This window comes from Acomys minous (assembly GCF_964271855.1).
Source record: "Acomys minous genome assembly, chromosome: 17".
Taxonomy (NCBI): Eukaryota; Metazoa; Chordata; class Mammalia; order Rodentia; family Muridae; genus Acomys; species Acomys minous.
In genome coordinates, this window is record NC_140500.1 from 56,900,638 (window position 1) to 57,185,277 (window position 284,640).

General features: G+C 48.1%; 6 protein-coding genes, 3 long non-coding RNA genes and 1 pseudogene across 18 annotated transcripts; 6 read left to right on the top strand and 4 right to left on the bottom strand.

Moving 5' to 3' along the window:
* The first annotated feature begins 1,615 nt into the window (after nucleotides 1–1,615).
* Nucleotides 1,616–58,168, top strand: ANXA4 (annexin A4). Its single transcript, XM_084765260.1, has 13 exons — nucleotides 1,616–1,771; nucleotides 29,527–29,573; nucleotides 34,462–34,549; nucleotides 36,625–36,719; nucleotides 40,046–40,159; nucleotides 41,344–41,434; nucleotides 43,117–43,196; nucleotides 44,071–44,127; nucleotides 46,623–46,716; nucleotides 50,540–50,635; nucleotides 52,382–52,440; nucleotides 53,791–53,913; nucleotides 57,984–58,168. Exons 2-13 carry the CDS (start codon nucleotides 29,571–29,573, stop codon nucleotides 58,041–58,043), a joined length of 960 nt encoding a protein of 319 aa, XP_084621386.1. The 5' UTR covers nucleotides 1,616–1,771; nucleotides 29,527–29,570; the 3' UTR covers nucleotides 58,044–58,168.
* Nucleotides 58,169–63,152: 4,984 nt separating this feature from the next.
* Nucleotides 63,153–103,396, top strand: GMCL1 (germ cell-less 1, spermatogenesis associated). 2 transcript variants are annotated; one of them, XM_084765255.1, is made up of 14 exons: nucleotides 63,154–63,617; nucleotides 70,390–70,513; nucleotides 73,337–73,433; nucleotides 74,460–74,557; nucleotides 77,302–77,414; nucleotides 77,961–78,026; nucleotides 81,032–81,116; nucleotides 83,415–83,505; nucleotides 84,610–84,747; nucleotides 88,259–88,328; nucleotides 90,588–90,663; nucleotides 95,876–96,021; nucleotides 98,635–98,722; nucleotides 102,066–103,396. In XM_084765255.1, the coding sequence occupies exons 1-14, from the start codon at nucleotides 63,361–63,363 to the stop codon at nucleotides 102,192–102,194; spliced, it is 1,578 nt and encodes a 525-aa protein (XP_084621381.1). In that variant the 5' UTR covers nucleotides 63,154–63,360; the 3' UTR covers nucleotides 102,195–103,396. The 2 variants fall into 2 exon arrangements, with proteins under 2 accessions (XP_084621382.1, XP_084621381.1); XM_084765256.1 differs by lacking the exons at nucleotides 90,588–90,663; nucleotides 95,876–96,021 and having other exon boundaries at nucleotides 63,153–63,617.
* Nucleotides 103,397–110,451: 7,055 nt separating this feature from the next.
* On the top strand, nucleotides 110,452–126,284 carry SNRNP27 (small nuclear ribonucleoprotein U4/U6.U5 subunit 27). 4 transcript variants are annotated; one of them, XM_084765264.1, is made up of 7 exons: nucleotides 110,452–110,595; nucleotides 112,329–112,449; nucleotides 113,930–114,042; nucleotides 114,463–114,542; nucleotides 118,128–118,192; nucleotides 119,116–119,209; nucleotides 126,208–126,284. In XM_084765264.1, the coding sequence occupies exons 1-6, from the start codon at nucleotides 110,562–110,564 to the stop codon at nucleotides 119,168–119,170; spliced, it is 468 nt and encodes a 155-aa protein (XP_084621390.1). In that variant the 5' UTR covers nucleotides 110,452–110,561; the 3' UTR covers nucleotides 119,171–119,209; nucleotides 126,208–126,284. The 4 variants fall into 4 exon arrangements, with proteins under 4 accessions (XP_084621390.1, XP_084621389.1, XP_084621391.1 ...); XM_084765263.1 differs by lacking the exon at nucleotides 126,208–126,284 and adding an exon at nucleotides 124,381–124,819; XM_084765265.1 differs by lacking the exon at nucleotides 126,208–126,284 and adding an exon at nucleotides 120,567–122,790.
* Nucleotides 124,954–145,631, top strand: MXD1 (MAX dimerization protein 1). The gene is made up of 6 exons (XM_084765261.1): nucleotides 124,954–125,905; nucleotides 126,208–126,307; nucleotides 131,830–131,859; nucleotides 139,642–139,756; nucleotides 141,064–141,223; nucleotides 141,610–145,631. The coding sequence occupies exons 1-6, from the start codon at nucleotides 125,833–125,835 to the stop codon at nucleotides 141,816–141,818; spliced, it is 687 nt and encodes a 228-aa protein (XP_084621387.1). The 5' UTR covers nucleotides 124,954–125,832; the 3' UTR covers nucleotides 141,819–145,631.
* A 17,338-nt stretch (nucleotides 145,632–162,969) lies between these two features.
* On the bottom strand, nucleotides 162,970–164,545 carry ASPRV1 (aspartic peptidase retroviral like 1; the record flags this gene model as incomplete). Its single annotated transcript, XM_084766015.1, has 1 exon — nucleotides 162,970–164,545. The coding sequence occupies one exon, from the start codon at nucleotides 164,543–164,545 to the stop codon at nucleotides 163,481–163,483; it is 1,065 nt and encodes a 354-aa protein (XP_084622141.1). The 3' UTR covers nucleotides 162,970–163,480.
* A 40,037-nt stretch (nucleotides 164,546–204,582) lies between these two features.
* Nucleotides 204,583–225,267, bottom strand: LOC311588328. Its single transcript, XR_014776153.1, has 4 exons — nucleotides 224,543–225,267; nucleotides 207,581–207,653; nucleotides 207,006–207,121; nucleotides 204,583–204,695 (listed from the first exon to the last, which is right to left on the bottom strand). It is a non-coding gene; the product is annotated as an uncharacterized lncRNA (long non-coding RNA).
* A 777-nt stretch (nucleotides 225,268–226,044) lies between these two features.
* LOC311587915 lies at nucleotides 226,045–263,480 on the bottom strand. Of its 5 annotated transcripts, XR_014775999.1 has the most exons (6): nucleotides 262,941–263,480; nucleotides 262,702–262,788; nucleotides 262,426–262,563; nucleotides 242,087–242,174; nucleotides 227,703–227,772; nucleotides 226,045–226,209 (listed from the first exon to the last, which is right to left on the bottom strand). It is a non-coding gene; the product is annotated as an uncharacterized lncRNA (long non-coding RNA). The 5 variants fall into 5 exon arrangements; XR_014776000.1 differs by having other exon boundaries at nucleotides 262,426–262,558; nucleotides 262,702–263,480; XR_014776001.1 differs by having other exon boundaries at nucleotides 262,702–263,480.
* On the top strand, nucleotides 238,338–239,513 carry LOC311588211 (large ribosomal subunit protein uL10-like; annotated as a pseudogene). The gene has a single exon. The product of its transcript is annotated as a large ribosomal subunit protein uL10-like (transcript).
* A 1,107-nt stretch (nucleotides 263,481–264,587) lies between the features above and the next one.
* On the top strand, nucleotides 264,588–266,314 carry PCBP1 (poly(rC) binding protein 1). Its single transcript, XM_084765259.1, has one exon. It carries the CDS (start codon nucleotides 264,865–264,867, stop codon nucleotides 265,933–265,935), a length of 1,071 nt encoding a protein of 356 aa, XP_084621385.1. The 5' UTR covers nucleotides 264,588–264,864; the 3' UTR covers nucleotides 265,936–266,314.
* A 14,933-nt stretch (nucleotides 266,315–281,247) lies between these two features.
* Nucleotides 281,248–283,313, bottom strand: LOC311587956. The gene is made up of 3 exons (XR_014776027.1): nucleotides 283,118–283,313; nucleotides 282,474–282,659; nucleotides 281,248–281,269 (listed from the first exon to the last, which is right to left on the bottom strand). It is a non-coding gene; the product is annotated as an uncharacterized lncRNA (long non-coding RNA).
* Nucleotides 283,314–284,640: the final 1,327 nt, after the last annotated feature.

Genomic DNA, 284,640 nt, shown 5'->3' on the forward strand with positions numbered 1-284,640 from the left:
CACACACACACACACACCTCTGTTTATGGCTTCCCTACCTGAGCAAGGTCAGTCCTTGGGAGGGGACAGCAGGAGGCTGAGGCCTGTGTGCACTCCTATAAAGGTCAGTTTAGCTGGGGACTAACAGCAGTTGCTAAACACTAACCTTTACTTCACTCCTCCCTGCACTCCCCCCCCCATTTTTTTTTTTTTTTTTTAGTTTTATTTTATGTGCATAGGCTTGGAACTGGAGTTACAGACAGTTGTGAGCTGCCATGTGGGTGCTGGGAGTTGAACCCAGGTCCTCTGGAAGAACAGACAGTGTTCTTTTTTTTTTTTAATATTTATTTATTATTTATTATGTATACAGTGCACATTAGATCACATTACAGATGGTTGTGAGCCACCATGTGGTTGCTGGGAGTTGAACTCAGGACCTCTGGAAGAGCAGTCAGTGTTCTTAACCACTGAGCCATCTCTCCAACCCCACCTCGGTATTTCTAAAAGGATACAACAGTGTCTAATCTTCCAGAAATGAAGTGTGTTTCTTTTGTCTTTCCTATTACCTTGATTAATTTTGTCTCCTCCCCTGGCATAAGCTTAGAAACATTTAGGCCTTCAAACATGAAAGGACAGGCCCAAGTCTAGATCAGCTGTCCTCCTCCTGAGCACCCAGATGCTAACCATACAATAAGCCACCTCCTCTAGCTACAGTTGCGGATATAATTTACTGTAATGACCACATGGGGTTGGTTGGCTGGATGGCAAACATTGCCCAAAGCAACCCATTCTTTGTTAAATGAAACTAGGGGTTGCCTGTAGAGCCAGAGGCTCCTTCTTTTTTTTTTAATTACTTTTTTATTAATTTATTCATATTACACCTCGATTGTTAGCCCTTCCCCCGTTTCCTCCCATTCTTCCCTCCCTCCCACTTCCCCCCTTCTCCCCTCCCCTATGTCTGTGATTGAGGGAGACCTCCTCCCCCTATATATGCCCTTAGAATATCGAGTCTCTTCTTGGTAACTTGCTATCCTTCCTCTGAGGCTCCTTCTTCAGGCATTCAGTGCACCTGCTGCAAGAGACTTGGGCCCTGAGTGGATACGCAGGTGTCCAGCAAGGAGGGAGAACCAGGCTGGTGAGCAACAAAGCAGCACTCTAGTTGGGAGTTGAGCAGGAAACCGGGAGTTGCTCCTAACCCCAGTCCCCAAAGAGGCCCTGTACCTTCTCCCAGCACCCTTCTCAGGTCCCTGGGGATTGCAACTGTCTTCTTTAAGGGAGACTTGGAACTGCTAAGAATTTTCTGGGAGAGATGTTGTAATGTGAAAAAAGGACATGAAATGTGCCCTCGGATGTCATGTTCTACTTTTCTAGCCCACTCTCATCAGATCTGGGCGTAGGGACCCCAGGCGCCCAGCTGGAGCGCTAAGGTATAGGTGAGGTCTGTAACCCCTGCTGGAATCAAGGCCTAGATCCTGAGATCGGGAGCCTGGGCGGAGTCTGGTTGTGCAACGCCAGGGTCCTGGCTGGAGTTCGGCAGTGCAGCCACAGGGTTGTTGTGGGGTTGGGATACCGAGTGCCAAATCCGCCTTAGGTGCCTCCCGGTGTAAGGGGAGAGTCTCGCGTGCGTCCCTCCCCGCTGCTCTTCGCCTGGGAGGGACCTTTCCCGTGGACAAAAGGACAACCAGGAACTTGGGCTCAGTCTCCACCCCCAGACGGGGCGGGTCCGATCCTGGACGAGGGTGTGGCAGCCTGCAGTAGACTCACTCACAGTCTGTCTCCGCGTGCCTGAGAGGTAAGAGTCTTGGGCTGTGGTCCAGACCTTGGCTTGGGGGCTCAGGGTGTGGGTCTTAGGCTCCGGCACGGTGTCCTAGGATCGGACTTGGAGATCTAGACTTTATTTGGGGATCCTGGGCTCGACCGCAAGTCCTAGGCTGGGGCCTGGAAACTTGAACTTAATCCCGGGATCCTGGGGGCAGGTCCTGGGCTCAGGCCTCAGAGTCTTGAGCTCCTTCTGGGTGTCCTAGGCTGTGGTTGGGGCTCCTGGGCTCAGAGACCCGGTCCTGCGAGCAGGCGCGGCTCTTTGAACCACTTGGCATCTCGCCCAGGACTCATGAATTCCCAGCACTGAGCAGCCACCTAGGAAGCTCGGGAAGGAGCAGGCAGAGGCACTGGGCACAGCACCAAGCAGCCCAGCTCACCACTCCTAGACCCCTGCGGTCCTTTGCTGAATCCAAGCCACTGGCTCCACACTGAGGATAAACAGCTGAGTTAACATCCCTGAAGTTCACTCCAACACTACTTGTGTTACCTTTTCTGTTTTTGCAAGCAAGTTTGCATTCTCTTACTCTGTCTCAGCACAGTGACTGGCACACAGGATTCACCTTATTCTTAGCTCTTTGTCCCTTGTCTACCGGTGGCTACACTCTAACTCAGTCCTTAGTGCCTTGACCAGTCGGGGACTTTGGCGCCTAAGAAGCTTGACATGTACCTAAGTGTGTGAGAACACCCCGTTCCTGAAGGAGCACTGTGGGTCCTGAGTAACTGGGCACTCCAGCTGATGGCTGGCTAGGAGGGAGGATGGGATGGCCGCCTAGATTTCCTTTGTGCTGCCCGTCATTTCCAGACACGCTGCTTTTTTCAGATGGGAGGCAACTCTCCGAATGCCAGTGTATCCAAAGAGACCAGGATTAGAAGAACGGGTTGGAGGAATAGAAATGTACTTCAGTTGATAGAGTCGTGTGTCCCCCCCCACACACCCCACCCCCACCTCCCAGCGCACCAGAAACCTTGGGTTCCATCCTTGCCTCCAAATAAACCAGGGGCACTCTTGCCTATAGCCCCAGGGCTTCAGGACAGTAGGGAGCTCAGGGTAATATTGGAGGCTAGCCTGGACTACATAGATCCTGCCTTGGAGGGGGGGCGGGGGGAAAGACCCAAATACTCAAAACCAGTACAAAGAGCAGAAACCAGCTGGAGAGATGGCTCAGTGGTTAAGAGCACTTGCTGTTCTTCCGGAGGACCGCAGCACCCATTTCAGATGGCTCACAACTGCCTGAAACTCTGGCTCCAGGGGATCTGACACCCTATTATGGCCTTGGAGAACACACACACACACACACACACACACACACACACACACACACACACACACACACTCACCCAGTAGTACTAGAGACACACAGCTATTCGGTCAAGAGCAATGTTCTCCTCCTAGCTGGAGTCCTTGCTTTGGTTAGGGATCTTTTTCCCCCTCTGAAAGCAGAGAAACATTCAGGGTCAGGCTAGGCCTGCCAGACATCAGTACCCACAGGGTGAGCCTCTTGGTCCTCCAGCCCCACGAGTCCTGGGGCATATTGTTTGTTTGTGACCAGTCATTCATTTCTTTTCCTGACCTTGCTTACATGGTGGTAGGCTACCCTGCCCCTCTTCAAGGGAGATCAAGGTGAGGGGCTGCCCTGGAGATGGTGGGTCACGTGTCAGGGAATAAGGGAAGCTACGGCAAGAATAAGCAGAGAGTTTCCTTCTGTGACTGTTTCACCCAATTATTTCATTAAAACCATGTTTTATATTTAAACAGTCAGAACATTTTAGAGGAGATCCTCAAAGTTATATTCTTTATTTTATCTTTGGTTTCGAGACAGGGTCTAACCTAGCCTAGGCTAGCCTCAGACTTTCCGTGTAGCCAAGGATGTCCTCAGTCTTATGCTCCTGTTGCCTCTACTCCTGAATGCTGGGGTTGTGGATATGCATGGCCGAACCTAGTTATGCAGTGCTAGGGTTCAAACTGAGGGCTCTGTGCACACTAGGCAAGCACTCTACCAAGTGAACCAAATCTCCAGCCACCAAAAATTATATACCGTTTCCATCTAAAGTAGGAAGCTTTCAGGGAAACATTGCTTGTGTTTGGGGGCTGTCATTTTTCTGAAACCAAGCCCTTGGTGGTGTGTTCTCATGCAGATAGAGTATGGAGGATGTTTAACAGGCACCACGACAGCCTTCTCAAAGTGTCTTTGAGTGGTGGCCAGCCTAGACTCCTTGCTGCTAATTCTCTTCAGCTTGAGGTAGGCTCGTAACCCAGCACAGATGAAGAAACAAGGCTTCAAGACCTGGTCCTCTGTTGGGTTAGGCCACTTGTGAATCGAGTCTTAGGTCCGCCTGAGCCTCTGAACTTGGTTCATAGTGAGCTGTAGTACCCTGGCTTAGTAACTAAATCTTGATCCGTGTTTTCCTATTCCTCTTCAACTTTCTCCTTATCGGGGTACCAAGCCACCAGAACTAGAGCTGGGCCAACAGTGTAGCTCTACTGCTGGTAGAATGCTTGCCTAAGACCGCGAGGCCAATGGTTCGATCCCCAACACCCAGTCCCCTGCTCTAACAAAAGCTGGAGCTGTTTTGGCCAGAAAAGGAAGGTAGCAGTGTGTGGGGTGGAGTGTGTGTGTGTGTGTGTGTGTGTGTGTGTGTGTGTGTGTGTACAGAAGTGTGCTTGTAGAAGCTTGGAGACAACTTCAGCTACTGTTCCTCAGGTGCTGCCCACCATTTTGTATTTTGAGGTACAGTCTCTCTTGGCTTGGAGCTCACTTACCACATAAGCCAGGCCACCTGGCCAGTGAGCCTCCTGGATCTGTCCCTGCCCCCCCCCCCAGCAGTGAGATCATAAGCACCCCTACCACACCTCACCATTTTAAAACACAGTTTCAGGGGGACGGGCGGTCCTCCTGCTGGCAAGACACCACTTTACCATTGCACTATGACACTAGTCCCTCGGTGCAGTCTTACAGGCTCAGCATGTCTACGCTTAGCTGCAGCTCAGAGAGTTCCTGTTTGTTGTTCCACATGCCTGAAGGAGAGATGGATTCCTATACTCTGTTAACTGCCTTGAAAGGAGGGCCCCTCAGACCCACAGGTTAGGTGGGGTATTTAATTAACTCTTTGGTGTCTGGCTGTGTTTGAACTGAGCTGTGATTTTGCTATGAGACCCTGAAAACCATTCTGAAGAGCATTTTCTAAACTTAAAGACTCCCATTGCTTGAGGCCAGTAAATTGTCATACTACCTCCTGGGCTGGTCACAAGATACCTGTGACAGTTATCACAGCCATCAGCACAGGCGTATGTGAGGACTAAAGGCCACCCTGTAGGTTACTGTGCAGAAATCCTGTGGACTCCTCCCCACCCCTGACCTAGTCCTCAGGCCTCCACCCACTCAGAGTTGAACCATGAGAGCCCAGAGAACAGATGCTTTCTGGCCCACATGGATGCAGTCCTCTGTGTGAGTGGATCCTCCCTGGGGACAGGGACCATGTGTCCCTCTGGCACTATTATCAGAGGCTAACATGGGGCCTCACTTTCCTAATTCACTTGCATCTGAGCTCTCTTCCCTAGAGAAGAGAAATTGAGCCCCAGCATCTACCTCCCAGGGAACAAAGGAGCAAACGTTTCCAGGGCTTTAGCAGCACTGTCTGCAGGTGCTCCCCTCTGGCGCCTGTGAGGATGGGCAGAGCTTCCTCATCCCTCTTCCAGTCACCCCTCTCTCCCAGAAAAACATGACCCAAGCCACTGGTCCCATTGGTCTGGTCCGTCTCAGTCTTCTTAGAGGCACCACCCCTCCCCTCATAAGAATGTGACGGAAGTCACCAGCTCTTTCTTGAGGAAAATGAACACACACTCAAGATCCTCCACAGAGTCTCAAGAGGTCTCCGGACACCCTTCTGACCCCAGGCAAGGCTGCCTGGAGAGCGCCTGACGATCCTGTGATGAATGGCTCAGAAGGCTGGTAGCGCTTGTCGGATTTTTTTAACAGAAGGATTTCAATTCTAGGCGTGTTTCCCAGATTTATACTTGGGTGTGTGTGTAGAGCTGGGTGCAAGGCTGCAGGCTCAATTTAGGAGCAGAAAACTGGAGCTGTCTAAGTGTCTGTCTGTCTGTAAAGGACAGGCAGAGTGACTTAACAGAGCGTTTGAGCTATGTGAGAGTGAGTGTGATGGGAGAGGGTAAATTCTGTAAATTGATGAATGTGGTGAGTGCATGCATCCGGGAAATCAAGGGGCTGGAGAATTGCTCAGCAAGCAGCAAAGAGTGGGTGCTGTGCTTATTCTAACAGACCCAGCATGCATGTCAGGAGGCTTGCAACAGCTCAGGGGATCTGCCTCCTGATTTGCACAGATGCCTGCACACAGACACACACACACACATACACACACACACACACACACACACACACACACAGACACACACACACACACACACACACACACACACACATTCCTAAATAAAAATGATTCTTAAAAAAAGAAAAGTTAAGCAAAAAGAGTAGAACACAAAATTAGCATTGTTAGATGTGACCATGAAAAGAAAAAGAAAATCCAAATCACAAACTCGCCCAAACTCGACAGGACTGGAATAAAAGATGGCGGGCTGGTGTTTTAACAGGCCCTTTTCAGTGTTAGTGTTTCCCGTCTCCGCAGTTCTGAGAGTTACTCTTTCCATCTGAAAGGATGGACAGCTCACTCTCTCTGGCACTGCAGCCCACAACGTCATCAGCTCCACACACAGGCAGCTGAAGCCACTACAGCTAAAGGAAAGAGAGGGTCACAGTGACAAAACAGCCCGGTAGCCAGGATCCATCCTACTGCAAAGTCCCGAGGTCGTTTAGAATAAAGTGAACTAACTCTATTTCAGCCAATGTCCATGTGTTATCTTCTACAAACAAACAAACAAACAAACAAACGAAGGGGCAGAAGCTGAGCCTGTAGCTCAGCTGCGAGAGTGCTTGCGTAGTGTGTGTGAAGCCCTGGGGCCCCAGTGCAGCATGAACCAGATCTCCTGGCACACGCCTGTAATGCAACATTGGCAAGGTGCAGGCATAGGTCAAGGCCATCCTCTTCTTCCTGGGCCACCTGGGACTCTGCCTGAAAATAAGTAAATAATAAACAAATAAGTGTTGTTTATTAGTGTTTGTATAATCTTTCCTGTGATACCTTGACATACTGATGTTAAAGTTTCTATAACCCCTAAAAAGAATTTTAATGGCCTTTTAGAAGAATCCCAGTGTTTTTTCTATTATTGTTATTATTACTGTTACTATTATTATTATTGACAGAGTCTCACTATGTAGACCAGGCTGGCTTGAATTCACAGATATCCACATGCCTCGTTCTCCTGAGTGCTGGGATTTTAAAAGGTATATGAAAAAAACTTTTTTTTGAGTTGATAGCAAACTAGAGGAAAGAATACAGTTTGGTGTAAGCCTTCTGCGATTACATGGGTTTTGAAAATCTAAAGTATCTTATATCTTGGCTAATTCAAGAGGATTAAAAAACAAAAACAAAACCAGAAATTGACCACAGCATGGATCCTGGACATGTTGAGTACAGGAAATCTGAGCAGCAACTGTTAGTCTCAGAAGAATTATTGATAATATTTATCACCTTCCAGCACCCTCTTAGAATGTTGTGTTGTTCTCAGGCCTAGAGGTGTAAGTGTGTCAACACAAACAGTTCTTGGATTATTTAAAACAAATAAATCATAAAGAAGCACTTAGTTCATTGTGTCCAAGGACATAAAGGGGGTTGGAACTTGCCATCCACTGAGCAGCGATCTCCTGGCCCAAGAGGAAATTTGAATATATGTATTTGAAATTTCTTATTTTCTGAGAACTCTCCCAGTCAGACTTGAAATCTTCTTTTGAGACAAGGTTCTCATGTAGCCCAGGTTGGCCTTGAACTGTATAGCCAAGGATGACTCTGGACTGCTGATCTTCCTGTGTTCACTTCCCTAGTGTTGCGTGAGAGTCGTGTGCTACCACATCTAGTTTTATTAGCAAGCAGTGGTGGGCATCGAACCTGTGGCCTCGTGCATGCCAGGGAAGCACTGTGTCAACTCAGCTGGGCACCAACCGTGCTCTAGCTTTCGGGAATTGTAGCATGCGTTATCACTACCCGTGGCCACCCTGTTCCACAATGCACGCCAGAGCTGCTTATTCTGTCTAACTATCCTCTCCGTCCACCCTGCTAATCCCCATTCTACTCTCAGTTTCTAGGCCTGCACATGTGTTGTAGTCCACATGAGTGACGTAGCGTGGTGTTTGTCTTCCTGTGTCTTAGGTCAAGGCCCTCCAGTTCCACCCAAGTGGCTATAAATGACAAGGTTGTCATTCCCTTAGGGACTCAGACCACACACTGTGTGGGCTCATTGGGTTTGTCCAGTCACCAGTTGGTGCGTGCTTCTGCTGGGTCCACTTCTTGGCAGTTGGGATAGGGCTGCAGTGACCACGGGAGAGTGGGTGGCTCTTCCACAGCACTGCTCTCAGTCCCTTTAAGTTAGACCCTGTCGTGGGAGTGCTGGGTCAGAGGGAGCTCAGTGATGCTTTTTCAGTATTGGTTTGGAGCTATTTGCGTTCCTGCCAACACCATGCAAGGATCCGGACGTCACAGTTTGCTTGGACAAGCCTTGCTTAGTCATTTGGACGATAGCAGCCTGTTCTGGGGTCAGGTGACACCCCCTGTGTGGTTTTGACCTGGTCTTCGCTGATGGCTGGTGAGGCTGATACTTCCCCCAGGGAGGGTTATCCACTTGAGGGTCTTGTATTCAGGGGGAGCTATTTAAATTAATCTCCTTGCTTCTCATCAAAGCCACCTCAGCTCTTTCCTAGCTTGGGTGAGGGTGGCAGTGACTAGAAAGATGTTTTGTTTGTCACTGCTGCCCTCAGCCTAACCCAGAATTTCCTGCAGAAACCCCACCACCAGTCCAACCAGCAAGCTCCAGGCTCAGTGAGAGACTCTATTTCAAAACAGAAGGCGGGAAGCAATTGAGGATGGCATCCTGGTGTTATCCTGTGGCCTTCAGATGTGCACATACACACACATGCAAACACACACACACATACAAACACAGAGAGAGAGACAGACAGACAGACAGACAGACAGAAGAAGAAAGGCTGTAGGCAACACTTTAGGTGCTGCCCGGAAGCTATCCCAATCTTTTGGCCACTCAAACAAACAAATAAATGCAAGTAAAAGGAGATGGAACAGTTACCTTCAGTAACAAAGGCTGAAGCTGGGAATGACTGTATCTCGGTTGTTGAGTGTGGGTTTTGGGAAGGCCCAGATCCAGCCCCAAACACCAAAAACAAAACAAAACAAAACTCAAAATGGCTGTGTTTCTAGCATACCCAAAGCACGATCAATTAATATGTAGGCAATATAAAATTGTTAATGACTGTCAATTTATGCTAATTTTTCAGCGATGACATGTTCGAAATTCAATGTTAACCTCTCACCGGAAATTTTTGGTATATATTTGAATACTATAGTATTACAGTTTACCATCAATTCTCATGTTCAAAATATTTTAAATATACTTAAGGTTGTTTTTTTGTTTGTTTGGTTGGTTGTTTGGTTTGGTGTTTTGTTTTTTTGTCGTTGTTGTTTTTGTTTGGTTTTGGGTTTTGTTTTTTTTTTTTTTTTTTTGTAGTAGCTAAATTAAGTACCAAAAAATTATTTTCATGAGCCCCGCCTGAAGCTCAGTTTATACATCCCAACAGGCACAGTGCTCTGGCTTGATACCTAGGCCCCCATAAAAGTCTGTAGCTAGGCGAGCCTGTGACCAGCACTGGGAGGCAGAGGTGCAGGGTCAGAAGGTCAGGACTATCCCTGGCTGTATAGTGACCTAGACACCAGCCTGGATTGCACAAGACTTCTCTCCCATTCTTTTTAAATTTCCATTAAATATTTGAAACCCCATTTTAAAAAACTGTTTTGCCTTTAATCCCAGCACTTGTGAGGCAGAGAAAGGTGGATCGCTGTGAGTTCAAGGCCAGCAAGGTCTACACAGTGAGTTCCAGGACAGCCCCAAGGATACACAGAGAAACTCTCTCGGTAAAAAAGAAAGAAAGAAAGAAAAAAGAAAAGAAAAAACTGTTTCATCTTCTCCAGAAAAAAAAATGATTTGAGCTGAAAGGCCTCTGGCTTTTAAAGCTTCATGTGTCCACGTGAGCTCATGAGTCAACTCCATTGCCTTCTCTTTATGGTGACAACACTGAAGCTTCTGCCATCTGTCACTTCTATGTGGGGAGCAAGCTTCCATTTAAAATTCTTAAATATAAGCAAGGTATGGTGGTGGCACACCCTTTAGTCCCAGTATTTGGAAAGTAGAAGCAGGTTGATTTCTGTGAGCTTGAGGCCAGCCTGGTTTATATAGTGAGTTCCAGGACAGCCAGAACTACACAGATCATGTCTCATAAGGACAAAATTATATATATAATATATATAATAACATATGATATATATTTACTTTTTAGGCTAGAAAATAATTTCAGATAACTAGCAAATTCAAATTGCAAATGAAAACCTTGTGCTGTCTGTAAACCATATTCAAATGAACACATTAAAATATTGCTCAGTGCCTGGAAAAATATTCAAAGTGAATAAAGCTTCTGGTACCGATTAGTTGCTGCACAATATTAGAAAGGGCAAATTCCACCTGGCAGGTGCATAGTGCACAGGGGTCAAGGTGACCTTGAGTCCTGCAGGAGCAAGAAGCTAATGCATTTTAAATTTTAAAGTTAATTCATATGGGGAAATTAAATTCAATCAGAATGAACAGACTTTTAAAACTGAGTTACTGCAGCCAGGTGTGGTGGTGCATGCCTGTAATCCCACTGTTCTGGGAGGCAGAGGCAGGTAGATATCTGTGAGTTCAAGGCCAGCCTGGTCTACAAAGCTAGTCTAGGATAGCCAATGTTACACAGAGAAACCCTGTCTCAAAAACCAAAAATATAAAAAATATTTTTAAAAAATTTAAACCCCACAAAACAACAACAACAAAAACAAAACAAAATAAAACTAGTTACTCGGAGCTGGAGATGGCTCAGTGGTTAGGAGCACTGGCTGCTCTTCCAGAGGACCTGGGTTCAGTACCCAGCACCCACATGGCAGCTCACAATGGCCTCTAACTCAAGTTCCAGAGACCAGCACCCTCACACCTGAAATTATTAAAAACAAAACAAGAAAACCCTTGAGTTTCTCTGTGGCTGTAGCTACAACATCGCTTGCTCAGCACCCACGTGTGGGGTTCGTGCCTAGTAATAGCCCATTGCAAGGTAAAGAGACTGGTCAAGTCAGCAGAGCACCCAGAGACCCCGTGTGGTGACAGCCACTCTCTGGCAGGGGAGAGCTGTTTTCTGTGCTGCTCTAATTCTCCTTTTCTACCCGTTAGAAACAGTTATTGACAAGTTCATACGTATAGTACAAGTGAGCCTCAAACTGAGGGACCTCCTGCCTCAGTCTCCTGAGTGCTGTATGATTCGTCACCACAGCCACTGTGTGTGTGTGTGTGTGTGTGTGTGTGTGTGTGTGTGTGTGTGTCTGTGTGTGTGTGTGTCTGTGTGTGTGTGTGTGTGTGTCTGTGTGTGTGTGTGTGTGTCTGTGTGCATGTCTCTGTGTGTGTCTGTGTCTGTGTTTCTGTGTGTGTGTGTGTTTTATTACATTTTTTACAGTCTGTGTGTTTTATTACATTTTTTTCAGTCTGTGTGTGTCTGTGTTTCTGTGTGTGTGTGTGTGTTTTATTACATTTTTTTCAATCTCTGTGTGTGTGTTACATTTTTTCAGTGTGTGTGCTCACTTCATGGCGTGCATGTAGAAACCAGAGGGTGACCTGCTGGGTTTGGTTCCCCTTCCACCACGTGGGTCCCAAGAAATGAGCTAAGTCTTTTCTGACTTTAAGCTTCCCATCCCAACACCTCTTGTCAGGTTTGGGGGGGGAGCAGGGCCAGTAACTGGTGTCACCCTTCCTGCTTCCCCCCGCCCCCCCTGGTTTCCTTTTCCATCCTCTAAGCTGCTTTCCCTGGGCTCTCAGCTTTGGTGCCACCTCTGGTCAGTCCTGTTCTTTCCAGTCAGTCCTAAGCCACTGGCAACCCTGCCCTGCCCTCCTCCTCCACTCTCCTTAAAGAGGATTCAGTATGAAATGGGGGAGGCTTCACCAGAAACAGCAAAGTTCCCTCCGTGAATCAGAAAGCCACAGTGGAAGTTTGAACAGTTCTATTTTGGGTCTTTCTGCCAGAGTCAGCTTTAAGTCTGGAAATATTTGGAAGAGGAACCTCACCCTGGCCCGGGGAAGGTGTGGCTGAAGGAGGCACCACCCACACAGCTGGCTGGATCTGAGGTCACCATCCAAGCCAGGCCTCAGAGCTAGGCTGCTCTGTGCTCACTTTTTGCCTCAATCTGTGGAGGAAAGCATGCTGCTTTTCCTGCTCATCTGGGAAGAGCATGCTCTTCCCTCCAGGGTGAATGGCGAGGCCAGGTGGCCAGCTCTACAGCCAGAAGGACAGGGCCACAAAGCACTGACTGGATCCTGCTCCAGGGCAAAAGGAGGCAAACAGGACAGCAGGGAGCCTGGCCATATGCTGACTCAGTGCAATCCCTTCCGGTGCGCTGTGTGTGTGAACCTGTGGGGCATAGAGTGGTGCTAGGTGACTTCGCTCTGCTCCCTGCCTTGTAGTTACTGACTGTGTGCCTCTGAGCCTGGACCTCATGATTTGGGGAGGCTGACTGGCCATTGTGCCCCAGGAATCCGCCTGCCTCCATCCCCTCCCAGAGCTGGGGTTACAGACTAACTGCCACACCCTTTTCTTTTTATTATTATTAAGCATTGGTGCCTGGGGAGCTGATCTCTGGTCCTCACACAGCAAATACTTTGTCCACTGAGTTGTCTCTCCAGGCACCTTCCTGTACTTTGCAAATGATTTACTTTTATTTTATGTACATTAGTGTTCTGCCTGCATGCGTGTCTGTGTCATGGTGTCAGATCCTAGAGTGACAGATGGTTATGAGGTGTCATGTGTCCTTTGGAAGAGCAGCCAGTGCTCTTAACTGATGAGCCATCTTTTCAGACACCATCAGGTATTTTCTTATTTTCTTTCTTTCTTTCTTTCTTTCTTTCTTTCTTTCTTTCTTTCTTTCTTTCTTTCTTTCTTTCTTTCCAAGACAGAGTTTCTCTGTGTAGCCTTGGCTTTCCTGGACCCACTTTGTAGACCAGGCTGGCCTCGAACTCACAGCGATCCACCTGCCTCTGCCTCTCGAGTGCTAGGATTAAAGGCGTGCCCCACCACCACCCGGCCTCATGGTGTACTTTTAAAAACACATGGTTTTTGTTTTGTTTTATTTTGTTTTGTTTTTGTTTGTTTGTTTTTATACAGAGCTCTTGTAACTCAGGGTGGCATCACTATGTAGCTAAGGATGACCTTGAGTTTCTGATCCCCCTACCTCCGCCTCTCAATGCTGGAATTATAGGCTTGAGCCACCATGCCTGGCCAAAGTAAATAAATAAAACAAAACAAACAAAAACCTTTAAAAGCTGTATATAGATAAATAGTGATTGTATTTATCTGGGTGCAGAGTGATACTCTGCTTTATAAATACATAGCAAATAGTTCAATCAAACCACTTGGCATATCCATCACCCCAGCTCCTTGCTTTTCTTTGTGGTAAGAATATTTAAGATTCACTCTCAGTGAATTTGAAGCATGAGGTGTATTTTTTGTCAAATTCACTGCACTGTACAGTGACTCCAATAAAGAAAAATCCCTCCCTGAGGTACAGCAGCCTTTTGGCCTTTGTCTTTCTATTCCCAGGTTCCCCAGCCACCATTTTCCTCCCTCAACCTCTCCACCCCCCCCACCCCCCCCCACCCCGGGGCTGTTTCCTGAATGTCTGGGAGGCCACAGGTGCAGGCCACCAGCCCCCGTGCACTCCCTGTGTTTAGAGTTGTGTTGGTTTAGAGTCCATATGCCCCGTGTGTCTTTTTGTGCTTGGCTTATTTAACTTAGCACGGTGCTCTTTTCTTTGGTTTGTTTTCACAAGGACCACATTATCTTAAAAGGTAAAAAGCATCCCAGGCATGTATTTAACCAACTCTTTTTCCCTCACCTCCTGATGGACACTAGGTTGATTTCCTGTCTCCAAGAAACCAAACCAAAACAGACATTGTGTGTTACATATTTTGGGGGGAGTGGAGCACATGCCGCATTGCAATGTGAAGGTCAAAAGATAACCTCTGCATGTCAAGTCCCTGCCTTCACCATGTGGACTCTAAGGCTTAAACTCAGGTCACAGGGCTTGACAGCCAATGCCTTTACCAGCTGAGTGGTCTCAAAGGTCCTAGTTTTAGTTAGCACTTTTTTTTTTTTTTTTTGGTTTTTCGAGACAGAGTCTCTCTGTGTAGCCTTGGCTGTCCTGGACTCACTTTGTAGACCAGGCTGGCCTCGAACTCACATCGATGCACCTGCCTCTGCCTCCCAAGTGCTGGGATTAAAGGCGTGCGCCACCAAGCCCGGCACTTTAGCACTTCTGAGGATCCTCCCAGGCCACTCCACATGACTGGTGAGCCCTGTGACGTCATTACGCCCAGTTCACAGGGTTCCCTTTTCCTCACATGTCCTGTTCCCCCTTCTCTTACTTGGATTCGAATTGTTCTCTTTTCCTGTGTCACCAGGATTTTGTAAAGAAATATGGAATGCTTTTAATCTCTTGGGGAAAGATCATGAAAGAGTCAGGTATCTGAGTCAGGCATGGTGACATATGCCTTTAGTCCTAGTACTGGGGAGGCAGAGGCAGGTGGATCTCTGTGAGTCTGAGGCTAGCCTGGCCTACATATTGAGTTCTAGGACAGCCAGACTATGTAGAGAGACCCTGTCTTAAAAAAAAAAAAGAGCCAGGTACCCACTTTTCTCTGATGAGATGGCCTTGTTTTGAGCTTAAAACTTATGATTGCTAGTCTGAGAGGCGACACCAAGTAAGCTCTGACATCTTGGTCTTGACATATGACGGCCTGTGACATGTGATCCATGAGGAAAGATGAGCGTGGTGCATGTGTGATTAGTATGTGAGAGGCCCTGGTGACAGACAAGAGCTCGAGAGCAGTGCTGGTTCCTGCGTGGGATTTCCACATGCCTAGAATAGTTTACTTTCAATCTTCCTAAAGGAGGAATGCAGAACAAAGGGACCTTACACTTGTCCTTGCGGGCTTTTGGTTGCAAAGTCACCCTGAATTGATCAGGAAATATGATGCAACCTCATGAAGAGCCTAGCTGTTGACCGAGTCTCCCTTTAAGTGACTGTTTCACTGAGGAGACACGACTTTATCCATGATGCTGTGGGAAAGCCATATGGACTTTTGGATTTCACTGAGTCAGTTTGCTTAAGAGTGGGTGTTGAGAAGTGGAAGGCAAGGACAATGTGTCTCTCAGAGGCGATTGCCAGCCTGAGGCCGTGTCTTAGGCTGTAAAATGTTTGTTATTTTATTGAGGTTTCATATCATGTTCATACCCGAAAATGTACAGATCTTAATGTGATTAGGGATTTTTACAAAGGACTTTTAAAAAAGATTCTAATGCACTCTTTTTTTGGTTTTTCAAGACAAGGCTTCTCTATGTAGCCTTGGTTGTCCTGAATTCATTTTGTAGACCAGGCTGGCCTCAAACTCACAGAGGTCTGCCTGCCTCTGCCTCCCTGAGTGCCACTGTGCCCAGCTTTTAAAAGGATTCTTAAAAAGGACACATTTTAAGGGAATGGAGAGACAGTTCGGTTGGTAAGGAAGGTACTTGGCACCCAAGCAAGGGAAACCCGAGTTTGATCCTCTGAATCCAGATAGATTGGCTAGGCCTGCTGGTACATCCTTGGTGGCACCAGGAACAGCCTACTTGGCAAGCTCCAGGCCAGTGAGAGACCTTGTCTCAAAGGCCAAAGGGCTTTAGAAGGAATGACACCTAAAGTTGACCTTTGGCCTCCACATCACAGGCACGTACATGCCTGTATATATACACGCACCCCAAAGAGTGTGTATGTGCGCAGACACATACCCCAAAACACACCTAAAATAAATATAGGTACCACGTTTAAGCATACATCCATTCACATTACTATTGCAGCCACCACTACTGTTTAGTCACAGAAATCATTACATCTTGTCAGTCTGCGGCCCTATCTTTACCTGCTAAGTGGATAATGCTAGACTACAGAGATGTGGTGGGAAAGGCTACTGGGAGAGACTCACCTGAGGATTTACCTTGGCCTGGCAGCAGCCATCTTGCATCTGACCACCAAGATTAGCCCTGAGTAGTCTTCCACCCCTCCTTCCCATATGTCTTCCTAGCTTCTTCCAAACAAACAAAAGCCGGTTAAGGTGATGGAGACGTCATTACTCCCAGACTCTGGTGCCAGGAAGATTCCTGCCTCTTGGTATTTGCTCGAAGGAGGGTAGGTACTTTCTGGCTTGATGAAGTCACTCTTGTCCTAATGTCTTTCTGATACAAGGCCCACCTGCTCCTGATACTAGGAAAATCCCCTCTCCTGAGTCCCCAGTAAGCTGCACTCTGAAGAATCCTGGACCTCTTTCGTTTGGTCTCACCATAGTGTACAGCTGGTTCTCACATATGGGACCAGATTGTTCTAGAACAAATAGCAATCGTAGAATGGATAGCTGTTGTCAAGTTCACAATGTGTTTACCAGTCTAAGACTTTGGGGTAATAGCTTGATTACTCTCTGTATCGCTAATCCTTGCTGTTGGCTCTAAATAACCCATGAGGAATCTGAGATATGGGTAGCTATACCTTGGCCCATACACAGAACTGTGTATATAAAGATTATAAGAACAAAGGGTCCACAGGACCCACACTTGACTTTGGAAGGAAGACGGCATGAGCTTTAAAGAGAAACTTCTATTCTGAATCGCTATGGCAGAGATTTTTCTCAGCTAAAGTAAAGCTGGGAAGCTGGCTTCCCTCACTGCCCCTGGATTTGGACTTCTTGCTGCTGCTGCTCCTCAGGAGGATGTCACAGGCTCTCTTGTTGCTGGGGACACCCGTGCCGCCCACAGTGAGCCAACACAGAGAAACTTTGAGCTACTGCAGGCACTTTGGCATTATTTACTGTGGATGAGGCTGTTTACTACCTGTAAATCAGGGCTGGATGCTCCCTCAAGTTTCCTGTACCTAAATAATCCAGTCTTGGTAGGAATACATTTTCTCTGGGACTCCCTCCCTCTATTCCTTTTCCTGTTTTGTTTTGTTTTGTTTTAAAGATTTATTGTCTGGGTGCGGTGGCACATGCCTCTGATCCCAACACTCAGAAAGTAGAGATAGCAGGATTTATGTGAGTTGGAGGCTAGTCTAGTCTGCACAGAGTTCCAGGACGGCCTGGGCTACACAATGAGACCATTTGTTTGTCTCAAAAGACAAAGATTTATTTGCTTTTATTTTGTGTTGATGGGTGTTTTTACCAGCATGTACACCATGTGCATGCAGTGCCCACAGAGACCTGAAGAGGGCGTTGGATCCCACGGAACTAGGGTTACAGATGGTTGTGAGCCCCCATGTGGGGTGCTGGGAGGAGAGCCTGGGTCCCCTACAAGAGCAGCCCCTCCAGCCCCCATCCCTCCCTTCCTTGTATGCTCTCATGGTTCTCCCGGCTGCGCAGTGCTTGGCAGTGCGAGCTGAAATAAGGAAAGCCAGTTAGTTCTAACTGAACAGCACAAGAGCTGGTTTAAGCCTGGAAGGCACAGCTGTGAGAGCATGCAGCAGCCACCATCTGGGCTTGAAAACTTCTATCATTTCTTTGTCTGCCCCATGTGAGGCTTAGCATGAAAACCCCTAGTGCTTTCAGTTCATAGCAAACCCCAGAAGAGCTATTTCTGGTGCTCCTCACTCTCCCGCTGGTGTCTGTGGGCACTCTTCAAACTGTAGACACGGGCCAACAGCCGATGGACTCACTATGTCTAACCCCAACAAGCTCTGCATTCAGACTAGCCAATGAGGTCATTTCCCAGTGATTTATGGGAGCCAACAGCATTCCCTGCCCCCTCTGTGTGTGTGTGTGTTTGTGTGTTTTACACACATACCTCCTCAGGTCTTGTTATGTAACTCAGCTGCCTCAAACTTTCCATCCTCCTGCATCAGCCTCCTGAGTACTAAGGGCACTCCTGAGGCTAAGGGTGTGGCTACCGTGTCCAGAACTTGCTGGACGGTTGGCGCAGCTGTGACCTCCCCACGCATGCGCAGGACGCCAAGCCTTGTTCTGTCCTAAGGTGCGCACAAAACGTGCCTGGTGGGATCCTCTGGCCTCATCTGGAGACGGCATGCTGCTGGCCATGTGTCAGCTCCAAGAGGCGTTATCCCAAAGGCTGGATGGCAGAGCCTGGGCAGGGGTGCGGCAGTTAGAAATGTGCTCTGGATTTGCACAGCGCCAGCTTTTGCTCCTGACTGGCAGCCAGCCTTCTGCCAGATTTAAGTATGCTCCGGCCTTAGCCAGTTCCTCTGGGAAGAGTATTTTTCTAGTTGTTTTAGCCTTTGCATCCAGTTTGCAAAAGAAAAAAACAAAACTAAACTAAACAAGAAATCATCCAATTTAACAAGAAAGGAGCCAATTTAAAGGTTTGGGTTTTTAAGAGAAAAAAAAAGATTTATTTTTTTTAAATGTTAATTCTGTGTGCGTGGTGTGGGGTGGAGGTAGGGTGTATGTGCATAGGATTGCAGATGCCCGTGGCAGCCAGAGGTGTCAGATCCCCTGAAGTTGGAGGGGCTGTCAGGTGTAAACCTCCTGACATGGGTGCTGGGAACCTAATTTGGGCCTTCAGCGCTCTTAGCTGCTGAGCCATTTCTCCAGCCCTAACAACTTAAGCTTCCTATCCCAGTGTTATTTTGGAAGCTTCTAGAATTGTCAGCTGCCTTTAGGCTTAATTTACATGTATGCACACACATGGATTGACACCGTGAGCAAGGGATCTGAATAGAGACCCTATCACTCCTGTGCAAGGGGCCTGGAACCCCACGCTTAATTTCTCTACAGGGTAAATGATCGCACCCACTTCTCTGGATGGGAGGGACAAACAATATAGTCTTGTGTAAGCTCAATTTTCTTAACAGTTATATTTTATTATGAACTTATTAAACCAGCCTACCTCCCTTACAACCCAACTGACCCAAACAATAGGAAAAGGAGATTAAAGAACACAATAATGAAACCTTAAGGATATTAATTCTGAGGAACGATTCTTCTGCCGTAGTCAGCAGGACCTCAGTAAACCAGCAATCCCACCAAAGTTGCTGCTGGCACCTGGAGTCCAGAGCCTTGAAGCTTTCCCTGCAGCAGTTCTCTGTAGGAGTGTCTCTTGAAGTGTTGCATCAACAGCCAAAACAATCCCAAGTCCTCTCTCTCTCCTCTTGTTTTGGGTTCATATATATATATATCCTCTGAGAATCTCTACTAGGATGTTTTCAGCTGGCAACATCCAAGCTCCCCCATGAAGTGGTTCAACTTCTAAGGGGATAAACATGCTGCTCTCTCACTATTCTGTTCCCCATCCCACACTTGGGATCATCACAAAAACATGTTTATCTCTCCTGTAGTCTTGCTAAAATATCTGATGTCGAGCCAGGTATGGTGGCGCACGCCTTTAATCCCAGCACTCAGGAGGCAGAGGCAGGCAGATCACTGGGAGTTCGAGGCCAGCTTGGTCTACAAAGTGAGTCTAGGACAGCCAGGGCTACACAGAGAAACCATGTCTTGAAAAACAAAAGCAAGCAAACAAACAAACAAACAAAAAACCCTGATGTTTAATGCAACTCAATGGTCAATGTTTATTTAAAAATAAACTCCCTTGAGAGAGGTGGAAATAAACTCCCTTTTGCTCCAGAGAACAGGGTGTGGACAGTAAGGCCAGCTTTCCAGATGCTTCGAGCGACTCAGCGGTAAGGAAGCTGCTGTGGAGGAGCAAGCCTCTTACCAGTGGGCCTGAGGACAGCTGGAAACTGGGAGGTGACACTGGGGAATGTTGGAGCGTCCTCACCTGGAAGTGTAGTGTGGTAACGGCCTTCAGGATGTTTGCTTTACTGGCAAATGATTCTTGAACAGACAGGGCATGCGTGATAGTGCTCCGTTCTGAAGGGCATAGCGGTAGAAATGAGGGTGCACACAGGGCAGACATTCATTCAGAGAATGTTGACAAGGTGACTGCATGTACAGGACAGCTCAGTGAGACTCTGTCTTGGAACGTCCACTTCGTTTTATTGTTGCTGTTGTTTTTGGTTTTTTGTTGTTGTTGTTGTTGGTGGTGGTGGTGGTTTTGGTTTGTTGTTGTTGCCTGGGGGGCTTATTTGTTTTTTTGTTTGTTTGTTTGTTTTTTGAGACAGGGTTTCTCTGGGCCAACAGCCCTGCCTCTTTTGGACTCACTTTGTAGACCAGGCTGGCCTCGAACTCACAGAGATCCATCTGCCTCTGCCTCCTGAGTTCTAGGATTAAAGGTGTGCGTCACCACGCCCAGCATGTTTGATTGGTTTTTGAGACAGAGTTTCCCTGTGTGGCCCTGGCTGTCCTGGAACTCCCTCTGTAGACCAGGCTGGCCTCGAACTCACATAGATACATCTGCCTCTGTGAGTATTGGGGTTAAAGAGGTGTGCACTACCACCACCTGGCTAGAACAATTTTTAAAAATCTGACCACCACCACCAAAATGATGCAGCCAATAAGAATTCCATAGGCAAAAAAAAAAAAAAAAAGAAAAGAAAAGAAAAAAGAAAAGAAAAGAATTCCATAGGCACTGCTAAGAGCTGGTGAGAAGGGGGTAGGAAGGGACAGAGAAAATGACTAAAGCGCTGTGGTGGTGCACACAGGCAGAGGATCAAGGCCACTAGCTACAGTTATAAAGTTTGTTACAATAACCCCTGCTGTGTCCTATTTGAAGCTTATGCCTGGGGAAACTGAGGCAAGACATTTAGCAAGGTAAGGATTGAACTAAACATGTAGGGCCCAGCCAGTTTTTTCTGACAGCCATCTAGGCCATGTTGTCCCTTTTTGTTTTGATAAAATGCGTGTTTTTAACTTTGGTTCTTAGTACAACATAGAGTTTACTTCAGTTGGTTTTCATTGTTGTGGCGTTCCGATCGCTTTCAAACAGGACGGAGGAAGCTGGGTTCGCTAGCTCATGCCTGAAACCCCCGAGCTTAGAAAGAGAGCTTGAGGTCAGTCTGGACTACATAGTGAATTCCGTGCAAGCCCTAAGCTCCGAGATGAGACACCCGCTCCTGCTCATTACAAACAAATTAAAAACAAAAAAACAAGGGAACTAACAAACAGACCAAATTGGATGAACAGAGGGTTTTATCTGAGTCTGACCACAAGCTGACTGTGAGGTCACACAGCGCCACTAAGCCTCAGTTTTTGTCTTAGAAGATGAAGAAGGTGACAGAGGCACCTCAGGCTTCAGGTACCAGTAATGTAGAAGGCCATGTGATCAGCGCCCCCAACCTCCCCCCTCTGCTGTGTAGATAAAGGAGACATTGGAATCGAGTCCAAACTTTGATAAAACTGTGAGGAGAAGGAGTGGGGATGTTTTAAATCCTATATGAGATAATCACTTCTCAGTCTGTTGGCGAAGCTGTGTGACATACGTGTCTTGGAGAGTGTGGATGGCACTGCTACTGCTTCCCATGGTGCTGCAAGTAAGTGTGTAAGATTTAGACGAAACATTGTGTGCTGAGGCCAGAGTGTCTTCCTCTACTGCTCTCAACTTTATTTGTTGAGGCAGTCTCCTTCCCTCCCTCCCTCCCTCCCTCCCTCCCTCTGCATGTGGGGGGGGGGGGAGGATCTGTCTCTCTGTCTTTCTCTCTCTCTTTATGCCTCTCTGTCAGTTTCTCTCTCTGTGTGTGCCTCTGTCTGTTTGTGCTCTCTCTCTCTCTCTCTCTCTCTCTCTCTCTCTCTCTCTCTCTCTCTCTGTCTATTTCTCTCTGTGTGTGCCTGTCAGTCTGTTTCTCTTTCTCTCTGCCTCTCTGTCTCTCTCTCTCTCTCTCTCTCTCTCTCTCTCTCTCTCTCTCTCTCTCTCTCATCCCAAAGCTTGTTGCTTCCCAGTGGTCTAACTACCCAGCTTGCCCTGGGGATCCCGTCTCTACCTCCTGAGAGCTGGGTTATAGACAGACAGACTGCCATGCCCACAGGACTTGTGTGCAGATTCTGGGCATCTGAACTCTGGTCTTCAGGTTTACATGGCAAACTCTTTGGCCACTGAGTTGGCTCCTCACCCGAGTTTGTTAAAGCTTTGGTCTGGTTGAGTGGTTTTAGCACAGGGGACTCCACTTGGGGTCCTTGGGCACCAACGCTGGAGCTCAGGCTGGAAGGATGACTTCCTCTAGAGTTTTCTCGGTGCAGGTTTGTGTCTGAAATCACATCCAGATAACTTACACGTCCTGCTTTTGAGTAAAGGTTTGGAAATGCCCGTGTTCCCGACCCAAACCCCATCACTTCAACGAAACTTGTCTCATGAAGGATTTAAGTTCCAAGGAAAAGAGTAGACAGTCACCGTTGCTTTCCCATGTCACTGGCAGTTTCGAAAGCCTTCCTACTTGGGTGGGGCCCACCCACCCACCCCACCCACACCCGCCACTAGCCCCGAAGACCAGAAGTTAAATCTGTCCTTGTGGGATGTAAAATGAAACTGTGTTCCAACTAAAAGAGTGAGTCACTCACATGTGACCCCAGGGAAGCAAGAATATGCCAGAGTTAGAACACGGTGCAAAAAAGTACCTTCCTGAACAAGGCTCAGGTCGCCTGCCCTGGGATGTGGGTCAGCATCTGGAATCTGAATGGAGGGTCCCAGGGTTAAATTGGGGTCTCATGGACAGCAGAGGTTCCAAGTTCAGCCCTCAGGAGGGGCATGTGCACACACACGTGCAGAAGTTACTTGTCACATCAGCCTTTGAGTTAAAACAAAGAGCACTAGGTGGCTAACATTCATGTCCACGCTAGGGACATAGCTAGTCCCTTGGCCTCTGGGTCCACCTTTCCTTGGGACAGGTGACTCCCTGGAGATTCTCTGCAGACTGTGAGAAGAGCTCGTGTGCTGCCGGACAGCTTCTCTCCAGCGTTGAGCACTTTCCCTCCAGCTGCTCAGTCTGGCTGCCCTTGCTGGGATGATTTTGCATATCTATGTTTTGATGTTTACTGATTTTACTAGTCTAATGCTCGGGGCGGGGATGGGGAGGGCATCTATTTTGCCTGTTTTCCAGGATGAGGGAGCCTCAGGCTGTTTTGTTTTGTTGGACAGGGTCTCACTGTGTAAACCAGGCCCTTGTCCCTCATATGTGCACTGTCCAGAGGGGACATGGTAAGTGCAATGTCTAAGCAAGTATCCATGCAGGGACACCGGGCATTGACAGGGACACTGTGCACTGATAGGGACACAGTATGGCCACTAGTAGGACTGTGCACATTAACCCTCTTAGTGTTCCTTATGATTCTGTCGTGAATTGTTTCTGTGAGTGTATGTCCTCTTAGGCCCATTCTGTAGCTGCTATTGGTGTCAGCCACATCTAATTTCCAGCTTTCTCTCGGTTGCTCTAAAACAGCTTATTTTCTTCGTAAGGCATGGTTTCGTGTAGCACAGTCTATCCTCAGAGAGCCTCCCACCTCACTCTCCTGAGGGTTGGGACTACAGGTAAGCACTACCACTTAAACTATGTCTTCAAATCTTCCGTACCCCAGGCCCTTTATGTATGTGGCATCTGCACATGGTTAGCACGTGTTAGTCACTCCACATAGAGCTCTGTGTATCCCTTAGGGTTTCCAGGCAGTTCTAGAAAGATGCATCAGCTATCACTCCTCACCTGGAACAGCGCTGGTGCTTGTGAGGTCACTTGACTCCCCCAGAAATGTGTTTTCCAGAGTAAACGCTGAGGTCCGGCTGCCCATGGTTTTACTCTCTTTGTGAGAGCAAAGATTTTAAAACCCCAATGTAATACCAAGCCATTGGAAATATGGTTCTATAGTTTAGCTTAGGGAATTCTAGGCAAGCCCTTGGAAAGAAAGGCCTGAGATGTCCAGGAAGCTCAGAAAGCAATCTGTGCCACACACAGGGCACCACTGGGCAAAAAAGACTGTAGCAAAGCTTCGGGGGCAAGACCTTCTGTGGGGTGTGAAAATACACTGTTCTGTGCAGCCAAGGAAGAGATGCGATCCTTCTGGCTCAGAACCTGAGAGTGGTCCTTCACGGAGTGGAAGGCAGCAGGAGGCGGTGTGTCCCTCAGAGTCCACAGGCAGGAAGCAGAGAGAGATGAAAACTGGTGCTCAGCTCGCTTTCTCCTTTTTAATTGAACCCAGACCCCAGCCCACGGGACAGCGCTGCCCACAGGTAGGCTGCGTCCTCCCCTCTCACTTAAACCCAGCCTGGAAGCTCCTCACAGATGTGTCTAGAGGTTTGTCTCCCAGGTGACTCTAGATCCTCTGAAACCGACAGTCAATGTTAAACGCCAAACTTCACAATCTCTTGTTCTTCCTCTGCCTAGAGCCAATGCGGCCTTGCTAGGAGCCTGGCGCTGTTGACACGCTGGGTGGTGGACAAATTCCACAGCCATGAAATGGACTTAAAACACAAGCCAACCACAGCGCCACATACACTGTCTGCCCAGGACGCTGTGCTCGCTTTCTATCCTAGTAAACTTTCCCTGGCTCCTTGAGCAGTGACTCTCAAGAGTCCCAGAAGGCAAGGCTTTGGCACTTTCCCTGCTTCTCCTGGTGTAGGAAGCGGTGGAAAAGTTCCTAGTCTAGGTTCCCCCCTTTTAGGGAGGTGTCCCCCTTCCCTGCCCCCTCACTGGCTGTCTGTCCCTAACTTTAGCGGTAGCAGTAGCGGCTGGGTTGAACTCCTGGCAGAGTCATCCCTCGGGAGGGAGGGATGCCTCGGATGGAGTGGGACGGGGAAAGGCAGGAGGCTCTGCCCATCACTTTTGGTTCTGCCGTCATTATATTTGTTTCACTCGCTTTATTTTTGTTTAATTACATACTTGTTTGCTTTGCCCACTTGATGCTTATGTGTGTGGCCACACGTGTGCCACAGGGTCCGTGTGGAGGTCAGAGGCCACCTCATGGGAGTCTGTTCTTTCCTTTCACCGCCCGTGTCCCAGGGATGAGGCTTGTCAGCAAGCACCCTCCGCCAGCAAAGCCGTCTTGCTGGCACGCATTCCCCTTATTTTTAAATAACCACTTAGAAATGTGCTTTCTAGACTGGGGGTGTAGTTCAGTTAGTGGAGTGCTTAACTAGCACGCAAGACGCGCTGGGTTCCATCACCAGCTCTCAAAAACTAACCACGGAGCTGCACGCCTGTAATCCCGGCATGTCAGGGAAGGAGGCAGGAGGATCAGCAGTTCAAAGCCAGCTCAAACTACATATAGAGTTTAAGGCTAGCCTGGGCTAGAGACCCTGTGTTTATATCCTCCTACAAGCAGGGGCTTGACTTGGTGATGGGCATGTGGGAGGGGCTATCCCAGTTATCACGAAGCCAGGCCCACGGGGCTTTCATGCCCAGCCTAGCCGATGCTTTGTTTGCTGTGTTCTATAGACACTTAAGTGGACAGATGGCCCGTCCATCTTTCTCAGGGTAGTCAGGCCTCACGGGGTGTTCCTTTCCCTACAGTCCACGGACAGGATGAATCTGTTCTCCCTTATGCCAGCGGTTTCTTGGCCCCACCCTCCTCCTCCGTGTGAAGTTTGTAGACCAGAGTTTTCATTAGCGCTTCATCCCTTCCAAGCGTAACTTGTACCCCAGAGGTGGCTCTGAGGTTCACAGCCAAAGCGGCTTCATAGTCTAATTCTTTAATTCAGTAGCTTCCCATTTGCGTGCACGCGCGCACACGTACGCGTGTGTGTGTGTGTGTGTGTGTGTGTGTTCATTCATGTGGAGACCAGAAGACAAATTCTCACATTGTGTTCCTCCAGGACTGTTGACTGTCCCCCTTTTGTTGAGACAGGGGTTTTCAGGGGTTTTCATCAGCCTTGTAGGTTGGCTAGCCAACCAGTGAGCCCAAGTATGGGCCTTGTCCCTGCTGCCCTAGTGCTGGGCTAACAAGTGAGCATCCCCACTAGCATGAGCTCTGTGGCCTGAGCTCTCGCCTTTGTGCTTGTATCTGCTCCAGAGCTCCTGCTTTTTTTTTTTTTTTCATTTTCTTTTTCTTTTTTCTTCTTTTGGGGTTGTTTTTTGTTTGTTCATTTTGATACAAGATCCCATGTAACCCAGGCCTTGAACTCCTCACAGCTGGTGCCATGTAGTGCAGACAGGTGTGGTGCAGCCAACAGTCCTCTAACATAGAGCTGAACACATAAAAAAGCTAAACACATTTGTTTAATCAAAGTCTTATATGAAACTCAAAGTCTTCATAAATGAAGACCCTGAAAACCCAAAGAAAATTCTGAGGGTGTTTGTTTGTTTGTTTGTATTTTTGTTTTAAGACAGAGTTGTACCGTGTAGCCCTGGCTGTCCTAGCACTCACTATGTAGACCAGGTTAGTCTCAGACTCAGAGAGATATGACTGCCTCTGCCTCCTGAGCACTAGGGATTAAAGGCATATGCTGCTACACCAGGCCTGGGGAAAATTCTGATTTTATGTTTAGGTTCCATGGAGAATAGACAGGTGTGGAGAAATGCAACCAGACAGAAGGCATGAGCCGATGGTAGTTACCTGAGGTTCCGGGAGAGCCAGCAACACCTCTGCTGGGATCCTTCTCGGACTCGGTTGCATTTTTTTTTCTCCTGGGTGTGGTGCAAGAGCCATCTGCAATGAGATTTACGGTCAAATAAGACAGATAAGAGCATTTCCTTATGGTTAGCGACATACAAGAGAAGGTTGACTCAACGTTCTGGGCCCTAGGGCTTACTTGGTGGGGGAGGGGCTCTAGAAGCCCGGTTTCCAGGACTGACTGTGGGAAATCAAATTGGGACGAGATTACAGGGCCGGAGAAGGCTAGAGAAAGCAGGGCTCTGAGAACGTCTCTGAGGCCTCTTATTCTCCTTCAGTTAGAGGGACTCAGCATGCTGGCTGAGTGGCAGCCCCCAGTTGTGGGGGTGCAGGCTTCCCACACCAAGCAATTCCTCGGTTCTCTCTTGGCTCCAAGTGGGCACCCTACACCTCAACACAGTTCCAGTACTGTTAAAGGCTAAAGGTTCTGTCCCACCACACTGCTCTTCACATGCCACCCCGGGCACCCCTCCCTTTTATGGGTATCTTTTGATGATGTACAGAATCCCTGCCACACTAGCTCATCGCTGCCCCCGGGTCTTTGCACAGCTGTTCCCTCCACCTGTAAAAGCCTCTGTTGGAACTTGGGGAGGCTGCCTCTGCCCTTCAGCTTCAGCAGGGCCTCGTCCAGCTCAGCTGGTGCTGTAGCTCAGTGGGCAGGATGCCTGCCCAGCATGCACTAAGCCCTGGGTTCTATCAGATAAATGGGGGTTGGGGTGGGCATGGTGTTGTAGGTTTGTAATCCCAGCACTCAGGAAGTGGAGCCAGGAGATAAAATCAAGGTCATCCTTGACTATATATGGAATTCAAGGCCAGCCAGAGCTCTTCCTTCAACTTAGATGGCATTTCCTTGGAGGTGCTTTGGGGCTATGCTATCGGGCCTGCACCTTCCTGGTACCCTGATCATAACAGCATCCACTTAGCTCTGCAGCTCTTAAGGGGCTTTGCTTATGATCCTGGAACCAGGCTGGGGGCCAGACAAAGATGGTCAGATGCCCATTCAGCAGCACCAGGTTTACTTTAAAACCAGAAGAAAGGAAGTGATGTAAAGGGAAGTGAGGTACAAGAGACAGCCTGATTGGTCACAGCTCTCATCTGTTGCTGCTTGTGATTAGCTAGGACTCAACAGCTTGTTTCAAGTTCGGTTTGGCTTTGGTTCACTATGGAGGATGGTACCTTTAAGCCAAACATGGTATGTTGGACAAACTTGCCCTCATGGAAGCTTGAATTTCATATAATTTTTACATACCATGATTGTATCATCTTCCTCCTCTTAATCCTTCTCTCCTTTGGCAATTGTTTGATGGCTACAGAGGCAGAGGCAGACCTGTGACCTCATGGCTTTGGGGGTTTCTTCTATGTGTTATTTTCCCCGTTATATTTTCATCTTACCAGGATCTGAAATTATCTTTATGTTTTTCCTATCTGTCCTATCTGGTTGACCATGAGCTCACCGAGGGCAGGCTGTCTGTAGTGCCCATTGTGTTATCCGTAAATTAGAAGCAGCGCTGTACAGAAGTGCTTCATGAAAGTGCTAGTTAATGAAATAATTCATAATTCCACGAGTGACTACCTTAAAAAAGCTTGCTTTAATTTATATTCAGTGTGTGTGTGTGTGTGTGTGTGTGTGTGTGTGTGTGTGTGTGTGTGTGTGTCCGTGCCCTTGCAGGCCAGAGGAGGGTATCAATTCCCCTGTAACTGTAGTTACAGGTGGTTGTGAGCCACCCAACGTGGCTGCCGGGAGCTGACCTTGGGTCCTCTGCAAGCAATAGGCACTCTTAACTACTGAGCCATCTCTTCAGACCCTTGCTTTAGTGTAGAAGTGATCATGTTCACTTTTGTTGAGACAAGTTGTTACTTGATTTTTTTTTTTTTTAAGACAGGGTTTCAGGCAGCCCAGGCTGGCCTCAAACGGACTTTGTAGCTGAGAATGACCTTAAACTCCTGCTAGGATTACAGGTTCACCGTGCCTGGCTTTGTTCCATGCTGGGGTTCAGACCCAGAGTTCCTGCAAGCCAGATGAGCATTCTGTTAACCGAGCTACCCTCCCGGCCCTGCTGTGTGTGTTCTTTGAGATGGAGTCTCACTGTGAAGCCCAAGCTGGCCTTCACAATTCCCCTGCCTCAGCCTCCTGAGTTCTGGGACTACAAGCATGTTCCTTGATTCCGCTTTTGTCACACTCTCACATACGTCTAAGCCATTGGTTCCAGGATGACTCTGTGACAGTTGAGGTGCCATGTCCACATGACTTAGCTGTGGGAACCCCATAAAAGAGAGTGAGCACACGGTGACATTTTTGCACTTGTGCTTTCCTGATGGTGGGGGGAGGGGAGCACTGGAAAATGGGAACAAATGTGACCCTGTGAGGTATCCATGAGGGGAAGTCACTCTAATCCTCAGATGGTGCAGTTTAAAAAAATGGCATCCGGGAGCCGGGCCTGGTGGTGCACTCGGGAGGCAGAGGCAGGTGGATCACTGTGAGTTCAACCCCAGCCTGGTCTACAAAGTGAGTCCTGGGACAGCCAAAGCTACACAGAGAAACCCTGTCTTGAGCCCCTCCTCACAAAAAAAATGGTATCCGGGAAATGGACAGAGTCCAACGCTGGGCAGGCTGCTAAGACACACAGAAGGACATCTGCACATTACGTATGCAGACATGCATGTACACAGATGCAGGTACACACATGTATGAGCAGATGGCTAGTGTACAACTTAAAACCTCTGTCACTAACAGCCACCCCAACAAGGTAGCAGAGCTGCTTAATGCACCTCCAAACATAAGGGCAATTAGGAAGCACATTGTTGGCATAATAAACTCAACTGCTCAAGTCTTCTCTTTAATGATTAGCCTGGTCCGGGAGCTCCGGCTCTGTCACAGGTGACCTTTTGACAAAATCATGTATCATTTCCTCTTGGCTCAGCTTCATGCAAACATGAAACCCTCGCTTATGACTGTTGTCACATCCCTGGTCACAGTAATTTCTCTTCTGCTTTCTTCACAGGAGCTTCTGCTGGGGTGACTGAACTCTGAGCGTGACCTCCTGCCATGGTAAGTGCTTCACCCCATGTGGTGCCAGCCATGGGCAGGCACAGGGTGTGTACTTAGGTGGCTTAAACAAAACTCTGTTTGTTCAGCAGTGGACAGGAAGCCATGGTAAGGCAGTCTCTCTCTCTCTCTCTGTCTCTCTGTGTGTCTGTCTGTCTCTGTGGGTTTCTGTATCTTTCTCTCTGTCTCTCACTGTGTCTGTGTCTGTCTGTCTGTCTGTCTGTCTGTCTGTCTCTCTCTCTCTCTCTCTCTCTCTCTCTCTCTCTCTCTCTCTCTTTGACAAGGTCTCTCTACATAGCCCTGGCTGTCCCAGAATTCACTATGTAGACCCCAAACTGAGAGAGCTCTGCCTCCCAGGCTTGCACCACCTAGCCTGGCTTTCTTTCTTCTTTTTTCTTTCTTTCTTTCTTTCTTTTTCTTTCATCATTTAAATTTATTTCAAAGTGGCAGCTTGGCCCTGAAAATCAATTCACAGACTCCACCCCCCATGTCTACCATCCTGAGGATAGAGAAACAAATGATGATTTTCTCTCTGCGAAACAGAACTGTTCATTTCAGAATACTTAGGCAATTTCAGAGGAGAGCCGTGTTCTACCACCACCCACCGTGGATCACTCAGGACGGCCCCATCATCCTAGGCTCTCCAAGAGGGATGTTTCCTTTTTATTGTGGACAGAGAGCACACGCCATTTGTATGGAGCTTAGAGGACAGTTCTGCAGAGTTAGTTCTCTTGTCACTCCATGGGTCCCAGGGATCAAAGCCTGGTCATTGTGCTTAGAATCCCGTAACTCGCTGAGCCACCTTGAGGCAGCCTTGGAGGGTGCTCCTTAGCAGTCCTGCTTGCCCGTCTGCGTCCTGCTTAGCTGTAGTCGAGTTTCCTGGAACTTAGTGATCTGGTCCATGGCACAGGCCTGGGGTTGGGTCCCTTTGGGAAGTTCTGTTAAGTTCAGCATGGCAGCAGCTCTGGACTCTAGGCTGGCACATCTGAGTAGATAGATGGCTGAAGTCAGAATGTGGATGCTGACCTCTCCGAGCACCTGTGTGGCTGCACCTGCGTGGCTGCACCTGTGTGGCTGCACCTGCGTGGATGCACCTGTGGTCCTTTTCTGTGCCCAGCACTACTCATCATCTTATGCTTTGGGCCTTCTCATCTGCACATCTTCCCATTGCTGTAATTGGGATACTGTTTCCTCAGCTGTATCACGGCCCCTACTTCTAGTGTTCACTTGTTCTTCCTGTGTGGTTGTTTTAGTCAGGGTTACTATTGTTGTGATGAATCACCATGACCAAAAGCAACATGGGGGGAGGAAAGGGTTTATTTCACTCACAATTCCGTATAACAGCTCATCGTCCAAAGCAGTGAAGGCAGGAACTCAAACAGGGCAGGAACCTGGAGGCAGGAGCTGATGCAGAGGCCTTGGAGGAGGGCTGCTTACTGGCTTGCTCCTCATGGCTTGCTCGGCTTGATTTCTTTCTTTCTCTCTTGCTTGTTTGCTTTCTTTGTTTGTTTGTTTGGTTTTTTGAGACAGAGTTTCTCTATGTAGCAGAGCCCTGGCTATCCTGGACTCACTTTATAGACCAGGCTGGCCTCAAAGTCACAGAGATCCACCTGCCTCTGACTCCCCAGTGCTGGGATTAAAGGCATACGCCACCATGCCCAGCTCAGCTCTTTCTTTCTTTCTTTTTTTCTTTTCTTTCCCTCTTTTCTTGTCTCTTGCCTCCCAAGTAGCTGGGATTACAGGCATGCACCACTGAACCTGGCTCAGCTCAGTGTCTTATAAAACCCAGGCCCACTAGCCCAGAAATGACACTACCTATGTTGGCCTGGCCCCTCCCCCACCAGTAACTAATTAAGACAATGCCCTTATGCAGGCATCTTCTCATTTGAGGCTTCCTCCTTTCTGATGACTCTAGCTTGTGTCAAGTAGACATAAACGTAGCACAGTAATGTTTCCCTCGATACCACATCAAGCTTTTCTGGCATGGATGGACATTTCCCCTCCCCATCGTCCTTGAAAAGGTAATGGTGCCTTGTGCCCTGGAATTTAATCAATACAGACATTCGTAAGACTGACAAGGGGGAAAAAAACCTCCTAACCTTTCTCCCTAGAGCAAGCATCGTGTGGACTGTTAATAGGTAAATGGAACCACTTTGTAAACCCCTCTATCAATAACTCTTGTTAGACATTAATTTTCATCTTATAACAGTGACATCAGCAATGCAGTTTAAACTTGAACTTGGTGTTTGAGAACCATCCAGAAACTTACTTACTTACTTTCTTTCTTTCTTTCTTTCTCTCTCTCTCTCTCTCTCTCTCTCTCTCTCTCTCTCTCTCTCTCTCTCTCTGTGTGTGTGTGTGTGTGTGTGTGTGTGTGTGTGTGTTTTGCTTTGCTTTGCTTTGTTTTGTTTTGAGACAGGGTTTCTCTGTGTAGCTTTGACTGTCCTGGACTCTCTTTGTAGACCAGGCTGGCCTTGAACTCACAGTGCTGTTATACCTTAAATGTGGTATTTTAGGTTGGCCTCTAGACTTGTCCTGTGGACCACTGTACATGGGTGCTGTGCATGGATTCCCAACAGAAAGCATTTTGAAAGTAGAACATCTAAACTCCACGCCCGTTGGGTCAGATATGACCATCCTCCCCTGGTATCCTCGCAGTCACAAAATTTGGGGCCTTCCTTGATTGTTTTGTTTTTTTTTTCTGTCTTCACTTCCACATTAATCCACCAGCCACAAGTTCTGTAGTCCTTGCCTGAAAACATCTGTGAAATCTGACTGTGTGCTCCCACCTTTTTCTATTTCATGCTGTCCAGCAGCATAACCTCCCACCTGGAGTCTCACCCCAGACTGTCACCTGATCTCTTAACTCCGCAGCAGACTGAGCATATTCCGGGCTAGCCTCAAACTCTCTGTGTAAACAAGGGTGGCCTTGAACTCCTGTTCCTCCTGATCCCCAGTGCCACATAAACCAGGCCTGCTGCCTCACACTTGGTACTCCAGCACTCAGGAGCTGGAGGCAGGAAGGTCAAAAGTCAAGATCATCCTCATTTCAAGGCTAGGCCAGCCTAGACTAGAGACTCTGTCTGTCTGTCTCAGAAAAGAAAAAGAAAAGGAGGGGATGTGTGTGTGTGTGTGTGTGTGTGTGTGTGTGTGTGTGTGTGTGTGTGTGTTTTATATGTATATTTATGGGGAGATGGCTCAGCTGGTGAAGTACTTGCCATGGAAGCTTGAGAACTCATGTAAGGTGCAGCAACGTGCACTGTATTGCAAGTAGAGGCAGAGACAGGCAGATCCTGGGGCTTGCTGGCTGGGCACAGCTGATCAGTGAGTTCAGTGATAGACTCTGCCCTGTCTCAAACAAACAAACAATGGTACAAGAGAGATGGTGGCTCAGTGGCTAAGAGCTCTTGCTGCTCTTGAAGAGTGCTGAGTTCAGTTTCTAACCCCCACAGCTGGTGGCTCACAGCTACTTCCAACTCTAGTTCCAGAGGACCTGATGCCGTCTTCAGGACCTCCTGGGCACTCACACACAATACACACAAAGAAATTTTTTCATTTAAAAAAACAAGATGGAGTAATTGAAGAACCCCTGATGTCAACTGAAAAATGAGAGAGACAGACAGACAGACAGACAGACACACAGACAGATTTTTTTTTTTTAACAAGGAGATGTTTGCTGGGTTTTGACCAGCCCTGCTGCATCCTCCCTCCTTGGTTTGTAGCTGTCCCTTCATTCGATGTTTTACCTCTTATAGAGGAGCCATTTGCTATTTCCCCCTCCCTGGTGTGTTGATAGGAACAGCAAGGTGGGGTGAGAAGCTGACAAGTTGCTCCTCAGTGACCCGCAAGGCTGCTTGTGTCTAGCTAGCGTCCCACTCTTCTGTTTAATTATTAACTCAGACCCAGTTTTGTGTCTTCTTTATCTCCACTTCCTCCACCTACGTTATCCTGAAGCAGATCCCAGATAGCCTGTCTTCCACCTGTGAGTCACCTGTATGAAGGTTAACCTTACAAAGTAAGCCACTGAGCACTGCTCTCAGAGCAGAGACTCTTAGGACTGAGGCCCTGTGTCATAAAACAGCGAACATCCAGCTGTCTTATAACTGTTGTGTTGGTTTTTGCTTTTTTATTGTTGTGTTTGTTTGGTTTGGGGTCTCTCTAGCCTAGGCTGGCCTTGAACCTGGCACATGGCTGAGGCTAGCCGTGAACTCTTGATTATCCCATTTCCACCTCCCAAGGGCTGGATCCCAAGGCGTGCATCACTATGCCCAGCTGGTGGCTGATGTGTCTTTTTAACCTCTTGAACTGTCACTCCCTTCTACCTCTCTCTTCCAATCACCCTTGAAGTTTACCAACTGACGAAGCTACACTATTGGTTTGGCATTTTTGTGTTCATTATATCTATAACAAATTAGTTTTGGGCTCTACAGATGTAAGCTTGACTGAATTCATACTTAATTCTCCCCCCCCCCTTTTTTTTTTTTGGAAGATTGCTTTACAGAGGTGCTGTGATTTCTCTTAGGTCAGCCTCCTGCTACCAGCTAGTGACAACCCCAGGATCTTTGGGGTAGCCTTTGCTTTGTCTGTAGCACACAGCCCTCCCCCTCCCCCTCACTGTTGTATGGCCAAACGCCTCACGTGAACCATCTTCGGGCCTAAGTGGCAGTGCTTCCTGCAGCCCATCAGGACTCTACTTGCTTTGTGGCAGCTCTCACACCAGGCTGTCTCTGGGATGTGTATTTGTTAGCGTGTTCAATGTCTGCCCTCCGAGGACGGTGGCAGTGTGAAAGCCTCACGCTGCGTGGTTGCTGCTGTTGCCCTGGCGCCTGGCAGAGCCTGGCCTTCTGGATGCGAGGTCACTTGCCAGTGATGCCATTTTCTGTGCGTTCAGGCGTCCAAAGGAGGAACCGTGAAAGCTGCTTCAGGATTCAATGCTGTTGAAGATGCCCAGGCCCTGAGGAAGGCCATGAAAGGACTTGGTGAGTGTCATGCCGAGTGTGAACTGTCTTGAGTATGGTATGTCACAGTCGTGAGAAGGGCACGGAGGGCACCGGTTTTCATGACTAGGTCACCTTTTAGATAAATATAACAGGGATATAGCTGGAGATGTAGCTCAGTTGGCAGAATGCTTGCCTAGCATGCACAGGGCCCTTGGGTTCAGTCCCCTGTACTACAAAACAATAGTAAAAACCAAGCCAAAACAAAACAAAACAAAAAAAACTCCACCAGGGCAGGCCTGGTGGCGAATGCCTTTAGTCCCAACACTCGGGAGGCAGAGGCAAGTAGATTTCTGTGAGTTCAAGGCCAGCCTGGTTTACAAAGTGAATCTAGGACAGTCAAGGCTACACAGAGAAACCCTGTCTCAAAAAACAAAAACAGCTGGGCGTGGTAGTGCACCCCTTTAATCCCAGCACTCGGGAGGCAAAGGCAGGTGAATCACTGTGAGGTCAAGGCCAGCCTGGTTTACAAAGCAATTCCAGGACAACCAAGACTACACAGAGAAACCCTGTCTCCAAAAAACAAAAACAAAAAACAAAAAAAACCCAAACAAACAAAAAACCAAAACAACAATAACAACAACAACAAAAAGCCCACAAAATGATGGTAACACTGTCTACTCAAGACAATTTGCATGGGCGTGTGATAGTAGTGAGTTTTCTGTTACTATAACAAAATGCCCAAGATAATCATCTAAAAAGATGAAAGGTTCATTTTGGATCACAGCTTTGGAGATGTCAAGCCCTTGGTGGGCTGGTTTGTTGCCTATTATAGCTAGATGGCCGGAGGGGGGGGGCAGGAGTAAATAATTTATGATTACATCTCCTAACCTCCTCCTGTTCAGTTCTAGCTCTTAAATGTCAGCACTGGCGTGCAGATGGGAGGTATATTGAGCAGGAAGAGGGTAGGTGCCAGGGCATGGCCCTGAACTTGTCTTCCTGAGGGTAGGGTCCAGCTGCACAGTTGCACATCCTAAAGAGAGGCAGCTGCTGAGAAAGCCACCAATTGATGGAGGGGTGGCCAGAAGGCATGGGCCAGGAAACCACAGGTGTCGTGAGGATGCTAAGCGAGAGGCTCAAGGAGACATGCAAAGGGATAGACTGCTGGTAATGAAGGGCTCCGCAGAGTGGTAAACCGAGCACGTAGGAAAAGCGGGGAAGTTCAATGGCAGGCTCTGAGCTGGGTGTGGCTTACACCTGGAATCCCCACCCTGCGGAGGCAGAGGCAGGAGGATTGACAGTTCAGGAGCGGCCTACATAGGAAAACAAATAAAAAAAGAGTTAAGCTGTAAGTCTGGCTGCATACAGATCTCAGAGAATAGGAGAATGCGGAGTGCCCAGATGACAGCCCTGTGTGAGCCCAGCTGACCACAGGGAGCCATTAGGGTGAGTGATGAGCCCTAAGTTTTTCTTATAGGAAAGATGAACCTAGCCACAAAATAAGAATTTAGGGTTTTTTTTTTCCAGACCTATGAAGAAAAGGCTGAATTCCTGTCGTAATGCATGGGTTAAAAGCAGGGTGTGGGTGGGTCCAGTGAAAGGTGGTAGGGCCACACTTTGCATGGCTTGGAAGGAAATTTGAATCTGGAGGAAGGTGGGGCATTAAAAAAAAAAAACCTCAAAGCTAATTTGAGGGTTCAAAGTAGGAAGGGCTCTTGCTTCTGGCGTGGAGCTCCAAAGGTTGGATTTCAGGGTTCTGCAGTTCTTTTCACCCCTCATCTCTTCCTGGAGCTCTAAGCTTGAGAAGAACGCCTGCCCTGAGCTGTCACACTTAAAATTGTCTCCCTGTGGTCTTCTTAGCAGAACAGCGTCTGTTCCCTCACCCCACCCTAGCTGTTTCTCCCAGTGAATACGCAGAAAATTCCTCAAACGCAATAACATCCAGCTGTGAGAAAGCTGACCTCCTGCTCCGATCTCCCTGAGGTTACAGGCAAACATCATTCTTGCTTCTGGGTTTTCTTATCGAACGTTCAGCCTTAGTGACATAACTTCAGTGGCCACGGGGGAGACCGTTTTCTCACGCCAGCAAATCACAACGGCCATCTTGTCCTCCCCAGGTACTGATGAAGATGCCATTATTGGAATCCTGGCCTACCGAAACACCGCCCAACGCCAGGAAATCAGGACGGCCTACAAGAGCAACATCGGCAGGGTAGGCCCAGGCTCTCCTGACCTTGTGGGTGGCCAGGGATTTGTCAGTCATCTTGGAAGCAGGGCCCCCCAACTCCCCAGCCGCTTACCCCAGCTCCGCTCCGGAAGTGACCCAGTGCCCTAAGACTATCTGTGAAGTTATCGTATTATTTTGGACCATAAGACGCACCTTGTGGCTAGCGTTACCGTCTCGCCAGCAAGAACGACGCTGCACACACACACAGGATCCTTCTGCAGTAAAGCTTTAATGCATCTTGAGAGGGAGAGCATAAGCTTACACAAGTAAAATGGAGACAGAGAGACCAAACAGCAGAAACCCATCCCTTATATAGGAAACTGTCCTCCGCTTAGGATGTGTCAGTCCCTGATTGGCTGTTGCTCGCCGGGCGAGATGACGCCCCGGGAGAGGCAGAGCACAACGAGTGGAAAATCCCTTCGCACATGCGCAGATTAGTTGTTTGTCAGCATGGGACACAGGATGTCAGCGCCATCTTGTAATGGCGAATGTGAGCGAGGCTTCCCACAGCACCTGACCGTAAGATGCACCTGACCGTAAGACGCACCTGACCACACACTTTTGTGAGGAAAAAAGTGCATCTTGTGGTCCAAAAGATACGGTAGGGGTTACCAGCGGTTAGGAAGTCTGTGGGGGGAAGAAGGGGAAGAGAGAAGAGGCAGCGGGCACAGGGGAGCAGCTAGAAGAGTTTGTAACCCCTAAGGCTCTGTAGTGTGGTAGAGCGGTTAAGGGTACCAGTCAATCAAAGACTTCAAAATATCGAGCCGAGAGGATTTTGAGTGTTCCTAACGTATCTGAGGGGACAGGTATGCCAGTCGTTTTACTTGATTACCACACGTTGTGTGCAAGTACCGAGAACGTCACACTGAGACCCATTAGTATTACAACAACTGTGCGTCCGTTAAAAACAATGATAGACAATGATGGCTCAGTGGGCAAAGGCACCTGCCCCGAGCTTGATGCCTGAGGTCAATAGCTGATACCTGCCTTATGGAAGAAGACCTCCACATGTGAGGTCACACACACACACACACACACACACACACACACACACACACACACAAATATTTAAAAATGTTTGAAAATTTAAAGGATATTTTTGCAAAAATATCAAAACAAAACAAGGCTTCCCCACGGCTTAGGGAGCTACTGACTCCCAGCCCCAAGGCCAGGCTAGGTTCCTTCCCACCCAAGCTCCTGTGGGTTGTGCGTGCTCAACCAAAAGCACTGTGGGTGCCAGGCCTGGCTGCGCCTGCACCCTGTTTCTCTGGGCCTGAGGCTGAAGATCCCTGACTGAAACACTTAGAAAGAGTCCAGTTCATCCTCACTGGGATTTCGTGCCGTGACTCATTCCATGTGAACACACACTTAGCTAAAGTCAGTCCTGTGATTGAGAGACCATCAGTCCTAGACTGCTCGCACTCCAGCAAGGGGCTTTCCGTGTACTTGCATGTGTATGCATGGCAGCTTATAAACTGCTTTAGATTGTGTCTGAGTCCCACACCCCTGAAGAATCTCAACTTCATGCGCCCACCATGAGAAGCACCCTCAGCCCCCGGTGCTTGATTATTGAGAGCCTTAGTCAGACGGAACAGCCAGTAAGTGTCTCTCAGTGACTTCATGCTCAGTGCCTCTGTCCTGGGAGATGTCACAGCCAGGAAGATTAAAGCTGCTTATCTACGATGGCTCCACACTGCTGGGCAAGGTGGGGATGGATGGGTAGGGCGGAGCTGATCTCAGGTGAACTCTGGGCACTCCTGTAAGGAATGGGACACTGTCACCAACTGTCCCCAGAGCACCATAGACTGTTCCCATCCTTAGGGAAACTGAAAGAGCAGTAGCAGACGTGGACAATTAAGGTAGGCGTGAGTTACACATCTAACTGGTGTTGAGATTAACTTCAGAACTCAGCCAACCCATGATGCTCTAAGATGACCAACATTAATGGACTTTTTTTTTTTCAAGACAAGGTTTCTCTGTGTAGCCTTGGCGCTGTTCTGAACTCGCTTTATAGACCAGGCTGGCCTTGAACTCACAGCAATCAGCCTGCCTCTACCTCCTGAGTGCTGGGATTAAAGGCGTGCGCCACCACGCCCGGCCATTAATGGACTTCTAATTTATTCATTTACTCATTCATTCATCCAGTCCACACTTGTAGATTTAACATAAAAATATGCATGATAGAAATATATATTCTCAGCACTGGAGAGAAGACAGGAAAATCTCTGGGGCTTGTTGGCCAACCAGCCTAGCCTAGGCTACCTCAACCAGCCTAGCCTAGGCTACCTCAACCAGCCTAGCCTAGGCTACCTGATCAGTGAACTCCAGGATCAGTGAGAGACCGTGTGGACCTCAGTCGTAGCGAGCGATTGAGGAAGACACCAGACATTAACAACTGGCCCTTACAAGCTGGGTATTGTGGCACAAGCCTTTAATCACAGCACTCGGGAGGCAGAGGCAGGCAGATCTCTTTGAGTTCAAGGCCAGCCTGGTCTACAAACCTGGTCCAGGAAAGCCAGGTCTCTGTTACACAAAGAAACCTTGTTTTGAAACACACACACACACACACACACACACACACACACACACACACACAAACTCACAAAAAAACCCTGGCATTTACACATACATACTCATGCTTATGTGCACACACACAACTGTATACCTACCTACACACAGACCTACAAACATGTACACACATGTGTATGTGTATATATACACAAACAAACAAAAATATGAGACCAGTGAGATGGCTAAATGTGTAAAAGTGTTTGCTGCCAAGCTGAGCAACCTGAGTTCGATTCCACATGATAGAGAGAACCTTGTCCCTTAGGTAATCCCCTGACCTGCCCCCCTTGTACACTGCAGCACCCCTCCACACACAAATAAATGAATGTAATTACACATTTTAAAAAGAAAAATAAAAAAATAAAATTTAATGAGAACAACCACAACAAAGCAAAACTTAACAAGAAACTGGCATTGTTTTATAAATTCATTAAAGTTTGGCTTAATGGAAAACGGCTACACTCTCCTTGTTGGTTGTACCGTGTGGTTTTGGTTGAAGTCGATAAATAAAATCTGGTCTTAGATAGTTGGAAAAGCGGGAAGCGTTTAACAGGCTTCTGGTGTGGCAGTCGACATGCAGATCTGTCAGATGACCTAGGAAAAAACCACTGCGTGGTTCCAAGAGAGTGGCAGCACAGAGACAGAGTGTGGGGCCCCCCTCAGACAGCTTTGCACCATACTTGAAGCATGGCCGACACGAGGGACAGTCACAGCTAAAGGGAGACACTTTCTCCTCGTCGCAGGACCTGATGGATGACTTGAAGTCGGAGCTGAGCAGCAACTTCGAGCAGGTGATCCTGGGGATGATGTCGCCCACGGTGCTCTATGACGTGCAGGAACTGCGGAGGGCTATGAAGGTCAGCGGTCCCCCTTGCACGCCCGGGGTCCTCGGTGCGCGTGGTGATGTGCCTGCCGTCCCTCAGAAACCCGGCCAGTGGAGCTGGAGAGATGGCTCAGTGGCTAAGAGTGCTTATTACAGCTCTGTCAGAGGACTGCAGCCTGTACCCTAACATGCATGTCGGGTAGCTCACAACCACCCGGAATTCCAGCTCCAGGGATCTGACATCCTCTTCTGGCCTCCTTGAGCACTGGGCACACAGGCACAGACCCACACACATATAAAGTGAAATCTTAAAGTTAAAAACAACGAAACAAAACAAAACAAAAACCATGGCATGCCCTTCTGAGATGGGGGAAAGAAAAGACGAGAGACCAGTTTTCCCTCTCTTGACAACTTGAAATATGCTGGGGCGGGGGTGGGGTTGGGGGGGTGGCGCACGCTTTTAATCCCAGCACTGGGGGGAGGGGGGCGGGCGGAGCAGAGGCAGGTGGATCTCTGTGAGTTCGAGGCCACCCCTGGTCTACAGAGCGAGTTCCAGGACAGCCAGAACTATTACACAGAGAAACCCTGTCTTGGGGAAAAACTAAAACTAAAACAGTGTGAAATGTATATGGCGGTTGTAATTGAAAAATTATTTTCCCCAAATTTGCTGAGTCATTTGCGTCAGGCGGGCGCACGCATCCTCTATAGCGGAGCTGGCTGGCAGCAAGTGAATCTGAGATGCCAGCATAGTCGCCCTCCTTTGCTCATCATTAAACGCTACACCTTGTAGAAGATTCTGGGCTAGGCTCTGGGGGACACAGAGAAGTAACAACATCTTTGCCAGAACATTCTGACCTTCAAAGAAAGAGAGCAGAGGTCAAGGAAAGAGCAGGACCACAGAGGGCACAAACTACTAACCTGTTACAACAAGCACCAGATGGCACCCGGGCTCCACAAGTGTGTGTTGTTATTAACAATGATTGTGGTGAACACACCAGGCTTGGCAGGCCAGTTACAAGTTAACAGGCGCCACTTCTGGACCCCCCAAAGGGCCAGCATTACACTCTGTAGCTCCATGCCTGTATTCCTTCTGAATGCGGAACTCGATTTTTAATTTGTAGATTGAATTGTATTTTATTTGTTTAGCGGGCGCATAAAAATTGCACATTATTTTGACCCACGGGCTCATACCATCCTCATCTCTGGCCTCACACTTAGGGAGCTGGCACGGATGAGGGCTGCCTGATTGAGATCCTGGCCTCTCGTACCCCGGAGGAGATCCGTCGAATCAACCAGACATACCAGCAACGTAAGTGGCATCCTCCAGGTCCTGGCACGGGCTGCCTATGACCTGGAAACAAGGTCTAGTGACTATTTCTCAGCTATTAGAGTACAGTGGAGTTTTCTTCCTTTTTTTTTTTTTAATACTTATTTACCCATAGTATATGCTATATGTGTTGTGTGCTAGGATGCTAGGAATGGAACCCAGAGCCTCTCACAAGCTAGGCCAGTGTTCTAGGCTCTAACACAGAGCTATTCCCCAGCACTAGTGTTCTCTGGGTATGACTCCTGAGGAGAAATCAGTCACACAGTAGGGGCCCTAGCTCGGTGTTCAGAGGCTGAACATAAACCTTGGGAGTCTGGAGGTAGACCCCTGACCTGACCTCAGCCCTGTGAGGGTCTCTGCAACCTCCTCGGCCAACAGAATAGTGATCCGGAGGAGGCAAGCAGGTCATTTGGTTCAACACGGCTAAGTAGCCGGTGTTGGGTCTAACTTTGACCCTGAGTAATATATTTTTAAGCGCAGCACAATTTGGTGAACATTTTCCTGGTGATAATTAACTCAGTCCTGTGTGTATGATGCAACTTAAGATATGACTATATGGGGCTGGAGAGATGGCTCAGAGGTTAAGAGCGCCGCCTGCTCTTCCAGAGGTCCCGAGTTCAATTCCCAGCAACCACATGGTGGCTCACAACCATCTGTAATGTGATCTGATGCCCTCTTCTGCAGATAAAGCACTCATATACAATAAATAAATAAATAAAAAGATATGACTACATCGAAACTCTTTGTAAAGTACATGTGACACCTTCCATAAAGATGTGTTCTATAGATTGATTACATGTGACATCTCTCATAAAGATAAGTTCTGTAGGTTGGTGAGCTCATGATAAGGGTCTGGGGAGGATCCCTTGTGGTCTCAGCCAAACAAATAGCACAAAGGTCACCAGGCTGTTAACCGGCTCTGCTCCCGGCCTTCCAGGAAGATAACAGGCTGTGCGGCCCTTCCCTTGAGGGAAGAATCCCGTGCGTTTAACCCTCCTGGTTCCCCTGGGGCTTGTCTGTGAGCACAAGACCCTCCATGCCTTCCACACAGACCAAACCCAGGATCTGCAGTTACCCTCCTAACCCTGGCGTCTGCCCCGCAGAGGCTTCTGGCAGCTGTAGAAGGTGTCACTCCTCAGGGAGATGTGTTAGATCCTCTCTGGGGACTTCTGTCCTGTGACGCTGCTAGCCTTGGACAGCTTCCGTTGAGACACATGCAGAGCAGAATCTCAGACAGGAGACCAAGGAGGACTCCTGCCTGGCCAGCATCTGAAGAGACAGCCACCGCTCCTTCTGACTATCACAGATAGAGCATCTGGGTCATTTTCACCAGAGTCTAGTTCTGTTGTTGTTTTTACGAGTCAACGAGCTTCATTAGCATTGTTTACAGGAGCATGGCTGAGGGGCTACCTACAGAGCTGGGGTACCCTACCACTGCTTACAACACCGAAGGTGTTGCCTCCCCTTCCTCCAGCAACCATTACCTGCCTGGAGATCCTCAGGGGACTGGCGCCTCAGACTGTGAGAACCTTACATGACAGCGTCTTGGGCTGAGCTACTCCAGCGAGCAGACTGGCTCGCGGAGGGGCAGCGCTTGCTTGCTGGAGCGTGACAGCCCTGGTCGGGTCTCTGTTCTGACATCCCCGTTTCCAATTTCTTGGCAGAATACGGAAGGAGCCTTGAAGAAGACATCTGCTCAGACACTTCCTTCATGTTCCAGCGAGTACTGGTGTCCCTGTCAGCGGTGTGTGGCCTCCTCCGTCCCGGCTTCTAACAGGAGCCGCTGAGTTGATTGACACGTGCACCCTCCATCCCTTTTATCCTGTCAGCCTCCTAAACATGGGTATTCCCCAGGGGTCACTCTGTTCCCGTGACTTATTTCTTCTCCAGAGACCCTGGCTAGTGATGGATGCCCAACCATTGCTTTACTTTACTTTAATTCACTGCTCCCGTGTCCCAAGTGTCTGCTACTTCCATTACTAAGTGCATTAGATTACAAAGATACTGATAGACACTTCCTGTGTTTTAGACGTTTATGCTGTGGCAGGCCTGGAGAGGTTGAGAGTTAAACACCGAGCACCCTCATTGGATGGCTCACTCCAGACAGACAGACAGACAGACAGACAGACAGACAGACACACACACACACACACACACACACACACACACACACACACACACTTTTTTAAAAATTTCTTTTTGAAGAACAGCTTATCACACTGGGAATCAATGCCTGTCTCTCACTCTTTAGTGTCCCTCTAAGGGGTTCCCATGGCCCTCCATGCTGGAGTTGATGAATTTGGGGTTGGCATTGCATCAGCTCCCCCAAGTTCCACCTCAGGTCCAATGTAGTGGTGGGAATGTGGGTGGGGCTGGGGTAGAAAGATGCTGCTGCACTTTTGCCACATCAGGAGCCCCAGAGGGGCCCACACTCTGTGGGGACATCTCCAGGACATAGGTCTAAGCCCTGGTGACAGAGGACAATGGTCCTAACAACCCTAACCTGAAGCCCCAGCTTTTGTGGCATCTTGTCTCAGCGCCTTGGGTTTCCAGGCCTCTGTCTTAAGCCCCTGGCATGTCCACGGGTAATTGCTAACTCTTGTCTGTTTCGCCCGCAGGGAGGCAGGGATGAAGGGAACTACCTGGATGACGCTCTTGTGAAGCAGGACGCCCAGGTTAGTGGACTGTGGCTTCCATTTCGCACTTCCTCCTCAAAGGCAGGCCTCACTTGGTTGGCGGCAGCCTCTCCTGTTTCAGGGTGTGTTAGTCGGCTGAGGTGTGTTACAAAAAAGACTCCCATAGACAGTCTTTGGTGAACAGGTTTCTCTCAGGGGTGCTTGGGATTTGGGGTGACTCTGGGTGGCTCTGGGCACTGTTTCTACATTCCTGGATTCCAGGTCGCCTCCTTATGCTGGGGCCACACAAGGATCCTAGGTAAGCACCAAGTCTCTCTCTCTCTCTCTCTCTCTCTCTCTCTCTCTCTCTCTCTCTCTCTCTCTCTCTGTGTGTGTGTGTGTGTGTGTGTGTGTGTGTGTGTGTGTGTGTGTGTGTGTGTGTGTAACCCAGGGCTTGGCTTATGCTGTGTAAGTAAGTGCTCAGTGCCTGAGCTAAGTCCTCAGCCATTTCAGGGGGCTTCTGAGTGACACAGAAGGAAGGAGCTACCTCTTCTCCTCATACTGCCCTAAAGACAACAGGAGGCAGAACCTGTAGACCCCATGTGCCTCTCAAAAGATAGCTGCTGTCCTGGCGTCCAGCACACTGCTGGCTGTCCTGACACTGTGGCCAGGTAGTTTTAGTGATAGTAACTTATAAACAGTGGGCCTTTAGTAAGGCCGAGCACCCTCGCATAGCTTTTCTTAGGCATAGATACCATTGAATCCTTACAACAACCTTACGACTTTGACTCCCATTTTACAGGTAAGAAAACTGAGCCTCAGAAGAAAGCTCCTTGCTTGCGCTCAGACCAAATAATGGAGTGCCGTGGTTCTGTTTCTTTCTTATGTTTTGGGGTTTCTATTGCTGCAATGAAATTCCATGATCAAAACTCAAGTTGGGGAGGAATTATCACTGTTCGTCATCTGAAGGAAGTGAAGACGGGAGCTCATATAGGGCAGGAGCCTGGAGGCAGGAGCTGATGCAGAGGCCATGGAGGGGTGCTGCTTCCTGGCTTGCTCCTCACGGCTTGCCCAGGCTGCCTTCTTATAGAACCCAGGACACCAACCCAGGAGTGGCACCACCCACAATGGATTGGGGCCCTCCCTCACTGGTCATTAATTAAGACAATGCTTTACAGGCAGGTTCTCACCCGAGGCTCCCTCCTGTCAGCTGACTCTAGCTTGTGTCAAGTTGACATAACACTAGCCATGACAGTTTCTGTTGCTGTGATAAACCCCATGACCAAAAGCAAGTTGGGGAGAGAAAGGTGGTTTATTTCCGTTTACAGAAAGGAAGGCAGTTCAGGACCCTGCAACAGAGGCAGCGTCTGAAGCAGAGGCCGCGGAGAAACACGGCGCGTGGGCTTGCCCCCAACCTGCTTTCTTTTAACGTGCAGGACCACCAGCCCAAGGGTGGCACTGCCCACAGTGTTCTGGGCTTTCGGGCATCAATTGTTAAAGAAAATGCCCAAGGCAGGCGTGGTGGTGCATGCCTTTAATCCCAGCATTCAAGAGGCAGAGGCAGGCAGATCTCTGAGAGTTTGAGGCCAACCTAGTCCACGAAGAGAGTCCAGGACAGGGAGAGCTGCTACACAGAGAAACCCTGTCTGGCTAGCTTGTGTCTCATTGACAAAAAAACAAAAACAAAACAAAACAAAACACCAACAACAAACAAACAAAAAACCCTAACCAGCTCATGGAAGAACTGGGATTTGTGCTGAGCCCTCTGTTGTTAACCAGCACCCACCCAGCAGGGAAGTGGTTCCACCCCATGGCAGGGAGTGAGCCACTGTGGAGCGTGCAGAAAAGGAGCTGTCGCTCGCGTGAGAAACAAGGGAGTGTGTGTGTGGAGTGTGGACGCCTCAGGCTTCGCAGAGTCCTTGGGGCTGCACGACTGCTTAGACTGTAGCCAGACATCAGGGTCGCCTCTGCTTTCCTTTATTAACACAGTGGGGAATTCGTCAGGGTCTTCTGCATAACAGTATCAACACACATGTGCACATACATACATGCACGCACACATGTACATGCACATCGTAGAGATGGAGAGACAGAAAGGGGCTTTCAGTGGTGTTGTATCCCAACCTAAGGTCAGCTGAAAAGACATTTGCAGTGGGATGCTTAGCAGCAAAGTCCACTCCAGCCTGTTGGCTGGTTGCCTTTGTGAGTGTGGCTCGCTGACTGGTTCCCACAGTCTGAGGAAGTCCCAAGCTGTATATAGGCTGGCTCAAGGAAGGATCAAGATGCAAACTTTGAAGCCTGGTTTCTACTGACTGTATGTTGCTTTCACGCCACTGTGCAGTTGAAGTAATGAAGGACAAAGGGTATGTGTGAACGTGTGAGTGAGTGTGTGTGTGTGTGAGTGTGTGAGTGTGTGTGTGTGTACACATAACACCTTTGCCTTTCCAACTAACAGAATAAGGCCAAGCAAGCTCGCCTCCTAGAAGTCTTAGGACTATTTGCTCAGGTGCTCACAGCCTTTTTGGTGTTTAAACTCATGCTCTGTGTGTCATCAGGAACTGTATGAGGCTGGAGAGAAGAAATGGGGGACGGACGAGGTGAAGTTCCTCAGCATCCTCTGCTCCCGGAATCGGAACCATCTGCTGCACGGTGGGTAGCTGCCTCACTACTGCCTCAGTCAGCTCCGATAGACTGGTTGATAACTTTACGCTTTGGTTTTGTTTGTTTGTTTGTTTTTGTTTTTCGAGACAGGGTCTCTCTGTGTATCCTTGGCTGTCCTGGACTCACTTTGTAGACCAGGCTGGCCTCGAACTCACAGCGATCCGCCTGCCTCTGCCTCCTGAGTGCTGGGATTAAAGGTGTGCGTCACCATGCCCGGCTTGTTTTGTTTTTGTTTTTTGTTTTGTTTTGAGACAGGGTTTCTCTGTGTAGCCTTGGCTGTCCTGGACTCACTTTGTAGACCAGGCTGGCCTCGCACTCACAGAGACCCGCCTACCTCTGCCTCCTCAAATTCTGGGATTACAGGCATGCACCACTGCGCCCAGCTGATAACCTTACATTTGTAAAAGATCGTTTCATTTTATGCGTACGAATGTTTTGATTGAATGTGTGTCTGTGGGCCGTGGGTATGTCCGGTGTCCTTGGAGGCCAGGAGAGAGTGTCAGATCGCCTGGAGCTGGAGTTAGAGACAGTTGTGAGCCACCATGTGGGTGCTGGGAAGGGATCTAAACCCAGGTCCTCTGGGAGAGCAGCAAGCGTTCTTAACCACTGAACCATCTCTCCAGCCCTTGAGAACCTTAAAAAAAAAAAAAAAGAAAGAATATTTTCATGGTGGCGCACACCTTTAATCCCAGCACTCAGGAGGCAGAGGTGGGCGGATCCCTGTGAGTTCGAGGTCAGCCTGGTCTACAAAGTGACTTCAGGGATACACATAGAGGAAACCTTGTCTCAAAAAAACAAAATAAAACAAAACAAAAAAACAAAAAAGACGACTTTTCCCCCATCATGATGCAGAAAATAAACTAAATTGTTAGATATTTTTACCGCTGTAAATGTGGGAATCAAATTATATGAATGAAACCCAATTTTTTAAGATTAATTTGAGTAATTGACAGAAATACAATGTGTCTGTAATAATGTAGCATTCCTTGTTCCAGGAAACCAGCCTTCGCAGTCTGTCCCTTTTTAGCTGGCCCCAAGATGTTCACTCCCCATTACTTACACAGGAAAGTTACCTTCATTACCCAAGGAGCCACTGAAACAAGTGTTGGTTGATAGTTATTTCTGTTTAACTTCACGGATAGATTTCTTGAAGGGTTATAGTGAGAGAGATGAGTCATGGGTAATTTCACTTTTTATCCCCTTTGTGTGTTGTTCCTAATTTGCTTCTGGTAATTTCTAAACTTTGCATTGTGTTTCTCACTTCTTTGGGGAGAAAGAACCCTAACCCATTGTAGAATATTTGTTTCCAGGCTGTGTCTTCTTATGAACAGCAGTGAGGACTCAGTGGGGCAGTTTGTCTTGTTGATGAGCTTTTTAGACTTTCATGGGCACCCCTGTCATAGCCATGGAGTTACAAAGCTGGTGGGGAATTGGAGGAGAATGGGTTTGCCAAATTGAAAACACATCATAACTGCAAAGTTTGACACATTTACAAGCTGTAGTTATTCTAGGTGCTCCTCGGTGGCAAAAAGAAAATAATAATAAGCAATTATTACTGTTAATAAATCATAGGCCTCCACCAGGAGACTTGGGACTTGCTGCTTTCTTTTATAGGATCCCTTTGCCTGGTTACCATGTGAGCTCCCCCTTGTGGTGACTTACCAGAACTGCAGGTCCTGGGAAGCATTTACTAAGAATTTTCAATTTCAAGCATTTCTGTATTTTGGGCGGTTAAAAATTACATGTTCCTAAGTTACCAAAAGACAGTTATTTTGGTCTTTTGAAACAGTGCTTCTCTGTGAAGCCCTGGCTGTCCTGAAATTCACTCTGTAGACCAGGCTGGCCTGGAACTCAGAGATCCACCTATCTCTGCCTCCCAAGTGCTGGAATTAAAGGTGTGTACCACTCCCTTCTCACTTCCTGCCAGTATGACAGTATGTTAGCAAAGGCCACTAAGGACATAAACAAAAGAGATAGCTGTCCTAAGACATCTCTAGAAAAAGAGTGAAAAAATATATATTCATCACATTCAAAAGCCCTTGGCAAAAAGCAAAACACAATTAGTTATGTGAAAAATATATTAAAAGAGGCAGCCAGCTGTTAGCAGGGGTGACTCAGCTTTGAGGAAGCAGACTTGGTCTTGTCTTAGTGAGCCAAATGGATGAAGAGTACATAGGTGACTTCCAAGGCTGACATTTCAGAATGGTAGGGTCTCATGTTGTCCAGGCTGGCCTAGACCTCAGAGTCTACCTGAAGACTGGGCCAGCCTCCATCAGCCAAGTCCTGGGATTACAGGTGTGAGCCACCAGACCCCTCTGCTTAAAAGAAAGAAAGCAAGTGTCCCCAAAGACTCTCCCACTCGGCATGGAGGACCAAGGTCCTCACCAGGGGAAGAGGGTATCTGATGTTCTCCAAGGATCTTAGTATTCTTCCTCTTGGATGGGCCGAGTCCACCAGGCCACAGCCTGCCTGGGCCCTTACCCACAGTGCTAATTGGTTTCCTCTTGAAATATGCCAAATAAATAAATAAGTAAGTTATATAAGCTTGTATTCATTTTTCTCCATAAATTTTAGTTTCTAATATTTAAATTTTTATTACATTTATTTGTTTGTTTAGCATGCATGTGTGTGTGTGTGTGTGTGTGTGTGTGTGTGTGTGTGTGTGTAGGCTTCTTTAGTGCCTATGTTTTCCAACCCACCTACCTTAGATAGGAGAGAGAGGCTAATGGGAACAGGAGAAGTAGGCCTTTTTACTTTGGGCAAATTCCACTCTTTGTCATCAGGACTCCAGCAGAGCCATTAAACAGCAAACCAGAAATTCAGCAAAGAAAAAAAAAAGAAAGAAAGAAAGAAATTCAGCAAAGGTGGCTGCAACTGCAGCAGCCAGAACCCAGAACCTTGAAGTGTTGTTCTCGGAAGTGTTTCTCCCTAGGAGCATCTCAAAGTGATGAACAGCCAAGTGATGTGAAGTGATGAAAAAAGCAAAAGTCAGAGCCAGGCACAGTGGCGCACACCTTTAATCCCAGCACTCGGGAGGCAGAGGCAGGCGGATCACTGTGAGTTCGAGGCCAGCCTGGTCTACAAAGTGAGTCCAGGACAGCCAGGACTACACAGAGAAACCCTGGCTTTTTTTTGTTTGCTTGTTTGTTTTGTTTTGTCTTTCAAGACAGGGTTTCTCTGTGTAGCCTTAGTTATCCTGGACTCCTTTGTAGACCAGGCTGGCCTTGAACTCACAGTGATCCAGCTGCCTCTGCCTCTGGAGTGCTGGGATTAAAGGCATGTTGCCACCACGCCTGGCAAGAAACCCAGTCTTGAAAACCCAAACCAAACAACAACAACAAACCCACAAAAGCCAAGCCTCTGGGTTTGAGCCCATATATAGCTCCTCTCGGAGTCTGTACCAGGATGTTTATCAGCTGGCAAAGACCATGTCCCTGCAAGAGGAAGTTCCTCTTCTAGCAGACAAATTCTACCTGACCTCTCACAACTCTGTTTCTTGTGAACAAACATCACATACCCTCTTACAAGTCTGTTTCACATTCCACGCTTGAGATCAAAACAAAAAACGTATTTACATCCAATACGTGAATGCATGTGTGGGTGTGTGTGTGTGGGTGTGTGTACATGTGTGTGGGCATGCAAATGCCACTGATCACATGTGAAGAACAGAGGACAACTTCGCATCGACATTTCTCCTCTTCCACCATGTGGGTTTCAGGGGTCGGCTCTGGTCATCGGGCAAGTGCCGTTAGCAGGTGAGCCATCACGCCAGCCCAGTCTCTAAATCACACTCTTTTGTTATTAATTGTAGTGTTTGATGAATACAAACGGATCACACAGAAGGACATTGAACAGAGCATTAAGTCTGAAACATCTGGAAGCTTTGAAGACGCCCTGCTGGCTATAGGTAAGCGGGTGAGCAACAGAGCTGATTCTGTTGACGTTGCTCCTTAGTACCCAGATGTTGTCACAGAGGTACAGAATTGTGCTTTTCTGAAATTAATGTTGTTTCAACCACTGAGAGTACATTCTAGAATTAAAAACAAACAAACAAACAAACAAATCGGATTCTCAGTAAGTTGGCTAAGCTGGTCTGGAGCTTCTGGATCAATGTGATCCTCTCGCCTCAGTTCCCAGGTCCCTGATACAGCCATGTGCCACCACATCCAATCAATGTTCCATAATTGCTGCCTTTTATTTTGTTTTCTTAAAATAATTTTATGTCTATAAGTGCCTGCATGTGTGTCTGTGCACCAGAAGAGGATGCTGGACATCCTCCTGAAACAGGAGTTACAGATGGTTGTGAGGTGCCACATGGGTACTGGGAACAAAACTCGTGGCCATCTGAGCCATCTCTCTAGCCCCAGATTTTTTTTTTCCTAGATAGTCGTATTCAGTAGCCAAGGCTGGCCTTGAACTTGTGACAATTTTCTTATCTTGGTTTCCTGAGTGCTAGGATCATAGACAGGAGCCACCCCACCTGGCTGCTCTATAACTTTAAACAAGAAATGTTCACAAAGCTAGGTGTGTTGGACATCTGTAATCCCAGCACTTGGGAGGTGGAGGCAGCCCTCAGGATCAGAAGTTCAAGATCACCTTCACCTCAGTGAGTTCAAGGCCAGCCTGGCCTATGTGAGAACATGACTTAAAAAAAAGCAAAGAAGGGCTGGAGAGATGGCTCAGAGGTGAAGAGCACTGGGTGCTCTTCCAACAGTCCTGAGTTCAATTCCCAGCAACCACATGGTGGCTCACAACCATCTATGTAATGTGATCTGATGCCCTCTTCTGACCTGCAGGTGAACACGCCACAGACCACTGTATACATAATAATAAACAAATAAATCTTTAAAAAAAAAAAAAACAAAGAAAAAAGGAACTATTTTGTACAACCTGACTGATATTGTGCCAGGGGGATTATATTGTTTTTTGTTTGTCTTTGCCATCTTTTTATCTCATTATGAGAGAAAATTAATGCCATGCTAACTGTATCTGGCAAGTCGATGGGTGACTGGATCTGATAACTGATTCATTCAGATTTTAAATTTTTTTTATGTGTATGGGTGTTTTGCCTGCATGCATGTCTGTGTACCATATGCATTCCTTATGCCCTAAGAGTCAGAAGAGGGTGTCAGATTCTTTGGAACTGGAGTTATAGACAGTTGTGAACAATCATGTCAGTGCTGGGAGTTGAACCCCAAGTCCTCGGCAAGAATAGCAAGTACTCTTAACCCCGAGCCATCTCTCCAGCCCCCTAATGGCTGCCTTATATGGCACATACTGTAACAGTATCTTTGGGACTGCAAGCCACCCTTGCATTGATGGCCTTCAGGACTGACATCTCCAGGAACGCAGTACTCTGAGGATCCTGTGTATGTGACAGAGGCTCTAGAGCACAGACCATGTCAGAAAGTGCTACCTGGCTTCAGGGGGCTGAGCAGAGCAATGAGGAAATATTTCTTGGGACTTTGTAGAAACAAAAAAGTAACTGCCACTTTCTTTGTTCTTGGATTCTTTTGTATTAATCTTTTTCTTATTTTTGGAAATAGAGATAATTTATTAAGAGAAGAGACACTCGGCCTGAGAATGGGTGGTGAGGTACTGCGCACGGGCGCGCCTGGTCTCACTTCTCTTTCTTTGCTCATTTTCTCCACAGTGAAATGCATGAGGAACAAACCTGCATACTTTGCTGAGCGGCTTTATAAATCCATGAAGGTAAGCAGCTTTGCTTCTGTCATTGGAACGACTGTGGCACAGTGTTTTTTCACTTTCTTACGTCTGCCAAATCCCACCCTGGAATATTCAACCCAACCCCATGTTATAGCCCCCCCTGAAAACTGCTGCTGTGAACACGGAGTGCTGTTTCCTATGCACGTGTGATGCCTGGATCCTGCCCCAAAGGGCTTTCCGTGTATGGATCAGTGTCACCCCCACAGCCCAGGAAGGGCCCCAAACTGTCCTGTTTTACAAGTAGGCAAACTGAAGCATAAGGAGAGTGCACGACGTGTTTACACTGATCGTGGAGGGAGGGTCCCCTGAGGGGCAAACTCTAGCTTTGGAGCCAGGTTCTCAGGGCTGTGTTGGACCCTGTGCAGGCAGCCCTGCCAGGGACCCCAAGGGGGACAGGAAACCAGCAATCTAAGTGCTTGGCTGTGGCTGTTGCTGTTGTTGTTGTTGTTGTTGTTGTTGTTGTTCTGAAACAAGTTCTCATGTAGCCCAATAAGATGGAATGGAAGACATCATTTCAGCATCCCAATTTATAGCAATACAAAAGACAGAGTAGTTTTTCAATATTCTTCAGGGAAGATTTGAAAATACATATATGTATGTGTATATACATATATATACACACACACACATATATATATAAACTGGTGCCATGTATTCTGGCATGTACCTGAAATTCTAGTACTCTAGAGACTGAAAAAAGATGGCCTAGTTTGAGGCCGTCATGGCCTGTATACAGCAGGGTCTTGTCTTATTAAGAAAAGAAAGAAAGTTGGGCAGTGGTGGCACACACCTTTAACCCTAGCACTTGGGAGGGAGAGACTGGGGCATCTCTGTGAGTTTTTGAGGCCAGCCTGGTCTACAGAGCAAGTTTCAGGACAGCCAGGACTACAAGAGAAACCCTGTCTCAAAAACAAAAACAAAGCAAAACAAAAAAGAAAGAAAAAGGAAGCAAAGAAAAGAAAAGAAAGAAAGAAGGGAGGGAGGGAAGAAAGAAAGACAGGAAGGAAGGAAGGAAGGAAGGACAGGTTGCTGTGTTTAAGCAGATCCTTGAGGGAATTTTTACCCGTGGGGGGCGGGGGTGGGGGGGTGGGAACTGCAGACGAACACAGCACAGAGCCTGTCTCTGGAAAGGTAGAACAGTGTCTTCTGGTCAACGCACAGCGTGTTGGAAGGGTGGACTGTCCAGCTTTGCATCCCACGTTAAGGCACGAGGATGTCCCTCAGGCCTCCCAGGTCATACAGCAGAGGATGCTGTAGAGGACGCACTACTGTCTCGTCTTGCCTTGCCGGCAGAGAAGAGCATCACCTGATACAGGATTGTGCTCCCTTCCCCAGGGCCTAGGCACTGATGACAGCACCCTCATCCGGGTGATGGTTTCTCGAGCAGAGATTGACATGCTGGACATCCGGGCAAACTTCAAGAGGCTCTATGGGAAGTCCCTGTACTCTTTCATCAAGGTAGGACACCACAGCGAAGACAGGGCTCAGCCTTGGCATGCAGCACCCTGGTTTTCTTCTCCTTGGTTATCTGTCATTCTCAACAAAGATGGCCCTCCGCTTCAGGAATTCCTAGGGTACCCCCCTTTCTTGTGGTGTATAAGCCAGAAGTGTTTACCTTCTAAATACAGTAGTAATTTCACGTTGGCCCAAATAAGGATGAAATCTTGTAGGCAGTGATTCAGTACTGCGGTTAGTTAGGGCGTGTGGAGAGGAAGCATCACCCCGGCCTCAGTCTCGAATATCCTTCTACCCAAAGGTTGGTTTGAATCAATACCAGGGCCTGGAGTTTAGGGATAAGCAGCCAAGAGAACTGACTGCTCTTCCAAGGGACCTCAGTTCCATTCTCAGCACCCACACGACAGCTCACAACCATCTGTAACTCAGTTCTAGGGATCCGACTCCCTCTTCTGGCGTCCATAGGTACTGCATGCAGGTAGTGCACAGCCGTACAGGCAGGCAAAATACCCAAACACAGAAAATTAAAAATAAGGCCGGGCCTGGTGGAGTACGCCTTTAATCCCAGCACTCAGGAGGCAGAGACAGATGGATAGCTGTGAGTTTGAGGCCAGCCTAGTCTACAAAGCGACTCCAGGACAGCCAAGGCTAACACAGAGAAACCCTATCTCAAAAAAAAAAAAAAAAAAAAAAAGGAAAAAATGTGTGTTAACAGTAACTTCACATAGTTAATCTATTCCAGTATTTGATATTACAGACTTTAGGGTCGTTGAGAAATGGGACCGGACATAAGCTGTGTCTTCTCATTCGCTTTCTGCTGCTGTGTAAACGTCACTCCAAAAGCAACTTAAGGAAGAAAGAGTTTATTTTGGCTTCTAGTTCCAGGGGAGGGGAGGCATTGCAGAAGGCCAAAGTTGCAGGCACAGGAAACAGCTCGAACTGTAAGTGGGGCGGGGCTATACAACCTCCAAGCCCCACCCTTAATTACGTACTTCCTCCAGCAAGGCTTCACTTCCTAAAACGTCCTTATCCTCTCAAACAGTGTCACCAACTGGGGACCTAGTTTTCAAACACATGAGCTCGTGAGAGACATTTCTCACTAAATAACCCACCATAAATTCCTATAACTTAGACGTTTCTCACACAAGCTACATTTCCTAAGAGGCTCCTTGTAAGGATGGGCCAGGCCCTCACAGTTGCTGCTCACTTGTTCTGTGAGCAGCCTCTTGTGCAGCACTGAGTTCTGTGACCTATGACATGGACAGTTCCAATTTCCCCAGGGTGTCAACTTCTTCTTCCTTAGAGCCTTGCAAACAGTAATTAGAGTAACTAAATTTTAATTAATGTGTGTGTGTGTGTGTGTGTGTGTGTGTGTGTGTGTATAATTTTTTTTTTTTTTTTTGGTGCTGAGCATTGGACTCAGGGCTTCAGGCATGCTAAGCAAGCTCTGTACCACTGAACTACATACTCAATCCTTAATGAATATTTTTTTGTTTTGTTTTGCTTTTGTTTTTGTTTTTGTTTTTAGAGACAGGGTTTCTCTTTGTAGCCCTGACTGTCTTGGACTCACTTTGTAGACCAGGCTGGCCTCGAACTCACAGCGATCCGCCTGCCTCTGCCTCCCGAGTGCTGGGATTAAAGGTGTGTGCGACCATGTCCGGCTTCTTAATGAATACTTTTAAGAGCACGGCTTCAACATCTGCCTGGTAATGATGGCAGATACAGCTGAACCCAGAATCCTTTGCGGGGCCAGAAGGGTCTGCGGGAAGTGGAGAAAGCATCCCCTCCCCCACCTGCTTACTGCTCTTTACTTGGCACCAGACAGCCGGGAGTTCTAAGATGGCGTGGGTGAGGTGAACACTGACTCACCTCTCACAACCCCTCATTAACTGGCCCTTTGCTTCTTTAAGAAGCCTGAAGAATCTCATAAACGCGAAGCTGAGACTAATTTCCAAGAGGCTTGGGTTGCCCACACAACAAACATCTCATTAATATTTGACCTGTGAATTAAAATGTCCTGAAAAGTAGGGAGTGCACCACCCATTTGAGAGTTGCTGTTAAAAGAAGAAAGAATTCGGGCATGGGGACAGAGGGCTTGGGGGTGGGGCTTAGTGGGCAAAAGGCTTGTCATATAAGCATGAGGACCTGAGTTTGGTACCCCAGCACCCACATAAAAGGAGCCACCACAAACACCTGTTACCCCAGTTTTGGTAAAGGTAGAGACAAGGGGGTCCCTGGGGCTCACTCGTGCCCCATTGGTGAGTTCAGCACACACACACACACACACACACACACACACACACACACACACACACACACACACACACCCCGGGAGGTGAGGTAGAAAGGGAGAGATTCAATTGTCACAAACTCCTGCCGGTGTTGGCTAGTTTTTTGCTGACGTAAAAGCCAGAGGCAGCTGAGGCTAGGAAACCTCAGCTGAGAATGTGGCCCTGTCAGGTTCGCCTGCAGTCAGGCAAGCCTGTGAGGCGTTTTCTTCACTGATGATTGACACGGGAGGGCCCAGTTCACTGTGGGCAGTGTCACCCCCTAGGCAAGTGGTCCTGGGGTGTATAAGAACGCAGGCTGAGCACCCCAGGGCGGGCAAAGCAGTAAGCAGCGTTCCTCCATGGTCTCGCCTTCACTTCCTGCCCCCAGGTTCTTACTGTGAGTTTCTGCTTTGGTTTCACTCAATGGACTGGGATCAAATAGGCTCTTTCCTCCCCAAGTTGTTTTGGTCATGGTCTTTATCACAGCAGCTCCTAACTGGGACAGCCGCAAAAGATGATGACAAAAATACTATGCCAGTCAAGTGGCTTTAATACATGTTATTGTTTCGTGGATCAGTGAGACAAATTAATAATACATTACTATTCATTTTGACGGACATTAAATTTTGAGCTCTTAAAGTCAGAGGCACCCTCTGTTTTAGTGCCCTCTGAGAAGTAACCCAAACTGATTTATTGAGCGTAGGGTGTTTCTTGCTTAGTGTCTACACAAGGCCCTTGGCTCAATCCCCAGTGCCAGAAATATAAATAAATAAGTAAGTAAATAAGGAAAACAATGTGTTTATTAGGCCATAAGAATTTCCATGTAGAAATTATAGGACCTCTCTAGAAGGCTGTTTTGTGATCCGTATCAAAAGCGTTAGAAAAATACACAATTTTAATCTAGTAATTAGTTTTTACAGCATTGTGTGTGTGTTTTTTTACAGCATTAGTAATTTTCATTTTATGACAATGTATTCAAAGCAAATTATGAGGAAAATTCATAAAAGCTAGGTGCTTTATTAGCAAAGTTTCCTATAATGAAGTATCAGAGACCACATAAACATCTGACAATGGGGAGGAAAATGTCCTGTAATCATTAAATAATACTGTAATAAAAACAGAAACAGGATACAGAGACTAGGTGTATGGTTCATTGGTAGGGCACTTGCCTACAGTTGCCTAGCACAGGGATGACCAAGGGTACCACCAAGTGAAAAATGAGGACACAGACGAATACGGTACTACAAATCTCATCACTCGGGTAAGACTGAGAGGAAAGGAACATGTCAAAATGTTAACAACAGTGATCCATAGGCCATGGGATTATGCGTGATTCCTATGCTCTTAAGTATTTATTTTACACAGAATTAAGTATTACTTTTTTAAAAAGACTATGTAGCCAGGCATGGTGGCACACACCTTTAATCCTAGCACTGGGAGGCAGAGGCAGGTAAATTTTTGTGAATTTCTAATGTGTGTGTGTTTATGAATATATATATATGCCTCATGTGTACAGTGCCCAAGGAGACTAGAAGAGGCCATCAGATACCCTGGAGCTGTAGTTAAAGACAATTGGAAAACCCAGTAACAAAATTCAGCTTTCCTGTGAGAGCACAAAATGCTCTCAGTGGCTAAGCCATCTCTCCAGCCCAAAGTATTACTTTGGTAATAAAAAAAAATTTTTTTTTGAGGACCTGAAAAAAATCCAGCCAAGCCTGCAAAATAATCTTAGGTGATGATGAACTGTGTGCCTCATCTGAGGGCATCTTAGCCTGCCGGTAACTGTGCTCTCCTTTCTCCCAGGGCGACACTTCTGGAGACTACAGGAAGGTTCTGCTCATTCTCTGTGGAGGAGATGATTAAAACCAGACACAGGACAGAAGGCTTCTTAACACTGATTTATTTTTTAACTTCATTTTTCTACACTACTATTAGCATTATCTCAAATGCTTATTTCCAATTAAAACGCCTCCAGTTGCCTCCTGGGATCCAGACTGCGTTATTATCGTCTATAATTAGTCATCTTGATGCCTTAAACTTGTACTTTCAAAGCTTTTAAGACCTAAATGGAGATTTAGAATTAGAAATTAAAATGTGCCCCCATGTCTTTAGCAGAGTATTTTCTCACCTGTGTTTTGCAGAGATTGAAGGCACTCAAAGCCTTTTGGATTTTCTTTTCAGTAAGAATTTTACAGGACAGAAGCGGTTTTCTTCCCTGGGTAGCCAGTCATTTCTTCACGTGGGACTGTCAGCATCTCTTCCCAAGAATATCCATCCGGTTTCCTATTTTACACAGATGCAAAGTTTTCACGAGCGCCTCCCCTCCCTTTTTGGCTTTGCCCATCTTGTTAGCTGATAGTTGCTGAGTTTGGTGGGGCAAGCTCCACCTCCTCCTGCCCTGGTCTCCCCATGAGACATAGCAAAGTCACCAGCTCATCAAACAAGATCAAGTCCAGGTGTGGCTAAGCAGATCCAGCGTGTCTGCTTATGACTCGTGCTAAACATTTCCACAGTCTTAGGGTTCTGGTCCTAACCTTGCTCAAAAGCGGTGGGCGAGAGTGAGGCTCAGCTGAGGTGGTTTGTTACTCGTGGCTTGTGTGGCTGGCCAAAGGGGAGTTTTCTCCTGCTAAAAATAATGATTCTCACTGCACCATTTTGATCCTATTCGGAAACTGTGCTTGCATGTAATCATGAAGTTTGGTTTGTATACCACATGAGAAATTTTTAATTAAAAATGGTGATTTTAAAGGGATGTATGTTCCTTGTCTGACTTTTCCATACCAGAGATTTTTTTTTTTTTTTTTTTTTTTGGCCTGAACCAAGGAAGGAACTATTTTTGAAGGAATTGTGATACTAAGTTTCTACTTGAATTACAATATAATAATTATAACATTAAAAAAAAAACCACAACCCATTAACCATAGCTATTCTGCTTCTATAAGACAAGTGTTTACATTGAGGAGATGGAGGCGGCAGGATCAGAGCTCCAGGCTCTCCCTGGCTGCACAGCCACTGTGAAGCCAGACTGGGCCTATGAGTCCTTGTCTTAAAAACAAAAACAAAAACAAAAACAAAAACAAACAGGGGCTGGGGAGATGGCCCCGTGAGTAGTATCTTGTTGTACAAACACAAGGAGGAGTGTTCAGGTCCCTGATACCAATGTGAAAGCCAGGCATGGCGGCGAATGCATGCCTGGGACTCCAGAGCTGGGCTGTGGGGGTGAACAGACCCCAGGGCCTCCCTGGCCAGCCAGTGCCGCTGAGTCGGTGCGCTTCCGGTTCAGTGGGAGACCCTGTGTCCATGATGCTGGGAGGAAGAGGAGGATTTAGAGAGTGAGACACTGGTGTCAACTTCTGGTTTCCACATGGACACACACACGTACAAATGCACACTCACAAGCTGACATTGCCATGGCATGGTGGGGTAAAATCCTTGGTGCCAAGGCTGACAACCTGAGTTCAATTCCCAGAACCCACAAGGTGGAGGGAGACCGACTCCTACATGTTGCCCCGTGACCTTCACACACACAGACCGACTCCTACATGTTGCCCTCTGACCTTCACACACAAGCAAGGGAATGGCAGCCTTCTCTCACTTTACAAAATAAAGTAACAAAACAAACACAACCCAACCAAATAAATGACTAACATTTGAATACCCCAAACCCTATCTGACGATATTAAATAACATGGTAGCTTTTCCTCTGAAAATGAGCAACACTCTGCTCAACTCAGTGGAGCATTCTTTCTATTAAATGTTAAACGTAAGGCCAGAAACGTAGCTCAGTAGGGTAGAGCTGCACCCTGATGTTCCCAGTGCTACAAAAGACAGACGTTACAAGCGTACAGAGAACACACACGCATACAACGCACGCTTACTCTTTTGTTCCTTCTGCAATGGGGACTGCACCTGGGTGCCACTGACAAATGCCTATGTGACAGGTCATTCCAATTAACTTAGATTCAGGAATCAGTGCTACCACCTCAGGACTCAGGAGTGTGGAATCTCTGCTCCAATTTCATCCTGTTTTTGGAAGCTTTACGAGGTTCTTTGGGTTTTAGTAGGTGTCTTACCTTCAAATGATGTCTTAGCCAGAACTTTTAAAAAAACGAAGTTCAGAGGCTGGGTCAGTGTCGGGGATGAGGGCTCTCAGGGGCCTGAGTTTTTCTTGTCTTTGGATGTAAATTCAGAGGGAGGGTAGAAAGTCACACTGTTTTCCTGCTCGCTCTGGGCTTTTCAGAAGTCCCAAATACTTGTCTCAGTCATCAACATAACAGGCAGTTCCAGCCTGCCGCCAGTGGGAGGCGGGCTTGAGGAGGGAGGCGGTGGGCGGCATCTCTCCATCACCCCTGCTTGGTTGGTTTGTAACCGCAGGGAGAAGAACAGAAGGGATTAGGTGCCTTCTTGCCTGTCTGCCATTGCTCTGTGGGTGGCAGCTAAGTCCTGTGTGACTGCGGCAGATTCTTATAAACATTTCCATGGGTCCCCCCCATAATCAGGGAGCCATTCACCTGAGGTTCCTTAGGCAAGACAAACATGTCTGTTTTTCCTTCTAGGAATTAACCCTTGGAACTCACCATGCTGTAGGCTACTTGGCCACACACCAAGGCCTCTTGGACAATGTTTAGGATGACCCACGCACGTGTCTTGCATTCTGCGCACACCGGTGTGTCCCCTTACAGCCACCTTCCTCTTTCAACTTAACCCGCCTGGTCTAGCCTAAGGGCCCTCAGAATTCCTCGGGGGATGAGCTGAGCACAAGTCCTCTGTGGCCTAGGTAAGACTGAGACCTCTAGAGAGATCTCTAGTCTATTCCCGGAGTCCCCAATAAGGGACAGAGTCCATTGTCGATGCAAACTCATAGGCATTTATTGAGCCATCGTGATGGGGTCTATCCAGCGTTTTTAAGTTGTAGACCCAGAGAAGCAGAGGCATGGGCCTTTTATAGGTTTTAGACAAAGAAATGAGTTTTACAGTATGTGACTGGTTGGCATTTGAGCAGAAAAGCTGCAAGCCTTGGCGTTTCGTGGTTGGATAATGGGTGGAGGGGCAAGTTGACCTATGGAAAAGATTGGTTGAAGCAGTCACAGGGGGCGTTTAGGAACTTCTTTAGTTGGGGAGGGGTAGTGGAAATCTTAAACACACCTGGTGGTCTTTGAGTCCAGCTGGACCCTCTAGAAATTTACACGCTTTGGTTTTAATGGGGATCCTTAAGGGAGGACTGGTTAGGCCGACTTTTACATTTTTCCAGTCTTTGGCCTTAATGGGGGTCCTTAAGGGGGCTGGTTCCTTCAGCCTACAAAGTACATATACTGCCAAAAAGGAGCGAGTGCAAATGGTGCACTATTGCAAGCCATCCCGGGATGGCAAGAGCTCATAAAGTTGAGATTTTCCCCGAAAGCCCATTTCTGAGATCTGCTTGATGAAGCTTTGGTGCATAGTGTTCATGAAGGAGCATTAAAGTTGAGGGAGTAGGCTAATCATGGGTCTTACAACGAGCGGTGACAAGAACTAGAGATTTCATCCAAAGTACAGTGTTAGGAGAGGAGAAAGGTTCTGAATCACAGGTTTGGGATGGTCCAGTTCCACTTAAATTACATGTCTGCATGTGCAGCAGAAAAGAACGGTTGGGGTGGGACACAGGGTACGCATGTGAAGGCATGTGCAGAGCAGGCATGGAGAGAGAGGATGGGAACAGAGGGTGAGAGCACAAGGCGGTTTCTCTCTCTCTCTCTTTTTTTTTTTTTCATGCTCCGTTATATCACAATAAAGCTGAAGGGGTAAGGAGAATCAATCAAAGTAAGTATGATAAAATTCCAAGTCAGTAGTGGGTCCACAGGTGTTTGTTTTGTTGTTGTTGTTTGGTTTTTTGTTTGTTTTTTTTTTTGCTTTTGTTTGTTTGTTTGTTTTTCGAGACAGGGTTTCTCTGTGTAGCCTTGGCTATCCTGGGCTCACTTTGTAGACCAGGCTGGCCTCGAACTCCCAGTGATCCACCTGCCTCTGCCTCCCGAGTGCTGGGATTAAAGGTGTGCGCCACCCCCGCCCGGTTCTCCATAGGTATTTGTATTGCTCTATTTTAAACATTTTCATTATCGACATTTTACTTTGAAAGCTATAGAAGGCGGGATGTGGTAGCTCAAGCCTCAGCTCCTCCCGGCACCCAGAGGTGGGCACAGGAAGACTGGGGAAGTTCCAGGGCAGCCTGGGCTTCAGAGTGAAGCCTTAAAATATAAAAAATTGAGGGCTTAGGATGTAGCTCAGTTGATTGATTAGTATTCATCAAGCCCTGGGTCAGATCCTCAGCACTTCGTGTCCAGGCAGGGGATGTGACACATGCCTGTAATCCCAGCATTCATGACGTGGACACAGAAGATCTTAAGTTCAAAATCAACCTATATAATGATTCGAAGATCAGTGTGTAATACACTACCCTGACACATTAAAATAATAATCAAATCAAAAGGCAGCAGAAGAGAGCCAGAAACTGGAGGCTGGTTGAGGCTCCAGACTGACGCCAATCAACACTGCTGGGTGAAAGGCATCTAGCCTTGCCAGTCCAGTTCCAAAGCCCGAAGGGAAGCAAAGGCCTTAAGGACATGTCAGTCCTCTCATTGACCGCACCGGCTACATAAGACTCCGGACTCGAGGAACCTCACGGGAAGAACCAACGACGGGGATCTCCAGACCCGTCGTACACACACACACACACACACACACACACACACACCACACACAGACACACACAGACACACACACACACAGACACACACAGACACACACACAGACACACACACACACACACACAAAACCACAGTGCCCACGCCCCGCGGCTAATGCCGGAATCGCGGAAGTACACGCAACGGGTCTGAGCCCGGCGGGGGCGTGCTCGCAGCCTGCGCATGCGCGACCGTCCTGCGCAGGATCCGCCCTCGTGGCCAGCCGCCCCGCCCCTTCCGGAGGCTCGCCGTACGCATGCGCCCTGCGGCGCGTGCTTTGTTGAGGGAACGAGGGGGCGAGGTCTCACGGAGCTGGCCGGCTGAGGCGCGGCGGGCGGGGCGGAGGATGGAGGTGTCTGCGTTCGCCGCGACGGTTGGGGCTGCGCGCGAGGCAGCGGCCGAGTAGGCGGTGAGGCGTTGGGCATGGCGGGACGGCCCCTCGGCGCTCCCTAGGCGCCCGAGCCATGGGCGCTCTGAGCAGCCGGGTGCTGCGGCCAGCGGGGCGCACAGAGCAGCCCGAACCCACGCCCGGTGCTGGGGGCGCGACCCGCAGGTCGGACGCGGGCGAGGATGCGGCCCACGGCTTCTGTTACTGTCCGGGAGGGCGCAAGCGCAAGCGCAGCAGCGGCGCATCATTCTGTTACTGCCACCCGGACTCCGAGACAGACGAAGACGAGGATGAAGGCGACGAACAACAGCGGCTGCTGAACACGCCGCGCAGGTACCGAGCGCCCCGCACCTGGGGAACGGGGGGGCTGACAACACTAGTGCCCTTGACCGGAGGGTGCGGGGTGGCCGCGCGGGGAGGGTCGATGTTGGAGCTGAGCGCGTGCGGGGCAGATCTGGGGTCGGTGCGGGAGCTGGGCGCGTGCTAGGCAGACCTGGGGTCGATGCGGGAGCTGTGCGTTTGCAGACAGACCTGGGATCAGTGCGGGAGCTGGCGCGTGCAGGATGGACCCCGGGATCAGTTAGGGAGCCTGGCGTTTGCAGACAGACCTGGGTTAAAGCGGGAGCTGAAAAGCCCAGGGCTGTCTGTGCACATTAAAACAGAAGCTTTCTGGGTGTCAGAGCCTTAACCTGAGACTTGAACGGACTAGCCAGAGCTTCCGCACGCAGCCTTTCCGGAGTCGGCCTTTGCTTTCTGAGTGGGTAGCCACCGGAAAACTTGCTGTGCATCAGTAGCCTTCAATCAGTAAAGAGAGGAACGTAGTAGTGCCTGAGATGGACACTTCCCTGTGTTGTCGCTTAATGAACCAATGATGAGGAGTGGTAGTTACGTGCATTCCGCTGAATTAAGAACAAAATCTGTTTGTTGAGGTGGGCTGTGATCTGTGTATGTTGCCTAAGATTTCTGAGGGAAGAGCTGAAAAAAACAAAAACAAAAACACCAAAAAAACATTGCCCATGAAGTAGATGTGGTGTATACCAGAATGTTATTTTCATGTAAGGAATCTGCTTGCTTTTTCCCTTTTTAAATTATTGTTAGAATCCACCGATGTAATTTTTCAATGAAATTTTAAGAAATGATCAGCTCAATATTTTGCTACACGGGCATTGCATTTTTGTTGACGAAAATATAGGTGCTAGAGATGGAGCTCAGTGGTGGAGCTAACGTGTAAATATCATAGGTAAAAACTGGATTAGTATAACCCTTCATTAGGGTCTTATGTGTGAATGTATTTACAAGACGGAAGTCCTGATGTACTCCAGTTCCGGATTCCTATCTGTATTCTGCACTTAATATACTCATTTTCATATGTAAGATGGAAATATTACTGCCACCTCAAAGAGTTCCACAGATTTAGCCCAGCAAGGTAGCGCAAACCTGTAATGTCTACACTTTGGTGGCTGAGACAAGATGACCTTAAGTTGGAGGTCAGCTTGGGCCACATAGTGAGGTCAAGGCCATCTGGGCTGTATGGAGACCCTGGGGAGAGGAAGAGGAAGGGGGCTAGGGAGTGCTGTGAGAGTATCCCCACCTGAGAGTGAGCACAGGTGCAGTAATATGTCTGTATATGTGTTTGTGCATATTCCTGCTGACTGAAGAGGAGGGTGTTGGAGCCCCTGGAGCTGGAGTTACAGGGGTGTTGTGAGCGCCCTAATATGGGTGTTGGATATTGTGCTTGAGTCTTCTGTAAGAGCGGTATGTGTTCTTCAGCACGGAGACCCCTCTCTAGCCCCACAGGGCCTGCCTTTTGTGCGCTTAGTATTAGAACTTTTTTAAAATAAAGATTTATTTTATTTATTTCTTCTGTGTTCAGTGTTCTGCCTGTATGTACACCTGCACACCAGAAGAGGGCACCAGATCTCATTATAGATGGTTGTGAGCCACCACGTGGTTGCTGGGAATTGAACTCTGAACCTTTGGAAGAGCAGACAGTGCTCTTAACCTCTGAGCCATCGCTCCAGCCCTAGAACTCTTTGATGAACTGGCCCTGGTGTCATAAGATGGACATACTTCTTTAGCTTTAGTGACTTAGCCACTCTCTTTTGATAATTGTTTGATGTACCTTTTCAATCCTATCCATCCTATATCCCACACCCCATCAACCAACCACCCCTCAGACTTCTCCAGGGCCTTATCCATTCTAGGGAAGCATTCCACCACCGAGCCATAGCCCCAGCGCCATCTTTTTACTTTTTACCTATGTACACATGCACAGATGTACTTGGATGTGAAGGCCAAAAGAGGTTAACACTCTATCTTTCAGTATTGCTCTCCACCTTAGCTTTTTAAAGACAGAGTATTTTTACTAAACTGGAGGCTCTCTGATTGGCTAATCTAGCAACCAGCAAGGTCCAAGGATCTGCCTGTTTCTGCCCCTCTACCTGCACTGTTAGAATTTTTTGTTTGTTTGTTTTGCATTCAACTCAGCTCTTTGTACTTGAAAAGCACTTTATTGACTAAGAAATCTGCCTGGCTCTTGTTTGTATCTTTATATTTAAGGTAGCTACAGCATATAGTTAAGTCTCACTTTTTAAAAAATCCAGGAAGACCGTTTGTACATTTTTGGTTTTTGTTTTTCGAGACAGGGTTTCTCTGTGTAGCCCTGGCTGTCCTGGATTCGCTTTGTAGACCAGGCTGGCCTCGAACTCACAGAGATCCGCCTGCCTCTGCCTCCCGAGTGCCGGGATTAAAGGCGTGTGCTACCGTCCCTGGTTTGTACCTTTTGATCAATATGTAGACCATATATATTTAATGTAATTAATTGTTGGAATATATGATAGCGTCCATTAAAAAAAGAGAAACAATAATCTGAGCAAGAGTAATAAAAATCATACTAACAAAGAACAGAACAGGAAATTAACTATTAAGGACAAAATAAGGAGAAACTATCTTTCAAAACAAACAAACAAACAAAAGTATAGGAATAGTAGGCATTGTGGCACACTCTTATAGTCCCAACACTCAGGAGGCAGGGACAGGAGGCGCAGGTTCAAGGACCCCCTAGGTTGTGTTGTAAGACACTGTTCCAAAAAGAAAAACCAGAGACTGTATGTCAGAATTTAGTGTCTGACTGCAGGGCTGGCGGCGCAGGAGGGTGCTTGGTGCTTGGGTCTGTGATTTTGTGTGCTGGTTCTGATTGCCTCGTCAGGTTGTTGTGCTTTCCCACCTCAACCAAAACCAAAACCTACTGCCTGTCTTTTACATGATCCAAGCTGCTGAGGTTAACAGTGCTCTGCAGCAGATTTTCTGCTTCTCATCCACAGGCTGTCCTTAAAAATGGAAACCTAGTGAACAGTATATGTAAATGTATTTTGACTATAAAGGTCTGTCACTACTGTCAGGCTATGGACAAGGCTTACAGATCACACTTCACAGCCCGAAAGCCAGAGGGAGGCATTTGCTAACCTTATGGTTAAACTAAATCTTTTCATTTTTTGAAACAGTCTCACTTATCCCAGGTTAGCCTCTGGGCTAGCCTCAAACTCAGCATAGTAGTGTTGGAATTGAACCCAGGGCTTCAGAGATGTTAGACAAGCACTCTGCCATCTGAGCTACCGCTTTAGCTCCTGGAATCTTTTCCTACCTCCTGTCAAGTGCTTCCAGTTGGGCTGTTTGTGTTTGTAATTTATTTACATAAATATCTACATTTATTTATGTTTGAGGGCGGGCATGTGCCTGCAGAGATCAAAAGACAGCGTGGGGAGTTCTCTTCTTGCACCACGTGGGTTTTGGGGCTTAACTCAAGTCTTGCGGTTTGGTGGTCAAGGCTTTACCTGCTGAGCCATGCCACCCCACCCTGCCCCCTCAGTGTCTCACTGTGTAGCTTTGGCTGGCCTGGAACTTACAGAGACCTTTCTGATCTGCTTCCCTAGTTCTGGGGTTGAAGTCAGTGCTACAATACCTGGCCTGGCCCTCTTTTTACGTTTCTTACTGTCCTAGAGTTTCTGGCTGCTTCCCCCACCCCCACCCCCCTTTTCCTTCCGTTGATAAAATAATAATACCCTTTCATCTTATCTTGAGTTTTCTCAGTCTTCTGATAAACTCTTGCATGGAACCCATCTTTGAATCCTAGACCTACAGAGTCCTACCCTCTTCCTCCACTCTAGGTCTGTGCGCTTCTAATTATTATAACTGGGACTTTGACCCTGTCTATGAGTAGGCCATGGTTTCCAGTAACTTCTCTCCTTTTCTTTCTCATTTTAATGACTTATATGAAAGGGTGAAAAAGGGTGACCACTTTTACTTACATAAATATAAACTTAGTCTCAGTTTATTCTTCCTCTGATGATTATGGTACTTTATATGACCTTCAGATGCCAGAAGAGGTAATCAGATCCCCTGGGACTGGAGTTACAGACTATGGTAAACACTCCTGCAGATGCTGGGAATCAAACCAAGGTCCTCTGGAAGACAATCCAGGGCTCTAAACCACTGAGCTGTCTGTCCAGGTCCAGAGATTTAAAAAGTTTAAACTACTAAAAAACTCTTAGAAGTCGTCAGGAATTTTAACATAGGTTAGCTTGGGCTGGAGAGATGGCTCAGCAGTTAAGAGCACTATCTTCACTATCATGAGGACTGGAGTTCAGATCTGAGCCCAGCACCCATGGAACAAACCAGGTAAGGTATGCTTGCATGCTTGAAACCGCATCACTGGGGGAAAGGCAGGAGGGAGACAGAGACTGGAGGATCTTGGGGACTTTCTGACTGTTAGCTCTTCAGAAGACAGAAGCTCCAGGTTCAGGGAGAAAGCCCGTCTTAAAGGAGCAGGTGGAGCCGGGCGGTGGCGGCGCATGCCTTAGAAGGCAGAGGCAGGTGGATCTCCCAGTGCAAGGCTAGCTTAGTCTACAGAGTGACTACACAGGTTCCTGGAAACCTGTCTCAAAAAAAAGAAAGAAAAAAGTGGAGAGCAATTCAAATGGCCTCTTCGTGCACAAACATAAACCTACATATGTGTGCATGCATGTATACAGATGTATGGACACTTAAGTAAGTAAATATATCTTTTAAAATTATGTAACTTTAAGCCGGGCAGTGGTGGCGCACGCCTATAATCCCAGCACTTGGGAGGCAGAGGCAGGAGGATCTCTGTGAGTTCGAGGCCATCTTAGTCTACAAAGCAACTCCAGGACAGTCAAAGCTACACAGAGATATCCTGTCTCAAAAAACAAACAAACAAAAAAACTGTAACTTTAAGCTTTGACCAACATTCTGTCACTGGATCATCTTGAACAGAGCTTGCAGGCGTTTTTGTTAGGCAGGGTTTCATGGAGCCTATGCTGGCCATGAACTCATTTGAGCTTCGTGTGGCCTTGAACTCCTGATTGCCCTTCCTTTACCTCCCCAGTGTTGGGAATGCAGGCTGGTTCCATTATACCTGGTTTCTGCTGTGCTGAGGACTGAGCCCAAGGGCCTTGCGCATGCTATGCAGGCACTCTACCAATGAGCCATGTCCTCAGCCTGTGGTTGCCAAGCTTCCAAAGTTCTGTTGTTCTACTAAAATAAGTCATATGCAGAAGTCTAATAAGCTTGCAGATAAATAGGTGCTGTTCTGGTGAGGTTACACGGTGTCTATATTTAATGGCTCTGCCCTTACCAGCGGCCTCTAACATATTTATTCTTTGAGCATAGTTTTGAAAAGCTTTGATCTAGGCTTGCAAACTATTTGTCTAATGGGGAAAACCAGTAAATTTAAAATAGCTGTAATTAGTTTAGTTTGGAACTAACTGAAATAAGCTTGAATGTAAGTTTCTTCTCTCTCTCTGTTTCTCTGTCTCTCTCTCTCTCTCTCTCTCTCTCTGTCTCTCTCTCTCTCTCTGTCTCTCTCTCTCTCTCTCTCTCTCTCTCTCTGTGTGTGTGTGTGTGTGTGTGTGTGTGTGGTGTTGTTGAATTATCAGTATTGCCTAATAATTGTCCTATGTCAAGCACCATTTGTTGTTAATTTACCAGTAAGACCTAATAATGTTTATTATCAGGCCTATAATTATTATTATTACAGCAGTATAACCCGCTAGCAATCAATCAAGACACAGATATTTGCTATATTTTAAAATAGCCTTGGTTAACCTGGGGCAGGGCAGATAGTAATTGTCTAAACTACTTCCCATAGTGGGGCAAGATTCTCTGTCTCCCCAAGCCCAGGAAACTTAGCCACGCCTATCTCATTTGCCCTCCCCAGGTGTAACGGCTTTTTATTAATTAGCATCAAAGTACATCAAATCAACCTTCAACATGTGTGTGTCTGTGTTCCTGAGAATTGAACCAGGGCCTACGCATTCAAGGCAAGCCTTTGCCAGCTGGGTTATAGTTGAGTAACAGTTTGGTGTAATGCTGTTGAATCTTCCCTAGTACTGGTTTCTAAACAAGGAAATAAGCAAAGTGTGATTGCCAACCTGTCTTTGTTTTTTGAGCAATGGCCTTAAATTGGTTTGAAACCGGGCAGTGGTGACACATGCCTTTAATTCCAGCACTTGGGAGGCAGAGACAGGCGGATCACTGTGAGTTAAGGCCAGTGTGGTCTACAAAATGAGTCCAGGACAGCCAAGGATACACAGAGAAACCCTGTCTCGAAAAACAAAAAATTGGCTTGAAACCAACAACTTCTAAAGGGTGGATATAGATGTCGCCCCTCTCTGCGTCGTCTGTCTGACAGGCCTCTTCTGCATCCCCTCATTCACATAGTGGGGAAGTTGGGTCTCCCAGGACACAAAAAGACTTAACAGTAATGAAGTGTTACATGTTTTAACGTTTGCATTAGACAGGGCCTGGTGATACTATTGCTCTACCAGGAGCCCTTTGCTTGTGTAACTTTGTGTTTTTTCTTTCTTTCTTTTTTTTTTTTTTTAAGAAGGTGGGAGGGTTTACCTCCTTTATATAGTTTTTATTTATTTTAGCTCAGAGCTTCATAATTAGTGGGTTTGTGGTAAATAAATTAATCAACACACATAGTAATAGTTTTTTCTCCCATTTAAGCTGCTTTGCTTTAAAACTATATATTTTAATACCAAATGGTCAGCCCTGAAAACATAATTGTGTTTTTTCTTAACAGGAAAAAATTAAAGAGCACATCTAAATACATCTATCAAACCTTGTTTTTGAATGGTGAAAACAGTGACATTAAGATCTGTGCTCTAGGTGAAGAATGGAGCTTACACAAAATCTACTTATGTCAAGTGAGTATTTCACTGATGTTTTAGGCACTGAGGGAGCTGCTTGAAGAGCCTGGCCTCTCTGTGGTGTGTTCTGCTGTTAGGTTGGATTTCACAGTGAGCGCTCCCCTAGTGACGGGTGCTGGAAGGGAAAGATGGTGGGCACTGTGAGGGAAAGCTGCCTTCAACCTGCAAAGCAGATTTGGAAATTCTTGGGCATACTGCCCATCCTGTTGTCAAGAAGCTTGTTTTAGTGCCCTTTGCTGAAAAATGAAAGAATTGGGGGAGAAAAACAGTAATGTTCAGGTTAAGGTTATTTAGTTTTTTTATAACGATTTGAATACATTTCTCTGAAATGCTTTGCAGAAAGTGAGTGGGAAGTTAATGTTTACTGCCTTTCCTAGAAAATCCAGTGCAGTTACAGAGGAGCCCTGCAAACGTGTAGATGCCATTTAGCTGATGTGCCCATTTCAGTTGTGTGCTAAAAGTTTTCCTGTCACTGTTTTACTCTTGAAAATAGCTCAGAAATTTCAAAATGGCTCAGAAATTTCAAAATAGAGCACAATGTGGCTCTAACAGCTCCCACAATTTTTTCTTAAAAAACATTTACATTTATTGTGTGTGTATGTGTGTGTACGTGTACACATGTGCACACGCTTGCCCTGGTGGGGTATATTTGTCAGAGAACAACTTATAGGTGTTGATTCTCTCCGACCACCTATGGGTCCTAGGAATCAAACTCAGTTGTCAGTTTTGGCAGCAAGTGCATTTGCCCTCTGAGCCGTCTCTCCTGGCCCCTCAAGACACTTTATTTCACGAATGTTCCATCCACTCATTGTGCTAGACCTTGTGGGCTCTTACTCATGGATTTAGTGCACCCCTCACTGTCACAGAATAATGGGTGGAAAGATGGTACAGCTAGAATTTTCCAGAGGATGTTTGGGAAGTATTTTTTTCTTTACATATTCAATTAAAAGTTTCTCTTTTTGTTTTGCTTTGGTTTGATTTTTGTTTTTCAAGACAATGTTTCTTTGTGTAATATCTCTCGCTGTCCTGGAACGCTCTTTGTGGACCAGGCTGGCCTCAAATTCACAGAGATCTACCTGCCTCTGCCTCCCGAGTGCTGAGATTAAAGACGTGCACCACCACGCCCGGCTTCTAAGACTTATTCTTATTTCTATTATTTAAATTGTATATGTTTTATGTGGTCTGTGGGTGAGTTGGTGCAATTGAGCACTGTGCCCGTGAAGTCCGGAAGATAGTGTCAGATCTGAGGCTGGAGTTTCCGGCAGTTGTGAATTGCCTGATGTAGGTACAGGCAACCAAACTCCAGTCCTCAAAAAGGGCAGCAGGTTCCTTTAACTGCTGAGCCATCTCTCTAGTCCCTCTGTCCACCTTTTGGGGGGGGGTATTGTTGTTGTTGTTTCGAGATAAGGTTTCTCTGTGTAGCCCTAGCTGTCCTAGATTCGCTTTGTAGCCCAGGCTGGTCTCAAACTCAAAGCATCTGCCTGCCTCCGCCTCTACCTCTGCCTCCGCCTCTGTCTCTGCCTCTGCCTCCTGAGTGCTGGGATTAAAGGCGTGCACCACCAAGCCCGGCCTCCTCCTTCCACATTTTAATTAAAACGTTTTAAATTGTTTTTGAACAAGTTAACTTTGATAGGAAAAATACAGTCCAAAATTTTTTTAAACAAAGATGAGATCCTTAAAAAAAAATCCAAAGGATATAATTCAGGGGTATATCAGAATACCGATCTTAACTGTATCTGTCTTTTGAATCGCTAAAAGAAAAAACAATCTCTTACTGACTTAAAGGTGAGGTGGACTTTGTGAAGTTGGATTGTCATTCAGGTCTCATGATGCATGCCAGCGCCTTCGCACAGACATCACTGTATGTGTCCTTGTTGTAGGCCGTGATGGACAGCTGGCCCTCTGTAGCTGCCTGTTCCACATCCTTGCCTGTAACAACTCTGTATTACAAAGAGGGTTTCATGTGTGCCAAACATGTAGAGCGTTTGTCACCCCCTAACACACAGTGTGGTTCTCTCATAGCAGCATTTGCATTGTATTAGGCAATACAGGTGACCTACAGGGCCTTAGAGTATGAGAGCCTGTGCACAGGGCAGAGCTGAGGGGCCTGAGCACCTGGTGTCCTGGAGCCACAGATGCAAACAGAGAAGCATAAGTTCTGAGGAATGGTACATTGTCTTCTGTTTTGATTATTTATATATTTTTGATGTGGAATGGAACTTTTAATTAGCTAATTCTAAAGTACTGCAGTGCTAATTATGAGGAACGGATCAGGCAGGCAACCATAGACTTCACCCATGTTGGAATTCAGAATCCATTGTGGTCACATAAAAGTAAATTGTGGGTCTTGAATTTCTTTGGGGTGCATCCATATAGGTCCAATGTGGGGGTTCTCTGGACCTTTAATTCCTACTGAGGCTACAGGAAGGAGTCAGCAGACTGAGGAGGACTCAGCTCTTCTGAATACAGAATCACATGTCCACTATGCATACATGCTGTCAGGCTTATGAGCAATATAGTGTGTCCTCCCAGGGACTGCTGGGTCCAGTGAAAGACTGCCCAGCTTCCACATGGTGTGGGGTCGGGGTTCTGATCGTGTAAGAATCCTGTTTAGTTCTGGTGGCAGTAGCGAATGGACACATAGTTCACTCTTTCATAAAACTTTATTTTAATTTCTTTTCTCCTGTAGATGTTATAATGCTCTTTTTCTCTTGAAATGATATGCTAGATTAGTTTTGGCTAAGTAATTGCTTGGAGTTAAAAATGGGAAAAATATTTGGAAGACAAAGTACTGGCTAATTATTGACTTTGCTTTTCCAGTCTGGCTACTTTTCTAGTATGTTCAGTGGTTCTTGGAAAGAATCCAGCATGAATATTATTGAACTGGAGATTCCTGACCAGAACATTGATATAGAAGGTATGAACTCCATAGTTATTACTGTGTAAAAATCATAAAAGCATAACCTTATTGTTCCGAGATAGGCCAGGGGAAGGGTTGTGTAGTGTACGGCAAGGTGAAGATTTCATATTAACACTGCGTGCCGTATCTGTTCTGTCCTTCCCGTCTCTGTTGAGTCAGTGTGCTCATGCATCTGTGACTGTCGGCCTGGGACACGAAGGACGGGGATAGGGAATGGGAAGCAGGACTGTGTAGTGAGCTGGGGTAGAGCGCTGTCCTGCCTGTGCCAGCTGTGCCCTCTAACACCAAAAATAAAACTGTGGTGTGGGAGGATCTTCTGCGGAGCAGTAAGCATATGGGTCATGTAGCAGGCTAGTTCAGAGCTTGAAGGCTCTGTAGCTGAGGAAACTAGGCTGAGGAGGAGGCAAGGCCTCCACGAAGACCGCCCTCCCCCGTTCTCCTGCCTCTCCTTCTACTCCTTTGATAAGCCGAGTGGAGAAACCCAGGGCCACTCTATAGGCAAAGAAACTTGAGGTGTTTAAAGCAAACTGAAGAGCATGTGTGGATCCGAGTGGCATTGGAAGAGGAATAGGTAGCTGAGAGGGCCCGGGCATGAGTGGGCACAGACGTGGTCAGGAGCTAAACAAACTTTAGCGGCCTGCTGCCACAGATCTGTAGTAATGGCACTGAGGGGCTGGAGAGGAGGGTTGCTGCCTCAGCCGCATAGTGAGTGAGGTCCTACCTGCCCCCTAAGGGAAGGATCGTAGACTGATGGGCTGTGTGCCTGCGCTTAGGGACTGAGGGACTCAGCAGTTCTGACACAGCTCTGTTCCAGGGTGCCTTAATTCTACCGCTGACTGTATTAGAATGAGGCAGAGAAATGTGGCTAGAGTTGGCAGCGTCCTTTACGGCAAGCACTGTTACATATTAATGCCATCCGTAGCCATGGCTGCCATTTTAGTTGGCGGTGCTTCTCCAGGTGCAGATTAACGTCCTTGCTGCTCTGCAGGAGCATTTCATTCTGTGTGTGTGCTTTCCTTTCAGCGCTGCAGGTTGCATTTGGATCACTGTATCGAGATGACGTCTTAATAAAACCCAGCCGAGTCGTCGCCATTTTGGCAGCAGCTTGCATGCTGCAGTTGGTGAGTATGCCATCACTCTGCAGTGTCCGAGAGCCTGGTATATCTCAGTGTACTACTCCTGCATTCTTTACAGCAAAATGTATAAACCTGCTATTTGTTAGAAAATTTTGAAAATGCTTAACCAAAAGCTCTGTGTTAGATGGAGGAGCTATGATCCCCGTGTGAAGTGGACTTGAGCTGTTTCTGTGTGGCATCCTTGGAATGCTGCCTTTTGGGGAAGTTCTCTTGCCCATGGTCCTCTGCAGAGCCCTTTCCATCAGTGGCGTCACTGCTAAGCAGCTGGTTTATGATCAGCAATTTAGTGCATTGGGTCAAAGAACAGTCTTATTTAAGCTTCCTAATTATGCTATCACCCCATGTAAATGCTGTGCATCTTTCAGTAACTGTATGTTGAGCACACTGTGCAATATGTAAGATTCGGCGTAGGGAGCCAAAGAGCATGAAGATGTAGTCCCTATACATGGATGATCCATGTGTGCCTTCAAGGAGCTCAGAGTACTGAGGGTCGGGTGAAAGTTACCCAGTGCTACAAGTAGAAAGCATAAACACCTTCTGGGGTCCGAATGAACTTGTAAAGGCAGAAAGGGCTGGCTCAACCTAGCGTCCTCACAGGACAATGTACTTCTAGATTGAGTTTGAAGTGTGCTTACCTTGCAGTGTGTAAAAGAGGGGCCAGCAGCATTTTACACCAGGAACAGAAAAACCCAACATCTGAGAGGATGGAGGGTTAGAGAAGTTAAAGAGACTCATTTTCTGCTATCAGTATAAATTGGATTGGAGGACTGACGGCCGAGCCTGTAGAGGTGCCTGCCATCAAGCCTGACAGTTTCATCCCAGGACACACATGGTAGAAGGAGAGAGCCAGCTCCTCCAGGTTATCCTTTGATTCCTACATGCACACTGTGAAGTGTGTGTCCCACAGTCATACAACATAAATAGTAAACATTTAAAAAGAAGTCCAGGTGTGATAGTGCACATCGTTGATACTGGCTCTCAGGAGCAGGCAGGTCTCTGAGGTCAAGGTCATCAGCCTGGTGACTTAGAGCCAGCCAGAGTTACATGGTAAGATCCATCTCAGACAAAAGCTTTACCTGTGAGCACCCTTGGAAGATTTTAATCAGGGAGCGACAGTCTGTTTTAGCAGGGCTGAGGGCTGCAGCTCTGTGATGGGTTTGATTCCCAGTACCACACCAGAATAAAGGAAGGCTATTGCAGATGCAGCGTGCAGAGGAAATAGCGTGCATTAGAGAGACCAGCGACCTGCTGTCGTCCAGATGCCACCTAGGTGAGCACAGCAGTGGTGACCACAGGGAAGGGAAGGCTGCAGAAGAGGAAGGCAGGGAGATCTACTGGGGCAGTGAAATTAGAGTATTAGGAAAAGAAGGGTCTAGAACTGAGGTAAATTTAAAAGCCAGTGAGTCTGTGTTAGTCGTTAATTTAAGCTTATATATATTTTGCGTGGTGATCATTATCCTACTTGAAATTTTTTTTTCAAATCTTTTTTTTTCTTTTTATTTTTGTTTTGTTTTGTTTTAAGACAGGGTCTCTCTATGTAGCCTTGGCTGTCTTGGACTTGCTTTGTAGACTAGGCTAGTCTCGAACTCAAAGTGATCCACCTGCCTCTCCTTCTCTGAGTGCTGGGATCAAAGGAATGTGCCACCATGCCCAGCACAAATATTTTTATCTTTCTAATACTTCAAATATCTAGATTTTCTAACTTTGTCCTCTTGGTTTTGTTCTAAATCTGCTTTCTGCCTTATTTTTATAACTTACTAATTCTAATTTAATAATATGGTTGCATGATAAATATATTTCAGAAACTTGAATGAAAAATGACAGTATTCTTTCTGTACATAGAAGGTGGCTGATTTGAAACCTATGTAAATATATTAGATTAAATTTTTGTAAAAACTTTTTGTTGGTTCTTTGTGAATTTCACATCAATGCACCCCAGTCCCACTCGTCTCCTGTCCTTTTGTACCTGCCTTCCACCCTTGCAACTTCCTCCACAAAAGAAAGTTCACTCTTGTTGTGGAAGCTGTGGTGTGTCACATGTGTCTCACAGGATACCCTTTTGCCCATGCACCTTTGCCTCTGGCTTCTGCTGCACTATGAATACTGGATCCTCACTGGGCCTCCTAGATAACCTGTGTCACCCTGTGTCATGGAGATCCTGTAGTTGTACGTCTGTAGAACCTGCCCCTTCACATGCTGCAGCAGTTTATCCACAGGGTCGGTGATGGCTGGGCCAGCTCAAAGCCCACATATACTTGCCCAGAAATATCTGTTGGGTATTGATGGTGCTTTAAACTTAAGTGAGCACTGCTCTCACACATCTATATTATTCCTGTTTGTCCTGTCACTTGATTAGCTGACTGTGTAACGTGTTCTTAGTTAAATAAGAGCAGGAAAAGGGCTGATGAAATTTGCAAAAGTTCAGAGTAGAAAACAGAAAAGGAGACGTACAGCATCTCCCCCCACCCCACCCCCCGCTGTGCCTCCCCTGCCCATTCACGCGCAGTTCTGGGTGTTTAGTGGGGTACTTGTTGCATTCTTTTTTTCAGTGTTTTTATTGGACTTAGGAAAAAATGTAGGTTTGCTGCACTTAATGAGCTTTCTTCCTTCTTCCCTTTCTTTCTCCGTTGCTATTTTGATTTGTTTTTACTTCTTAGTATTTGAAAGTACCTATGAGAGCTGGTTTCCCCAGGTGAAATGGCCTTTCCAGTGCTTGTTTATATTTACAGGATGGTTTAATACAACAGTGTGGTGAGACAATGAAGGAAACAATTAATGTGAAAACTGTGTGTGGCTATTACACATCCGCAGGGACCTATGGATTAGACTCTGTAAAGAAAAAGTGAGTCACTTTTCCTATTCTTCTCCCATCCCACTTTTGGGAACTTGATTGTTTTGGAGTCTTAGAAGAATGTAGTCAAGAATTGGTGGGGGAAGAAGAGAGTGGTAGTGTTTGTTACTTTGGAAACAGCACTTTTCTTCTGGACTGAGCATGAAGTTGCTCAGAGTTGCCCTTGTTGGTGACTGCAGTGGGGCTGAAACATACTCATAAACTGTGGCCACCACTTACGGAGCCCGCATGAATGGTACACTAATACAAAGATGGGCAGGCTGACTCTTGAGAATTGCAGAATGCAGTTTTAGATTGACAGAAGGTAAAGCCTTACAAAGTATTTAATACAAGCATGAATTTTCTTAATGAGAAATGGTACTAATATAAAGGGAATATCCCATAATAACTACTGACAAAAACAATACTAAACTTGAGAGTACTAAGGTAAAATCTCAGAGCATGGCCTAGCATGATTAGTACTCTTCACGAAGTTACAAGTAACTCAGTGAGTTACCAGCTTCCATACAGCAGCAGCTAACCACACTTTAACCCCAGGTGCCTCGAGTGGCTGTTGAACAACCTGATGACTCACCAAAGTGTGGAGCTCTTCAAAGAACTCAGGTATTTGGATTCCACGTAACCTCACAGCAAACCACCCTAAAGTGACACTTTGCATTTGCTCAGGTATTCCAGGTATTTTTCTTAAAACACAAAGAATATTATGAGAATTGGCCTGATGTGCACATCTTTAATCCTAGCACTCAGGAGGCAAAGGCAGGCAAATCTCCAAGTTCAAGGCCAGCCTGGTGTACATAGTGATTTCAAGGACAGCCAGGAGTATATAGTGAGTGTCTCAAAAAAAAAAAAGGAAGAAAAAAGCAAACAATTTAATGAAAGGCACCCTGACTATACACACAAACTGAATAAATGTGGCACTTCTCTCTTCTCTGCAAATGGTAAAATGTACATGTATTGTTTTAATAATTGTTATAGAAAAGTACCACCCCTCTAAGGTAAAGACTTGCACATGCTGCCTGACCTCTGCAAGCCAGTAGAGCTTCAAAGGAGAGAGTTTGAAAACCAATTCTATTGTAGAGCATGAAAAAAATTAAAGCATTTTAAAGAAAAAGTATATTTTAAAGATTTATTGTTGTGTGTTTGCCTGTATGTATGTCTATTCACCAGTGTGTCCAGGAGTCCTTAGAGACCAGAAGAGGGTATAGAAGCTACTAGAACTAAAGTTATAGATAGTTGTCAGCCACCATGAGTACTAGTAAGCAGTCTTAACCACTGAGCCAACTCTTCAGACCCTATTTTAAAATGTTTATGGGGCAATAAATGGCTCAGAGGAGAGAGGCGCTAATGCAAAGGCCTGTCCCCAGATCCACAAGGTAGCAGGAGAGAACCAGTCCCTAAGAATCACTGGCTAAGACTTCTTCTGTGACTTCCACACATGCATGGTGTTCTCTCTCTCTCTCTCTCTCTCTCTCTCTCTCTCTCTCTCTCTCTCTCTCTCTCTCTCTCTCTCTCTCTCTCTCTCTCTCTCTCTCACACACACACACACACACACACACAGAGAGAGAGAGAGAGAGAGAGAGAGAGAGAGAGAGAGAGAATAGAATTAAAATGTTCGCTAATCCTGATGAAATCACACTCATAGTTAGCTTGGCCTTTTGAACTGCATCCCCTTAGCATTCGCTCTTCCTTCCTTTCTATGGATGGCCTTGGAATACTAATGGTACCTGATTGAGAGCTGTAATTGATGCAGTTTCACTGTGCTGTGTTTTCCTCTGTCAGAGCTTTCCTATATCAGTGAGACTAAGATATCCATGACAGGTCTGGAAAATTCTGGTTGAAAATGTTTTGAAGGCTCTAGAGTATAAATGTCATGAGTGTGAAGTGTTTTTTAGTTTGCTTTTCGAGGGGTTTTGTTTTTTAAAGATTTATTTATTTATTGTTATGTATACAGTGCTCTGCCTGCATGTACACCTGCAGGCCAGAAGAGGGCATCAGATCTCATTATAGATGGCATGAGCCAACATGTGGTTACTGGGGATTGAACTCTGGACCTCTGGCAGAGTAGTCAGTGCCCTTAACCTCTGAGCCATCTCTCCGGCCCAGCTTTATTTTGTTTTTTGAAACAAGGTCTTTATATCCCTGGCTACCCTATAGCTCACTGTATAGACCAGGCTGGCCCTGAACTTACAGAATCTACCTGGCCCTGCCTCTGGAATGCTGGGATTAAAGGCGTTATGATGAAAATAGATACAAAAAAGGGTTTACTGTGTATCGTGGCTTCCAAGGTAGGAGAGATGTTAGAGATCTCACTGAGCTTTTCAAAAAGAAGCTGTCATAGAGGAGTCATCTTAGAAACCTGAGACATTTTCTGGCTTAAAGGAAAGAGAGAGAAAAAGAAAGACAGAAAGCAGCCATGACCACATTTGCACTCTAAATTTAAACTACTGCACTGCCTCATCGTACTTCAAGAAGAATAAAAGGGTTTTTGGTTTTTAAGACAAGGTCTCACTGTGTAGCCCTGGCTAGCCTGAAACTCACTATGTTGATCAGGCTGGCCTGGAATTCACAGAGATCCACAGCAGCCTCTGCTGGGATTATAGGTGTGAGCTACTGTACCTGGTTTAAAATACATTAAGACTAAAAGTTCTTTTAAGCATAGATGTTAAAGGTTATTTTGGTTTAGTTTGTTTTTGTTTTGTTTTTCTCCAAGACAGGGTTTCTTGGCTGTCCTGGAATTGATTTGTAGACCAGGCTGGTCTCAAACTCACAAAGACCCACCTGCCTCTGCTTCCCCGAGTGTTGGGATTATAGGTATATACCACCATGCCTGGCAAAAGGTTAGTTTGAATAGTATGTGGTAGCACACTGATAATCTTAGCACTGAAGAGGATGGCAATTTGAGGATAGCCTGGTCCATATAGCAGTCTTTCTTTGGGAGTTCGGGGAGGGAGATTACTTTGAAGGTGCAGCTATTTAAGTGTCTTGTTTTTTATTCTTACATAGAAATATGGGGAGGAAGAGGGAGAGCCTCTGTTTAGTCAGATTCTGCGGTGCTTCTCCAGTGTCAGCAAATAAATACAGGCTCTGTGCAGATCTTCACAACCCAGCGTCAAAATTAAAGAGACTTCTGATGAGATGGAGTATTAGCTAAGGTGTTTTGTCTTGTTCAAATGAGACTGTTGCCATTTTAGTTCCATATTTTACTTAACAGAGGATTAAAGTTTTTAGGGCCAGTGAGATGACTCCGCAGGTGAAAGCTACACAGACCTGGTGACCTGAAGTCAAGCCCCAGACCTGTGATAGAAGGAGAGAGCTAAGTCTTGAAAGTTGTCCTCTGGCCTCCACATGCGTATCAGGGCGCATGCGTGTCTGTACCCAGGCCTCTCCTTTCTCTCTCTGTCTATCCTCCCTCCCTCCCTTCCTCCCTCCCTCCCTCACTTCCTCTCTCACTTCCCCCTCTCTCTCTCTCTCTCTCTCTCTCTCTCTCTCTCTCTCTCTCTCTCACACACACACACACACACACAAATAAAATTTTCAAAAACATTTTAGTTCACCAGAGTCCTTCAGTGTGTGTGAAGACAAGCTCACTCCTGTTTTGTCTTTTCCAGTATAAACGTCATGAAGCAGCTCATTGGTTCATCTAACTTATTTGTGATGCAAGTGGAGATGGATGTATACACAGCTCTTAAAAAGGTATCTGTGTATGTATACTAGAATATCACTGCAGATTGCTCCCATGGCGAAGGGCAGAGGAACTGCTTGCGCTGCTTGGCTTACAGTGGGGTTTGTCTCGGTAAATCCATCATAAGCCGAAAATACCTAGCACACCGAGTGAGCACCACAGCTCAGCCTCGCCCTCCTCAGATGTGTTCAGAATGCTTATTTAGCTACAGGGGCCACATCACCTAACCCAAGATACATCATTAAATGACATGAGACTCCAGTAATTTGTTCAGTTCTCTCCTGAAGTGAAAGCAAGTGGTCCTTGGAGCATTTTTTCACTGTTGCAGAGTTGAAAACCCTAAGTTAGTTCAACCAAGCCATCAAGGTGGTGGCCATGTGCCAAACCCTAAGTCTATTTAGATTTAGAGATTTATAACTGTCTTAATTACTAAAAAACACCATGACCTAGGCAACTAATAAAAGAAAGCATTTAAAATGGGCTTATAAAACCTCAAAGCCAAACCTCACTGACACCTTCAGAAAGCCGCACCTCCTAATTCTTGTCAAAAAGTTCTACCAACCGAAGACCAAGCATTCAAATAAATGAGCCTACAGGGGCTCTTCTCTTTCAAACTACCACAATGTTTTTGTTCTGTTTTGTTTTCTGGAGGCAGTGCCTGATTCTACATTCTATACCTGTACCAATCCTTCTGCCTCAGTGTCCCATGTGCTGTGATTACACATGTGAGCACCAAGCCCAGCCTTTTTTCATCCTTTTGATGGATTTAGGTACAATATTGTTTCACAGTTGAAAAAATATCAGCTGTTGCCTGGCTGTTGATGAGGGTTGGCATGGGGACTCAGAGGTATATTGGAGGCAGAGGCCACTGCTCTTGCCACACTGTGTGTCATCTGTAGTCTCGTCCTTGTGGGCAATGTCATGTGCACTTGATACACCTACAGTGAGAACCTTCCAAGTCACGCAGTTTGGTGGCTGAGATGAGACTGCAGCTGCTAGTTTTCTTCAAGGAGATAGCATTTGGGCTGTTGAAACATTTGTATGTGTGGGTGGGGCTGGAGCATCATACTTTTACCTGTGAGCTACATTGGCAGTTGCTTGGATGCCAGGAGTGGTGGGTGCTGACCTTGGGCAGTAGTCACTCTGCCAACACTGCTAGTAAGCACTCAATACACAGTCCTTTAGTGGCCTGTAGGGGAGAAACGCCATGTCACTTGGGTTGCAAATTAAGAAATTAACCCAGAGGAAGCAGGCCATGTGCTCAGCTCCTTCATGACCACTGGCGGATTGAGCATCTGCACTTTTCACTGCTTGCATGCTCTATCAGTAGCAGAGTCAGAACTTTCCTGTGCTCACATTCTTTCTTTTGCAGTCTTATGGTTTTGCATCATATTTGGTGTGATTGATTTGTTAATGATTAGAATATATTAGTACAGAACTACTAGAATGTTCTGTATGTTAACGTTGTAGGTGTTTGGTTCAGTAAGGTGTGCTTGTGAGCATTATCCGCATGCTGAGTTTTTATTATAGGATCTCTATTTCCTGCTACAATGACTTGAAAGCTTTAATAGTTATACTTTCTTGCAGTTGCATGTAAAATAGAAATTTTAGCTATTACCTTAGACAACATATGTAGTTAGTTAGTTGGTAGAATGCTTGCCTGGCATGCACAAAGCCTTGGGTTCAACCCCCAGCACCACTTAAACCAGTGGTTCTCAACCTTCCTAATGCTGTGACCCTTTAATCCAGCGCCTCGTGTTGTGACCCCCCTCCCCCAGCCATAAAGTTATTTTCATTGCTACTTCATAACTGTAACTTTGCTAGTGTGAGAATCGTAATGTAAAGCCAGACGCGGTGGTGCACATCTTAATCCCAGCACTCGGGAGGCAGAGGCAGGCGGATCGCTGTGAGTTCGAGGCCAGGCTAGTCTACAGAGCGAGTCCAGGACAGCCAGGGCTACACAGAAAAACCTTGTCTCAAAAAGCTAAAAAAAAAAAAAGAAATTCATAATGTGGTGTAAATATCTTTTTTGGAGGTAGAGGTTTGCCAAAAGGGTTGTGATTCACAGGTTGAGAACCACTGACTTATACTGAATATGGTGGTTCATGTTTGTAATGCCAGTGCTCCACAGGTTGCTCAGGGTTGTCCTTAGCTACATAGTAAATTCAAGGCCAACCTGGCTACACAAGGCACAAACTCAAAAGAAAAAGAAAAAAAAGAAGTTATTTTTGAAGATAGGACTATTTGTAAATACGGTCACAAAGTGATAAAGTCTTATAATTCTTTCGTTATTTATTTGTTCTGACTAGTGGATGTTCCTTCAGCTGGTGCCTTCCTGGAATGGGTCTTTAAAGCAGCTTTTGACAGAAACAGATGTCTGGTTTTCAAAGTGGAAAAAAGGTATACTGAAATTTTTTTGTTGAGAATCCTGCCCCCCTTCTTTTAATGGTATTTCTTAGAGCCAGGCCTTGGCTTTCACTTGCAGACTTGGTTTTAGAGCTGGAGAACAGCTGGGCAGTCTCCTGCCTCGGCCCAGACAGCAGGAAACTCAGTGCTGCACTAGACTGCTCCTCATCTGTCACTGCATTTGACCCTCAGAGCTCCTCAACTTCTGTTTGTCACCAGTTCATCTTGGCAACTGGACTTGTTTGTTTGGCCATGTTGCTTAGATTTCCCCTGATAAGCTAGGCCCCATCTCTCAGGCCGTGACTCTTGATGGGGCCTGTAGACTGCTTCTGTGCCTCACTCAGAAGCAGTACGTGACGTGCACTGCACAGTGTATAAGGAGCCCTGCCAGGGGCTAGAGACGCAGCTTAGTAGTTGTTAAGAGTGTACACTGCTCTTGCAGAGGACGTAAGTTCAGTTCTCAGCACCCCCGTCAGGCAGTGCACAACTGCACGCAGTGCCCACTACTGTAAGTTAGAAGGATGGACACCAGTCCCTGTCCTGGCCATCGTGTGAAGACTCTGATGTGGCCTTCTGGGTTCCTTGGGAAGGGATTCTAGAGAGAGAGTCTCATACAAGTCACTTCCTCAAGCACACCTTCCTAACATTCTGTAAGAACAACCACAAAATGTAAGGACGGCTGAAGCCCCAGTGTAAGGGCCTAATTAGTACCAAAACTGATTTGAGGGATTTTCCAAAGTTCCTCTAACTTTTCTCACATCTTAGATTTCTTCTTTTTTTCCCCCCTCCCCACCCCCAACCCCCCCCCCTTTGGTTTTTCAAGACAGGGTCTCTCTGTGTAGCCTTGGCTGTCCTGGACTCACTTTGTAGACCAGGCTGGCCTTGAACTCACAGTGATCCACCTGCCTCTGCCTCCCGAGTGCTGGGATTAAGGCGTGCGCCACCACGCCCAGCACATCTTAGATTTCTAAGGCTATTGAAATCCCTGGAAGTGGGTTACTTACATTCTAGCAGACTGTGTATATGTCTGTCCATAGAAGCATTTAGTGAAACAGCACATTTGACAAGAATGCTGTTTAATTAAAACTTTCTTAATAGACTTTGAAGGGACGACTTTCCTTGAAACTGAGCAGGGAAAACCATTTGCGCCGGTGTTCAGACATTTAAGGCTACAGTACATTATCAGTGATCTGGCTTCTGCAAGGATCATTGAGCAGGATTCTCTGGTACCTTCAGGTAAGAAAACCTGATGTGTTTGTGATTTAAAGTCATGTTTTTCTGATTGTAGCATTTCATACTTGCATAGGGAAGAACAGTAGAGAAACCAGACGTCACCTTTGAGCCCATAAGGTATGTATCTTACTTACGCCTAGGGAAATGAACGTGTGAATAATCTAACTGTGCTCACATTTCATACTGCTTTTCTGTGTCACAGCTTATTAAAGTAGCTGCCACAATAGTTATGGCTAAGAAGTGTTTTGCAGTTGAGTGTTTCATCTTTATTTTCTGTAACGGGGATGATCAGACTCAGGCCCTTGTGCTGCATGTTAGGCCCCACCAGGAAGCTGTGGTTTCAGCCCTGCGTGAAGCATTTGATCTCCTACCTTACTTCGCAGTGTCAGCATTAGGGGCATACAGCCGCACACTTGGCTCTGCGTGTTCTCAGGTTGGTTACCAGTGCACTGTTGTGGATAACAGCCTGAAAAATGACTTTTGTTTTTGTTTTTGTTTTTTGAGACAGGGTTTCTCTGCCTAGCCTTGACTTTGTAGACCAAGCTGGCTTCAAACTCACAGCAATCCTCCTGCCTCTGCCTCCCGAGTGCTGGGATTAAAGGTGTGTACTACCACATCCAGCTGACTTTTGGTGTTTTAAAAATTTATAGCTGGGCTGGAGAGATGGCTCGGCAGTTAAGAGCACTGACTGCTCTTCCAGAGGTCATGAGTTCAAATCCCAACAACCACATGGTGGCTCACAACCATCTATAATGTGATCTGATGCCCTCCTCTGGCTGCAGGTGTATATGCAGGCAGAGACTGTATACATAATAATAAATAAATAAATCTTTAAAATAAATAAATAAATAAAATAAAAATTATAGCTGTTTTTTCTATTAGTTTTCTTAAATTTCCTTAATTTCTTGTTTTTCTTATTCTGAATTCTTAAACATGTTGGATCAAATGCATCTCATTACAATAAATTTGTTGTATTTGTGACAAATTGCATTTAGTAGTATATAAACTCATTAGGGCATTTGCCTTGCATGTTCAAGACCCTGGGTTTGATGCAAAGTGCAGGGGGAAAAAAGAAAGAAAAAAGGAAACAAGATGCAACAAGCTTACAGTACTGAACACCAGGCAGAGATGTAAATTAGATGCCAAAGGATCTGTGTTCTTCCAATCAAACATTTGCTAAGCCTCTCTAAAGATTTATTTAATCATGCGCAGGTATGTCTCTGTGCACTTCAGTGCAGGGGCTGCAGGTCCAGAGGCAAGGAGTCTCTAAGTGAAGTTACAGATGGTTGTCAGGAGCCTCCTGCTGTGGGCAGTGAGCCACAGTTAGGTCCTCGGGAAGAGCAGCCAGTGCTCTAACCCACAACCATCTCCCCAGCCCCATCATTAAGGATTTAAAGTGTGGAAAACAGTCTGCTGTGCTGCACTTTAGGTGTGTCTGCTACGTATGGACAAGTTTTGTGTCTCAGTATGGCAAAATTGTATAAACATCTGGAGTCTGAAGCATTTTATTTGGTATAAAAAATTTTTTTTAAGTTTCTGGCCAGATTTCAAGGTTCGTTTTTCTCTTCCTGATTTGAAATGATATGAAGACTTGAAACACATTTTATTCCATCTTATAAATACAAAGAAATTTTATGTATGTTCAAAATTTTCAGCTTAAAAAATATATATGTTAAGAGACAGGCAGATCATTGTGAGTTTGAGGCCAGCGAGTCCAGGACAGCCATAACACAGAGAAACCCTGTTTCCAAAACTTTTTAAAAAGTTAGAATTAAATGTCATATTTCTTTCTGTGAGGAGGCAGAAAGTACCACATGGCTCACATTATAGACAGAGATTGGTATGTACTCTTGGAAGGAAACTGAGGCCTGGAGATGTAGGTCAGGGGCAGAGCTCTGGAGTGCCATTTACTGAGCCTTAGGTTCCATCCTCATCTGGGGTATGGGGTAGGGTGGGGTTGTCTTAATTTTGGGCACAGTGGAGGCTCGTTATTTCATGAGATTAGAGTTGTCATAGTCAGCTCATTAAATGACTTACTACGTATCTTATGTACACCTCCCCCACATTCATCCCATTTTAGCACCATGCCTTTCAGACCTTGTTTATATTTTTCTGGAGTTGGAGTCAATATCTCAAAATCTTCTGTTTCCTCTATGTATTTATTTAGCTGTACTGAACAGTGCACTTCAAAGAGAATCTTACCTCTCACCCTGGTGACCTAGGACCAGAACAAGTCGAGACAGTCCCAGTCCTGGTGTTTTTCCCACCCCCACCACCAGCACCACCACCGTGTCCTTTCTAGTACTGCTTGCGGCCTGACGCCTAGCCCTTCCTCCATATCATAGGATTTGGATGCCTGCTTCACCCTCTTCCTTCTCTTCCAGTCAGCTTATTTATATGATACCTACCTTCTCATTTTCACCTCAGATCTGGGCACACTTATCTTTACAGAACCTTAGGCACTTAGCACCCATGGAAATGCCATGAACTCTGTTCAACAGAATTGCTCTGCATCTGAAGTTTGGTATTTTCAGGCTGTTATCTCACCTGCCATTCATAGCCACAGTCCCTTTCTCAGTCCCCTGTCTCTTCACCCTCTCTTCCTTCTCTGCTGGTCTTTGGAGCCTTTCCTGTCCTGTCTCAGGTCCTGGCAGTCTTAGATTTCATGTAGACGGTGCTAGGTTACACCTGGTAAAGTTCAGAACCAGTGAGCCCCTCTTTGTCAGACCATTGCCCTGTGCAGTCCCACTGCAGCACACTCTGCAACTTGACAAACAGCTTATTTCCCCAGAAAGAAGTGTTGTGACAGATAACTTAATAAATGAAAAATCCATTATTAAGTTTCCAATATAAAACTTTATTAAAAACTGAAAACAGCCAGGGTGGTGCACTCCTTTAAACCCAGCACTTGGGAGTCAGAGGCAGGCCGATCTACAAGAGTTCAAGGCCAGCTTGGTCTACAGAGTGGGTTCTAGGACAGCCAGAGCTACACAGAGAAACCAACCCTGTCAAAAGAAAAAAGAAAATGACTCTCTTAGGAACAGTATTGACAGTTGGAAGTCAGTGTGAGCTGTGATGAGGAAATGGAAATGCCAGCACAGGCATTTCTCTTTTTTAGAAAAGAGGTCATTCTTAAGTTTGAGAGAAAGCTCAAAGGCCCTTACCATGTTAAAGAGCAAAGAGTCACATTGCTACAGTGTGTTTATAAAACAAGCAACCTGCTTTGTAAATTGCTGTTCTAAATATAAATTTAGAAGTAAGACTTATTATTATTATTCAGGGGAGGGGGTTGAGACAGGGTTTCTCTGTGTAGCCTTGGCTGTCTTGGACTCGTTTTGTAGACCAGGCTGGCCTCGAACTCACAGAGATCCACCTGCCTCTGCCTCCCGAGTGCTGGGATTAAAGGTGTGCGCCACCACACCCGGCTAAGATTTACTATTTAAAAAAAAAAAAGAAGAAGAAGAAGAAGAAGTAAGACTTATTGACCACTTGTCAATTGATGTTTACCCTTTAGAATGGCTGTCCTTGGTGTATAAGCAGCAGTGGCTGGCTATGCTCCGGGCTGAACAAGACAACGAAGTGGGGTGAGTATGTTACATCATGTCCCTGGCTTGGCAGTGATAGGGTGAACGTAGGGCCTAGCATGTGCTCGGCTGAGTGCTCTACCACTAGGTCCAATCCTAAATAAGTAAGCAAGCCCTGCTGTGGGTGTTTACTGTGTTTTTAGTGGAGCTACTTAGGAACAGCTGTCTAACAGACAGATAGAAAAGAGGGCTGAAGGGAAAGCTGCAAAATACTGAACAATTTTGAGAAAAGCCTGTGAGCATAAACCATGGGACTCAAGAAACTTCTTCCAGACAGAGCCCCCGCAAACAAAAGCTGAGCTGCTCGCTTCCCTCAGAATTCTGACTGTGTCCGCCGGGAGCTGCAGTCAGTGCTGCCTGAAATACTGCTGCCGAGGGGCACACAGCACAGCAGACATGAGATCACGTGACTCAGAGGACTGCTGTAACTTTTTAAACACTCCCGTTCACATTCTGCGATGCTATTTAAATTGATACTTTTAGAAAGTTTGCTTTGAATATTTATGTATGATAAAGCTCATTTTCATATTATTGTATGTTGTGAAATTATGATTAATAAATAGGTTTTGAAGGTATTTGCATTAAGTGAATTAAAGACATCTTGTTATAGCTACACAAAAGAGGCCTAAGAAAAAGGGTTTTTTGGTTTTTGAGAGTTTTTTTGCCCCACTTTCTTTTAACTCGTTTTTTATGCACTAAAGAATCTCCCCCCCCCCCATAATAGCCTCATTGTAAGTTTCTGTCCAAACAGCAAAAATATAAAAATGTTCTATAAATTCACAAGATTTTTTGGTTTGGTTTGGTTTGGTTTTGGTTTTTTAAGACAGGGTCTCTCACTCAGGTGGTGGTGGCACACACCTTTAATCCCAACACTGGAGGCAGAGGCAGGTGGATATCTGTGAGTTTTGAGGTTAGCCTGGTCTATAGAGTGAGTTCCAGGTCAGCCAGGGCCGCACAGAGAAACCCTATCTCAAGCCCGACCCCCATCCCCTAAACAGAGAAACAGAGCCTCTCTATCTAGCTGTGGCTACAGGCTGGCCTGGAATTCACAAAGCTTGCCTTCCTCTGCCTCTACAATGATGCTGGGATTAAAGGCATGCTCCAGTATGCCTAGGCTATAAGATTCTTATTTGTGGTTTTTATGGTTTCTATTTTATTTATAGTCTCATCTTTTTCCAGGTTTGTCTGTAGCATACTTATATGGCAAAGACAATAAGATTGCTGAAGTAGGAAAAAAAAAAATAACCAGAAAATAAGTTAGTTATTTAGTGGAAACTGGATCTGAAGTGTTGGTATCATGTAGTTCGTGGTAACACTTGGCACTGTGTATTTGGCTCTAAGTTTAGGATGTTCTTTGTTGAGGTTTTTTTTTTTTCTTCTTTTCTTTTCTACTTTTTCTTTTCTTTCTTTATTTTTATTTTTGTTGTTGTTGTTGTTGTTGTTGTTGTTGTTATTCTTTTGTGTTTTGTTTTAGTTTGGTTTTGTTTTTCGAGACAGAGTTTTTCTGCATAGCCCTGGCTGTCCTGAACTTGCTTTGAAAAAAGAAGAAAATAGATAAAGTTATACAGATTTTTTCATATGAAATATTGGTCTTGTAGAATTATACTCCATGAAAAATGGTTTGCATTTTAAATAAATGGCATCAGGGACTCGGTGCTGAGCTGGCTGACATGGTGCACACCTGTGATTCCAGCATCAAAGAGGCTGAAGCAGCTAGGAGCACCAGTTAGAGGCTAGCCTGGGCTACACTGTGAGACCTTGTATCAAAAGATCAAAGGGCACGGGGTTGGGGGGGAGGTGACACCAAACTATGTCTCAGAAGTAATAGATTTGTATTTCTTTTAGTAGTTGTACTTTTTAAAATTAAGTTAAATCATATTAAAAAGTTATATGAAATACAGGTTTTTGGGTTATATTTTCCTGGCAAACAAAATTTCTCATAGATATTTTTTCTCTCTTCTCTGGTTTGACAGCTTCATAAAAGTAATGTAGAAGTCTACTAGGTTATGTACTGAGGTCTGACTTAATCAACGTGTTCTTTTTCCTTTGTCAGTGCTGAGTGTGAATGTAGTAGGGTCTGCTGCTTACGAGGTGGCCCTCAGTCGCCAAGCTACACCCACAGCCCAGGAGAATACTTTATCCCAGTAAGAGAGTGCTGTCAAGCCAGTAGAAAGACTCCATTCTTTTAAACCCAGTTCTTTTTTTCAATTACTAGTTGCCTGTTTTCTACAAAAGCTCATGGCTCTTATATCATTTTAGGCCTCAAGAAATCAATAAAGAAGAACTTGAGGTTAATAGCATGAGGTGTGGTAGAAAGCTTGCCAAAGATGGTGAAGTAAGTACGACTCTGTCCATATGTTCTCAGCTTGCTGAGGAAATTCTCTCATGCTCCTCTCTTTCATGTGTTAGCAAGTTTTTCTAAAATATTTAAAAGTGAGCTCGCTGCCGGGCAATGGTAGTGCAGGCCTTTAATCCTAGCACTTGGGAGGCAGAGGCAGGTGGATCTCTGTGAGTTCAAGGCCAGCTTGGTCTACAGAGCAAGTTCTAGGACAGATAGAGCTGTTACAGAGAAACCGTGTCTTGGGGGCGGGAGCAGGCTTGCTGTGGCAATATGCTGTCTCAAAAACCAATAATTACATGTTCTTTTTAAAAGTAGTGTAAGAGAGTAGCCAGTCACAGCCAGATAAGACCTTATTTATCATTTCTACAGCTTGGTGTCCTGAACAAGGTTACAGCCACCATACTCAGTAACTACTCAGTCTTGCTTGAGACCTTCACACTTGGGTTTAAAGCCCAGATGAGAGGCTTGAGAGGGCCCTCAGCAGTCCTGAAGCTGAGCTAGATTGTGTGGGAGGTGTTGCATAGTCTTAGGAGGTTCTGTTTGACAGCTACCCTAAATAAAGTCATCAGTCCTCTTGGAATGCTCCCCACACCAAGAACTACCATTGTTCCTGACGTGGAACAAACTGCAGGTGCGTACAGGAAGGGAGGGGTGTTTACCCTGCCGCCCCCAGAGAGCCTGCCTCCGTGTGAGCCATTCAGCTGGTTGTGCGCCTGCCTGCCATCATCTCCACCTTCAGAGTCCAGCCTAGTTTTCACCTGGTTCTTTTTCCCAAGTTCACCTCCTTTGGCATTCAAAGGTAACTTCACGGTTGCCTTCAGGATTGTGGCATGACAGAGAAGAGGTTGTCTTCTCCATCCCTCCTCGTGTTTCTTCCTCCCTCAGTGAACTCTAGCTCCTTCAAAGCAGATGCATTGAATATGCTGCCACCTGCTACCTGCTAGCTGTCCTGTCACTGTCACCGCAGGGCGCGGTCTTGCCTCCTCACCACTGTTGTTCACAGGCTTGACAGTTCAACAGCTGCCTCCCAGCCTTCTTTCCCCAGTGACCTTGTGGTCTACCCTCCCAGGGCACGCACTCCCATTGCTGATGCTGCCTTTCACTTGAAATCTCCATTTCAGGTGTGTCGTTTACAACATTGACTTCTTTTATCTTTCTAGCTCCATAGTCTAGGACTCAACATTATTCTGACCCCACTGAGATGTATGGTTTGTTCTTTCTTTCCTGCCACCTTTCTGTCACCTCCCTACTTCTTTACTTGACTTACGTCATTTTGTCCCATCTTAAAACCATTCCCCTGTTTATATCCATCTACCTTCTTTTGGGGGGAGGTGGCGTTGAAACAGGGTTTCTCTTTGTAGCATTGGCTGTCCTGGACTCACTTTATAGACCAGGCTAACCTTGACATCACACAAATCTGCCTCCCTCTGTCTCCCTGAGTGCTGAGATTAAAGGCGTATGCCCAGCTCCAGTTAGGTTTGCTTTTTTTGTTGTTGTTTTGTTTTGTTATTGTTTTTTGAGACAGGGTTTCTCTGTGTAGCCTTTGGCTGTCCTGGACTCACTTTGTAGACCAGGCTGACCTTGAACTCACGGTGATCTACCTTCCTCTGCCTCCCAAGTGCTGGGATTAAAGGTGTGTGCCACCACCGCCGAGCTAAAGATTTATTTACTATTTGTACAGTAAGTACTCTCCCTGCATGTATGCCTGCAGGCCAGAAGAGGGCATCAGATCACATTACAGATGGTTGTGAACCACCACGTGGTTGCTGGGAATTGAACTCAGAAACTTTGGGAGAACAGGTGGCACTCTTAACCACTAAGCCATCTCTCCAGCCCCAGTTAGGTTTTCTAATGCTGTTATAAACACCATGACTAAAAGCAACTTGGGGAGGAAAGGGTTTATTATTGTTGTTGTATATTATAACTCCCATCATTGAAGTTAGGGCAGGAACCTGGAGACAGGAACTGATGCAGAAGCCATGGAGGAGTGCTGCCTACTGGCTTGTTCATCATGACTTGCTCAGCCTGCTTTTTATACCATCCAGGACTACCAGCCCAGGGATGGCACCACCCACAGTGGGCTGTACCTTCCCACATCAATCATTAATTACACACACACACACACACACACACACACACACACACACACCACACCACACCACACCTTTTAGGCTAATTTGGTGTGGGCATTTTCTCAATTGAGTTTCCTTCTGAGATGACTCTAGTTTGTATCAAATTAATGTAGAACTAGCCAGAACAAGATCAGAGACAAGCACCTTTCCTAGTGGGTTTTCCTTCAGTGTTGTAATCATGAACATCACCTGTGCAGCATCTGTGGCACTGCATGGTAGGTCCTCTCTCCCTTTCTCCCTGTCTGAGGTGACTGCCTTCTCACCTTAGGAGGGCTGTGCTGCTCACCTGACACTCAGGTAGTGTGAGAAGCTGTGGACTCTCCTTCCAGTAGTCCTCAGCCTTCCTGATCTGCCACTGTGCTGAGCTGTCTGTCCTGTCCTTGTCCACCATCTTGGTTCCATCTTACTTGGTTTTTTTGAGATAGGGTTGTCCTGGAATTCACTCTGTAGACCAGGTTTGCCTCACACTCAGAGATCGCCTGCCTCTGCCTCCAAGTGCTGGGAGTACAGGTGTGCAGCACTACCTCCCTGACATTGATTACTTTCCTATTTTATCACTGAGAAGCCTGCTATCCTCACCTCCCTCTCATGCACTGTTGCTCTTAGTTTAAAAGTATGGCCTAATAATAGTTTATTAGGCTATAATTACTATGGCAGTGTTTTCTAACCTGTTGTATTTTTTTTAGAATGGCCTTTACCTGGGGCAAGGCAGATATTACCTCCTAAGCTGTCTTTTACCTCCTAAGCCCCTGTACCTTGGCATCTGTTCTGATTTCCACCTGGGCTACCTCCCAGCCATAATCCCATAGATACTTGCTGATGTTCTCCGTTTCCTCCATCCACGCTGATCCAGCCATGTGCTCCTTTTTCACGCTAACCCGTGGTGTCTGTCCATTTTTCTTTTTCCTCCAATCCTGCCTTCATTTCTCCTCTTCCTTCTTCCTCATCATGGTCCCTTGACCCCCCCAGCCTGTGAACCCCAAACTTGACCTCCCTTTCTTCTGCCAAATCCTAAGCTTCAGCATTTTTTATTAACCAGTCACTTTAAATTAGGCAAAGCAAGGTTTACACAAGGGCAAGTGTACATGAGAATGTGCCCAGTGAGGACATGGAAAGCAACCAGATCTTGGGGGGCCAGTAACTAGCATTAGAATACACAGCACCAGACCAACCCCCAACAGTGCACCCTCCTCACTGCCCTTGTGTTGCACCTACTCACTCAGCTGGTCATGGTGGGTCCTTAGAACTGTGCCTTGGCTGCACACTGCCTTCCAGTTCTGCTCAGTAGAGGCCCCCTCCAGTCATTCTCACCACGCCACTGGAACTGCTGCAGCATGTCCGTAAAGACCCGTGTTCAAGTGGAGCTCTATTCTTGTTGCTCTTGGCAACAGTGACCTTTGTCACTTACACCCTGTTGGAAAGTTTGTTTGTTTGTTTCATTTGGGTTCCAGGACATTATGCTCAGCCAGTTGTCTAACTACGTCATTGGCTGCTCCTTCTAAAATCTGCTAGATTCTTCTCTTCCTTAGCAATACTGCTGTGACTGCAGGTCAGTTCTTAGTCCCTCTCATTTATTCCCTTGACATCACAGCCTGGGTGCAACAGTGGCTCTTGACTCCCACTGTGCATCTTTCTCGGATACCTAGAACATCTCAGACAGAGCATCCTTCAGTTTTTCCCAGGATTCTCCACCTGGAGCGGAGCCTTTGTCATCTGTCATGTGCTTCAACTGCATTCGTGTGGGTGCCTAGTTCTTCCTTGCACTCTCGGTGTACATGAGAAATCCCTCAGAGTCCATCCTTTTGTTTGTTTGTTTGTTTTGTTTTGTTTTGTTTTGTTTTTCGAGACAGGGTTTCTCTGTGTAGCCTTGGCTGTCCGAGACTCACTTTGTAGACCAGGCTGGCCTTGAACTCACAGTGATCCACCTGCCTCTGCCTCTGCTTCCTGAGTGCTGGGATTAAAGTCATGCACCACCACACGTGGCTAAGGGTCCATCTTTAAAATGTATTTCATCGTGTCTGCATTAATACTCAGCCCAGCTCACTATCAGTCCTGCCTGGGCTGCTGGAGAATCTTCTTAGTACATCATTTTCAAACGCAATATTCTAGCTTACAGACTGCTCCCAATTTCACTTTCTTTTTTGCATCCTTTTTCCCACACAGCCAAAGTAGTTGTGGAAAATATAAGTTAGATCATGTTGCTTCCTTTTCTAGAATCTTCTCTTAGGCTCCCACACTCTTCCTTACTAGAGACTAGACCCTTTGGGTGCCTCACTACCTCTGTGAACCCATCTCCAGCTCCTGTCCTGCCTGCCCTTCTCACTGTTGCTGGTCGGCCAAGCATGTTTCCACCAGCAGAGCTTTGGCCTTGTTATCTTTCCTCCCCGGCCAGATCCCTGGTCTGCTCCGTGGCCCAACCTCCTACCAAAGCTCCTTGGGCTCCTCTACACATTGTTCATTAGGCTCCCCAGCTGCAAGGCCCCTGCTCTCTCCGGGCACTCTCCTGACCTCTTCTTCCATCCCACATAGACCCATCCTCTGTCTACCATGTAAACACTCAAGACTATGAGATAAATTCTACTGGGGCAGAAATTTACTGCCTGCTGTGCCTCTACCCCCTGGAGTTGAGCGTGGTGTAGTCAGTGAACACTGAGCTTCTGTGTACTCCAAGGTGGACCTGCCCGTACCTCCCCTTCTGAGTAACTGCCATCTGAAGTGGCCTTCATGCATCAGGTGGTCAGTTAAAACCTTGCAGAGAACTTCTCAGCCCAGTAGCTCATAAGCCAGGTGCCTGCCAGGTGCCCAGGCTGTCCTTCCTCAAACCTGCAGTGGTTGACCTGGTTCCCTGGAATGGACTGCACTGTGAAGGGGTGTGGGACGAAGCTTGGGGAGTAGGGTCATGAGGCTGCCTCAGGTCCAGAGCTGATGTTTTGAGCAGAGCCCTATGGGAGAGGCTCCAACAGAAAGGGATTTCCCTTGCGGATACTTGAAGTGAAGGAAAGAAAAAACACTTAAAGTTTTAATTTATGACTTGCTAATGTGATAAACTGAAATGAATCTTTTCTATCTCTTAGTACTGCTGGCGGTGGACAGGTTTTAATTTCGGCTTTGACCTCCTTGTGACTTATACCAATCGGTACATCATTTTCAAACGCAATACACTGAGTCAGCCATGTAGTGGATCTGTCAGCTTACAGCCGCGAAGGAGCATAGCATTTAGGTAGGATGGCGCCCCCATTTCCTACACCAGTGGAAGGGGAAGGCATGGAATGGAACCTTGATGAGCAGTGAGATGTAGGCCTGGGGTAAGACGAAGCAATGGGAGAGTACTGGGAGCTGAGAAAACTCCACTTTATATCCCAGGAAATGAACACAGAAGGGCTTGAGTGCCAGGATAGGCAGCTAGAGTAGGGATGCTGGGCAACTTGATTCTGAGCTTGAAACTCACCATGTTACATTCCCAGCAAGTAAAATGTGCAGACTAGAATGAGGCAGGTGTTCTTGGAAAGCACCTGGTGGGCATGCTGTGTCCTCCTCTGCCTGAAACCTAAGCTGGCATGTGCTTCTGGACTTAGTGCTGCAGACTGACAGTTGCAGATAGTTGATTTGCAAAAATCAATTCATGGTGGTGACCTCTTTAAAGCTAGGAGACAGGAGCAGACATATGTTTGTGAGTTTGAGACCAACCTTGTCTACATATGTGAGTTCCATAACAGCCAGACCCTGCCTCTAAAACAGAACCTCAAAGGGATTTCATGTAAGACCTAAAGTTGTTGACACAGAAGATGAGACAAGGCAAAGGCTTGATGACATTTGATTTGGTGTGGACATCTTTGATAAGATGCCAAAAGCACAGGCATCAGGAGACTTCATCCACATTGTAAGCATGTGTCAGAGAACAGCAGTGAAAAGCAGCCACAGAAGGGGAGAACATTTGCAAGCAGACCATACCCTGATAGGACTAGTGTTCAAAGCACACAGCAGACAGCTGCCAGCTGTGGGAGCAAAGGTTTGTAGTTCCTGCTAAGTTTGAGACTGATACACAGTGCCAGCTAAAAAGGGTGGGGCGTGTGGAGAGATGGCTCCATAGGTGGGTTCTCTTGCAGAGGACCCAGGTTCCGTTCGCAGCCCCCCACATGGTGGCTCACAGCCATCCATAACTCCACTTCCAGAAGACCCAGCACCCTCTTTTGACACTTGTAGGCACCAGGCATGTACACAGTGCACATAGATACAAGCAGGCAAAAACTTGTACACACAAAATAAAGTTTTATGATTAAGAGTATACAGATTAAAAGGTGCTGAGGCTGTGGAAGAGCAGCTACGAGTGTGCACAGTGCTCTGGGTTTAGTCTTACACATCCAGCAAAACAAAGCACCAAAGACATTGCATAAGCTTTCTCCAAAGGACTGAGAAGGTGGCTCAGTCATCACAATGCTTGCCAGACAAACATGAGGACCTGAGATCCCTCCACAGCAGCTCCACACCTGTAATGCCGGGGCACTGGGGGCAAAACCCGAGGATCCATGGGGCCTGCTTAGCCAGATGGGTTAGTGCCAGAGTCTCAAAAAAAGGTAGAGGGTGATAGAGGAAAGCACCCCGTTATATACTCATGAATACATATACCCCTAAAACACAGATGCAGTCTCCAAAGAAGATAAATGAGCAGGGCATGGTGGTGCACGCCTTTAATCCCAGCACTCAGGAGGCAGAGGCAGGCGGATCGCTGTGAGTTCGAGGCCAGCCAGGACAGCCAAGGCTATACAGAGAACCCCTGTCTCAAAAACCTCCAAAAAAAAAAAAAAAGATATATAAATGTCCGGTGCTTAACATCACTACTCCTTGGGGAAATGAAATAAAAAAAAACACAATAACATGTTCAACAAGTGCTTTACGACCCAACAGTTCTGCTTCTGGGTATATCCCAAAGAGTCAGAAGCGAGGGCTTAGACGTTTATACTCTTAGCTCGCAGCAGCACTGCTCCAGACAGTGAGAGAGTAGAACCTGAGCAGATAACTGGATAAACATAGGCGGTGATGCTTGCAGAGCAGAGCACTGGCCATCCTAGAAAGGCCCTGTGAGGTGAGTTACACGTGTCATGACAGCACAGCAATCCTGATTCCACTCAGTGTACAGGGACAGAAAGTAAGCTGTGGGTGCCCATTCTTGGAGAAGAGAGTGAAGAGTCACTGCTTAGTAAGGATGGTGTCAGGTGGGAAGGTGGAAATGCTCTGAGCATGGATTTGGTGATGCCACTGCAAGGAAACCGCACAGTGACTCCATGTGCTGTGTGACTTGCCACAGTGATGAAAGCTCTCCTCAAAGTTTTGGTTTGGCTTGGTTTTTTGGTTTTTTTGAGCCAGGGTTTCTCTGTTTAGCCCTGGCTGTCCTGGAACTTGCTCTGTAGCCCAGACTGGGATTAAAGATGTATGCCACCACCACTCAGCTTCAATGTTATTTTTATATAATAGAATAACGAAGTTAGAATTGGAACTAAGTTACATTTTTTAAAGTCTTTTACATCCTTTATAAAGGATTCACCTTATGAGGGGCACATTACTGCAATCCCATTACTCGGGAGTTGGAGGCAGGGAAGATCACGGTTCAAGGCCAGTCTGAGCTACATGAGACCTGCTCCTGAAAACCAAGCATTAGAGCTATAGCTGTGGTAACATGTTTGCCCAGCATATGCAGGATCCTGAGCCTGGGCTCTATCCACAGCACTGCCAGAAATAAGACTTCCAGGGGATACAGGAGGAGAAAAGGCAGAGTGAGGACGGCCTTGCTTAGACTAGTCTTCACTTAAAAATTGTCTCCTTGTTTAAATCCTAGATTGCGGTTGGCTTCTTTTGACAGTAGTGGGAAACTCATTTGCAGCAGAGCAACTGGCTACCAGATACTGACACTTGAAAAAGACCAGGTACGTGTGCCTGTGTGCTTCCCTTTGCTGCATCATGCGTGTGTTTGGAGTCTTTGAAGCTCTTAAGCAAAATTGACGTTAAAATGACAATATTTTGATGTGAATTTTGTTGAAATTTTTCAAAATTAAATAACCTGGTCACCTGCAGAGCTCGCCTGAGGCCAGCACTGTAGATCTGGTGTCCTTGATCCAAAAATGTGAAACCTAAACTGCTTTATTAAAATCTAAGGTGTTTTGAATATCACATGTAGAGTTCCACCAGGAAACAATATTTTCAATAAATGGTGCATAAAATTAACCTTGAGTCTATTTGTATGAACATATGTATGAAATACAAATGAGTTAAAATGTTCTAAAATCTGGAAGAATAAAAAATGTGGTCTCAAGCGTTTTAGATGAGGGCTATTCTACCTCTTGAAACAGCATGGGGCCACAGGAACAAGACTATCTGAGGGCAAGAAGGGCTGGCAAGAAGGAAACTATGACTTTGAGCATCACCTTCACAAAGCAGTGCAGTGCGTGTTCTGTCCTGTACAAGGAGAGTTTGTTCACACACTCACAGCACATGTCCTGAAGATGCTCCTGGATAGGAAGTGCTTTCCGAAAGCATATTAGATTTGTAGACTATAGACATCCATAATATTCTCCATATGGTCTCTGAAGTCACTTGTCATGTCATATCCAAACTCACATATAAATTTTCTAATGTTATGATGAGAAAGTAAACTGTTTTCAGAAATGAAAACTGGAGTGCTGAATGCTGAGGAATTTTGTTTCTTTTAATAACCTACCTCACTGGTGGCGGTGTCCTGTTTCAGCAAAGGACTTAGAGCCTGTGTTCCTTAGGTGGAATGGCCTGCACTGGGGGAATGTGGAGAATCAATAACTGCGACCTCACATGCCTTAGGAACCTCCCAAGCACAGTTCCCTCTGCAGCTGCAGCTGTAAAGGGGCTGAGGACAGCTCATGGCAGAGCGCTTGGCTTGTATGAGAGAGGCCTGAACGCTATTGCAGATCCACAGAAGAAACAGAAGTAGGCATGGCAGGTAGCACGTGAGAATGTCCATTTCACGACAGGGAACAAGGGAGAGCCTTCACATGCCTGTATTTTTTTTTCTGTTGCCTTTATTATTGTTTTTCTTTTGTTTGTTTTATATTAGATGATGTTTGTTTACAAGAGGACATGTACTTAATTTCATTCTAATACTCTTTGTGTCAGTGTCTCACCATGTAACCCTGGCTGTCCAGCAGCACTGTATGTGATGTAATGAAAGATGGGTGTGTCAGATGTGAGCTAAGTAAGTGAGTAAATAGCCTGGTGACATGCTGAGTAGCAAGGCTGGCAAGTGAAGGCCATGAGTGAAGGCATACAGGGCAGATGGCTCAGAAGGAAGGAATTACAGCTGCTAGCCTCCTGAAGGCTCCAGTGGACATCAGTTGGTCTCCAGGTCCAAACACAGGTATGAGGCAGTGGCGACACCGTGCACAGCAGACAGTATGGGTTCTCGTCTGGAAGCAGGCCCTGATGGAGAGGACCTGTGTGTGCTGCCGCCATGCAAGGCCCCCACAGCTTCACTTTCAGAGTGGACCCTGCAGGGGCACTTCACCATGCAGGTGTTTCAGTGAAGGCGTATGTATATACAGGGCGGAGTTAAAATGTTTGAGGCTGCTAGAAGTCATCTAGTGCATTGGATTGGAGACCAGAGATTAATGCAGCTTATTCAAAGATTGGTATGTCCATTTGCCTTCAGTCAGTGTCTTCACCAGCTCCCTCTGAGTTAGCCCTTTGACATACCTGAGGCCAGTTTTAATTGCATTTAGACCTCTGACATCTGGTTTTCCTCAGAGCCTTTTTGTTTTGTTTTGGTTTGGGTTTTGGTTTGTTTGTTTTTGTCAGTGCACAAGTGTGTGTGTGTGTGTGTGTGTGTGTGTGTGTGTGTGTGTGTGTGTGTGTTTAATCATCAGTGTACATGGCTTCAAAGTCTGTCACCAAATTTAGTAAATGTGCCTGTACTCAGGTTTCAGGGACAGGTTTTGCCCAAGGCAAGGTGGCTCAGATGTGTGCTGACATTCCTTTTGGCAGCAGTGTTTTCCCATCTGCCAAGATGACAGTGTTCCTATTTTACTCCCTGAGATTGTCCTGAATACCACCTTCCCTGAATACTGGGCAGAGTGCAGAGAAATTGTAGGCTATATTTGGATAAAATTTCTATCCCTTTACCAGAAATGTTGTGCTTACTCTTCTTTGCTGGGTGTGGTGTCCCATGCCTTTAATCCCTTGGAAGGCAGAGACAGACTGATCTCTGAATTTGAGACCAGCCTGGTCTACAGAGCTAGTTCCAGGATAGCCTGGGCTACACAGAGAAACCTTGTCTTAAACAAAACAAAACAAAAAGTTAATATCCTTTAAGCCTACTTTGGTCACATACATATTCTAGTTTTAGTTGATCTTCATAGGAATTAGTGCTTCAGACTAATTAAACAGTGTTTACAATATTCTCCAAGATGTATAAAATAGCATGAGTGGTGCCTCCAGTGCATGGGGTGTTCCTCGGGTGGTAGGTGGTAGGAATGTCCGTTTCAGTGTTGCTTGCTTTAAGGACTCACTCTGTGGTCCTGCTGACAGATCTCTGAGGTCCACAGAGAGAAAACGTATCAGTTGTGGTTCCCCTGTGGCTCTCACCACCTGTCTGTTCATAGATGTAGCTGAGTCCAAAATGTTTCTACATGATTTACCTCATGCTGGGGACTTGGATAAAGGCAGGGACTGTGCTTGGTGACAACAGCAGTGACTCCCTGCCTTAGTCCAGTGATACTCTATACTGGAGTCTTAAAAGCTGAAACCAAGTGAGCAAATCGCTGTGCACACAACTATGCATGTGCTCTGCATCTGAGCTCTGTGCCCAGCCTCTGTTCACTGTGTGCTCATAAAATATGCAGGAACTTGCCGGGTATGGTGGTGCACGCCTGAAATCCCAGCACTGGGGAGGCAGAGGCAGGTGAGCTCAAGGCCAGCCTGGTCTACAAAGTGAGTCCAAGACAGCCAAGACTACACAGACAAACTCCGTCTGAAAAAAACAAAAGAAAGAAAATAGCAGCCCCGGTTGAGTAGTTGGCTCTGTCAGCTTTACTCCTCAGTGCCGTCCTCTGAGCCAAAAGCTAAACAGTGAGGAAGATCCAGGTAATAAGCTCATGCACACATCTCAGGGCTGGAGTCTAGGGCTACAGCTGTGGTGAGTGCTTCTTGCCATGCTGCTTTCTCCACTATTCAACAGCTTGACTTACTGATATAAAGTGTTGCTGTCTGGTTGTCATTAAACCTACATATAACTCTGTCTTGCAGGAACAAGTGGTGATGAACTTGGACAGCAGGCTTCTGATCTTCCCTCTGTACATCTGCTGTAACTTCTTGTATATATCACCAGAAAAAAGAACTGAAAGTAACCGCCACCCAGAAAACCCAGGACACTGAGGCAGCCGCTCGTCATGGGAAGAGGAGCAGTGTGACAACTGTGGAGCCAGCTTTAACACCATGGCCTACAGCGTTCACATCCAAGGTGACTAACAGGGACAGGCCTCATGAACTGTACGGATGCTGCAGGAGATGTCCTCGCCCTCATTACATTTCTATGCACATATGAAAAAGTATTTAAAGCTAAGAAAGTATCTGTCAAACCATGTACGTTCAAAGGATGTCAACTCCTGCTTTAATTTAGTAGCAGTAGAAAATTGCTGTAGCTAAATTTCTTATTTTTTCCAACAAAATATAGATTTAATTTTGAGCTTGAATTTTGATCCTACCTAATGTTAGTGAACTTTACTTACTCACTGTAAATTGGTTCCTATTTTGTTAAGAGAATGCTTAGGACATAGTGTGAATGGCCAATCATAAATGCTCTTTCAATTGGTGCCTTTAAAGCTGTTCTTTAATTCTTTCAGTGCTCATTTAAGTCCTCTGTTTAATATCTTTCCAATCTCTGCTTCTTTTTAACCATCAAATCCTTTTTCATGGTTTGGGAGACTAAGCTTAGGAAATGGTTTTGTTTTTCTTTCTTTTTTTTTTTTTTTTTTAATCTAAACTTGAGCATTTTCATATTTTTTTAAACTTTAACTTTCCTACAATTTTAAATGACAACAACAGTCAGCTTTAGGACTTGAAGTAAACTTGAATAAGGGAAATAGGTTATTCCAAGGTTCTCCTTCGCCTTGCGTGCTTGGGCTTGTCTGACATTCTGTGTTCTTTTGTGTTAACAAATTATTTATGTACAGATACATTTTCGAACATTTTCATGTTCTCTGATTGTTGGAATATATGTTCAAATTGGGAATCTTTAGTTGGGAATCTTTGTTTCCTACTTAAGCTCAGGACTTTATACCCTCTGAACTGAGTGCCTTTGAGTCACATACGCAAATAGATTTCATGGTGAATGTACAGGAGGAGCTGGGAACAAAACATTCGTGTTAGAACAGCCTATTTTTGTCAAGAATAAGATGTACGCTTGTCTGATTTGTACACGCTGGTTCCTTGTGTTTATTGCTATTTGAAAATAGCTTCTCATTTTCCTCCAGTCAGAGTAAGTGCTTATGTGGTTGATGTATGTTTTTAGTATTTTTTTAAATTGGAATCATTTTTATGTATCTGTTCAAATAATAAACGCTCATTTGGAAAAGGAATATGCTCCTGTTTAGAGTGGACTTGAAAACCTTACCTGAAACTAGGATTATTTTTGGAGGGGGCACTTTTCAAGACAGGGTTTCTCTGTGTAGCTTTGGCTATCCCGGAACTCACTGTGTAGACAGTACCGGCCTCCAGCTCCCAGAGCCCCACCTGCCTCTGCCTCCTAAGTGCAGGATTAAAGGTGTGCGCCATCATTGCTCAGCTGATACTAAAATTCTATTTTTCCTTGAAGCTTAGTTTCTTTTCCAAGTAATTGGTTCTTTGTGTTGTTTTGTTCTAAAGCAGAATTCTATTAGAGATTAAGAAGAAGAAGAAAAATGGGGCTGGGAAAAAGGGACCTAGGAAAATGAGAGAAGTCTTGCCCTGAGTCAGAGGTCACACGGCAGGTTCCGCTGTGGAAGTCCGCAGCAGGGAGAAGAACGCCTGCATCGGGGGAGCTAGCCGGCTTCAGATTTGGCTGGGGAAAGACAACACCAATACAAATGTAGAAAAAAAGGGTTAGGCTGTCTGAGTTCTCGCTTGGGGAGCACACAGGCTTAGCTCTGAGGATCGTAAGCGCCTGCTTCCACCTGCTTTTAGCTTTGAATTACTGGTGTTTTTTCTTTCCTGGTAACAGATGATAGGTTCACAGATTATCCTCGTCTTTTCAGAATTCAACTGCTTTGAATGCCTTCTCCATCCTAGAATGTTTTTAATGGCACTCATTGATTATTTTTAGATCAAGACCCATACAGCATACATAAGAATGTATGAATTTACACTGGTGTGAAGATGGGCTACGTCTGTTATCACAGACCGTGCCTGTCGAGGACCCACACCTCACATCTTCTTAGGATTTGTTAGGCAGGTTCCCAGCGTATACACAAGGATATATGGAATGTCACTGAGGAAACTACTCAGACCACATGGGAAATGTTAGAGTGGAGCTAACCTCCCCAGGCAGCTTTAAGCCAGCTGGACACAGGCACCTCCAACCCCCTTAATCTTCTCTTCAGCTCTTCTGCTAAGGATTCTGGGGCGCTTACCCTCCCCCAGAACCTTGTAGTAACCGGATGGTGCACCATCAGTGACAGGAGCAGCTCCAGTCGTCTGCTCAATGACCAGGGCAGAGGCTCTGCTTCCTCCTTAAGGGTAGATGCAGCACACCAACTTCCCCAAAGCTACCTGGATATTGTTGATGCTGTGGTGATGCATGCCTCTAGCATTCCCACGGCCTCCAGGGTGCTTGTGGTACTCACCAATGCGGCCGTGACCGTGGCTTACAGGCCCCGGAATTTCCGGGTCTTCCTCAGTCTGGATGGCGTGGTGGCGGCAGGAAGGAAAGAGCCTCCTAGAACTTTAATATGAAGATCTCTAAAGCAACGGTGAGGCCCGTGGGATGCTGCATTTCTGAACCGTACTCCTAGCTGTAATTATCTTTTTCCAGCGACTGTTTGTTTTCCTTCATCAGCACGAGAATTCCTTAACTCTATATATTACAAAACAAACAAAACAACACATGCCTGTCATTCCAGTATGCAAGAGGCTGAGGCAGGAAAATCACAAGACTGTGGGACAGCCTGGGGCTGCATGGCGAGACCCTGCTTTATAACAACAACAACAACAACAACAACAAAGCAATTATACTCAAATATTTTTACAAATCTTGGAAGTTAAAATGTGAATATATCGAAAAGGAAGATTGCCTACTTCCTTTCACTTAAACCACTGGTCAGGTTGGTAGTCTGTGTTTCCTCTCTGTCAGCAAGCTCTCCTGGTCTGGATGATGATGAAGAAGAAAAAGGAGGAGGAGGAAAAGGAGGAGGAGATAGTGATTCTCCTGTCATTTGAGAGACTAGTTGTTGAAAAGTGTCAGGTGACAATTGGAGACCATCATGTGTGGGGACTTCATACTTGTCAGCTCTTCTGTATATCCTCTGCCACGTTCTGTCTGTGAGTTTAGATTTTTATTAATTGTGAGTGCTAGAAAACTAGCCATCCACAGTAGCTTCTTTGGCTATTTATCCAGTAAAGAAGAGACTGTATTGTAGCTTCATACTGAATTATTACAGAGGGACCTGGACTCCCCACGCACACGCACACACACACCCTTCCTGCCATGGCTGATGATTTGGCTTGAACCTTAGCATGGTGGGTAAACTACGGTGAAAACAGCAGTAAGCCACCCACTTTGGGGGTTAGATTTTCTTTACATGGGCCCTCAGAATGTAGTCCAGGCTAGCCTCAAACTCAAGATCTTTCTACCTCAGCTTCTCCAGTGTCCCTACCTCCCAAGTCCCAAGGTTACAGGCACTCTGTACCCTCCTCCCTCATGCAGCAATACTGAGAAGTGCAATGTTTAAGAGAAGATTAAGCCCTGCGTGGCCCAGGGCAGCTGTGTCTTGAATGGCGTCCTACACCACATGGTACATTCTGGCACTTTGATCAGAGACCTCGCTCACTGCCTCCAGAACTGCAAGAAATGTTTTTCACTGTAAGTTGCCCAGTCTCTGACATTATATTCAACAGACTGAGAGACCACCTAGATAAATGTCCTTACCTCCTATAGGTTTTTCTTTTCTTTTTATTTCTTTTTATTTTTTATTTTTTTAGATTTATTTATTATGTGTACAGTATTCTGCCCAGATGTATGCCTGCACACCAGAAGAAGTCACCAGATCTCATTATAGATGGTGGTGAGCCACCATGTGGCTGCTGGGAATTGAACTCAGGACCTTTGGAAGAACAGACAGTGCTCTTAACCTCTAAGCCATCTCTCCATCCCCCTGTTTTTCTTTTACTTAGTTTCTGTGTTACGCCAGCTTGATCTCTGAAGAAGCCCAAATCGACTTCTCTCCAACCCCTAAAAGTGCAGAGGCTCCACTGTGCCCTCAGGTAACCCTATGATGTCGCATATCCACATTTCCCCCTCACTTCTTCTTCTTACCCCTTTCTTTCCCCCCCCCCCCCAAAATACACATTTCCCCTTGTTTTCTGGCTGATTTCCCTCACATCACTTCCTTCTGGAAGCTCTTCTGCGTGCCCTTCCCCCAACAGTGGGCAGGTGCTTGTCATTGTCCCTTCCTGCTGTCCCGTTGCACGTCTCATGTGCCTTTATTCACTATTCAGTCCTTTCATATATAGATATACAATAAATGTGAACAGTGTGACGAATAATTGTGGTTTTATTTTCTAATGTTTCCTCTCCTAGTGCGTTAGCTGGCCAGCCATTTCACATTGAGTCCTAGAGCATCAGTGGACTCCATTCACATATGTGTGGACACACAGACCAGCCAGCCCAAAACTCGAGTCCCCAACCACTTGTTTTGATTTTTTAAGGGTTAACTTATGTAAATGAATGTTTTCCCTGCATATGTGTATGTGCACAATGTGTATGCCTGAAAAACAAACAAAAAATGTGTATGCCTGATGTTGGGCGTTGGATCTCCTGGAACAGGAGTCAGATGATTGTGAACCACCGTATAGGTGACTGGGAACTGAACCCAGGTCCTCTGAAAGAGCAATCAGTGTTCTTTAGTGCTCAGCCATCACTCCAGCCTCTCTTGGTTTTTCGAGACAGGGTTTCTCTGTGTAACAGCCTTGGCTGTCCTGGACCAGGCTGGCCTTAAACTCACATAGATCCTCCTGCCTCTGCCTCCCAAGTGCTGGGATTATAGACTGCCCACTGCGCCCAGCTCCTTTTTTCCTCTTTAAGCCAGCAGGCCACTGTCTCCTGCTTTAATCATCCCTGCACTAGGTACCAGATGACACAGATCACCTCTCCATCACATGACTTTGAGGAAACATAATGGTTATTGTTGACTGTGAATTGATAGGATTTAGAATTGCCATGGAAGAGGCAGGCGGATCGCTGTGAGTTCGAGGGCAGCCTAGTCTACAAAGCAAGTCCAGGACAGCCAAGGCTACACAGAGAAACCCTGTCTCAAAAAAAAAGAATCACAATGGAAACTAATGTCTTTGTAGGGGATTATATCTACATGAGGTTGAGGTGTGGGGTGACCTAAATATAGGGAATACTATTGTATGATGACTTAGGGTCTTGGACTGCACACGAAAGAGAAAGGCTGAACACAATCACCCATCACACTGCTTCCTGACTACAGGTGAGGCCCACCTCAGGATCCTATTGCTCTGGCTCACCTGCCACCAATGGGCATTTGTCACAGCACCAAACAAAATAACCAGTACAGACATGAGCTGAGCAGACAGTTCGTCACAGATAGAGCACTGACAACAGGCCACACAAAGATTCTACCTAAGCCTAGCTTGGTGGACCCCAGTGGGGTTACTGGGGTGACTTGCAGGAACATGGGTACCTGCTCATGAAAGCTCTGCACCCCTGGAGCCCCCTGCACAGCTCACAGCCAGCACTCGGGAGACTAAGGACTGCCTCCAGTGGACAGCTGGCCTGAGCTCCATACTCAATTCCACGTCCGCCTGGACTACAGAGTGAGGACGAGAAATATCCAGTTGGAAGACTCCTAACTCACTGCAATTCAACATCATAGCCGATGACAAGATCGGACCTGCTTTCCAGGCAGAGCCGAAACAGCAACACAGCAGGAATGGGAGGGAGGAGCTAGACCACACAGACAGCAAACAGTGGCTCATGGGACAGCAGCCAGGACCCAGAGTCCTCACCAGACGCCCAGGGTTAGAGCCTTATGTTGGACTTGACAGCCTTCAAAGCTGTAAGGAACAGATTTCTGTTTTTAAGCCACCTTTCAACACCCTGGACACACTAAGGCAGTTCCAAAGATGGCCTGCGTTATCACGTAAAGGTGTCATACCTTTGCATCCTGCACTTAAATCTGTAATCTGTCCTGAGTTAATGTGCAGTAAGCAGGGTTTAGGTCAAGATTCACCAAATCTTTTGGTGAATTTTGTCAAGTGCTTTTTCTACATCTTATTAAAATGGTTTTGGGGGGGTTGTTTTTGTTGTTTTAGTTGGAGACAGGGTTTCTCTGTGTAGCCTTAGCTGTCCTGGACTCACTTTGGAGACCAGACTGGCCTCAAACCCACAGAGATCCACTTGCCTCTGCCTCCCTGAGTGCTAGGATTAAAGGCGTGTGCCAGCACTTCTGCCTGGTTTGGGGTTTTTTCCCTGTCTTTCTAATAAATTAAACTGAAAGTTTTGGTTTGGGGTTGGGTTTGTTGTTGTTGTTTAAGGTGAAGAAGCTCACTAGTGTTACTTTCCTGCTCAGTTATTTTACAGGGTTCCCTGCTGGGTTGATGGTATTGGCTTCCTGACACTATTGTAGCAAATTTACCACAGACAAGTTAGCCTTAAAAAAGACAGAATGCATTCTCTCACAGTTCTAGAGGTCAGAAGTCCAAAATCTATTTCTGTGACTGAGAGCAGGGTGTCAAGCAGAGCTTTCCTCCCTCTGCAACTCCCCATGAAGAATCCACTCCCTGCCTGCACGAGTACTTTTAAAATTAATTTTATCTGGGGTTCCTTAAATAGTGTTCTCCCTACTTCTCCCCAATCCCTTCTAAATACCCCAACACTAGGTAGGCGAGAATGGTTATTGGGGAGAAGGGGTGTAGTTTTCCTCAGCTACTTCCTGCTGTTCAAGGTCATCTGGTTCCTTGGGGCAAGTCCAATCCCTGTTTCAGAATATCTCCAACTTCTTGTCAAACTCCATCAACAGCAATCAGGAACTACATGAGGAAAGCACCAGCAGCCTTTTTTGTTGTTGTTGGGTTTTTTGTTATTGTTGGGTTTTTTGCTGTTGGTGGTGGTGGTGGTGGTGATGGTTTGTTTTTTTGAGACAGGGTTTCTCTGTGTAGCTTGGCTGATCTGCACCCAGTAGACCAGGCTGGCCTCTGCCTCCCCAGTCTTTTTCTGAGGCTGGCGTTTATTCCCATTGGCAAAGACCACACCCCTGCACAAGGTAGTTTCCAACTGACAAAGCTCATGTCCCCTCTCAGGAGGCAGTTCTCAGCTGTGGACAAACTGAAACAGACCCCATATCCCACACCTGGGATTAAAACAAAAACGTGCTTCATATAGACCAAAACTTCTACAACGCCTGCCTTTCGCAGCTTCTGTTGCTGTCACTAGGGTTTCAGTGCCTCTGCCTCTGGAGTTTTGGCACCTGCTCTGTGTCAGCCTTCCTCTGCCATGCTGCAGATTTTTGAGGAGGCACTTATGAGTCTCCTGAGTCATTGAGGGCAGCCACCTCATCTGCACATCCTTGCTTACATACAGTAACATTTATAGGCTCAAAAGAGGAGGACCAGGCATTTTTGGTGATCTGTTTACTGACTAAGCCATTCTCTGGAAGGTTCCTTGAGGAAGGACAGAATCTTAGAGCCTTTTACTTTCAAAAGACCATAGTTGCGACTGAAGAAATAGCAGAATGCAAGGGGTAAGAGCACTTGGGCTCATTTTCTCAGTGCCTACTGTCAGGAACCTCTAAACGGCCAGCTCCAGGGGATACAAACCCTCTTCTAGTCTGAGGACATATGCATACATATAAAAATAAACTTTCTCAAACCGCCATAGTAGTTTAGGGCACAATCTCAGCGCTGTCATCTGAGAAAACAAAGCTGACTGCGACCTTTGGTGTATTCGTTTCTTATGAGAGTTACGTGCAAAAATAAAAAACTACAAACGGATCGCTCGTGCTATTCCGATGATTAGACTTCATGTAGCAGGGCGTTGTGATGCACTCCTTTAAACCCCACACTTAGGAGACAGAGGCAGGCGGATCTCTGAGTTTGAGATCCGCCAGCCTGGTATATGTAACAAGTTCCAGGAAAACAAGGACGACGTAGTGAAACCTGCCTCAAAACCACAACAAAATAAGTGTATTTTATACGTGTAGAGAAACGCTGGGAAAACGGGAGAACTGTGCTGTGTGGAACGATAGACTGCTAGGTGCATTTACCGGAAGGACAAAAGGGCAAGTCGCAACCAAAAACAAAACAAAACAAACAAAAAAACTTGAAGAAGCGGAAGCGGCTGTCAGTACCTCCTGGAACTTCAGGCCTCGGAGCGGCATCCGGGGCAGGACTTAGCGTCTTCCGCTAGCTGGAGAAGACGGAACCCTCCCAACGCTTCCGGCGAGTTTCCAGTCGGCGGGCAAAACCAACTTCCGGCTGCTTCGGAAGTCGTGGAGTCGTTTCCGGGGCGGTCAGAAGAGTAGGACTCCGATGGGTCGAAGCCGAAGCCGCTCCCCGCGAAGGGGTGAGTCCAGAAAGTCGCGCGGCTCGGGACTGTGACAGGCACTATCCGGGTCCTCAACCTGGAGGGACGGGGAGAGCCTGCGCTCCCCTGCCCCGCCATGAATTAGAGTTACACAGTTCCTTCGCTTAGCTTCTGGGTGACCGTGAATAAATCAGCCCACCTTTCTCCAATTCCCGTAATCATCGTGGGTAATTTTACCTTGAAGGGTTGATTTGGTATCTCACGTCACCCTCCATAGCATTCAGCATGTGATTGCCTTTGCTCACACATGCTTACTAAATCTTAGTGCCTTGCAGGTCCTTAGTTAGAAGTGTTTAGAATTTGAGACCGGGTAGCCTAATGTCTTGTGTACCCCAGCCCCTGAGGGTACAGTACTGAGGTGGGAATTTGTGGCAAACTCAGAGTTTCTGTGCCTCTTAGCCATGTTAAGGGATTAGAATTAGAGTCTCTAGATGTTAGAACAAGGCTCATCTTTAATTGGCGAACACTCGATTTTCTTACCAGCCAACCAGGACCTCAGGCAAATTAAGCCCTTGAAATGATGCAACTTTACAATACATTGTGGGTTTTTCCTTTGTGGGAAAGAATACATATTGTGTGGCATGCTTTACTTTGACCAATTTACTAATTAATACAAGAAATGGTAGATTAAACAAGTATGGGGGGAGAAAAACCGTACTCTTACACAGCCGACTTTCAGAAAGCACAAACCTTTGTGTTAAAACCATGATCCTGGCTGGATCCAGGCAGCTCACGCCTTTATTTATTTATTTACTTTTGTTTTTTCAAGACAGGGTTTCTCCCTGTAGCCTTGGCTGTCCTGGACTTACTTTGTAGACCAGGCTGGCCTCGAACTCACATATCCACGTGCTTCTGCCTCCCAAAGGCTGGGGTTAAAGGCGTGAGCTGCCGGGTGTGGTGGTGCACACCTTTAATCCCAGCCCTCGAGAGGCAGAGGCAGGTGAATCTCTGTGAGTTCAAGGCCAACCGCTACAAAGCAAATCCAAGACAGCCAGGGCTTCACAGAGAAACCCTGTCTGGAAACTCCCCTCCCCACCAAAAAAAAAAAAAAAAAAAAGGAAAATTATTCTGATTGATAAAAATATCAGAATGGATAGTGAACTATTGTATAAAGAGTAGAAATATAGATGATTTTAAATATACCACATTCTTTGACTTTAAGTTATGTGTTGAAGTGTTAGGGGTGTGTGTGTGTGTGTGTGTGTGTGTGTGTGTGTGTGTGTGTGTGTGTGTGTGAAGAGAACTGAACCTAGTGCCTCTCACATGCAAGGCAAATTTCTGAGCAACTTCCCCCTACCACCGCTACCAGAGTTTGGTCTTGAACAATTGATGCTTTTGCCTCCTCTTCCCAGCCCTGGTGTTACAGGTGTGTCACTATGCCCACAACTTACTTTTTGTTTGTTTCTGGAACTCACAGACTGGCCTCCAACTGCTGTTTCCCCCTGGGCTCTTCTTACCCCCCCCCCATACAGGGTCTCTCCTCATGTTAGCCTTGGTGGTTCTGGACTCTTTGTAGATCAGGCTGGCCTTGAACTCACAGCAATCCTCCTGCCTCTGTCTCCTGAGTGCTAGGATTAAAGGGGTGGGCCACCACACCCAGTCTGAGCTGCTTTTTTATGACTGCTGGAAGTGGCTTACATTATGCTCCAATAGGACAGCTCTAGGTGTTTGCATTAACTGTCAGCTCCACTGTTTTTGTGTGTTTGTATTAGAACGTAGGCGGTCCCGGTCCACATCCCGGGATCGAGAAAGAAGACGCCGAGAAAGGTCCAGATCCCGGGAGAGAGATCGTAGAAGGAGCCGCTCAAGATCCCCGCACCGAAGACGCTCCAGGTGAGTGTAAAGAAAGAAGATAAGCTTGACTTCAAAGATGCAGAGAGCAGAGCTGGGCATGGTGATGTGGGCTTTTAATCCCCACAATCAGGAGGCAGAGGCAAGAGGATCTTTGTGAGTTTGAAGCCAGCCTGGTCTACGAAGTGAGTCCAGGACAGTTATGGCTACACAGAGAAACCCTGTCTCAAAAAAACCAAAAACCAAAACAAAACAAAACAAAAAACAAAAAGCCTGGGAGCTACCCTTAACTTTGCCTGTATCACGTGGAAGGGAACTTCCAGTTTCATGAAATGGCAGAGTTTAACCACACGTTCTAAAGCTAGTATTACTCTTGGCATATGGTTTAATTACACTGCATAGTAGAGTAGTCTTTTTAAAAGATATTTGTCTTATTTTTATTTTCTGTGTATTGATGGTTTGCCTTCTTGTATGTCTGCATGTGGTGCGTCAGAAACTGTTGCAGACAGTTGTAAGCCATGGCCGGGGCTAGAACCCATTTACTCTGGAAGAGCAGCCAGTGCTCTTAACCACTGAGCCATTCTCTCCAGCCCAGCTTGGTAGAGTAACAGATTTAAGCATACAGTCAAGAACAGGCGTCCTTAGAAGGGAGGTAGAAGTGGGCTGTTGCTTTAGAAACATCAGTAGTTGTTTAGGAGGATAGTCGTTAGAAACACACATATGTTCATGTTAGAGTTGTTTATTACACTTGAAGTGGGTGTGCAAGTGGGCAGGTGGGTGTGGAGGGGTAACGTGGGAGTCCCTTTCCTCCTTCCACTGCATGGGCCCTTGAGATTTAACTCAGGCTGTCAAGCGCTGTTACCTCTGGAACCATCTTACCCGTCCCATTACACACTTTCTTTTTTTTTTTTTTTTTTTTTTTTTTTTTTTTTTTTTTGGTTTTTCGAGACAGGGTCTCTCTGTGTAGCCTTGGCTGTCCTGGACTCACTTTGTAGACCAGGCTGGCCTCGAACTCACAGCGATCCGCCTGTCCCTGCCTCCCGAGTGCTGGGATTAAAGGCGTGCGCCACCACGCCCGGCCTACACACTTTCTTTAAAACTATTTTTAAATATACGTACACTTGCATGAGTTTACGTGTTAACCATGTACCTACCTGTGCTGCCCACAGAGGCCAGAGAGTGTCAGATCCCAGGAGCTGCAGTTATAGGTGACTGGGAACCAAGCCTGAGTCTTCTTCCAAAGCAGCACTTGCTCTTAACCACCAATCCATCTCTCCAGCCCCTCTTAACAGTGTGGGAGGCAGATTTTTCTGTCTCACAGACTTTTCTAGACTTCGTGAGTGGTAAATGAAGCTTTTCTTCCAACCACCAGACAGACCCTTCCTCCGTCTGCACTGGAGGGTAGACTCTGTCCTCTGTCGCTGGCTGTGTTCAGTCTCCTCATGGAAGCTCATGGACAGCTGTAGGGACCAACAGGGCGGCCTTGTGTGTGTTTCTAACGTCTTTACTTCATAAATACTAGGTCTCCAAGACGACATAGATCCACGTCTCCCTCCCCTTCTCGACTGAAAGAGAGAAGAGACGAGGAAAAGAAAGAAACTAAAGAAATAAAGAGCAAAGAACGTCAGATTACCGGTAATGTTACTGGATAAGCTGACTTGTTTAGATAATTTCAGTCATGTTAAAAGTACAATTTTGAACATAAATATTAACCTTTTATAGGACATTATACAATAGTGAATTCCAGTGTGTGTGTATTGGTTCTGTTTTAGGGACAGTATTATAAAAATCATGAAAAAATTCTTTTTGGGGAACATGCTCAAAGGTTGATGGCATTGCATCCGATGCTAAAGGTGTGTGGGGCAGACATGATGGACATTCTGTTCTGTCAGATTAGTCAATGTTTCATGTTAAATTTTTATTTTATTTGCTGGTGAGGTGAAATGTATACAAGTATGTTGCTATTCTTTTTTTTTTTTTTTTTGGTACAAATGTACATCTCTATGCATCCACAAATAAAATGATAAAGATTCAAAACCCCATTCATTTTTGTAGAGGAAGATTTGGAGGGTAAAACAGAGGAAGAAATTGAAATGATGAAGTTAATGGGATTTGCCTCTTTTGACTCCACAAAAGTAAGTAAGACATGGACCGGGTACATGCTTAGGTTGAGCGTGTCCTTTACACCTGTCCTGGTTTTCTGTGTTCTTTTGCTGTCACTAGTAACTTATTTTGTTGTAGTCAGTCTCTGAGTACAGAGAAAGCACCAAGCTTTCAGGGAACCTCCAGCACACAGGATGTCAGTCTTCAAGGGCAGGCAGTGCTGAGACAGAAAAGGAACAAGTCCATTTGAAGCTCAGGGCTTGTCAAGTGTGAGGGACAAGGTGCATGGCGGACCAGTAACTGCTAGTGACTGCCTGGGGCTGTCTGTGGTGGGACTCAGGGCAAACTCAGAGGATTACTGTGCTCTTAGCCAGATGAAGGGATTAGAGCCTGTGGAGGGTTAGAACAGGAGCTTTTTGCTCCTTTTCAGAAGGGTTTTGCTATGTAGCACAGGCTGGCCCTAAACTTGAAGTCCTCTTGCCCATGTCATCTGAGTGCTGGGATTAAGAAGCAAGGATTTTAGTCCACAGTCACTTTTCTTGAGACAAGATAGCACTTAGCCCAGGCTAGCCGCAAACTTGGTATATAATCAAGGAAGACCTTGAACTTTTTGATTCTCTTGCCTCTGGATCCCGAGTGATGGGATTCGCAGACAGGCACCACCATGCCCAGTTTGTGTGGTGCTGGGATCTGAACCCCAGGCTTTACAACCACTAGCCAACGCTCTACCAACAGAGGTAAATCTCTAAGCCAAAGCAAGGACTATAAACAAGGGAGTGACATGAAACTGTGTTTCCAGAAGATGACCATGGGGACTGTATGGGGGACAGGTGAGAGGTAAAGTGAACTGAGGACAAGGAGAACAGCGCGTTTGTGCAAAAGGATTATCACAAATAACCTCCTCCTGCTGGTCCCCTGTTCCCTAAGTTGTTGATGGATGGTGTCATCTCGCATGCTGTAAGGCTTTCTTTCTAATTCCTGCGATGTCTGGAGCACATGCCAGAGGCAGGTGGATCGCTGTGAGTGTGAGACCAGCCTCACCTACAAAGTAAGTCTAGGACAACTAAGGCTACACAGAGAGAACCAAAACCAAAACCAAACAAACAAACAAAAATAGTGGCAGAGGGAACCAAGCTGTTTCAGTTTGGCGTGGTGGTGCACACCTGTAATCCCAGCACTCAGCAAGCAGAGGCAGGCGGATTGCTGTGAATTCGAGGCTAGCCTGGTCTACAACAGCCAAGGCTACACAGAGAAGCCCTGTCTCGAGGGGAAAAGGCGGAAGGACCTTGGTTTTGGGTCTTGTAATTGCCTGGTTCATATTTGTAATTCCTGATGGTTGTAAAGGTCTCAAGACACTGACACGCTGTAGTCAGAAGAGGTTTGCTTATAAAGGAGACATTAAGCAATTTTAGATTCTACAAAATGCAGTGTAGCATAATATGAAGGCAGCGGGGTCAGGGCTCTTCTTCGGTCTGGTTTGGCTCAGTGCATGATAGGTCATTTATGCACCACTGAGCCACAGCCCCGCCCATATGTGGTTGGTCTCAGACCACTTCACATAGGTGTTAATTTAGCTCATGTGCACTTGAGCGTCCTGTCTGTCAGTTAAAGTCTCTTGGCTCATTCTTTTTCTTTCTATTAAACATTCATTGTTTCCTTATTTTTACTAATGGATAAATATGTTTCTCCTGGCATGAGAATAGAGTTAGTAATATGCAACTCTCCAAAAGCCTCCAAAAATGAGTAAACCTCTGGAGGATGAACTCAGTGAGAAGTTCAGCATACTGTTCCTATGCATGGCTAGTCTTTCCAGGTCTTGCCTACTCGAGTGATGAAACTCTGAGTAGTTTATTCAGTATCACTGCTCTCCTGAAAATAGAAATGAAACTAGGAATAAAAAATTAAGTCTAGCTGGGCTCAGTGGCGCACACCTATAGTCCCAGCCCTTAAGGAGACAGAGGCAGGCAGATCTCTGAGTCTCTGATTTCAAGGCCAGCCTGGTCTACAAAATGAATCTAGCACAGCCAAGGCTACACAGAGAGACCCTGTCTTGAAAAACCAAAAGAATAGAGAAAGAAAGAAAATTAAGTCCAAATTGGGACTTAGGAGGTGGCTCAGTTGACAAAGGGCTGACTGTGCAAATATGAGGCCCTGAGCTTAGATCCCCAGCACCTACAAAAAGCCCCAGGTTCAATAGTGTGCATCTGTAATCCCAGCAGTGGAACGGCAACCAACACAGAGAGATAGGCGGGTGCCTAGTGCTTGTTGGCCAGCACTCTAGCAGGCCTGATAAGACCAGTGAGAGATCCTGTCTCACGTAAGGTAGAGAGGGCTAGTGAGATGGGGTGTGTGTGTGTGAACAACATACACACAAGACAAGTGTGAAACCATTTAAAATATGGAGAGCAACTGAGGAAAACACTCAACATAGAGCCCTGGCCTCTACATGAGTGCATGCACAGGTTTGTGTACATCTATATGGACAGACCTAAGAGTGCAGCCTCCATCAAGAAGCTGTAGCCTCAAGTGACATGTGGTGGCGCATACCTATAATCCTAGCACTTTTGAGCAGAGGAATCGAGAAGTTCAGGCCATCATCAGGTACATGTAAGCTGTCCTGGGCTGCTCGAGTCCACCTGAAAACTAACAGACAAGCAAAGGCAGCAGCATACTATTGTAGGGTAACACATGATGCTTTGGGGAACCACAGTTGACATTGCTTCTGTTCAGCAGTAGAAAAGACAGTGGTACTGTCAGCAACTGGATCATTGGAATTAGGCCTTGGCCAGTGGACAGCACGCAGATAGCTGAGGGCCAGATGGTTCAGGGAAGGCAAGTCAGACATGAAGCCTAGCACGGGAGCAAATGGGAAAGGGGTGAAGTGGCCGCGTGGAGTGTGGACACCATGAGAAGGAAGCTGTGTGTTTGGGAAGCCAACAGCATCAGCTCGTCTCGGACCTGCTTCAAGTTCCAACTCCTGATTAAATGTCAAACCTTCTCTGCAAGAAATGGGAATTAGAAACATAAAGAGAACTGTCCCAGCTTCATTTGAGAATACTATAAGCAAAGGCTAAATGAGAACTTTTCTCTTATTTCAAAAGATTCTTTGACGCTGGGTGGCACAGGCCTTTAATCCCAGCACTCGGGAGACAGAGGCAAGTGAATCTCTGTGAGTTCAAGGCCAGGCTGGACTACAAAGTGAATTCCAGGACAGCCAGGGCTACACAGAGAAACCCTGTACGGTTAAAAAAAAAAAAATTCTTTGATTTGAAGGAAGTTCGATCTGCTTCTGTTTCCCAACATGCCTTGCTCATCACATAAAAAATGAATGCTTATTGTTGAGTTTGTGTGTGTGTGTGGTGCTAAGGATTGTGCATGCAAGGCAGGCACCCCATCACTAAGAACACCCCAGCTCTGAATGTTTGTTTATTTGAATACTATATTGATACTTAGGTATGAACAGAATTGTGACACTTGAAAGTCCGTGGGGTGTCCTCTGGAGCTGACATCTCTCCTTCATTGGGCCTTTTCCTTGAATGGCTCTTGCTACTCAAAATGTAGCCACAGGATCCCCTCTGTGAGTCAGGTATTTAACATGGCTTCCTGTTTCTCTCCAGGGCAAGAAGGTAGATGGCTCTGTAAACGCCTATGCCATAAACGTGTCTCAGAAGAGGAAGTACAGGTATGGAGGCCCCTCCCCCGGGCTGTGTTTGTGCTTGAACTCTTGGAAAAGAAATGTTGACATTTTCCATATTGTTTGCATGGGTGTGCTCACTCAGGCGTCCTTCCCCCACTTTTTGAGACTTATAGCTGAAGATAAACATGACCCAGTCCTCGGGCCTCCACTGCCCAGATGTTTGAATTTCAAACACGGGCCACAAGACTGGCTCCTGTGAAATATACTGTCTTTGTTGTGGATTCTGATATATTAAAATTTCCTCCCAATGTTCATGTAAGCAAGTAGCTCTGCCCGTTACAGCACTGAGGCATGGTTTCTGAAGCAGAGCTCATAGCTCTGGCTAGACTGTGTCAGTGAGCTCTCCCCCACTTCTGGGGTTACAGCACACGTAGCCATGCCCAGCTCTTCACATTCCTTGTGCTTGGAAGGCAAACGCCCTTACCCACTGCACCGTCTCCTTGGCCCTCTTTTTGAAACAGGGTCTCTTTGTATCCCAGGCTGGGCTTGAACTTGCAGTCCTTACACTTGCACACCTGCACACCTGCACACCTGCAGTGCTGGAGATTCTGGCTCACACCATCACAGCCAGATAATGTTCATTTGAAAAGGTGTTGTTAGTTTGATTTTTTTTTCTTTTTGTTTTGTTGTTGTTGTTGTTGTTGTTTATTTGGTTTTTTGTGTTTTGTTTGTTTGTTTTTTGAGACAGGGTTTCTTTGTGTAGCCTTGGCTGTCCTGGACTCGCTTTGTAGACCAGCCTGACCTCAAACTCACAGCGATCCGCCTGCCTCTGCCTCCTCTGAGTGCTGGGATTAAAGGCGTGTGTGCCACCACACCCAGCTTTAGTTTGAATTCTTGAAGTATGTTTTTATATTTTTAAAATAAGAGTCCAAACTTTAAAAAAAAATACTTTTCTCTTTTTATCATAGGCAATACATGAATCGAAAAGGTGGATTCAACAGACCTCTGGATTTTATTGCATGAGACTTGAGGTGTTGGAAGGAGGATTTCCCCCTCGTCTGGGTCAGAAAGTATTTTATATTTTGTATTTAATACACATCAAAACAGGATCTTAGTTCTTCCTTCTTATAAAGTAAGAAAGTCTTATTTATGTCACCAGTTTACCTACTTTCCTCAGGAAGAAGGTAAACACTTGAAGGCCATGTCCCTGGGGTCCCTGGGGTGGCTGCCAGCCCGTTTGTCTGTCCTTAGAACCTGGATGTGCTTTCCCCTCGGATGCTTGCTAGGTGTGCTTAAAAATGGAAGGTAACTTAGATACTTTTCCCTAATAAAACAATATTTCTACCCATTTTATATTTATTTGACAAATATTTTTATTACTAGATTTAAGATTCTCCCTAGACATTTTCTCTTTCTACACATAGACTTGTTTTTTCTTGAGACAAGGTCTTGTTATATAGCCCAGGCTAGCCTTGAAAGTGGGGCACTCCTGCCTCTGTCTCTTTGTTGCTGGGATTGAAAATATGTCACCATGCCAGTTTAGATTTAGATATCTTGAGTCTTGGAAGTTTAAAAACTGAAAGAAAAGCTATAGCTTTAGATTTTTGATTATCCTTCATTTCTCCCCATTTACTGTGTTCTCTCAGTAACAAAAGCCATACATGTTTGCTGTAAAAAAAAAAAAATACTTAGGAAAACCAGACAGCGAAAGAAAAGCCAAATTCCCCTTTAATTTACACCCACAAGATTTTGTGTGTGTCTTTTCAGGCTCTTATGGAAATATTTTCTTATCCCCACCCATGAAATAAGTAAAATATACATACAGCCCCCCCTCTAACTCTGGCCTCATTTACTGTGAACACTTTGTTTTTATTTTTATTTATTTATTTATTTTTTCTGAGACATGGTTATTTCTGTAACCCTGCTGTCCTCTGTAGACCAGGATGGCCTCAAATTCAGAGATCCGCCTGCTTCTCCCTCCCGAGTGCTGGCATTAAAGGCGTGTCCGCCACTGCCAGGCTTTACTATGAAGATTTTTATGTTCATACTGTTGTTTAGAGATGTGGCATCCTGTGGCTTTTTAGGTGTACCATAATTGATCAACTTTTTTTGATACCTTGGGAAGGTTATCTACAGCAAGTTGCCTGTCCACTCAGAGAAAAATACATAAACATATTTTTATATGTGTCTGCTTTGAACGGAAGTTGGTTATGCCACTGCTCTTAGCAAAGCCTTCATTGGGCAGTGCGTGTAAGCCCCCTCCACTTTAAGCAGGTAGACTATGGCTATTATAGCCCCTGTTAATGTGTTGTTGGGGTTTTTTTCTTTTGGGGGGTGCAGGAGGTTTGGGGTGTTGTTTGTTTGTTTTTGTTTTTTTGGGTTTTTTAATTTTGTTGTTGTTTTTGGTTTTTTGTGACAGGGTTTCTCTGTGTAGCCTTGGCTGTCCTGGACTCACTTTGTAGACCAGGCTGGCCTCGAACTCACAGCGATCCACCTGCATCTGCCTCCCAGGTTCTGGGATTAAAGGCCACCATGCCCAGCTGCCCCTGTAAATGTTAACATTCAGATTATTTCTGATCTTTCGCAATTTTAAACCGTTCTGCAGTCACACTTGTGTCTCATTATTTTGTATTCTTTTTGGCTATATCTCTAATGTCCTTGTTAATTTCTTGGTTAGCACACACAGGAATGGGTGGTGTCGGGCACTTCCGTGGTCTGCATCACCCCGCTTTGGCTCCCGTTCACTCTCCCCACGGCTGCCCCTTCTGCTGCCTTCTCCTCCTCCTCCAAGTAGTTCTCCCGGTGCTTCATGTTCCAGCACCTGCTCCTCTTTTCCCCGCCCTCTCAAGATCTCTTTCTCTTCTCTCATGGTCCCCTTTATACATTCATGACCCCATTCACATGTATGTAAACATGTGTATTTAAATCTAGATTTCATGTTGAAGAGAAAACACGCAGTATTTGTGTTGGTCATGCTTATTTCACGTAACAAAAGGATCTCCATTTCCCTTTGGGTAGATTTTTAAATCTGGGAGGAAGGGGAGGGGAATATGGCTAGGACCTTATCCTCTAACAGCTGCTCTCTTCCAGGGCCACGCCTGTGTCAGATCTTCTGTTCCTTCGTAGCTGTGTGTTGGCATGGCCAGGGCTTTGTCCTTTGGCTCGCTACTTCCATGTGGCCCTGTCTCCCTCGTGGCTTTGGCTGTGCGTGTTAGGGTGGACCTTCACTAAACTGCAGCCTTGCTCGTGCCTACAGCATCAGACTCCTCAGTGTGAGGGCCCTTGCTTCCTGCTGTGCTCTTCCCTGAATTGCATTTACTTCTTCGTTCAGACAAATGCTGGGGTCCTCATCAACTGCTCTCTTGCATAGCCTGCATCTGGCTGACTGGGAAATCCATCTGATGTTTGTTTGGCCACTGTTCACCACCAACACCAGTCTAAGCTCCCACTCTTGCCTGGACTGCAGTAGTAGCTCAGATAGGCCTCTGTGCACTCTCCACCCCACAGCACACATCGCCTCACGCTCCCCCTGCTCTCGGCGAGACTGTTGGCATAAAGTCCGTTTCTCTACGGTCTCCAGGCCCCCTTGTGATCTGTACTCACACCCTAGCTCACTGCTTGAACACATGCTGTGCTCTTTGCTCTTCTTTGAGGCCAGACATGTGCCTGCCTCGGCTTTCCACTTAACTTTTCTTCCTCTGGAATGTTCCCTCTTCTCTGAATGTGCTCATGTACCTTCTCTCTATTGAGAGATTCGTAGATCATAAAACATACTGTGTTAAAGTTGATGGTAGTTTTAGCGTGTCCATTTAGACAGGAATTCCTCTTTACTTCTAGAGTCTCTCAGCAGCCCCCCAAAGAAACCTTGAACTCTCTTAATGCTCTAGCCTCAGCACCTACCCTCACAGATCCCTAATATACACCATGTCTTCAGTGTGCCTGTTGGGGGTGTTTCCTATAAGTGGAATCATGTGCTGTTTTGCCTGGCTGCTCTCAGTTGGTGTCACCCACACTGTGGCGTGTATTAGTGCCCTCTTCCTTTTTACAGCTGATGAATACTTCATTCTCAGGTTATACCTTGTTTTGCTTATATTTCAACAACAGCAGGGGGCCATTTAGGCTGCTCTTGCTTTTGTGAATAATATTCCAGGGACAATAGTATACTTTTGGATAAACATTTACCTGTTTGTTTGAGACAAGTTTTTTCTCTATGTAGCCCTGGCAGTCCTAGAACTCAAACTCTCAGAGATCTCCTTGCTTTTGTCTCACCAGTGCTGGTATTAAAACTGCGCACCGCTCCCCCAGCTACAATGAATGTGTGATTATTCTCAGTTCCCTGGTCTGTCTATGTGAAAGTAAAAGTACTGGGCTGTGTAATGACTTGTGTAAGCTTTTCCATTCCCCTGCTGTAGCTGCTCTCCAAGCCCCCCTCCACTTTCTTCACAGCACTTACCACAAGCTTACAGCCTCCATGCTTTGACCAACTGGCTGTTCCATTCTGAGGACTGACTTGCCTTTTTGCTGCTGTAGCCCCAGGTCCATGGAGTGCCTGGTGCCTTTTGAGTTGGAGTGTAGTGCTGTCAGCTTTCTCACTGAACCACTTCTGATATTTGGTTTTGCAAAGTATTTAAGATATTAAGATAGGACTAATGCCCCTTTTGAAAGTCACTGGTTTTTAAGTTGTATTTATGTCTATGTGCCTGCACTCTGTATGTACACCACATAGAAGAGGCATTAGATCGCCTGGAACTGGAGTTAGAGATGGTTGTGAGCCACCTGATGTGGGTGCTGGGAGCCAAAGCCAGGTCCTGTGTAAGAGCAGCAGGTGCCCTCCAGCCCCTAGTTCCCTTGTCTGTAGCCTGCCCCGTGCTGAGTGCTGGGGCTGCAATTGTGCTGTACCACACCCTGCTTTCTCTTTTTATTTACAACAAAAGCATCTAGAGATAGGATTAACATGGAGCCCTAAGGAGCTATTTGTGCCCACATAAAGACCGCCGCTGCCCTCTTCTGTGTCCTCTGCAACACAGTAGTGTATGGGTGCACACACGTGCATGTGTGCGTATTTCCCTTTTAGAGGTTTTGAAGATTCTAATATCATGAGAAGAGCCACAACATGGAAATGTTTACAGTGACAGCAAAGAAGGGCTTGCTACTGAAGCAGAGATGTCCTGTCTGGGTATTTGCTTCTTCACAAAATGAAATCCATATCTCAGAAACATAAAAGACAAAATTTACCTCATAGCAGTTTTGTAAACTTGGTTGTGAAGAGGATTTTAATTCCCACAGCCTTATACCCTTCAGGCAGTTGAGGACTGTAGGGATCAAGTTCCGAGGTACCCGCCGAGGCAGCCTCCCTTGGTCAGATGTGACAGTATGAGGTGAGCTCCGCATTGGCAGCAACTTTTCATTTAGCTGGGATCATGGGAAGAAAAGCCGCTAGGCCAGGGACGAAGGGACTAGATCAAAGCTGATAGCCGTGTCGGATGGTTGTTTCTCCATTTTAACTACTCAGTTCTTAGTTTTTCTTGCAAGCTGAAAAGCACCTTCCTTATGCTATCATATGCAGATTTTTTCATTAAAATTCTTGCCATAGAACTGGGTTCCAAGCATTTTTGAACTCTGGTGTTTGGGAGGCAAGGCCTATTTATCATTCATGCCTGTGTAGTGCTGGGGGCTGTGGCTTGGCTTGTGAGTACTCAGTGTTGGAGCACCCTTTGTTCCCACCTCCTGCTTCACGGCCAGTAGATGGCAGCAGATGCTGTGTTCTCTCTGATGTCAGGGCCTTGTTGGTATCAGGAATCCATTTCTTCTGTCAACAGGAAAGGAACTTGCTGTATCCCTAAACCTTACTTGCTGGTATTTATGTAATTGGGTTGAATTTAGACTTCTTGGTGCTTAACTTACTTGCTTTATTTGTTCTCTCTGGCTTAGGTTTCAAACTTTGACCACCCTTTTACAAAGAACCGTGTGGCTTTTCAGTTAGAGTGATAAAGGGAAAGAAATATCCTGAAATAAGATTGTGTTGAAACAAATTGTTGAGAGCAAAAAAGAAAGACTGAAAAGATGTCAAATATTCACAGTAAACTTGGGAGGAAACCCCAAGATGTTAAAAATGGCTGACACAAAGCATTTCTATGAATATTAAATTGTTTAACAATTGCATACATTACTTTAGTTTTTAAACTTAATTTAACAATGTCCCAAGTGGTTCTTTTCCCCGTTCTCATTTTCAGGTTCCATGCCTTCATGAAAAACTGCCGCCAGTGTGTGTGTGTCAGCGTAGAGTCCTTGCTTGGATCCGTGCAGGGCCAGGCAGGGTAGCCTTCTCCACTGCACTGCAACCCGCAGTTTGAATTGTGTTCTGTGACTGTCTGCAATACTGTTTGTTTGTCTGTCTGTTTGTTTTGCTTTGCTTTGTTGTTGCTGTTGGCTTTGTTTTTGTATAATTGCAGATTAGAGGATTGCCAGGCCAGTTGTGGGTGAGATGACAGGGGTTCAGGTCTTTCCTCAGGCTAAGGGAGAACAGAAGTTATTTGTCTCTGAGCCTCTTTTTGTGCAAAATGTAGGTAATGAAGGCAATCCCTCAGGATTGTCCTGGGGGATAGAAACAGTGTAGTAGATTACTTGACATGTATATACTAAGAAAAGATAAACGCTTTTATTTTTAAAATACCCTGCTCATTTTGGTTTGTGGATTTCTTACCCCGTAGCTCTTTATTCCTGTCTTTTACATTGGAGATGTTGACATTGCACTTTGGGTCTCGAATGGGCTCTCATTTCAAAAACCGTGATCGCTCAAGGACCTGTGTTTACAGACTGAGCTTTCCTGCGGATGTGAGTGGAGCACGCGCGATTTGTGGCCTACGGGGAGAGGCCTGCTCCGGAGTGTTTTCCTCCGGAATGGAAGGGGCAGTCCTGGGTTCTGCTTTATACTCTGTAGGCACCAGGCCACTAGGCGCAGCGGTGGTATAAGGGAGCCGGCTGTTTCCCATGACCCCTGGGGTGGGAGCTAGGTGCCACCATCTGTCCTAGGTGCTCAACTAGGCCTGAAGTTCTCCCCGGAGACAGTGGGCAACAGGTCGGCAACCAGTGGGCGGGGGCCCGGCCTTGCCCTCCTGCCTTGTAACCAATCAGAGGTCCGGGAGTGGACCGCTGCTCGGGCAGAGCGGTGACGTCATCGTAGCCGGGAGGTTTCCGAGGGCTCAGCCAATGAGGCGCGGGCGCAGCGGCATTCCCTGTTCTGTTTTTGCCCAATATCCGCACAGCCCAAGGGGGCCCGGCTGTCGGCGTGGAGCCAATGGGAGGCCGGCAGAAGCATGAGGCGGAGTTGCGAGTCCTGTGACCAATGGGGTGTGGGGGGCGGAGTCCGGGCCTTGTCAAGCCCGGCCAACCAGCGGGAGGAGCGGGCTTCTGGGGCGGGGCCGATGGCACTTTCCCAATCGTAGCGAGTCGGGGGCGGGCCGGGCCTCGGACAACCCAATGAGGGGCGCCGCCGCCGCGGGCCTGTCAAAGGACGGGGCCGGGGGCGGGCGGCGGCGAGTCGGGATAAACACTCGGCGGTGGCGGCTGGGCTCTGGGCTCCGTGCTGTCCCAGCGCTGCCCCTCCTGGCTGGCCAGCGCGGCGGCTCCTCGGTGTTCCCGGCCGGTGGCCCGCGGGCACGGAGAGGCGGCCCGCCGGGTGCAGGATGGCGACAGCCGTCGGGATGAACATCCAGCTGCTGCTGGAGGCGGCCGACTACCTGGAGCGGCGGGAGAGAGGTGCACGGCGGGCTGCGGGCTGGGCGGGCGGCCGCTGGGGTGGTTGGGGCGCGGGCCGGCCTCGAGCACCAACCCCCGGGCCCGCGCCCCAAAAGCCGAGCGCGGGGGGCGGCGAGCAGCTGGAACCTTCCACACCTGCTCCGAACCGAGGGCGTCCACGCCAGGAAAGAGCAGGCATTGTTCTCAGAATTCTGCCTGCCTGCGCCCGCCCGGTGCCCCGGACTCCGACAGACAGACGGACGCGGGGACAGGTTGTCAGATGCTCTGGGCCCATTCATTAACAGGACCCCTCGGTTTTCTAGAAGCTGAACATGGGTATGCCTCCATGTTGCCGTACAGTAGCAAGGACAGAGATGCCTTCAAACGGAGGAACAAGCCCAAGAAGAACAGCACCAGCAGCAGGTAACCGTTCAGTGTTCGCCTTCTCTGTAGCTAACACGCCGGCTGATTGTTAGTAGACGTAAGGGATTCTAGCCCTACCGATACATTGAGGGCTCATTAGTGCGCACAGGGTGCCAAGCAGCCCTTCTTTTTTAAGCTGAAAAAAGTAAGAATATCTTATAGTTCATTGTGACTTTTTTTTTTTTTAATTCTAGTTTTTACCCTCGGAACAAAGCAAAACTCTGAAGCTTCCAAGCGGGGGTAGCAGTAGGGTCCACTACTTTTGCCTTCCTCATCAAGCAATATAGTTCCCATGTTTCCTTTAATTCACAACGTGGCGGGTTACCAGTTGATTGTGCTTATTATAGAGAAGATTTTATCAACAAAAATATATGGCCTGCCTGACACAGGTAGTAGAAATTTGTATTTAACGTGTACATTAAATGAGGTAGTTTGATGACTCAATTGTGACCTCTCTTCCTGATGGCTGTACCCAGTGACTGAGGTTAGAGCCCACTTCTGTGAGAAGATGTGAGCAACATTAGGATGTCAGTAAGTTGCAGCCTTTTCCTGTTAGCTCCACAGATTACAATATAGTCCTCTAAAGCTGCGAATTTCACCGCAATGTTTAGCTAAGGGCTGGGGACTCGCAGCCCCTGATCCACACTAACATTTCATCTGTTACTGTCCCTGTGTGTGTCGTCCCCGCTTTGCTCTTAAAATACTAGTTGTAGCTGGACATGATGGTGCACGTCTTTAATCCCAGCACTCAGGAGGCAGAGGCAGGTGGAGCTCTGTGAGTTGGAGGGAATTCCAGACCAGCCAGGGCTACATGGTGAGACCCTGTCTCAGAAAACAAAAACAAAAGCCCTAACTAGTTGGTAGGAGCCTGTGTTACTAGGGCCATGTCTTCCATGCCTGTCAACTAAAAGCATTGATGTTTTCATTTCCAGTTTAGAATCCCAATCTCTCCTCCTCACAAGTACTATACAGGTAGCCTCTGTGGCTTAATACAGACCACTAAACCCCAGGAAGTGCCCACTCAAATTCACCCACCTCGTCCTTGGTCCACCCTGTTCATCGTCCTTAGTGTTGGAATCATAGAACTGAACAGCACACTACACCATGCTCCTGACTAAGGCACCGGAAGGGTGGACTGGACCTAGTAATTACCTGGTGGGTCTTCCTGATCCTCTCATCTAGCATAGCCTGGCGGGGGGTGGTAGTCAGTAGGACTGCACGTGGCACTACAGCCTTTAAGGAGGATGTTCGCAGTGGCGTGAGTCCAACAGTGGCACCAAAAAGGGCTTTGCTGCATTTGCAATAGTATTGTTTTCACATAGATGAACTCCAAAAGCTTGTGTGCTGTTTATTGTTGTGTCTGTACTAGTGTATTCCACATTGGCCTTTATTATTACCACTCGTGAATTGGGAGGAACTGTCCGCCTCGCTAGTCTTAAGCTCTAACACCGTAACAGTATAGGAAGGTTGCTGGGGGCGTCGAGGCATGGGGAATAGAAAGATATTGCTGAAGTGATTGGGCCCCAGATGATTGTGAAAGCTTAAAATGTTAAGCCAAGCACTAGACTCCTTCCTTTGTGATTAGCCCACAGTACTCCTAAAAGTGGCTCCAGTTCCTGAGTTTTGGAAAAGCTGGAAACCCTTCTTAGGAGGCTTGCATTCCACTCTTAGAGATAGGGCTATCCTAGCTGTCCATGTCCTTCGCTAACAGGGGATGGGTGTGATACAGTCAGAGTCCAGGATTAAAGTCTGAACAGGTAGTTTTATGTAAGTATGCTCTCTTCTGTGCCTGTTGGCATGCTCCTCACCTGGGGAGTGAGAGAGCCATCAGAGAGTTGCTGGCCGTCAGTCAGAATCAGCCTTCTGCCCAGGGAGACACTGCTAGTTCACAGAACTCTCGCAAAACAACAGGTTCATCATGTTCCGGTTGAAATACTATGTTCTTTGCTGTGGAGTCTGAGGAAATACTGTGCTTTGAACAATAAAAAAATTAGATTCAGCCACTATCTCTTATTGGTAACTGAAAATGCAGTTTGTTTTAAAACTGCTTGTCTAGATAGATAGATAGACAGACAGCATAATGAATGTCAGTAGCTTAGAAAAATAGACCCTTTCTTTCCTTATCATTTTTAAAATCACTTAGTTATTATTTAGAATTGAAATTGAGAGCTTTGTTTTTCTTGGTTTTGTTTGCTGTTATTTTTAAAGAAAAACATCCCAGGGCAGAAGATGCACCTCATCCCAGGGCAGAGCACTTATCTAGCATGAGTGAGGCTTGGATTCAATCCCCACACTCAACAGCAACAACAAAAAAGCAAAGATCTTGCCTGTTGCCCCACTAGCCCCAAACTCCTGGGTTCCAGTGATCCTCCTGCCTCAGCTTCTGAAGTAGCTGGAACTGCGTCCACGTCCTGCCTGTGCTAATTTTTAGATGTGTATTTTGTTAACGTGAGTAAAACAGGCTCTGCCGCTGATGGGAAAGAGGAAGTCGGGGACTTGGGCACTGCACTGTTTTATAAGGAGTGGCTGTGACGTTGACCTAGCACGAGGAGCCCTCTGACGTGCTGCATGTGGCTGAGTTATCTTTTGATAGGGTATGCGTCTGTGGGGTGACATTGACCTTACTGGCCATCCAGAGTCCTCGAGGCCTCAGTGGTTGCATGGAAAATGTTTTGACACAGGAAAGTATCTGTGCATTCTCCCATGCCTTAATTAAAACCTCGGTGCTCAGTGGGGGTGGCTGCTTCTTATTAATGCCTAACCTGGTCTCAGCCAGCCACGCACACTTCAGCTGCACCTGTTAGGTGGCCAGCCCCCTTTAAAAGGCACCATGTGCCCAACACTGTTAAGAAATCAAGTAAAACCTGTCATTTCTAAGACTTGAGTTAAAGATTGGAAAAAGTTATGCTTCCTGCAGAGTTTGTAGATAAAGTTGTCTTGAGGTTTCAGCACTTTTTCTAATATAGATGCAGATCGTTAGTTTGTCTGTCTGTAGCTCTTAAAGAATACAGAAATTGTTGGTAAGAGTACCTCATGTGCTCTTTCTCCTCACAACCTTCTGGGACAGGGTGGAGTGCTCCTTCTCTGTAGTTAAACAGGGAAGTCTTAACTGCTTTCATCCATTTAAAAAAAAAAACCACACAACAAAAACTGTCAGACTTTGAACTTAGAATTCCCAGTTAAAGGTAAAGTGCCACGTGTTTGCAGGCACATGTCTGTGATTTGTCCCTGTATGCCCTGAAGGATGTAACCAGAAGGCTGGTGGGGAACTAGTTGTCAGTGAACCAACTGAACACCAGTTTGGAGGGCCTGGAGACAAAACTTAAAATGCCATCATTATTTTCTCATTTATTTCTCCTCATGAATAGAAATTCATCTCCCAGGGCCTTATAGAAGAAAAGTTTGATTTTAGTACATTTTTATTTATTTGTATGTATGTATAGAGGCGCACATGGGCCTCTGCCTGCCTGTGGATATCAGAGACAGCTTTCAGGAGTTGGTTCTCTCCCTCCACCAGGTGCATCCTGGGTATCAAACTTAGGTCCTCAAGCTCTGTGGCAAACATCTTTATCTGCTGAGCCTTCTTGTCAACCCCTAGAAGAGAACTTTTTTTTTTTTTTTTTTTTTTTTTTTTTGGTTTTTCGAGACAGGGTTTCTCTGTGTAGCCTTGACTGTCCTGGACTCACTTTGTAGACCAGGCTGGCCTCGAACTCACAGCGATCGCCTGCCTCTGCCTCCCAAGTGCTGGGATTAAAGGCATGGCTAGAAGAGGACTTTTAATGCTGAGCTAGAACTTTCCTGTTTGAAGACAACCCTCTATCCCCACACAGACACACACTGTCCCTGGTCTATACTGTGAGTGAACTTGGCTGTGGTAGCAACGATGCCATACAGGGCTGAGCGTTTGTCATGGCTGCCATGAGGCTTTACCGCCTGGGTCACAGACTTTACAACCAGCGCCAATTAGGATCCTGGGAATCCAGATGCCTTTTCAAACCTGGGCCTCCTGCTCGTGGAGAAGCCGCATTCAGATGTAGATGGAATCATGTTGATTTCTCATAACTGTGAAAACCTATCCACAAAGTCCAAGGCCAGGTCTGGTCCCCAAGGTCAGCCATAAACACTAATCATGGGTTTCTCACCCAGCATGCCTTTCATCTGAGCCTCACCAGTCACTTTTACAGTTGCTTCCTCATTGATCTGTGCTTCTTTAGTAGATTATTGGCAATTAGTTTTATTCCCATTTAACAGAGGGGTTAAACAAGGACGAGGTAGTGCAATTGCTTTATCTACATACCAGGGAGGGCAAAGCTGCACTCCTGCTTTTAGCAGACTGCTGCTTTCCTGTTGACTTTGCAAACCCTTGCTTCACCTCACTGCTGTGGGGCAGCAGCATCTTTCTGGAGGAATTTAGTTCAGGGAGCTGAATTGGGGAGGAGTTATTTTACCAGTTAAAACAAGGCATTGTAACCGCACAGCATCATGTTTTAGTGTACACTTCCCTCAGGAGGTGGGGTGGCGGTACGATGCCACCCTTGTGGCTGCGCAGAGACCCTAAAGAACGCTTCGTGATGGTGTGCAGCTCCAGTGCACATCACACTGTGCAGCGGGGTTTTGTAAGTGACCCTCCTCCTCCGTAAAAGGACTGCATGCCTCTTAATAACTCACTGGAGTTCCTTGAACTTTATTTTTTAGATTTATTTTATTTTTAATGAATATGAATGTTTTGCATATGTGTATGTCATGTGCATGCTGTATATAGCTGCTGCCCACAGAGGTCAGAAGAGGGGGTCAGAGTCCCTGGAGAGCTGGAGTTATAGACCATTGTGAGCTGCTATGTAGGTAGTAGGAATAAAACCCTGGTTCTCTGCAAGACACCAAGTGCTCTTAACCCCTGAGCCATCTCACCATCCCTTGAACTGTATTTTAGAGACTAACAATTATCTGACTCCCCAAGTAGACTCCTTTAGAAGAACCCAAGGAACACCCCCACCCCCACCCCACCCACACCCCCACCCCCACCCCCACCCACACCCACACCCCCACCCACACCCCCACCCACACCCCCACCCCCACCCCCACCCCCGCTCATCTGTCTTCTCTCCTACCAACCTTTTAGGGAAAAAAATTAAAATAGGGGTTAGCCAGATAGCTTATAGGTAATGTGCCTACAGTACAATCATGTGTCCCCTAACATCCATGTATAGCTCAGGCATGGGCGCACACATCTCTGCGCCCTGCACAGTGGGTATGGAAACAGGTCCCTAGAGCTCTCTGACCACCGAACAGAGCTCCAGGTTCGTTGAGAAGCCCTGGCTCAAAAACTATGGTGGAAAACAATAACAAAAAGATGCTAATGTTGACATGTGGCTTACAGCACACACACACACACACACACAGAGAGAGAGAGAGAGACAGAGAAGAAAGAGACAGGAGAGAGGCATATGCACACAGAAAAAAAGACAAGAGTAACTGATTTTTTGAAAGACAAATGTAATCTTATTTTCTTGTTCCTCTTTCAGATCAACTCACAATGAGATGGAGAAGAACAGGTGAGTGGGGTGATTTGGAGGAGGTGCTCGGGGAGTTTAATGGATTAATCACTCATCACATTTTTAATCCTCCCAACCCCCACTCCCCACCAGTGTTACCAATGGAGACCCCTGAGTTAGGAGTTTATTCAGGCCCTCCCTCTAACCAGCGGTGCCCATGTGTCACCTGCCGGATGAAGCACTTGCTGGCGCCGTCACCCTACCTACTCCCAGGGAATGCCTTCAGACGACGCCCACAGATAGTGAGGTGTGCAGGCTTGGGTTTGCTCTGCAGCTCTGCCTTGATCACATGTATATGAGTATGTGCAGTGTGTTTGCACATGCATTTGCACCTGCAGTTACCTGATGAGTAGAGTCTAACTCAGGCAGCTGTGCATATAGAAAACAGAGATGGCTGGAGATGTGGAGGCTGGTTGTTGCAGAAGGGGACCTGCCGCTCTCTGCGCTTCACCCTGCCCCAAACCTAAGCTGGCTCTCCTGGGCTGCTGCTGGCTCTCCTGGGCTGCTGCTGGCTCTCCTGGGCTGCTGCCTGCTGCTGCCTGCTCCTTAGATAACCCTCTAGTTTCCAAGTCAAGCTGCCGTTCCTTCAGTGATACTGCCTAGTAGCTCTCACTCTGCTGTACTTTTCACTAACTTACAAAACTTTTAATTAATTTTAAAAGTATGTTAAATGCATTTACACATACACATGTATTTCCAGGGACAGAGAACAGCTGTTTATTTCTGCTGATTCTGCAAAATAGCATTTTAATGGGAAAGTTTTAAGTGTTATAGCGGTAAAGCAAAAGCAATGGAGTCCTGTGTGTCCACCCTGTCTCTGTATGATGAACATTGTGGCAGCTTCCTGTAGTCAGCACTACCCTTCTCCATACATGTCCCATCTCCAGTGAAGACTCTTTCTGTTTTTCTTTCTTTTCTTTTCTTTTTTTTTTTTTTTTTTTTTTTTTTTTTTTTTTTTTGATGCAAGGTTTCTCTGTGTAGCCTTGGCTATCTTGGACTCTCTTTGTAGACCAGGCTGGCTTCGAACTCACAGAGATCCACCTGCCTCTGCCTCCTGAGTACTGGGATTAAAGGCGTTCGCCACCACGCCTGGCTCAGTTTCTTAAAAAAAAGCAAATGTGACCACAGGCCTCTTCTATGCTGAAAAACAATAAGAATTCTTTGAGGCGCTTTAAACAAACAGAGCCCAGCCCTCCTGTAGCCACTCAGACCTAATAGCTGTGGGATAGGCTCTCATTAGAATTCTTTAAAAGCTCCCCAGGTGACTTTCACATGTAGCTGGCTTGGGACCATGGAACAGCTTCATTCTGCCCCTGAGCATCCGTCCACTTGAAATGCAGGCCACCACCCAGCCACCCACCCAGGAGGAGGGTTTCTTAGTGCCTGTGAGAACAGGAGGTCGGCTGTGATGGTAGCCCTGCCTCCTACAAACCTCTGAAGAATCAAGTTTAAATTTCACCCAGAAAAGGACAGGCCAGATCCTTACCAGGCAGGCAGGGGCTGGCAAGAAAATCAAGCAGTCATCTCTGACCCTCTTTGGATTTCAAGTGAGTATGGTGCTGTGTGGGTAGAAGATAGTAGCTGTGGCCTCCCATCCTCACCCTTAGGGTCTCTCTTCTATCTGCCTCAAGTTCTCCTCCTTTCAGACTTTTGTTTTGTTTGCTTTTCGAAACAGGGTTTCTCTGTGTAACATTGGCTGTCTTGGACTCACTTTATAGGCCAGGCTGGTTTTGAACTCAGAGAGATCTGCCTGCCTCTGTCTCCCAAGTGCTGGGATTACAGGCATGCTCTACCACATGTGGCTCCTTTCAGACCTTTTATGTAGGCACGTATTTGTATTGCCCAGTTTCAGCCTTTTGGGCCAGGGCTCCATGGTGGAGTGCATGCCTGGCATGTACAGCCTTGGGACCCATCCCAGCACTGCAAAGAAAAAACAGATTACATCCTTCAGGCAAAAACTCCCAGTCTTCCATTATTTTATGCCTTTTTCCTCTGTGAGAGTACTACACAGTGTGTGTGTGTGTGTGTGTGTGTGTGTGTGTGTGTGTGTGTGTGTGTGTGATTCAGTCTATCTGTGTGCACAAGAGAGCATAGGTTGTTGTTTTAAACAGTTCAGAGATGTTTAGGCTTTGCTTCCTGTGGTCCAAGACCTGAGCCCTATGTTGGATACTAGACAAATTTACACTTGGGTATGACACCAGCCACGCCCACCCGACTCTGTCTGACAACAGAAACCCTTTGTTGGTCCATGGAGGGCTGAAGCACACGAAGGACTGTGAGGCAGAATCCCAGAAGGTGATTGGAAGTGAGCGCTGGCCGCACAGACCTCAGATTGCTTCTGTGTGGCCTTGTCCTGTGCTTGCTGGGGGAGTTTCTACACACACACACACACACACACACACACACACACACACACACACACACACACACACACACACCCCGGCTTCCTGTTCTTTTTGGAATTCCGTCTTGCAGGGTCCTAGTGAGTCTTTGCCTGGTTTACAGTGTGTGGTCTGAAAGGGAAGGAAGGAAGGCCTCTGTCGTTAATTTAGCCAAACCGTGGTCACTGCAGCCCAGGGGAAGAGGGTACAGTTTTCTGGCCCTCTCCCTCTCTCTTGTTGGCATTGCATGGCTTAAGAAATTCTTGAGTTTGGGGTCAACAGCTACTGTTGCAGCAACTTGGCTTTGTAGCTGACTCCTTAGGAAAAAACCACCCTGTCAACCCCTAGGACACTTGAGCCTCCTTTTAAAAAAAAAAAAAAAAAGGCAGGGTTACATACATCCCAGGCTGACTTCAAACTTCCTGTATAGCCAAGGATGACTTTGAACTTCTTATCCTCCCACTCCAATGCTGGGATTATAGAGTGCACTGCCACACCCAGTTCACGCTGTGCTGGGCACAAACCCAGCAATCACCCTGCTGAGTTACACTCTCCACTCCCCATAGCCATATATAGATTGTGGAGGCACACAAAATAAAAGCCACCCCCTAAAATTCTAAGGTGGGATTTTCCTCCCCACCCCCTACCCTTTGGTGTGGCAGAGTTGAATACACTTGGGTTTCTGTGGCACCTTAAACATTCAGGACAGTTAGACAGGTGACTGTGAGAGGCACCTGTTAGCCCTGGGTCCATTTCTCTTCCGCCAGGCTGGGGCTCAACAGTTAAGTACCCGGCATCTGCAAGAGAAGGAAAGATGTGTAGAACGGGGCGGTGCGTGTCGAGCACCCACCCTTCCATAGGACAAAGGAGGTGTATGGGTGCATCTGTCCTGTAATTGCTGGGCCCGTCATCTCCCGCAGGAAACCAGTCTCCTCGCTGATTCTGCTGCCCTGGCTTACACCCAGGGCTGCTGCTTTTTATTTCATTTTACAGAGTTACTTGTTTTAATTTGTGTTTCTGGGTATTTTACCTGCATGAATGTAGATGCGCCGTGTGCATGCCTGATGCCTAAGGAGTTCAGAAAAGGGCGTTAGGTCCCCAGAAACTGGAGCTGTGGACAGTCGTGCTGAGCTACTGTGTAAGCGCTGGAACCTCACATAGAGGCAGCAGAGACCACTCTTCAACCCAGCACGGCTTTGCTTCCTTAGTAAGACTCGGGTCTTCTGACCTCATACGTTATAGCTTGAGCACACCTAGTGATCCTGCAGTGGATCTGTGCTATTTAAGTCTCTGCACACACCATAATGGGAGAGAAAGCACTGAAGGCCTACCCTCTCCTTTTTGGATAGAAAACAAAACAGTGCTGCACAAGGTCAAGCACACCATGCTTTAGTGAAACAGGTCCTGGCCGTCCACAGGTGCCACAGCCCTAAGCACCCTGGTCAGCCTGGACAGGCGCAATATTATCTATCTCTGAGGTCCAGTGCTTGATGAGAAACTTGGTGTCTTTTTGTCCTCACTAGTGAGCTAGCCACATAGAAAGTTCAGTATGAGTGAGTGAGTGATGCCACCCAGTGAGAGAGGAGAGCAGATTATCACAGGATGCACTCAGGGTGTTCTGGGGCGCTTGCGGGTAAGGAAGAGGGCAAAGGGAGCCTATTCAGAGGTTTGGGGGGCTGATTTTTAAATGCTTCAGAGGCAGGGGCAGGGACTTGCTTTTCTCCAGCATCACCCCAGCACCCAGGAGGAAAGAAGCAGCACACAGTAGTCCCCTGAGCAGCTCTTCAGGATAGAGTGGAAGAACCAAATGCCTGCCTGTTGACTACTGAGTGCGCAGTATACTGTGGGATTCCTATTTAAAACTTAAGCCTGCAAGACAGAGATTTAACAGACATACGGGAGCTTGGCAGCTTCTAAGTCAGGAAGCTCAGGGTGGGTGCAGGGTCTGGAGCTTCTGTCTGCATTGCTACTCTTCACTCTGAGTCTGTTCCTAGGTACACAGATCACTGTGAGGCACCGTTCGCCCTGGGGTCATTTCTCTTTCACTTGGCAATTTGGTTTTCTGTCCTTCGTGACCCGAGGAAAAGTTGAGCAAAACTAACAGCACTGCAGCGTGTGAGCACGTTTTACATTTAGATCGCTAGTCTGTTGGGGTTTATTTTGATGGTGAGTTGGCGCTCCCAGGCCAGGTCTGCATGCTCACTCTAGGGGCTGCAACCCTGTCTTTGTGTCTGAGTGTGCTCTGCCTGTGCCTGTGTGCACGGTCATGCTAGCCGGCTAGCTTTCAAGCTTCGCAGCTCCCTAACTGTAGTATCAGTGCAGCACGTTCCTCCTCACTCTTTCCAGAATGCTGGCACTCTCTCGCGTGTATTCTTTTAGATGAAGTTTAGGCTAACTTTCCAACATTAAAAAAAATAAACTGTTGGGATTTTGTTTTTGTGGAGTTGTATTAAGTTGGAGGAATGCTGGCGTTTTTGCTTTGAGGGGTCATCGCCAGGAATGTGCAGAGTTTTTCCATTCACTCAGATTTTCCTGTCCTTCAGCCGTGGCTGATAGTTTCTTCCCATCAGTTCTTCCCACGTTGTTTTAACTTCACTCCTCTGTCTTGCTCTGGGAAGGGCGGCACACTCTCCAGGTGTCCGCGCCTGTCCATCCAGGTCTGAGTCCTCACCTTTTGCTTTGTGAAGGCCTTTGGGATAGAGGTTTGGAGGGGGCTGGGGTACGTCAGAACACCAGAGCCTGCAGCCTGGAAAGCAAGGCACATGCCTCCCTCCTGACCTGAATCCTGCGGCCACATGACACACGTGACCTCAGAGGCCCTCCTGCTGCCCTCGCTAGCTTATAAATGCTCTGCTGATATTTTCCTTCCACATAAGTGATGTCTGTATTTCCACAGAAGGATGAGCTTGGTTACCAGATATTCCCAGGACAGAAGTTGTCTATTCTCTTGGGTGTTTTATCTGTCGCCTCTCCCTGATGTGCACCCTGACTTGCGGGTGTCTGGGAGGGAGGTTGAGGCATTCTGCCAATCCATGTCTGCTCACGGTAGTTACCCACACCCCTACACTAATGTTAGGTTGGGTAGCAATTGACTGATGCAGAAAGGTAAAAAAAAAATAATAATAAATAGGGCCTGGGGTGCTTGCCCACCAAGAGGATTGTGGTTGATCTGTGTGGACTGCTGGCTACAGTCCACTCATGACTGCAAGCACTGTGGATTGCAGTGCTGGTGAAAGCGTGGCTTCTTGTGTGCTGTAGCCGCAAGCCTTTTGTCTACATGACCCCCTGAAGAGCCATCAGGAAGCTCTCCAGCTTCATTACATAGGTTCAAGGCAGTGTGGCACTACTAGACAGGCTGAAGGGATGACAGGAGCCAGGGCACAGCACCAGATCTGCACATTGCCAGTCTGTGTGACCACATCTCAGGAGGACAGTGTGACAGACTTACCTCTATAGTCTTTTCAAATATTGAGCAGGGTGCTAAGCATCTATATGTAACTAGTCTGTAAACTTTAGAGATAAGCTAGTGCAAGTAAGTCATGTAACAATATAGTTTCTCCTTTTTAAGACTTTTTTTAAAGTATGTGCCTGTGTTTGGGTGTGTGCATGTGAGCGCAGGTGTCTGTGGAGGCTGGGGGCATCAGAATCCCTGCTGGTTGTGAGTTGCCAAACCTGCTGAGAACTGAGTCCAGTCTGGATTCACAGAACTGGTCCTCTGGAAGAGCAGCACTGAGCTGTCTGCAGCCCTCATGATGTCTCTTTGGTATTACTTTTCTAGTGTGCGAGTTGCCCGGTTTCCTTGTGGCATTTTCAGACATGTGCACTGTATCTTGTTTCTGCTGTACAGTATTCCAATGGCGCGATCAGTGTTGGAGTGTCCCCACCTTCCAGTACTGTGCACACGGCTTCTGCTTCTCTCTCCTCCCCTCCACCCCTTAACGCTATTGAGTCTTTGCTGTGGGTGCTTCCACAGGGCAGGACTTCACAGCCAGCATCCAGGCTTTGACACCCACCAGCTCAGGGTGACAATGTGCTCCTGAGCTCAGCGACCCTCGGCACACCATAATCCAGATGGGACAGGGGCCTCCGAACAAGGTCCAAGCCATGTCTCCTGGTGCTGCCTCAGAAGGGTCTGCCCTGTTCCCTCTCAGCTGGAGGCACTCTGCCTAGCGGGCTGTGTGTGGGAAAAGGCGTTGCCCAAGCTCTGTGTAGAGGTGCCGAGATGGACTCTTGTCTTCCAGGGACAACTGCCACAGTCATCAGTGTGCATGTTAAGTCAGCATGAGTTAGCTGCCGCCCGGCCTCCCAAGGAGCGTGAATGAAGGCTTGAGAGACAGACACCAAGGCTACAGGGAACCCCATGAATGAGGATTCCCTGTGGGCTAAGATGACTCAGGAAGGTTTTAAGGAGGTTGTAGACCTACACAGACACCCTCAAAGTTAGCCATTTCTCATATCCCTGGAATCTGTTACAACTTATGGTGAAGACCAAGCCAAGGTTTCTTTCAATGAAGTACAAATGTCCAAGGTTGTGGGGCTCCTGTGCTCCTGGTCATTCTGTGACACGGGAGCTGTGTGTGGCTCTTGTTCCTTTCTTGTCAGCCTTTGTCCAGCACACTTAAGATGGAGAAGCATTTCTCCCAGCCACACATTAGTCAGCATTGCCTGTGATAAACATATCCCACTTGTGAAAAAAAATATATGTAACTGTTAGAATAACAGTAGATTTGTGCAGTCAGAAAACCCAAACTTACCAAACATTTTTCAGTAAAAATGCCCCTCCCTGCCTTCCTTCTGCGTCTTCTTGCCAGCCTTCTCTGCCCAGCCACGGCCACTGGTGTCTGGTGAACTGTTGAAGACTCGAGCACACAGAAGCACATGAATGTGGCTTCTTGCTTTCCTGCCCTGTCTGTGCAGATAGTGTACTCAGTTTGCTCAGATCACTGCCATAGAGCACCGCCTCAGTCTTTTTCATAGCTGCATAGTCTTCCCCTGTGTGAATATACCATAATTTACTTGATCTATTGCCAACAGGGGCTCTTTGGGTTGCTCTCATCTTTGCTAACATATATCTCCTCAGTGAATAACTGCAAATATGGAATCTACACTCAGCAATGATATAGATTCAGTGACTTAGGAAGAGAGTGAAGGCCAAGGACTTTCCCCAGGGCATGTCATCTTCTCACTCAGGAGAAGCTGATAAAAGTGCCTCATGAAGAGGTTTTATTTGTGCCCCACCCTCCTGAGTTAGAAATGGAATCAGATGTTCTGCTTCTCCCTGGGTTTCAGTGCAGGGGCCTGGCCTCATTCAGTGTCATTGCTGGCACCAGCCTTTACTGGGTCAGGCACTTCAGAGCCTGTTATGGGGGTCTCAAGTGCTGCTATGCTCCTGTTTCCACAGGCGTGCTCACCTCCGCCTGTGCCTAGAGAAGTTGAAGGGATTGGTGCCACTGGGCCCTGAGTCAAGCCGACACACCACACTGAGTTTGCTGACAAAAGCCAAATTGCACATAAAGGTAGGTGCCTTGACCTGCTGCAGCTCTGCCCCTCCTGGCCTGGTGAGGGTGTCTCAGCTACTGTGAGGACAAACAAGCGTGTATCTCCAAGATGGGCTCTGGGCTGCTCCCACCTGCCTCCCCAGCATGCAAAACCCAGTTAAAGGGTCCAGTCAGAAATTCAGGCCCTGGTACCTCTAGCTACTGGTATCCCCACCATCACCAGGACCTCAACATCTCATAGCCCGATCTGTGCCCATCTGCACCTACCACTGTCAACTGAAGGAGACCCCACAGTCCCCTTTATGCTCTGTACTATCTACACACACACACACACACACACACACACACACACACCTGCTGCACCATGAGATGCAAACCCATTGTCCCTCAGCTGTGTGAGTTATTCTAAATGCTCTTGGATTCAGGACATGTGGTCACCAGATCTATCCTGCCTCGGTTGCAGTGTGGCAGGGCATGCGGCCCTCTCTCCATTCCTTGTCTTATCGTTGTGGTACCAGGGCCACCATACCTACCATTTCCTCTGCAGTACCTTGCCCTGACTTCTCTATGGCTAGCCTCTCCTGGTGCTACAGATCTCAGCACAGGGCTCCCAGAAGCCTCTGCCCCTTTCCTGCCATGGGGTCAGTGTCCTGTGCAGTGGCTAGGTGTCCCCAGAATTGTCCTGTAGCCCCATGAGGGAACCAGGTCTTTGTACATACGTGTATCCTGAGCACCTCATGATGTCTGTCTGTGCCAACTCTGTGTGCACTACTGAACCATAGCCAGCATCACCATTCAGCCAAAGCTTGTTTAGACAAATACCAGTTTATTAACTGCTAGGATCATATGTATGGACAGCTCTGGGAGAGAGCCTACACTGGAAGCAAAACAGCTACAATTAAACACTCTCATTAATTATCTGAAGAACATGAGGACTGGGGGCAGATTTGTAAGAATAAGTCTAAGGAACTGTGCGTGAGAGCTCACTTGCAGTGTGGCATTCCAGTTCTGAGAGGTGTTCAGATGGTAGCCACAAATATGAAGACCAGGCCAGTGGTCTGTAGTATTTTGGCTTACCAAGGCTAAGGGGCGTGAGACTCAAACTGTCAGACTCTGCCTGCATCTCTGTGACAGGCCAGCCCTGTAGAGCTTGAGTGCTGAAGTTAGAGCCTCAGTCACTGGCCAGGTGAGGAGCTTGACAAGGGACATAGCACCCATCTCCTGGGGACACATAGCATATTGCCCTGCTATCGAGGCAGGTATGGGTTCTTTGCTTGTGTAGAACACACCCCAAAGGCTCCAACAACCACCCCTTTGACTTGCAGAAACTTGAAGATTGTGACAGAAAAGCTGTCCACCAAATAGACCAGCTTCAGCGTGAGCAGCGGCACCTGAAGCGGCGGCTGGAGAAGCTGGGTGCTGAGAGGACTCGGATGGACAGCGTGGGCTCTGTGGTATCCTCAGAGCGCTCTGACTCAGACAGGGGTGAGCCACACCTGCCAGGGGGGCTTCAGGCAGCAGGGCCAACCCCAGAGCAGATAAGGCAGGGCTCATAGGGGCTGTGGAGGCGGCTCAGTGGGTGAAGATACCTGCCACTAAGCCTGAGTTTGAACCCTGGGACTAACGGTGGAAGGAGAAAAACAACTCCTGAAGGTTGTTCTAACCTCCACTTATGCACAGTCACGCTCAGTAAAAATGCAATAAAAAACATAAAGAGTCAGGGCTCGGGCCTTCAGAACCTGAGCCTCGAGCCTGGCATAGCCCCTACACCTAACTCTGCTAGAATTAGGTAGCGGTGCCCAAGAAGGGATGGGGGAAGCTCTCAGGTGCCCCGGGAGCTGTGGCTCATCCATGTGTCTCGTCCCCTGCAGAAGAGCTGGACGTGGATGTGGACGTGGACGTGGATGTGGATGTGGAGAGCACAGACTACCTCACTGGGGACCTGGGCTGGAGCAGCAGCGTGAGTGACTCGGATGAGCGAGGCAGCATGCAGAGCCTGGGCAGTGACGAGGGCTACTCCAGTGCCAGTGTCAAGAGAGCCAAGCTCCAGGATGGGCACAAGGGAGGCCTCGGGCTATAGGAGAGGGCCCACGGGTCCTCTCCACCACACCTGGTTAGGTAGTGCACCAGACCTGCCCAGACGCCCTTGCACGCAAACCTTACGTACCACCTTGACCAAAATCAGCCCTGTCCACTTTGCAGAAAGCACATAGGGTTGCGGTCCTGAGTGCGGTCGGTAGCTTCTCTGTCCATACACGTCGACGCTGAGAGACTGTACATTCCAGTCAGTTCGAAGCACCCAAGAATCCTTAGCTCTAAGCAGTTCTCGCCTCTCAGCAGCCCCCTGTGCACTGTCCTCCTGCAGCTGACCAGCTCTTTCCTAGTTTTTTGGCCTATGATGGTACTCACCCTGGAGAGAAGCTCACGCTTTGTCTGGCACGTAGGAAACCGAAGCAAAGAAACTTCTCGAAGGGAACTCAGTCTCAGAAACCCCAAAGAAATCTTTGAAAGCAAAACCGAGGAGCACTGAGAAGCCAGGAGTACCTCCAGCAAGCCCTGCTGCGGCCCAGCCGCATGCCATGGTGTCCCCGCTAAGAGCGGGCACTCGGCAGCTCAGGAGAACAGTGTGCCCTGCGTGCTGTTCCGGGGGCCTGGCCGTGTGCTGTTCTCAAGCACCCCGTGCCCCAAGTTTGTTGATGCTACTAGTCTCTGGAACACTGTCCTACCTCAGAGATAGATGAGATCTCCATTGTCCACAGAACGAAAGTGATTGTGCTTCTTTGTCCCCACGGTCCCCTCCACCGCTTCCCTGTCGGACTCCCAGCAATAACTGAGTTTTGGCGCTGGCTGAGCTAGTAGCCACTGTCTCTGAGAGAAAAGGGCCACATTTCTTCTCTGTGGCAAGTAAACAGGAGGGCCTGTGTCACCAGGGCTCTCCTGCTGAGCTATTTTTGAACACATCTGGGAGCCTCCTTCTGGAGACTTCCAGGTCGGTGGCTTAAAAGGATGATTTTTTTTTCCCCTTGTGGCATTTTTATTTAAGCTAAACCAGAGCACATGTGTATGTACATAAGACACACAAAACCTATAAATACTATTTATTCATTTTATATAAACTAATGTAATGGAATATAAATTCTTATGACTGCTTTTATAGATGTTCTAGAAACTTTGTACGTAGCTGTCTACAAAATTAGTTCATTCCCCCTAAATATTTTTGCATTCGTATTTTGAGGTCTAGATGCTTTCAGCCTCTGGTGAATCCTTTTCATTGAGTCTGAACCATCTGTAAATCTGTGCTCTGCAGCCAAGCCTGTGTCCCAAGTAATGGAGCACTCCTGAGATCCCCAGGTGCCACCTATGGGCTCCATGGCTGACTGGGTAGCAGGTGGCTACAGAGTCACACACCCTCCTCAAGTCCAACCATACCCTGGCAGAGAGAGCAGCCCCAGCCAAGCAAGGTCACTGTGGGTGTCATGGGTTCCTTAATGGTCCCAAAGTCCTGTTTTGGCTTTTTATTTTTCTCTTGTTGGAGTGTTTTCCAAATACCAGCTGAAAATTAGCACAGAAACACAGCTTGGATGCCGTTTGCATTTGTAAAGCCCCTTCCCGAGTCTAAGCAGAGTGATGGTGTTAAAGGAGTTGGCTGGGCCTGTCTCTAGAAGATACAGCTGCAAATTGAGGTCCCCTTCCATCCCACCCCCACCCGAGAGAGCGTCACGTCTGCTCACTGCATCCAAAGCCATTAGAAATTCAAGACACGGGAGAAGCTTGCGGGCTGCACCGGAGGAGGGGACAAAACTTGTACACATATTTATTTCACTTTAGAAGGTGTCTAAGAGATGCCGTTATTTTTCTTTGTTTTAATTGTTGCGCCTTTGAGTTAAACTGCTTTTTTTTTTCTTTTGGTTGAAATATGAAGTTTACTGTCCCAACATAAAACAGTACTTATTTGACCTTTGCCCTGTTTGTCTGGTCCTTGCATATATGTTTGGTAGATCTCTGTATTTGTAAGCACTTGTAACAGACTGACTGCCAAGGCCGGGCCTGACTTTGGAAGTTTGAGGTAGACTAAGTCATTGTGGTAGGCAGGCTTTCTCTGACCAAATCTGTAGCTTCCAGGGACCTCCAGGCTTGGCCAGGGCAGCTATCTCCCTCCCCATCTCCCCTTCACTCAGCACCAGCATGTCTGCCAAGAGCCAGGCTTGGGGTGTTTTTTGTTTTCTTAAGCAAAATGAAAAACCTTGCTATTAAGGTTGTCGGGGGAGGGGGGCAAGGTCTGAACCTCAGCACTTAAGACTTTGACGTTATACGTAAACAGAAATGTGTCACTGAAACACATGCATATTTTTATGTGAAAGTTCCTTTCGAAACTAAAATCTAAGCTGCACTCTGAGGACCCTGTCACGATACAAGTGGGAAGACAGAAGCTCACTGTCAACTTAATTTCATGCCACAAGGAAACAAGTGCATCGTCCAGAAAACACAGGACCGGCTTTGGATGTACGCCCAGCACCCAGCAAGTTTCAATTTGGGTTTTCTTTTGCTAACAAAGTATCTTGAATTTGGTTGCAACTGCCAGTGCCTCTGCCCTTGAAGACCTGGTGCTGGCTTGGTGAGGCCATCGGAGTCTTGAACAGAACCTAGATTCTCCCTCTCAACCCAAGAATAACTCCGGCCGGGATCAGTGAGTTGGGCAGGCCCAACCCTGCAGTGGCTGCTGGAGTAATGTTATGGCTTGGTTTTAGAGAAGCTGTTTCCTGTACCCCCTGCTGTGTTCAGCAGAAGCCAAGGGTTTTCCTGAGCCTCCTGTGGCCTCTCTTCCTGTCTTTGATGTGGCCAAGGTTATTTGGGGGTCTAAGAACACAGGAGATGGCATATGACACTCAAAACCTTCTAGCAATATCTTGGGAACTAGACGATGAGTTTTGTGGACTTTCCCCCTCTTGCCTTCCTTCTTCCCTGTCCCTTCAAGAGAGAACTTATTTTTTGAAGAGCGAATATAGACACATTAAGGTTTTATACCATGCTATATTGGCAGGAATTCCATTTTTATTGTGCTTTGTAATTTATCACCCAAATCCTGTTTTCTGTTTCTTTCCTGGGGTGGCTACAGTGTTTTGTCTTCCTACTTTACCATCCCTGTGTGTTTTCTATTATTTTTCTGTGTCTCTTTGGTATTTCAGTAGCTGCTGCTCCTGGCTTAGTGCTTTTGGGAGAAGACAGCCCAGCGCCTCTTGCTGTGTGCTGGCTTCTCTCTTTCTGTGTGCCCAGAGCGCTGTAGTCTGCAGTATGTTTTGTGTTCAAAGATCCTGGGTTGAGGTGGTGTGAAATGTGATTCATCAATAGTTCTAATAATTTTCTTTAACTGTGGTCTTCTAAGAGAAATAATTGATTGGCACCGTTGACTCGGCTCATGGATGGCCAAGGAAATTGAGTGTTTATCGTATCTCAAAATCACACAGAATCAGGAAGGCGCTCTGTGCTAAGATGTATCTGGGTTTCTTCCTCTGAGCTCTTACTCTGTCTGGGAGGACAGTGGGTTGAAGCAGGCACTCTTCATTTTAGCTTTGATCTAAAATCCAAGCTTGCTTCTACCTCTTTCCCTAGAATTGGTGCTCCTGGGATATTGCTGTGAGTGGCTAGTTTGGAGGGCAGCAGCCTCCACAGGAGAGCTGTAGGTGAAGAATGGGAAACATGTTTCCAGATGTTTCTTTATGTAAATATGGTGCCAATGTAAACCTGTGTTGAGACTGTGGAGAACGGTGCTTTGGGGGGAGGGGCTGCAGTTAGCACATGTGTTTTTAGAGCCATCATGATTTAGAGACTCTTTGCTGTGTGTGAATCTATGTGTCCGTCCATTAACAAATAAATTATTTCATTATTAAAGAAACATTGGTCTTCCCGTGTCCCACTTCTCAGGCCCTGTGAGAAGGACTGCGTTGATCAGATTTCCTGTTTCTTTTAATTTCATGGCAAGTTCACTCTGGAACTCTGTGATGATGACTTTGAAAATGTGACCATTCAGTTTGCCTCTCTTCTTCCTTCAGTTTTTCTGTCTTTCTGCGTCTCTCTCTCTCTCTCTCTCTCTCCCTCTCCCTCCCCCTCTCTCTCTCTCCTTCCTCCCTCCCTCCCTTCCTTTCTCTTTCTCTTTTCCTGCCTCCCTCTCCCTCCCTCTCCTCTGTCTCTCTCTCCCCCCTCCCTCCCTCCCTCTCTCTCTCTCCTCTCTGTCTCTCTCCCCCCTTCCTCCTTCCCTCCCTTCCTTTCTCTTTCTCTCTCCCTACCTTTCTCCCCCTCCCTCTCCTTTCCCTCATCTGTCCTCTCTCTCTCACTGGTGTTTTGAGATGGAGTCTCATATATCCCACCTACCCTCAGATTTGCTAAGTAGTCAAGAATAAGGCTGAAGAGAAGACTAAGTGGTGAGGAGCACTGGTCCTCTTCTAGAGGACCCAGGTTCAGTTCCCAGCACCCACGTGGTAGCTTACAACCATCTATAACTCCAGTTCCAGAGCATCCAACATCCTCTTCTGGCCTTAGTGGACACCAGGCAAGTATGTGATGCACTGAACACCCACACACATTAAAATAATTAATTAGAAAGAAAAAAAAAAGAATGACCTTGGATTTCTGATCCTCCCAAGTCCTGGAGTGACAGGCATGTATCACCACACCCAGTCCCCTGAGTCATTTGTTGATTAGAATTAAAGCAATTCAGTTCCCTGGCACTGCCAGAGCCCATGTTCCCACCCACCTGCATTCCTTGCCTTGCCTTTTGTAAGCCTCTGCTGGGCCAGGCACTGTGCTGAGGCCACAGAGCCAAGAAATAGGAAAACACCTGGGAAATGAGAGCTAGCCTGCAGAGTGGGTGCCTGCTGAGGCACCTGGGCTGGGACACCGTGGGAGACTATGGAAAACATCTCCAGTTTGGCTATCCACAGAAGGAAGAAGAGATCCAGTTTACAATATCCTCTTCCTTTAAAAAAAAAATAAATAACAGGCCATGTGTGGTGGCGCACGCCTTTAATCCAGCACTCTGGAGGCAGAGGCAGGCAGATCGCTGTGAGTTCGAGGCCAGCCTGGTCTACAAAGGGAGTCCAGGACAGCCAAGGCTACACAGAGAAACCCTGTCTCAAAACAACAACAACAAAACATCTATTGCCAGATATGGTGGTGCATATCTTTGATCCCAGCACTCTCTGAAAGTTCTAGGCTATCCTGGTCTACGTAATGAATTCCATGACAGCCAGGACTAGATAAACCCTGCCTCAAATAAACAAGCAGTCCTGTATTTGTTCTGTGTAAATGTGTGTGCACACATGTACCACAGCATGCACATAGAGGTCAGAGGACGGCTCGCAGGAGTTGCTTCTCTCATCATGTGGGTCCTGGGATTCAAACTCAGGTCATCAGGCTTGGCAACAAGCAACTTCACCTTCTAAGCTGTCTCGTTGACCCTGCAGTGTCCCACTAGGGGTGACAGCTCTTGGTGACTTCCATTCTTCGCATAAACACAACAGCCCTCTGGGCTAGGTTCTGTCCCACATCAGAAGACACACTTGTAAGCAAGTGACTTGGAGCCCAGCCTTCAGACAGTGCCCCTCCAGGGAGCCAACCTGGAGCTCCCACTCTTCCTGCTGTGTCCTTGCTCCCTCGGCTGCACTTGGTCAGGGTCAACGGTGAGAAAAATGAGCAGTTTTTCTCCCTCTGTCTCTCCCTCCCTTCCCGTCTTTCTCTTGGGATCCTAGGGATGGAACTCGGTCTTCACACATACTGGGCAGGTGCTCTCTCCAAGCCTTATCTCCAGCACTTAATTGTTTTGTTTTGTTTTGTTTCTTTTGAGAGGATCCTGGATCTGTGGTTTAGGTTAGCCCCTGAGCCACTGGGACTGACAAGTGTTCATCCCACATCCAGTTTGGCCTTTAAGTTCTTATTCTTTCATTTTTAACACCAAAGAGTTTAGAAAGTTTAGGGTTCCCCTAAAAGCCGCCAGGTCACAAAGAAAGGGAGTTTCCTACTATTTCTCCTTTGGAAAATTGGCCTAGAGTATTAGCTCTCAGAAGTAAGACAACCTTCACAATGCTGCCCGTTCACTGAGGCCTTGCACCAGGATGTGTTGTTGGGTGAGGGTCCTCGGGCCAACCAGGCACTCACAGAGCATCTAGGGAGGTGGAGGCTGCCTCCCTCCATTTTACAGATAAAAAGACCAAGGTGGGAGAGATATTTGCCCCATGTGCACAGCTAGGGTGAAGAGTGGACACTCAGCATTCCTGTTTCTGCCTTCACCCCACCTCCCTCTCTGGGTCCATTGTCACCATCCTCCCTTCCCCCCAACCCAACCCCCACCCCTCACCCTCCCCACCCCACCCCACCCCACCCCACACAGCATCTATCCTCTGCAGGCCTTGAACAGGAAGGCTGTTTTCTACCTCAGGTTCCCATGACCGAAGTAGGAAACCCAGAAATTCTCAGGGGCTGGTGCTGCCCTCCGTTAAAGTTTGATCCACCCTGTGAAGACCCTACAAGGGCTGCTGGCACTGGGACCCCAGGGTGGGGGGACACCTCTCTATTCAAACAGGCTTGGCCCTCAGCTTCCACGGGCCTTACAGTCCCCTTTTGCAGGTGCTGCCTTGGTCTATGTTTAGGCATCACAGTGAGAAGCCACTGGAAGACTGCCCTTTGTCTCCAATGCTCCAGTGGCCGAGAGTCCACAGTGGGCTCTCCCAGAGTGAACAGGTGCCAAGCCACACTGCCCACTCACGATTCTGCTGCCCCAATGGACCATCACTGGGGAAACTGAGGCAGATGAAGTGCTGACTTTGAAGCAGCAGCGAGCACAAAGCCAAAGGAAAGGATGCCTGAGATGCAACAGCAGCTGTGCCCCTGGGAGAGCGGCCTGGCAGGCAAGCTTCCAGAAGCCTCCCCCAGGGCAGGTGAAGACAGCCTCTGTCAGAGACAGACCTGGGACCAAGTGGTTCAAAAGGCCAGAGCCAGTGCAGAATCCAAGGCCTTGCCAGAACTCTGGACCAAGATGGATTTGATGGGTGTGTGGACCCCTCCCCCTTTGAGCAGACAGGAGGGTGACAACCTAGGCTGTGAACTGTCAGGGACAAGTCTGCTTCCAGCAAATCCAGGAAGGGACAGGAAGAAAGTGTGGTGCTAGCCCAGGCTAAACAACACAAGGAGGTCACCCCAACCATGTGCAGGCTCCAAGGGGGATGGAAGTCCAACATGTGGCTGCTGGGTAAAAGCAGGACACTGGGGAACTGTCACCTCACCTCCATAGTAACCACAGTGGGAAGCACACTTCCGTGGTAGTCCCATATGGGAAGCTGAGTGGTGCATTGGAGCAGGCCAGTCTGACCACAGGGGCAATACAGTGGTGCAGGCCAAGCCTGGAAGAGACCCTCAGGGCCCACACCCTGTAGACACAGGAGCCAGGTCTGTGTGATAGTCAAGTATACACAGATATCCAGACCCCAAGACCAGCTCTGCCTTCCCCACTGGGGTCTGGGGTGAGGGACTTGAATGCTGGCCCCCACCTGTTATACGGGGGTAATTATGGGCTCATTTCAGACACTTCAGGGTTATACAAGCCTTCAGGGTTATACAGGGCCTCACCTCCATGCCTGACAGACAGACAGCACCATGCAGGTAAGCCACAAGACCCCAGCCAAGAGTGAGCGTGGCCACACATGCCACGTCAGGTTTGGGGCAGGGGGTTGGGGGTGGGGTGTTGTTTTTATTTGAGGTGCTAGAGAATTTAGCCTGGAGGCTCATACGTGCTGAGCAAACACTACTACAAAGCCACCCCAGGCCACTTGAATTTTCAGAAATACACATGGCCAAGCCTTGGTGAGAAATAGAATAGAGGGGAAATTTACATGGTGTGGCGGGGGGGGGGGGGGGGGGGGCAGGTAGGGGGTGTTCAAATATGCCACCCTAACTGCCCTGTAGGTGACAATGGGCAGGAATTAACTGAAGAGGAGTGGAAGAGAGGGTGGCTAGGGACAACATGTGGACACTGGCTGTGAGGAGGGGAGCAGTATCAGGTGAAACCTCACCTCTGAGACACTGAGGAAGGCAACAGCTGCCAATGCGTCCTGACTCACCCTGCCTCACTAAATGGCTACTCAGGTAGGCTGGGACTCTAGGTGGACTCTCAGCACAGCCCCTACATCCCGTGCTGAACACTGTGCAGCCACAGGGGCCCAAGATGAAGCAGGGTGACAAGCCCGTAGCCCAGTCAAGTGCAAACTGGGGCAGAGAATGGAACAGCATGCAGTCTAGAGCTAACCGGTGTGAGCTGGGCAGGGCCTGCGGGAGGAGAGGAAGGCGCAGCGCTCTCTCAGCTTCTCTCTTAGGTCCCTCGGTGTTGAGACAGAACGCAGTATAGGAAAGCTGCGGCCTCCCCTGAAGAAAAGGTGGGTGTTTATCTAAGAGAAACTGATTCAGAAAACAGATCTTCTTTCTCTTTTTGCTTTGGCTGCCGGGAAGCTGAAGGCCAGATTGATTCACACCTCTCCTTTAGGAACTGTCCCTGTGATGTGAGTATTTATTATGCCCTGCCCCCATCTTTCTCTGATCTTGATTTTTTACATTTAAATTTTCCCACTTTAACGTGTGTGTGTGTGTGTGTGTGTGTGTGTGTGTGTGTGTGTGTATAAAATTTTGATTTAGTTTTTGGAGACAGAGTCTTACTATATAGTCCTGGAACTCAGTATCTCGGCCAGGCTGGCCTCAAACTCACAGAGATCTTCCTGTCTCTGCTTCATGAGTGCTGGGATTAAAGGCTGTGCCTCCTCATCTGGCATGATATATGTAATTTTTGAAGTGGTTTTAGTTCTACCTTTTGGAGAGCAAGGATCACACTGTCATGCAGGATCACTGTCTGAAAGAGATGGCTGTCTAAGCCGGCCGTGGTGGCTCGCACCCTGTAATCCCAGCACTCAGGAGCCAGAGGCAAGTGGATCTCTGTGAGTTCAAGGCCAGCCTGGTCTACAAAGTGAGTCCAGGACAGCCAAGGCTACACAGAGAAACCCTGTCTTGAAAAACCAGAGAGGGAGGCCGGGGGAAAGAGAGGGAGACAGACACACACAGAGAAGGACCTGTCTTTTTTCCCACAAGCTTAGGATGGTGAGGCTGACAACACAACTCAGTGCCTGATGGCAGCTGAGTGTGGCCTTCATTGTCTTGTTGCAGTTGTGGAAGGGAGCTGCCTAATGAAGAGACACTGATCCAGCTGTATGACTGGGGGCTCCTGGAGGAAGGGATTGCCATAGAGACCAGGGGGCGTGGCTAGTTGACCAAGTTCAGAGCCACCTGTCAGAAGTAAGAAGGGACAACCCATTGCCCCGCCTCAGGAGCTGCAGGATACCCTACTGGGCTGCACACCAGTAAATGGAGTGCTATTTCAGAGTCTTGGCTCTGCTGTGGTCACTTACAAGGAAGGCGTGGTGGCATATATACCCAGCACTTGGGATGTGGAGACTGGAGGGTCAGGAGTTCAAGGCCAGCCTCAGCTACATATGAGTTTAAGGCAAGCCTGGGCTTCATATCTGCAAGGGGACAGCAATGTCATATTCATTAACATCACCTGTGAGGCAGGCATCTTCAGAAGGGCCACAAATAGGGCCCTGCTTCAGGCCTGCCATGGTCAGTATCACCTTGGGAATGTGGTACAGTTTCCCATATCAGTGACCCCAGAGTGGCCAGGTCAAACCTCCCAAAAACCCAAAGCACCAGGAGCCAAAACGTTTATTATTTTCTTAATGTGTATGTGTGCACACGCCTGTCCATGTGGAAGCCAGAGGTCCACATTGAGTGTCTTCAATTGCTGTCCACCTAAGTGTGGGGTGGGGTGAGGGTTGGGGTGGTGCACATGGTCACGTGTGTGTGTGTGTGTGTGTGTGTGTGTGTGCGCGCGCGCCCGCACTTGGAAGCCAGAGGTACATTTCTGGTGTCTCACTGAACCTGAAGCTCACTCACCCATTGGCTAGATTGGTTTGCCAGCAACTCTGGGAATTCTCCTGCTTCCACCTCACCAGTGTTGGGATTGTTAACACTATGCCTGGCTTTTATGTGGGTTCTGGGGATTTGAACTTAGGTCCTCCGGCTTACATGGCAAGCACTTTATCAGCTGAGCCATCTCCAGCCCCTACTAAGTTGACAGGACACAGTGAGGAGGGGAGGCCTTAGACAAGACCAGAGGAGGCTCCTGTGGCACATGAGAGGCCCAAGGGAGAGACTGGTGCTGTGTGCTGCCAGTTTGGTGCCCATCTCTGGAAAGAGTGGGCTGGAGCCCTTGGTCTAGGAAGAGACTGGAGTGAGGGAGACTGTTGTGTGCCTGGCTCCTAGGCCACATGTCACTGCTTAAGACCAACTGGCCTTCTTGCCTCTGCCTGGTCTGGCTACTCTGTGATTATTCAGACAGGCCTCAGACTGCACTGTCTCCATTTCTAAGGCTCCCAGAGATGTCATCCACTTGAGAAAGGCACCACCATGCCTCTCCCTGGCCCTCTCTCTCCTGTCCTTCCCCTCCCCCTGCCTGGCGTTTCCAGTGTGCCTCACCACAGGACCTTTGCACAGCTGCCTTCTCTACTTCCTCCTTTTATTTGGGTGTACACATGCCAACTCATGGTCTCCCTGAGCTGCCCATGGCTTTCTAACCACTGTCCCCATGACTGAGTCACTCTGCTTTCTCTTATCTTCACATGGCAGCTTGCATTTTCCTCCAGTGGATACTCCAGTAGGGCTCTGATCACAGAAGGCATGTCTCCTGAGGCTTTGTCCTAGCACAGGCAGTGCTACACACACTCGCGCAAACACACACACACACACACACACACACACACACACACACACACACTAAAAGAGACTTTAGCCTCAGCCCTAAGACAGGCCACAGTCTCCATGACCACGTGAGCCAGATGAGAGTGAGGCTTTTACTAAAAATGAAAAACTTCGTTGGTGTGGTGCTGCACACCTGTGAGCCTAGAACTCGGAAGGCTGAGGCAGGAGCATGTCCCCAAGAGTTTGAGGTCAGCTTGAGGAAAAAGAAAACTAAAAAACTAATATTTAGTGTGATGCCATGTGCATACATAAAGGAAGACACAGCAGTGCCCATCCATGAATTGTTATAAAGGGAACACCCATACAATGCCCCTCCCCCAAGCAAGAGCCGAGGCACCCCTGGTCCTGTGTCCCACAGTGCCTCCCGCCCCCGCTGAAGGACAGGCAGCAGCACCAGGCAGTGACTCTCCTTTCTTGCCTTACTGTTTTGCCTCCTGCGCCTGCAGCTCTATGCACTGTGGTTTAATTTTACATAACTCTTTTGGAAATTTGTGTAAGAGGAGTTGTTGTGCACAGCTTGTGTCTAGCTTCTTTCACTTAGCGCGGGTGGTTGGGACACATTTCCCCCTCGCTGATCTCAACCAGCAAAGTAGTAGAAATCACCTAAGTGCCCCCAGCTAGAGGGCCGGTTAAAGGGCAGGCTTAAAAAAACAGAAAGCTTTATGAAGAAAGAAAAGCAGAACAAAGAGGGAAGACAAGAAGGAAGGGGAGAAGGAGAGAGGGAGGGGGGAAGAGCGGGAGAGGGGGAAGGGAGAGAGTGAGAGAGGAAGGGAAAGGGGAAGGGAAGCACAGAGGGAAGGAGGGAGAGAGTGCGAAAGAGAGTGAAAAAGGGAGGGGGAAGGGGGAAAGAGGGAGAGAGGGGAGAGGGAGGGAAGGGGTAAGGGAGGGAGGGAGAGAGGGAGGGAGGGAGGGAGGGAGGGAGAGCAGGCAGGCCTACTGGGTGTGTTGCAATCCTATCACCTAAGTGGAAGTCTATACAGCAAGTTCCAGGGCAGCCTGGGTTACATGGTGAGACCTTGTCTGAACAGACAGACAGACACACAGTGTTTATACGGAGAAGAAAGGGGAAAGTTGCCATTCTGACCCACAGAGGGGCATGGACACAAGGCACTTCAGAAACATGTTTATTTATTTTATTTATATTGTGTTTTGAGACAGGGTCTCGTTTTGAACCCCAGGTTCGCAGCTACTCTCCTGCCTCAGCCTCTGAGTGCTAGAAATCTTTTTCCCCTTAGTATTCCTGTGATGAAAACTTACTGCTTCTATCACTGAAAATAAAGAAACAAAATCCCACTAAAAGGAATTTAAACCTTGAAAGAATTAACACAGCAATAAAAAGTAGTAATTAAAGGAAAGAATTTAGAATTGGGGGAAATACCAGGGACTTTTTTCCCCCTATGGCTTTATTTTAAAGCCAGTTGTCTCCTACGCTTGTTTGGCAATTTTTTTTTTCTGTTTTCATAAACTGATTAAAAACAAGTACTTCAGATAGGCATGGTGGTGCACACCTTTAATCCCAGCACTGTGGAGGCAGAAGCAGGTGGATCGCTGTGAGTTCGAGGCCATCCTGGTCTACAAAGTGAGTCCAGGACAGCCAAGGCTACACAGAGAAACCCTGTCTCAAAAAAACAAAAACAAAAAACCAAACAAAAACAAAAACAAGTGCTTCCAGCCACAGTTAATGTGTTTCTGAGATTTTCTCACCAAGGCCTGTCTGCTGCCCTTTCAGGCTTTCGGCTTAATTTTCGCCCACTTTGCCCTGCCTTGCTCCACCCAGAACAAAAGCTACTTAGTGCGAATCCACTCCTCTCCACTGTCTCTGTCCACACTGATCCAGCTGACTAGATTGAAGGCTTCGAGTCCTTAGCATCTGAGCAATACCAAACAAATGACCCTTGTCAAATGTGTCTGACTCCCCAGTTGTTGTGGGGCATGGGGTAGGTAGGTAAAACATCTCTGCAGGTGTTTTGTGAGAGTAAAATAATTCTCCAGTCAGTATGTCCTCCATCCTCCATCATCCTCCATCCTCCTCCATCATCCTCTGTCATCCTCCATCCTCCATCACCCTCCATCCTCCATCATCCTCCATCCTCCGTCATCCTCTGTCATCCTCCATCCTCCATCCTTCTCCATCCTCCATTATCCTTCATCCTCCATCCTCCTCCATCCTCCTCCATCCTCCATCCTCCTCCATCCTCCATCATCCTCCATCATCCTCCATCCTCCATCCTCCTCCATCCTCCATCCTCCTCCATCCTCCATCCTCCTCCATCCTCCTCCATCCTCCTTCATCCTCCATCCTCCTCCATCCTCCTCCATCCTCCTCCGTCCTCCATCCTCCTCCATCCTCCATCCTCCATCCTCCTCCATCCTCCATCATCTTCCATCATCCTCCATCCTCCTTCATCCTCCTCCATCCTCCTCCATCCTCCTCCGTCCTCCATCCTCCTCCATCCTCCATCCTCCATCCTCCTCCATCCTCCATCATCTTCCATCATCCTCCATCCTCCTTCATCCTCCTCCATCCTCCTCCATCCTCCTCCATCCTCCATCCTCCATCATCCTCCATCATCCTCCATCCTCATCCATCCTGCATCCTCCACTGTGCTAGGGAATTCCTGAGGAGCCACCAGTGCCAGGACCTAGCCTTCTCCCTCCCACCACAAATGCTCCCTGAGTGCTCCCCAACAGTGGCCTGCCAGCCTTTCAGCCTGAACCTGGGCCAGCACCGAGTCCCCATCAGACAGCCTTCCCCATCAGAATACCTTCATCACCCTGTCTCTCCCACCACACTATCCACCCAAGCAGCATATCTTTGTTGTTAGATGGCTTCCCTGAGCTTCTGGCCCCTCCATCAGGCCTTCGTCTAGTGTCCTATCCTGAGCTGCTGGACCATGCAGTGGTCAGTGGGATAGCAGAGAAGAGGGGCTATCCTCTGCTGCCTCTGCCCTTGTTTGCTGATTCTCCAACAGGGCAGGCAGCCGGGCCTCAATGAGCCCTTATCTATCGTGCCAAAAGCCAGTGTTGGCTGTAGATAAAGATGCTTTCCTTCCCCTCCTGAATAAACTCAGGGTTGAGCCAGGACCTCTGCCCGCCTCACCTCAGCGTTCCCAGCCCCTTAGTTCTCCCCCGCACATCTTACCTCTTGGGTCAGGCTGTGCCGCTGGCATCTACACTTGCGGTAAATTCTTTGTTTTTATTTATGAAAGAAAAATCTCACCAAATCTACTTCACACATTTTAGTTGAGTGTCACCTGCTGCCCTGGCCACCTGAAATTTCCTCAAAAGACACAGGAGGCCCTCTGCTCGGGCCTCTGACTGCCCCAGTCACCTGTTAGTTGGCAGCCACCTGGCTGGCCTTTGTAAAAGTCCACTCTAAGGAGCCTTGGGTTGACGACGTGACCCTTGCCGGTCCCCAACTCCCACACAAATGTGGGGAGCACATTGAGCCTCACCACGGCCTTCTGCTTCCCCTCTGACTCAACTCCCTGAGGGCAGGTGCAGGGAATGACAGTCACAGTGTCCCCCTAGAAATATGGCCAGGAAGGTCTGACCCCAGGCTACTTGGCAGTGGTGGACTTGTCGGCTTCTGCCACCCCTGTCAACTACCTCAGTGTCTTGTCAGTGACAAAGGACCAGACAAGCCAGTCCAGGTCACTCCCTGAAGCGAATAGACTGGCCACTCCCCTAGCACCCGTTGGGAGAAGCACTTGTGTGGCCTTTGGTCTGGCTCCAGTTGTCTCAATGTCCTCAGATAAGGGACCTCTGTCAGCTGGCCCTGAAGCAAGCCCTGCGCACGTGAGGCCAAGCTCCTGCCTTGTGACAGCGTTCAGATTTTGTCGCCCCACCTAAGATTTGCTGCCAAGGGCCACCTGTGCCCTGAGGCACCGAGGAAGTGAAATCAGTTTCTTCTGGGTTGTTTTTCATAGACGGGGTGAGGCACGTCAGAAACTCCTTTCAGAATTGTGGGATTGAGCAAGTAAATAACCTGGAGGCTGGTTCCTCACCATGAGCAAAAGGATTTGCAAAGACAGACAGGAAAGAGAAAGACAGATGACACCTGCGCTGACCACACTGGGTCAGGCTTGACGGTGCCACTGGAAGCCCATCTTTCTAATTTATAAAGAAAGAAAGAAAAAAAGAAGGAAGGAAGGAAGGAAGGAAGAAAGGAAGGAAAGCCACGGGAGGTGCTAGAATACTGGCTTGAACAGTTAAGACCACTTGCTGCTCTTGCAGAGCACCCCAGGTTCAGGTCCCAGCACTTGTGACCAGTAGCATTTAACCAACAGTAGCTCCAGCCCTGGGCATATGATACTCTCTTCTGCCTCTTTGAGAACTTACGTGTATACATGCCCACATGAGGACACACACATGAACGTAGTTAGTAACAATTTTTGTTGTTGCCATTGTTGTTTGAGATAGGTTTTCTCTCTGTAGCCGTAGCAGTCCTGGATCTCACACACTGTAGACCAGGCTGGCCTTTCACTCAGAGATCTACCTGCCTCCCAAGTTCTTGGGTTAAAGGTGTACGCAACCACTGCCCCACTAACAATAATTTTAATCAAGAAATTTGCCATGTAAGTTATGTGTTTTTCTTCAGCTTTGACCACTTAGAGGACCTAGCATTAACGTGTAAGGCAAGAGTAACAGACCCTAGATTCTGGCCTCTGAATACCGGATGCTAAGGAAGAAACAAAATCTCCAAAAAATTGTGCTGGGTGGGGTCAAGATAAGCCTGGAACATTTTGTATCAGAAAATAAAGGCTCTGATTCTTTTTTTTTTTTTTAAAGCAGAGTCTCATATATCCAAGGCTGACCTTGAACTCACTACCTAGTAGAAGACTGATTGATTCAATAAACAGAATGAGCTAATGGGCGACGAAGCTATACTATATAAATGCAGGTTAATTGGAAGCAGCATGGGCAGGGAGGGGGGCACGGGCTGGGGTGGGGGCAGGAAGGGAAGGAGAGGGGGCAGGGAGATGGGGAAAAGAGGGCGCCCTGCAACCAAATTGTCTGGTTTCTGTAGTGAATCTCTGGGAGAGGGGAAGCCCCGCCCCCAGGCATAGGGCAGCCGCTCCAGCCACGCCTTGCAGCAGGACCCAACAAAGACGGCCTTGAACTTCTGATCCTCCTGCCTCTACCTACTGGGTACTAGGATTATAGACGTGCTCTGCCACGGCCTCCTGTCAGGTGGTGCTGGAGACCGAACCCCAAGCTTGGTGCGGGGTACACAAGCACTGTCCCAGCTGAGCTCCGTCTCTAGTGCCATACACTTCATTCGTGTGTGTGTGTGTGTGTGTGTGTGTGTGTGTGTGTGTGTGTGTGTACCTTTTGAAGCTCCATGACAATTTTATTAACGTTTAAAAAGAAAAACCCTCCAAAGCAGACAGAGTGTGCTCCTCAGCAGCTGAGAGGAGAGGGTGGAGAGAAAAGGAGAAAGGGCCATCTCTTTGGAGTTAAACTGGCACAGATGTCAGCACGCGGCAGCTAGGCAGCCATGAGGCAAGGAGGAGAGCGTTCAAAAAAAAAAAAAACAGCGAAGTATTCCTTGTTATGGAAAACACGCTTAGGCCCTGGCCAGCATCTGAAAGAAAATGATGGAAGAGAGGGGTATGTGAGGTGCATCGGGGGCGGGGGTGGGGCTGGAGGGGAGGGGTGTGGATAGCATCGTGAGAATGGTATAATTGATTAAGCCAGGCTCAGCAAGGTGGGCAAACCCACTCACGGGGACTCTGGGACAACTGGCTGCTTTTCTGTTGTTGTTTTTAAAAAACAAACAAACAAACAAAGTTGCTGTGTAATCCAGGCTGGCTTCAAACTCAAAGAGGCCCTCCTGCCCCTGCCTCCCACCGTCTGGGATTATAGGTGTGCCACCACCATCCAGAAGGGCTCCAAGCCCAATCAGAAAATGTCCCAAGACAGGGGCCAAGTTGGAAAGAAAGCCCACAGCCAAATTTGAAACAACCCAAAATCAGCACTCGAATCAGAATCAGCAATGGTACCAACCAGGTCCATATTGGACAGGGGCAGAGGAGTGGGGCGATGGGCACTAGTGAGTGAACAGGGAACGTGAATGGGGGGAGCCCCGTGTCAGCTGGGGAAAGGGCTGGAAAATCCCCAGTGGGAAGCTCTCACTGGAAGAGTGGCTCAGCTCACAGGGTCATCAACGACTTCAGTATCTACAGAGAAACGGAGGCCTCGGGTGGTCTTTATATGACACTGACTCATTGTGTGTGTGTGTGGGGGGGGAGAAAGTAGTCACCCAAGGATGAAGAAACTTGGCTGACAGTGCCCTGAGCAAGCAAACAAGGCTGCATCAGCAGCCATAGGACTAGTGAGCATCCTGCATCCCTGATGCCTGGAGACACACTATTTCCCCTGGCTGTTCTCCCACCAAATTCGTCATAAGGAGAAGACAGCGGAATTGGCCAAGGTGAAGGCCGTTCAGCAAAAGAACCCGGCGGCGTCCTCCCACACTTCAAAGTCAGGAAAACCAAGATGGCCCGAGCAAGTGATGAGATCATCAAGACAAAAATATAGTTATTACCTCAAAGAGAGTGAGAGAGAGTGTGTTTATTTTGGAGCTAAATATGAGTGACTATAGCTGAGAGCACAGGTTTAGATTACCACAAATTCCACATTTTAATGAGGCAGCAGTCTCATGAAGATTTCACAGTAACAGAACAAAGTCGTAGGTCAAGACACATACACTGGTGGGGACAGTAAGTTGGCGACTGCGGCAGCGCGGAGAAACCTCAGCTACAGGGCCTCAGACCGTGTCCGATGAAACGCTCGGCCCTTTGACTGGCAGGGAACTAGGGTTAAGGTAATTCATTCCAAAAGGCTTTTTTGTCTGTTAGTCAGAGGATTTTAGGTGTGACAGGAGATATGGAGTGGTTGGCAAAACACGGCCTAGGATAAATTGTAATTAGGTTCCGATCCTACGACATTCCAATTTCCCGAGTCACTGGAGTTTCAAACAGTCCACTGGCCTTTGCGGACATGGCTTCTTTTCAGGAGTTCCTGTTCACAAGATGAAAAGGTGGCACGTGGGCAAGGGTTGGGACTTGGTTGCTGAACTGCTTGCCTAGATGCCAAAGCCCTCAGTTTGATCCCCACAACTGCACAAACCATCCGTGTAAGCCCAACATTAAGTGTGGGTTGTCTGTGTTCACAGTCTTTCTGGGCGGCTAGTCTAACCAGTGAACTCTAGGATCAGTGAAAGACCCTGGGTCAAAAAATAAGGAGGAGCTGGCGAGATGGCTCAGCAGGAAAATGCTTGACATGGAGTCTGATGACCCAAGTTCAGTTCCCAGAACCCACATGGTGCAAGGGGCGAACTGACTCTACAAACTGTCCTCTCACCTTGACACGTGCACAAAACGAATAAAATGCAGTAAAATACAATTTTTAAAACAACACAGAGAAAAATGCTGAACAATGAGCTCTGGCCTCCACGTGTGTGTGTGTGCGCGCGCACACACACACACAAATGTGTACACTGGACACATGTGATTTTTCTGATTTTCACAACTGTTATGCTTATATGGGAGAAAGTCTTTTTAAAATAAACAGTTAGCAGTTAGCAATGCCTGTCTGCAGTTTTCAGAGGGTTCCTCTACATGGGGCAGAGTAATAAAATTAATTCTAACTTATTAACATCCGAGCAGCTAACTATGTGAAACTCTTTGTTTTATTGCAGCTTTTCTGTAAGCCTGAAATTATTTCACAAGCTCAACAATACCACAAACACGTGCTGAATAAAAGCATGCAGCGTGACCCAGCATACTCTGGGGGGGGGGGAGCCTTGTGGGGTGATCGGTGGGTGGAGCTGTGATCAGAGAGAGAGTGGAGCGTCAGCAGGTGAGGAATTGGCTCCTTGGCAAAGGGGGGGGGGTCCCAGGCTGGGCCACTGAAGTCTTAGCTTTGTCTAGTGCAGTTCCAGCCTGCATCTGGGTGGGGCCCGGGAGTCTATGATAGCCAAGACGCCAGGCAAGCCTGATGCACCTAGGTGCTATGACTTGCACGTGGCCAAAAGACAAAGCACCACTGTGATTTGGTCCAGGCAGCTGCACATGGCAACAACAGGTAAGCTGTTGTCCCTCTTCCCATCAGAGTCTCATGAGCCACCAAGATTAAAACTTCTAATGCCAGCACCCCTCCCCCCAGTGCCTGCAAACCTCAGCCTTCCTCCAGAAACTTCTGTATCCCATCCTACACCAAGGAGCCAGATGGGTCCAGACTTGGACGCTACCTGTAAATAAAGTGTAAATGCATCTCCTGGGGAGATGGCCAAACCCACCAGCATTTCTCCTTGGCTCTGCTTTGGGCAACTGGGTCCCGGTCTCAGGAAAGCAGCCCTGGGATTTTTGCCCATGAAAACAACTTGTTTTTATTGTAAGTTTTTGAGCCGATGTCTCAGGTAGCCCAGGTTGATCCCCAACTTTTGTCTCCGAGGATGGCCTTGGACGGCTGATGCTCCTGTCTCCGAGGGCTGTGATTAGAGCTGTGCTTCACCGCTCCCTCTCAGCTTCTGTGATCCTGAGGGCTGGACCCGGGGCTGCCTCCCGCATGCTAGGCAAGTTCCTACAGCTCAGCCTCGACCATCAATCCCATTTAATCAGTCTCACGCCCACGAAACACCTGCCTTAGTCCACGTGGGCCTCCAGCACCACGTGGCCCCTTCCTTAATGATGACTGTCCTGAAAGCTCTTCCTCACGAGAGGCTCTCCATTCCCCCAGACAGTTGCCACCCCACCCCCCTCCTTACTCAAAGTTAAGGTATAGTGAGTGACACATGTGGCAGGGATACCCACAGGAATTTACCCAGCACCCCTTTCTGGGTAAGAGAAGAGCAAGGACATTTTGAATAGTGTCCCAGAATTCTGGCCTGGCCACTCAATTCCTAAGTTCCCTTCTCACCTCCACACACTCTTCACCCGCCCTCCTTCAGCCTAGAAGAGGCTGGGATCGGAAGGACCCAGAGAAAAATAGGTCACAGGGAGGTGCCTCTGGCCTTGCTCCCTAGAGAGAGGGCTAAGCCCAGCACAGCAGCAGCATTCTTGAGACCTCTAAAGAGACAAGGAGGCAGAGTCTGGGACTCCCACGAGACCACCCTCTCTTCTTCAGGTTCCTGCCCACACCTATCTTTCACCCACGCCCAGGGGCTAATTCCAGATCATTCTGGCTTTGGGCTACCCAGAGCCAGGCTTTAGTGAACCCTAGGAATTAGGCCCTGAGTCAGGACCCAGGGAAGCCACAGCTGGTACCATGGAGGAGAGGCCAAGGAGAATGTCAATGCTGTAATGATCAGCTCAGATGTCCTTCGGCTTCTCAGGAAGAGGGATCAGCCAGGCTTTCCTCCTCCTGCCCAGAGAGCCACCCAAGTGGGTGCAGCGGCTGTTCCTTTGGCCTGGAGAAAGGGACCCAACAGGAAAACGCCAGGCAGGTGTGTGGTGCCAGCTCAGCCCAGGCACGCAGGAGACTCACTCGGGAAGATCACAAGTTTAACGCCCATTGGAGCTGCAGACTGAGTTCAAGGGCGGCCTAGGCAATTTAATGAGGCACTGTATTGAAATATAACCATTAAAAAAGGAAGTGGGTGAGGGGACATGGCTCAGTAGTTGCCTAGCATTGTGGGAGACCTTAGGTTCAATTCCCAAGATCACAAAGTAAAGAAGAGGCTCCCCCAACAACCGTGTCCCCAATTCCCTGCAGCCAGCAGACCTCTTGCGTATCTGAGCTTCTGGCTTTGGGCCAGCTTCCTGGGCTCAGCTTGGGAGGCATGGGCCTCATAATTCAGAATGCATCTGCTCCTCTCGGGAGCTTTCAGTCCACCTTCCCAAAGCCTGAGGAGTTTTCAGATTCTCAGAGGAGGCAGGAAGTTGGAAGAAAACCCAAGCTAGACAAGAGATGAAACCCAACCAGGCCTTAGGAATGCCCTCATCTCCACCCCATGCCTTCCCACAAACAAGCTACCTCAGCACAGCCAAGCTGTCCCCGGCTGCCGGAGTCCCAGCTCCTCCTGGGGCTGCCACGCATGCCCATGCTCGTCTTATGGCCTTCTTTCTACCTCTAAGTCTGGTTCCCTGAGCAGCGGGAAGAACCTACTTGCTGGGCAGAAACTTCTAGACAACCAAGCCAAACACCTCACAAAATAGCCCCGGGGTCACATTTGAGCATAAGGGACAACAGTGCGCTGATGTACTGTAGATTAAAAACGGAGAAATGAGAAGTCGCTATCTGCTGCTGAGTCTGCCTTTGAAAACCCGAGATCCAATTTGCTACCTGCCTTCTCCTGCCTCCCCAGCCCAAGCATTCACAGAATGCTGGTTTCCCTGTCCCCTCTGCTCCTGGCATGACTATTGAGCACATGACAATTTTTTTTCCCACGAACAGATCTTTATTGGTATTTTGAAATAATTGGGTTATTGACACAGGCTCTATGGGATTCAAGGCAAGTGACAGGAGGAAAGACCATTGTGCAGGTGGGAGGACTCAAGTGGGGGAGAGGTCCCAAGGCAGCTGTCACTTTCCTCCAAGGATCTGGAGGATCTGAGGGCCTCCGCTGTGCAGGCTTGGGGACCTGGAGGTGATTAAGCCAAGCCATCCTTCAGGGAATCTAAAAGGGTCCCCGGTCCTCTCTCAAGATAGATGTCCCTAGCCTTCTTGGAAGTTCCTGCCAGCCTTGAAAGTCTTCGCAGCCCCTGGGGACCGTGCTTTAGGCCACCAAGCTGCCCACCCTCCCCCACCAGGGCCAAGATAAGGCTCCTGCAGAAGGAGGGAGCAAGTGTAAAGACTGGCCAGGCCCAAGGACACCCCCCTGAGGACATTTGCTCCCCACAACACAAGGTCCCCCCTACCAATGCTGGGGGCAAAGAGTGGGGTTTCTTAGTGGGAGCCCTCCGGGGCCTCGGAAGGCTCCTCCTCAATGAATTCCAGGTCAAACTCATCCTCCAAGGAGCCCCCGACAGGCAGCAGGCGGAACTTCTTCCCCTTCAGGGTGCAAGTGCGGTGCTCGAAGTCCAGCACGGCACTGTGGTCCTGCAGCACGTCGGTGCCAATGATAGCTTCTTCTGCACTTGCGTTGGCCACCAGGAACTCTGCCTTCAGCTTCATCTTGCCCAGGCTAAATACTGTGTCCCACACACCTAAGATCTTCATCGTGGCCCCGTTGGCCACTTTGACCACATTTTCGAAAGGCCGAAGGGTATCAAGGTCACCGTCAGTGACCTCTTCCCACAAGCTTGGATGGACCACAGATACCTGAGCCCCCGAGTCCACCAGGAACCTCACAGGCACGTCACCAATCTTCCCCTTAAGGTAGTAGCCCCTACCCATGCTGTTGGCGAACACAATCTCTTTGGGTTTCTGGCTGTGGGCAGCCCCAGGGCCCCCAAAGGCCCTCAGGAGGGCTTCCTTCACAATGCTGTAGTCGCCCTGGGCCTGGGGACTGAGTCCATTGTAGACATCCAGGGCATCTCCCCTGAGGGACTCTTTCAGGAACCTCAGTTTGGTGGCATGGTCCCAGTGGCTGAGGTCATCGATGACTTCAAAGCGGTGTAGCCAAAGGCTGGCATCTGTGTTAGCACCGCTGAAAGGTTCTGGGGTGAAGGCGCGCTCCCGGTGGCCTTCCTTGCTTCTGGCTCCGCTGGTGGCCATCCTTCTGCTCACTTCTGGAAGCTTAGCAGTAGTAACACAAGCCAAGTAGAGAACGGCACAGAAGAGTGTGGGCGCAATCACGCTGGAGCGCGGCAGGGCCGTGTTCCCGCCTGGCTTGGGCAAGTTGAACGGAGCAGGTACGGGGCGTCTGGCTAGCTGCTGGTCCCAGAAGCAAGCTGTCTGTGCTCTGCTTCGCCTGCACAGCCTTTTTGATGCCCAGCCTGGGCCCCCAGGGCTCCTCATTCTCCTTTGTTCTAGAAGCTCCGCCCCCTCGCCCCGCCCTCCTGCCAGCATCTCGCCTGACTAGCAGGATGGGTGCCTCACCCTCAGGACCCATCCGCATGACACCAGCCAGCCCACCTGATGAGAAAGACAGGCTCAGGCAGGGGACAGGGCCTCGGGACCCTCCTCAGCCTGTGTCCCAGAATAACCCAGGTGAGGACACAGATGTGATACAGATGTTTATCAGGCAGAGAAGAGGAGACCGGAGCAAACAGGTCTCCAGCTGCTTCAGAAGAGGGGGAGGGGGTCCCTTTGGCCTCGCCCAGTCACTGCTTGGGGTGGTCAAAGAGAAGGCACTTGATTTATTGATCACTCACCACGTGCACTGATGGGGTGACTCATACGTTCTAAATTAAGTGTGGATCCTGTAAGAGTCCCCGGAAAGGGGAACAGAGGGAATCACAGAGTCAAGAAAGCACACGGCTGTCTATCACCTGTCTGTCATCCATCTTTCTATCTGCTTACCTATATACCTTTCTCTACCTGTGTCCACCATGTATCACACGTCTGGCTATTGCCTGCTGTGTGCTCACCTCTCTGTCTCTACCTGTCTGTCTCCGTCTTCTGTCAACCATATATCTACTTATTTACATCTGTCTCTTATCTGTGTACCCATCCGTCCCTAAGATCTATCAATCCTGTAGCTATCTACCTATCTGTGTGTCTATATGTTTAGTTTGCTTTTCTGAGCCAGGGTCTTCCTGTATAGCCCTGGTTAGCTTTGAACTCACAGCTTTTCTGTCTCAGCCTCCCCAGTGGGGTCACAGAACCAAGTCCTCACAATCCTGGCCAGATATTGTTTCTGAGTGAGTTAGGACTGTTTCCCCCATACGTAACAATTTTATAGAAACACGTTTCACTGTGGCCGTTTTCTTTACTGGCCACTCCTAATTCAGGGTCAGCCCATTGTGGGCCTAGGCCTCAGCCTAGGTTCATGAAGACACAGAAGTAGGTGCTCACAAGTCTTGAACTTCAGGGAGCGATGTCCTGAATTGAGGGTCAGACTCCAGTTCTGGGTGGGCCCTGTGTCCAGCCCCCTGAGTACTGTGCCCTCCCTCCTTGGCCTTCTTGCCTTCTAGAAGGCCTTCGAGGTGCTCCAACCCTTCTCTCATCTGAAAAGCAGCCTAGAACCCCAATAGTTTGTTCTCGGTGGAGAGGGCCTGCGTGATGCTCCGGCCAGAGGAGGTTGTCATGGTGACACCTTACCCACTCCACTTCTGGGATCAAGGACAGTCCTGACTATCTCCTGATAACCACAGAGCAAATCTGTGGGCACAGGGCCCCAAGCTGGCTGGTGCATGAGATAGGGACTGTGGAAGAGTCCAGTGTTATGGCCCTGTTCGGATGTCATCTCCAAGGAGCTCTTGACTGTGTCTTGGCACAAGAGCATACTTCCGGCTGAACATACATGTCCTGTGCTCTCCCATGTCTGTTCACTGGTCATCCTGCAGTGAACTGGCTGGGGCACATGAACTTGGCATTCATGACTGTCTCCTGCTCATCTAGAAAATTATCATGGGACACGGGATGGCACCTGCAGGGCCCTAGGCCTAGCTGTGTGCCGTCACAGAGTGCGAGAGGTTAAAGAAAGTCAGCAGGGCACCTGCGGCTGGTGAGCCTGGCTGGGAGCCTGTCCCTGTCTCTCTTCCCACACTGTGCATCCCTCGGCGTCTAGCTGAGGCCTCTGTGCTGCTTCCGTGTCATCGCAGGGTCCTGCCATTCTGCAAGCCCCTCAGCTGCTTCCACCGGACACAGTGAGCCAGCAGAGATGCATTCGGTCAACACCTCTCATCACAGCTGCCTGACTGAGGTGGGGCCGAGGTGGCATGCCAGGATCCCAAGGGAGTGGAATTGACTGCTGGAAAGGTATCAAGAGAAGGTGGCTCTCTGAGACAATTGTGCAATGGAGCTACACGTGTCCAGAGAGAGGGCCTGGCCACCCACAGGACTGGGAAGCCCCTCCTGCAAAGAGTCGCTTGTGGACGGATATGGAGCCCTGGGGAAGAGTGTGGTCCCATGAGCCAGAGAGCTGACCCTGTGGCTTCCTGGATCCCCGGAACTCATCTCATTGAACCCCATATCCCCTGGAAGTAGGAATGAGTGAGAATGTAGCTCAGAGAGGGTGGAAAGTACAGAAAGCTGTGAGCTGTCTGAGACAGAAGTCACAGACCACTCTGGTCCATTCCTGTAGCAGCACAGCACAATGGAAACAGGGATGGAGGGAGGCATAGCAGGAGGCCGCCCTGAAGTCCTGAGGGCTTGGGCTATTGATGCCAGGGCAGTGGTCGTGACAGATAGTGAGGCTAGAGCTGATTGTTAAAGGTTCAGGAAGTTTCTGAGTTAGTTGTTAGGTGGACTCACAGCTTGAAATTGGATGCTGTGGAGCATTGATACCACAGAAATTGGCCAATGCCAATTTTGGATTTTCCCCCTCCCTTAAAAGTGGATTTATCCCTGCATGAGTTCCTAGCAGTCTCCAGCCCCACACGTATCCCATCCCAGACCCCCAAAACTGCTCCCGCAGTCTCTGTGCTTGTGGCCATGTGACTTCCATGCAGAGTCCAGTTCCTTTGCCCACAGTCACGTGGTTCCTGTGACTGCTAGCTGAGTGTCTGGCTAGTCATGGGTACAGTGGGTTCTCAAGCCTTTATTGTGTGTTACATATCCCACACCTGAGACAGCCCGGAAGACTGGAGACCTTGGGGTGACTGACGCTGAAGGTCTGTGGAGGACCTAAACTCACCAGGGAAGGCTGGAACCACCGCCTCTTCCCAGAACCCCGGACCTCACGGGTAATTATTGACCAGTATAGATAGGTATTGGGGCTAGGGCGGAGCTCCTTCATTATCATCCTCTGAGTGTACTTTGAAGCAGCACACTGAACTTGACCCAAGCAGAGACAGCCTAGGACCATAAACAGGAAGACACAGGGAGCCTCCGCCCTCCGCCCCCTTGTGTAGAGTCTGCCCCAGCTCCTGACTTCTCTTGACCATTTCCCTCCGCAGGAGAATTGCCATCTTGACAGGAGCCTGTGAAAGAGTTGCTCAGGTCCCTGAGAGCCTTGGTGGGAAGTGGAGACACTCAGTCCTGTTTTTATTCATATGCTTGTTTATTTGGATTTTTTGGTGGTGGTGGGTTTTTGGTTTTTGTGGGGTTTTTGTGGTTGTTTTTTGTTGTTGTTGTTGTTGTTGTTTTGTTTGTTTGTTTTGTTCGTTTGTTTGTTTTGAGACAAACTCTGTAGCCCAGGATATCCTGAAATTCACTGTACAGCCCAGGCTGGCCTCAAACCCAGTGGTCCTCAAGCAAGCCACCACACCTGAGCCTTTCTAAATGGTCCCTGGTAACATCTGAGGAAACTGCGAGAGGCTAGGAGAGAAGCCAGAACCTCCACAGCACGAGGGAAAACTGGAAATGGCAAGGGGGGAGAGAGAGAGAGAAAGAGAGAGAGAGAGAGAGAGAGAGAGAGAGAGAGAGAGAGAGAGGTGTTGAATAAGGAGCCGAGGACCAGCGACACCTTAGGAATGGTCCAGAAGAGGAGACACAGGAAAGGCCAGGGCAAACCTGGGCTACACAGGTCTTCTTGAAGCTCCTGTCAGACTTTTCAAGGCAGCAAGGAAGGTGAGAGGGAGATAGAAAGTGCGCTTTCTCCACAGCTTGGCTCTAACTTGAGCTTGGTACCCAGTTCCTACCCTGCCATGCCCAAGATCTGCAGTACCAGCGTTCCTTTTGCACCTTGCCCTGCAAACAGCACGGCTGATCTTTGGTGCTGTCACTTTGTCCCATCCAATGGTGGAGCCTTCTCTTCACACGTATGTGCATGCGTGTGCACACACTCACTCCCTACTACACCCAGATACTAGCTACAGGAGCATATTCTACAACACACACTGTACACACATCCTCTGCGTACCACGGTCCCCAGACGCGGGCCTTAAGAACTGTGGCACTTAGCCCTGGACTTCACATTTGCCCTTTCTTTCTCAAGCCTGCACTCGCATTTATAGGGAGTGCTGAGAGCCTTTCATGGAGGCACCTGCTGTTTATTAGCCTCTAGGCACACTTGCTGCTTCAGACACCTAGGCAGGTCCCCATCGCTGAGGCTTACAAGCTAATGAAAACAGAATGCCAGTGTTTAACAGCTGGGTTCAGAAGTGTTTAAGACCATACATGCTGTAAGCTAGCCCACTTAAAGCAGCTCCAGTCACAGGCACGCGGCTTTGAAAGGAGCTGGTTTTTAAGTGGGTCATCCTGTGGCTCCTTCCTACTTCATGAGGCCGGTGACCCGGGGCCCACACTGACCCGCCATTCTTTCTACCTCAGGGCACTCGACACAGAGGGCAAAGGTTCCTGTGTGCCTACCGCACCCTGCACACCTTATGCCTTAGCTGACCCCAAGGCCCTGTCCTGGGGCTGCTGTGTTTACTTGTGAACTCTAGGGATACATCCAGCTCCTGGTAGAGCCTCCCACTGCGTGTCTCACTTCCAGCCCCTGCTTCAGGAGGCTTGTGACAGCAGGGCTTCTAGCTGAAAAGAGAGTTAAAAAGGGGATTCTTGATACACACAAATCTAGCTAGGGGCTAGGAATATGCCTCATTAGTAGAGGACTTGCCTTGCGTATCCAAAGCCTTGAGTTAACTCCCCACTTCCGAATAAATTAGGTGTTGAATTTAACCAGTAAGCCCAGCACTTGGGAGGTAGAGGCAGGAGGACCAGAAGTTCACAGTCATCCTTGGCTACACATTGAGTTTGAGGCTAGTCTGAACTACACATGACTCAACACACTAAAATCTAGCTTCGGGTTCAGATTGCAACCAAGGGGTCCCAGAAGGTGTCAATCAAAGCAAGCCATACTAGGAATTCCAAGGCTGGTTCCTCAGTCCTGAGCCACAGGCCCTGCCATCACCACCTGGGAACGGCCCAGCACTCACAACAGCTGTGGCCAAAAGCATGTGGCAAGGTGGCTCTCCTGTCTGCCTTTTGGGACCATGCCAGACTCCCCACAGTGAGTGTCTCCTCACCAATGCCAGTGACCACCCATTGCTCCTGGCTCTATTCTTCTAGAGCCTTCCTTCTGGTTTGGTTGCCCTCCTCAACCCCTGCCCAGGAGCTCTGCCTCTGGAAACGGTCCAGCATGGCACCCACTGCCAGTGGAGCACACAGGCAGCGTGACATTTGGCATGAGTCACTGATCCCACAGGGTACCTGAGGGTGTGGGGAACTGTGACTTAGGCTCCATTTCACTGGGTGCCCTTGGATCTGGGTTAGGTTCAGGAGCAACCAACAGGTTGATAGGTCAATGTGACTAACCCCTAGGAGTTCAAGCTACCAAAACTGGTTCTCTCCTGCTTTTATCTATCAATCAAATAAGATTACTAAAGTGACCTGAAGGCCTCCCAGTCTCCTCTCAGGGCCAGGCCCTCACACTGATCTTCCATGGTTTTCTCTTAATTATTATTTTCCTCCAGCCTCTGCCCTCTGCCCTCCTCTGCCCCCTCCTGCCTCCTCCTGCCCCCTGCCCCCTGCCCCCTGCCCCCTGCCCCCTGCCCTCTGCCCTCTGCCCTCCAGCATTCACACTTCAGAATCACAAAGGTCCAAGGGCTCTGCCCAGCCAGGCAACAGCACCCATGAAAGATCGGAAAGCTCTCCATCCCTTTCATCTGTCCCACATCTCACCTAAAAAAACAGGTCCGCACAGCTTTGGGGACATTAAACCACTTCCTCAGAGGCCCCCCACAGCTTATGAAATACCCAGACAGTCAAGGTGCACAGATTGAGAAACGTTCAGAGAAAAGTGGGCTTCTAACAACACTAGAAACCCTAGCTTGTGGTGAGCCGTGTGGGAACCTACCTCAAAGACAGCTTTGTACTGGCCCCAAATTGTTTTAATTGCTGCTAATGGTAACCGGGTGGTAAACAATGAAAGCCTATGAGGTGCCTCACACAGGGCACTGCTTCTTTGGAGTGCGTTGCCAACCCAGCTCTTTTCCCATCCCAGGAGCCTGCCATAGCCGAAGGGGCGTCTTCCTTGGCATGACAGAGTGAGCTCTCCATAGGCATCTGCAAGAATGTGGGAAAATCTCACACAGTGTGATTGGTAGCAATGCGTGTGTTGCTGGCCGTGAGGCACTGCAAGGCATGGGATGAGTCTACAGTGCAGCTGGTGACGGACGGCAGCAACTCTGTGGCTTCATTCCACCCCATACACACTTCCAGAGGCTCGCTCAGCCTGCCTGCCTCTGGGGAACACACACCTGCCTGCCTCGAGGAGCTCGCAGGCAAGTGAGGGCGCGGACACAAACCCAGATTCTCTGAATCTGGAGAGATGAGAGAGCAAAGAAAAGCACAGGTGCTTCAAGGCTCTGGGCAAGGTGGTGACAACTCCAGAAATCAAGCCAAGCCATTGAAGATCACCAAAAATCAAAGGCACGTGAAAAGAGAAGCCCGACGAGATGTGACAGCTCACACACACTGAGGCTGAGGAAGGAGTGTGGAAAGTTCCAGGTCGTGCCTCAACTGTACAATGAGACAGTGTTTCAAAGGAAGAAATCAAGTTATCCTGGAGCACACCTCTAAACCCAGCACTTAGAAGGCAGAGGCTAGCAGATCTCTGTGAGTTCCAGGCCAGCCTGGTCTACCTACACAGTGAGTCCCAGGCCAACCTGGTCTACACAGTGAGTTTGAGGACAGCTAGAGCTTCATTGTGAGATCCTGCCTCAAACAAGAAGATTGTTATCAATGAAACTGTGCAGTGAGGACTGACCAAGACAGAGTTTGTTTTTCTTTTTACTTTTCTGTTTTTGTTTTTTTTTGTTTTGTTTTGTTTTGATTTTTGAGACAGGATCTTTCTGTGTTACCTTGGCTGTCCTGGACTCACTTTTTAGACCAGGCTAGCCTCGAACCCACAGAGATCCACCTGCCTCTGCCTCCCAAGTGCTGGGATTAAAGGCGTGCGCCACCACCGGCCGACGAGTTTGTTTTTCTTGATCTCAGCAGACCGTGTGGCAAGGGATCTGGGAGATGATGGCCTGGAATTCTCAGGACCTGTGGGCATGGCAGACAGGAAGGTTCTGGGAAGAAGGCTAGCCCCTGAATCAACAGCCTGGTTGAAAATGTGTGTGTGTGTGAGCCGGCCGTGGTGGCGCACGCCTGTAATCCCAGCACTCGGGAGGCAGAGGCAGGCGGATCGTTGTGAGTTCGAGGCCAGCCTGGTCTACAAAGCCAGTCTAGGACAGCCAAGGCTACCCAGAGAGACCCTGTCTCAAAAAAAACCAGCAAGAAAAGTAAATAAGTGAACAAGGACCCTCCACCCAGATCCTGCTGGCTGAAGCAGTGCTCCCGGCGGCTCTCAGCAGTGACTCAGATCTCTGTTCTGCCTAACAAATCGTGACCTGGTCCTCGGATAGCCAGCAGCTGCCCCATCTCCTCCCTCCACCACCCCAGGCTCCTGTCTCCACCCTGCAGCCCCTATTCAGCTACTTGTTTGGAATCCTTTCCTGTACCCTCATTTCACGAAACCCCACATTCTCCGTAAGTCCTTGCTCTGTCCAAGCTGGCTTGCACTAATTCTCTCCAGCCTACACTGCAGGAATCAAAGGTGGACACTCTCCTTCCCTTCCTGGTAGTCTCACCAGGGGCCATGACACGGCGGTGCCCTACTGTGTGGTCTATGAGGTTAAGGCACAGCCTGTACCCACCTTGCCAAGCCAGTGTGCCAGGACACAGGGCTGGATCTGCTGGCAGAAAACTAGCTCACCAAGACGCCCTGTGTTCTGGGCACGGCCTCACTGCCTCAGTGTTGTCTCTGCTTGCTCACACTGCCAGATTCTGTGTCCTAGGGTACCAGTGGCCTCCCTCGGCACCTGCAGCCCTTCAGCCTATAGCTCCTGACCCAACTGTCAACTTCCTGGGCTCTAGCCCTTCTGATCCTGCCCCACCTGTGTCCCCAGCCTGTCTTTTCCTGCTGACCTGGCTTTCCACTGACATGCCCATCTGCAAGTGCTATTTTATACAGGAAACATGTTTGTTTCCTCTCTCTGGTGCCCTCAGCCTCCTGTGCTTTCAAAGCATCTTGCAGGGTCCCCTCCTCCCGCAGCCCTCCGGACCACGGCCATGCCTGTCTCCCTCCGCACCTCCAGTGCCTACCACTGCTATTGGCTTCTCTCACCAAAATCCCATCCAGAGTCATCTCCCAAGAAACTTAAGCCTCTGGGCCCTTTTGCTCAATGTTTCCCCAAGGCTCCTTGTCCCCACAATAATCTCTCTACTTGGACAGGACATTTGAGGATCCTGTCTCTTTCCCCCAAGCATCTCCAACACTAAATGGCTTGAAGTTCACCAAACAAGACAGCTTTCTCAGCCTTCTTCCTCTCCTCAGTCACCCAGGTGAGCATAGCCCTGTAGCTAGGCAAAGCCGGTGCTCCCCTTAAAAGTCATGGGAGGGGCTGCAGGCCACCTGCATGACTCCCCTGCCTCCCACAGCAAACCTAGTGGCTACTGGTTTACCCAGCCAGGTCCAGCCTCTGCCTCAGCCAGAGTGCCCAGGGTTGTAGCTGGGCACCCTCCACAGTCACTGGCTGTCCCCATCCTGTGTGGCCCACCTGGTTTCCGAATCAGGAGCCCCAGCACCGGAGGGCTGGGAGCAGCAAGCCTGGCACTGCTGGCTGGCTGTAAAGAAAGTTCTACACTCAAAGGGTTTCCTATGAACTAATCAGGTGTGGTGGCTTATACCTGTAATCCCCACATGGGGAAGCCTGAGGCAGGAGGATTGCCATGTAGTGGAGATCAACCCGAGCTCTGTAGTGAGTGGTTTCCAGGGAAGCCTGGGCCACAGAGTAAGGCTCAGGACACAGGGTGTGGGGGTGGTTGGCGAGGTGGTTTGGATGGCAGAGAGCCTGACTTAACATGAGGACTCAAATTTCATCCCTAGAGCCCAGATGAACAAGAAGTTGAACGGCTGGCTGGCTGCCTTGTAATCCCGGCACTGCACAAGCAGAGACAAGCCTATTCCTAGAGCTCACCGGCCAGCCAGGCTAGCCTACTCTGCATGCTCTAGGGTAGTAAGAAATCATAACTCAAAGAACAAGTGGACAGCTCTTGAGAGTGTGTGCTGCTCTTGCAGAGGCCTGGAATTCAGTTCAGTACACACACACACACACACACACACACACACACACACACACACACAAATTAAACTAATTTTTTAAGTGGATGACTCCTAAGAAAGGGTACTTGAGGCCGGGCATGGTGGCGCACGCCTTTAATCCCAGCGCTCAGGAAGCAGAGGCAGATGGATCTCTGTGAGTTCGAGGCCAGCTTGGTCTACAAAGGGAGTCCAGGACAACCAGGACTGTTATACAGAGAAAACCTATCTTAAAAAAAAAAAAAAGAAAGAAAGAAAGAAAGAAAAGGAAAGGAAAGGAAAAAGGGTACCTGAGGTTAGCGTCTGCCTCCCTACACACACACACACACACACACACACACACACACACACACACACACATGCAGACACACAGGAACATGAACACACACTTGTAAAATATAAGACATGCGTGTTTCCTAACACAAACATTTGGTTCCACGAAATATGTGTCCTCTCATAGCTTTCGTTTGGCTTTTTCCAGTCCTCAGGTGATGACACCTGAGATCATCTCTTTACCCTCCAGTGGGTCCCCACCAGTTTCAAAAACTGCCCAAGCCAGCTTGGGGGATCGGTTGGGTTCCATAGAACAGGCTAGTACTTGCTCCATGTTCTAGGGGCAGGGCTGTAAATCGCTAACCTGTCACCTACTTTACCTCTTAAACAGTGCAATAAGGATGAACTGTTACAAAATAAAAACAATGATGTATAAATAAATGCATGCACCATTAGTTACAAATTCACCAGGCATGGTGCTGTGGTCAGAGCCTCAAGAGACAGGAAGTAGGTGGCGGCAGGTGGAGCCTGAGACTTGGAGTGGCCTTGTCGTTGTTTTCAGTGCTGCCCCAAACCTCAACATGTGACCCTGCTTCGCCTGCCAAGCCTGTCCTAAAACACGTTATCAGCCAGGACTCTGCTGAGGAGCCAGGCACCTGTGCGCAGTTAGCCTGCTCAACACTGCCAGGCTGCCTAAGTTCAAACCCTGACGCAGCCAGTTGCCTTTGAGGGTCCTAAATGAACGATGTTTAATTTTTCTAAGCCTTGGGTTCCGCTCAGGATAGCTCCAGGGATCAATAAAGCAAGCCGCTGTAGATGAGTTCTTGGCTCTGGTTCTGTCGTCTGCTCTGGTTTTTGCTGTGCAAACTGTGTTTCTTCATTCTCCTCGTCCCCTCCCGACCTCCTTCCTCCTGGGCCCTCAGTAGCTGCTTAGGCAAACCCTTTCCCCTTGGCTCCCCAGAGCTTGCTTCCAAAAATGTCATTATCCAACTTAACAGGGAAGATGGGAGGTGGGTCCCCAGCCCTCCCCACTGCTGTAAGGCTCCCTCACTCCCAACTGCACCCCCCACAGCTGCCCTAGTCTCTGAGCCAGTTCAGGCCACTCCCTCCACCTGAGCCCCACTTACAGGCCTCCTCTTTTCTAGAACCCATCCAGGGTCAGGTCTGTGGTCTCTCCTCAGTCCGAGACATCTGCCAGGGTTGCTGTGGAGATGACAGCAAGGACGTACACACAGTGTTTTACCAACACACAGAGAGTGAGTAAAAGTTCGCAAATGATAATAAAATACACACTATTATTTATTGGAAATAACATATAACCAACCAAATCTTTTTTTTTTTTTTTTGAGACAAGATATGTAGCTCAGGCTAGCCTCAAACAATCCTCTGGCCTCTGTCAACTGAATGCTTTCACTGATTTAAGAGCAAACACATTTATCTAATGTACTGTGTGTCAAAGGACAAGCTGTGGGAGTTTATTCTCTCCTACCTCGAGGTTCCCAGAGATCAAACTTTGGTCACTTCCAAAGCTGGGTTTGCAGGTATCGGCCACGCCCAGCAATTACCTGTGTTCTGGGGATCCAAGCTCTGCTCTTCACGCTTGTACACACGCACTAAGCCACCTCCCAGAGACTCCACCCCTTGCTTTGGTTTTGTTTTGTTTTGGTTTGGTTTTTTGGTTTTTCAAGACAAGGTTTCTCTGTGTAGCCTTGGCTGTCCTGGACTCACATTGTAGAGCAGGCTGGCCTCGAACTCACAGAGATGCCCTGCCTCTGCCTCCCGAGCGCTAGGATTAAAGGTGTGCGCCACCACAGCCTGGCTCACCTTGGTCTTTCAGACAAATTCTCACTCTGTAGCCCAGGCCCAGTTGTACTCCCTGTACCTGCCCAAGCTGCCTTTAAACCTCTGCCCTCCCCACCTCCACCTCCCAGGTGTTAAGGTGAGAGATGCGCGTGCACCGCAGTGTTGACACTAAGGGCTGGCACACTGAAGCTCAGTTCTTCCGTGGTCAGGCCTGCTCTTCTCTGGGTTCCTTGGGGGAGGGGTTTCACCACGCACTGCACCAGGAGCCAAGGCCAGAAACCTCCTGCTGCCTCACACCTCTTGGGTGGCTTCAAGCTTTGGTCATCTGGCGTCTGTGGGGTCTGTCCCTGCCCCCTTGACTCTGACAGGCGGCTCCTCCCTCCCTCCCATTCACCTGTGCCTAGTCTGGTCCTGCACCTTCCTCATGGCTTCAGCATTCTCACGTCCTGCCCTGTTCTGCTCTGGGCGAAGCCAGGCTCCCAGAGCCCAGTGGTCGCTGTCTCCTGTCTCTCGTCTTAACTCTCCAGAGCCAGGTCTGGTGCGTGCTCCAGCCTCTGCTTTTTCAGCAGGACTGGGATTGGGGCTCCTAACCACGTCCCCACCTTGAGTAGAATTCACAAAGCAGGTCAGGCCCCTCCTCGGGACCTCCATCTTTTCAGGCCTCCCTGTTCCCAACCCCTCTGTGCCTTCATCCCTTGTTATCAGATGTGGCCTATGAGAAACAGCGTCAGGGCAGCAGAGGGAGGGTGGGTGACATTTTGGATGGAGGGCAGCGTGGCGGCTCTCCCGAGTGACCCATCTGCGGCTTCCCTGGAAGGGTCTCTGTGCCAGGCAAGCAGGGAAGCCCAGAGGACTCCAGGGGACTACTGTACAGCCAGTGACCCGCCAGCACCTGTTCGTCACATGGACTTGGTTGTTTGCTAGAAGTGAGGCAGGAAGATGGTGGACAGAGGTTGGGGGAAAGGCTTGGGTAATGCCAAGGAAAAGCAGGGCTGCCAGCTGCCCATGGGTTGCTGTGACCTGGAGAGGACTGAGGGTGAGGGTGAGGAGAGGGCGGCGGGTGCAACCCTCAGTAAGAAGCCAGGGCGGGGAGGCTAAAGGAAGATGGTGGCTGAGGGTTTAGAAAGGGCGCGATGGAATTACACGCCTGTGATCCCAGCTCTCAGGGAGGCAGAGGCAGGCAAATCTCTGTGATTTTTGAGGCCAGCCTGGTCTACAGAGCAAGTTCCAGGACAGCCAGGGATACGCAGAGAACCCCTGTCTCATTGATTAAGAGCATTGGTTGCTCTTCCAAAGGACCAGGGTTCAAGTCCCAGCACCACATGATGGCTCACAACTGGTATGCAGCTCAGATACCAGGGGATCCAATACTTTCTTCTAGTCTGTACAGGCACTGCACACATTTGGTACACAGACATAATTAAAAATAAAGAAAAATATTGAAGGAGGAAGAAGAGGGAGAGAGAGAGGGAGAGACAGAGACAGAGAGACAGAGACAGAGACAGAGAGAGCCTGGTCAGGGTGGGATAGAAGGAGAGTGAGCTGGGAAGTTGAATGGTCAGGTGGCTTAGGCCTTGGAGAGCTGGCAAGGTCATCTCTAGTCAGGCAGAAAGGGAGGATTCTGGGATTGCTTTGGAGCAGAGAAGGGGAGTTCTGGATGAGGTGATATTGTGGTGCCTGAGGAGTCCCTGAGTGTGTGGGGCAGGGAGCCACAAGGCCAGGCTGTGTCCAGGCTAGTCATGAGCATGCTCACACCTAGGGCGTGTGATCCACAGCATCGTACCTGTCACCCGGACATGGCATCCCTGGACTTCAAGGGGGAAAGGGTGGGTAAGTCAAGAGCTGGAGTTGAAGGAAGGTTGGGTTTCTCACAAGCAGAAGGCCCTCCTGAGGCCACTTACTCAACACCCACCCCCTGCCCAGTGGTTGGTGGACCGGTTTGGGTTTCTAACTTGCTTTGGCTGAGTCCGTGGCCTCGGAACCACAGGCCTAGGTTGAAGGCCACACATCTCAAGGCAAAAGGGGGTACACCTGTACTTTCTCAAGAGGCACAGGAAGTTGCTAAAGTGTCCAAAAGAAGAACCTCATACTTACTGTCCTCCCTGATAGCTGTCCCCACCCCTGCCCCCACCCAAACCTGTTGCCTCACAAAAGGTCAAAACAGGAATGACAAACAGTTCCAAAGAAATGGTGACAAGGAGGGGCCTTGCCCCTCCTGGCTCTGTCTCTCACCTGGATCAGTGTGACCCTGGGAGACTTGTAATAATTGCTTGTGTTTGATAATTGCTTTTATTTCATTGTCTTTTTTTTTTTTTTTTTTTTTTTTTGGCGTGTGGATGTATTGCCTGTATGTATGTCTGTGTACCGCATGTTTGCCCGGTGCCCACAGACATCACTAGAAAGTGTTAGATTCCCTGGAACTGGAGTTACAGATGATTGTAAGCCTCTGTGTAGGTGCTGGGAAATGAACTCGGGTCGTCTGCAAGAGCAGCAAGTGCTCTTAACCACTAAGCCTTCTCTTCAGCCCCCTAAATAATCACTTTTCAAATGTTCTAAGATACATGAATGAGTGGATGAGTGCATAGCATGAGCCTCGAGTCACAAGCCTTCAAATTATACATCACTGTGGGTTGCGGCCACTCAGAGACCCCATTCTACCACAGACAGGGCAGTCACACGCTCAAGAACGTGCCACTTAAGCTTCTGTGCTGCAGGTCCCGTTCCCCACACTGCTGTCACCGTGCACCCACTCAAAGGCCAGGGTTAACCTAATACAGATGATAGATTAGTGTGGACTGTGGAGAAGACTGAGGAGAAAGGGCCTAGATACACTCCTACACTGCAGAAACCAAAACTGGGCAAAATGTTGGAATTCAACTTTACTGGACTTTTTTTTTTTTTTTTAAAATACAGGATCTCTTGTAGCCCAGACTAGCCTCAAACTCGCTATTGTAGCCCAGGATGACCCTGCCTCCGCATCTCTAGTGCTAGGGCTATAGGTGTGACCCACCACACCCAGTTTTGTGCAGCGCTGGGGATGTAACGTGGGGCTCCGTGTGTGCAAGACTACCAACATCTCGGCCACATCCTCACTGCCTAAACTTCTTTCCCCTTTGGTTTTGGAAATCCCCAGTGTCTCAGAATCACAGTCCCCAGACAAGAATGCATAGGCAAACACGGGACTAGCCTTGGCCACAAGCCGAGATGAATGGGAAATCACCAGGCAGGGGAACCCTCTCCACCCCCTGGTTCTGCAATCTTAGCAGGTTCAACTCCTGCCCCCCTGTGTTGGGTAGGTTGTGTAAGACACCAGCTGTTGAAAGACTTGGGGCAAGCCCCCTCCCCTAAGCACTCTGGGCCCTTGGACAAGGTCCTTCAAATATCTGGGCTGCCCTGCCTCCTCCATTTGAAAGGATAGGTGGCATTTTTTTTTTTTATCATCAGTGCTATGAGTTTCTGTTCTCCCTCAGTGGCAGCCCCATGTCACCTGGAAAGATGTCACAGAACAGATGGGAGGAGAAACAGCCCAACTCCCCAAGTATTTAGCCTGAGAAGTGTGGGTACAGAAACACTCCTAAGGTGTGTGACCCCCATCTAGAAGGGTCCTATCTAGGAAGAGCCAGGCCATGGGGGAGGGCTGTCCAGGGAGGCCTCGGATGAACTCAACTAGGCAGGTGCCTATCCTTGGCCACAGTCCTCTGCAGGCCAGACAAGCGGGTAGGGCCTCCATAGTCTGAGACAGGTTAACTGCACCCCCACAAAAAAGCGTCCGTTAGGAGGGTATATAGCCTTTGTCTTTCTGCCCCACCATGGCAGCAGGGAGGTGGGGGAGGGGGAAATGTGGGGGGATGGGACACAAAATGGAATTTTACTCAGGCAGTGCCTCCTCAGCCCATTCTCGATCGGCTGCTTTCCTGTTTCTTCTGTGCCTAGAGGGCTCTAGAGTCCCGTCACGCCTCCCCTTCACTGGCCAGACCACTGTGGGAGAGCCACAGGCAGATGTGGCCTCTTCCCTACAGTGACAGCAGCAGGTCCCATGATGATTCTGGGGAAAGAAGCTGAGGCAGCACCAGGGACACCTGGCCAAACCCAGAGCCTGTCACAGTGCCAGTAGAGAGCTGTAGAAACCTTCCCAATTAGACCAAAGACAGACCACAGTAAAAACCCATCCGAAACCAGGCCCCAGGCAGACAGCTGCCAGGGAAGGCCAGGCTCACCAAAGCCAGGCTCACAGTGGCCTGAGAGTTTTGGAGGAGCCCCCTCCCCTCACTACTATGGAAAGTGGGCTCTGTGACCAGAGCTCCAGGCCAGGGTGGAGGCCACATGGCAGTTTTAGGGCAGTCAGAGCACAGGCTCCATCACTTCTCTGCAGGACTGGATTTTTTTTTTTTTTCGGTTTTTCAAGACAGGGTTTCTCTGTATAGCCTTGGCTGTCCTGGACTCACTTTGTAGACCAGGCTGGCCTCAAACTCACAACAAACCACCTGCCTCTGCCTCCCGAGCGCTGGGATTAAAGGCGTGCGCCACCATGCCTGGCAGGATTGGATATTTTTCTCAGCTTTTCACCATATTGAGGTGGTTGGTTTCGTCCTTTCCCAGGGTCCCTGCCAAGGGCACACTTGAACTTCAGGAAGCGCCATCTTGCCTTCCTTCACTTTCCTGGAGCTAGGTCTTGATCCTCCTGCTCACGGGGAGGAGATGAGGGAGTGGGGAGGAAAAAGAATTGGGGAGAAGAGACCATGCATTTGGAGGGGATATCCAGAGGCTGAGCAAGTCCTATGCTCAGAGAGGCGGGGCCAGAGCCGGTGCCCTGACACTGGACCACCCATAGACATCCGCTTCCCCCAACATCCTGTCCACGTTTTCTGGGCAGTACCAGCAACTTCCTGGATTCAGGAGGACCCATGTAGGGGTAGAGTCAATCATAGCCAAATGGGGTCACATCCCTATCAGGCAAGCAGGAAGTGACGTCAAGGCTGAAGTCAGTCCAGGAGGTTCTACCCACCTTAGGGAGTGAACCAAAGACGTTGTTCTCACAAGGCCAAGCTCAGCGCCATTTACAATGTCAAAACAGTGTCCTCCGCTGACCCAGGGTGTCACAAAGTCTCATAGCTATCCTTCTGGTCCCCGCACAGGCCTAAAGTCACCTCTATTGGACAGGTGGAGACATGAAAGCTCAAAAGGTGGGGTGCTGAAGCCCAGGGGATCCTCCTGGAGTGCCTCGGTGCAGCATGGTCACAGCCACCGGATGCCCACCTGGCTGGCTGTGTGTCAGCTCGCACACAAGATGAAGACGTGGACAATAGCAAAACTCATCTCAGGTGAATGAGGAATGAAAACTCAGAGAAAGAGGCTGGCCACCAAACTGGAGGGGGAAAAAAATTTATTATTATGAACTTACTTATTAGCAATTAAGAGCTGCCTAACAGGGCTGGGCCTGGGCCTGCGTTCTTACAGAGTGAGAGCCCAGGACGCAGTCTCGTCCCCTGTATAAATGGGGTGTGTTGGTACACCCCAATAACCCCAACCTGGAGGATATAAAGGTAGGAGAGGGTCGGAGGAAGCCCAGAGCTGCTGCTGCTGTTGTGTTTATCACGTTGTTGGAGCCCCCCAAATATTCATACTGGAAACATAAATCAGAGCAGCCAGGGTTCTTCTGTCCACAAAGGCCCACACCCTAAAAACAACATGGGGTCCTGAATCAGTTCCCCAGACAAGAGACTGACATTTGTGGGAAAAACCAGTGAGGCCTGGAGTGTCACCCTCAAACCCAGGCCAGCTTGACTGTTTGCTCAGACAGGTGTTGCCTAGGTTAGGAAAGAAGCCTCAGGAAGTGGCCTGTGGGCACCCTCCCTGCCATCCTTGCTACTTCCCTGTACATCTACTCATTTCAAAATAAAAGATTTCTTTCTTTTAAAAAAAAATCGCTTACACTCTTTTACTCAGAATTTCATTTCTAAGAGTTTTATCTCAAAACTTATCGGAGCCTAAGATGGTCTTCGAGGAAGAAATAATAATAGTAAAAGCAGGAAGCTGGGCATGTCAGGGCACGTGGCGTGACACCAAGCTGGGCTGTAGCCCGAGACCTCAGTCAAGCAGCAATAGAATGCAAAGGAACGGTCTAGATGGTCAAACATAGCAGGCTGGCGGCGGCACACGGAGCACGGATGACACGGTGTGGCTAGGAAGAATCGCACTATAAAGTGTTTATAGGTGTGAAAACGCCTTCCAACAGAAAGCAAGAAGAGCCAGCCAGGGTGGCTCAGGCCTGTCCTCCAGCTCAGAGTACAGAGCCTAAGGAAATGCCACAGTGTGCCAGGGGCTTGGTCACCTACCCTCATTTTACTTTTTCCTGATTTACTTTTTCTATGCATTATGGCTCCCTACAACAGATGAGTGCTCCGCTTATCAGGACGTAGGATTAGAAATCCCCTCCCTGAATTAGTTCCTCAAAAAGCAGTTCCTAAGACTACCATATGACCCAGCAACTTCACAGCTCATTATCCACCTGAGAAGTGAAAACTCATGCCCTAGACCCATTCGTGTGTGGGATATACATGTGGGCATGCCTTCCACAGAACATGTGCGTGCAGGGGCGGGGGTCAGAGGACAACTTTACAGAGTCTCTTCCCTCCTTGCACCTTTGTGTGTGTTCCAGAATCACACTCAGGCTGCCAGGCATGTGCAGCTAGCACCTCACCCTCTCGCTGGCCAGAGACTCTACCAGTAATCACCCAAGAGCAGAGACTATACATCAGGATAACCAGCCAGTGGGCTAGTCTGCAGCTTGGTACAGGTTACAACATGGCTGGACCTTAACCGGGTTAAAATGCCAGGCACAAAGCAAAGGCAGCATACTGTGTTTATACAAATTGTCCAGGATGGGTAAATCCACAAAGACAGAAAGTTGATTTACAGTTGCCAGAGGCTGAGCCAGGAATGACTGTTGATAGGTTTAGGGTTCTTTTTAGGGCAAGGAAAATGTTTATAATCAGACAGTAGAAGTCAGACATGGTGGCGCACACCTTTAATCCCAGCACTCCGGAGGCAGAGGCAGGCAAAAACAAACAACAAACAACAAAGATAGTGATGGTCACATAATTTTGTGAATATATTTTTTAAAAATAGAAGCAGACAAATAGTAAAAAACCAACAACTCTGCAAACAATAAAAATAATACTGAATTGAACACTTTAAAAGGGGAACACTTGGAGCTGGAGAGATGGCTCAGAGGTTAAGAGCACTGACTGCTCTTCCAGAGATCCAGAGTTCAATTCCCAGCAACCACATGGTGGCTCACAGCCATCTATAAAATGCCCTTTTCTGACCTGCAGGTGTACATCCAGGCAGAGCACTGTGGAGTGGAGCACGGTGAAGTGGAGCCCTGAGAAATGGAGCACAATGGAGTGGAGCACTGTCAAGTGGGACACTGTGGAGTGGAGCACTGTGAAGTGGAGCACTGAGAAGTTGAGCACTGTGGAATGGAGCACTGTAAGTGGGGCACTGTGGAGTGGAGCACTGTGAAGTGGAGCACTGCCGAGAATTGTGGAATGGAGCACTATGGAGTGGAACATTGAGGAGGAAAGCATGGTGGAGGGGAGCACTACAGAGGACAACACTGTGGAGGGGACCCTGAGGAGGAGAGCACTGTGGAGTAGAGCACTGAGGAGGAGAACACTGTGGAGTAGAGCACTGAGGAGGAGAGCACTGTGGAGGGGAGCACTGAGGAGGAGAGCACTGTGGAGGGGAGCACTGAGGAGGAGAGCACTGTGAAGTGGAGCATTGTGGAGTGGAGTACTGTGGAAGGGAGCACTGTGGAGGGAAGCACTTTGGCACAAGGGCAGGTGTGAGACCGCTCTACAAACACAATAAATAAACATCAAAAGGTGCCTCTCATAATTTCCTTTATTAAAAAACAAAACATTTTCCTTCTTATGCTCTTGAAGGGGACCTGAGTGAATGGTATTCTTCTGAAAGGACTTGGGGACAGAAAGGGCTGGCAGACACAGCCATCCCCAACCTGAGGCACCCCTCCATGGCCTGGTGGGGTTGCTGGTCCTGCCTCTCGCTTCCCATTACTCTGTGTCCCTGTGGCTCTGCCCTGTCTGTACCCAAGGCTGAGCAGCCCACCTGATGACACATTCTCTGCTGGGTTTAGCCAGGAGTAAAATATAAAGAAGAGCCTGTTTGGAAAAGGAAAAGTGGGAGGAAGCAAGTGGAGTTTTCAGACTCAGGGTGAGTGGGTGCTTGGGGCTCTGAATAGCAGGCCTTGAAATAAAGGTGCCACCCTCCTGGCCAGGGCCACCTGTGCGAGCCAGCGTGTTGATGAGCCACCGAGGAATGTGAGGAGGTGCAGGAAGTGAGAATTACACAGCTCAGCACCTGCCAGCCAACCAGCTGGGCAAACCAGCACCCAGGGTGGCAAGTATGGGTCAGGTCATCGTGTGGTGGCCAGCAACCTGCTTCTCCCCTCCTGGATCCATGCCTCGGTCTCTTCAAAGAGCTTGGCTCTATAAGGTCCTGGGGATGGCCATCAAAGGACACAAATCAGCCACAGCAGACTGGAGACAGACCACACAGGTCACACAGTAGCCCTGCTATCCTTCAAGCCCCAGGCATCCTTTTCCTGGCTCTCCTAGCCACTTTCAACGCCAAGAGTCAGGTGGCTTCTAATACGTGCCTCATCTTTGTCCTAAACCCGATCTTCGCACAAGACATGATGGCACAGTCTTCCCCTTAGTCTCCAGAGTGCCCGTCACACAAGTGGCATAGTATCTGCTGGCCTCCCCACTCAGAAAGAGGCTCAGGACAGGTTAGACTACCACAGTCAGAAGAAACCAGTTCAGGTCCAGTTTGATCTGGCTTCCAGATTTAGACTTTTCCCTTCCTTTCATCTTTCTGTCCTTCCTTCCTTTTCTTCCTTCTCGAGTCAGAGTTCAAGGCCAGGGAAGCCCTTGAGTATCTCCAGTTCCTGGCTTAGGGCGGTCAGGTAGATCATATTTGGTTTGTCCTTTGGATTGACTGTTGACTGGGCTTCGCTTTGGTTATTCCGTGTGTGAATATGTGTGTCATGTAAAAGTGAGAAGACAGCTTGCCGGAGTCAGTTCTCGCCATGTCCAGGGATCGAACTCACATTGTCAGGCTTGGCAGCGGGCACCTCTGTCCGCAGACTCATTCCGCTGGCCTTTTGTTGTTCTTGAGGCTTTGTTTGCGCAAGGCTCTAGCTACGCAGCCCTGACTAGCCTGTAACTCAATATGCAGATGAGGTTGGCCTCCAGCTTGTTTGTGTCCTCGCGCCTACTTCCTGAATGCTGGGTCCCAGGTTTGCACCACCACACAGGCCCCTTTGTGTCTGGTTACACAAGCCCGTCTCTCCCTGCTGAGGCACCTTCACTGTGGCCCCTGGTGACACTCACTTGTGGCAGGACAGGGCCTTTGGCTGACAAGCACACCTCATAGTATCGAGAGCTTCTGCACTCTTTCGTTTCTAACAAGGACTCCAGAATCCAGCCCAGCCCTAGGAAACATTTCAGGGTGACGCTCTGGCAGCCCCATTCGTTGGCTGACCAAGCCAGCTATGTCCAGTTCTGGGCAGGGCCGAGGTGTGGAAGTGTCCAGTTCCTGCCCAAGTATGTATAGAGCCCAGCCTCATAGCCAAGTCCAAAGGCCAAGGGACGGCTTCAAGGTCTGCCCACTGAGAGGAGAGCCTGGGTAAAGAGGAGGCCTCTGTTACCCTGTCACAGGCTGTGGGCTGGGGATATAGCAGCAAGGCCTGGGTGTGGTGTCAGTCGCTAACCACAGGTTGCTGAAGGACATAGGTGTGTGTAAGTACCTCTAGGCGTTATGCAATAACAGTGGGCAGCGATTTTGACACATTTGAAGGGGAAGTTAGGGGTAGCCACGGGATGGAGAGAGATGGCTCTGGGTAAAGGCTCGTGCCGTGGACCTGATGACCTGAGTTTCATGCCCAGGGTTCACATGATAGAAAGAGTAAACAGCCAAGCATGGCTTTAGTCCCAGCACTCAAGATACAGAGTCAGGAGGGTCTCTGTGAGTTCAAGGCCAGCCTGGTCTACATAGGGAGTTTCAAGACAGCCAAAACTACATAGAGAGACCTTGTCTTAGAAAGAGAGTTGGGAGGCCACAACCAACCCCCATGAGTTGTCCCCTGATCTCTACATGTGCACCATCACTTATGTACACATAGATAAATGATAGACTACATGCCATGCTGCGTGCGTGTGTGTGTGTGTGTGTGTGTATGTGTGTGTGTGTGTGTGTGTGTGTATCGGAAGACACTTTAGAAAAGGAACCAGTCATCCTAGACTCATAGAGGCTGAGAAACCAAGGGGTCTGCCAGATGATTGCGTAGAACACTGTTGTCCCCACATCCTGGGTAAAGCCATCGAGGAGTCTAATTTGAATCCCAATCAAAACGCATGAGTGCGAGGTCTCTGTGCCCAGGTCGGTTCATGGCTGGGCTACTGCTACCCAGGCTACTCTGCGTGTGGCCCATGCTGGGCAAGACAAGGCTGTGTGGCCACAGGATAAAAGGTTGTCCTCAGCAGCCCATGGCCACAGGTGAGGAGAAGATACTGTGGTCCTTGTCCCTCTGTAAATAGTCCCAAGTGGATCTGAGCAGAGCCTGTCACCTGGGGGCTGCCACCTGAGGAAGTTCAGAGTCCCCCAGATCAACAGGCCCATGGGCCAGCTACAGTGTTTCCTTAAATCAGGTCTTTCTGACCCGAGCTGTGCTGAGTGGAGGACCCCCGACCTCAGACCCTCATTCATTCAGAGGCCCATAAAGGATGCTGACAGCCATCCCCCGCCCCGCCCCACTGGGGCTGATCCCTGAAGGTTCAGGGCATGAGGACCAGAAGACACTGGAGAGCCCTCAGTCCCTACTGGTCATCTTTGTGTCTGTCTGGTGTCACCGATCGGGATTATAACTTGAGGGCTTGCTCGTGTTCCTCTCTGGGAAGTCTCCAGTCTTGCTCAGAGACAGGTGCTGAGGAGACGTGAGGCTCGCCAGCACAGGTCTACCCTTGCTCCTGGAAAGCTCCTTGCCACAATGGGCTGGTCTTTGTGGGGAAGGGGAAGGTTTGGGATTTGAGGGGCTTGGGTCAGGGTTGAGGCCTGGTGAAACTATGGGTCAGCCTGGAAGCTGAGTCTCCACAGTGAGAGAAGGAAAGGAAAGGCGCAGAATGCTTGTCAGAGAGAAGAGGACCTATGCAGAGGTACAGAGGCAAGGCTAGCGAGGATGCTGCAAATCAGGGTTGAGTGAAGTCAGACTCAGTGCGTCCTGAGGAACCACAGAGCCTCTGGGCCAACCTACCCCCTCTCCCCAGTCACAGGCTGAAGAATGGGGTACAGAAGACGAGAGGTGTCCCCAAGCATCTAGTCCTGGGCCCCTTCTCTCTCCCTTTCCTGAGCCCCTACCAAGTCCAAAAGCCAAGCTGTCTGGAGCCACAGAGAACAGGGAGGGCTTTCCCGGCCTCACAGCTCCCCTACTTCCTGTTCCTCATAGCATCTCAGCTCTTACCTCTTCCTGGATGCTGTAAAGATCATCATCACACACACACACACACACACACACACACACCACTACCACCACCACCACCTCTGCTTAAGACCCCCACTGCCCTCAGGTAAGGCCCTCTTCACCTCAGATGAGGCACACACATCCATGCTGGTAGTTGTTGTACAGTGAAGGGCTGATGACCATCTCTCCTTACCAGAGGCCTCCAGGCTCCTGAGTAAGGTGGCAGGCTCCCTGCAGAGAGAAGTAATTTAGCAGTAATGTACTCCTCTAAGCAGTGGTGAGCCCTATGCATGTAGATAAATTATCACACTGAAGCAAAGTACATCCATTACATGTACACTGTTTCCTTGGCATTTGGGGAGCTAGCGAGGTGTCTTAGTGGGTAAAGGGGCTTGCTGTCAAGCCTGTTGACCTGAGGTCAATCCCCAGAACTTGCATGGTAGAACAGAACTGACTTCCATTGGTTTTCTTCTGACTTCCACATGCTCTCTCTCTGTCTCTCTCTCTGTCTCTCTCTCTCTCTCTCTCTCTCTCTCTCTCTCTCTCTCTCTCTCTCTCTCTCTCTCTCTCTCTCTTACACACACACACACACACACACACACACACACATATACACACACACACACAGGTATGCTGCGCATGCTTGCGGCATACTCACATGCCGAATAAATGAATGTTAAAAACAAAAGAAAAAACCCTGGAGAGATGGATGGTAGTGGTACATGCCTTTAATCCCAGCATTCTGGAGGCAGAGGCAAGCGGATCTCTATGAGTTCGAGGCCAGCCTGGTCTACGAAGTGAGTCCAGGTCAGCCAGAGCTATACAGAGAAAACTTGTCTCAAACAAAAACAAAAACAAACCAAACAAAAAAATCCTGGAGATATGGCTCAGTGGTAGGATGCTTGCTTACTATGTACAAGACCCTGGCTTCAATCCCTAGCACCACAGAAATTGGGTGTAATGGCCCATGCCTATAATCCTAGCATAGTAAGTTCAAAACTAGCCTGGACTAGATGGGACTGTATCTCTCGTGTGTGTGTGTGTGTGTGTGTGTGTGTGTGTGTGTGTGTGTGTGTGTGTGGTGTTCTGTTGTTGTTACTGGAAAAAACAGTGTCACCAGTGTTTACAGCCAGGCCACTTGGTCCAGTTCTGTGAGCGGCCCTGCAGAATCACTATCCAGAGGTCTCTCCCCAGGAGGGGCCTGTAGGCATCTGGGACTCCTACAGGAAGCCTAAGGAAGCACAGGACTCTCTTTCAGTCTCCCTAGCCTGCTGAACTCCAGATGGTCGGCAACCAGGTTCCTGGTTCCACTGAGGGTGGGGTTCTCTCTTAAGCTGAGTCAGCCTTAAGCTTACCTGAGGTGGAGCACAGAAATGCGCCTGATTTGGGCACTGAAAACCTTGGCTCTACGTTCTGACTTTTTTTTATATGACACCTCATGTCTCGATGACCCTGACACCACTGTGACTCAGGGACCGGGTGTTTTACCCCCACCCAGCACAGGGCTAAGCCCAGAAGGGCCTGTGGGTAAGCCTGACGCTTGGGGTGGTGGCTGTAGGCCTTAAACTGTTTGGGAGGCCCTGGGGTAAGACTGCCCCTGTGGACCTGCCCAGCCAGCCCAGCCTGTCCTAATGATTCTCTGAGACATGTTGGCGACACAAGGCTGGCCACCCCAGAGCACACAGCCCCAAGAACACAGATCATGCCCTTGAGCGGCATCATGGCTCAAAAGCTGGATTCCACACTCCGTGGCCTTCCTGGATGGGCACTGCTCAGGTGATGGTCAGTCCAGCACCCACGGGTGACATTCTGTGCTTTTCAGGCCAGGCTGCAAGGCAGGACTTCCTCTTCCCCAACCCCGGACACATGGAGTGAATTGGGGGAGCTGGTAACAATCCAACTGCTGGCCAGCATGCAGGCCTGACCACAGGTGTGGCAGGGTTCCAAGGGCCTGGATTTAAGTTTTTTTTAAACATCTAAAGAGTCGGGGGTGTAGCTCGGTTGGGAGACCGCTTGCTTAGCACGCACAGAGTCCTGGGTTCCACAGCTAGTGCCTCACACACCGGTCACAAGGGTGTAGTCTGTGATGGCGGGATGCCACAGACCAGCTTCCTGTTGAATGGTCTGGAGTTGTGGGGATGTTACACAGGAGCAATCTCCTGAACCCGGGACAGGATAAGCAGACACAGGTCTTTGCAGTGATGGGTGCTGGTAGACTAGGCCCTTCCTTGCTCTCTTCGTCTTCTCAGTGACAGGCTGGTGACTCCGTCCATCCGTGTACCGTGCCTCCCACAGCCCCTGACCCAGGCCTACGGATACAAAAGTACTGGCAGTTCAAGCCAGCACGGTGGTGGCGCAAGCTTTTAATCCCAGTGCTTGGGAGGCAGAGGCAGGTGGACTGCTGTGAGTTCGAGGCCAGCCTGGTCTACAAAGCAAGTCCAGGACAGCCAAGCCTAACACAGAGAGACTCTGTCTTGAAAAAAACAAGAAACAAAAACAAAAACAAATACTGGCAGCTCTCTCCCCCCTCCCCTGAGAGCCTAAAGGGACTGTCGCAGTTTCCTCCCGCCCACACGGTGCCTTTTCCTGCAAGCTCAGCCTGCCTCATCCTTCACCTGGCCGGTCCTCACCCAGGTCAGCGCCCCATGAATCACCGCAGGCTCCTCCCCTCCCTCCCACACATGGGTGCCACCTTCTGCCCAGCTGGGCCTCCTCCTCCTGTACACCTGCTCCCAGACAGTACCGCCCACTGCTGTCCCCGCTTCCTGCCGTCACCACCTCCAGCCCTTGGGTTCTGAATTTCGTATGAGTAACAGAGTGACCCAGATAGGTGTGTAAAGTCGAGATTCTGACTCAGTGGGTCTGGCCCAGTTGAGCAGGTGGGTTTTGTGAAAACAGCACTAGGTAACCCTGGTGCATCTGTCATGGCCTCCTCCTCCTCAGGTCATTGCTAACAACAACAAAACAATTAGCATGCTTCGTGCTCCTACCAGTTCTACCTTCTGGAATCTTCTTGAAAAGCCTGAGCCAGGAGCAACCTTCTGTTCCCATTTCAGAGTTACAGAAACTGAGGCAGAAGCCATCTGGGGCGGCACCCACGGGGTTGGTTCCCAGACCTCATGCTACACAATAGCCCGTAACCAGTCCAGAGGATCCAATGCTCACACGCACACAAGATTAAAAAATAAAGAATCTGGGGACATGGCTCAGTAGTCAAGAGCACTGGTTGTCCTTCCCAAAGACCCGGGTTCAAGTCCCGGTACCCATGTGGTGTCTCGCAGCCATCTGTAGCTCCAGCCCAGGAGATTCAACTCCCTCTTCTGACCTATGTGGTCAGAATGTCCATATGTGGTGCACAGACATAGGCAAAACACAGACACATTTTTAAAAATCTTTAAATAAAGCAAAAGTCAAGAAGAAGAGGAGGAGGAGGAGAAAAGAAAGAAGAAGAGGAGGAGGAAGAGAAGAAAAGAAAGAAAGAAAGAAAAAGAAGAAGGAGAAGAAGAAGAAGGCCTTTAAGAAAGGATGGCTGGTGCCGGGCAATGGTGGCGCACGCCTTTAATCCCAGCACTCAGGGAGGCAGAGGCAGGTGGATCTCTGTGAGTTCGAGGCCAGCCTGGTCTACAAAGGGAGTCCAGGACAGCCAAGGCTACGCAGAGAAACCCTGACTAGAAAAAGAAAGGAAGGAAGGAAGATGGCCTGGATAAGATGGCTCAGTGGGTAGTGCTAGCCTGATGATGAGCTGGGTTTGATTCCTGGAATCCACAAAAAGGTGGAAGGAGAAACCACTACACAGAACAGTCCTTTCACCTCCACACTCATGATATGGCATGTGCACACACACACACACACACACACACACACACACACACCCATACATATCACACACATAAATAGCAAAATTTTTATTGATTTTTTTGTTTTGTTTTGTTTTTCAAGACAGGGTTTCTCGGTGTAGTCTTGGCTGTCCTGGACTCGCTTTGTAAACCAGGCTGGCATCCAACTCACAGCAATCCACCTGCCTCTGCCTCCCGAGTGCTGGGATTAAAGTCCTGTGTCACCACGCCTGCCATAAATAGCAATTTTTATTTTTATTTTTTATTTTATTTTTTTTAAAGCCTACAGCACCCGGTATTCCCAGGCGGTCTCCCATCCAAGTACTAACCAGGCCCGACCCTACTTAGCTTCCGAGATCAGACGAGATCAGGCTCGTTCAGGGTGGTATGGCCGTAGACAAATAGCAATTTTTAAAACTTTTTCTCTTTTTTTTTTTTTCAGTGCTGAGGATCAAACCCAGGGCCTTGCACTTGTTAGGCAAGTGCTCCACCACTGAGCTAATTTCCCTGCCCCAAATTTTTAAAACTTTTAGGTGTCAAGGACTGGGGATGTGGCTTGGCTGGGAGACAGCTTGTGTAGCGTGCTGCTCTGGGCTCCATCTCTACAGCACATAAACAGGGCATGGTGGCACACGCCTTTGATCCCAGTACACAAGACGAAGGTGAGGCTAGCCTGATCCACATAGAGAGTTTCAGGCTAGTCACAATCACATGCTAACGTGAGTCTTCCAAAGAAACTACAAGAAAGCCATTGGAGTGTTAGCAACCGGGAAGAGCTCTTCCTGGCAACAACTTGAGAACAAATCGAGGAAAGATTCCCAGGTCCAACTCACAGGAAGTCCTGTCAGGAGGCCAGGCAGGGACGGAGCCAGTCCAACCCGAGCACAGAAAGGCTTGGTCACGTTGGGAGCTTAGGGCAAGGATGGCAGTGGCAAGGCTCTGAGCAGCAGGACTGCCTGCCTGCCTGCCTGCCTCCTTCCTTCCTTCCTTCTTTCCTTCCTTCTTCCTTCCTTCCTCCTTTCTTCCTTCCTTCCTCCTTCCTTCCTTCCTTCCTTCCTGCCTCCTTCCTTCCTTCCTTCCTTCCTCCTTCCTTCCTTCCTTCCTTCCCATCCTTCCTTCTTACTCAGTCTGTAGACAGGCTGAACCCAAACACACAGAGATCTGCCTGCTTCTGCCCCTAAATGCTGGGGTTAAAGGCATGTGCCACCATTGACTGCCTTGCAGACCTGCCCCCAGGCTGGGAACAAGAACTTAGCCACCAAGAGGCCAGTGATGGTTACAGGCTTTTCCCCAAGGTCGGGTGACTTCGGCCCAGGAAGGCAATCTGACCCCTCCAAATCCATTCCTTAATCGGTACATTTGGTGCACAGGACCCAAAGACTCCCACCCCCACCCATGCAAGCCCAGGGCAACCATGCCTACACAGAGAAACCCTGTCTCAAAAAACCAACAAAAACCAACAAGCGAAAGCCACAAACAAAAACAAACACCAATACACATAAAGTAAAAATTTTAAATTACAAAAGAAAAAAGAAAGAAACAAACAAATGACAAAAACCCACTAAAGCATTAGGACCTAGTTTGGGTCACTCAAAAGTAATTATCACATCCCTCTAGTCCCATGGTGCTTTGCGCTGCAGTCCCCGGCCTGGCTCACTGGCTTCCACCTGCTCAGTCCTCAGAAGCCCTGAGTCACTGCAGGCCTCTCCTCTCCTCCCAAGCGTTGTTGCCACCTCCAGGGTCCCCTCTCCACTCCTGCCACACCTGCACCACGGCAAGTGCCCCACTGGCCTCCCTGATACCAGCCACCTCCAGCCCAGGGCTTTGGAGAGCCTGTGTGGATGATCTGGGTCATGCAGACATTTTAGACTTTCGAATGTTTTTCTAATTAATGAAACTAAATAGCAAGTGATAATCTAAGACAAAATATTTGACATGAAAGATGATACATTAATAATTTGAAAAATAATTCCAAGATCTCTTAAGAATAAATAAAGAAAGCCTGGCACAGTGGCACACTCCTTTAATCCCAGCACTCAGGAGGCAGAGGCAGGCAGATCTCTGTAAGTTCGAGGCCAGCCTGGTCTACAAGGAGAGTACAGGACAGCCAGGACTACAAGAGAAAACCTGTCTAGAAAAAAAACAGAAACAAACAAACAAACAAAAATGAACAAAGAGCAGCCTGGTCTACAAAGCGACTCCAGGACAGCCAAGGATACACAGAGAAACCTTGTCTTGAAAAACCTAAAAAAGGAAAAAAAAAAAAGAATAAAGAGGAAAGAATACACAACATGAGAAAGGTAAAAATGCACACAAATGGGGCTGGAGAGATGGCTCAGCAGTTAGCGCATACCGCTCTTTCAAAGAACCCAGGTCCGGTTCCCAGCACCCACATTAGACAGCTCACGACCATCTGTAACTCTAGCCCCAAAAGATCCAACACCCTTTTCTGGCTTCCATAGACACCTGTGCACACTTGGCATTTAACACACATACACACACACACACACACACACACACACATACACACACATTATAAATAAATCATTTGTTGGCTGACTGTTAAGCAGCACAGTCAGAGCGATGAGGACAGCTAGGACCCAGGGTTTAAAATGTGTGCGAGAGCCAGGCTTGGCGCATGCCTTTAATCTCAGCACTCAGGAGATAAAGACAGGTGGATCACTTTGAGTTTGGGCCCAGCCTGGTCTACATAGAGAGTTCCAGGACAGCCAAAGCTGCACAGTGAGACACCATCTCAAGAAAGGAAGGGGGGCTGGAGAGATGGCTCAGAGGTTAAGAGCACTGACTGCTCTTCCAGAGGTCCCGAGTTCAATTCCCAACAACCACATGGTGGCTCACAACCATCTATAGTGTGATCTGATGTCCTCTTCTGGCCTGCAGGTGTACATGCAGATGGGGCACTGTATACATAATAAATAAAATAAATCTTTTTTTAAAAAAAGAAAAGAAGCCGGGCGTGGTGGCGCACGCCTTTAATCCCAGAACTCAGGAGGCAGAGGCAGCTGGATCACTGTGAGTTCGAGGCCAGCCTGGTCTACAAAGTGAGTCCAGGACAGCCAAGGCTACACAAAGAAACCCTGTCTCGAAAAAACAAAAAAAAAAAAAAAAAGAAAAAGAAAAGAAAAGAAAGAAAGAAAGGGAGGGAGGGAGGGTGGTACACGCCTTTAATCCCAGCACTTGGGGGGGGGGGCAGAGGCATGTGGATCTCCATTAGTTCGAGGCCAGCCTAGTCTATAAAGTGAGTCTAGGACAACCAGGGATACATAGAGAAACCCTGTCTCAAAAAAAAAAAAAAAGGAAAGGAAGGAAGGAAGGAAGGAAGGAAGAAAGGGAGAGAGAAGAGGGAAGGAGAGAGGAAGGGAGGAAGGAAGGAAGAAAAGAAAGAAGGAAAGGGAAAAGAAAAAGGGAGAGAGAAATGTGTGGGCCACTGTGATGGCTCAGGGGGTAAAGGCACTTGCCACCGAGCCTGATGAGCCGATTTCAATTAACAGCGCACACTTCAGCAGTGTTCCTAGTCTGGGTTTTATTTCATTTATTTCATTCCATTTTTTTAACAGGTAATTCTGACCTCTGGCTTTGGGGCGTTCCCTGTGGCTCTGAGCACTGAATTCTTTCTGTGTGGCACGTAGAATGCGTCATCTCTGCTTTTTTTTCATTGCTGGACATTGAACCCAGGGCCTTGGTGTGCCAGGCAAGTGCCCTGCCCACTGAGCTACCCTGCTATGCAACTTCTCAAGTTTAATCTTGTCCCCTCCGATGTTCACTAGACTGAGAGAACTCGGTTTCTGTTTACTCCCCTCGGTGCCTAGAACGGAACAGGCAACCCAGAAAGAATATATCGCTCTATGACCACACCCTTGGGAGCTGGCCGAGCTGGGCCAGCCTGCCTCACAGCTCTGGCACCCTGCCAGTTCTCGGTCAGGCTTTCGGCTGTGTGTTGTGGTCTCCTGTCAATCTAGTCTGTGAAGGTGCGTGGTTGTTTTTGCTGAGTGACAGGGCTGTCTGTTTCCAGCACAGGTTGCTGCTCCACTCCTCGGGCATCCCGTAATTAATGAGCCAGTTTGTGTTTCCTCTGGTTTCTGATACACAGTGGGCGTTGGTCCAGCAGACACACCCACTCCTGCCTCCCTCACCTCAGCTGCTGGAACCTTCATTCCTTCCTTCCGTCTGTCCGTCCTTCCTTCCTCTAACCCCTGGCCTGCTCAAAACCACCCAGTACCACCAGCTCCTGTCCTGAGCAGTCAAGTGGGCTTGCAACTTAAACTAATCTGCTAGGCGCTGGTCCTCTCAAAAGGAGCCTGGAGGAGCCACAGCTCAAGCCCAGCAAACAGAGCCTCCCTCACGTTGCCCTCGGCCCTTGAGACATGTGCTCATTGTAGTTTCACCCTCTGTAGGGAAAACACGCAAGCCACCCGGTTTGTGTCACAAGTGGTGTACATCTGTACTCTTGGCGCTGAAGAGGTACAGAGAGAAAGATCAGAAGTTCGAGGCTAACCTTAGCTACCTAGGGAGGCAGCCTGTGGCTTCTTTTTCTCTTTGAATAGTGGTGGTATACACAGGTCCTAGAAGGAGCAGGGAGGGGAGACGTACAGCATGTGCTCTGAGCACCTGTGACTCCAGCTCCAGGGGATCTGACAGCCTCTGCTGACATCTGCCAGCAGCTGCCCATACCCCAACACAGACATACACACATACACACTATTAAAAAGGAATCTTTTTTAAATGTTTGTAAATAGAGTTTCATGCCATATCATACAGTTGCCTGCTCCTCAGCCTTTTTGAAATAGATTCAGGAGCTACAGCATGCAGCTGTGTGCTAGAGACCACTGCCCTCCCACACCCTCTGAGCTCTTCCCACCTCAGCCAGGTGACAGTGTGGGCGGAGCCTCTTTCTACCCAGAGTATCAGTACTCTGTGAGTGTGTGTGTGTGTGTGTGTGTGTGCGCGCGCGCCCTGTGTATATATCAAATACTCCCAAGTAACGACTAACAAAAATGTCTCGCCAGGCATGGTGGCTCATGTCTTTAATCCCAGCACTTGGGAGGCAGAGGCAGGCGGATCGCTGTGAGTTCGAGGCCGGCCTGGTCTACAAAGCGAGTCCAGGACAGGGGCTGGCGAAATGGCTCAGCAGGTAAAGGAGCTTGCCTTCAAACCAGACAACCTGAGCTCAGTCCCATGTCAGGGAGAACCAATTCTGCTTGGTCCTAGAACTTCTGCACAGGCACCAAGGCATGCACGTGTCCACACACGTGTGCACACTAAATAAACAAATGTAATTTAAAAGTTTTAGAAATGTCTCCTAACATTGCCAAATGTTTCCTGTTGTGGGTGGAGAGAAAGTCACTGACAGTCTCATGACAGCCGCGCAGGAGCCATCCCTGACTACTGCCTCTGGCCAGGTCTAATACGAATCATAGTGCCTCGTCAGCGCCCCTAGTGTCTAGATGTGGAACTGCAGGCGTGAAGGCCAAGGGACCTGCTCGGCTTCTCCCGGCTATGGGGGGCGGTGGAGGGTGTGTGAGGGGGCGATGGTGTTGCCTTTTTCTGGTCCAGCAGAGCCCTGGGCTGTGTTAGTGGAGGCATCCTCACCCTTGGGATACCAAAACTTCTGGTGTAAGAGGAGAGCAGGGCCTTCTGTGCCAGCAGCCTGTAGCCTGGCTATTACTGAAAGGCACGAGAGATTCCTGCATCCAGTTGAAGACGCCCAGACAGAACTCAGAGCTAGGGCCCAGGCACCACAGGGGTGCATTTACTCAGGGTCGTTAGAAAATCACCCTGACCTTTCAAGAAGTGACACACTCGCCGTGTTGCACTGTGCAGTGACCCCTGACTGAGCAGGCGCAATGCTATGTGCCTCTGGGCACGGAGGCCAAGTGTTGAGTCTCCATGGAAGGCGTGCTGTGATCAGTCACCACCAGACACGTGACCCACGGGGAGTTATTGACCTCCTTGTGACTCAGTTCCTTCTTTTGGGAAGTGGGAGTGATAAGAGGGCCTGATTTGGGCTGGGACAAGATGTGCGTGACTTACCAGTTGTCAACAATAATGTGGTCATCCGTGCTTAACAAATGCTAGCTAGTCACATGTGCGTTGAGTCCCGAAAGCCGAAGCCTGGAAGCTTAAACGCTGATTGGCTAAATACCTGAGGCATTTCAACCTACGGAACGCTGGACAGCATCGGCCAAATGAAGCAGAACCGCATCTGCTCAGACTTAGGAGGACCTGGTTAATAAGTAACAAGACGTTTCCAGTGTGTAACAGAAAGTGCATGTAGGTAAGTATACAGACTTAGGGGGTATTTGGCATTTTTATTGACCATTTATTTTGCTTGTAAGACGAGGTCTTGTGAAGCCTAGGTTGACCTCAGAGTTTCTGGGTAACCGAGGATGACTTGTACTTAGCCCCCCCCCCCAAATGCTGAGACCACGGGGAATGCAGCGGCAGGCACAGCTGGCCTCTGCAGTGCTGGGATTGAATTCAGGGTCTCAGTGAGCACGCTAGGCCAGCACTCCGCCAACGGAGCCACGTTCCCTGCCCCTTCATCGGTATTTTCCCCTTCTTTTTATTTATTTATTTTTTAATATTTTTATTTTATCTTTGAGATTACAATTTGATTACTTCATTTCCCCTTTCCCTTTCCTTCAGCCTTTCCATAGCCCTCCTTGTTCTCTTTCTAAGTCATGGCCTACTTTCCATTAATCGTTACACACACACACACACACACACACACACACACGTTGCCTAGCTCCCTCACCCCATGAGCATGTGGGTGTCCCAAGGTGCTTGTCTACCTATGTTAGGGGGCAAGGCTAAGCAATGACAGTTGCACTGTTCCCTTCCTCTTGGTCTGTGACCTCCCTTTGCCCCTTCCCACACCAAGGCAGCTACCACCCCTTTTGATATTGCCCTGCCCAACAGGCACCTCACACCTCTGGAGAGTCAGTTGCTGGCACTCCTGCTGACTTTAAAATGTGTGTGTGTGTGTGTGTGTGTGTGTGTGTGTGTGTGTGTGTGTCCCCTAAAAATAACCTGCTCAGTCTGTCTGATGTTGCTTGTGTGTATGTTTTCAGTGTCATTAGTATTTTTTTAACTATATGCATGAGGCCATCTGCTGTGGCATACATCTGTAATCTCAACATTTGGGAGATTACAGAAAGGGGGTCACAAGTTTAAGGCCAGCATGAGCTACACAGCAAGATCCCCATCTCAAAACAAAAAAGTTATGTATATAAATAGGTAAGGCATTATCTACATAGAACCTTCGAGAATCATTATGTCAACAACTGTCAAGTCCAGGGGGAGAGGATGAAGGACTGGAACGCTAACCTTCTCCTTCATTGGTGTTTGGATTGTCTATCTGAGCAGATACTTTTTGAAGGCTTTGTAGTCCAGGCTGGCCTCCAACCGACGACGGAGAGAGAACCAGCTCTGCCTCCCAGGTGCTGGGATTAAAGGCATGCCTGCCACATGCTACAGCTTCAGAGAGCTAGGAATTAAAGAGATACATTGGCCTCATCCTAGTACATCTCTGGCGTGGGGAAACTTGAAGAGAAAATAAAATGTTTACTTTTAAGAGCAAGATACGAATAGTACAAGCCACAGGGACGAATTTCAGTTTAAAAATTAGGTGTGCAAGGAATCCAACTTTCAGGCCTGAGAGATAGCTGAGAGGGAAAAGGCACTTTCCGCTAGGCCTGACAACCTGCCTTCAATCCCCAAGGCTCACATGGTGAAAGGAAAGAGCCTATTCCCACAAACTCTCCTCTTGTGCACGCGTGTGTGCACACACATACACACACACACTGTAACAACTGTCAAAAGAAATCCAGTTATAGCCAAGACTGATGGTGCACACCTGTAAGCCTAGTACTCAGGGGTGGAGGTAGGAGGATCAGGAGTTCAAGGCCATCCTCTACTACGTAGCAAGTTTGAGGCCATCCTTGGCTACTTGAGAGCCTTTCTAAATAATGAACAAATAAGCAAATGCATCTTTTGCCTCCAGGGGGGTGGTAGAAGGTGACGCAGGCCACACCTAGGCAGCATTCTTGTGGACAGTCCTTGGCAACCTTTATGTAAAGAATGGAGAGACCTATGAGGAAAGAACATTTTCTTTTTTCTTTTTTTTTTTGGTTTTTTGTTTTTGTTTTTGTTTTTCAAGACAGGGTCTCCCTCTCTCTCTCTCTCTCTCTCTCTCTCTCTCTCTCTCTCTCTCTCTCTCTGTGTGTGTGTGTGTGTGTGTGTGTGTGTGTGTAGCCCTGGCTGTCCTGGACTAACTTGGTAGACCAGGCTGGCCTCGAACTCACAGCGATCCGCCTGCTTCTACCTGCCAAGTGCTGGGATTAAAGGCATGTACCACCACCACCTGGCTGGAAAGAACACTTTCTGGTCACAAAGCTGGCCAGAGCTACCATCTGCTCAGTGAAAATGAACTGATCCCGCTGAACAGCCATTAGTAAATTCAGATCTCTCCATGGGGCCACAGTGCACAGCTCCACAGCACCGTTCTTGCCTGAAGCCAGCAGGAGCGCCAGCAAGCGACTCTCCAGAGGTATGAGGTTCCTGTCGGGCAGGATAATATTCACCAGAGCTGGTAGCTGCCTTGGGGAAAGGGAGGCCACAGACCAAGAGGAAGGGAACCGTGCAATGGTCATTGCTTAGCCTTGCCCCCTAACACAGGTAGGCAAGCACCCTGAGACACCCACATGCTCGTGGGGTGAGGGTGTGGGAGCCAGGCAGCAGCTGGGACCACATGCAGATGAGCTCTGACCACATGGGAAAAATGTGAGAGAATTCAGATGTGGGCACAGGTGGGGAGCACAGCGGAGGGAGCCACACAGTCTACGTGGGAGGGCCCAGCCACCCCTGAGCCATTCGGTGATTCAGAGCCCTTGGATAGGCACTAGGAGGGTAAGAAGGGGGGGGGGGAAGGGCACAAGGACCCACATGTACAAAAGCCTGGAGCCGAGAGTACAGTCTTAGGGGAACCGAAAGCAGTTTGGGGTGTGGTAGATGATGCCACAAGGCTGAGCTCCATGTGAGGAATGTGGACTCTGTCCCATGGGCGGTGGCAAATCGAGAAGAGGACCAAGGAGGGAAATGAGGTGATGACGTTGACCAGGAAGAGGGGGTTCCTCACCACACCCCCACTTTTCAGCTGACACCCACCCAGCCAGGAGCCTAGGAATGAGTCTCCCCGCACCCCAGCCTCAGCTCCCAGCCAGTGCATTCAGGGGTGCCAAGCACTTCCACCACCTCCCCCCAGTGATGAGTCTCTAGGACCTGTGGGGTCCTCTCCTCTTCCGTATCCTGAGTGTCAGAGGTCAGGAGCAACTTCCGGTGTGTTCTATGCCGCTTCAACACGCAATACCTGTCTTGGTAATTACTCAGTGCCTGTCAAAGGAAAAACAAAACGTTGAGGAGGTAGCTCATGTGGTTTTCCCCACTGGAGATATAGAATATAGGTTGGAAAATGGGGGGACCTGAGGCGAAGGTTCTTTACAGTAATGTAGGTAAGAGCTGGTGCCAGGCTGAGCTGAGGTGGTGATGCTGCTGGGAGCAAGGAGGGATGAACAGGCCTAAGTGAGTTGATGGGGATACCAGGGTGGGGAGGGAAGAGGTCTCCTGGGCTTCTGGTTTCAGGAGCCAAATGGATGAGCTACCAGAGATCTCTTCTGGAAGAGGAGGCAGCATGTGGTGTTATCAGCTTGGGCCTGGTGACGTCACAGGAGGGCAGAGGTGAGGAGGCACCTGCAGACAGACCCCCAGAGAGGCGGGACGAGACAGCCAACAGCCTGCAGGTGATGGTTAGAGACCCAGGCAGGAGAAGATGGTCCAGGAGGCAAACAGAGGAAGCCAACCCACACGGATGAGTTCACGGAGAGCTATGGAGAGAAAACCAGAGGTCAGAGCACAAGGAAAGACACCCAAGGAAGCACCGGCTGCTAGAGACGCTTCAGGGACTAACGTGTCCCTTTGGGGTACAGGAAATGAGAGCTTGTGTACGCTACTTTTCTCATCCCTGTGACAAAATGCCCGGGAAAAAAAAAGCAGCTTATGGAGGAGAGGTTTATTTTTCTGGCTAACAGTTTGAGGGTGTAGTCTATCATGGCAGCAGAGGCGTGGTGGCAGGAGAGGGAGGCCATGGGTCACATGGCATCCACAGTCAGGAAGCAGAGAGTTGAATGCCAGTGCTCAGCCGGCTTCCTCCTTATACAGTCCAGGCCCACAGCCCACGGCATGGCGCTGCCCAGGCCCCCACGCCATGGCACTGCTCAGGCCCACAGCCCACACCATGGCGTTGCCCAGGCCCATAGCCCATGGTATGGTACTACCAAGGCCCATAGCCCTCAGCATGGCACTGCTCAGGCCCATAGGCCATGGAATGGTACTGCCCAGGCCCACAGCCCACGGCACAGTGTTGCCCAGGCCCACAGCCCACAGCGAGGCACTGCTCACATTCGGGGTGGGTTATCCCTCTTCAGTTGAACCCTTCTGGCAACATCCTCAGAGGCACACCTAGAGGTTTCCATGGTGATTGTAAGCCCAGGCAAGTTAATCATCACAGTCTGCCCATGTTTACCTTACAGCAGAAAAAAACTCAGGCCCAGGAGGCTGACCAAAGCAGGCCAGGACACCAGCAGCTGGACATCCAGGGCCCCAGGACACGCAGACCAGTGGCCTTCAAAGGACGGGCTCTGCAGTTCCCAAGGCTCTCCCACGAGCCTAGGAAATTAAGACCACCTTCATCGCAACACCAAAAGCTTTCTCCCATGTCCCCTTTGTGGGCGGCAAATGAAATGTCTGGGACTTAGCACAAGTCAACAGTGGCAGTGACGTAAGAAAAGGGTCTGGGAGAATGGAAGGAAAGGAAAGAAGAAAGGATGGAAGGAGGAAATTTCACAAACGGGAAGCTACTACAGAGCTATTGTAATCAGAGAGTATGGGACAGTGACACCAACAGCAGAGTCACAGACTGATGGACTAGCAAAGACGGACCCGTGAGTCTACATTCAGTGATCTGTGACAAAGGCACCAAATTGCACAATGGGGAAAAGTGGATATACAAAAGCAAAGAATGCAGTTAGACCTGGACCTAACAGAAAACAGAAACTCATCACGGGTAAGATAAATATGGGGGGCTTGAGAAATGGCTCGGTGGTTCCAGCACTTGGAGCACGTGCAGGGACCTGGGGCTAGGTCTCAGTATCCACCATGGCAGCTCTGAGCTGTTTATGCCTCCAGTTCCAGGGGACTCAGTTCCCTCTCCTGTCCTTCTCAGGCACTACACACACATGGTGCACGCACTGACATGAAGGCAAACACTCATGCACATAAAATAAAAGTGAAGAAAAAAAATTTTTAAGTGAGACGAAATCTTTTTTTTTTTTTTAAGTGAGACCTGAAACTATGTAGCAACGGAAAGTAACAGCAGGAAAGCATTGGCTCTGCTCTGGGCAAGGCTGGTTTGGATTTGATAGCAAAGACACAGAGCATCCTATCAGGCTAACATCCAGACAGCACAGGAAACAGAGAGCAAAGATTCCCCCACAAAACAGGAGGATGTGGCCGTCAATCATGTTTCTAACTGCTGACCGGCTTGGAGAGGTAGCTCAGCAGTTAGGAACATTCATTGCTCCTGCAGAGGATGTGGGCTTGCCAGCGCCCGCATGATGCCTAGCAATCGTCTGCAGCTCCAGTCCCCGGAGCTGAAGCCATCTTCTGAGGATGTCTGGCACCAGGTGTGCACATGGTATACACACATGCATGCAGGCAAATCATTTACATATATGAAATAATAAACTATAAATAAATCTAAAAACACTTCCGGGCTGGAAAGATGGCTCAGCGGCTAAGAGCACTTGCTGTTCTTCCGGAGGTCCCAGGTTCAATTCTGAGCACCCACACGGCAGCTCACAACTGAATGATGCTATCTCCTGGTGTGCAGTTGTACTTTCGGACAAAATATACATAAAATATGTACATATATGCATAAAATATGTAAATAAATCTTTAAAAATAAAAACAACACTTGCCAGGCTTGGTGGCACACGCCAGCACTCAGGAGGCAGAGGCAGGCGGATCACTGTGAGTTTGAGGTCAGCCTGGTGTACAAGGTGAGTCCAGGACAGCCAAGGCTACACAGAGAAACCCTGTCTCAAAAACAAAACAAACAAACAAACAAAAAACACCAAAACCTACCACCAACAACAAAACAACAGTGTTACAGTATTTTGTATCCTTTCGGCCTACAAAGCAAATAACTGACACAGAGAGACTAAAACGTACTTTAAAGCTGCCAGCACTTTGCCGGGCAGAGTCTGAACTGATTCTAATCTACTTGTAAACTAAACAAACTACTCTAAACCTTATAACATACATATATTCCAAACACTTGCCACAATGACCCCTGGGCTGGTCCGCGTCCAGTCCCACCGTCCTCTTCTAACCGTCCAAACACCTCCCTTCCAGGAAGTCCCACCTTCTACTTCCTGTCCTTCTGCCCAGCTGATTGGCTAAAAACTGACCTGATAAAGCTGAAATAGCCCAGGCAGCAGGACCAATGTGGCAAGTAACTTTGGTCATGTGGCTGGGAAATAAAAAGACTAGCATAGAGGATTCGTATGAATGGATAGCTGCCCAGTTCCTAACACTTATTAATAAATCTAATAAGTTTTTGTGTCATTTATTTGGGAGCGAGAGAGAGTGAATAGGAAGGCCCATCCAATTATAACGTATCGCTATACAGGAGGCAGAAGCAGACAGATCTCTGAGTTCCAGGTTATCCTGGTCTGCAGACTGAGCTCCAGAACAGCCAGGGCCATACAAAGAACACTTCCTCAAAAAAGAAAAAAAAAAGAAAGAAAGAAAGAAAGAAAGAAAGAATAACCTCAGCAGTCAGGAGACAGACAACTCAATGGAAGAATGTAAGGCACCCAGCTGCCCTAATCACCAGGAAGTGAAAATCAAAACAAGACAGCCAGGCCCGGTGCCTACCCAACCACCCTATTGCCAACACTCCAAAGGCAGAGATTCACAAGCTGGAGGCTAGCCAGGGCTCCACAGGGGGACTGTCCAAATAAATAAATGCATTAATAATAATTTAAAAACCACTTCATGGGCTGGAGAGATGGCTCAGCGGTTAAGAGCACTGTCTGCTCCTCCAGAGGTCCTGAGTTCAATTCCCAACCACCACATGGTGGCTCGCAACCATCTGTAATGTAATCTGATGCCATCTTCTGGCCTGCGGGTATATATGCAGGCAGAGCACTGTATGCATAATAATAAATAAGTTTTTAAAAATCACTTCACAGTAGTTGGGATGGCTATTAACAAAAACACTCAAAAAGTTGTCTGGAAAATGAAGAAAAGGGAACCTTTACGCACTGTTGGCAAGAATATAAAATACCACAGTCATTTTTTTTAAAAACATTTATTTATTTTTCATACATACACTGCCCGCATGTGTGTCGGCCTGCCAGAAGAGGGCACCAGATCTCATTGTAGATGGTTGTGAGCTAGGACGTGGTTGCTGGGAATTGAACTCAGGACCTTTAGAAGAACAAACAGTGCTTTTAACCTCTGAGCCATCTCTCCAGCCCCACAGTCATTGTTAAGTTCTGCAAAAACCACAGAACTCAGGGAGGCAGAGACAGGCAGATCACTGTGAGTTCAAGGCCAGCCTAGTCTCCAAGGCAAATCCAGGGCAGCCAGGCCTACACAGAGAAACCCTGTCTCAAAAAGCAAAAACAAACAAAAAATAGAACTACCATATGATCCACCAACCCCAAGCCTAGTTATATCAAAAAGAAACTAAAGGCGTGACCGAAGAGAGGGCTGGCAGCTAGGGCTGCTTACTGCTCTTGCAGAGGACCTGAGTTTAGTTCCCACAACCACCTCCAACTTTAGCTCTAGGGAAACCAGGGCCCTCTTCTGGCCTCCACAAGCAATTGGCGTGTGTGTGTGTGTGTGTGTGTGTGTGTGTGTGTGTGTGTGTGTGTGTGTGGTGTGTGTGAGTATGTGGTGTGTGTGAGTGTGTGGTGTGTATATGTGAGTGTGTGGTATGTGTGAATGTGTGTGAGAGGATGAGTGTGTGTGTGTGTGTGAATACGTGTGTGGTGTGTGTATGTGAGTGTGTGGTGTGTGTGTGAGTGTGAGTGTGTGAGTGTGAGTGTATGAGTATGTGTGAGTGTATGTGTATGTGTGTGTATGTGAGTGTATGTGAGTGTGTGTGAGTGTGTGGTGTGTGTGTGTGTGTATGTGAGTGTGTGTGTGGTGTGTGTGTGTGTATGTGTGTGTATGTGAGTGTATGAGTGTGTGTGTGAGTGTGTGAGTGTGTGTGTGTGTGTGTGTGTGTGTGTGTGTGTGTGTGTGTGTGTTCCTTCTATCGGTTCTAACTAGGATGGGGTAGGGCACTGCCGTGGTATGTCTATGGATGTCAGAAGACAGCCGTGTGCAGTTGGTTTTCTCCTTCCACCTTTACTAGGTCCTAGGGATCACACTCAAGTCCCCGGGCTTGCTCGGCAAGCATCTTTACCTGCTATGCCTTCTCACCAGCCCATTGGGACACTCTTTTGTGAACTACTGAATTCATTTCCTTCAGATATATGGGAGATAAAGAACTTGTTCTTCTGTATGCTAGGTGAGTAAGTTCTAAAGATCTGCCACTCGACAAACATCCAGAGCCAACAGGACAGTATTGTGCACTTTAAAATATGGGAAGAGGATTTCTGACGCCTGAAGTTTCTGACCCGCCAAACAGAAAGAACTTGAGGGGTCTTGTGGGGTGATGAGCACATTTAGTATCTTTAGACAGGCTGTGGAGACAGTAGTACAGGACATGTGTGTCTCCTAACTGCGGGTGCACAAATTAAATGTTTTTTTTCTTTCTTTTTCTTTCTTTCTTTCTTTTTTTCTTTCTTTCTTTCTTTCTTTCTTTCTTTCTTGGTTTGAGTTTATGTTTGGTTGGTTGTTGTTTTGGTTTTGGATTTGGATTTTCAAGACAGGGTTTCTCTGTGTTAACAGCCTGGCAGTCCTGAAACTCACTTTGTAGACCAGCCTGGCTTTGAACTTACAGAGATCCGCCTGCCTCTGCCTCCCAAGTGCTGGGATTAAAGGTGTGCACAACCACCGCCCGGCTTGTTTTTGTTTTTTTAAGACAGGGTTTCTCTGTGTGGCGTTAGCTGTCCTGGACTCACTTTGTAGACTAGGCTGGCCTCTAGTTCACAGAGATCTGCCTGTATCTGCTTCCCAGAGTGCTGGGATCACAAGCATGTGCCACCATGCCCAGTTCGCATGTTGTTTTCAATTATAACCACAATACAGTGGGAACTAACCCTACAAAGTCTACACTGGTCCTGCACCCAGACATCTGACAGCCATCGATGGAGCCCTTCCCCTCCTGTCTCAGGCTCTCCGGCCGTTTCCAGCATGCCTCTCCTTCCATTCTCCGCTCATAGAATACAGGATCACAAAACCCTAAAAACAACACCGCTGAGGAAGAGGGAAGGCAGCAGGCAAGGAGAGGCCCCCAAAGTCTATATCTGCTAAGGGTGGCTAGCTGTGCTTCATAACCCCACCAGCTGCCCGCTGAGGGGAAGGCAGGGGCGAGGCCCTGAGTAAGGAGGCCAGGTGTCTGATCACCCCACCTTGGGTATCTGTCATGACACAGTGGTGAGGTGGGGCAGGGGAGACACAGAGCTGTGACTGGCGGTGGAAGCATCAGCTCACGCCTGCACAGGAGAGTGGGCTGGGAGGGCCTTCTGAGCCCAGGGCTCGCTCCGCAGGGCTTCGGGGCTAAGATCACTTCAAGCCTTTCTTCTCAAGGCTAGAGGTCCAGCCTTAACAGACGCATTCGCTTACTTGCTAGCAACATCTTCTCTTGTGTTCCTAGGCCGTGTAGCTTTTCTTTCTTTCCAGTGTTTTCTTTGCTGTGTCCTTTGGGGTTGACTCTCTTTATGAGTCAGTAAGAGTCAGGGCTGGAGAGAAGTAAAAAAAAGTACTGCCCACGGTGTCTTCCTCATTAGCCTCTTCTTCCTCCCCTCCTCATCCCTCCCCGCGCCCCGTACCGCACCCCTGTACCCCCACCTTCCATTTGAAGACAGAGTAGCTCTCAGTTTGCCATGCCACCTCTCCCTGAGTCCTGGCCTTCCCCCACTCCTTCCTGGAACTTCAGCTGGAGGAATAGCAGCATTGCCCTAACCTATCCTAACCTATGGATTTACCTTAGCTCTTCCCAGACTTACCTCTTTTTTTTTAAAAAAGATTTATTTATTTTATTTATTGCATATGAGTGCTTTATAAGCAGAAGAGGGCATCAGATTACATTATAGATGGTTGTGAGCCACCATGTGGTTGCTGGGAATTGAACTCAGGACCTCTGGAAGAGCAATCGGTGCTCTTAACCACTGAGCCATCTCTCCAGCCCCCAGACTTACCTCTTGGATGCCTGGAATCCCGGAATCCTGGAATCCCAGAGCTAGAGGCCAACCTCAGGTACATTTTCAGACTCTGTCTCAAAAAAAAACCAAGAACCAAAGTCTGGCTCTCACCGATGTCTGCTGGGTCTTAACAGAGTGAGCCTTTGGTGATAGCATAGCTAAACATGAGGCGCCAGAGAAGTAAACACCGACAAGGATAACAAAGGCTGCTTCCCAGACCAGAAAAGGTGACCAAAGTGATGCCAAGGAGAGAGGCTCAGAGTGTGGTTGTGATGCCGCAGGTGCAGAAGTGGCCAGAATATTCCATCTCTCTAACCCCAGCAAGCCTGTTTGGGGTCCATCTTCTTCGAAGCAATTTCAATCCCCAGGCTAGGGACCTTTCTGCGTGGGCTCCAGGCAGACTCAAGGACCATAATCACCTAATGAGTTCAAAATCTCCCTCCCCAGGGGCCCTCTTCCGGTGATGCAGTAAGAGGTCTAGGATGCTTGTGATACTCAACCAAGGCCCCCAAAGTCATCTTTCCAGAAAGATCCATCCTACTACATCTGTCTAGCACTTAAAGTGTTCCTGTAGAGCAGTGGTTCTCCAAGCTCCTAATACTGTGACCCTTTTATATAGTTCTTCATGTTTGGTGACCCCCCAACCATAGAATTATTTTCATTTCTACTTTATAATTTTGCTACTTTTATGAATCATAATATAAATACCTCTGTTTTCTGTGATCGTCTTAGGCAACCCTATGAAAGGGTCATTCAACCCTGAAAGGGGACACGACCCACAGATTGGGAACCGATGCTCTAGAAAAACATCGCTATCCGTAATGCCCGCTGAGGAACAGGGAAGGGCTGCAGCAGTCTGTAGTCACCAAGAGCAATGCAGTGGTGCTCCTGGGGCTCCTGCGTCAGGGTTTTGGGGTGGCAAGCCCTTGGGGAGTGGAGTGGGAATGTGGGAGGGCTAGAGGTGTTTGTTTGAAGCTCTGTTTTCATAGATGGCACTTTTTTAAAATTACATCAAAGAACTATCAGGGGTGGGGACAGCTGTGGCAGGACAGATAGAGATGTGGTGCCAAAGACCCCAGCTCTTGACTCCACAGCAACAAGACAAACCAGCTGACTGAAAAGACAGCGGAAATCAAACACGGAGAACCGGTGTTAATGGGAGGCCTTCCAACTCATGACACTATGCTGGTCAGACGTAGGGGACACCCACAGAGGACTACAGATCCTCAGAAGGGATTCTTGGCCGACACTGAAGCAGGCAGAAAGGGCCAAAATAGAGGCATAACAATCCCGTCCTATTAGTCAGTCACATGACACAATCCGGGTCCTTCTGTCACATGATCTTTTTCCTTCCCCCATCTCCCTTTCCTCCCCTGGCTGTTTTGATTTGGTTAAAATAGACGCGAACCTTGGTCTTTTCTATTTTTAACACCCAGCCATTACATAATCCACCCCATAATTGCTGACTTGAAACGCGACTGTTAAGAGCAGAAAAATCCCTGGAGTTCTTGACAGGAAAGGACCGTCCAGCACAAAAGCCTCTGGCAGCTCCAGGACTGCCAATTGCCAGGGGAGTCACATGGGCCCTGGGAAATCCCTCCCCCATGGTCTTGCGCGAAGAGCAAGCTTTGGGGGAAGGGACCAGGCCCCCTGGCCAGGAGGAGGTGCCATTGTGAGCCGGGCCCAGCCTCCAACCAAAAGTGCTGAAGGGTGCCAGGTCACCAGGCATCTCTTACTACTTGAGTTTCTTCTTAGGGGGATCTTCCCCATCACCAGTTGCTGGCCCCCCAGCAGCCTCTGAAACACCTCTGTAAGAGCCGGAGAATGGACACGGAGCCAGGAAGCTGCATTTTGGCCACAAAGAGCCCCTCGGCAAAGCTCTGCAGACGCTAGTCTGGACCACCATTCCGTTGGCTAAGCGTTTTGCAGCCCACTAGGAGGAAGTGTGCGCGTTGGCAGTGCGTGTTGGCAGTGTGGCACTGCAGGAGGCAGGGAGGGTCAGTCACTCTCTCTGTCTCTCTCTGTGTCTCTGTCTCTGTCTCTCTCTGTCTCTCTCTCTCTCTCTGTGTCTCTGTCTGTCTGTCTGTCTGTCTGTCTGTCTGTCTCTCTCTCTCTCTCTCTCTGAGTTTGCCAGTTCGGCTCCAGTCCTAACCTCATGAATCAAGGAGGCCAGTCCATACTGTAATAACTAATTCAATCAACATCTGTGGAGTGTCACACTCTGGGAGTGTTGGGACAGAACAGAGAGTAAAGTCACGGCGCCTGGGAGGGTACCATCACCAACGCAGGGAAGGGTGGTGACAGAGAGGTACTGAAGGCACACAAGGGGCAAGCAAGGCTGAGGGGTCAGAGGTCATTCTAAGGACTCAGGGTCCTACCTCCCGCTTCCTTAATTCCTGTGCTTAATTAATGTTTACTGAATTTTTTTCCCCCTACGCAGAGTACTAGGCTCTTCATATGTCGTCTCATTTGGCAGCACCTTCAGACAAAGGGATCTGCTGGGAAGGCCGTACCATGCCCCAGCGAGGACTGCATACAATTTACACAGAAACATTTCTGGCTGATGAAAATCAAAATCAAAATTTCCTAAGGAAAAAAAAAAGGGAGAGGCATGTCTCTTTCCCTGAGGCGTGGATAGGTTACCTGTCCGGGGTGGCACAGGCCTGCCCCTTGCTTTGCGACACTCACTGGAGTCCTAGTGTCTGTTTAGCCTCTGCGAGAGCAATCTTCACGCCCCAGGAGCCTACTAGCCTTCTTACCCCTTCACCCTGTGTGCTGCGGCTAGGGAGGCCAGCATCTCACAGGGCGGGAAAGGTGCTCCTTCCAAGGGAAGGCCTTGGTTTGTGGCACCTGAACTGGAACTGGCCTTCTTTGGTCAGAAAGGATCCTTGATGACAGGGAAACCTGGTTAGACACACTAGGGTCACTAGAGTGACAGGCAGGGGTCAGATGTGAGCCGCAGGCATGCCCTTGGCCCAAGTCCCTCAGAAGTCCCAGCGGCCTTCCAGCATCTGCAAGCTCCCAGCAGCTAATGCTTTCAGTGGTCCCTTTGGCTCTGGCCCTGCCGGGGTTCTGATCACTCGTCTCACATAAGACTGACCTCTCCTCTCTGCACTAAGTATTCCCAGGCTGGGACTCAGCTGTCTGCAAGCTTTGTCAAACATAAAAATCACACATACAGGGCTGGAGAGATGGCTCTGCGGTTAAGAGCACTGTCTGCTCTTCCAAAGGACCCAGGTTCAATTCCCAGCACCCACATGGCAGCTCACAACTGTCTGTAATTCCAGTTCGAATGGATCTGACACCCTCACGCTAAAATAAAATTAAATAAATTTTAAAAAACACACACATACAAACTCACACAAAACATCATGTGTCTGGGGCTGGAGAGATGGCTCTGTAGTTAAGAGCACTTGCTGCTCTTCCAAAGGACTTACATTTAGTTCTCCGCACCCACGCTGGACAGTTTATAACCGCCTGTAACTCTCGTACCACGGGACTGGACACCCTCTTTTGGCCTCCACAGGTGGTAGACATGCACATAAAAATAAATAAATAAACAAACAAATAGCTGGGTGGCAGTGGCACACACCTTCAATCCCAGCACTCAGGAGGCAGAGGCAGGTGGATCTTAGTGAGTTTGAGGCCACAAAGTGAGTCCAGGACAGCCAAGGCTACACGGAGAAACCTGTCTTGAAAAACCAAAAAAAAAAAAAAAAGACTTCAAAATCCAAAGTTAAACATATTTTTTTTTTGTTTTTTTGTTTTGTTTTGTTTTGTTTTTGAGATAGGGTTTCTCTATGTATCCCTGGCTGTCCTGGAGTCGCTTTGTAGACCAGGCTGGCCTCGAACTCACAGTGATCCACCTGCCTCTGCCTTCTGAGTGCTGGGATTAAAGGCGTGCGCCACCACGCCTGGCCCCAAAGTTAAACACATTAATGGAGCACTGATAAGTTATTAGTCTATGCTTAGGAACAGTTATAATTATCCCTGGCTACTAAACCTTTAAAAAAATTATCATAGTCACAGGCTCAATTTTTAATTTCTTTTGGTCATTTTCTATAGTCTTAAAAGTGTATCTTGCGAGCCGGGCTCAGAGGCGTGAATCCTCCCCAGCTGCCCATAGATACAGGGTAACTGCTTTTTCTGCAACGAGGATAGATTACAGATGGTGGTCAAGCTAATACCATCTGTCTCTAACCTAAGTCTGTCCCGGCAGATTTCCACTCAGCTGACAGACACCGCCCAGGCTTGCCTCTCCCTTGCCTCAGTGGTCCTACAGAACCAGCAAGCCCTGGACATTGCTATAAAGCTAAGGAACCAGTCCAACCAAGAAAGAGAACTGACTTGTAAACTACGGCCTCCGGGGGCCAACTCCAAGGGTGTCCTTTGGTCTCCCCTGGGCCCCTGGCTCTACCCCTTTCCAGCCCACTGGCTGCTATCCTTTTCTTAATAATCATGTGGTGGCTCCCTGTCTCTTCAGGGTCTTTTAGGTGAACAAACCAGATGCTTCTGATCTGATGAGATTTCCACACGTTCCCAGCCGTTACTTTTTTTTTTTTTTTTAAGATTTATTTATTTATTATTATATATGCAGTGCTCTACCTGCATGTACACCTGCAGGCCAGAAGAGGGCACTAGATCACATTATAGATGGTTGTAAGCCATTATGTGGTTGCTGGGAATTGAACTCAGGACCTCTGGAGGAGTAGTCAGTGCCCTTAACCTCTGAGCCATCTCTCCAGCACCCCCAGCCGTTACTTGACACCGCCCCACCCGACTTCTCTTTCCTCCCCACCTCTGACCTGTATCCCAGCCTTCCCGAGCCCACTGTGACAACCCTGGCCAGCTCTGCAGTGGTCATCAACAAAAGACTGGAATATCAGGCCCAGAGAAACTCCAGTGCCCTAAACTCCAAAAGGCAGCACCTTGTCCAGAAGTGACAGTTGGCTCAAGGCAGACTAGAGAAGCATAGCTAAAAGCCTGCAGCCAGCATTTCTCAGGAACCTGGGAAGTAAGTTTCTGCCCAGCAGAAGGGGCCACTTGCTTCCCTTGGCCTATGTCCATGGCAGCCTACAGACTCCTGCAGGCCCTTTCCACAGGTGCTCGCTATTCTTCCCACAGTCCACGGCCCACACTAGCTTCTTAGCCCTTCGATGCTCCCCACGCCACACCCCCGGCCCTGCGCTGTTCTCCATATTCTCTCTCTTGTCTTGCTGATAGCCTTGGCCATATCCAGTCTGCTTCTTTTGCTCTCTGGATTCTTCCAGATGCCTCTAACACACACTCTCTCTCTCCTACAATAAAAACCTTCTATCCAGTCATGGAGCAGCCATTTTGATGGTTCTTGTTTTGTTTTGTTATTGTTTTGTTTGAGACAGGGTCATGCTGTGTAGCCATGGTTGTCCTAGACTCACTTTGTAGACCAGGCTGGCCTCAAACTCACAGTGATCCACCTGCCTCTGCCTCCCAAGTGCTGGGATTACAGGTGTGCGCCACCACCACCCGGCTTTGATGGTTTCTTTACTGCACCCTTACCTTACAGCTAGCCTTCCTCAAATGGTGACACACCTTTCATTCCAGCCAGAGACAGGTGGGCCTTTGTGAGTTCAAGGCTAGCCTGGTCTATGTAGCAGCTCCAGGGCCACATGATAAGATTTTTGTCTGAAAAAGAAGAAAAAAAAGCCAAAGGCAGCCTCTCCAGAGGAGAGGGGAGAAGGCAGGGAGAAAGTTCCACCCCCCACTCCACTCCCACCTTCCTGGGCAGCCAAGTTTCCCTTCTCTTTTTCCTATTCTCCTTTCCCTTCCATTTCTCCTTCCCCTTTCTCTTTCCTCCTCTTCCTCCTCCTCCTTCTTCCTCCCACCCCCCCAACCCCCACCCCCACCCCTGCTTTAAATGAAAAGCCAGTGTCAGCTGGGCATGGTGGTACACACCTTTAGTCCCAGCAGATTGCTCTGAGTTTGAGGCCAGCCTGGTCTACAAAGCAAGGACAGGATAGGACAGCCAGGGCTACACACAGAAACCCTGTCTTAAAAAACTTATTAAAAAAAAAAAAAAGACAGTGTCAGTCTGGGAGATGGTAGCAGGTGGCTTTAGTCCCTGCACTCAGAAGACAGAAGCAGGCAGATCTCTGTGAGTTCAAGGCCAGCATGGCCTACAGAGTGAGTTCCAGGACAACCGGGGCTACACAGAGAAACCCTGTGTTAAAGGAAAAGAAAAAAAAAAAGGACAGTGTCTAACAGGCCTGCACTGACTTCACCATCATGCCAGTGCTGGGATTACAGGGGTGCCCCTTCACCCCAGCTCCTTCCCCTTCTGGAGACCCGTGTCAGACAGCCTCTATGCCATTGACTGTCACACACAGGGAAGTGCAGCGACCGGCCATAGCCAGGCAGCTTTCCTCAGCAATCTTTATAGTTCCGAGAAGATAGGGTGAGTGAGAGGACCCTAAATTCTTCTCAGGTGCTAAAGTTGTAAGGGCCCAATTAAAACAACAACAACAATAACAACAAAAAAGAGGACGGTAGAGATGGGGACTAAGTTTCAGCCTTCAAAAAAGAGAGGCAAAACTCCAGCCTTAGAGATTTTCTTTCTCCGATTTTTGAGATGGGTCTCACTGTGTACCACTAGCTGGGCTGGGCCTCGTGTAGACCAGCCTGATGCCATGATGATCATGATGCCTATAATCCCAGCTCTCAAGCCGCTGAGGCTGGAATATCAGATCAGCCTGAGAGACACAGCAAGGTCTAGGCCAGCCTGAATTACATGGAGAGTTCCTATGTCAAAAATAAAAAAGCCAAAGAGTTCCCAAGCAAAGGCCATGTAAATCCTTTTCCACTGTGAACACACTCCATGCTCCAATCCCCCACAAGTCTCCATGCTGAGGTGCGGGGCCCTAAGAGTATCTTCCACAGCACTGATTCTCCTGCTCCACGCTTCCCCGGAAGAAGCTAATACGCAATCCTTACCCTTAGGTGCCTAGAGGAAGTGTGCCAAGGGTAAAGGGGTGGCCAGGAAGCCCAGGGCGGGGCCAGGTGACAGGCCCCAGACCCTCTGGAGCCAGAGCCAGAACCTCCCAAGTTTGCTTTAGCTTGGTAGAGAGTAGTCATTTCCACTAAAAGTCACCACTGGCACACATCCAGAAAGCAGGGCAAGACCGGGAGGCGCGAGCCAGGGAGCGGTTGACGGGCCTGATTTAGTACCAAGCAGGCAGGAGGAAGAGGAGGAGAGCCTCCTGCAGGCTGCATCGAAGCTCCCCACCTCACCTCAATCTAGATGTCTGTAGGGTATCTGACTCCCTCGGGTCTCCTTTGCTCCAGTGACTCCGAGCAGCCTGAGTGTTCAAAAGGACTCACTCTTTCCTCCAAGGGACAGTGACGACAGTGAGAGGGTTTGGAAAAGCCTGAGGAGCCACCAGCTCCATAACAGACAGCTCCACAGAGTTTCCGGGCTTTTTGTTGTTGCTGTTGTTTGCTTCCCCCCCCCACACACACACACACTGTAAAATCTGAGCGAGGCCAAATAAATAAATAAATAAATAAATAAATAAATAAATAAATCTGAGCAAGGCTTGTCCTAAAACAGCCCCCAAGCCGCAGCGTGAAGCACGGAAGCTGGCCGGTGCTTCGCTCTCAGCACGTTCAGTCAGTCTTCACTTCTCACTGCCCAAAATTGGAGAGAACGGGCTGAGACACCAGGGCGGTGATGGGGGGGACCTACGTAAAGTGGAGCCTGTGAGCTCAGAACTGAGAGAAGTTTCCCGTCTTCACTATCTGCCCGTGTTAAGTGATTAGTAGCATAAAGATGGTACCTGCTGGAAAGGCAAGGTGACTCGGGAGATCTGGTCTACCCCCTAGAAAGGCTATCTTGGATCAGCTTATGGACAAACGAGTAGAGATAACATGGGAATCCAGCAGTAAACAAGCCTCAGGACTTCACGCAAGTGTTCCTCCCTCTAACTCAGACCGGCTCTTTTCCTCACTGGTCTAAGTCAATACACTTTTACTGTATTATTTTCAAAGGAATGAAGCCAGAATAAACTGAAATAAAGCACTAAGCCGCCACTAACTGCTGCAGTCACACCAGGCTCCCCCACCTCCAAACACTGAGAGGCTATTTAAGGACAGGTGGGGACTTGAACTCAGTTGAACTCCAACATTCTCTAGTTAAGGGACTGTCTAACCGGTCATCGGTGAGCAGGTGCCTTGCCCTGTTGCTCTGATCCTACCCCTCACCCCCCTAGCTCTGGGTGGCATCTTTTGCTTTAATCTCTTTCTCTCTCCCTGGAAAATTCATCCCAGCCAACAGGGAACAGAAAAATGGAAAGGGGAATTTGAAGCTAAATATTCTGTCGTAATTCTGCTTTTTTGTTTTGGTTTGGTTTTTTGTTTGTTGTTGTTGTTGTTGGTTTTTTGTTGTTGTTGTTTGTTTGTTTGTTTTGAGACAGGGTTTCTATGTGTTAGCCTTGGCTGTCCTGGACTTGCTTTGTAGACCAGGCTGGCCTCAAACTGACAGCGATCCTCCTGCCTCAGCCTCCCGAGTGCTGGGATTAAAGGCATGCACCACCACCACCTGGCCTCTAATTCTACTTTTGTCTATTTTTTGTTTGTTTTATTTTCTGAGACAGGGTCTCACTAGGAAGCCTTAAACTCATGTCAATCCTCCTGCCTCAGCCTCCAGAGTGCTGGAATTACAGGCCCGAGCCACACTCCTAGCTCCCAATGCCATGTCTGAGCTCATATAAAAGGAAAGATGCAGCTGGACAGTGGTGGCGCACGCCTTTAATCCCAGCACTCGGGAGGCAGAGGCAGGCGGATCTCTGAGTTCGAGGCCAGCCTGGTCTAGAAAGCGAGTCCAGGACAGCCAGGGCTACCCAGAGAAACCCTGTCTCGAAAACGGAGTTATTTCAGCCAAGGCTGTACACATAGCGAGGCAACTTGCACATGCTGGTGATGCCTTCCTCCCCCCCCCACCTCCATTGCATCACTCACCACCTACAGCCAGAGAGCAGACTTCGCATCTCCCCAGCCTGCCAAGGCTGCCGGATTCCTAGGAGAGCTGCCTCTGCTTTAGAGAAAACTCTCCCGGTGGAAATCATTTGCAATCACAGAACATCTCGCCTTCCTCTAGAAGAGTGTGAGCCTTTCTCGCTGTCTTGCGCGATGACTTGGGTTTCATAAGATGGACACAAACCGGGTTATCTCTGTGGCTTCTTACCCTCGGTTCTGTCTCCTCTTAGCGCCTGTCAGACTACAGAATCAGGGGGCCCTTCCGTGCACTGTCCTCGGGCCAATCACTCCCACTGCCTGCCTGGCTGATGCCTTATACCTTCAGGCCTGTGCCTGCACTGCAGCTCACTTTCTGCCTCAACCACTCACATGCTACACCAGGAAGCCTTTCCTGCTTCCTGCTCCTATCTCTTCTGTGGGCTCAGGAGCCTATAATGGCTCTTCGTTACCCACCTCACTGGGTAAAATCTACGTCAGAATCCTCTTTTTTCTTGGTTTGTCTTTTTGAGACAGTCTCACATAGCCCAGGCGGGCCCGAAATTCCTGACCCTCCTGCCTCTACCTTCTAAGCACTGAACTGTCAGCCTGCACCACTGCACCCAGCTGGAGTCCCACTGTTTAGCAACTTTTTTTTTCCAAATCAGAATTTTGTATATTATGTGTTGTGCAATTTTTTTATTTTATTACTTGTGTGCTCGTGTGCACATGTGAGTAAGTACAGGTGACTGTAGGCCACCACGCACACATGGAGTCAGGGAACCCTCTGCAGGTTCCAGAGACAGAACATAGGCCAGGCGTGCAAAGTAAGTGCTTGTTTACTGAGTTGTGTCACTGGTTCTAAGTTTTTGGGTTTTTTGTTTTTTGTTTTTTCCTGAGACAGGGTTTCCCTGTGTACCACCTAGCGCTTTTTTTTTTTTAATAAAGCTAACTGGTTCCGGTTTTTTTTTTTCTGGTTTCGTTTTTTCAAATGCATATCGAACTATACCTATATTTATTTCAAGTGAAAGAGGTTCATATGTATATGAGTAGTGATACTTCCCTGAGTTTGGATCGACTTCATTTATCAATGCATGGACATACCGTGATCTGGCCGTTCATGTCCATTTTGGTTGCTTTCCAGACTCTATGTAACAAACATCCACATACACAGATAGAATAGCCATAGATCTGCAAACTGCCGTTGACAAAAGTTCCCAGACACAGCAGTCCAGCTGGTCTACAGGCACTGCACTTTAGACGCGGATAGGTGTTGCCAGGCCGATCGACCGTCAGAGAGACCCTGCTAGTTCCCCTTCCCAGGAGCACCTCTCCTGCGCTGCCTGTGCTCCCCCTCAGGCGGCACCCCAGCCCCTCTTCCTCAATGTTTGTTGTTATCTCATTGAAATACAGCGTTTAGTTTTTGTTCTAGACTCAGAGTTTTCTTCGTACTTCGTTTGTATTTGTTCTGACTTTGGCACCATTTCTTCAGGGATATTGGCTTTTCCCTACTGCTTTGTAAGAGTTTTGTATGTGCCAGAGATATGCTCACTAAAAGCCTAATCATCACCAAGTGTGGGGGCGCAGGAGGCAGAGACGGCTGGATCTCTGTGAGTTCAAGGCCAGCCTGGTCTTCAGAGCCAGTTCCAGGCCAGCAGGGATTCACAGTGAGACCCTGTCACAAAAACAATCAAATGAACAAACAAACAAACAAACAGCCCCCTAATTCTCTTCTACTACACTTATTACTTTGCTGTTGGTTTTGCTCTTGTTTTGAAACAAAGTCTCACTCTGAATCCCAGGTTGTCCTGAAATTCTAGCTCACAACCATCCCCCTGCCTCAGCCTCCTCACTGCCACGGGGACCTGCCACTCCCAGCTCTCTATAGTCTTAGTGTTAACTTCTCTCAGTCATCTCAGTCCTTTTATACAGTAACCAGGTTTTTAAAGCAGAACCTCACTATGTAACTCAAACTGGCCTCACTGCCACCACCCTCTCTCTGCCCCAACCTCTTGGGTATGAAATTACAGGTGTGGGCCCTGTGCCCAGCTCAGTAGTTAGCTTTTCTTTTCTTTTCTTTCTTTCTTTCCTTCCTTCCTTCATTATTTCTTTCTCTCCTTCCTTCTTTCTTTCTAAGAGTTATTTGCCAGGTGTGGGCATGGTGGTACATGCCTTTAATCTCAGCACTCAGGAGGCAGAGGCAGGATCACCTTTGGAAAGGCAGCCAGTGCTCCTAACCTCTAAGCCATCTCTCCAGCCCCAGTGGCCTCTTCCTAACAGTTAGCCAGGTACCAGTCCTGTTTCCTAGGTATGCATCCTGCCTGGGCTGGACTTATCACTGTGTTCTGGCCTCCATTCCCCAACAAGAACCTCCTTTCCAGTTGCACTGGTTCAACTGCCACCAGACTTACAGACTTCTTGCAGACCTGTAGAGGAGGAGGAGGAAGAGGAGGAGGAGGAGAACCACATGCCAGAGCTGATAACTTTTGGGGAGGGCTGGGGCACTTGTCAAGCCTAACTACCTGAGTTCAATTCTTGAGACCCATGTAGTGGAAAGCAGAGACCCAGCCCTACAAAGCTGTTCTCTGATTGCCCTAAGCATACATACCCTGGCCTTGGTGAACATGTGTGCGCACACATGCACACGCACACACGCACACAATAGAATATTTAAAGTCTTCTCAATTTCTTGTGGGAACGGCGGACAACAGCAATGGAAACATAGTTCACACATGACCCTCATGAGGATGGGTTTGGTTTTTATTTTTCTGTTTTATGTTCATTTTTGGTTTTGGTTTTTCAAGGTAGGGTTTCTCTGTGTGGCTCTGGCGAACCTGAACTCTCTTTGTAGACCAGGCTGGCCTTGAACTCACAGAGATCTGCCTGCCTCTGCCTCCCGAGTGCTGGGATTAAAGGCGTGCGCCACCACGCCCAGCTGCTGCTGCTGTTCTTAAGTCAAGGGCAAATGTGGAAGAGAAGGAAGCCTAGAGGAGGAGGATGGCTTGAGGGGAAACAGGAAATGGGAATGGGACACACTGAGTTTAAGATATCTAAGCCCCATGAAGGTTAACATGTCAACAATGTGTGGCTATCACTCATTGAAATCCAGGCCGGAGACACGGGTTCAAGAGCACTTGGCAAGCCAGATGTGGTGGTGCACACCTGTAATTCCAGCACTTGGGAGGCAGAAGTCCATGACTACCGCAAGTTCAAGATCAGCCTGGTCTACATAGCGAATTCCAGACCAACCAGAAGCATAGAGCAAGGACACTGTCTTGAAAAGAAAAGAGAAAAATAAAATTTTTAAAAAGGCGTGTTGGTGTCAGTTGGAGGCATAGGGGGAAGCATGGCTGGAGACAGTACAAGGCGGGACAGACTCACTCAAAGGCTGGGAATGGCTTCCTCTGGGTACCAACTATGCCAGTATTCTTGGTATTTGTTCCTCTATCTTGCAGATTTACATGGCCTTGGCCACAAGGAGACTGTAGGGGAGAGATTTAATAGGGAAAGTGGGAATTTTATAATGTTATATATGCTCCATAAAAATGAACCACCCGACACTGATGACCCTTGTACAGTGACATCCTGAGCTGATGTTGTGATAAACAGTCTCCAATAAAAGGCTGCACTGCTAAGAGTGTAGCCCATAAATCCTGCAGGGCAGGGGCGGGAGGGTGGGGGGGGAGGAGCTGAGGGGAGGGGGAGAGGGAGGGGGAAGTACAGGCAAAGCCTCGGGCCTTACTGCAGGAGCTGGTAACTCCTACGGCCAAGAAGATCCTCTTGAAGTCCCATCCTCACTCTTGAAGGGGAGAAAGCCGACTTCTGGAGCTCTCCTCCAGCTCGGAGCTGCTGCGTGCTCTTGGCAGGAAGTCAGGGCAGAGTGACCAAATCCTGCCCCTCATGTTTACCTCACCTGGCATTTTTGTTTCTTGGTGTGACTCCATCTGCCTGTCCTTTTGTGATAAGCATTTCCAGAACTGCATTCCATCAATACCATGCTCTGGGAGGTTTAAGACTCTCCTGGCAGCTCTTGTGGAGATCGGGGTTGGTTCCCAGCTCCCACATCGTGGCCCACAATCAACCAGAACTCCAGTTCGGATACAACCTTCATGAGCACCAGGGACACATGTAGAGCACATATATGTGTGTAAGCAAACACTCATGCCCCCAAACATAAAATAAATATAAAAAAATAACTAACTTCCTTCCATAAAACAAATGCTTTGGGAAATGCATGCCTCCTCTGCTTCCTCTGGGAGGAGAAGTTTCCTGACAACTTCTCCTGAGGCAAGAGCATGCATTACTAGCATAAAATCCAACACAAGGACCCGGAAGACAAACCAACATGACACCCAATCAGCCCTCAAAGCAACAGGCAGTTCAAAGTGGCCAGGAGAGCAGGAGTCTCTCCCCACTGAGGTCCGGCCACAACCCCCCAATGAAGGACTCGCAACTGGGCTACTAGACAAGAGTGGAGTCCAAGAAGGGGAGGAAGATGGCAGACGGGGCCTGATACCGTGAAAGTTACACTAAAGGCAGGATGGAGGAAAGCAGAAACAGGTAGGCAGCGTTGTCATTTAGGGCACAGAACACATGCCAGGGGTCCCTCCCTCCTGAGGATGCTTGGCCCAGAACCTTCAGACAGCAGCAAACACAGCTACCATTAAAGTCTGCATATGAGGTTTAAGGTGTTGAAATGATGGTATTCTAGAAACTTCCAGAGTCCAGCTACTCTACTAAAAGTGGTCTGTGTGGGGCTGGAGGAGCAGGAGTTAGAATGTTGAGCCTAAAGGCCTGAATGAAGCCTAAGTCTGGATTCAAAGGAAAATGCTATGGGCAGAGGGAGCTGAGACCTGTGCTGACCCTGCCCAATATTCCCCAGGGGAAGAAAACTGGGAAGATTCAAACCACTGAGGCAGTTTGAGCACTAGAAAAACTCTCTGGAGGACGGCAGGCTGAAGTCGGGTCTGACTCGGGGTGGTTCTAGAAGCTCCAGGTACAGACAGAGGGGCTGTGTATCAGGTGCCTCCATTGCTTCTCACATGCTTACCTGATTTCCTGCAAAGCCCCCTCTCAGCACAGCTCATTGGGAGCGTCTGTGACCAGCAGCACGGAGGAAGTGCCCTGCCCTTGCTGTGTCACTGGAGGCCGCTTTACGCCATCACTGCGTGTCATTTCTAGGAAGCCGAGCCCCCCCCCACCCCCTTCCTGAGATCTGTGACAGTTGAGGACATCACAGCAAACCACAGACCCAAAGATGTTGCACTCCTGCGTGCAGTCTGGACGTCAGCCACCCTCCAGCCTCCGGCGTCCCAGCACCCGACAGGAACCTCTTGCCCAACACTGCCCTTGTGTAGAGAAGAACCTTCATCCTCAGAGTCCTCCACGCTTGTCTCTGGAGAGCCTTTACCTCAGCCTCACTGAAGTCTACAATGAGGTACAGCACCCATGCCTATCACCCACAGGCTACCTCTCGGAAAGTGATCTCATGCATTCACTTCTACTTCCCTGCCCATGAGGTTTCCTGACCAAATACCTTCCTGGAGTGTGCTCGCTCATGTTTGTCCTCCTTGCCTTGGGCATTGGGCACTGAACTCAGGCCTTAGACCATGCTAAGCAAGTGTCCTAGCACTAAGACACAGCCCTCAGCCGTCACTTTCACTTGAGTACCAAGGATTTAAATCAAGAGCAAGCCAGGCGGTGGTGGCGCACGCCTTTAATCCCAGCACTCGGGAGGCAATGGCAGGCGGATCTCTGTGAGTTCAAGGTCAGCCTGGTCTATAAAGCAAGTTTAGGACAGCCAAGGCTACACAGAGAAACCCTGTCTCGAAAAACAAACAAACAAACAAAAAAAAAAAGAGTTCAGTCTGAAGTTCAAAGCCAGCCTGGGCAACTTTATGGAACTCTACACCAAATAAAGTAAAAGGAGGGCCAAGGATAGTGATAGAATGCTTGACTAGTATGTATGACCCCATGTTCAATCCCGAGACACACACACACACACACACACACACACACACACACACACACACGCAAAATTTAAAAACAAGAGCACTTTCATCTGTGGAATTTCAAGCACTAGCAAAAGGCCAAGGAAAGTCTTCAGAAACAGGAACATCCTTGGTCCCTCTGAAGTCACACTAGTCCTCTTTTTATCCTATCACCTGGCACCCTCTAGCTGTCGTCTCTGCTGGACCAGGGCCAGGACCCCTTGGACCTGTGCCAGCACCCACAGCCATCTGGTCTTCCTCAGAAAGGCACAAGAGCGCCAGCCTTGTTTACTCAGGAACAATTCACTGTAACAGTCACAGACAGGACAGGTGTGGCCAGCTCTGGCCCCGGCAGCGTGGCACGCCACACCCTCTCCTGCTGCATCACAGCTTACTCACTGGCACACAGCAGACTTCATGTACGACATAACAGCGCCTTTAAACTAGAAGCCAGTCAGTGGTGAGATTTCAACACTTGTGGATTGCACTGAGGTTAAAAAAAAAACAAAAAACAAGAAACATCGAGAAAGGTTTTCAGGTCTCCTACGCAGCCCACTGGTATCTCTCCCACATTTGTAGTCTCTAGAGACTAGTATTCTAGAAACAGGATGCACTGGCTAAACAGGTTGGTGTAGGCAAGACTGTGAGGTAGGGAAAGATGGTGCCTTCTCACTCTTCCCAATCTCCTTTCCTGAATCTCACCAGAGACAAAGCTCTGGTTTGGAGCTGGCCAAAGCAGAAGAAACCAGTCCTAGTTTAGCCTTTGCTAGCTGAATGACCTTGAACAAGGCACACTGCTCTTTTGTTTTCAGCTCGCTCAACACAGCAGGCCCCTCTAAGGCTTGTAACTCAGCGGAAAAGGAAAAGCAATGTGGAGTCTGCCAGGCAGGGTGTGCGCATGCTCTTCCCATCTGACCTTCTGTCCAGGGGGTCCTGGCTAACAGAGGGGACAGCTGGGGTTGTCAGGTGACAGGATACTGGCATCCGGAGGTCTTGGCACCTCAGTTACTCTGCTCTCCAAGACAAGTTGCGCGCCTTACAAACTTTACGCCTTTTTGCAACCACTTTCAGTTTCTTCCCATCTCTTGCAAGAGCCAATCTAATCACACTGTTCACACAAAAGCAAGTCTGAGGACCTAGTTCAAGACCATGCATACACCACTTGGATTCCTACGTTAACTCTGTGAAAAAATTCCAGTATTGACAAAGGAGGGGCTCAGTTGGTCGGGCACTTGTCTGACACACACAAGGGCCAGCGTTCCATGCCCAGCACTGCATAGACAGGGCAGGGGAACACACGGCTGTATCCCCCAGCAAGCTCAAGGCCAGGATGCACTATGTAAAATCCCATCTCAAAAATAGACAAGTAGAAACAGAACTAAAAATAAAAAGAATTTGAATGAAAGAAAGGATGTGTACTATGGAGGCTCTCCTGGAGTATGAGACACCACTGCCGTCCCTACAAGCCAAGTTTCCACGACTCTCTGAGCTTAGAAAAGAATGGAAGTCGCTGGGCGTGGTGGCTGGCCCACACCTTTAATCCCAACACTCGGAAGGCAGAGGCAGGTGGATTGCTGTGAGTTTGAGGCCAGCCTGGCCTACAAAGTAAGTCCAGGACAGCCAAGGCTACACAGAGAAACCCTGTGTCAAAAAACCTAAATAAATAAATCTGCAAAACTTCTATCTCCCAGCTGGAGAGAAAGCTCAGTGGTTAAGAGCTTCCTGCCCTTGCTGAGGAGCAGAGTTCCATTCCCCCACACAGCCACCTACGTAACTCCAACTCCAGCAGATCAACAGACAGACAGACAGCCAGACAGACAGACAGACAGACACACACACACACACACACACACACACACACACACCTTTTAAAAAAAACTTCAAAATCTCCTAATTGCATTCACAGGTTCTGAGCACCGGGCGTAAGTCTGAGGGCTGCTATTCAACCCAGACAAAGCACTCCACCAAGAGGGGCTTAGCTTACCTGTTGCTCAGGACCTTGCGTACATAGTGTTCCACATGAAGGTCGGCTTCCCTTCCTCGTGTGTGCGGCCAGCAGCAGTACTACTGAGATTATGCAACTACACCTGGCTCTTTTTTTCCATTTTAAGTCCATGCAAGAAACTTTCTGGACCTAGAATTCCAGCTGTTAAGGACAACTGGAATCCAGAGGGTTTTACCATTCAGTACCCTTCATCGGTATTCCACAGTATGCATAGGCTGGAGGCAGTGGCTGCTCCAGTCACCTGGCGGCTTCTGTGGTGTTGGGATCAGGCCCAGGGCACTGGCATTGAGACCAGTGCTTTCTGCTACACTATGCCCCAAACCTGTCATTTGTTTATGAACAAAGCAAGATGTTCTGTTCACGTGAGTGGTGAACCCTGTAAAGCAGTCCTTTGCCAGGGTCCACAGAGCCATACAAAGGCTGCAGCCAAGGACAGCAGTCTCCACCCCAGTGCACTTACTACAGGTCAGCCACAACACTCTAGACCACATTCAGGCATTAAGTCCACTCTGCTGTGCTGAGAGAAGGGGACACCAAAGCCTTCTGCACATCCCTCTAACCAGCCCTGGACAGAGGTAGCACATGGAGTGTGGAGCCAGCCAGACCCCACCAGCCAGACCTCACCAGCCAGACCTCACCAGCCAGACCTCACCAGCCAGGACCTCACCAGCCAGGACTTCACCAGCCAGGACCACACCAGCCAGGACCTCACCAGCCAGGACCTCACCAGCCAGGACCTCACCAGCCAGGACCTCACCAGCCAGGACCTCACCAGCCAGGACCTCACCAGCCAGACCTCACCAGCCAGGACCTCACCAGCCAGGACCTCACCAGCCAGACCTCACCAGCCAGACCTCACCAGCCAGGACCTCACCAGCCAGGACTTCACCAGCCAGGACTTCACCAGCCAGACCTCACCAGCCAGACCTCACCAGCCAGGACCTCACCAGCCAGGACCTCACCAGCCAGGACCTCACCAGCCAGGACCTCACCAGCCAGGACCTCACCAGCCAGGACTTCACCAGCCAGGACTTCATGGGGAGACTCTCAAAAGAATCAGAAAAGGACCCTGCTTTTTGCTTTTCCTTCAGTGAAGGTTTAGACTACCCAAGTGACAGTGGAGGCAGAGAGATAACTTAGCAGGTAAAGGTGGCTGCGGCCAAACCTCATGACACATATGCTAGTGGCACAAATGAGTATAGGCTGAACACAACTGTACACAAATACACACATATACACACACCACACAAAATAAAAATAAAAACAATTGTCAAGGTTTCTTTTACTTTTTTTTTTTAAAGATTTATTTTATTATCACGTATACAGTGCTATGCCTGCATGTACACTCGCAGGCCAGAAGAGGGCATCAGATCACATTACAGATGGTTGTGAGCCACCATGTGGTTACTGGGAATTGAACTCAGGACCTCTGGAGGAGCAGACAATGCCCTTAACCTCTGAGCCATCTCTCCAGCCCCCGGTTTCTTTTACTTTTACTTTTGTGTGTGTGTAAGCCACATATGTGTGGGTGCTTGAGGAGGCCAAAAAGAAGGTGTTGAATTCCCTGGAGCCATCAGGTATGGATGCTGGGAACTGAACTCTGGTCCTCTGGAAGAACAGCAAGCACTCTTAAAATTTCTCCAGCCCTTAAATTAAAAAAAAAAAAAAAAAGATCAAGACACAATACTTAATCACTCTCAACCTAACAATAAATTCCATAGGGACCCAGCACTCAGGAGGCAGAGGCAGGTAGACTGCTGTGAGTTTGAGGCCAGCCTGGTCTACAAAGCAAGTCTAGGACAGTAAAGGCTACAGAGAGAAGTCCCTGGGGGTAGGGGGCGGGAGAAATCCATAGAAAACAGTTGTTGAAATTTAAGAATTCAAATTAGGGACTGGAGAGATGGCTCAGAGGTTAAGAACACTGTCTGCTCTTCCAAAGGTCCTGAGTTCAATTCCCAGCAGCCACATGGTGGCTCACAACCATCTGTAATGAGATCTGGTGCCCTCTTCTGGTGGGCAGGTGTACATACAGGCAGAACACTGTATAAATAATAAATAAATAAATCTTTAAAAAGAAGAATTCAAATTAATAAGTTAAATACATATAATACTCAAAAAAAAAAAAAAACCCAAGAAGTTCCAGTACTTGGGAGGCAGAGGATCTCTGTGAGTTCAAGGCTAGTCTGTTCTACAAAGAGAGCTCCAGGACAGCCCGGTCTACACAGAGAAACCCTGTCTCAAAAAACAAAAACAAAAAATTGAACAAGAAGCCACTTTCATAATTTCAAGATAGAAAAACACATTTTTTTAAAAACTCAACACTGGTCTTGTAGCAGAAAAGACTAAAGGAAAATATTGGAATGCCAAAAAATGTAAAATCTACATGCAGAAAACTGCATAAGATAGGCTGAAAGACACATGGATAATTCATAGTTCACGAGTGTTAAGAGAAATAATCAGAAAGCCGGGCATGGTGGCACACACCTTTAATCCCAGCACTTAGGAGGCAGAGACAGGCGGATTGCTGTGAGTTCAAGGCCAGCCTCATTTACAAAGTGAGTCCAGGACAGCCAAGGCTACACAAAGAAACACTGTCTCAGAAAATAAAAATAAAAATAAAAGGAGAAACAATCAAAACCTGGGGAAGCGGTTCAGTGTGCACACATAAGGATGATTAGGCAGAAATGGTGGGGCAGGCTTGTAATCCCAGCACTTGGGAGATAGACAAAAGGATCAGTTCAAGGTCATCCTTAGCTACAGAGCTTTGAGTTTGAGACAAGCTCAGACCCCTCCCTGTTCAACCTTTTACAGCCAAAGAAATGAAAACCAAACCATGTTTACTAGCACTTGCCCAGCACAAGTGAAGCTCTGGGTTGATACCAGCACTACAAAAGCAAAACAGGGGTTGAGGATTTAGCTCAGTGGTAGAGCGCTTGCCTAGCAAACACAAGGCCCTGGGTTCAGTCCTCAGCTCTGGAAAAAAACAAACACTCCCCCCCCCCCCAAAAAAAAAGCAAAACAGTCTTACTGGAGTAACCGTCTCAGTTACTAGTCTAACCATTTTCCTTGGCCTACCTGATTAAATCCCTTCAAATGGGTGCCAGGAAGACTGAGGGGCACAGGAAGGTAAATGACTTACCCAGGGTCAAGCAATCTTGCCCCACAATCACATTGTGTATCTGAATAGTGTATCCAGACCACGTCTCCACCTGTCAGCCGGGGAACACATGAAAACACAAGACTCAGTATTCTCAGAACCACAAGGAAACCCCAAGGCACAATGGTGCACACCTGTCATCCCAACACTCAGGAAGCAGAAGCAGGTGGATCTTGGTGAGTTGGAAGCCAGCTTGGTTTACCCAGTGAGTTCCAGGCCAGCAAAGCTATTCAGTGAGACACCATGTCAAAATCAACTACTTTGTGCCCATACACTCATCATATGTGGTACTGTGTCACATGGGACATTTTCACAAAAGTATACTGTATATGGAGCACAGTTGCCACCACTACCCCACAATTTCTTACCCCACATTCAGGAGAGCCTTACACACCCTACCTACATCCATGATTTTATGTATCTAAAGCCTGGAAACCACAAATGAAAGACAGATTTTTGTTTCATTTTGGGGATTTTGTTTGTTTGATTTGGTTTTTGGTTTTTCAAGACAGGATTTCTCTGTGTAGCCTTGCTGTCCTGGACACACTTTGTAGACCAGGCTGGCCTTGAACTCACAGAGATCTGCCTGCATCTGCCTCCTGAGTACTGGGATTACAGGCGTGCGACACCACTGCCCAACTCCATCTTGGTTTTGGTTTTTTGAGGCAGGGTTTCTCTGTGTAACAGTCCTGGCTGGCCTGGACTCACTTTGTAGACAGGTTGGCCATAAACTCAAGAGATCTGCCTGCCTCTGCCTCCCAAGTGCTGCGATTACAGGTGTGCACCACCCCCCCCCCCAACTCTGTTTTGGTTTTTAGATACCACCTAATGTAGCCCAGGCAGGCCTTGAACCTACTATGTGCAAAGGCTAACTTAGAATTCTTGATCTTCCTGTCTCCATGCCCTGACTGCTGGGATCACAGCTATGTGCCATTCTTGAGCACAGCTGGTTCCGGGAACTGGTGTGGTAAATGTGCATATCCTTTAACTCTGCTGTTCCATTTCTTAGAATCCCTCCTAAGGCAACAGCGGACAGGGGTGCAGAGATGTACATACCAGCACACTTTGTGCATAACACCCAAAATATAGCAACTAAAAGTCTACATTCAGCCATTCAGTGCTTAAGCATCGAGTGCATATGAAGCGTTGTTGCAAACAGGTGCTGAGAAGTACCTTAAAAGGAGGAGAAAAGCTCTCCGCCTGGAGCTTGGAGCCTATTGGAAAGGTACCCCTTTAATAAACAAATGGAAAAAGTGTGTAATGAATTAAACAGTATAAAACGTTACAGATAAAGAGGGAAGAGACAGATATAGGAACTTTAAAATCCTGAGGGCCAGAGCATGTCCTGTAAACAACATGAGATGGAGTGATTAAACATGATGAGACAAACGCACTATGATGCAACCACTCAGTGAAATAATCCAGCCCTCTATTGCTGCATCCCACAACACTTGGTTCTGGACCCCTGACCAGGGCCCTGAGGGAATGAAGACAGGGTAGATGGGTCAGGCAGGCTGGGCCCTCCCTGAAGGAGCTGCACCTGGAATCCTAGAGCCTGTCCTTGGTACAGCACAGGAGGGAAGGAGCTGACCTCCACAGGAGTCTGTAGGACAGCAGTCACCTGCGTAAACATCAGGGAGGAGCAAGCTGCAGCTGCTAGCTTGCGCACTCTGGTCAGTCGCCAGAGGAAGAAAGCTTAGCCAATTCCGAGCCTGGCCCACGTGGAGAAGGCTGTACCAGTTTCCCATGTATCCGAGGCTTTGGTCCTTGCCCATGTCAACAGTACACATTCACTTAGGACTTTACTTGCTCCCTATAATCTATTCTGTACTTGTCGACATAAAAAGATGCCTTTTGATTATTTGTTTTATGTTTATTTATTATTTGTTACCAGGGTTCTTCCTCTGTAGCCTAAAACTGGCTATCTAAATCAGATTGGCCTTGAGCTTACAGAGATCCTCTTGCCTCTGCCTCTCAAGTTTTGTGCCATGATCCCAGGCATGAAAAGGTGTTAACTGTTGTTCTTTTTCTAAGGATTTTATTTATTTATTATTATGAATACAGTGTTCTGCCTGCATATACACCCATAGGCCAGAAGAGGGCAGTAGATTACATTATAGATGGTTGTGAGCCACCATGTGGTTGCTGGGAACTAATAAACACCTCTGGAAGAGCAGCCAGTGCTCTTAAACTCTGAGCCATCTCTTCAGCCTGTAACTGTTCTTTTCTTTTCCCAAGACTTTATTTATTTATTGTATTCTGAGTGCTTTGTCTGCATGTACACTTGCGTGCCAGATGAGGGCATCAGATCCCAGTGTAGAGGGCTGTGAGCCACCATGTGTTTGCTAGGAATTGAACTCAGGACCTCTGGAAGAGCAGATAGTGCTCTTAACCACTGAGCCATCTCTACAGCCCGTCACTGTTGTTCTTTAAAGATTTTTGTTGTTGTTCTTTTTTATGTGTATAGATATTTTGCTAGCATGATGTCTGTGTACCACATGTGTACCGTGTACTAGGAGGCCAGAAGAGGACATCGGACATCAGTTCTCCTGGAGTGGGAGTTGCAGCCAGTTCTAAGTTACCTTATAGGTGTTGGGAAACTAACTCAGGTCCTTGGGAAAAACAAACAGCGCTCTTAAGGGCTGAGCCATCTTTCCAGCCACAAAAGGTATCTTAACAGTCAAGTTAAATAAAATCAGCCACAGGGCACAGGGCGAATCCAAACCTAACACAGAGAGACCGTCTCTAAAAACCAAAAGAAATAAGTAAGTAAGTAAATAAATAGAACCAGCCATCACCCAGATAGGCCCAGTGCTAGGTGGGGAACTGGGCATGGGTTCCCACCCGTAACCCAGAAGCTATCTACACTTGGCATCCACCTGCAAAGGAAGTTATTTTCTTTTTTTGTTTGTTTGTTTTGCTTTGTTTTTCGAGACAGGGTTTCTCTGTGTAGCCTTGGCTGTCCTGGACTCACTGTGTAGACCAGGCTGTCCTCAAACTCAGAGATCCACCTGCCTCTACCTCCCAAGTGCTGGGACTAAATACATGTGCCACCACAGCCTGAGGGCGGAAAAAATGTTGTCAAATAAATAAGTAAAATCAGTCAGATGTGGTGATATTTGCTTGTGATCCTAGCCAACAGGTGACCAGGCAGGAGGATCTCAAGCTTGAGGACAACCTGGGCTACACCTGGGCTCAAGACAAGCAAAAAAAAAAAAAAAAAAAATCACAGTAGGGAGCATGCTCATAATCTACTAATAGCTGGAAGAGAGGAACCACACATAGAAAGGCAGAAATATTAGCAGAGGTCTAAGCAGAGCGCCATGCCAGTGGCCCCCTACCCACCTCCTCCACCTCCACTGTGTTCCAGGACGTAAGGACAGCAAAGGCAAAGCCTTCAAGTTATTTCACAGCCCCGATGCGCCCTCTCTTCCAGCAGGCAGACTGCTGCCGTTGAAACAGGAGCGGAAGAAGGTGAAGGTGGAGCCCTCAGCCAGCTGGGCGGGATGAGGAAGGCAGGTCCCGAGCAGCACAACTCCCTAAGGTCCCTAGAGTGTGAAGCCAGGATATTTAGCTCCTTATTTCTTCCCCTCCTGAGCTCCACATGTCTGCAGGAAGCAAGGCTGACACACTGTGAGAAGGCAATAGGCCAGAGGGGAGGAGCATACAAGTGTCTGCCGCTGTGGGTGGTGAGCGCAAGTCTCAGGCCTAGCCTAACTGCTCCTATCACCCCTCCTCCACACAAGCCATGCGCTACTTTGGTAAAGCTGATTCCTGCACAGACCCCTATACCCACTGCTTTGCCACAGCTACCCCAGAAATGCAGGATGTCCTCACTAGAGCTGTCCAGGAAGCTGCTTGGAGCCAAGTGCAATGGCTTACAACTGCAGCACTTGAGAGGATGAGGCAGTCTAAACTACAAAAAGAGACACTGTTGTAAGAAAAACTGAACGGGAGTCAATGAGACATCTCAGTGGGTAAAGGCACATGCCACCAAACCTGCCAACCTGAGTTTAACTGCAATCACCAGAACCCACATGATGAAGAGAATCTGCATAACAAGTTGTCCTCTGACCTCCACACACTCACATACACACAATAATAATAATTTTTTAAATAAAAAATGAGGGGTCTGGGAAGTTGGCTCAGCGGATAAGAGCATAGTCAGCTCCTCCAGAGGTCCTGAGTTCAGTTCCCACCAAGCACATGGTGGCTCACATCCATCTATACTGGAATCTGATGCCCTCTTCTGGCATGCAAGCCTACAAGCAGATAGAACACTTGTAAATAAAATAAATAAAATCTTAGCAGAATTACAAAATAAATAAATAAAACTTAAACTGAGATTAAGGCTGGGCAGTGGTGGTGAACTCCTTTACTCCCAGCACTTGGGAGGCAGAGGCAGGGAGATCTCTGAGCTTGAGGCTAGCCTGGTCCACAGAGAGAGTTGTAGGACAGTCAAAAGTACACAGAGAAACCTTGTCTTGAAAAGCTGTGGCGAGGGGGGGGGGGGGCTGGAGAGATGGCTCAGTGGTTAAGAGCACTCACTGCTCTTCCAAAGATCCTGAGTTCAAGTCCCAGCACCCACATGGCAGCTCACAACTGTCTGACGCCGTTTTATGGTTTGTAGATAGAATGTAGACAAAATAATGCATGCACATTAAATAAGTAAATAAATCTTAAAAAAGAAAAGAAATAAAAGTCAGAGGGCGGAGGGGGCAGAGAGAGACAGGGAGGGAGGGACAGAGAGAGTGGACCCCTGTCTCAAAAACAAAAACAACAAAAGGCCCTTTTTGTTCTGGTCTTCCCAACAATCTTGACACTCTTTCTACCCCCTCTTATGTAATGATCCCTGAGTGACCTAGGACATGTTGTCTGAGTTTGTTATTTTCTTCTTTTTATTTTTATTTTTTGTTTGTTTTTTGTTTGTTCGAGACAGGGTTTCTCGGCTGTCCTGGACTCACTTTGTAGACCAGGCTGGCCTCGAACTCACAGCGATCCACCTGCCTCTGCCTCCCGAGTGCTGGGATTATAGGCGTGTGCCACCACACCTGGCTCTTCTTTTTATTTTATATAATGTTTTTATTGCATTTACATGTGTCTAAAGAGGTAGGAAAAGGGTGGGGTACTGGAAACCTGGAAGTGGAGTTACAGACAGCTGCAAGCCATTATGTAGGTGCTGGAAAGTGAACCCAGGTCCTCTGGAAGAGCAGTCAGGGCTCTGACCTGTCAAGCCTTCTCCCCAGCCCCAGTGCTAAAGGACTGGGGTCAGCACTCTCCTTCCCATCAACCGCTCTAGTTTGCGATCTCTAAAATGAACAGTATGATCTATCTCTTTCCTAGGTGACATCACAACACAGGTGAAAAGCCTCTGTGAGAGGAACGAAGCTGGGCTATTGTGGCATGAGGGTAGCTGAGGCAGAAGGATCATGAGAGACCAACCAGCCTACGTTACACTGTGAGGAGGGAAAAGGAGCAAAGCACTGTGCCACTGTGGCACTTGGGCAGACATTGAAGGCCTTGGAGGCTGTGGAGGAATTCCAGAAGGCTACTGATTCTAAACTGAGGCCCTGTGCAGGGAGCAAGGAGAGGGCCCCTCCCTCTTTTCCCCACCCTGGTTTTTAGAGACCAGGGTTTCTCTGTGTACCCTGGCTGGCCGGGACTTTACAGAGAAAGTTGGCTTCAAATTCAGAGATCTGCCTGCCTCCAGCGTACTAGGCGTCCAGCTGCAAGGAGAGACTCAGATCACATTATAGATGGCTGTGAGCCACTTGAACTCAGGACCTCTGGAGGAGCAGTCAAGTACCCTTAACCTCTGAGCCATCTCTCCAGCCCTCAAGACAGGAATCCTAAAGGAGGACTCAAATGAACTGAGGCAACGTGAAAGAGGGCCTAGGGATTGTGGGAAGCCAGACTGGAGGAGGAAGTCCTTCACTAGAGCATGGTAACCATACAACAACCCTAGAGACGAGTCTCAACTACGCTGGGCAGCATCCAGGGTCTGCATTTAAGCCTGCTTTCTGAGCTGGGCAGTTTTGAGGCCAGAAAACAACAAAAAACAAAACAAAACACAAGACCTGTCTCCTGATACAAAGTCTCTGCTAAGTCTAGGAAGTCCGGGTGTGCAGTGGGAGATGACAACAAGGCCCTCCCTGCAGGCACCTGGGTTCAGCCCCTTTCTATGATAGCTGGTCTACGCATTTTTAAAAAGATTTATTTATTATTATGTATACAGTGTTGTCTGCTTGTACACCTGCAGGCCAGAAGAGGACATCAGATCACATTATAGATGGTTGTGAGCCACCATGTGGTTGCTGGGAATTTAACTCGGGACCTTTGGAAGAGCAGGCGGTGCTCTTACCACTGAGCCATCTCTCCAGCCCCCGTGCATGCTTCTTAAATCCCATCCAGAAATGTTCTTCTTTCCTCCAGAGGGCCCTGACTTGCTTACTTGGCTCCTTTACCTCTTAAATTTTCTCTGACTAATCATATGATACACACACTAAGTTCCTAGGTTCTTTTATTTTATTAATTAATTTATTTATTCTTTTTTTTTTTTTTTTGAGACAGGGTTTCTCTGTGTAGCCTTGGCTGTCCTGGACTAACTTTGTAGACCAGGCTGGCCCCAAACTCACAGCGATCCGCCTGCCTCTGCCTCTGAGTGCTGGGACTAAAGGCGTGCGCCACCACGCTCGGCTGATTTTGTTATTATGGGGTATGGTATGTGCATGTGAGTGTTGGTGCCTGTGGAGGGCAGAGGTCTCAGGTAACCTTGGAGCTGGAGTTAGAGGTGGCTGTGAATTACCTGAATGAAGTGAGTGTAGGAACTGAACCCCAGTTTTCTAGAAGGGTAGTGCATGTTCTTAACCACCGAGCCGTCTCTTCAGGCCTTTAAAAAAAAAAAGTTTGCTGGTCCTTGACAGGTAAAAAACTGACAAAGGCCATGAAGTCAGTGCATCTCAGATATATGGTAATCGGATGATGCCTGGTACCACAATCATCTGAAGGATGCTCAGCCTACACATTCCTGGTCCTCACTCCATACCTGTTAAGTTGAGCATCTAGACTTCTACATCTGCGTCCAGCCTCCACTCTCACTACCACAGCTTCAGACAGATAAGCACATACAATATCTATTTTCTGGTTAATGCCTATCTAATTGATTGACGTTCTCTGAGATCATAGACTTTGGGTCTGGTTAATTTCAGGGTGATTTTATTTCCAAGCTTTTTTTTGGGGGGGGGTGCGCCTTTTCAAGACAGGGATTCTTTGTATAGCCCTGGAGGACACTCCAACTCAGAGTTTCGCCTTCCTCCCCACCCCCCTCAGTCCCACCCCCAGTACTGGGATTAAAGGCGTGCATCACCACGCCCAACTGTTTTTGTTTTTGTTTTTCAAGACAGAGTTTCTCTGTGTAGCCTTAACTATCCTGGACTCGCTTTGTATACCAGGCTGGCCTCCAACTCACAGTGATCCTCCTGCCTCTCCCACCCAAGTGCTGGGATTAAAGGCGTGCGCCACCAGCACCCAGCTGTTTTGTTGTTGTTGTTGTTGTTGTTGTTGTTGTTGTTGTTTTTAATAATAAAGTTAAAATTTTGTTTTGTTTTTTCAAGACAAGAGTTTCTTTGTGCAGCCTTGGCTATTGTGGAATTCACTCTGTAGACCAGGTTGGCCTCAAACTCAGAAATCCACCTGCCTCTGCCTCCCGAGAACTAGAACTGAAGATCTGTGCCACCATGTCCAGCAAAAGTTTAAAAAAATTTTTTAAGTTTCAAAATCATTGCCCTGACAGCTAATAGAGCAAGCTGGCTCGCAACCTTAGTATTAGTAAACTGTGCACAGCTAGAGTCAAGCTGGGGATGCAGTTAGTAATCTGGAATACCAGTCTGAGTGGACGGTGGGATCTAAACAGAAAGGAGAAGTTGGGACATCAAAAGAAAGCTTGGGAGTGCGGAACTGTACACAAAGACAGCGCATCCTGGAAACCAACAACAGTGACCGACCAGGGCCACTCTCTGCTTGGAGGGCAGATGTGCTTCACACGGGACAGAAGACCTGCCTGGGCTCTCCATGCACATCACAGTCCCCAACCTTCCAGAGAGCATACCCTGTCTCAGCAAGCACTGTTCCTGCTCTGACTCCTCTAAGCTTACAGGAGTCCAGGCTGCACAAGAAAGCACGCAGCACACCTCCTAGAGGCCTCTCTGGCACACTAGAGCCCCTGTTCTTGCCATAAACTACAAAGACTACTGCAAGCCTGAGACCCACCACCAACGGGCGGCAAGCCCCTCTTACACTACTGAACCAGGATCTCACTAGCTAGCCCAGACCCTCCTGCCTCAGCCTCCCCAGGCATGTGTTACCAAGGCCTGGCCTCTTACTTCTTCCTGTGCTTCACTGACAGACTCCCACTAACAGCTAGTCCTCTCATGTCCTTCCTCAAAATTCAGAGAGCAATTTCAGATTCTGATTCAATCCAGCCCTAAGCTCCTGTGGAGGCCAGCTCCTAAGTCTGGATCAGAAGGAGGTAGTCTGGGAAACACTCCATCCCTCCAACCACCTAAAGGAGCACAAAGACTACCGCACGCACCCACAGAGGAGCCATATTTAAAGATAAACTAGCTGAGAGGCTTACACACTGGCTCAAGTAAAGGCAGGGTTAAGCCTGACCATTTGAATTTGATCCCAAGGATCCACGCTGTCTTCCAGCCTCCACAAGTGCACTATGGCACCTGCATGCCACCCCACCCCACTCCATGCACACAAAACAGCTAAGTAAACATGGAATAATTGTCTAAAAGATAAGCTAGCTGAATCTGCTGCCTTAAGGAGCTGGAGAGATGGCTCAACAGACATGGCACTTGCCACTAAGATTGACAACCTCAGTTTTATTTCCAGGACCCATATGGCAGAAGAGGAGAATTAATTCCATGAAACTGCCCTCTGACCACCACACATATACAATGGTACACACACCTAACATTTTAAAATTAAAAATGTAATTTAAAAAACTGTAGAAACGGTCACTCTGGTAGTCCAGGTTCCTGAATAAACTGCGGCAAGAAGGGTAAAAAAAAAAAAAAACCGTAGAAACTAGGGAGAGGGTTCAGTTAAAAATATTTGTTGCTCTTACAGAAGGCCCAAGTTAAGTTCCCAGCACCTATATGGCAACTCACAACTGTCCCAGAGGATCTGACTTCCTCTTCTGGCCTCCGGGGTCCTGAACTCACATGGTACCCAAGACATACATGTAGGCAAACTCTCATACACATAAAATAAAAATATATCTTTAAAAAATGTTTGGGCGAGCTGGGCATGGTGGTGCACGCCTTTAATCCCAGAACTCAGGAGGCAGAGGCAGGCAGGTCGCTGTGAGTTCAAGGCCAACCTGGTCTACAAAGCAAGTCCAGGACAGCCAAGGCTACACAGAGAGACCCTGTCTCGAAAAACCAAAAAAAAAAAAAAAGAAAAATGTTTGGGCTAGGTGTGGTAGTACATGCCTTTGATCTTAGCACTCAAGAGGCAAAGAATCTCTGAGTTTGAGGCTAGCCTGATCTACATGAGTTCCATGATAGAGCCAGAGCTACATAATGAAATCCTGTCTCTAAAACAGCCAAATATGGGCTGGAGAGATAGCTCAGTGGTTAAGAGTACTGTCTGCTCTTCCAGAGGACCCAGATTCAATTCCCAGCAACCACATGGCAGGTTACAACTGTCTATAACTCCAAGACCTGACACCCTCACACAGACATAAAGGCTAAAAACTAGTGCACATAAAATAAAAATAAATACTTTAAAAAGAAAAATAAATAAATAGCCAAATAACAACAACAACACAAAATAGGTTCCTGGCAGCAGAGACTGAGGAGGGAAAAGGAAAGATGGGTTTCTGGGAACTTTAAAGGAAGCAGAACACCAAGTACAGCGAGCCTCAGGCACTCTCCCTGAAGCCCTGCATGTTAACTACCAGATCTCTCCTATATGACAAAAGTTCAGTCCAGATTAAAAGGCAAGAATGAGTCCAGATGGGGCTGGAGAGATGGCTCAGTGGTTAAGAGCACTGGCTGCTCTTCCAGAGGTCCTGAGTTCAATCCCCAGCAACCACATGGTAGTTCACAACCATCTATAATGTGATCTGATGTGCACTGTATACATAATAAATAAATAAAATCTTTTTTTAAAAAAAAGAAAAAAAATGAGTCCAGCATAGTGGCATATGTCTGTAATTCTAGCAATCAGTGAGGCAAAGGCAGGTGGATCAATGTGAGTTCGAGGCCAGCCTGTTCTACAAAGGGAGTCCAGGACTACCAAGGCTACACAAAGAAACCCTGTCTTGAAAAACCAAAAAGGAAAAAAAAAAAGAAAAGAAAAACCAAAACAAACACACAAAAAAGAAAAGAGAAATCACAACAAACAAAAGGGAAAAAAAAGAAAAAGAAAAGAAAGAAAGAGAAAAATTAAATAAAAGACAAGAATGCTGAGAAAGGAGCCAGGCATGGTGGCACATGGCTGTAACCCCAACACTTGGAAGGCAGAGGCTTATCTCTGGTGAGTTCGAGGCCAGCCTGGTGTACAAAGAGAGTTCTAGGACAGCTAAGGCTACACAGAGAAACCCTGTCTAGAAAAAACAAAAAAGGCTTCTCTCTCCAGGCGTCCTCATTAAAGTGACATCATCTTTGAACCCTGCGTGGCAATCCCTGATGCACCACCGTGATGCCCAGGGAAGACAGGGCGACCTGGAAGTCCAACTACTTCCTTAAGATCATCCAACTTTTGGATGATTACCCAAAATGTTTCATTGTGGGAGCAGACAATGTGGGCTCCAAACGGATGCAGCAGATCCGCATGTCCCTTCGAGGGAAAGCTGTGGTGCTGATGGGCAAGAACACCATGATGGGCCAAGGCCACCAGGGGCCACCTGGCAAGAACACCATGATGCACAAGGCTATTAGGGGCCACCTGGAAAACAACCCCGCTCTGGAGAAGCTGCTGCCTCACATCCGGGGGAATGTGGGCTTTGTGTGCCCCAAGGAGGACCTCACTGAGATTAGGGACATGCTGCTGGCCAATAAGGTGCCCACGGCTACCTGTGCTGGCACCATCGCCCCCTGTGAGGTCACTGTGCCAGCCTAGAACACAGGTCTGGGGCATGAGAAGACCTCGTTCTTCCAGGCTTTGGGCATCACCACTAAAATCTCCAGAGGCACCATTCAAATTCTGAGAGATGTACAGCTGATAAAAACGGAGACAAAGTAGGAGCCAGCGAGGCCACACTGCTGAACATGCTCAACATCTCACCTTTCTCCTTTGGGCTGATCATCCAGCAGGTGTTTGACAATGGCAGCATTTATAACTCAGAAGTGCTTGGCATCACTGAGCTGACTCTGCACTCTCGATTTTCCTAGAGGGTGTCTGAAATGTTGCCAGTGTCTGTCTGCAGATTGGTTACCCAACTGTTGCCTCGGTGCCACACTCTATCATCAGTGGGTACAAGAGGGTCCTGGCTTTGTCTGTGGAGACTGACTACACCTTCCCTCTTGCTGAGAAGGTCAAGGCCTTTTTGGCGGATCCGTCTGTATTTGTGGTTGCTGCTCCTGCTGCTGCAGCCACCACGGCTGCTCCTGCTGCCCCAGCCAAGGCTGAAGCCAAGGCAGAGTCTGAGGAATCAGATGGGGATCTGGGATTTGGTCTCTTTGACTAAATCACCTCTCAAAGCAGCCAATTCAGCCAGCTTAATTTGAGAAACACAGGAATAAAGGCATACTTCTCTTAAAAAAAAAAAATGCTGAGTGTAACAGTAGCTTTTATGCCGGGCGGTGGTAGTGCACACCTTTACTCACAGCACTCAGGAGGCAGAGGCAGGTAGATCACTGTGAGTTCGAGGCCAGCCTGGTCTACAAAGCGGATCCAGGACAGCCAAGGCTACACAGAGAAACCCTGTCTTGAAGGAAAAAAAAAATAACTTTTATTCTCTTGTCACAATTGTTGTCTTAGAATTTTACTATCTCCTTCTGTGGGCCTAATCCTGGTCCCAGCAGCCTGTAGCCTCCGTATAATATAACCTAGCCTAGGATGTTTTCAGACTCTGAGACTTACTGTTTAACAAGCTCACCATTTCTTCTTGTTTCTGAGATCTGGGCTGGCTGGTTTAACTCAACTGTTCTGGCTCAAACCTTTCTCCAGCTGACTTATTTACTCTGGCTTCTCTCTCGGCCTGGAAATGCTCTACTTGGCCTCAAACTAACTCCAGCAATCTGTTCTAATCTGCTGGTTTCTTCGCATTCTCTAACTCATTCCATCTTTACCTGAGCTCTCTCTCTCTGCACCCCATCTCTCTATTACTGTCCTGGTAAAACTGCCTCCTCTCGCTGAAAAAAATTGCCTCATAAGTAGCTTCCCTTTCCTCTCTCTTCTCCTGAGAGTTGGGCATATCCTATTCTGTCAAATCTTCTGACTTGTGACCTTTTCTGCCACTCAATTAGACATTATTTTCAAACATGGGTGCTTCCTTCTACAAACTAACTTTACCTTCATTGTTTGGGATTAGAGGCATGTGCTACCACACCTGGACCTAATACTTGCTCTATCCCAGGCTGGCCTTGAACTCAGATCATTTGATTCTGTCTCCTGGATTGAAGGTGTGTTTGTATTCCGGCCAGACCACACAAAACTAGAAGGTCTTTGGTTGTGATCTCTTGCCAGAACAGCCATGTTCTGAATTAACATTCCTCTACAGTTGAGAAAGGGCCAGTAAGTAAAAGTGAGCATTTACAGCCAAGTTTGATGGACCTGAGGTTTTGTGTTTTTTAAATTTACTTATTTTTTATGTATACAGTGCTCTGCTGGCATGTGCTCCTGCACACCAGAAGAGGACAATAGACCACATTATAGATGGTTTGAGCCACCATGTGGTTGCCGGGAATTGAACTCAAGGACCTCTGGAGGAGCAGTCAGTGCTCTTAACCTCTGAGCCATCTCTCTGGCCTGATGGACCTGAGTTTGATGCTGGAAAGTCACAAATAGAGAACAAACTCCCAAAAGTTGTTCTATGACTCCTACACATGCACTATGGCACTCGTGCACCTCCACACACATACAAACACAATAAATGCTTTAAAAAGTAAACAAAGCCAAGTGTGGTGGTGCACGCCTTTAATCCCAGCACTGGGGAAGCAGAGGCAGGTGGATCTCTGAGTTCAAGGCCAGCCTGGTCTACAAAGCGAGTCCAGGACAAGCAGAGCTGTTCTACAGAGAAACCCTGTCTGGAAAAAAAAAAAAGTAAACAAAAAAGGATATAGAAAGGGAGAAAGGGAGAGAGAGGTGACGGTGGCTGTAATTGTTTCAGTGATCCCTGTGGCTACAATGACTTGTCTTGAGATGCCTGCCTAGCCCTCTACCATCCTGTTCTCAGGTGACCTCAGGGTTTAGCCTTTGGTTTCAACCATGTTCGTGTCGTCCTTTAGGCCTCTACTTCCTACCTTGCTGATTACTGATTCTCTTAGCCAACCATGGGAGCAATATTCTATCTTCATCCTCTGCCTTTCAGCATGCAGGCCCCCTCTAGGGAAAGTCCCTGCCACCCTTCTCCAGTGTCAGGAAAATGATTCAGTGACTCAAGCAAGTTAGATGGTTCATCCTGAATACCAAAGGTGATCCAATAACAGTGACAATAAGCCAAGGATAACTCTACATGGAGACTATAAGCAAATACACAAGTAAGCCAGAAGTCTAGGTACTAACAAGTGCTATACAAAGGATAACAAATGTTATGGGCTGGAGAGATGGCTCAGCAGTTCCAAGCACTTGCTGCTCTTTTGTTGTTCTTTTTTCTGAGACAGGGCTCTCTGTGTAACCCTGGCTGTCTTGGAATTCGATCTATAGACCAGGCTGGCCTCAAACTCAAAGGCCTACCTGCCTCTGCCTCTGCCTCTGCCTCCCTAGTACTAGGACCAAAGGTATGCACCACTACCACATGGCACACTTGCTGTTTTTGCTGTGGACCCAGGTTCAGCTCTCAGCACCCATGTGGCAGCTCACTGTAACTCTAGATCCAAGGTATCCAATAACCTCTTTTTGCCTCAAAGAACACATGGCATGCACATGGGTGCTCCTACATGCACACAGGCAAAACACTTATATACACAAACGAGAATAAAAGAGGAGGGACCAACAAGATGGCACAGCTGGAAAAGGCACTTGCCTCCAAGCAAGATGGCCTGAGTTCAGCCTCAGGCCCCACATGGTGAAAGGAGAACCAAATCCTAAAAGCTGTCCTCTGACCTTGACACATACCGACACAATGTGAACACACACACACACACACACACACACACACACACACACACACACACACACCAGATACCCACCACTAAGTTCTCCCTGTGAACAACTGGAGACTGTAAATCATCCATGTGCAGGTAGTAACTGAAGCTTGCTGAAGGCTGAATTCAATGCCTAGGAACAAGACACCAACATTTAAATCACAGTAAGCATCATCTAAAACTGAGAAAAACCTTCATGTCTCTCAATAGGGAAGCAGCTAAATTAAACACATCACCACGAATTGATGAAATACTACACAGCAGCCACAGAAAATGAAATGACTATTTATTAGCATGGATACTGCTGAGGCCTACGCTTTGTTATTTTGTTTCTTAGACAGTGTCTGACCTGAAGCTTGCTATTATATAGATCAGCCCAGCCTTGAAGTTAGATCCAGCTGTCTCTGCCTCCCTGAGTGCTTGGATTACAAGGTGTGTTCCCCCACAGTGGCCTATTCTTGAGGCAAAGTAGGAATTATGAGAATGGTACATAACACCTGTATCACATGTGGAGCTCGAGGCCAGCCTGCTCTACTGCGTGAGTTCCAGGACAGCCAGGGCTACACAGAGAAACCCTGTCTCAAAAAACAAAAAATCAAAACAGAAAAAAAATATTTTTTTTCTCCATTCATACATTCCAAGCATACTCTCTAGGGAACAGAAATGTGAGAAGGAATCAAAGATCACTATATGTCATATAAATTACTAAATTCCAAGCACGCTGCTGTTTGTGGTGCTGGGGATGAAATGCTCCACCACTGAGCTACACTCCATCCCCAAACACAATGAGCAGAGGAAGAAGGCTACAAAAGACACCTGCTTTAGGTACTGCATTTCCTGTCCCTCCCATCCAACATGGCCTTCATGGTGCCTACATCTGAACACATTAACACAGCCTACCAATGCCATACTCAATCCTGAACCTCTGGGCCCAGGCTAATCTTGGCTACCAATCCTCAGCTGGGGCCTCTGAATGTGGAAGGGAAAACATGCTGGCATCCAGGACAAGGAACAGTTGGTATGGTTTTTGTTTTTCAAGACAGGGTTTCTCTGTGTAGCCTTGGCTGTCCTGGACTCACTCTGTAGACCAGGCTGGCCTCGAACTCACAGGAATCCACCTGCCTCTGCCTCCCAAATACTGGGATTAACAGCAAGCACCATCGCTGCCAGGCCCAGTTGGCATTGTTCCAGCAGAAACAACAAAGGGGAAAGGGAGTCTATGGATGAAAAGCAGCTCTAGAGTACTAGAAATGGAAGTGAGGCTAGGGCAACCTACTGAGTCAGGGTGACCCAGGCTTACAAGAGTTAAATGAAGACCCGGGCTCTGGTGAAGGGCAGAGACAGCGGAGCAGCAGAGAGAAGCCAGAGACTTGGTTAGAAAGGAGAGCCCACAGATGAGACAAGAAGTTGGGATAAAACCTTTTGTAGCAGCCAGGTGGTGGCACACACCTTTAAACCCAGTGCTCGGGAAGCAGAAGTAGGCAGATCTCGGAGTCCCAGGCCAGCCTGGTCTACAGAGGAAGTTCCAGGACAGCCAAGGACACACAGAGAAACCCTGTCTCGAAAAAACCAAACCAAACCAAACCCCTTTTGTAGCAAGGCATGGTGGTGTACATCTGTAATCCTAATGCTAAAGACTGAGGCAGGAGAATTAGGAACTCAAGGCCAGTCTGGGCTAACTGCACAGAGAAACCTGGGGTGGGAGAGGTTCTCTTTCGGAAAGCAAGGCTGAGGTTGTGCAGCCCTCTGGCGACTGCACTCTTAACTTTCAGCTTCCTGAGCATCTAACATATTTGGTTGTGTTTTCCTGGTTACCCAAAGAAATGACACTGCCCAGACCTTACCCAATAGCTGATTCAACACCTCTCGAATCACAAGCTTACATACCAGCTGGCTCTAGGGGGGGAAAAAGCTGGTGTGAGCTGTCAAAGTCCTCTTGGGCCTGACCTCGCCCAATAGGGCAGGTTTCATTTCAAAACCGAAAGGACAGAAGAACTGGGGAAATCCAAAGCTCAACAGACCAGGAACAGGTGGTTCCCATCACAAGAGTCCCAGGCTGGAACTCAAACAGAAACCAGACCACTGATAAGACACGGTTTATGGTGTCTGTCTCCAAGCTTTGGCAGCTGATTAGGTTGTCCAGGATTTACAGCAGGGGAGGATCACACTTATCTAGCTCCAGGCTACTCAATACCTCTATTCTCCAAAGCTGAAGAAACTTTGTGGTTTTACTGGGTTTGAGGATTTCAAGGTAGACCCATTTTCTGGGACATCAGGGCACAGGGATCCTTGTTCCTTCACATGGGCCACATATTAAGTGTAAAATCTTCCTGAGTCCCTACAATGGCTGGCAAAATTCCTGTCTCAGTAAAAAACATTTCAATGTATTCCTAATGACCCCTTGCTATAGAATGACAGCATCAGAGTACAGCTCAGTGGGAGTTGGGTGGTAGTGCCTGGGGTTCCATCATGGCTAGCTGTGTGACTCAAGACACATCACTTCGCTTTTCTGGGTTCAGTTTCAGTCTCCTTGCCTATGACATAAGAAGACTGGAAAACACCTGCACCAAGAAAAGGTTTAAACTCTTAAATCAGGGTTACTGTAAAGAGGCACACATCAGCTGGGGATGGTAGTGCATACCCTTAATCCCAGCACTCGAGAGGCAAAGGCAGGCAGATCGCTGTGAGTTTGAGGCCAGCCTGGTCTACAAAACGAGTCCAGGACAGTCAAACCCTGTCTTGAAAAACAAACAAACAGGGCTGGGAGATGGTTCAGTGGTTAAGAGCACTGCCTGCTCTTCCAAAGGACCGGGGTTCAATTCCCAGCACCCACATGGCAGCTCACAACTGTCTGTAACTCCAAGATCTGACACTCCCACATGAACGGACATAAATTAAAATTAAATAAAATATAAAAAAAGAAAAACAAACAAACAAATAAATTCACAAGCTCCAGCGGTAATGGGCTACTTCTCACAAGGGATTGAAGAAGAGCCAGCACAGGCCACTGGCACTGGCACTGCTACCTCATCTCCATCACTAGAAACCCAAGATACCAGAAAGCTGTTCTATAGACTGTGATCAGTAGTGAGTATCCTAAAACTGTGGAAGATACTATTCACACAGGGGCCAAGTATGGTGAGACATGCAGATCATCCCAGCACTTGTCAGGCTGAGGCAGAAAGATGTAAGAACCTATTGAGAACAGAAGACATCAATACCCATGTTCACTACAGCACCACTGACAATAACTACATAATGCAAGCTACAGCTCTCCAGTAGAATGCTTATCTAGCATTCATGAGGACTTGGGTCTGTCCCATGCCCAGCTCAAAGAGAAACAAAATAATAAATAAATGAATAAATTAAAATTGTTTAAAAGAGGAAAGGAAGTGGGGCAGTAAGAGGGAGGGAACAGGGAAGAAAATGTAAATCATACTATATTCACTCAATAAAACTAAACTTTAAGGGGCTGGAGAGATGGCTCAGTGGTTAAGAGCACTGACTGCTCTTCCAGAGGTCCTGAGTTCAATTCCCAGCAACCACATGGTGGCTCACAACCATCTATAATGTGATATGGTGCCCTCTTCTGGCCTGCAGGAGTACATGCAGACAGCACATTGTATACATAATAATAAATAAATAAATCTTTAACAAAAAAACAAAACAAAACAAAAACCCTAAACTTTAAGTCTGCCTAAACTTCAACATGGTTGAAGCAGGGGAGCATCCTGTTAAGTGATACAAGCTAGACAGGGAAAGCAGGCACTGTGTGATCTTCCCCAGACATGGAAAGCAGGAACATGACCTCATGACAGCCCACAGTGGGATGGTGGTCAGAGGCTGGAGAGGAAGAAATGAGAGGCAGAGAGGTTACAGTTAGGAATATGCAGTTTGATGGTGCAATGCCAAATAGGAAGACTACATAATACGTCATATATTCCAGAAGCCAGAAGATGTTTGATTTTGATTTTTTTTTTTTACACTACAAAGATAGGATTAATGTTTAACAGGATTGCACTGTTTAACCTAATTTTCTTTTTTCTCTTTTGAATTTTTTGTTTTTGTTTTTTTGGTTTTTTTGAGACAAGGTTTCTCTGTGTAGCCTTGGCTGTCCTAGACTCGCTTTGTAGACCAGGCTGGCCTCGAACTCACAGTGATCCGCCTGCCTCTGCCTCCTGAGTGCTGGGATTAAAGGCATGCGCCACCACGCCCAGCTCTCGTTTGGATTTTTTGAGACAGGGTTTCTCTGTGTAGCCATGGCTGTCCTGGACTCACTTTGTAGACCAACTTTCTTTTCTTTTTTTTCCCTAAACAGGATTTTTCTGTGTAGCCTTGGCTGTGCTGGACTCACTTAGACCAAGCTGACCTCGAACTCACAGAGATCCACCTGCCTCTGCTTCCCTGCAGGTTGGGATTACAAGTATACCACCATCACCTATTTAATTTTTTAAATTTATTATTTATTGCAGGGGGTGCTCATGCCATGTGTCAAAGGACAGTCTGTGGGAGCTGGTTAGATGATTCTCCTGCCACCATGTGAGTCCCAGGGATCCCACTGAGCTATCTTTCTAGCCCTCCATTTAAATTGTTAATTCATGGGCTGGAGAGATGGCTCAATGGTTAAGAGTACCACCTGCTCTTCCAAAGGTCCTGAGTTCAATTCCCAGTAACCACATAGTTGCTCATAACCATTTATAGTGAAATTTGATGCCCTCTTCTAGCCTGCGGACAGAACACTGTATACCTAATAATAAATAAATCTTTTTTTAAAAATTGTTAATTTACACACACTATGTATGCCCTTCTTGTATGAAAAACACTCTAAGAACTTTTGAACCCAGTATTTAAAACTAGAACAAAGCCAAAATAGACAAAGCATATTAGGATTACATCTCAGCACCCAAACACCTTTCCGTGAGGTGAGCTGTGACTTCTGCCATTGGCACTGCAGTCCCTGCTGCCCAGGTGTGGGAGTTGCTCAACACCTAGTGGCCTAGTGAAGCAAATGCAGCTTGCCAAGAGCCCTAATAACTTCCAGCCATTTTGTGACTTTCTCAAAATGCACAGGAGAGCCCTCAATACAACTCCCCAACTTCTGTGAAACCGAAAGCCTCCACCTCCACCCATTCTCTGAGCTGGGAAGGACTCCACATTCCAGTTCATTCTCCAAGGTGGAAAAGACTTTGCACATGAATAATGACAAGAAGTGACACACATCTGCTGGGCTTCATCTGCAAAGTGTTTAGCAGTAAGAGGACTTCTGTGCTGGTTGACCCAAGTGAAAGAAGAAAGAAAACAAAAGAAAAGTCATGGGGAGACTACGAGTGTGCCTGGAGATGTTAAGGCTGCCAATGGAAGAGGAACTAATACTGTGGGGTTCTAGGCTACCCAAAATTAATGAGATGCCTCAATTAAACTTCAACTCAAAAAATAAAATAAATAAAGCCTGCCATCATGATGACTCCATGCACTCAGGAGAGCTGAGGCAAGACAGAAGGGCTAGGCAGCAGGACCAAGAGAGAGAAATAACGTTTTGCCAATGAAAGCAGTATTATCAGGAAATAAATCAGCATGATGATACATACCTATATTCCCAGCACTAGGGAGGCTGAAGCAGGAGGATCGAGAGTTTCAGGCCAGCCTGAGCTACATAGCAAAACCACCTCAAAAATAAAAATGAATTAAGTAAAGTGATGCCCTCCCCCATCTGTGGAACACTGGACAGAATCAGGATGGGCATCTGTCAGGGAAGAGTAGAGAGCATGCCTAAGTAGACAGCAGATCAGGGACAAGAGACGATGTTAAACACATCCCACGTTCCCATCCTGAACTCAAAAGTCACTGGCAACACTCAGATCTGCCAGGCAATATAATCCAGAGGCTAGAGGCACAGAAGTGACACTACCATCTGAGCAAATGTGAACACAATATAACTCTACTTTCCTGGACTTTGTTATCTGCAAATTTTGTTTAGCAGTCAGTACTCTCATAAGATTATTGTGAAGATATTATAGGGTAACAGTCAAGTACTTAAAACAGCACTGCACACACACACAAAGGTACAAAATCAACAGTATGAAGAGACACAGAAAGGAAAGATGGGGGTGCGGATGACCTGCTTGCTTTAGCTAACCTTCCCAAGCCGCAGCCAAAGTGTCCCTGGCTGTTACTAACAGAGGCTAAGTTGCCTTAGCAACCAGACTCAAGAAAGAGCCAGAGCTGCCTTGCTCAGAGGACTCATCCCTTGCCCTGAAGTGGGCATCCTCTGCGCCTCAATGCACACTCAGGTGCTGAGCAGTGCTGCCCTCCTATGATCAGTCAGCATTCAAAAGGACCTCAGAGCCCCTCTAGGCTAGCACTTCACTACATGAGAACAAGAAGGTAAAAGAAAGGGAAGTCCTAGGTGTAAGCTGGGACAAAGTCAAGCACAGTATAGGCCAATTTTACTCCTACTGGTCAAAATCTTCCCAATTTTCTTTTTTTTTTTTTCTTTTTTTTTCTTTTTTTTTGGTTTTTCGAGACAGGGTCTCTCTGTGTAGCCTTGGCCGTCCTGGACTCACTTTGTAGACCAGGCTGGCCTCGAACTCACAGCGATCCGCCTACCTCTGCCTCCCGAGTGCTGGGATTAAAGGTGTGCGCCACCACGCCCGGCTCTCCCAATTTTCAGGAAAAGAAAAATGGGGGTTTTGGGGATGGAAAGATGGCTCAGCGGTTAAATGCACTGTCTGTTCTTCCAGAGGTCCTGAGTTCAATTCCCAGCAAATACATGGTGGCTCACAACATGAGATCTGATGCCCTCTTCCGACGTGTAGGTGCACATGCAGAGAGAACAGTATATATATACGTTTTTTTTGTTGTTGTTGTTGTTTTGGTTTTTTTTTTTTTTTTTGGTTTTTCAAGACAGGGTTTCTCTGTGTAGCCTTGGCTGTCCTGGACTCACTTTGTAGACCAGGCTATCCTTGAACTCACAGCGATCCGCCTGCCTCTGCCTCCCAAATGCTGGGATTAAAGGCATGGGCCACCACGCCCTGCAATATTTAAAAACAAAGGAAGATGGTGTTTTTTTTTTTAACCCACTGAGCCAGTCCACTACTCCCTCTTTTTTGCTTTGTTTTGTTTGTTGTTTTTGTTTTTCGAGATAGGGTTTCTCTGTGTAATAGCCCTGGCTGTCCTGGAACTCTATGCCTCCCAATGCTGGGATTAAAGGTGTGTGCCACCACACCCGGTTACTACTACCTCTTAAGCCACACAACCATACAACATACTTTTTGAGTTTTGGGGGTTAGGGGATTTTCAACAGGAAATGAAGGATGGAAGGAAGGAAGAAAAAAAGGGAGGGAGGAACGGAGGGAAGAGAAAGAGGTAGAAAAAGGAAAGAAAACTTGCAAATAGTGAAAAAAAGAAATAAAATTCTTTTTAGTCCTTAGTATCTCAGATACGAGGTGTTGAGCCAGCACTACATACTTTCCGCGGGGGCAGCAGGGTGCAGAGGTTAAGTACAGGGACTCTGGAGCCAGAGCACTATACTCAAATCCCAACTCTACCACTACTTACAGGGTGGTAAGTGAGCCTCCTAAGCCTCTTCACACTATAAAACAAGAGTGTTATTCCCAAGGCTTAAGGACTAAAAGAGACAAATCCATATGAAGCCCACAGTGGAGTTCTCGGGGTGCACACTGATGGATCTGCTTCTCATCATTACTAGCTGCACCTAGACAGACGAGACACTGACGAGACGGTGCTCAATGGCTAAGAGCACTGGCTGCTCTTGTGGAAGACCCGAGTTCAGTGCCCAGCATCCACACCAGGTGGCTCATAATTGCCTGTAATTCCATCTCCAGAGGGACCAAATATTCACTTCTGGCCTCCTCTTGCACCCACATGTGCCTAACACACGCACATAAATCAAAACAACAACAACAGTAAACACAGAGACAAGGTCCTACTTCTAGTGCAAAGAACACTAGAACACTAAGGCACACCTCTCATTTCTGGCCCAGGAACACCCACCCTTCAACAACCAAGCACTCTTTCATTTCTCTGCACCTGGGGAAGAACCAAATCAGAACAGAGGCACAGGCAGACAAAGACAAAGCAAGGCTAGGAGCAGAATCCACACACACCCAAAACTCATCAAGTTCAGCAGGACACATCTCTGGTCCAGTCTCTCGCACCCTCAAAAGTGATACAGGAGAACGGTTAATAGCAAAAGCTCAAGCCAGGAGGTGGTGGCACACGCCTTTAATCCCAGCACTCGGGTGGATCTCTGTGCATTTGAGGACAGCCTGGTCTACAAAGCTAGTCCAGGATAGCCAAGGCTACACAGAGAATCCCTGTCTCAAAAAACAAAAAACAAAAAACAAAAAACAAAAAACAAAACAAATAAAAAGCTCTGAAGTCTAACTACCCAGGACAAACTCCAGTCCATCCCTTACATGCTGTGTGGCGTATGTTCTCTGGGTCTCTAAAAACTACACGGTAATTCTGACAGACATTTGGGTGCAGTACATCCTACTTGCTAAATACTATCCCAGCGCTGTACCTGGCCATGCGGTCTGCACACCACAGTTACCGTGAGAGAGCAGTACTATTACCATCATTCCACGTAACTGCTCAGGGCCACCGTTACTGATAAAACGGAAAGGTCTGTGTAAGAGGCCGACATTCCCAATCTTCAACTACCCTGCCTCTCAGGTACCAACATAAGTGGCAGTAAGAGCAGCTCCACGAGGTGCTCAGCTCAGGGTCTGGTCAAGTCTCCTGTGCCGGCAGCTGGCATTCGTCCTGTACGAGTCCTACTCACACCGTCACTAAAGGAAAGGAACCGTCTGACCAAACACTCCGACGAAAACAACATTAGGAGGACAGAGTTTAGTTAGCTTCTACTTCCAGTCTACCATTTAGGAAAGTAGGGCAGTAACTCAGGCAGGAGCTAAAGAAAAAGCTGTAAAGGAATTTGCTTGCTCACTCACTTGCTCATACTCAGCTGGATTTCCTGTGCAGCTCAGGCCCATCTGCCTACACTGGGCTGAGCCCTCCCATCAACCAAGATGCTCTCACAAACACATGCACAGGCCAGTCTGATGGTGGCCAGCCTGACGGAGGCCAGCCTGACGGAGGCCAGTCTGTAACTGAGGTACCTTCATCCGCCATTCTAGTTTGTGTCACCTGACGACAGACACTAACAAGGACACCTACCTAGGTCCCGGCTCCCCGAGCAGTTTGGGATCTAGTTCTAGTACTGCATTCCTTCGTGTACAGTACAAGGATTGCTTGCATACACAGAAAAGGAAATATTTATTAAGACCCTCTATCCAGGAGCTGGGGAACTGGCTGGGGGGTTCAGAGTTCTGTGTAAGCATGAGGCCCCTATGTAACAGCGTGGCCTGCTCCCATGAAGCCCTCTACTCCAGGACTTTGCAGGAAAAAGACAGGAAGGAAGATCACTGGTGCTAGCTGGCCGCCATTCTAGCTCAAAAGAGCTCTGGGTTCAGGAAGAGACCTTACCTAAAAGAAATAAGGCAGGGAATGATAAGGAGGGCAATCACCAGGCAGTGGGGGCGCATGCTTTTAATCCCAGCACTCAGGGAGGCAGAGACAGGAAGATCTGAGTTCAAGGCCAGCCTGGTCTACAAAGTGAGTCCAGGACAGCCAAGGCTACACAGAGAAACCCTGTCCCAAACCCCTCCCACTGAAAAAAAGAGGACAATTAAAAACTTTCTCTGGCTTTATACATGTGTACACAAGTGCACATACTCCAAACACACATGCAGAAACACCACATGTACCACATGCAAACACACCCCTCCTACCCAGTCTCATGGGTGTACACACACACACACACACACACACACACACACACACACACCTAGAATCTTTAGTTTAAATAAATCTTTATTACTGTTAACCAGACAGGCATGTTGAAGCACAGGTAATCCCAGTGCTCTGGAAGCTAAAGCAAAAAGATAGAGCCTTCAGGGCAGTCCAGGTTACATAATACACCGTTTTGAAAAACATAAAGCTACTGAAATAGCTCAGCAGGTAAAGGCACCTGCTGCCAAGACAACCTGAGTTGGCTTCCCTAGGACCCACATGGTAAATGGATATTATCAACTCCTACAAGTTGTGCTCTGACCTGCACAGGTACTGTGGCACAATGTGAACTATGGCACAAGTGTATGCACACATACGCAAAATAAATGTTAAAAGGTGTTAAAAACAAAACACAGTAAGCTGGGAATGGTGGTACAAACCACCTGAAAGGTTGATGCACGGTCAGGAGTCCACGGCCATCTTTAGCTATCTAGCAAGCACAATGGAAACTTAGGCTGTGTGAGACCCAGTCAGTCTCAAAACAAAACCAACAAGGGGGCTGAGCCAAGTGTGGTGGCCTTTAATCCCAGCACTCTGGAGGCAGAGGCAGGCAGATCACTGTGAGTTCAAGGCCAGCCTGGTCTACAATGCTGTCCAAGACAATCAAGGCTACACAGAGAAAGAAACCCTGGTCTCAAAAAACCAAAAACAAAAGAGATGGCTCAGAGGTTAAGAGCACTGGCTGCTCTTCCAGAGGTCCTGAGTTCAATTCCCAGCAACCACGTGGTGGCTCACAGCCATCTATACTGAGATCTGGTGCCCTCTTCTGGGTGGCAGTCACACATGCAGGCAGAACATTATATACATAATAATTCTTTAAAACAAACAAACAAACCAACAACAAAAAGCCTTTTTGTTACTTGTAGCCAGACTTTTTACTCCTTTATTGGGTTCCTGTATTTACCATCCTTCTCCACCCTTCCAAGGCCCCTAACACTAGGTAGGCAAGAAAGAAGGTTAAAGGGGAAATGGAGCATAGACGTCTTTGGACTACTCCCTGCTGATCAGGGGCTTAGGGTTCCTTGGAGCACATTTGACCTTTGCCATCAGGATATTCAACTTCTTCTTCTCATCTCTTTGTGTACAACTACTTGACAAACCATAACCAACCGCAACAAACTGCAACCAACCAACAGCAAAAGCAACAACGGCAGCCTCTCTTCAGAGCACCCTGCCCCATCTCAGGGCTCTGGCATTTATTCCATCTTCAAGAAAAGCTTCCACAGGGTTAGGCATGGTGGTGCACACCTTTAATCACAGCACTTGGAGGAAAGGGCAGGCAGATCGCTGTGAGTTCGAGGCCAGCCTCGTCTACAAAGCCAGTCCAGGACAACTAAGGCTACACAGAGACCTTGTCTGGAAAAACAAACAAACAAAAACACAAAAAGAAGAAGAAAGAAAGAAAGAAAAGAAACAAAGAAAAAGAGGGTGGACAGGTGCATGCCTTTAATCCCAGCACTTGGGAGACAGAATTAGGTGACTCTGGGTTAGATTAGTCTACACAGGGAGTAGCAACACTGCCAAGCCTATTTAGAGAGACTCTGCCTTTTGGGGGAGGAGGGGATTGCATAAAAAGGATGAGAAGAAGGACAGAGCGGGTTTCAGGATAGCTAGATCTGTTACACAAAGAAACCCTGTGGAAAGAAAGCCAGGCATGGTGACGCACACCTTTAATCCCAGCTCTTGGGGGAGGGGGGGAGGCAAGCGGCTCACTGTGAGTTCAAGGCCAGCCTGGTCTACAAAGTGAGTTGAGAACAGCCAAGGCTACACAGAGAAACCCTGCCTCAAAAAACAACAACAAAACAAAACAAAAGAAAAGAAAAAACTTTTTAAAAAAGATTTATTATTTATTACTTATACAGTGTTCTGTTTACATGTATGCCTGCATACCAGAAGAGGGCATCAGATCACATTATAGATAGCTATGAGCCACCATGTGGTGGGTGGGAATTGAACTCAGGACCTCTGGAAGAGCAGTCAGTGCTCTTAACCACTGAGCCATCTCTCCAACCCCGAAAAAACTCTTTTTAAAAGTCATAGTAAGGGAAATAAGAGAGGATAACAGAATATATGTGACATGAGAGGAGACAAGGACCACCTAGGAAGTCCTAGGATGAGGTACAGAAAAAAGTTGGGCAAAGGAAAAAAAAACTTTTTAAAGATTTATTTATTTGGGCTGGAGAGATGGCTCAGAGGTTAAGAGTACTGTCTGTCTTCCAGAGGACCTGAGTTCAAGTCCCAGCAACCACGTGGTGGCTCAAGCCATCTATAACATGATCTAGTGACCTCTTGTGGCCTGCAGACAAACATTGTATATATAATAAATAAATAAATCTTTTTTTTATTACATATACAGTGCTCTGCTTGCATGTACACCTGCATACCAGTAGAGGGCATCAGATCACACTATAGAGCAGACAGTGCTCTTAACCTCTGCGCCATCTCTCCAGCCCAGGCAAGATTTTTTAAAGCTCATTAACTTCACACCTATAATCCTACACAGGAAAGCAGAAGCAAGAAGACCCAGACTGAGGCCAGCCTGCTGTACATATACGGGGAGACCCTATCTCAGATTAAGTAATTAACAAAGGAAGGAAGGTGAGTAATAAAGGAAGGGGGCAGGACGAGCAGGATGAGCAGTGAGTACATAATCAACCTGGGCTAGCAAGAGCCTAGCTCAAAACAACAACTAAAGGAGGCATGATGGCATCAGTACAAAGTGCATCTCCAATCCCATGCGGTTCAACAGCCCAAAACAGGCACACTACAGATCCTGTGAAAATGCCCTTCAGAGCTTCATGTACAGCATGTAACAACTGAACTCCACACTCACACGAGGGCTCACACTGCACAGGCCACTGTGCATATGCAGTATTCTGAGAACCACGGCACCTCTGCTGCCTAGCATACTGGAAACGCAGCCGGTGGGTCCTCACTAGCTTTCCTTGTGTCCTCGCCACCTAGAGGAGGCATCCCTTTTACTGCTGATATGGTCTATGAAATTCTATTTAGATTTATTTTACTTTTGTACAAATACGAGTGTTTTGTCTGCATGTATGTCTACACATCATACTCATGCAAAGCCAGTGGAAGCCAGAAGAGGGCTTCAGATCACCCGGAACTGGATGGAGTTACAGACCACTAGGTGCCACATGGGTCCTAGGAATCGAACCCAGATCCTCTTGGATAAACAGCCAATACCCCCCTCAACTGGTGTGCCATCTCCCAAGCCCTGGAGACAACAGATTTTAACAATGAGCAACAACGAACAAATGCTTTTTCTGGTTGAAGTGACTGTCTCTGAAAACACGTCTCTGACAATGTCTCCCTTGTATGCTTAGTAGGTGGGATCAGAGAAATGACCAAGTGAAATGTACTTCTGTTGTTCTGAATAAAGCAGCAACTTCTCGTGAATTCTTTTCCCTTCTATCTCAAATCTGTTAACCAAGTACATACATATTCTTCCTTAAAAACAGAGCCTGACAGGTGGTGGTGCAAGCCTTTAGTCCCAGCACTAGGGCAGGCAGATCCATGTGAATTCGAGGCCAGCCTGGTCTACAAAGTGAGTCCAGGGACAGCCAAGGCCACACAGAGAAATCCTGCCTCAAAAAGCCAAAAAACAAACAAACAAACAACAAAAACCTGAAAAACCAAAAACCAAACCCGGACAGATGACTCAGTGGTTAAGAGCACTTGCTCTTACAAAGGACTTTGGTTCAAATCCATACGGTAGCTCATAACCATCTGCAACTCCAGTTCTAGAGAGAAACCCCTCTTCTGACCTCCTTGAGCACTAGACAGATGTGGTGCACATACTTAGATGTAGACAAAAAAACCAAAACCAACAGCCAAGGCTACACAGAGAAACCCTGTCTCAAAAAACAAAAAAACAAAACAAAACAAAACAAAAAATCCAGCAGCCAGATACAGTGGAGAACAGCTACATCCCACCCTTCAATGGCTAAGGTAGAAAGACTGAAAGTTCAAGATCATTATGGGCTACGCAGCATGTTCCAGGCCAACATGTACTACACAACGAGACCAGTGAGGTCAGTTTTACTACACAGTGAGACCATGTGTCATAACGCAAGCCCAGTGTGGAGGCACACACCTCCAATCCCAGCCCTTGGGACAGAGTCAGATGGATCTCTGTGAGCTCAAAGCCACGCTGGTCCACATATCTAGTTCCAGGCCATTCAGAGCTACATAGAGAAATGTTTTCTCAAAACAAAACATTTCAGGTATCTGTTAGGAAGTACTGCTCCAAAATAAACACTTCATTCTGGCAAGGACAGTTAAAGTGCCAATAACCCAGAGCTAGAGATATGGCTCAATTAGTGACGTGCTTGCGAGTATGCACAAAGCCTTCAGTTCCATCCCAAACCCACATATACTGGCTGTGGTAGTACATGCATGCAACCCTAACACTCAGGAAGTAATGAAGAATCAGGAGTTCAAGGTCATCCTCCACTACACAGTCTGAAGCCAGTGAGGGTCTTTACCGGGATTCAAATAAATAGCTAGCCCACGCTTCTGAAACAGCAGAAAAATAAGCACTAACACTCAGGTGACACAAACATCCTCCACTCCTTCCTGAAGTGACTATGACTTTGGAGTAACTGTGCTCTCTCTGCCTTTGCTGTTGCCCAGGCTCTCCCCTATACCTCCCACTCAGTGGGTGGGACTCCAATGCCACCCTTATTCTTCTCAGTCTCTTTCCCAAGCCAAGTGAAGGCCCTTCTCGCCATGCCCCCGCACCCTCTGCTCTCTTAATCTTGTTTTTGTTTTTGTTTTGTTTTTCAAGACAGGGTTTCTCTGTGTAGCCTTGGCTGTCGTGGACTCATTTCACAGACTGGGCTGGCCTTGAACTCACAGCAATGCTTCTGCCTCTGCTTCTAGTGCCTGGCTCCTCTGCTATTTTATATCCTAAGACTTAACATGCTATCCTGGATCACTTATCTGTCTTCTTCTCTGGATCATAAATAACTTGGAAACAAGGACAAAGATCTCATCCTCTGGGGGCTGGGGCAGAGGGACGGTAGAGAGTAGAAGGTTTGAGGAAAGGTCGCAGAGCACTCCTCACCTCACCTCCCACTGAGACTACAGGAGCATCCTACCACCATCCGGCTTCCTTCCTTCTTAGATGCCAGCACGTAGGATACGCAAGGCAATCAGTGACTATTTACTGACCAAACACAATGAATTTTAAGTTAAAGTATCTTCTGTGATCTTTTCCCCTTGTTTTTCTGAGACAGGACTTCACAGCGTCCCCCAGACTAGCCTCGCACGCATCATCCTCTTGCCTCAGTCTCCCAAGGGCTGGGGATCCAGGTGTGCATTCCCGTTCCGAGCCCTCTTCTGTGGCTTTTGTAACATATTTTCCCTGATAAACCAACTAAATTTAGGCTAGAATTAAAATTATTGGCATAGAAACCTATCTCCAACTGATAGCAAAAAAAAGTAAATTCCGGGCATGGTAGCGCACACCTTTAATCCCAGCACTTCGTAGGCAGAGGCAGGTGGGACACTGTGAGTTCGAGGCCAGCCTGGTCTACAAAGCTACTCTAGGACAGCCAAGGCTACACAGAGAAACCCTGTCTTGGGGGGGGGGGGGAGGGAAAAAAAGTCTCCGCATGCTTTGGGAAATAGAGAATTGAGGGCTGGAATTGAGCCAGTTAAGCAGTACTGGCTGCTCTCGCAGAGAATCTGGGTCCCCAGCACCCATGCCAGCTCACACCATCTGTAACTGCAGTTCCAGGTGACTCAATGTCCTCTTCTGCTTCCAGAAGCACCAGACACATATGTAGTACACAGACATATATGAGGCAAAATAGCTATACATATAAAAAATAGCAATGTTTTTTCTTTTGGTCTTTTAAGACTGAGTTTCCCTCTGTAGTCCTGGCTGTCCTGGAACTCACTCCATAGACCATACTAGACTCAAACTCAGAGACCTGCCTGCCTCTGCTTCCGGAGTGCTGGGATTAACAGTGGGTGCCACCACAGCCAGACATTCTCTCTGCTTTATTCGTTCAGCGTTTTCCTTCTCTTCTTCACTTTCTATCTTTTGCGTCTGCATTGAGTTCTCGTCTTCCCCTTTAAGTTCCCTCCACATACCCATCTGCATACTGTTTGGGTATCTGTCGGCATCTGTGAGCATCATTTCATCCAACTGGGAGAACTTAGGCCAAGAACGTTACTCTATTTCCTGCTAACTTCTGCATGGCACTTCACATATTTCTTGTGTCTATCATGGACCTACTAACAGAAAACATGGTCACCAGGACATGAAGCCAAACAGCTACAATCTGCAAAGTAGGCAGGACATGTTCTAAGCTGTACTTTCTCAGTTCACATTTTCTTTTTTGGGGGGTGAGGTGGGGAATGGTAGGGATCAGATCCAGGGCACTGGCACACCAGGCAAGAACTTCACCACTGAGCTACGCGGCCCAGCTCCACTATAATCCTTTTACTCAAGTTTGTGAGTATGTGCACACACCACACGTATACTGATGTCCACCGCTGCCTGCGGAGGCTAGAATGGGTGTCAGAGCCTCCGGAGGCAGAATTACAGACAGCTGCAGGATGCCCACAGGTGACAGGGCGGTCAGCAGGCATGCTTAAACACTGAGCCATCTCTCCAGCCTATAAAATGGCTAGTTTTTTTACGACAGTAACCAATTCTCTTAATTTCCACTAAGAATTCTTTTTTTTTTCCCCCGAGACAGGGTTTCTCTGTGTATCCTTGGCTGTCCTGGACTCACTTTGTAGACCAGGTTGGCCTCTAACTCACAGTGATCCACCTGCCTCTGCTTCTCGAATGCTGGGATTATAGGCGTGTGCCACCACTGCCCAGCTAAAAAAAATTTTTTAAAGAGTAATTATAGCTGGGCATGGTGGCACACGCCTGTAAGCCCAGCACTTGGGAGGCAGAGAGGCAGAGGCAGACAGGTCTCTGTGAGTTTGAGGTCAGGCTGGTTTACAAAGTTGAGTCCAGGTCATACAAGGCTATACAGAGAAACCCTGTCTCGAAAAATAAAAACAACAAAAAAGCCTGTAACTCCAACTCCAGGAGATCTGACACCCTGTTTTGGCTTCTACAAGCACTGGCACAAATTTAAGCGCACACATATAAATTTGAGTATTTTGGGGTGAGGAGGTTCAAAATAGTGTTTCTTTGTGTAGCCCTGGTGGTCCTGGAACTCACTCTATAGACCAGGCTGGCATCAAACTCAGAGACCCACATGCCTCTGCCTCCCAAGTCCTGGGATTAAAGGTGTGTGCCACCACTGCCCAGCTACAAATAATGTTTAAACAAAGAAAAGTGAGTGTGACATACTAGCACAAACGTTCAATCTCTGTGAGTTTGAGGCCAGCCTGGTCTACAGAGTGGAGTGCTAGGACAGCCAAGGCTACATACAGAGAAACCCTGCCTCGAAAAAGAAGAAAAAGAAGAGGAAGAGGAGGAGGAGGAAGAAGAAAAAATAACAGCCAGTTTAGTGAAAAACAAAAGTAGGAAAATTGCAAATTTGAGCTAGATGGAACTACATAGTGAGACCTTATCTCCAAACAACAGCAGCCAGGCACACACCTTTAAACTTGCAAAGGCAGAGGCAGGCGGATCTCTGTTAGTTCAAGGACAGCCTAGTCTACAAAGACAGCCAAGGCTACATAGAGAAACCCTGTCTCTAAAAACCAGAAAAAAAAAGGAAAAAAAAAAACCCAACAACAATAAAAGAAAATAGTAACAAAAGAAAATGTGAATAAAACTGAAGGGTGAAGAGAAAAAACTGAAACTGTTTTTAGAACAAAACAGAATACTACATGTTAGCAAATTAGCATTTTTTTTTGTTTTTTAAAGATTTATTTATTTATTATTATGTATACAGTGCTGTCTGCATGTACTCTGCAGGCCAGAAGAGGGCATCAAATCACATTATAGATAACTGTGAGCCACCATGTGGTTGCTCGGAATTGAACTCATGAGCAGCCAGTCCTCTTACAATGAAAATATTACAAAAGAGAATTACTGCTTGAAATGTACTCTAGAAGCCTGGCGTGGTGGTGCACACCTTTAATCCCAGCACTTGGGAGGCAGAGGCAGGTAGATATTTGTGAGTTCGAGGCCAGTCTGGTCTACAAAGTGAGCCCAGGACAGCCAGGACTACACAGAGAAACCCTGTCTGGAAAAGCCAAAAAAAAAAAAAAAGGGGGGGGGGGAGGGGGCTCAGAGGTTAAGAGCACTGGCTGCTCTTCCAAAGGTCCCAGGAGGGAGTTCAATTCCCAGAAAGCATGTGGTGGCTCACAACCATCTGTAGTGAGATCCAGTGCCTTCTTGTTACAGGCTGTTACACATGCGGGCAAAATACTGTATAAATAATAAATAAATCTTTAAAAAAAGGGAATAGGGTGTGGTGGCGCACACCTTTAACCCCAGCACTCGGGAAGCAGAGGCAGGAGGACACTGTGAGTTCAAGGCCAGCCTGGCCTACAAAGAGAGTCCAGGACAGCCAAGGCTAACAGACCCTGTCTTGAGGGGTTGGGGGTGAGGAAAAAGAAACAGGGTTTCTCTTGTAGTCCTGCTTTGTCTGTTTGTTTCAAATAGGGTTTCTTATAGCCCTGGTTGTCCTGGACTCTCTTTGTAGACCAGGCTGGCCTCCAACTCACAGAGATCCACCTGCCTCTGCCTCCCGAGTGCTGGGATTAAAGGAACGTGACACCATGCCTGGCTCTAATTTCATATTTTTGTTACCTGGTTTTGGTTTTTGTTGGTTTTTATGTTTGTTTTAAGACAGAAGCCACGGCTGGCCTGGAATTCACTATATAAATCAGGCTGGCCTCAAACTCAGAGAGCCACCTGCCTCTGCCTCCAAAGTGCTGGGATTAAAGATGTGCACCACCATGCCTGTCTCTATTGCCTGACTTTTTAGTACTTAGTATTTTATTTTATTTTATTTTATTTTTTGGTTTTTCGAGACAAGGTTTCTCTGTGTAGCCTTGGCTGTCCTGGACTCACTTTGTAGACCAGGCTGGCCTCGAACTCACAGCGATCTGCCTGCCTCTGCCTCCCGAGTGCTGGGATTGAAGGCGTGTTCCACCACGCCAGGCTTCTAGAGTATATTTCAAGCAGTAATTCTCTTTTGTAATATTTTCATTGTATGTGTGTGTACATGAGTCATTTAAATTTCTTAAAATGCTTTTTAAAATGTGGGAAGTATTGAATTAACGCACCCAAAAATGCTCACAACAGTGCCTGTCACACACTGAGCTCTTCGTGCTCCTGTCATTGCTGCTACTATGTACCCAGTAAAGCTGTCTGCAAAGTTAAGTAAAATAACATTTATTTGGAAAGTTTCACATAGGTTCTCATTGTAATCCCAAACAAAAAGCACTTCTGTCCTTGACACCCACACAGTAAAGCCGCTTAGGTACACGCTTGATGTTTGGCCCACACGTTGAAGAGTCCACAGGTCACGAGTTAGCTATCGCTCTTCCATACTCTGTCAGAATTTGCAGAGAAATGGAGGATTCGAGTTGGATAAAATAACTTATTTTATCTATCTGCTTAAGGCGTTGATTGGGATGTGAAGCCAGAAATCCACCACACACATAATGGAGGAAAGTGAGTCATATAGAAAACTGTTTGCTCCCTGGAGGCAGTGGACAAAAATGTGACACAGACGGAGCCAAATTAACAGATACTTGAACCTTTGGGCAACTGAGTCACTTCCATTTCCTGTCCTCATCCAGAGGCTTAATATTTGAGCCTAAATAAGTGTCACTAACTGGAAGACACTGAACAGACAAACAGGAACTGACTGAACAGCAAGCAACCAGTTATCTGAGTGGCCCCTTTAAAAAAACAAGCCTGGGCTGGAGAGGTGGCTCAGAGGTTAAGAGCACTGGCTGTTCTTCCAAAGATCCTGAGTTCAATTCCCAGCAACCATATGGTGGCTCACAACCATCTGTAATGAGATCTGGTGCCCTCTTCTGATGTGCAAGTGTACAAGTAGGTGAAATACTGTATACATAATAAATGAATATATCGTAAAAAAAAAAAAAAAAAGGCCAGGTATGGCAGCCCATGCCTTTAATCCCAGCACTCGGAAGGCAGAGGCAGGTGGATCACTGTGAGTTCAGGGCCAGCCTGGTAACAAAAGTTAGTCCAGGATAGCCAAGGACTGTTACACAGAGAAACCGTGTCTTGAAAACCCTTTTTAAAAGAGGGTGGGGGTGGGGGCTGGAGAGAAGGCTCAGTGGTTAAGAGCCCTGCCTGCTCTTCCAAAGGACCCAGGTTCAATTCACAGCACCCACATGGCAGCTCACAACCGTCTGAAACTCCAACATCTGACACCCTCACACCAACGCACATAAATTAAGATTAAATAAAATATTAAGGAAAAAAGTCAAGCTCATCTCAAGCACTGAAAAGCATTTAAATTCTTTTTCTTTTTGAAACGGGATCTTGTTGTGTAACCCTGGCTGACCTCAAATTCTCAGAAACCCACCTGCTTCTTAGCACGTGCTTCAATATTTAAGTTCCACAATCCCGGCGGTGATGGCACGAGCTTGTGGTTCCGCCATCTGAGAAGCTGGGACGGAGGATGCGGAGTTCAGGGCAAGCTGCGCTACATAGGGACTCTGCACTGAAAAACACAAGGGCCGGGAATGTGGCTCAGGGGCAGAGAGTTTGCTAAGAAGCTAGAGACCCTATGTCTTACATCCAGCTCTGCAACATTAAAACCTCAAACTAATTTAAATAAAAATATGCAAAAGGCGCTCACCAGTAAGGAAATCAGAAGAAATGGATCCCATTCGACATACTGTGTGACCTTGAGTCAGTCACTTCACCTCTCTGGGTTTATCTTGCTCTGTTAGGGGAAAAAGAGAAGTAAATCCCACTTCACTTCAGGGCATTGCGATTTAAAAAAAAAAGGGGGGGGGGTTGCAAGTAGTAAAATGTTTAGAATGGAATCTGGTGTGGGAAATCAACCACCACCATCTGCTCGACTATAAAATGCACCTAATTGTGAACTTGTGGGTCACTGGACAGTTGAATAGTGAGACAGGGGCATCCTGATGATTTCTTAGCCATAAAATCTTTAATCGCTTACAGCACAACCTGTACGAGGTTTAGTAAAATGAGTTTCTAGATGCTCGGGTGCTTGGCTAGTTACACAGACGCACAGACCTGCCTGCCATTACTCGGTAAGCAGCAGCGTTAGGCCTGCGTTTTAGTTATTCACGGGCCCAACAAGGGAGGTGGAGAGCGTTAAGTTTCTGCCAATAAAAAAAAAAAAGCTTCCAAGTAGCCTGCCGTTTCGACGTGGGGAAGGGCTGAGAATGATAAGGCGCACGTTCTAGAGCTTTCGGACCCACCCCCAATTTCCCGTTGGCGACACGTGTCGCCATTTTGTTGGGAAACATGGCTCCCAGCCCTCCCCGCTGTTTGGGGGTGGGGAGGGGGGGGAACGTGGAAGCGGGTAGCGGAGGAGGGCAAACTTTAGCCCTTTCTCTGAGGTATAAAACGCCTTCTCACACGACCCCCCCCTCCCCCGGCTAGGCTGACTATGGCGGTGGACCAAGGAGGAATCACAGCTCGCTCCTCCACACCGCCTATGGCCATTTCGGGCCGTGAGGACGCGGTCGGGAAGACCTCCCAAGATGGCGGCCGCGCCGAGGGCTGGCCAACCCGGGGGAGCGTGGCCCGGGCCTGGCTGCACGCGCGCCGGGGGGGGGGGGGGGCGGCCGGCACCCGTTCAGTGCGCCCCACGCTTGTAACGTCTAAAAAGAAGCCATCGCGGGAGAGACGGCACTAGGGGCAGGAGGTGGGGGGCCTGAGGGCTTGGCGGACGGGAGCCCCACAGAATGCAAACAAAGCATTATGTAAATGGACGCCATTCTTCCAGCGGCCCGAGTTCCGAAAACACTCCCCCCTCCCCCCACCCCACCCTCCCCAAAAAAAACACCACCGCGGGCCCGAGCGGCGCTCGCTGGGGTGGGCGAGCCTCCGGGCTTTTCTGCGCACGGGACGCAGCCACCGGACCCCCACCCCACCCCAGGCCAAGGTTGGGGGGGGCTGGTACGAGGCGCCCGGACGCCGGGGACGGAGGGGGGGGCCCCCACGTGCCCTCCGCGGCGCGTGCACGGACGCCAGGGCCGCGCCTCGCCGCCCCTCCCCTCCCCTCCCCCACCGGAAGGCACCGCGGGCCCTGCCCGGGCCCCCCCGCCGCGGCCTCGCTCCCGCGCATGCGCCCTGGCCGCCTCACGCGCACGTTTTTAAACCCGCGGCCTTCCGGCTGCCGCCTGCAGTAGCCTCCGCGGCTGCCTGTATCGTTCCGCGCCCGGAACTCCTCGGCGGAGCGGGAAAATGTCACCCGTCCTCATCCCCAAAACAGTCATCGTCCCAGCCCCCTGGCCCGTCTCTCTACGGTTAATAAAACACGTGCTCCCTCTCAAGCCCTGCCGGGTTCCCCGGTTCGCCGTCGTTGGGTGTTTTTTTCCTCCCGTCCCGTGGCGCCACGGGGTTATTTTCTCAAACATAGCGCGCGCGCTGGCGCAGTCTTGTGACCTAAAAAGCCGGTCCTTTTTTTTTTTTTCCCCTCCTAGGGGTCCTGCGCGGCAAGCACTTCCGGGGTCAGAGGGTACGCGGGGTTGAAAGCGGGCTTCCCGCCCCGCCCAGACCGCCGAGGCTGCCGCCGGAGTCGCCACCGCCGCGCCCTCGCCCACCCGCCCGTCCGCCGCTCCCGGCCCCGCTCGCCCCCGCCGCCGCCGCCGCTCTTCCTGCGACGCCGCCGCGGCCTCCCGCCCGCGCCCGCCCGCTCCCGCCGGCCCCCGCTCGCCTCGCGCCGGCAGTTCGGGCCTACTCCTCCCCTCCCCCGCCTGCCGCCCAGGACTTGACCACGTAACGAGCCCAACTCCCGAACGCCGCCCGCCCGCCGCTCGCCATGGACGCCGGTGTGACTGAAAGCGGACTCAACGTGACTCTCACCATTCGGCTGCTGATGCACGGAAAGGAAGTAGGCAGCATCATCGGGAAGAAAGGGGAGTCGGTGAAAAGGATCCGCGAGGAGAGCGGCGCGCGGATCAACATCTCGGAGGGGAACTGCCCGGAGAGAATCATCACGCTGACCGGGCCCACCAATGCCATCTTTAAGGCCTTCGCCATGATCATCGACAAGCTGGAGGAAGATATCAACAGCTCCATGACCAACAGCACGGCGGCCAGCAGGCCCCCGGTCACCCTGCGGCTGGTGGTGCCCGCCACCCAGTGTGGCTCCCTGATCGGCAAGGGCGGCTGCAAGATCAAGGAGATCCGCGAGAGCACGGGGGCCCAGGTCCAGGTGGCGGGGGATATGCTGCCCAACTCGACCGAGCGGGCCATCACCATCGCCGGCGTGCCGCAGTCGGTCACCGAGTGTGTCAAGCAGATCTGCCTGGTCATGCTGGAGACGCTCTCCCAGTCTCCGCAAGGGAGAGTCATGACCATCCCGTACCAGCCCATGCCGGCCAGCTCGCCAGTCATCTGCGCGGGCGGCCAAGATCGCTGCAGCGACGCGGCGGGCTACCCCCACGCCACCCACGACCTGGAGGGACCACCTCTAGACGCCTACTCGATTCAAGGACAACACACCATTTCTCCGCTGGATCTGGCCAAGCTGAACCAGGTGGCAAGACAACAGTCTCACTTTGCCATGATGCACGGCGGGACGGGATTCGCCGGAATTGACTCCAGCTCTCCAGAGGTGAAAGGCTATTGGGCAAGTTTGGATGCATCTACTCAAACCACCCATGAACTCACCATTCCAAATAACTTAATCGGCTGCATAATCGGGCGCCAAGGCGCCAACATCAATGAGATCCGCCAGATGTCCGGGGCCCAGATCAAAATTGCCAACCCGGTGGAAGGCTCTTCTGGAAGGCAGGTCACTATCACTGGCTCAGCTGCCAGTATTAGCCTGGCCCAGTATCTAATCAATGCCAGGCTCTCCTCTGAGAAGGGCATGGGGTGCAGCTAGAACAGTGTAGGTTCGCTCGTTAACCCCCTTCTGCTGTTTTCCCAACTGTGTAATTTCTGGTCAGTGATTCCAGGTTTTAAATAATTTGTAAGTGTTCAGTTTCTACACTTTATCATCCGCTAAGAATTTAAGAAAGAAAATCACATTCTCTGTTCAGCTGTTAATGCTGGGATCCATATTTAGTTTTATAAGCTTTTCCCTGTTTTTAGTTTTGTTTGGGTTTTTGGCTCATGGATTTTATTTTCTGTTTGTCGATAAAAATGTAAGAGTGGAATGTTAATAAATTTCAGTTTAGTTCTGTAATGTCAAGAATTTAAGAATTAAAAAAATGGATTGGTTAAAAATGCTTCGTATTTGAAAAAGCTGGGAATTACTTAAACTCTTTTGTTGGTGCTTTCTTTTCCCTTCCCTTTTAAGTATAGGGTGCTTGGAGGCCTGAGGGAGGAGGGTGGGCCGCCCTTGTTTGCAAGCTTTCCTTGCCTTATCGGTAAGATTCCATTCCCCCTGCCCCAACAAAGGAACGGCAGGTCCGGCCTGCTTTGGGATGTTTACAAAAGACGGGGTCCCTTCCTGGGAGTGACATCTCGCCATCCAAGTTCCAGAGAAAGGCCTCTGCCCGTTTCTCTGGTAGAAAATAGAGGGTTTTCTCAGGTGGAAAAAGTGCCCATTCAGTAGGACAGGATGAGTGCGGAGCATCCGGTTCATCTAGCCAGGAGTCCCCTGCCCCCACCCCCTCGGGGAAAACTTAGCCTGGGACAATAAAATATGCTGGGGAAGGGTTGTGGGAGGGGGCAGGGGCTGGAGGTAAGGGTGGGAAGGAGGGCCACAGCTGCGGGGAGGGTTGGGGGTTGGAGGGTCCTGGGTCCGGGATGACACCAACAGGAAGAGCACGTGGGGAGCATGCACCTGTGGCAAGGAGCCAGTCAAGAGAATGTCCACCTGTCAAGTGAGGTGCCCAGAAACAAAGGGGCAGTTTTCTCATTTTCCTCAGCTGTGTGCAATGGCTAGTTAATTACAGCGGGAAATAATCTTAAATGGGACGGTCCTCCGAGGAATGTAGACCAGTCCAGGGTGTTAAAATGCAGGTTTTCCTGAGTCCCAGTACACACTTGAGGCAGAAAGCTGTGTCTTTAACACCCATGAAGAGATCTCTTGAGTTTTTCTTCAGATTGGGAACTGCTGTGGCAAAGGTCTACTAACAAGTCCCCGTCGGCAGGCAGAGTCTGGGCTGGACACAAGGGCAGAAGAAGAACTGTACTCGTCACAGGCCGAGCTAGACACAATAGTAAGACAATAGACAATCCGGTGTAAAGTGGGCAGTAGAGACGGGCGGAGGCATCTCTGCTGGACATGGGTCCCGGCTTGTCTCTGGGCAGCCCTGGACGTGACCTTCCCATCATTACACACGTGCAGTGGGCTTGCTGGGAGCAGGTTAGACTAATGGTTCTGCCCCTTGTGGCCTTGAGCAAGGAACGCACAGAACACTGGAAGGTGTTAAAAAACAAAACAAAAAACCCGAACTCCCTGAGTTTGGGACAAAAAAGCAGTTTTAGAACAGAATAAAGTAAGCTGGGCATGGTGGCGCACGCCTTCAGTCCCAGCACTTGGGAGGCAGAGGCTGGTTCAAGGACAGCCTGGTCTACAAAGTGAGGCCAGGACAGCCAAGGCTACACAGAGAAACCCTGTCTAGAAAACCCAACAACAAAAAGAACAATAAAGAAAGCAGATGGCCTGTTTCTGGGAGTAGGCGTTGCAGAGTATGGGCAGCGGAGACCTGACTAAAAGATGGAGAGAGCCCCCGGTGATGGCGCACACCCTTAACCCCAGCTCGTGGGAGGCAGAGGCAGGTTGAACTCTGAGTTGGAGGCCTGGTCTACAGAGTGAGTTCCAGGACAGCCAGGGCTACACAGAGAAACCCTGTCTTGGAAAAAAAAGGAGGTGGGGTGGGGGCATGAAGTGATTACGCTAGTGAGGTGCTGTAAAATTTTAATCCCAGCACTCGGGAAGCACAAGCAAGTAGAGTGAGTTTGAGGCCCCTGTGTAGTGGGTTTCAGACCAGCCAGGGCTACATAGACCCTGTCTCTAAATTAAATAAATAAAATGAATTGCTGGGTGGTGTGGCACCCTAGGGAGGCAGAGGCATTCAGATGACTGATTTCTAAGATAGCCTGGTATACTGAGCAAGTTCCAACACAGCAAGAGCTACACAGAGAAGCCCTGTCTCAAAAAAAACCCAAAAAACAAAAAAATGTTTACTAAACTTGGCTGAGTGACCAGGAGGGACGTGAGGCCAGTGAGGACCTAGTACAGTGTCTTGGAAACTGAGCCCTAATCAGGGTACATGGACAACAAAACTTGAGTCCTCAAACACCAGGCCAGGCAAGCTGGTAGAGTCCCTGGAAGAGGGAAATTGCTCGAATATACTGTGGGAAAGCACTCACACTCTCCCAGCTTTCCTCCCTAACATGCCCAGTACTTTTAGGGTCATTTGGGCAACAAAGCATACAATGGCTCCCACCTTGCAGAAATGAAAGGCAGGAGCAGCCACTAGAAAACCATCAAAGGGCCGGGTGGTGGAGGCACACGCCTTTAATCCTGGCACTCAGGAAGCAGAGGCAGGCACATCTCTTGAGTTCGAGGCCAGCCTGGTCTACAGACCAAGTCCAGGACAGCCAGGACTACACAGAGACGCTGTCTGGGGCTGGAGAGATGGCTCAGAGGTTAAGGACACTGACTGCTCCTCCAGAGGTCCTGAGTCCAGTTCCCAACAACCACACGGTGGATCACACCCATCTATACTGTGATCTGATGCCCTCTTCTGGCCTGCAGGTGTACATACAGGCAGAGCACTGTATACATAATAATAAATAAATAAATCTTTGAAAGAAAAGGAACTGAACTCGACGCAGGCGTGGTGGTACAGGACTTTAATCCCAGCACTTGGGAGGCAGAAGCAGGTGGATCGCTGTGGGTTCAAAGCCAGCCTGGTCTACAAAGCGAGTTCAGGACAACCAAGGCTACACAGAGAAGCCCTGTCTCGAAAGAAAAAAAAAAGAAAAGAAAAGAAAAGGAACTCGGGCCTGGAGAGATGGCTCAGAGGTTAAGAGCACTGGCTGCTCTTCCAAAGGTCCTGAGTTCAATTCCCAGCAAACACATGGTGGCTCAAAACCATCTATAATGAGCCCTCTTATGGCCTGCAGGACTTATGTGCAGTTAGAACATTGTATAGGGGGGCTGGAGAGATGGCTCAGTGGTTAAGAGCGCCACCTGCTCTTCCAGAGGTCCTGAGTTCAATTCCCAGCAACTACATGGTGGCTCACAACCATCTATAATGTAATCTGATACCCTCTTCTGCACATAAAGAACTCATATGCAATAAATAAAATAAATAAATCCTTTTTAAAAAAGAACATTGTATAGGCAATAAAATAAATATTAAAAAAAAAAAAAACAAAACAAGAGCTCTAAGAGTAATTTAAAACCCAGGCATGAGAGAAGAGGTTGGAAGCCAGGCGGCAGTGACGAACATCTTTAATCCCAGCATTTAGGAGGCAGAGGCAGACAGATCTCTGAGTTGAAGGCCAAACTGGTCTACAGAAGTAGTTCCAGAACAGCCAGGGCTATACAGACAAACTCTGGAGAGAGAAGGGGGGGGGAGGGGGTGGAAGGAGAGAGAGAGTGTGTGTGAAAAGAGAGAGAAATTGAGAGATTAGGAGGAATTTCAATCCCCACCACTTGCTGAATAAAAAAGTAAATTGAGCCAGGCATGGTGGCACACACCTTTAATCCTAGCACTCAGGTGGCAGAGGCAGAGGCCAGCCTGGTCTCCGTATTGAGTACCAGGACAGCCAGGACTATGATAGTTAAGATCCTGTCTAAAATAAATATGTAAATAAATAAATAGCAAGTTGACGTACTGGAGAGATAGCTCAGTAGGTTGTTGTGGGGTTTGTCTGGACTTGTAGTTTGGTTTTGTTGTTACATAGAGTGCTGAGATTAAAGGCATGCGCCACCATCGCTCAGCTTAGGCGCCTGAACTGAACAAGTAACACAGACACACACAATCTTTCCTTTTTATCTTATTTTATTTATTTATTTATTTATTTTGAGACAGGGTTTCTCTGTGTAACAGCCCTGGCTGTCCTGGAACTCTCTGTAGACCAGGCTGTCCTTGAACTCAGAGATCATTGTGAGTTTGAGGCCAGCCTGGTCTACAAATCAAGTCCAGGACAGCCAAGGTTCCACAGAGAAACCCTTTCTCAAAAAATAAAAATTTAAAAAAATTAAAAAAGCCAGGTATGGTGGCGCTCTTAACCTCTGAGCCATCTCTCCAGCCCACTTTTTAAAAAATTTAAGCCGCCCTGTCTTAAAAAACAAAAAAAGTGAGTTCAAGACAGCCAAGGCTAACAGAGAAACCCTGTCTTTTTTTTTTTTTTTTTTTTTTTGGTTTTTTTTTTTGGTTTTTCCGAGACAGGGTTTCTCTGTGTAGCCTTGGCTGTCCTGGACTCACTTTGTAGACCAGGCTGGCCTCAAACTTACAGCGATCCATCTGCCTCTGCCTCCCGAGTGCTGGGATTAAAGGCGTGCGCCACCACGCCCGGCTAAGAAACCCTGTCTTGAAAGAAAAAAAGAAAAAAAAAAGATTAAATCTAAATTTTAAGGTTTGGGGTTTTTTTTAGCCACACGTCCCTGCTGTGCCCCTCCCCCCCAAACATGCTGTAATTTTCATGACCAAGGAAACACGGGGGCAGACATTTGAAAGGAATGTGCATGCTTGGAGAGCAAAGGTTCAGAAGACTGATGGGGAACCTCAGGAGAAGCAGGCCAGGCCAGGGAGCCAGCGGAGGCAGCCCGCTCAGATGGCCAGACGCTGCTGACACAAGGCTTGGGGGAAGGAGGTAAGAGAGAAAGAGCATCAGGAAAGAGGTGAGGGTGTCACTGTGTAGCTGGGCTTGGCCTGCGGCTTCAAGTGCTGGAATTGCAGGAATGTGTGGCCACACCTGGCTGGTACACACACACACACACACACACACACACACACACACACACACTCTCTCTCTCTCTCTCTCTCTCTCCTCCCTCCTTTTACTTTGTTTCTGGTGGGTTTAGTGGTTTACCATTTAATCCCCAGTGCTGGGGAAGCAGAAGCAGGCAGATCTCTGAGTTCAAGGCCAGCCTGGTCTGCATAGCTAGATCTAGGCTCAAAAGAAAAACCACACATTTAATCCCAGATCTCAGGGAGGTAGAGGTAGAGGCAGGGGATCTCTGTGAGTTCAAGTCCAGCCTGGTCTACAAAGCGAGTTTAGGACCACTAGGGCTACAGAGAGAAACTCTGTCTCAAAAAACAAACAGACATGTGCCACCTGAGGTGGTTTTGTGTGTGTGTGTGTGTGTGTGTGTGTATGTGTGTGTGTGTGTGTGTGTTTTGAGACAGGGTTTCTCTGTGTAGTCTTGGCTGTCCTGGACTCACTTTGTAGACCAGGCTGGCCTCGAACTCACAGTGATCCACCTGCCTCTGCCTCCCGAGTGCTGAGATTAAAGGCATGTGCCACGATGCCTGGCTTCACCTGAGGTTTTTTATTTTATTTATTTATTTTTTTGAGACAGGGTTTCTCTGTGTAGCCTTGGCTGTCCTAAACTCCCTTTGTAGACCAGGCTGGCCTTGAACTCACAGCAATCTGCCTGCCTCTACCTTCCTAGTGCTGGGATTAAAGGCGTGCGCCACCGCTACGCAGCTTATTTTCCTTTTTTTTTTTTTTTTAAGATTTATTTATTCATTATTATATATACAGTGCTTTGCCTGTATATATACCTGCAGGCCAGAAGAGGGCATCAGATCACATTATAGATGGTTGTGAGTCACCATGTGGTTGCTGAGAATTGAACTCAGGACCTCTGGAAGAGCAGGCAGTGCTCTTAACCGCTGAACCATCTCTCCCGCCCTCATTTTCCTTTTTTTTTTTTTAATCTCAATTAGTGTGTGTGTAGGTTATAGGAGTGTATCAGATCACCTGGAACTGGAGTTATCTGATGTGGGTGCTGGGAATTGAACTCAGGTCCTCTGCAAGAACAGTATATAGGGAAGAAAAACAAAAAAAAAGAACAGTATGTGTTCTTCACCACTGAGCCATCTGAGCCATCGCTCCAGCCTGCACTGTTTCTTAGTACAGCCATCAGCTGTTAGGCCACAGCCGGACAGGGTGACAGACCTGTTGTGATACCTGTTGTGTCATGGGCCATAGGAGTTGTACCATGGGTTTCGTAGTGGTTGGTTTTGTGTGTCAACTTGACCCAGAGAGAACAGAGCCTCCTTTGAGGAAATGTCTCCATGAGATCCAGCAGTAAGGCATTTTTCTCAATTACTGATCAATGGGGGAGGGCCCAGCCCATTGTGGGTGGTGCCCTCTCTGGGCTGATGGTCCTGGGTTCTATGGGAAGGCAGGCTGAGCAAGCCATGAGGAGCAAGCCAGGAAGCAGCACCCTTCCATGGCCTCTGCATCAGCTCCTGCCTCCAGGTTCCTGCCCTGCTTGACTTCCTGTCCTGGCTTCCACCAATGATGGACTATGATCCGGAAGCATAGGCCAGTTAAACCCTTTCCTCCCCAACCTGCTTTTGGTCCTGGTGCTTAGTTACAACAATAGAAGCCCTAACTAAGACAGGCACGGAAGGTCCACCGCCCTCCAGACCACAGTCCCCTCTCTCACTTGGCCCTCTTCACGTTCACCCCAGACTACTCCTGCCACATGGGGTAACTTTTGCCAGCCCCAGCGTGGACAGTGAGGCACCACCCCCATATCACGCCTCCAACAGTCACTGACTCTGAGACACCCTCCGCCCCAGAGCCAGCTCTGTGTGCTGACAGCTTCAGGCCTCTGAGTTGAAGCAAGCTCACCCCAGCTTTCTTGGCTCCCTGGAGTGGCACACTGCACAGTGTCTGGTATGTTCTCTGTGCTTGCGTCTCGTGCCAGGAAGACAAGCAGGCAGACAGGAACCCGTTGTCACAGAGAGAGAAGCTTTGCACGCTGAAACCTCAACTTGCTCTGCCTGACCACTAAGGGGACTTCCTAAAAAAAGTAACTTCTGCCCGGCGTGGTGGCATAAACCTTTAATCCCAGCACTCAGGAGGCAGAGGCAGGTGGATCACTGTGAGTTCCAGGCCAGCCTGGTCTACAAAGCAAGTTTAGGACAGCCAGGGCTGTTACACAGAGAAACCATGTCTTGAAAAAATCTTTTTAAAAGCCAGGTGTGGTGACTCACACCTTTAATCCCAGCACTCGGGAGGCAGAGGCAGGCGGATCAACGTGAATTTGAGGCCAGCCTGGTCTACAAGGCGAGGCCAGGACAGCCAAGGCTACACAGGGAAACCCTGTCTCCGGGGGTGGGGTCGGGGGGGGGGGAAGGATTGCTTCCCCCTACCCTTACCCCCTCCTAATCACTGCAGGTCCCTTCAGCCCTCCCTGCAGTTCCCCGTTACTCTTCTGGGCATCCTTGCACAAGGACATGGTCATGGCCGGCCGGGTGCATCATCTACCCCTGCCTGGCCGTCTAGGACCCTGACTCTAAGCTTCCACATCTGCATGGACTCCTGGCTCCACCAGGGACTCTGCACTCCGCTGAGGATCCTGGCTCTGCTGAGGGATCCCAAGCCCCAGCCTTGGCTCTGGCCTCTACGCACAGTGACCTTGGACAATCTGCTCCTGCCTCCCAGGGCTCAGCCTTCCAAGTGGGAAGACAAGAGGAGATAATACCCACCATTCTCTGGCTGCCTTAGGAATAGAATGCCGCCTCTGTGCCCCCTCTCTCCGCTCTGCCTGCTGACACAGGGCCGACTTCTGACACACAAGCCTCTGTCAACGCCAGGGAGACGAGTGGGAGTGACAGAGCTGGCACTAGGCAGCTTCAGCTTGATGTTTGGGTCTTTCTTTCTTTTTTTTATCTTTTCTTTCTTTCATTCTTTTTCCAGACAGGGTTTCTCTGTGTAGCCTTGGCTGTCCTGGCCTCCCTTTGTAAACCAGGGTAGCCTGGAACTCACAGCGATCCACCTGCCTCTACCTCCAGAATGGTGGGATCACTAGTATGCCCCACTGTGCACAGCTAGATATTTTTTTTATTTTATTTATCTTTATTTTATGTGCATTGGTGTTTTGCCTGCATGTACGTCTATGTGAGAGTGACAGATCTTAGAGTTATAGACAGTTGTGAGCTGCCGTGTGATTGCTGGGATTTGAACCCAGGTCTTCTGGAAGGGCAGTCAGTGCCCTTAACCACTGAGCCATCTCTCCAGCCCCTGCTTCATTTTTAGAGAAGTGGTCTACTGTACCCCAGGCAACCTAAAGATGACCTTGATTTTGTTTTTTTTTTCCCCCGAGACAGGGTTTCTCTGTGTAGCCTTGGCTGTCCTGGACTCACTTTGTAGACCAGGCTGGCCTCGAACTCACAGCGATCCGCCTGCCTCTGCCTCCCGAGTGCTGGGATTAAAGGCGTGCGCCACCACGCCCGGCTTCCTTTAATCACTTTAATCCCAGGATTTGGGAGGCAGAGGCAGGTGGATCGCTGTGAGTTCGAGGCCAGCCTGGTCTACAAAGTGAATCCAGGACAGCCAAGGCTACACAGAGAAACCCTGTCTCAAAAAACAAAAACAAGTGAAAACTACCATGTCTGGCTATTCTTAGTAACTTTTTTTTTTCTTTTTCAAGACAAGGTTTCTCTGTCTAACAAGAACGCTGGCTGTCCTGGACTTGATTTGTAGACCAGGCTGGCCTTGAGTTCCAGGACAGCCAAGGCTACACAGAGAAACCCTATCTTGAAAAACCAAATAATAGCCAGATGTGGTGTCACATGCCTTTAATCTCAGCACTTGGGGGGCAGAGGTGGGTGAATCTCTGTGAGTTCGAGGCCAGCCTGATCTACAAAGTGAGTCCAGGACAGCCAAGGCTACACAGAGAGACCTTGTCTCGAAAAAGCCAAAAAAAAAAAAAAATTAAAATTAAAAAAATAGAAAAGAAAAGAAAAACCAAATAATAATGATAACAACAACAATCATAAACAAAGTGAGCTGGACATGGTGGCGCGCGCCTTTAATCCCAGCACTCAGGGAGGCAGAGGCAGGCAGATCGCTGTGAGTTCGAGGCCAGCCTGGTCTACAAAGTGAGTCCAAGACAGGGCTACACAGAGAAACGCTGTCTGGGGGGGGGGGGAGAAAGAAAGAAAGAAAAAGAAATAAACAAGGCCAAGCCTGGTCTACAAAGTGAGTTCAGGGCAGCCAAGGCTACACAGAGAAACCCTGTCTAAGAAAAAACAGCAAACACCCCTCCCCACTGGCTTACACCAGACATTCTCACCTGCACGGTAGCCTCCCTGCCCCCACCCCTGCCCTCCCATCCCCCTCCGCTCTCCTTTTCTCTGCATCCATTTCCCTCTGTCCTTCCGTACCTGTTCCCTCTTACTCCCATTGCATAGCACTGTCCTCCAAACGGAACAAAACGTAAATCTTCACAAGACCAACTATGTGTGCTTAGGAAAGGTCATCACAGCTGGGGCTGTTGCCCTTGATGCGCCCTCAGTTGAGGAGGGAGCAGGGAAGGGTCATCACACCCTCTCACCTGGAGACAGCCATTTGTGTGCAATTCCGCCCTAATTGCAGGTTGACTCCAGGCCTGAGAAGGTGCTAGAGAGAGAGAGAGCCAAGCGAAAGGGCGTGTCCCTATCAGCTGCCGGAAGCCATCATCCATGCTGGCTGCAGACCTCTCAGTGTGGCTGGTCTAGGGTCACTCGGCTCCTGCCTGTAACCCCTTACCCACACTCTGTAAGTAAAGCCAACAAACGCATCTGTTCCCCGAGGGTAAACGTTGGTGGAATTAAACTTTGGTACAAAACCAAACCTTAGGGCCTTGGGAGAAGTAAACTGATTCACATCTCCCCCAAGGAAAACTTCATCCAAGCTCCCATTCTCCCCCACTTGCTCCCCTTCCTCTCCCCGGCTTCCCTCACCCCCAGCCCGCTGCCTTCAGTCTCTGGCAAGCACATGTCTACTTCCTGTGTCTAGGTATTTGTTCAGTGGACATTCCTCCCCTGCGCTATTGCAGTCAGCATACTTTGTTGCCTGAGCCCTATCAGGTAATGTATAATTTCAAGGCTTATCCACCTTGTGGAAGAATCAGGTCTTCAGTCAGGCATGGTGGCGCACACCTTTAGTCCCAGCACTCTGGGAGGCAGACGCAGGCAGATCGCTGTGAGTTCAAAGTCAGCCTGGTTTACAAACTGAGTCTAGGACAGCCAAGACTACACAGAGAAATCCTATCTCGGAAAAAACAAACAAACAAACAAAACTAAACAAAAAAAGGAATCAGGCTTTCTTGCCTTTTTATGGTAGAATCAGGTCCAGATTCAGTCTGCTTATGCAACATACAGATCTTGTGGCCATTACTGTGTGTATTTATCCCTTTACCCAGGCTGACCTCGAACTCACAATCCTCCTCTTCACTCTGCTGAGTGTTGGGGTGGGGCTCAAACCAGCCTTGGACTCACTAGTAGCAGAGGCTAGCCTTGACCCCCTGATCCCTCTGCCTCCACCTCCCAAGTGCTAGATTTCTTTCTTTCTCTTTCTTTCTTTCTTTCTTTTTCTTTCTTTCTTTCTTTCTTTCTTTCTTTCTTTTTCTTTCTTTCTTTCTTTCTTGGTTTTTCGAGACATTGTCTCTCTATGTTAGCCGTGGCTGTCCTGGACTCACTCTGTAGACCAGGCTGGCCTTGAACTCACAGTGATCCACCCACCTCTGCCTCCCAAGTGCTGGGTGGGATTAAAGGCGTGCGCCACCATGCCCAGCTCCAAGTGTTAGATTTACAAGTGTTTCCAACTATGTCCAGCCTAAAAATTTGAGTTTGATTTATCTTGTTCTCACCGTATCTAAAAAAAAAATATTGCCTAGGTCAAGATCACGAAGGTCTTTCTTTTTGTTTTTTTTTTGTTTTTTTTTGCTTTTGTTTTTTGAGACAGGGTTTCTCTGTGTTAGCCCTAGCTTCCTGGACTCCCTTTGTAGACCAGTCTGGGCCTATGATCTATGACAAGTTACTAATTCAACATAGAGTGCCTGGCCAGTGGTAGACTTTGTAAAACCTACAACTATTATGACTACAAAAGGCTGCTGTGCCTTCAGGCCTCCCTGAGGAAAGTAAGAAACTGATTACATTTTTGTTTATGTGGGGGAGAGTATGTGCATGACGTGCACATGGAGGTCAGGGCTCCCTTTGTAGACCACTGGCCTTGAACTCAACAGCGATCCGATTGCCTCTGCCTCCCGAGTGCTCCCGAGTGCTGGGATTAAAGGCATGTGCCACCACCACCTGGCACGTTTTTTTTTTTTTAATTATTTATTTATTATGTATACATGCCTGCACGCACACCTACATGACAGAAGAGGGCATTAGGTCACATTATAGATGGTTGTGAGCCACCATGTGGTTGCTGGGAATTGAACTCAGGACTTCTGGGAGAGCAATCAGTGCTCTTAACCTCTGAGCCATCTCTCCAGCCCAAGTTTTTTGTTTTTAAAGTGCTCTTCTAGGTGGTTGTGTGCCTCCTGGTCAGGTCCCCCTCCTCAGAGCCACACGTGAGCTTTGGCTCACTCCAATCTCATCCCTGCCTGAGGTCAAATAAAAAAGCCCCACCCCCACCTCCCACCACCTGTGGACACACCCAGACATACATAGAAAAAACATAATTGTGTGCTAGCCCTGGCAACACGCATGCTGCAGCTCCAGCCACAGAGAGCTCACGAGGATCCACAAAGCACTCCATAGTTCCTATAAGCTGAAAAAAGAAAGTATAACTGTGTAATGGACATTTTATAACTATATTTGAAAAGATCACATATAAGGCTGGGGAAATGGCTTGGTGGTTAAGAGGGCTTACTCGTTGACCAAAAGAGGATCTGCATTCAGTTCCTAGGAGCCAGGCCAGGAAGCTCACAACAAGGCCTGTAACTGCAGCTCCTGGGGATCCAGTGCCCTCTCTTGGTCTCCAAGGGTACCTGAGCACACACACACTACACACAGCCGAAAATGGTTTTTTGTTTGTTTGTTTTCGAGACAGGGTTTCTCTGTGTAGTCTTGGCTGTCCTGGACTCACTTTGTACACCAGGCTGGCCTCGAACTCACAGAAATCCGCCTGCCTCTACCCTAAAATATACTTAAAGTCACTGTGCTTAGTGTGTACTCTAATCCCCATGTCTTCCCAAGCTTGCTTACTTACTTACTTGGAAAATCTGTTTTGTTGTTGTTGTTGTTCTGTTTATTTTAGTTCAAGACTGGATTTGAACTCCCCATGTAAGCCGGGCATGGTGGCACACGCCTTTAATCTCAGCAGTTGGGAGGCAGAGGCAGGTGGATCGCTGTGAGTTCGAGGCCAGCCTGGTCTACAAAGCGAGTCCATGACAGTCAAGGCTATACAGAGTAACCCTGTCTCGAAAAACCAAAAAATAAAAATAAAAAAATTAAAAAGTGAACTCCCCACACACACACACACAAAAGTGAACTCCCTATGTAGCAAAGGCCACTCTTGAATTCTGGAACTCAGGAATCCTGTCCATCCTGCCACAGTCCAGTACCACCATGCCAGGCTTTCTTTTTTCCCTTCCTTCAGTTGTGCCAGTAAAGACAAATTACATTTTCTCTTTTGCTTTTATAAAAGCATTTGGTTCCAAACGGAGGCTGGCCCTAGGGCAGGGTGGGAAGCGAGTAGCAATCTGCACATCTCTAACTCTCCCCACCTGGCCCCACCTTTGGGGGAGGGGCTGGAGGGCCCTCCAGCTCAATAGCCTGAGTCTTCTTGTCCCATGCTAAGGCTCAGATCCACACTGAGGGCTGCTTTTCTTTTCATTCCAATAGACAGCACATCTAGAATTGTACACACACACACACACACACACACACACACACACACACACTAACACATTACACACATCCCACCACACACAGACTTACAACACACATGCACACACACACACACTCACTCACATTGTAAGAATTTTGTAATTCTGATTTTTTTTTTTAACATAGAAAATAAAAGCAGGGCATGGTGGCGCACGCCTTTAATCTCAGCACTCTGGGAGGCAGAGGCAGATGGATCTCTGAGATCCGGGCTAGCATGGTCTACAAATTGAGTCCAGGACAGCCAAGGCTACACAGAGAAACCCTGTCTCAAAAAAAACCAAGAACCACCCTCTGCCCCCCCCCCACAAAAAAGCCACAGGGGAAAAAAATCGCAGAAATCTTATTGGGATATGTCTTTATGATTCCCAGGTGTGGGGGTAGGGAGCTGCTTCACAGCTGCTATGATTTGCCTCGTGCTCTAGCAGAGGCGTGGTTTTGCCAGCTGCAGATAGTTTCTGTGATAGTGTAACATTTGGAATTCTGGGAACTTTTCAGAGGCTATAAAAATGCTAGGGCAGGCTGGTTGGGCTGTTGGTTGCATAGAGTTGGTGTGGACTGCTGAGTAGTTGTGTCCAAAGAAACAAGAAGAAAAGATTAGATTCCTCTGAGGGCAGAGATCAAACTTGCTCCAAGAACTTGACACCCCTCATCAGCAGGAAGCAGTCCAACGACAAGATCATCCCCTTTCCTTTCCCCTGAAAACGTGAAAAAAAAAAAAGGAATGGAGAAGGGTGGAAGAAAAAAGGAACCCACAAAGTAGCAAATGCTGGCCACACACACACATACACACACACTCCATATACACAGACACACACAGAAATTTACATACCACATACTCACAGGGCAAAGGCCTCAAACAACATGCAAGGCCCAACCCTAGCATTCTTGTGAAAATAGTTTCGTCTTCACATTGTGGAAAGCATCTCAGGGGCCCAGGGCTCTCTTTAACCTCAGAAATTCTGTTCCATAAAAAAAAATCAGCGCCAGACAGTGGTAGCGCACACCTTTAATCCCAGCACTCGGGAGGCAGATGCAGGTGGATCCCTGTGAGTTCGAGGCCAGCCTGGTCTACAAAGTGTGTCCAGGACAGCCAAGGCTACACACAGAAACCCTGTCTCAAAAAACCAAAAAAGAAAAAGTCAGCATGCACGAGTGCAAACACACTCACACGTGTGCACTCAGTGAACCAGGTCTCAGAGTCCTAGGTTCCCAGGATTGCTGTTTGAGGGGAGAAGGTAGTGCTGACCGTGATTCCATCATAGCCCTGAAGCTCTGTTGTCTCTGCCAGAGAGGCCTGTGGTGGAGCTTAGGAACTCAGACGCGGCTGTGGGCTGACCAAGGCAGGATTTCAGCCTACTGGGGGGGGGGGGGCTGAGGGAAAAGCCCACACCCCTCCCTGGAACCCACTGCTCCAGCCACAGCAACAGAGTTTCTCGTTGTCACTTCTCCCAGGGTGGGACACCCAGTGTTGTGTCTGCGTCCATCCGCTGTGCCACCACGCCCTCACCTCCACCCTGCTCCCCAAACCCCCCACCCTCGCCTGCCCCCTAACCCCCTACCCTGTATTAAGGCAGGGTTTGGGCTTTTGTTTGTTTGTTTTTCGAGACAAGGTTTCTCTATGCTATCTTGGCTGTCCTGGACTTGCTTTGTAGACCAGGCTGTCCTCGAACTCACATCAGACCTGTCTGCCTCTGCCTCTCGAGTGCTGGGGTTAAAGTATATTTATTTATTGTGTATATGGGTGCATGCGCACACACACGGAGGTCAGAGGACAACTTGCAGGAGTCGGATTTCTCCTTCTACCACATGGGCTCCAGGAATAGAAGTCAGGTCACTGGGCTCTGTGACCTGAGTTCTTTGCCCACTAAGCCATCTCACCAGCCTCCAGCTCAGTTTTTTTTTTTTTTTCTTGTTTGTTTTTTGTGTTCGGAGTCAGGATCTTTTGTCCCAGGCTGGCCTTCAACTTATTATATGGGCAGAGAGTGACCTTGAAGCCCGGACCCTCCTGTCCCCACCTCCCTACGTGCTGAGAAGACAGGCACGAACCCCTGCACCCACTAGCCGTTCACCATTACCTGCACGGGAGAAACACATGGGCAGCTTTGAAAGCTTCTGGGTCCCGCCCCGCTGAGATTCTGGAGGCACAGGCATCCACTGTGGGGCCAGGATGGGGCTCAGCATTCACAAGGTTGGGGAATCGTCCTTCCTGTGTGCTCTGGATCACTTCAGGAGGAGCTGGCAGCCTGCCCTTCTGTCCCCAGACTACAGGGTTCCTCTGTGACTCTCCTAGATGCTTAACCTGTTCCACTGTTGTTCCTTTGCCAGCCTATGAGCAAGCACCCTCTTGTCACCACCTAAAGAAGCCATTTGGAACCTCTTCTCATGCCTTCTCTTCCCGTCATGCCTCTAGAAGGGGCAGCATTTGCATAAGACAAAAGCACAATATAAAAAATTAAAAACACAAACAAAAAAAAATTTTAAAACATAGTAATAGTGGCATAGGAACCAACAATGGCTTGGAGAGTAAAGATGTTTGTCACAGGCCTGGTGACCCCAGCTGGATTCCTGGAAACCACGTGCTGCTACAGACTGTCACCTGACCTCCACACTCACAATGTGGCACTCAGAAGTGCACACACAAATGAAAAGAAGTCAAATATTTTCATTGAAATAGGCCATTTGTGGAATGCACAGCACAAACTGCTGAGACATCCGCAATCTCTGCTTCCCCCTCCACTAGTCAAGTGAAAAGTCATATGCCGCCCTATGATTGGTTGTTTGGTTTTAAGCTACCAACCTAGCAAAGAAAAGTCTCTAGTGTGGTTAAGGATGTGGGAAACAAGGAGGGACCATATAGAGAGACCCTGTCTCCAAAGCAAACAAAAACAACAAGGAAAATGTGGGAAATGAATCCAAAACGGAGAAAACATCTATGTAGAGACGCCTGGGCACCTTCCGTGAAAATCCATTTTGCAGTGTGTGTGTGCTGTGTGGGCGCCAGCATACATGGGAGGGTCAGAAGACAACTTTTTGGAGTTAAGTTCTCCACCTTGTTAAGACCAAGTCTGTCTTGTGTTGAGCACTGTGCCTTGTAGTCCTTGCTAACTGGCCTGCGAGCTCCTGGGGGACCTTCTTGTCTCCGTTCCCGTCTCAAGGAAGAGCACTGGGATGACAGAGACCCAGTACTACGTCTGACATTTTATATAGGTACAAGGGATTCGAACTCCGATCCTCAGGCTTGTACCAGAATTACCTTTACCTGGCCAGCCATCTAACCTGCCCGTTATTTTGTTTTTGAGGAAGGGTCTCTTGTAGCTCAGGCTAGCCTCCCACGTGTGATATCTCTAAACATGGCCTGGAACTCCTGACACCGCCCCCCCGCCCCCTGCTTCATTTTCCAAAGTGCTAAAATAACAGCATAGGCTGGAAGGTCATGAATGATTCCTCCTCCCCCTCCTCCCCTCCCCCCCCTCCTCCTCTCCCTCCCCCTCCCCTTTCTCCTCTTCCTCCTCCTCCTCCTGCTCCATAGGATCTCTCTGTGCTGTAGCCAGCAGCACTCATGCTGTCCCAACCTCCCTAGTGCTGGGACTCCAGACTTGAGACTCCATACCTGGCGCTCTGTTTATTCAGAGGATCCTCCCTTTGCAGCACTAGCCTGGAACTCATGGAACTCCAGCTGGCCAGGAACTCTCAGCAATCCTCCTGCCTCTGCCTCCCAAGTGCTGAGATCACAGGTCAGTACCATCAAAAGCTCAGTCAAAGGACTGGACAAAGGGATCCCCACCTTCAAAAGGTCCTGAAAGGACGGCAGCCGAGTGATAATTCTGTAACTTTGTGGTTAGCAAGGATATCCTGTCAAACTGTCAAAGTCTACTTTCTTTTTTCTGTGGCTGCTTCTCCTCTGAAGAAATAGGTCACAAGGATTAGGTTCTCCTAACAAAGCTTCAACTTCTTAGATTCCCAAATCCCTTGCAGAAATTTTGGGTAGAAGTCGGTTTCACCTCAGTGTACAGAAAGACAGTGTCCTGCTGGGCTTCACTTTGTTGGCCTGAAGCCAGGCTATCCACTCACTCAGGCCATGTCTCCAGCCTTCCGGTCAGGCGAGGGACTGCCTCCTACTCCCCTCACACACTAACACCAGACATTACCCTTGTCCCCTTGCTCAGGGTGAGTGTAGGGGACGGTCTATACAGCCAATGTTCAGCCATCTTGTCAGAGCCTAGGTTCCTATTTCTCCAGCATTCTGCCACTTACCAGACACCAGCTGACCCTGTCGTGGTTCAGCAGTTAGACTAAAGGTAAGATTTAGATGGAGCCACCCTGTTGTAGTTTAACAGTTAGATTAGATAAAGATAGCAAAATATTCAGTGTGGCAGAAGGTTGTGACCTGCTTGGAATTCCTCGAATCTTGAGATAGCCTACAGCTGGGTTGCCATAGCAATATGCTTCCCTGCCCCCTGCCTTATAAAAGCTCTGTGAAATTTCTCAATAAACGGGGTTTGATCAGAATCCAGACTTGCCCCCTTCTTCCTGTCTTGTGTTCTGTTCCTATACAGGAAAATTCTCCTCCCAGGCGTTAGTCGAACCCTGGTGGGCCGGGGCAGGTGAGCCTCTGCTTTCTCCCCAAGGATATGGGAAGTGTAAAAATTATATATATATAAGTTCAAGGCCAGCCTGGTCTACAGAGTGAGTTCCAGGACAGCCAGAGCTACACAGAAAACAAATAAGCAAATGATGATGACGATGGTGATGGTGGTGATATTGCATTGTCATCATCACCTGTATACTCCAGGCCTGGTGGGACACATCTGTAAACCCAGCATTCAGGAGGTAGAGGCAAGAGGATGTCAGAAAGGCCAAGGCCAGACTGGTCAACATAACGAGGAGGGGCAGGCATTTGGAACTACTGAATGAGATCCTGTTTCAAAAAATAAATAATCAGCCACAGAAATCATCTTCAAAGATGGACATGGTGCAGTGCACTCCTGTAATCAGAGCGCTCAGAGATGCAGGCAAGAAGGTAAGGCCTTGCTTTGGGGAAAAACAATAACAAAAAAGATTGCCCTAAGCCAGGCATGGTGGTACACACCGTTAGCCCGGCACTTGGGAAGCTGGAACAGAAGGATTTCGTGGCTATCCTGTTTTGTTTTAACTTTTTTTGGTTTTTCCATACATGGTTTCTCTGTGTATTCTTGGCTGTCCTGGACTGGTTTTATAGACCAGGCTGGCATAGAACTCACAGAGATCTGACTGCTTCTGGCTCCCAGAGTGCTGGGATTACAGGCATGCACCAGCGCGCCCAGCTAGGTTTTATTTTTTTCAAGACATAGTTTCTCTGTGTAGCCTTGGCTATCCCGGAACTTGATCTGTAGACCAAGCTGGCCTCAAACTCACAGAGATATGCTTGCCTCTGCTTCCAGAGTGCTGGAATTAAAGGCATGCGCCACCACCATCTGGTTTTTTGTTGTTGTTGTTGTTTTTTAATACAGGGTTTCAAGTCCGGCGTGGTGGCGCATGCCTTTAATCCCAGCACTGGGGAGGCAGAGGCAGGTGGATTGCTGTGAGTTCGAGACCAGCCTGGTCTACAAAGCAGGTTCAGGACAGCCAAGGCTACACAGAGAAACCCTGTCTCAAAAAAACAAAAAACAAAACAAAACAAAAAAAAGAGACAGGGTTTCTCTGTATAGCCTTGGCTGTCCTGGACTCCCTTTGTAGACCAGGCTGGCCTTGAACTCACAGCGATCCACCTGCCTCTGCCTCCCCAGTGCTGGGATTAA

Bases quoted from the DNA above. Each gene is read 5' to 3' on its own strand.
- GMCL1 (XM_084765255.1), top strand. From the start codon at position 63,361: ATGGGCGCTCTGAGCAGCCGGGTGCTGCGGCCAGCGGGGCGCACAGAG. The intron at 70,514-73,336 runs GTGAGTATTTCA...TTGCTTTTCCAG, and splicing joins ACAAAATCTACTTATGTCAA to TCTGGCTACTTTTCTAGTAT. The intron at 77,415-77,960 runs GTGAGTCACTTT...CTTTAACCCCAG, and splicing joins TTAGACTCTGTAAAGAAAAA to GTGCCTCGAGTGGCTGTTGA.
- ANXA4 (XM_084765260.1), top strand. The intron at 44,128-46,622 runs GTTAGTGGACTG...GTGTGTCATCAG, and splicing joins TTGTGAAGCAGGACGCCCAG to GAACTGTATGAGGCTGGAGA. The intron at 46,717-50,539 runs GTGGGTAGCTGC...TATTAATTGTAG, and splicing joins TCGGAACCATCTGCTGCACG to TGTTTGATGAATACAAACGG.
- SNRNP27 (XM_084765264.1), top strand. From the start codon at position 110,562: ATGGGTCGAAGCCGAAGCCGCTCCCCGCGAAGGG. The intron at 110,596-112,328 runs GTGAGTCCAGAA...TGTTTGTATTAG, and splicing joins AAGCCGCTCCCCGCGAAGGG to AACGTAGGCGGTCCCGGTCC. The intron at 114,543-118,127 runs GTAAGTAAGACA...GTTTCTCTCCAG, and splicing joins CCTCTTTTGACTCCACAAAA to GGCAAGAAGGTAGATGGCTC.
- PCBP1 (XM_084765259.1), top strand. From the start codon at position 264,865: ATGGACGCCGGTGTGACTGAAAGCGGACTCAACGTGACTCTCACCATT.
- MXD1 (XM_084765261.1), top strand. From the start codon at position 125,833: ATGGCGACAGCCGTCGGGATGAACATCCAGCTGCTGCTGGAGGCGGCC. The intron at 125,906-126,207 runs GTGCACGGCGGG...TCGGTTTTCTAG, and splicing joins CCTGGAGCGGCGGGAGAGAG to AAGCTGAACATGGGTATGCC. The intron at 126,308-131,829 runs GTAACCGTTCAG...TTCCTCTTTCAG, and splicing joins AAGAACAGCACCAGCAGCAG to ATCAACTCACAATGAGATGG.